The following is a 288,358-nucleotide window of genomic DNA, read 5'->3' on the forward strand; positions in this document are numbered from 1 at the left end:
TTTTTGAAGACTACTCCAGAAGTACTGCCTCTTGGCCCACGATGTCAGAGACAGATGGTGGTATGGCAGTAGGTTGAACCTCCCCACCAGTAGTCCATTACGGTCTGTTGCTGTGTGACAGATGGCAGCAGAGGAGCAGGCTGACAAAATGGTGACTGACGTCAAGTGCAGATGAAGCAAAAGTGTGTCACTGAATTCCTCCACATGGAAAAAATGGCACCCATTGGCATTCATTGGTGCTTGTTGAACATTTATGGAGATCAAACAGTGGATGTGAGCACAGTGAGGCGGTGGGTGGTGTGTTTTAGCAGCAGTGACAGTGGGTCACTTCCACTGGTGTTAATCTTTATGAACGCTCACGCAGGCTCTTGTTCATTGCTAGCAAAAATGCTCAGCCAGTGCTGATGTCTGTGTTGAATAGCATTTTGTAGCTGAGCATTTGCTCTATCAAATAGCTCTTTGTATGAGCTGTAGTTTTCATGGAAATAAATCATAGGCACTGCTTTTAGTGCAACCTGCTTTTATGCAACCCAAGACAATTCCTCTTCATCCCAAGAGACCTAAGGAAGCTAAAAGTTTGGAGACCAGTGCATTAGAGGAAACCAGCTTATCTGATTCTTCATCCATCTTTCTTCACTTCAGAAGAAAACAGCTGCTTTAAAGGGTTTGCATTGTCAGATAACAATGTAGAAAAGTTGCACATCTCATAGAGAGACCGAAGACTTGTGCAGAAAATCATTTAAAAAGAAAATCTGCCCTGAATTTTACATTATTGGAATATCTCTGCACAAACTCATCTGCAAAATAAATAATGATAACAGGGATTATATAATGTTCTCAGAGGGTAACTTCTTTACAGTGACATTACTCTGCCTTTGGCTTTATCTTTACCAAAAATGGCCATTCAATCTGTCATTGGCCCTAGAGCAAATAGCAGTGCTAAAATGGGTGGGAAGAAAAGTCACATGTTGATGGTAGTGGCATGAATTTAGATGACCTTGCTAACATATGACAGACTTATGTATTTCTCACTAGGATGATAAAGCCTTCTTCTCAGAGTCAAAAGCTTACTGTGAAGGTGCAGATATATTTGAATTGACGTAGGATAGAGAAAATTCTGAAAACAGCATCCTAAACAACACAGAGCATTATACAAAGTAACTCAGTCCTAATAATAGTTTTAAAATGCCCTTATTAATCATCTAACTGCAAATTGATTCATGTCACAAAGGTTTTTAAAAGCAGGGTTGCTTAATGTGAAGACAAGTTTTTAAAACAGGTTTTGTGTGGCTGCTCACACCCTTTTGCCCAGCTGTCTTCAATGATTACACCGGCATCTTGAGGTCATTTGCAGCTGATGTAGATTGAAGCTACCTTGCATCAACACTCATTTATTCTAGCAGCAGTACAGGCTGGTCACTGATTGAGCACAGTAATGATGTTTTATTGCTGCTTGTGAAGTAGAAGTCCTTTGTTGCTGTTTCAAATTTCAGCTATTAGTGATCTTCACCTCTTACTTGCGATGTATCTATACTGTGTATTATCAACTTGATAGTATTTTTTGGAGAACTACTTTGAGTATGTATGTGGTTGGATAATTAACTGGAAGTAAACTATTGGTATATTTGTTTTCTAGCTAGTTAAAGAAAATAACAGTCTTATTCTTTTTTTATAGAGATAGGCTTCTTTGCTGCTGAGGACTTCTTGTGTTCTTTGTCACATAAGATGTATGGAGCCATTCCGGTCACCCGCTGCTTATCTTACTGCTGGAGCTACCTGGGAGCCATGAGGCAGCTTGAATGATTCAGACCAGGTGAGTCATGTCTGTTCTGTCTCCTAGAATGCTTTGACCTTTTGATTTATATCTTGATTGTGATTCTAATTTGATATGAGTCAGCAGACTTGATGAGCAAATGTAAAGTAAGGATGGCTTCACTCCAAGTCTTCCCCCAGAAAGCTGAGATGCAGTTATCTTGAGCAAAACGGAATTCAGTGTAGCATGACTGAAGTAAACTGTGTTTTTATCTGCTGACTGGAAAATAAATTAATCTACATTAACTCAAGTCCCTTAAAGGTAGGATGCTCCTGTCCTAGTAGAAGGTACTATAGTCTCTGTTGTTCCTCAAGCACCCGTGGTGATATGAATGTATATATGCTCTGTTTATTATGGCAGTAAATGCTTTCTAACCGGATGCGTCTTGTACAGCATGGTATAAGATTTAACCTTTTTTGCATTATAGCATGCCTGACAGCTAACAGTAGTTATCAGAATGTTTAGCATTTAGTGGCTCTCCAAGGATAAAAGTGCTTCATTTTGATGGTTGGGTTATGAGGGAGTGAAAGAGGCATGTTTTTTTAAATTCTTTTATTATCTTGATATGCTTGATATAAAAACACTCTTTAGAAAAGCTAACTTGTACTAATGCGTAGATTTAAACAACCCAAAAACTGAAGCGTTCTCGCTCTGTGAGAATAATATTCTCGCTGTCATAATTTCTGTGTTGTTAGAGTAATAATAGGAAATAGTACTTGGAAAGGAAAGCAGAGAAAATACACTTATGTTTCAGAAGGCACTTTGAAAAAGACTGCTGGCTTTTCAGATCTGAGTATTTAATTTCATTGTTGTGATTTTCAACTCTGTACCCTGAGTTGATCCATTTCTACCTCATCTCAGAGGACTTGGATTTTGTTCAGTTTTGTTCAGACGGGCATTTCTGACATTGTTACACTTTTTGTTCTCAATAACTCTGGCTTGTGTATGTTATCTCAATTCACTAATTATATATGGAGAGTGGTTTTTAATATTTAAACGTTTTAATATATAAATGACAATGTTGCTGCTTAAAAAATGTGAATTAGGAAGTAATGAATGAGGTAGTACCTGTAGGAGAACTTGCCAGAAGGCCAACAGTGTGAACATCAGACTCTCATCACTATGACTTTGACCTTAGTGTACAGTGGTACACAGGCACCTTGTACTTAGGTATGTAAAGCAGCAATATTGAGTTGTCTGCTATGGAATCAGTTAATACCATTACTATTATCCGACTTTTATATTTGGAAAACCATCTGAGGAAGCTTATTTTTTTTTTTTCCTGCAGTGCATCACTTGACATTTAAAACTTTATGAAATAAAAGAAGGCGGCATTAAGATTAAACCTAGAAATGATGTGTGTTGATGTCCATAACAGATGATTCAATCTCAGTTCAGAAGCAGGAGTACCTTTAAAAGGACCTAGAAATTCTGCATTTCTTTACTTCTAACAGTTTGACATGAGGGGAGCAAACACTGTGTTTGCAATTTATGCCTTGGCCTTTCTTGGTTCTCTGAGAACAGCTGGAGAGGAAGTAAAAACATATAAGCAGCCTGCATTTTCATAAACATGTCAAAGGGAAGATTAGCCTAAAATGATATTTTCCAATCATAGCAGTCTGCAAATAAAGTCTCACCGAAAATGTCAGAGAAAGATTATCCTAAAATAACACTAGCTGCTAGATTACAATTGACATTTGATAGCTTAACGAAGGAAAATAAAATGGCATAGTTTGAGCCAGCAGCATCTTATATCTCATCTTATTTGGTGCCTAGAACCTGGAGTCAGAAGGGGAATTTCCAGGTCCTCTGTTGACGCTAAACTGTGCTGTCCTGTGGCTGTTAAGTCTTCTAGTAGTGGCAGTCTCTTCTCTCTTGACATAGCTTTGCTCTCTCAGCGGGCCTGTGGCTGTTAGGCATAACACTTGTCTGTGCCTTGATGGTTTGTTATGCTAATAGGGAGGATATCTGAGGCTGCAGATTTTGCCCTACTTTCACTGCAATAAAGAGAAGGATCAAGTAGATTTGAGATTTTTCTTGATGAATACCAGATCTTTTCAAGTTGAGTGGCCTTGAGAAATAACTCATCCAAATTCTTTCTGTTGTATCTACAATGAGATGCTCAGATATTACCATAATGAACATGAAAGAATAGTGGCTTTGTTTTATTGTCTGCCAGGAGTGGATTAGCCTTTTCCAATCACTACTTGTAACACATTCTAAACAGCTGTGTATGCTGCTATTCTTCGTTGAGGTGGTTGTATTGCATTGGAATCTAGAGAAGAGTTTAAGTGAATCATCTGCTTAGAAATGTTTCTACTTCTTAGTATGCTTAATTCCAAATCAGGGCCAAGATCTAGTCTGAAATGCAAAATAGTGTACAAGTCTGTAACGAATCAATAAATTTCCATAAAGCAACACTTTTGTGGCAATTGCAGGCTGAGCATGGGAGTATTCTCATTTTCTAACTGTCTTATCTCATTACAAATTGCTGTAAACTTTCATAATGATGTTGAGGTGTACCTGAAAGAGAGGCCAGTGCACTGCTGTGCTAAAAGATGATAGTGTAGTAAAAGCCTCTATTTGGGTATAAATATTTTCATGATGTAGTATTTGTCGTCACAGTGAAAAGATGGCTAATGATTACTTCACCTGTATTGGCTGGTTGCTAAGCTCACATTTTTTCTTGGTGCTCATTAGCTTTCTGGCCGTATGGTGGTGGTGTATAGATTTCCTTTTTATTCTATTTTGATTTTGCTGCAGAGACATTCAGCAAGCACGAGTTAATAGTTTTGGGCCGAGTCTTGGCATTCACATGCTAGTGCCCTTATATCTGCCATTGTAGCGATAGGAGAGGGGAGTGATGGAGGAGTGAGTCACTGCCCAAGGCATCATCTACAGCCTCTTCTCTGAAGGCGGGTTTTACAACTAGTTTAAGTCTTCTGGCAAGAGAACCATTGAAAAGAAGTGAAAAACAACCAGCTTTTGCAGCAATAAATTGTCAGACGAGATGGCTTAGTAAATCTGTCTTGAGTCAAGGCAGTGCAATGGTGCTGTCAGTTGTCTGCCAGCTTCGGAGCACTTGCATTCTTTGAACAGAAGCAAACTCCGAAATGGAGATCTGCAGTGTTTAACTGGATTGGCAAGTGGTAATTTAATAGAAGATATGCATCAGTGACTGTTAAAGAAGATGGGAAACCAAAGCGCTGGGGACAGATGGGTGAGAAAAGCACAGGAGATAGAGAGGTGCAATGTTAAGCAAGGCACAGCAGGCCTATTTCAGGGTGAAGATGAAAGAAGGGAAACTATCTGACTGGTGTATTCTATCTGTTTGGAAACGTTTCAGTAGCAAGGACTGTCAAGTGATGCAGATGAAGCAGAAAATTCAGGGGCATAACAAATAACGTGAATTGGAGGATAGGTGATGCAGCCACTGCGGTGACTCATTAGGAAAGGAGGTGTTAAGGAGGAGCAGGACAACTGATGAAGAACATGCAGACAACAGTGGCATTGGTGTAGGTGTGGTGTGTTTGAGAGGGATTTTTTGTTTGCCCCCCATTGTTTATTTCCTTGCTGTGAATTTATGGTCCGTTCTGTTAGATTTGATCCTATAAGGAATTGTGCCAGTAACAAAACTTGTGCTGAGAAGCTGGATGTGTTTGAGATCTGGCAAAAACACTTGGATTCTTTGTTGCTTTTGCTGTCATGAGTGTACTGCCTCCAGTACTTCCTGTCAGCAGCAGGGATGAGATACAGAATTAATTGTATGTGCGCTAAAGTATGCAAAGTCAATGAGTGCATTGCCCAAACAATACAACCTTTTAAGCTGTCTTCTAAGTAAGACTAGTAAGTCAACTTGAAAAAGTAAAAAATGATTTCAGATGCTATTTTTGACAACTGACCCTTCATTGAAAATTGCTGTTTTAATATATAAAAGCAGATAAATGTACTCAATTATCTATATTACTGAAGTAATATATTTTGCCTGCTTAATGATGTGTGGCTTTCTTTCTTTTTTATATAAGAATAAAAAGCATGAGGGTTCTTTTTATATCTGCTGTTGTAACTGGCCTTTAAAGAATACAATGCAAAATTATTTCTGGACTGTATTTCTTATATGGAGAAAGTAAAATGATTTCTAATTTTGTACTTGAAAGTTCATTACTACTTGACAGGTTTCTGATCCAATTATTAATAGCATGCATCATATAAATATGTAAGCAAAATGGTAAAGGAAAAGGTGATTGGAAGAGAAATGAAGATGGTAGAGGGTATATAAGAAGTGCTTTGAGGTCTTTGAGTTCTAAATGTAATCAAAAAAGTGACCTTTTAATCATTTTTGGAAGGTGAAGCTGTTCAGTTATCTTCTTCTGGTGGAGAAGACTTTTAGTTGTGTTATGGAGTACAGAAAGGAAAGAGGATTTTTAAACAAAATCCACAGCATAACAGAAGTCCAAACTTGCCACGATTGCTTTGGTTACTTGGGTTTGGGAAGAGGTGATGTAGTGTGGAAGTACATGCAGTGCTTATCCTTCATGAATGTTCATGTTAAACAAATCTGTCATCTGTGCTTTTAAAGTCCCATCTCCATATTTCGGAAGCAGGCGTACACTTCCTTCAGAGCTGCACAAGACAACAGGTCCTCACTTGAAAAACATCTGCTTTTAGCTCACTTATATGCAAGCCTGTTGCCTTGTGCTCCACTTAAGGAATCAAATAGATATAAATCTGTATGAAAAAACTAGTCACTATGAACATGTCAGCTTCTGCAGCATCCTATGGATTTTAAAGAGGCATTTTGTAAGCTCTGCTATGAAAGAAAATCCTTGCTTCTTCTGAAAGAGAGAGGAGGAAAATAAGGGTTTGTAAATGTTGCTGCATTGTTGTGAAACGCATGCTTATACACAGGCGTATCCACTTGCTTTGAACAGCCATGTTTTTACACTGTCAGTTCTACTGAGGTGAGAAGGGCTGTGCTGCTAGGTGTGATCTTGAGGTCAGAGCAGCTTCCATGAAATACACCCAGCAACCCCAATGAACACACACAGTGCGATGGCAGGGTCGCCTAGAGAACCCACTGCTCTCTTCTCTGTTGCATCAGTCTTAGGGAGATCCAAGCTGTGTTGCTAGCTTAGCCTTTGCTCTTTAGAACAGGTTACTTGCTGCAAGTGCTATGGCTGTTCAGAAGTATGGAATAAGAGGGAAAAAAATGTCACAGATCATCCTTGTTGGTGCTTTGAGGTCTGAGATTGAAAATCAGAATCAAAGTGATGGATACTGAAGCATCCTCCTGCATGTATTGACACTGTCACACATGGGGTGGTGGTACAATACAAATGTTGTTATTCACTGACATACATGGACCTGAAATAGGAATCACAACATTTTCTCTTTCATGGGTAGCAACCTACATGTAGACAGATGTAATGGGGAGTGTTTACATTACTGTGGCCGTATGGTTGGCTTTAGGGAACTAACAGCTTTACCTCTCCAAGCTGAAATACTGCCATAAGATTGTATAGTGGAAGCATGTAGCATCAGTAGGGAAAAATGAGCCCTCCTCTAAAAAGGGAAAGGCATACTACATTGAAGTTGTCAAATTGGTAGAAATGACTCGTGAGAAAAGGAAAGCAGCAATGTCTGCTTCCTTGGTAGCAAAGCATTTGGAGCTTTCCTTTCTTTTTGGTGTGTGTGTGTGTGTGTACATATATATATGTGTGTATGTATAAATATCTATATATATAAGTATTTTTCTTCCTAGAAAATTGTTTTAATGCCCATTTGAATTGGGTCTGAATGCAGTGACACCTAGAGCAAAATACTTTGTGTGAAAGTCCTCTCTGAAGGGTGGGTGGGAGCAGCCTTGACAGGACAGGCTGGTGGAGCATTAAATATTTGTTAGGCTATTCTCATAACGTCGTATCTTCATCTATCAGTATAAGGGATGTCTGAATGCTCTCTCTGGCTTCATTCTCTTGGGTCACCTTATTTTATAGCTGACTTGCGATGGATTGTTAGGACGTGAGGAGAGATGATAGCTGTGCTTTTCCCCAGTCTGACTTCCCATGGTATGCAGGGATGGAAGTGGCAGCAATGCAGGAGGTGTTTTAACATCACAACATAGGCAAAACATAGGTGGTAACCTGCATAATGTGGATTAATCTGTGCTGAAGATCTGCAAGTTTCTTCTAAGCAGGGGAAATGACAACAGTGTGCCTGAGAGAGATGCAGACACCATTCCTCTTGAACAAACCCTGTTGAATTTCAGCTTTGGCTCTCCTGCCAGAGGCTGCTTTTGCTCAGAGCAGTAGGAGCCCATGCAGGCAGAACAGGACTTTGGTATACCTGTGCTGGTTGTGGGTGCTCAGGTGCTTATCATTCAGCAGCATTCCTTGTGAAAAGTGGGAGGAAGATGCTTCTAGTTCCATTGTGCAGGTAGTCATTGTCACCAGCTGCTTGCGTTGGCCTCAAACTGTGCTGCTGTAACATGGGGTGCGGATCGAAGGGTTTATGCAGCAGGTTTGTCAGTGCAAGCCTTGACTTTGGGCACTCTAATGTAGCTGCATGATGGGGAATTCTCTCTCCCATCCTACATGCTCATATGACTATTTAGCACTAGGGAGAGATGTTAGGTAAGTCCAAGCAAATACTGAAAAGTAGTACTGCCTGCTATTTCTATTTTTTCCTTTACCATAGTAGATGGAACAACAGAAGAAACATGAATTTTCTAATCTGCTTTCTAATTAATTAAATTACCTGTAAGCTGTGTTATTTCCCAAGCTGCAAAAATCCTGTGTTGTGCAGGCTACTTTACTATTCCCATTCTGTTAAGTGCTGCGTAGAGGGGCCGTTGTATTTATTGCTCAGCCCCACAATATCAATTTTATTTTAACATTAGCACCTCAGCTGTCCAAACTCAGAAATGTTACAGTGCAACTGAAGAAGATCCAGTTCTCTAGAAATTTCTGTTGGCTACAATTGCATCTCTGTGTCCATCTTTCAGATGCTATTTGGTATTGTATAAATCAAGTAGTATTATGGCAGTGACAGTAATGTAGTGGGAAAGAACTGAGTTGTTAGTGTACAACATTAGAAATAGATTAATCTGTTTAAGTTTTAATATGAAAATAAATTGTATTTGCAGTTTATTAAGACACCTTTTCTGAGCTGATAGTGCGCATTGGTAGAGATGTTATGTACAGCTTTATGTAATTAAGAAAGTGGCCAATGGGAATTTAAAAAAAAAACAGCTTTGTGATTGTAGCTGTGTATTCTCTGAATACTTTATCATTGATTTATTTACTTATTGCTGCTTAGATCTCATGCCCTTGACCTCAGGAAATGTGCAGTTTTCACACTGTGTCTGAGTTTTGAGTCATCAATGCCACTAACAACGAATTACCCTGAGCTAGGAAACTGCAAATCAGGTGAAAAGCATCAGCTGGTTCTGGTGAGCCCATGCTGCAGTTTATGTTGTTTCACATCAATGGTTTCATAAGATGATGCTTTTAGAAACAGCTTTTCTGCCAAAACCACCAAAGTTGTAGCGATGATAATCTCCCTAAAAAGGGCTCCCTGGGTGATTCTTATTTTAAGACTGTTAACCTGGAAATTACAGTTAAGCAGAAGTTTGAAATTGAGTTTTTGAGCTGAGCAATACTTGGAGATTGCATACACAATGCTTATATAAAGCCTCAGTATGCAGGCAGCGTGCTGGCATCAGTGCCATATTACTTGCATTGCCAAGTTGTATCTTGTAGGTCCTCTTAACTGGGCTTTGGGTCCTTTCTTTCTGTTGCTGCTTTCCCTGCTTGTGCTGGTAGGTGCAGTTGGGCGTTTCACCTTACCAGCAATATTGGTATAACTAGTGAAAATGGAGCAACAACTACTTATTTTCCTACAGGAGTTGAGCAAGACTATTTGCTGGCTTGGGAGGATGCTGAGTTGAGGCCTGACCTTCTATGGAAATTTCCAGATAATCATTCAGTTAATTTTTGACTTTTATCTGAACATTGTATGCAGGAAGTACTGGTACAAATGCCTGGATTCAAAGGGTAACAGTCTCAGCTAAATCTAATTGTAAATATTGAAATATTTCTCTTTCAATGCAGTAAATTAACTTAGCGAGTGAAGCTAAAACCTACTGATTTTTTTATTTTTTTTTGAAAGGCAGGGTCTTTCTGATGGCTTTTATTTGATCAAATCCTTTTTGTAGGATGATAGAATCATTAAGACTGGAAAAGGCCTGTAAGATCATCCATCCATCAGCCCATCCTCACTGTGCCCGCTGAGCCACGTCCCTCCTCAGAATCGTGATCTTAATGTTTTTTTCCAGATGCACATTTTGTCAGCTCCATCACACCCTGTTTGTTTTAACTTCTCATGTCTCAGGTTAAATCTACCATATCAGCTACGCTGATCAAAAAATTGAGTGCCTGAAGCAAGTGATGAATGCCACTGTAGCAAAGCTGTCACCACCACTTACTTGGAGTGGAGGGAGGGGAAGATTGCTTGCCACGTGCAATCCAGACAATCTAATTTGTTATTTAGGGTACCTCAGAGTAATTATTCCTTCTTTAGCTTTAAGTGACTTTTCATAATTAAAATAAACTAAAATACAGAGTAGTCGGTGTCTCTTATAGGAGTAGAAAACAGCATGAATGTACGTATTCTCCTTGTCCAGAAAAGCTCTGTGAAGTAGGGCAGTTGAATATCAATGTACAGATTTGTCATGTTTTTTTATCAACTTTAGGTGACGACTTTTGTTCAAGATGAGACAGAAGCCCATGGCTACTTTTGTAAGCCATCCACAGTGAGCTTTCAAACTTAGAGTACCCTTCTGGAGTCTTTTAGAGTAGCTTATGTAAAAGACTTGCTATTAAGTGGATACGGACTATTAGAATTACCTTATTGGTGTGACTGGAAAAATCACTTTGTATACCATAGGATTATCCATACCTGATTTGGAAATAGTTTATGCTTGTAGAATTCCATGTGAATGTGTTCTTTCAGTTAAGCGCAGTTTACCTGGAGTAATGGCAGCAACCAAAGGAAAGCAAGAAAAGACAGCTCTGAGTAACTAAAGAATTTGAGGAAGCCTCATTATTGCTTTCAAATACAGTTTTGTTTGACTCCACATCCTCCTGTTTCCTTTGGTGGTGGTTTTTATTTTTGTCATAATGATCTTTAAGAATGAAAGCTGACTAACACAGAAGTGTGCTGTTTCTAATGCCTACAACATCTCGTTTTGGTTGCTGCTCAACACGTAGGTTGTAAGGAATAAAAATGGAAAAGAATTTAATAGATTAAAAAAATAAAATCCTGAAGGCTTTCTTAAACTTCATAACTCCATAACTTGGCAGCTGACTGTCTTCATAAAACTGATGAGCAGCACTTGGAGCACAGCTGTGTTTGTTACTTTCAACATACCAGCATCCACTTTAGCCAGGTTACATTAAGTATATTTTAGTTACATTAGCTTATGCAAGATGAAATCTTAGCTGCAAAACTAAGATTATTCTGTGGTATGAGCAGGTGTAGTATAAACACACAGTACTTAGTGCACCATTTGTCACAGTTAAGTTTTACTTGACAGGGCGGACACCTACAGCCTTTTCTCTGGAAAATGAAATGCTGCTGCTCTGCCATCTTAATGCAATCAGTTCAACAGCCATATAAGCGGTCCTGATCACTCTCTTGTCCTTCTTCCTGCTTAAATATGATTGCTGTTAGTCTCTAGCCATAGAAGGCTTACTGATTTTGTTACATATTTTAAGTAGATTTATTTATATCAGGTTACAGGGTCATATATATAATACATATATAGTGATTCAGACCTTTCCTGTGTGTGTGTATATAAACATATATAAAACCTTGCTACCAGATCTGTAATTTCATACCTAGGTCCGTGGATTTATCTTGCTCTGACTTTTGTTCATCCTTCAGCTGTAACGATATCATTTTCTCTTTTCCTTGTATTTCCACTATTTCACTCACCTTTTCTCCTGAGATTGTCATACAGAAATATGAAGCAAATTACTTGTCTTATTTTCAGTGCATGGTTTATCTTGTGCATAATGGGCAGGAAAGGTTTCTTCTTCCATTGATGTCTGTCTTTCAGAAACACTTGGCTGAAGAGCTCCCTCCCTCTCCCCCTTTTCCCCCCCTCTTTTATTTTCTTTATTTCTTTAAGCAAAATATGACATAGGAGTGTTTGTTGTCTCTATGTACTGTGACTTATGTGACTAGCATTTCAGTTCTGCTGGCTGCTGTTTTCTACTACTAGCTCCTATTTATCCCTCCTTTCTGGTTGCAATTTTTCATTCATTTACATTTGCAACTCCTTTTTCAGAAGCTGAGGGATGGGAGTTCTAGGTATAAAATTGAAGTTTACCTCTTCCACAGGCAAATCGCTGAAGTTCCAAGTCTAGTTGGCTTAGTTAATAATCTACTTTTCTTTTAACGCTCTCTTGTCCTGAGCCTCAGTTATATGTAAGCTAATGTGGCTGATAGGCTGTGTCCACTTGCATGTACAGGGCATACTACCTCCTACCCTTTTCTCTTTCTGCAACTCCTTCGTCCAGCAATCTGGATACTGTATGTGTGGCTTCAGTAGCAATGTACCAAACTAAATTGCTTTCAGTAGAGATAATTAGTTTATATGAGATGCTGGGTAATGTGGTTCTGTTTTTTCAGGTCCTAGGCTAGAAAGACCACACATACATTTTATGGGCATTGAGTTCAGGGCATTCACTACTGCTTACTGAGAAGCATTTAGAGATAAAGTGCAGTTAACTGTGTTCCTGTCATTAGCGTGCTTTTGGACTCTGTCATAGAAAGACAGTATCACTTCTGTTAGTGGAAATGAGCTGTGAATTTATTGGAAGGACCACTGCAGATCCATCCAGCGCTGCCTGTAAGTTTAGGGACCTATCCCCTCCAGGGATAGGGCACCCACAGTCTCTCTGAGCAACCTGTGCCAGGGCCTCGCCACTCTCTCAGTGGAAAAACTTCCCTGTGACCTATAATCTTCATCTTCTCAGCTTTAGGTTAAAACCATTCCCCCTTGTCCTTTTACTATCTACCCCATGTAGAAAGTTGATTTATCTCCTGTTTATGAGCTCTCTTCACATACTGGAAGGCTGCAGTGAAGAACTCCCCAGAGCCTTTTCTTCTCCATTCTAAGCAAGCCCAGCTTCTTTAGCCTGTCTTCATAGGAGAGGTGCTCCAGCCCTTTGATCATCTTCGCTGCCCTCCTCTGGATGCCCTTCAAACACTTAAAATCTTTTCTGTGTGCCCCAGACTTGGACACAGCACTCCAGCTGAGGGCTCATGAGGGCAAAATAGAGAGGGGCAGTGATCTCTCTTACCCTGCTGCCATTATTCTTTGATCCAGCCTGGGTTATCAAATGGTTTAAAAGCAAATTAGATGATCAGTATGACAGAAAATGAGCAGACTTGGTGAAACAAAGTAATGAATTACTAAGTTTTTTAATAAATGCTGTTTTCATATTGGGAAAACTGTGGTTATTGAAAGCCATAGCAGCGAAATAAAACAATCAACCTTGACCACTGTAAAAATCAGAATAAACACTCTCAGACTTCTTAAGTATGTGGAATTCTGTGTTGTAATGTTCTCTTCTGTGGGTGCTGATGGTGAGCAGGGGTGTGCTCATTACTGAGGAAAGTTTAAGGATACAGTGTAGTGAAGCTGTTACAGTGAAGCCAATAGTAACCCTTAACTGCTGTCCAAGTCAGGAGTGCAAGATGGAATTCTGGTGGGGATAGAAGAGGGAATGTACTGAGGCTGCTTGTTGGATTTAGCTTTGTCCTGCCTGAGATTCACTTGTTAATTTGGTTGTTTGGATTGATCCTGTATAATAACTTAATGCAATATTAGAGATTTTTCAGCTTGCATTCAAAACCAGTATATGCTTTCTGAGAGCTGATTATAATACGACCTGAAAAATTAATGTGGGAAGTAAACGTGGCTTGGGAGAAATTTCTTTTTAAGCTTGAATGAACATTCTCCTCTCTCCCTTAAAAATGATTTTGGTCAGTTCTTCATCTACGTTGATGCTTTGTTCAGACTATGTAACGAATTCCTTATTGTACTGAACCATGCAGACTATGTGAAAATTACAATACTTCATCAGTTTTAATGCTATGTTGCACAGGCAAAACCCAGAAATGTTTTGTTTGTATTTGTTAGTGATCTTGATTTTCTAGCAAGTAAGTTATCTTCAGCAATTGTAATAAGTTACTTTCTGAGTGGGAAAAGGGATATTATTCTCTGAAAAATTCCATGTATCACTGTGTGTGTGTGTATATATATATATACATATATATATATATATATATTTGTTTTCAGTTCACTGCGTTAGAGAAAATGCTTTTTGTTCACAAATGACCCAAAATAATTAAGAGCTGAGAAAACTATTACTTTGCAGAAAGTGTCTTTTTTGAGTGTAATATCTTGAAAACAATCTGTTCTACCTGCGTAGCTGTGCTCTTCTATTTAGGTACAATTTATGTGTTGTCATTTATTTTTCCAAGTTTCGAATATCAAACAGTCTCCTTGAAGTATTTGGCTTCTTATCTGTCTTAGTGGAGATGAAAAGATATTTATCTCCTGACACAACACATTAAAAAAACAAACCCTTGAAAGTATATTGACTGCAGGTGGCTTTGTAGAATAGTTTGGTAGCTCTCCCTTTGAAAGCATGGGAAGAAGGAGATGCTATCAAATGGTTCAGTGGAATAACTCATTAATGATTTATGTTTAAAATGGCACAAGCCTTCAGGTGTCTTGGTGGAAAGTGTAGTTATTTGGGAAAGGAATGTGGTCACGTTGTTGTTGTTTTGGAGAAAAAGCAAAAGTATTACTTCTGTTGAACCCTGTTTCTTCCTCTTCTCGTTCTGCCAGAATGCAGATAATTATGATTTATTTCTGTACTCTGGAACATATTCTTCTAGTCTCCAAGACAGGCACACAAAGCTCTTTGTTTCCTGCAGGATGAAGTATTGCTTAAAAACATTTTGATTCTTTGTCACTTGTCACCCATCTCTTGTGCTCTTCAGATGTATGTGAATGTTTGAGGGAAGAATTAGGCAATCTTTCATCATTTACAAGCAACATGACACTGCTCTGTGCTGTTAGTAAGTTCTGGCAGAGCGCTGACAGCTCTGCATTGGATTAATACCTGGGGAGTCCCTGGGCCTCCTGATGGTTAATAAAAGAAGAATGTCAAGTGCACTACTGCATTTCCTGGCCTTGAGGGGTGTGTGTGTGTATTGGCAATGCTGAATTTGAAGCAGCAGTGAAGTGGCTGGCAGTCATACAAATCACACAAAAATCATCTAGATTGGAAAAGTCTTTCAAGGTCATCAAGGCAAATCATCAGCCTGACCTGTGAGTCCCATCACTAGACCATGTCCCTTAGAGTCATGTCCACTTGTTTCTTAAAGAGCCCTAGAGGAGGGGATTCCACCACTGCTCTGGGCATTTCATTCCTATGCTTGTATGCCTTCCCTATGAAGGTGTTCTTCATCAAATGCCATCTAAACCTCCCCTGGTACAGCTTAAGGCTGTTTCCTTATGTCCTATCACTTGTCTTCTGTGAGAAGAGCTGAGTTGCTGGTGATCTTCAAGGCTGCAGCAGAGGTGATATTTGAGTCTTAGGATACATAAGTCATTTTCTGGCCAAAGCAGGTGGACACTGCCTGAAAGCTTCAACCATCATGGATGTTGATGAGCATTGCACATTTTAGAGTGTGAAATCAGCACTTCTGCAAGGAAAAAATTGTAAGGAGGCCTTGTCTGTGTTAGAACCACTTAGAACTGGCTGTTGTCTTACTGAGGGGATAGTTTTCTTTTTTACTTGTTTCTTTCACCTCCTTTTTCCTCATGTATGTTTGTTTAATTTTTAAATCTTTTTTAATCTTAACTCAGAGGGAAGCTGGGACGTCAGGCTCTGATGTACTGAGTTCTTTCAGTTTATTTTATTGTTTCATTTCATTCGGTGTTACCATTATTTCCTTCTACTGAAGCTGATGAGAGGATCTCTGGAATTATTCCCATGCCGAGCACCTTTTTGCGTCCCCTACTGCCACCTATATTTTCTAAGTAAGAAAAAAGGAAATAATCCATGTTTCTCCCCTTGTTTTACTGCCCATTTTCTTTCCAGCTTATTTCTTTTAATGTTCCCACTTTAAACCTTTATAGGCTGAGCAGTATGACCTTAGTTTATCAGTGAATTTAAATGATGTGATTCCATTAGGTTTTGTGACAGTAATTTGAATTTTTATTTTACAGTGTAGATTATCTAAATGTTAAACATTTTGTTTTAAGTGGGAACGTTGAAGTCCAACTAAAGCGTTCTCCTTAATACAGAAGTCTGCCCAAGTGCAAAAATGCATAAATATAAAATAGAAGAAGTCTGTGAAACCCCAAATCAAACAGTTGCCTCCAAGACTATTTTCCTTTTCACGCATACCTTTAATTTTCTTCATTCTTCAGGGTCACAGAAGCATTCTATTCAAAATCAACAAAAACAAGTAAGCAAAACTATTGATATGAATACCTGCCACTGGATTAGTATTGCTGTGTAAGAAAAAGAATGGTAGTGTTTGACTCTGGAGAAAACACACATCATTGCATGTTTTCTGTGGCCTGTTCTTTGTGCCTTGTTTCTTGTCAGAGAAGGACTAAATCTAGAGATTGTCCTGTTACAGGTGTACCATCCAGAATAAAATAGCTGCTGGCTGTAGAAAGTACCATATTGGATTACGGGTGTAATGATTTGCCTTGCCAGTATCTGCAGAAAGAGCTGGAGCAGTTGTAAGGAGTGCAGAGCTGGACTGAGTGAGGGCATTTCAGCAAGGAGGAGGGAGAACTAATCTCAGAGCATGTATAAAACGTTACAGTCCACTTTTGGGGAAGCTGGATTGTAAATTCATCATCTGCCTATTTGGTATCTTAACATCTGAAACACTTTTCAATGGAGTGCAACATGATGTGTAAAGATTATACTTCTGGCACTTCATTTCGTAAAACATTGAAATACAACAAACTGAAGCTTTCTTGTATGGAAATGTAAGGGTGCTTAACTGCTTGGGAGGGGGATAAATTAAGATCATTTGATGTTTGGGAGAGCAGGGAATAAAAATCTTTTAAATGGATAGAAACTATCCTGAGTTTTTAACATGAAGACAATTTGGTTGGGTTTCATCAAGAGAGCGTGACTTTTCATAAAGTTTCTGAATTGAATACTTCACAATAAGGAATTATTTCCATCCTTGAATATGCTTTATGCTATGCTTTGACCAGAGCATTAACATGAAAACATCACAAGTAAGCTACACAGCTACTCCCATTACCACCATAACAATGGTGCATAATGATACTTTCCATTCATATCAGGATTCTAAACACTGAATAAGCCTGTGTGAAAGGAACTCAAATGTAATTTCTTACAGTGGAAGAAAGAATTATACCCTGAAAACATTCACAATGTAAGAAAGAAGGACAATACCTGTTATTACAAGTGGTATTTTTTCCCATCTGACAGAGGAGCTGTGAAGTACTGTACCAAACGTGCCTGGCAAATCGGCAGGACCAGCTAGCAGTCCTAGTGCTTGTAAAACTGCAGTCCTCCAATAGCGAAACAATGACCCAGAGATGTGCTCAAATTGCACACTCTGCCTTGCCACCTGAATAGGCTTTATTTTAACAATTACTATTATGTTTTGTTTCATCATGAAACTGTTACGCTTATACAGCAGAGGAGAAAGCCCCGTAGGATGGTATTTAGCTACCCGAAGCAGTCAGAAGTATATAATCTTTTCAAGCTTTTTTTCCCTTTTTTTGCCTGTAATTACATCTGACTTAGCTCTGAAGTTTAGCAGAATTAGTGTTGTGTGCAAAAGTGGAGGTTATTGGAAAGGCTCCCTTACTAAAGGGAGAACTACTTTCAAGTTCCTTTTCTTCCCCTTCTCTCCAAAATTAGCAAGTATATATATAATGTATATCCTGTATATGCACTTTTTATTTGGGTTTCTATATGTATGTATGTACATGTCATGTATCCATTCTCAAGTGTAGTGTAAGAGGTCTACTTAGGCTTAAAAAGGTCTTTGTGCTTTTGTTTTTTTAAATTTATATTAATTTCTGCCCAGTTTTCATTATAGTGTTGTTTTAGTTTCTTTTTTGGTTTGTTTGTTTTCTTAGAGGAAACAAATGGTAAATGTAAAGGCATGCAACTAATGCTGAAATAGATGTCTTTTGCAATTATTGAAATAAAACCAAGTGATGGCTGTCAAGAGCATGTTGGGATGGCTGTAAGGTTGGGAGTCTGGTAGGTGCATGCTTGCTCTGGTTAATGCTGGGAAGCACTGCTTCCTTGTCTCTCTTAAAGAACTGGTGTGGAAATAGCAAGGACTGCCACCTCCAGAGTCACTTAAATGGGTGTCTATGGAGAGACCCTGCAGGCAACCTCAGCGGGCAAGACAGAACTGCTGTGTCCATTTGGATATAAGGGTGGGGGTGCTTTTGAAGACAGCCCCTGACTGTGAGTGAAGCCATCACAGTCTTTGCAGTGCCTTGAGAATGATGCCAAGCATAGAAACTATTCAAATACGCCAGGAATTGAAAGCTCTTGAAAACATGATTTTAGCCAGATCTTGACTAGGGGAGACTGAAGTGACAAAGAGTCTTTAGCTCTTTTAATTAGTATGTAGGTTTGTCTCTATGGGTTGGATTCATGGGAGGCTGTTCCCATGGTACATAAGCAAGGATTGCCACACCTTTTCCCTTGTCTCTTTTTCTTGAAGATTTCATTAAAGATCTGGATGAGTTTGCTGTTAGCTTGCTACCTTTCTTTAATAAAATCAAAATGTGTTTTCACTGGACCAAAAAATTATCTTGTATATAGAGATGTAAACAAGCATCCCAAAACAAGGAGTTAGCATTGCAGTTGTATAGTTCAAATACGGATATTTGCCAAGCCGCTGAACTTTTTAAGTAGATACACACTTCCATCCCCAGACAATGAAGTGACAATGATTTTGTTCCTGAAATATCTCGAGTTTACAGCGTAAGGCAATTACGTTTGAGTCTCCAGGAAAATGGATTTATAGTAATGTGGGGAAGAGAAAGTTAATTTGATTATCAGGCAGAAGATCAAAAGACTTCTCACTGACACAGATAAAGGTCGCTGGCCACTTGGAAATGTCTTAGGCAATATAACTGGGAGAAATAGAGATCTTAGGCCGAAGGACAAATTCTGAAGAATGTCTATGAATAGGATCACGATTACTGTTATTTTTCTAATATTTCTTAATGTTCTTGCAAGTTTTATAGGTCTGTAAAATATACGTATGAAGAGAGTTGAGCCATGCGTTGAGTTACTTGTTAGTTTTATTATTTTGGGTTTTATGATCTATAGGCACAGGAAGGACTGTGTCAGTGGAAATAACAAAAGGGCAAGAGGTCCAAGCAATTTAGTATCTTAAAACTGGAGGAGCGGTGTTGTCTAGCTTGTACACTTGCGTCATGTGAGATTACACTGTTCCTAGACAATTCCAGATAAATGGTTATCTTCTCCAGCTTAGAAATCTAATAGAAGTGATGATTCCATAACCTCTGAGTAACCTTTCCTGGGCTATGTCTGCTCTAATGGATGCAAAGGGGGTTCCTGCTATACAGCATTCATTTTCTTGGCTGCAGGGACACTTGTACTCTTTTCTGTTATTCTGTATATTAAAAAATAACAGGCCTTTAGTTGGTCTCTTTTTCACTCATATCCTAGCCATATATGTGAGCGATTGTCTGCAGTGGTGGTAACAAAGTAGCCATGGGAAATATTGGTTTGGAGACTTAGAAGTCTATGGATATCAACATTTCTGTTCTTCTCTTAGCTGTGAAATTTAAATTCCTAAGGTATTTAATTTATCAGTCTAAGTTGCAGTAAGTGCTATAGCTCAGCTTTACTGGCAATGAAAAGCTGCAAAGAAATTCATTGATAAAATATTTTAGTCTTCTTGCATAACATTGGTAAATATGCAGTCAGTCCAGAAAATTTGGGTATGTGCTTCTTTGATCAACAGATAAAGGCTTTTTTTCCATGTTGTCTCAAATGAAGTCTGTCTGTGGTTATAGCCTACCTCGAGACTTCAAATTTACAATAGTTCCACTTTTATGATAAATTGCTTTCCCAAAAATGCTTTGTGCCTTTTCATTTTCTTTGCGTTGTGTTATCCCTTATTTTCATCCTGGATTTAATGATGAGCTTCATTTGCGGAAGACTTTAAAAAAATGGCAGCATCTGTCCCCTTCCAGACTTGTGAAGCGTTTGAGCTGGCAGCTCGTGAGTTGTCTCAGAGCAGTCACTTGTTTGGGTTGCTGAGGAGTGCCCAGACCATCACTGCAGTCTTTTTCTTCAGTAATTCATCAAAACAAATGTCAAACAGCCTTCAGGAATGTGGGCTACTCCTGGAGATGTGCTCTGGCTGCGTGGAGATGAGGGCTTTTGCTCCTCTGGGAGCATGTATGGGATAGAGGACTTGGGTAAAGGACTTGAATCTGGTCTGTCCATCAGTCTGCTCTCTGATCCTGTTTCTTACCAGTCTGCCTGTGAGTACCCGAAATTAGAACCTCACTGTTCATTTGCAGGTGATCTATCATGAAAATGTCACGTTTGGCAAATTTTGGAAGTCATCTGGTAGTCCTGTAGGGAGGACAAGAGCTAGGTCAGGATTGTGGGTCCGTGCTGCACAGAGGCTTGCTTTTCCACAGAGCCTAAGTCAGGGTGTTTGCTGCATCATTGTGGCTTGGCTAGCAGGCTTTCTGATCTGCTCTAGGAAGATATACTTAATGGCATTTTTCAGCTTATTTTCTTTTTGCCATTCCGACTGATTAATGCGAGTGGCTTTTCTCAATCCATTTCCAATTAGTTTTAGCAGAAGGAGCTCTGCTGGCCTGGTATGCGAACTAAACTTTACATTAAAAGATTATTTAAAGGATCTTGGGCTAAGGACTGAACACAGAGCTTAAGCTCCAAACTTGCCATCCTGTGAGTCACCAGCAAGTGCTTTTCTTCCTCAGCATGAGTCATCCCAGAGATGTGCTTTGAGCTGTTGGGTCTTAGTGCTGTCACCAAATCCTTTGATCTGCACCATACCAAAGTCTGCTTGGCCACTTGTGGCTCTGGGGGTCACCATCTTGCCTCATCTGTGCGAGAAGAGGAGGAGTCTCTTTTACTGCCTAGCAATTACTCAGCACTCAGGGTATGTGGCTGGTGGGGAAGTAAACATTTGAGCATTTTGTGTGTTGGGACTTGAGTGTACAAGAGCCGTGCTGAAACCTGCGTGGGTACCAAAATGAGGGATGCTTTTTGTTGTTTTAAGAGGAAAACAATGTTTTCTTCCCTCTTTCCTCAGGTTTCTGGGGTACCTGAGATAGAGTTTTTGTAGCATCCTTAGTAAGGGAAAACAAAAGTATTGCCACTGTTGTTATCTGAGCACTGTTCTGACTGCCAAATGTCTGTTATTTTCTGCCTTCCCCAAGCTGTGGTATGCTCTTCAAATACCATTCATATTGAAGGGAGTAAACTCTCTGTAATTGCGTTTCAGTGATTATGCCATGGGAAATCCCATGTATGCCAGGGTCTTAAAGAATGGCACCGTGAAGACAAATCTTTGTAATGGTAACTGAGTGGAAAAAGGAGGGAGTCCCTTTGTTGGCACTTTTATTCTGCTATCAGCCAAGGTATAATTCAGCTCTAAAAGAGCTGAATCATTCTTACGCTTAAACTGGGGGTGATCTAAGGGCTGCAGAAAGGGATGCCGTGGGCTGGCAGTTGTTATTCTAGGATTCTGTGTTTTGGGCCTTTCAGCTGTAAGTGGGAGCAGACATGGAAGAAAGGGCTTCTATGGTTCTTCTGAGGTTGTGCATGGGTCTATGTGACAGAAAAAGCCCTTGGGATGGAGAGAATTTGGTCTGAGAAGGGTTGTTGGGTTGTAGTTGACGTTTTTTTTTCCTCTGACTAAAGTATAGTTTGTTTTGTGATGCTTTCAGCCCTATAACCCCTTCTTGCTCCTTATCTAGCAGTGGGGATGGATGCTTCTCCCTCCTACTTCATCTCAGATTATTTTATGCTGAGAGCTTACAATAGGATTTAAAAAAGAGAGAGAGAAAACATTATTGGCAGAACACAAGTTATTTGCCTGAGAGGAAAGGAAGGCTGCTTCTGTTTGTTTCAAAGCAGCTGATGCTGCTTTATTTCCAAGATTTGTGAGGCAGAAGAACAGGTTGTCCTTTCATGGCATGCTGAATTGGAGGGAAAAATGCACTTACATCTGCTGGCTGTAAGGGTGCACAGCTGATTGGTTATAATCCATTTGCTGAGCAAAAAGGAGGACTGTTATGTTTGATGTGAAATATAGTGTATGTGCTTCTGATGCAAATAAAAAATAGATGCTATCGATCATATCTGGAGAAGAAAAGAAAAAACAACCACCAGCTACATGTTTTCCATTTGGGCTGAATCTTGGAGTGCTTTGCAAAGGGCTGTGCTCCCAGGAGATATCAAAGCATTGCATGAGGTAAAAATGAAAGCTGGGTATTTTGGGAGCTGTTGTTATTTGTCTATTCTGAGCAGCAAAGACTGGATAATAAAGAATTGTGTCCTGCATAATGTAGGCTGTCTCATAGCAATGGATGTAGGATCTGTGCCTCAATCCTGCTGGATATTTGCTAGTAGCAACTCCCAGATGGCTACTAGCTAGAAGGAAGCTCCCTCTGTGGATTTTCTCTCTTCTTGGTCAGCTTGCTGGCCTCAAATCCTCCCTCTGGGCAGGATGGGAGTTTGGACATCTGTAGTCCGTTGGGAAGAGGAAATGGTTAGAGCTTCAAGTGCTCCAGATGGTACAAAGAGATAATTTTCTGAAATGTCTCTTTGTACCTTGTAACTGACTGTTACCCTATTGAACGTCAAAGAGGATTGCTGGTGAATCAGAGACAGTTCTGATCAGCTGAAGAAAGTAGAGGTGAATTATAACTGCACTGAGATGTAATCCTGCAAGGAGAAAAGTGAGTTTCACACAGATTCACCTGTCTGTCAGCCAAGGAAGAGCTCACTTGTTAATTCTACAAGTGGACATGTTCAGGCTGAACCTGTCTCTCTAGGAAAGAGGGGGGAAAAATGTATTTGCTGATCCAAAATATTGTACAGCAGACTTTGCTTTATGTAGAATTGTACAACAGCTTGCTGTGTGCCAAGCGTTTGAGAAACTTTCACAATTCCCTGTTCAAGTGCAGGACCTGAAGCCTCTCTTATGAGGTCTTCATGTTCTTTCTTTTTCTTTCATACTGAAGTGAGCAGAAAGAGTTTCAGGTTTCCAGGTAAGAAATTTGAGGCTCGATTGGTTTGAGTGCTCCTGCAGCTCCTTTATAGCACTAAGTCTTGCAAAGAGAAGTGTCTCATTTGGTTCCGTACCTTATTCTTATCTCCTCATTATTCACTGTGGATGCAGATGATTTTTTTTCTCCTGTGAAATTACTGGAAAAGAATGAAAGCAGATGTGAAAATGAGTTGCCTGTAAAAGCTGCATATATATTTTTTTTTCTTTTATAGCTGCTCTTCTTTAGAGTGTTTACCTGGATGTGCATCAAACAAAACTCATTTAAACCCTATTTTTTCATCCCTTTCACCAGATTGCTTTTTCAGCAGTTTTTCTACTCAGTAGTAATTTTATTCAGCATATGTGAAACTGGGGCAAAAACTGTACTTTTCTCCTTTCAGCTATTTCTTTTCCTGAAAATCTCCTGCTTATAAGCATCATTATGCCTACTTTGTCTGCACAACTTCAAATCTCTTTTGCAATGCATGGGCCAGAAGGGGATGACATTCAGATGCTCTGTTACTGGGAAATGGGTTTGTACATTAGAGGAGGGAGAGGTATTATACAAACAGGACATAATGGGAAAAGGAAACAAAAAAGTTGCCCATCTTTTTTAGTGTTGTGATGGTTAAGTATCTGGAAAGGTTGTTCTTGCAAAGAAGCAAGTATGTTTTATGTTATGTTTCCTCTATTGCGTTGTTTCATGGGAGTGACCTGTTGGAACATGCTTGCCTATAAATATGTTTGTAACTCTGTAATTGCAGTTATGATTATTGCAGTAACGCTGAGAAGTGAGAATGCAGAGTGATGTTTGGATGTCCTCTGGGACATCTCCATCCATTCTCCATTAAGCCTGACTGTTTACCATCATTGAGTTTCCAATACTTAGACATCAGGAGATGATCGTGGATGGGTTTTGCTCATTTGACCTTACAGTGAGAGAGAGCTGCCATCACTTACAAAGTAAGGAGTGGACCACAGTAAATGTCAGACTGATGCTGTGGTGTGCGCACTCAGAAGCTTTCTGCTCTATCTGTGTATTGGCCAACAGGTCAGTTTAATTTTGCGTGAAAAGCAGCCGTGTGATGACTAAGGTTTTTCATTAAAATAACTGGAAGGAAAAACACAACAGTGACATGGCTGCTAGAAATGGCTTATTCACATGTTGTAAAAGACCAGGCTGTTTATGGTAGGCAAGGTGAAAGGAAGAGAAACAGACTTAACTCTTCAAGTTCCCTTTTCAGACATATTTGGAACCCTCTTGACTTTTCTTTGTATTTCCATAATATTATAATACCATGGTTTTTAATAATATATAAAGACATTTATATAGAGTATTGCTGTCTCATGAATGCTGCTATTGGACTCATTTGATTGACTGCATTTGAAGACTAGTTTTTTAAGCATTGCTTCAGCCTGTGTGATGTTGTTTTATTCCTGCTTGTAAAAATGGATCGTGAGGTTCACAGCAGGGAATTACCAACATAAGCTGGAAGTTCTTTGAGCAGCAGCTTATCCCCACCCTAAGGCAAACTGAACCCATGCATCATTTTATGTGTTTTGTGTGGTATGGGATGCTGGGCTTTTCATTTTTGTGTATAATTTTGTTAGAATGATACCTATAACTTTATAAAGTTATGTATTTTAGTCTGATTACCCATAATTAAAGAAATAATTATGTTTTATGTATTCTCTGGGGGGTTGAAAGGTCTTGAAGAAATATCTGTACTTGCATCTATTGTGTGTGTGTGTGTGTGCGCGTGTATATATATATGTATATATATATATATATTCGTATTTATAAATATACTTTGTCCAAGAGCTGTTCTAGAAGTAATGTATGCTATTATATTCACTTGGCCCATGATGTCAGAGGCAGATGTTGGTGGTATGGCAGCAGAGGTTGAACCTTCCCTCCAATTTTCTGTTACAGTTTGTTGCCGCGTGACAGATGTCAGCAGAGGGGTAGGCTGATAGAATGGGGTTTGACATCTAAGTGTGTGTGAAACAAAGGTGTGTCTTTAATTCCTCTGTGTTGAAAAAATTGTACCCACTAATGCTCAGTGGTGTTTCGTAGCTGAGAATTTGCTCTATCAGCTCATGTTACTGTGCTCTGTGTCTATTGTAGTTTCCATGGAAATAAATAGGAGGCATTACCTTTGGTGCAACCTATGTTCAAATACCTGCATAGAAACTGAGTAACGAAAGCGCTCTTCTTATAGAAATATTTGCTGTAGTGCTGATAAAGAGCACAAGGGTGCAAGCGGTGTATGACCATGTGCTTGAGAATCAGGCTTCTTAATGACTTTTAGTATCTCAGTGCAGACCCCCCCACCACCACCAGAAAAATACCATGTTCTTGCCTGTGGCCTATGAGAGTGTGTGAATGGCAGGAGATTAAATAGCATTTGCAGTACTTTCAAGTATTTTGGCTGCTGGATTGGATCTTTTCATATTGCTTGTGATTGGGTACTTTAGTGCCTTCCCACGGCAGTGTATTGCCTAGTTTTTGTAGGGTTGTACTTCTTGTACAGTGGTGACATGACTTGCTTTTTACTTAAGCGTTATTACTGGTCAGTTGCTGGTCCTGAGTGCCAGTTAAAACAAATTCGAAGACATTTGATTTAATTGCTTTCTGATGTACCAAGCTCCATCACTAAAGCACATATCCTCAGTCTTAGGTGGGCTCTTAAATTTAAAGCCGTTAGCAAAGCCATTCAGCTCACCACTCTATGACTGTTTATTATCGATAGATTTCCTTTTATGTATCTCAGTTCGAACAAACTCCTTTGCAGGGTTTTGGAAGTGACTGGCTAGGTGCTGTGGGTTGGTGGTATCACTGACTTCATTAAGGTCACTCCCTGGGATATGTTTAAGGATGAGAGAACTCTTTCCAGATTTCTGTGCTCAGCATCTTTATAGGTTGTTAAATAGCAGCGTAGGGAGGGCAGGAGTATTCCTTGTGTATTACTCAACATGCTGTACAAGCTTTAAAAGAATAGTGAAAGAATTGGTTCCTATTAGACTTCATGTTATGAAGAAACCCAAAAACATCTCCAGGAACAACATTAAAATTATAGAGAAATGACATTAGAAAAAAGAAGGACAAAACTGAAGCCTGAGTGCTAAGCGTTGAACCAGTTCCAATGGTAAGATTCTTTCTCTTCTTGTGTTTTGTATGGTAATACAGGATACAGGTGGATGTCAGTAAATGACGCAAATTGCTTATTGTGGTCTTTAATTTTATTAGTTAAAGAACTGCATAAAATGCATACCTACCAAATGAAGAATGGTTGCTAGAGGATACAATTCGGAAATGGATTTAAAACTCCAAAATAATAACATTCTCTATATACTGCAGTGGTTGTCAGGATATGCTCTTGCAAGGCTTTGCACAAGCCTTACTATTTATGCTAGGGGTTAAATAATTTTTTTATTATTTTTAATTTAGCTTCCATTTGAAATGAAGCACTTTCACCTAGACATTCCTTGGGGGAATGAAATATATTTACCATAATTTAACTGTAGTTTAATTTCCTTTGGTACACAGTAAGCCAATGATCTCTGGAGAATGTGCTGCTGCTTAAGAGGCTTACGAAAAGAGGAAAGCATTAAATAATCACGCAACTTCCAGATATTTATGGCTACAGCGGGATCACCTGACATTCAGCATGATTTCTGTTGTTTTTCAATCAGCCATTGAATTAATCCAGAGTATGCATGTACATCCAGGCTGCTAGGCTGCAGCAGTCCCAAAGGATGTGGTGTTTTGGCAGGACTGAGCTTGTGGCAGATGGAAGTGTCTCTTGAACAGGGAAAATGGCTTTGGCGATTTTCTGCCTCATCGTGGCGTGTTTCTCTGATGTCGCTTTCAGTTGTAATGCCATAGGGCACCTCCATGCTCGCCTCATCAGAACATACCCCGAGTGGGTGTGGGAGCAGACAGGCTGATGAGGTACTGGGATAGCAGCTTTCTGGAGAGCATCACCTATGCCAGTGGGTGATGGATCAGAGCTTAAGGGAACTGTGCTTTGGGACTTGCAGGTGATGGGGATTGTGCATTGCTGGAAGTCTGTGCTAAATGTGCTTACTTGGAAAGCTGCTGGAGATGTTGTGAAAAACATAGCTGGCTCCTTATCTATTTAAGGATGCTCCATCTCATGGATCATGCAGGGCTTGTTCTGTTCCCATTCCCCGTCAGTTGGACTTGATGATCTTTGAGGTCTTCCAACCTGAGTAATTCCATGATTCTGTGATCTCTGGAGGAGTTCAAGGCAAGATTGCATGTGGCCCTGGCCTGATCTGGTGGTTGGTGATCCTGCCCGTGGCAGGAGGTTGGAACTGGATGATCTTTAAGGTCTCCTCCAACCTAAGCCATTCTATGATAGATATCTATTCACCAAACCTTTCCCAACAGCTTGCAATCCTCCCTCTCATCTGTCAGGAAGAAACAAATCTCAGCTAAATATAGCCTGGGTTTGATCGGATTGTCCCCTTCTCCAGCATGACCGCCGTTCTGGCTGTTCGGAAAAGGGAGATAGGAAATGAGTTTGCTGCAATATTAATGCAGTGAGTTTCGTGTGCCGAGGCAGCGCAGAGATTCACGCGTTGTTCTTCAGCACCGGAATTCAACCCCCAGCCTTTGCCAAAGCTCTATTTTTATTTAGTCTTCATCCGATGCTATCAAGGTTGTCCGCGTTCCAAAAATGGATGAGTGTTAGCAGTAGTTTGCAGTTGGTAATAGGAGGCAAGAAGACTGAGGCTTCTAACACATTCAGAATGTTTAATTTCCCCTCCTGATGATGATAATAATTTAACACGTTAAAAAAAAAATTACAATACAAAATTGTGGTTTTTAAAAAGCCTCCCACACACCTTATGGAAATGGAATAGTGTGTAGGCCTGGCACCATGTGTGTGTTCAGTCAGGGTGATCTTCAGAAGCACGTTCAATTTAAGAAAAAAATTTAATGAAAAATTAATTGTAGCCATCTTACCCAAACAAACTGCTTTCCTACTATTTTCCTTGTGTCCCTTAGGCAGCTATGCCAATTCTGTTTAACTAAAAAGTTCCTTAGGGTGATATATCTGTAAAACTTAGCTATCTGTTGCTTCGTGTAGGGAGTTTATATTATGGGAACACAGTGTGATGGTGGGGCTTGAAGTGTACCCAAGTGAAGATCCTGCCTGGTGGAAAATTCTGGAGTTGAAGCATTTTTACGCCCAAACATATATAGTGGTATGGTCTGCTGTGTGTTTTCGTAAGGCCGGATGATCTTTATTGTGGCATAAAGAGCTAGCTGGAAGTCTGGCTTCCCAGGCAGACCTGGCACTCTACCAGGAATGCATACTGTGCTTTGCAGATTCACAGAGCAGGCTGACGTGGAAAACATGCTGTAGAGAAATGTGGGAAATCCTATGTGCTTCCACATCCAGTAAATGGGGAGAGGAGAGGAAAAAAAAAAACCCACACCTTCTGAGCTGTTATCAGGAAGCTGACTGATGAGCATGTACTAGAAACACTTTCTTGCCAGTTTGTTGTTTTGTTTTTTAAATAAGAAAACTAGCAAAAACTGTGCTTTGTAATGGTGATAGCAGTGCTGTAAAATGGGAGCGCCGCAGCTGTCAGTTAGAATAGTGAGTATTCCCATTCTGACTGCTGTAATAATTATTTGAGCTTTAAATCTCATCATTAAAAACACACAAGCAGTAGGAGGTGAAACTGCAAAATCTGCAAAAGAGAGAAAATGATGAAGCTGAGGGATGCAGCCCTCATTTCCTACAACCACTCATCTTAAAATGCTGCCCATTACGCAGCGGAGGAAGTACTTAAATTCAGATTGCTGCTCATCTCCTTTATTCCCAGAGGACACGTGTGGATGCTAAATACCCATATATCGTTTGTAGATATCTTTTCTTTTGGCCTTGCAGTAAACATCTTTTGATGGAGAAAGTTTAAATTTAGTGGTTAAAATTCACTCGTTTTCTTAATTAAAAGAACAGCATTACTCACAGAGAAACCTTTTGAAATCTGAGTTGATATGGAAATCACCTCGTAGCTGCAAAGCTTACAAATGTAATGGAATGTGGGGGAGGATATATATATATTTAATTGCATTTGGAATACAAGAGTCAGCAAAGAGGTACATGCATCCTTTTTGTCTCATTCTGCACAAAATACACAACGCTGGTATTTCGTATAGGGGTGATGTCTTGTAGTAGAGGAGCTTCTCAACGATATTGCTTTGCTGTGTGTACTCTGACAGGTTTCATTCATAAATCTCATATACTAACAGCGTTTTATGATGTATCATTATAGAAGCACTAAAAAGATACAGTTCCTCTGAGCAGAGTTTGCAAGAAAAATATAAGAAAATCTCCTTACAAAGAGAGTCAAGTACAGGAAACCAGAAGCATGCTATTTTTGCATAGATTTGTGCATAGGAAGCATCTTCAGGAACACGAGATGGGATTTTATCTCTGTAGGTATACATCCATTCTTAAGGTGTTTTTATCACGTACTGCTATCTAATGTTAGATCCCATAGGGGGGATTTTGCACGTTCCTTTCTCATTTTGGTTAGGAAATTAAATCCTGATAAGGTCCTATATGGTGTCTCTTATCGCTCTGTAGAAGATCAATTTGTAGGCTGAAAAGACATATGGTTTTTCATCTTTATGAGCCAATTCTGACCCACTGGAGTTGGTTTCCTGCTGTTGTTTTCAGGAGGTCAGAAGATGCTTTGCCCAGAACTCACAACACTGCTAGCCTTCAGTTGCAGGAATGCTTTGATAGATCCAGAGTGCGTGATTGAAGTATTGCATGAAAATCGATTACTTTCTAATAAATTAATACAAATAGTACTTGGTTTTCTTTGAGCTTGCTCATTAGTTCCTCACGCAAATGGTGAGTAAACTGCAGATGAAAACTGATAAGAAAACATACTTTAGTGGAGCATCAGGTTAAAAAAAAATAGACTGTACTGAAAAGGAGTGAACTGTGGATGTTAGGATTCTGAGATGTCACTATGAAAGATAACACAGGCTTGCCATCCCTGAAAAGAGCTCAGGAGGTTAGTCTGATATGTCCATGCCAGCACTCACCAGTCGTCTTGTGTGAGTATGAAGTGCAAGAGATGAATCAAGTATCAAAGGTGGTTGATAACTGAAAGTCAAAATTGATAGTTGATAATCTAGTGTGAGGCTGAGTGCATCCCCTACGCTATCTATGTTTACACAGTGCAACACCCACCCAAGTCACTCAAGTAGTAAGATATGTGTGTGTGTCTTAATTACTCATATTCAGTTTCCTCTTGCAGTGGTGTTTCCTGAATATTACATCAATTCTCAGTTATTTGGTTGCAGCTTTGGTTTTTCAATCTTTCTGATATTATTGTGAAATTAATCCCTATTTTGCTCTCTAAATTAATGTGGTGAATGCCATGGAGACAAATATCCACCAATGGATTTCAAATTATGTCTTTAATAGATGATCTTTAAATGTAGTCTGTCTGCAAGTAGATTATGCTTGTGGTCATTTGGACATAAAAAATTTCTATAAGAGAATTTTCTGCTCTGGAAAGTGAATAAAGGGAATTTGGAGATGATGTAAGAAAATGACGGAGAAGCTCAGAATCAGCTCATGATCAAGAATGAAAGTAATGGTAATAAAGTTTTACTAGTGGAAACAACAGGGATACAGATAGGAGATACTGTGTCTTGTAATAGTGCGTAAGCATTTGTAAAGATGAAAAGACGAGCTTGAAGGTCTTCTGATTTCTGTGTTGGGTCCTGGAATCAATGGGGATTTCTAGCTGACAGAATGCAGCATTGAAGTAGTTTAAAAGCTGCAAGTTCAGACAATGTAAGGTGCTGAGGGTCTGTCCTGGCAGTGGCTAAGTCTATGAGGCTGTGTCCTCTGGGCTTTTAATGGGATGCCTAGTGTAAAGAAGATATTTTAAAAACCAGTTGGGCAGCAATCTGGAAAACTGTTTCAAGGAGACATTCACATATATGGTATTTGTCATCTTTCTACTTAGTGTTTCTAATTCTCATCACATTGGGTGAAAAAGGACCTATGATTTGTCTTAGTACAAAATGCAAAGTTCACAATCTGCTTCAAAAGAGGTGGAGTTTTATTGTGTGGTTTATATTCCATGTTTTGAAACTCAATCCAGATCAGTGGATTTGTCGTAGCTTTTTGAGTTATGAGAGTCTTCATGCAGATGACTTTTGTCCTCTGTGTGCTTTTAACATACGTTTTTCCTCTTTTGCTTTTAATTCGCATTTTCTTTCTTAGACAAAGGAATTTGATACTCTGGGTCCAAAGGAACAGTGGACTACTACCTGGTGACTTTTGAAAACGTTTTCTATTCTAGTCCTCTTGCTGGTTCTTGCATTTCAAATATGTTAGTGTCATTGGTTCCAATGGGAATGCCAGCATTATGGTCAGTTCAAGGCTAATTGAAAATACTTGGGAGATGTCAGTATTGAAATTCTATAAAACCAAATATGCCAATTCTGGAAGTTATGCTTCTTATTGACACGGTCTCTATGACAGATGTTCAGAGCACAATGACACTGCTTGGTAGAGCAATTTCTCAGCTACAAAACACTGTTTTTTCAACAGGGTGACTGCCATTAGCAGTGTGTTTTCACCAGGGATAAACAAGCTGCTGCATGCCATGCTCATGTAAAATAAATAAATAATCTACATTGGTGAAGATGACTCACTGTCACTGTCACCACTGCTAAAATGCACCACCCACTGCCTCTCTGTGCTCACATCCACTGTTGGTCTCCATAAACGTTCAGCAAACATCAGTCGATGTCAGTGAGTGCCATTTTTTTCTGTATGGAGGAATTCGCTGACTAACCTTTGCTTTATGCACACTTCCGTGTCAGCCAGCCCCTCTGCTGCTATCTGTTGCACAGCAACAAGATGTAATGGAATATTGGTAGGAAGATCCAACCTTTATTGCCACGTTACCAACATAATAAAATTGGAGGCATTACTTTCAGAGCAGCCCTCTTATCTTATTAATAGATCTTTTGTGTTCGATCCAGGTCTGAGTAGAGGAGGAGTAGTGTACAATTATGCAAATATGTCAAGAAACAGCAGTGGCAATTTAAGCAGCTAGCTTTGTACAGCACATAAATGTTATGCAAAGAAGGAAGTGGGAGAAGGTCTGTTGGAGCTGGGGAAGGCTTAGTTGTCAGTGACCCATCTGAGGACTTTTATCACCAGGAGTGCTTGATGTTAATGATTTTGTGACTGTGGCTGTAGAGCAGGAAAATACTGCAACTACATTAAAATTTTTTTTCCACTTGAATAATTAATAAGTGCACAATGCATATTAATTTAATTAAATTAGCGTGTAATCATCAGTAGTGGCAGTACCTCATCCACCCTTCCATCCTGGATACAAGGAGGACTCTTTGAAGTCCGGGTTCAGCAACAAAAGGGCAATAGAACTCTAAGACTGTTAGAAACTTGGATGAACAGACTTCTCATGTTGCAACTGGTTTTCTGTTTACCAGTGGCAGTTGTCTCTATTACTACTGATAATATTCTGCCTTGTCTTCTGATTACATGAGTTTTTGTATGTGAGATTACATGAGATACCCAATAAAACGTACATTGGGTTAGAATGCAGCATGATTTCTATAGCTTGAGCTAATGAGCAAGTTTTTCCTTAATTAAATGAATCATGTAAATATTCCTTAATTGTCAAAATGCCAAAAGTGATATACTGGGCTTTGGAAATCCTCTCTATTTTTAGAACTGTATTAACTTTGTTTCTTAGAATTGAAGTTTTCAGGCTAGTAACCTATAGTATGCTTAAGGCTATTTTGATTCAGCTATTCTTAATTAAGTACATAAGATAATAATGTTTTGAGGTGAAATAAATCTTTTTGATGGTATTTTTAGCGTGCCTACTTGCAATTAGGTTCTTCCTGCACAGCAGACAGATTGGTTAGTCATTAGTTATTAAGGAAAAATTATGTAATTGTTCTAATGAGTAAACAGGGCCTTTCCCACAGGAAGCCCACAGTGTTAAGCACCACTCAGGAGGACTGTAATGAGTACTTCAAGAACATTTGAGCGCTGTGTGTATCTACCTGTATTTCAATGGCAGATGGTAAAAATTGTGGGCTAAGTTGTTATTATGGTGTGTTAACGTAGCCTATGTATATCCTGGCATTGGTGTCCTACTGCCTTAAGTTGCAAAAAAAGGAAAATAGCTATAAAGGTCCCTTTGGATGAGAAGAGGTGAAGCTTGGGTGCTGGACAGTGAGTGTAGCCATAAGGCTGTTGCCACTTAGAAACCTTGCTTTACATTTGCAAGGAAGCCTTGCACTGTTACTGATGAAACACGTTGTGTGCTCTACTGCCCAGGAGCCACAAAGTGAAGCTGTGCCTGCCTCAGTTATCCTGATGAACTTGACCATTGTTGAGAGCTTAAGACAAGCCCTTGGATTATGCCTTGCGCTTAATACAGTGTTTAATTACCTGCTCTGTGCATGCGCTGCAGTGTAAAGGGGTGCCATCTAAATTGTATGCAGCAGCATATAGTATCATACAGTGGTAGAAGTGTATTCCCCAAGCATGTACTTGATATTCTGCTGTGTTTTGGTGTTGTTAGAACAAGCACCCTGTGAAAGTGAACCAATTAATGTCTGGTTTGATTTATGGTGTCTTAAACCGGGAGGTTGTAACCATAAATACTGTAGAGGGTTTTGATTTTCAGATGGTGCCAAACATTCTCCTCCTAAAAATGAGATTTCTGAGTTGTGTAGCGTTAGGGAAATAAACGCATTGCTTTGAATTCTAATTTTCATTTTTTTCTGACTATTACAGATCACAAGCTTAAAGGAAGCCATAATAGCATGTCATAGATTGAACTCAATGAAATTTATTAAAATATTAACCACTGTTATTTTCCTGGTGGGTCTCTAATTTATATTGGCTCATTCAGGAATAATATAGTTCTACTTTCTGACCTATTATCAATGTGACAGCATCACCCCAGCTCTGCTCAGCTTTTATATTGAGAAGATTGTGGTAGTGAGCTGAATACTAAAGAAGCGAAAGGTGTTTAATTATGGAATTATCACGCCAGTCATTCAAAAAATGTTTTAATATTCTTTGTTCGTGTTCTGAAAGATTTTAGAAACATCTTATTCCACCTTCTGTTGGTGAGGCACAAAGGCTAATGAACATACACTTTTCCAGCATTGTGCATGTACACATAGCTGTGTGTGTGTGTTCATAAACAAATATGCGTCTAGAGAGGAGTGTGTGAATACCTGAATGAGTACTGGTTCTGTTCCAAGTGCATTTCTAGTTTGGAACTTCTTGATCTCATTACCACCACCCAGTGGAAAAGCTTGGATGCAATACCACGTCCCGGCATGAACTTGAGGGTTCCTGGTGGTTCTTCATGTTGCTGATGCAGATGAAGCAAATCTCAGCAAAGGTGGGTTTCCTATTGACTGTGCAAGACTTGTGATCGATTTCTTAGATCCATTTAGCTCTAGAAAATAAGTTGTATGGATGGAATATAACTGCTAAATGGCCCCAAACTACCTGCTATTGGAGATCTCCAAATGTACAGTTCTCCTATTTATTCATTAGTTTGTTTTTCTTTATTGGGTTTTCTTTTGATGCCTCATTTATTTTGGATAAAAACATTTTGTCTCTTAAGTATCTTTGAAATGTGGTATGTATTCAACAGATCAAGTTTGTAACTGGTTTAAGTTAAGAAAAAAGCAATTAGTTTGTGAAATTGAAAGCCTGGTACTCATTAGTCAGCTCCCATTTGAGAATATGGGAGACACTTGTGGGCTGCTTTGAATCTCCTTGGATCTTGGTCTGTGGAGTTAATGCAATTGATTTTAATGTTGGGCAAAGTATGTTATTTGTTTGCTGGATTTGGGGGAATTACAACGGTTGATGGAGGAAATGTGCCCACACTGTGGCCTTAGTGCATTTGTTGGTTTTATTTCTGAAGGGAGGGACACACTGTTTTATGGATTTTCCCACTTCTGTGTTCTTTCTTGCACTGTTGTGTTAGGTTATTATGGAACTGGATTTGAGGAGGCATTATGGTAGTCCATGACTGGCTCCAGGACTCAGTTGCTAGTGCTTCCTTTGCTGCATGTGTGCATGGTGGAGGGTTTGCTTCAGGGGCTGTGCAGTGTGGTTTAACTCAGTGAGTGGCACTTAAGGTCTCTGACAGTATCACCTTGTAGCTAGAATGCCTTGCAGTCTACAAACTGAAAGAATGGGGTGAAGCAGCAATGCTTGAAGTATTCTCACTCCTTAAGGCACCATTTGAGAGGTGTGGCTGGGTGTCTAGTTTGTAAGCTGCAGGCTTCAAACAGTTTCATTTATTTTTTTGGGGGTGGAGATAGGATGTTTGGGGTGCAGAGATAGCAAAGCAAAGAGCAAAAAAATGTTACTTACTTAGAATACAGCATTTCTTAATACATCTTTGTGCCTGCTTTCAAGATCAAGAAGAAAAGTTATGTAGTCCGTGCCTTAGAAGTTGTCTTGTTGTGACTTTGGAGGGCTGCAGGGTGTAGCCCAAGACTTTGCAGTGCTTCAGCACACTGATGTTTTTTATCAGCCCATAGTAGTTCTCTGTGTCCAGGACAGGGAGCAGCTGTGATGTGGTGCAGGATGTCCAGAGCAATGAGGCTCGGGGATGTGCTGGAGTTGCTGTTCCTGGAGGTGTTAATGAACCTCGGTGATGTGGCACTGAGGGATGTGATTTAGTGGGTATGGTGGTGATGGGTTGGGGTTGGATTTGGCAATCCCAAGTGTTTTCCCACCTTAACGATTCTATAGTTCTGTTTCACCATGATGGCCTTCAAGAGGTAAACTGGATGCTTCCATTTTTCCTTGGATGTAATGCAAGGATGGCAGGCATCTAAAGAGCAGGGGCAAGCGCGGGCGACTGAATGAGTTCCTGAATGAGGAATTCTACAAAGTATCAAACTGCAGAATACTATTCTGATTGTCACAGGCAGAATAGGATAGAGGTGGAAATAGGTAAGGCTGGAGGGTATGTAGAGCCATGGGCTCAGGAGCTTATGCAACAGCCATTAGCTAAGAAGGAAGTAAAGTTTTGTAAAGGAAGCACCTGAGCACATGTGATCATAGCAGAGGAACAAAGAGGCAGAAAGAGTGCAGGAAAGTGAGGGACACTTAAGGAAGGCTGAGATGGCAAAGAGTCAGAGGAGCAGCCCAGAAGGGAAGAGTGGACAACCAGAAAATGTAGAAGACAAATTTTGCTTACTAGGTGCCATTTAGTACCTGTTCATATTCCCATGGTCTTGTTGTATGTCTAGCAAGAGTGCACAAGCAGCGTTGGCTGAAAGCAGCCAGCCCTGGCCGTGCATATGTATGCTTTTGGAAGGCAATTAAACGCTGGCGACATATAATGAAGTGGGCAGCATAAGTATTACAGAGAAAAATGTTCTTTGCAACAGTGACTGCGTGAAGGGGCTGTCTGCTAGGAGCTGGTATAATGGGAACATAGTATACAGAAAGGAGGTGCTTTACAGTGTGTTCTATGCCCTGGTCCAGATAAACAGAGCGGTAATAGTTTTCCGTAGATTTTTCTTGTCTGTTTCTGTCTTTTCCTTCCTTTATCCTACCCAAATTTGGGATGTTTTTGGAAATCTTGCTGCCCAGAGGAGCTTCCCAACAAATCTTGCAGTCGGCAGCTGTTCCCTTGCCCCAGCACCACCAAAATCCCCACCAGAACATCTAACGTGATGGCTTCCAGCAACCTGGTGCATACACATGGGGGCCCAATCATGGTGTTGTTCCCACCAGTGGGGCTGCCTGGGGTTGAAATTGGGGTATGAAGGTGTGAAGATGATAAACACAGCAAGCATGATACTGACTTCATGTTTATGCTGTAATAAACCTGACTATATTTGTCTGTACACATACATATGTGCAAACAGATTAACATTGTGCTATGTTTGTGTACATTTTTCACCTTTTGGGGCTGTAACAGCAGCAAACTGTCCCTTGGCTGTCAGAAGTTACTGCTGATGGCATTTCCAGGATTCCTTCCAAAGCACTGCAGCCTTGGAAGGATGAGTGACAGCTGTCACGCTGCGCTGCTCTCTCTAGGATGGGAAGCAGAGCAGATAGCAAAGTCTTATCGGAGTGAGGCACCTCCCATAGATTGTTGCTTCCTGTACCAAGGGTATAAGCTGCACAGATGCTGATGGGAAAACGGTCTGTCCCCATTCACCCCTCGTTTTTCTAACCTGCAGTTCTTATTTATGAGGAGGGGATGGGTAGGCTCCCGGTATTTTGTTATCAGCAGTAAGTGCAGATAATAAGGGGTTGTTTTTGGAGCTTACGTTGTGCTTCGGGGCTTGTTTTCGCTTTTAGGGTTGAAATTTATCATTGTTTAGCATCTTGGATTTTTAGCTACGTAGAATAAAGTAAGCGAGGAGGCAAGCTGGCTGGGGATGTGCAGTGCCTTTTGTGCTAAGGCTGCAAGTCACAGGTCTCCGGGGGGGGAAAAAGGACTCGAGCATCTTCCACGCGCCCGTCCTTTATCTTGTGACAACGTGTGGCGCTGGCAGCGGGCGCTGCCGCAAGAAGGGCTTACCCCGAGCGGGGGGCGCGGCACGGGCAGCGCCTGCTGCCGCACCTCCTGCCGCCGCTTTTGTTCGCAGGGGCGCGGGGGGCAGAGCGGGGCCGGCCCCGGTTCGTCGTCCTTTCCCAGGCAGGGCGAGTGAGCGCCGGTGCGCCCCGTGAGTCTGCGGCACCCGCCGCACGCGGCGTCCCTGTCCGGGCGTGGGGGTGCTGCGGGGTGAAGCGGCGGGTGAGCCCGGCTTGGCAAAAATGATAACGCGGCTGTAGAAAGACAGAAAAAGCGGCGGTAGCGGAGCGGGCGCAGAAAGGCAGCGGGGTGGAGAGATGGGGAGCGGCGGGAGGAGATGAGGAGAGAGGGAGGGGGCCCTGAGCATCCCTCTCCGCCCCCCAGATCGCGCCGAACCCAGCCCCGCCCAGTAAAGAAAAGAGGAAAAAAATGAAGGGAGGGGGCCGGTGGGGCGGGCCGAGGGCTTTTCCCGGCCGCCCCCCGTCCCTCCCCTTTACCTGCGGGCCCGGGGGGGGTGGCGGAGGCGGCGTGTGCCCGATGTCCCCCCCTGCCCGCCGCCGGCCCGGTGGCTCCCTGCCATTGGCTCGGCGCAGCGGACCGGCACGGCCGCCCGCTATAACAGCGCTATGCCCGCCGCGGGCGGCGGCTCACACGGCGCCGGCGAAGCCGCGGCGATGCCGCCGCTCCTCCTCCTCCTCGTCCTCCCCCGCCGCCTCCTCCTGCCCCGCCAGCCGCCGCCGCGCCGGCTGTAAGCCGCGGGGCCGCGCATGCCGCGGGGCTCCCGAGAGGGCCCCCATCGCCCGGGGAGCCCCGGCCCCATGGAGTGCTACTACATCGTCATCAGCTCGGCGCACCTCAGCAACGGGCACTTTCGCAACATCAAGGGAGTTTTCCGAGGCCCCCTCAGCAAGAACGGGGACAAAACTCTGGTAATGGCTTCTCCTCCCGTCTCCCCCGCCCCGCGCTCCCCTGCCCCTCTCGCAGCGGAGGCTCCGGCGAGGTGGAAACCGCTGCGTGTGCGTCGGCGCTGGTACAGGGAGCCGGAGTCCTGGCCGGGCGCTTTCGTTATTGTTATCGCTAGGTCTATCTGTAGGGGTTGTGCGGTAGTGCCTGTGCCGGGGGTGGGGCGCAGCGCCTCTGTCTCTGTCCAGCATCTCCCACGCTGGGGTTCGCGGCGGCTCTGCGCTCCGGGCTCAGCGCGGTGACTGGGCAGGCGGCTGGCCGAGAGTCCAGCGGGGACAGCTGGGGGTGGGCAGCCCGGGGTGGGCAGGGCTCTGCGAGCTGCCCGGGAGTCAGCATTCTGAAGCCCCGGTGCGAGTGCTGAATCTGTCCGGGGATGTGGTCAGTGTGTATCTGGCGTTGGGGACAAGGTGCTGGTCACCAGGTGGTTCGCGTTGCCCCGGGCACGGGGGACAGAGGGAGGTCCCACTCTGGAAGTGAAGCAAGAAGCAGAAACTTGATTATTTGGGTAGGGGCTCTTTGGGTGCAAAGCTTCATTTGTTCGCTCGCTGCTTTGGAAGCCCTAGAAACTAGTGCTAGCTGGTTGGTTGTGGAGTTGTTTAGAAAACCTAACTCTGGATTTGGAAGGGATGGATCAGTTATCAGCACCTGGCTAGGTAACTTGGGAATGGCCGCGCATCAGATCAGCCCTGTCGCTTGTGCGGACACGCTGCGTTGCTGCCTTAGCATCTCTTGCCTTCTGCCTTGTGCTGACTTGCTGTGCTGCCGCTCCCTGAACTTCAGCCAGCAAAGAGGGGCACCTCGGCCCAGCGCGTGTCCTTCTGCCCACGTGAGGCTGGGTACCACCGCAGGCTGGGCGCTGCCCCCCGTTGTGCTGCAGGAGGCATCGGGGCTGCTGGGGCTCAGCCGTGCAGCCGTCTCTTTCTTGTTCCCCAGCCCCTTCTGCAAGAGATGGAGCAGGGCTCGCTGCCTGTCTTCCCATTCCCTCGAATGCACGCCCTATATTGATGGGGAATTTACTGAAGTGCTTAACATTTGCTGGAGTTGGCAAGCTTGCAATTTCTTCCTAAATAAAGAGATTAAAGCAAGGCTGAGCCAAGTCATAAAAATAGTAACTACTACGAGAGAATCCGAGGCAGATTTTTGGATGGTTTCAAGTGTAAAGTTCCTGCTTTCATGTTGTAAATCTTACAGTAATTTTATGTGCTGTGGCTTCTGCCTATTTTTCTATGAGGAAATACATTCTTGGAATTTTAAACAAATATTTGTAGCATCCATGAGATGGCAATGTGTGTGTAATATCTCACTGTCACAGCTGCCAACCCAAGACCTACTGTAGCAATACTCAGAACACTTTAAATAATTGCATGAAGTGTCGCCTTTTCTCTGCAGAACAATTTCAGTCACGATACGTTTGGCAGGCTGAGACTGCTCTGGTGTAACTTTAGGACTGTGTATCATTTTGCACTACATGATTGATTCTGTTTCAACAGTGTTTTTCTTATTTTTTTATATATATTTTTCAATATTCCTTGATATAAAAAGAGTTGGGGTTTCTATTGTTGGTGAAAACAATAGTTACCAAAATATGTTTGAGGAGACTCATCTTAAACTTCATACAAACATACTGCGTAGGTTTTGAAACGCTCCGGAAAGAAGTCTAACTCAACCTTGCTTTTTAGTGAGAAAGAATAGATGCATGTGGAGGAAAAAGAACAGCACTGGTTATGGCTTGACCATTAGGGTCCTTTGAGAGCTTCTGCTGTGGGCAGGGAGCAGTATGACTGACTGTTTTCACTGGGTTAGGAAGGGAGAGTTCTTGATGTCTTCTCCCTTAACAGAGTAGCAGAGTCCCTCACTGTGAAATGAATGGAATACATGCAGACATGGAGATTTATTTGTGTTTGGGTGAGTTCTGATATCAGGTAGGTACACATACTACCAAGGTGCAGCGTGGCATGGTTAGGTAGCTCAAATGGACAGTTCTGAGGCACTGAAGTTGGTGTCAGACAGCCTCTACTGGAAAACCAAATGTTAGGTAATTTTGGAGGACTAGAGGCTTTTAACATAGATATGCTTTCAACCTTACAAAGGTTAAGGTCTTTACTAATACAGAGTAGAATACACCTTTACCTTTACACCTAATGGGAACACCTGCTTTCTTAACATGCTATTGGTGTCTTCTGTCCTAGAAAAAGCCTAGGAAAACCAGTGATGTTGAAGTCTGAAAGGCAGAAGTATTTTGGAGCAGCTTTGGCTGAGGCACATTTTCACATTGTGCTTTCAAGTATTTGGTCTGTGTTCATCTGTGCTCCTCACCCATGTCTTCTGAAAGTCCCTGCTCTCTAATAAGCTGAGGAGAACCTGAAAATAGCCTTTGCTCATGCACTGTAGCATTGCCTCTGTGCAGAACTTGGCACATTTATTAGCCTTGCTGCTTCTAAGGAGCTCTTATTCCATCCTCCACAAGAAAGTAAGACTCTATGTGCTCTGCTGAGGTTTATAGCAAGTAGTGCTTGTCACAGTCAATTGATGAAGCTGGCTTTTTGGTTGTTTACTTCCTCTCCCCCCCCACTATTGCACTTAAGTGCTTAACAGCGTATGTGCTTTTGTATCACCAAAACCTCCTGGCAAGACTGAATCCAGATTCTGTTTTTACATGTTTAATGTTAGCTTGTCTGCAAAACTGGAGCTCATGAGGTTTCGGTGCAGGGAAGTCCTTTGGGTCTTTGCCTGTTGTCCTGCTCTGGATGGAGGGGTCTGGGATTCATCTGGAACTGTTCCTTTCTGCCCCACTCTCCAAAAGAGGACATGAGAAATGCTTTTCCCTATGCGTTTGTCCTTGCAGGTGGTTCTTACCTGGTTGTCCTTTTGGTTGTCCTGGTTGTGCATTTAATTTAAAGCTTTAAAAGGTTTTGGTTCAAAGCTCCCATAAGGTAATGGGGAACAAGAGGTAGGAGGCCCTGCTCACCAGGCAGGGGACACAAAGCACAAAGCTTTGTGCTTTCTGCTTTGGTTGGAAAAGCAACAACAAAAAAGGGAACCTCTACACAGATGTCCCATTAAGGACTATGAGATCTCCTTGTTCCTGTGCTGGCCAAGGATTCAAGAGCCAGCCAAACATCCTGCTGCTAAGCCTTGGGGAGATGGGAAACACGGAGAAAGTCATCCTCACTTTTCCCAATGGAGAGGATCAGATAGCTCCTTTTGAGTAAAAAGGGGGAAATTGCAGTGTTTCTATTGCCTTATTCACAAGCAGGTCATTTCCCTTGTCTTGCATAGTTGTACTGCCTAGTGAGTATGGATAGATGAGATGGGGTTATATGGGAGATGGAAGCAAGAGAGTAAGAGGTGAAAGTAAGAACTAGAAGAAGGGAAAGACCCCAGTTATGTCAGTCAAGACAGGAAGCATGGAGGGAAGGGAAATGCATGAGAAGGAATGAAGAAAAGTGTGTAATCTGAGGAAAATAGACTATAGTGAAAAACACTTCCATTAATTGAGGAAAAACTGCTTGTGAATGAGCTGTGAGTGAGATGATGGGAAAGAATGAAGGATTATGTATCTAGAGTGGTTCTGACTATCTGATGGTACAGCTTTGTAGTATGAGTGCTTTGTAATGGGCCTAAAGAACTGCTCACTGTGTCAAGGGCACGCTAACTCATTTATAATCCATTGCTCCTTACTGGGAAAATAAATAGGAATTATGAATTGATGTGAAGGAGGCTCAGCACATCTGGAAGAATAGCTTCTAAACTCATAAATTTCTTTAGAAAATGTGGGAGTTATATTAAATGGAATTGGTGGTATCTGGGCTCTTGAATAAGGCTTTATTTTCTCCCGTGGCAGTTCCTGCTGTCTGAAGCATTCTTCAAATAGGTGTAATCTCATAATGATAGCTAATCTGCTGCTGGAGTACTTGATGTAATTTCAGCCCTTTAGAAGAGATGTTGGTTTTGTTGGTGCGCATGAACAGGTCGCTGCCTGTCCTTTGTGCTGCAGGCAGTTTTTTAACCAGAAACTCAGAACTTATGATAGGGGTCAGGAAAACACACCAAAGGTAACGTTCTGCTGCTCCTTCTGTGTTTTTGTGTAATAATGCTTATTTCTTGGTGCTTCAGTCAATGAATATGGGCCTGATTGGCCATTTATTGTCAGGGTTCGTATGGGATGACTTTGAAGCTTTTCCCTACTTTTCTTAGTGAAAGCAGTCAGATATGCCTCTATATATACATCTCTTCCTTCTTGTCTGAGCATCTCCTAAAATGTTCATATTCTTAGTATGTGCTTCTGTATGCCTTGTGTTACAGAGGTCAGATGGCATTGGTCATCCTTTGTAATACATCTTCCTTTCTGAAATGCTGTTTGGCACTTGATAATCTCAAAAAGTATTGGCACTTGTGTGAAAGAATCACTGTTTGGAGTTATGGCCACAGTTCTCTAAAATCCTTACAGTGTCTTTCAGAATATAAACCAAACACAGCAAGAAACTGTGCTAGTCGTGTGTGTAAGTTGGGGCTGGTCCGCAGAAACAGCAACGTTTAATTTGGTCTTCTGAATGGTGGGATGTGTCTGGAGACTGAGTACTTGCTATTTCACCTCTAGGTATTCCACTGTGCCTGTTTCATCAACATTTATAGGGATGGAGAACTGGCTGTGGAAGGCCTGTTCAGATTTAATGGGACAAATTAAACTGCTGGATATTGTTGGACATCCATTTACACCATTACCAACATCTACCTCATACTCATGTTTATGGAACTAAGCTGCTTTGAATATTTAACATATATATGTGTGTGTGTGTGTTTGAGTCCTAGGCCTTAGTTACAGTTCTATAAGAACTGTATTGGGATATTGATTACACTTGTGTATTGTGAAAATGCCATCTGTTGTTCAGGCTATTGTCTTTATTTCTTTTCCATTTTATAGAATATAGTTCTATTTCCAGATCAACTAAAGTAATCATGTTGCGGTGGACATGGAAATCTATTTTATGAGTAGATACATGGAATATATATGTGAAGAGAGAGCTTCTGTGCTACAAACAATAAGTATTTGAGGATCTTGTGTAGCTGCTGTCTTGGTACATGTTGGGCAATTGCTGTCTGGCACATCACTCAACTGATCCTTAATTGCAGGCTTGCACCCCTGTGATCTGAAAGGACCCATTGGGGCATTTTGAGCTGAACGCCATGTAGTTCTTTAGTTGCATACAGTAGTTGTGAGCAATCAGTGTTAACATATGCAGCATGCATCTACGGGCTTGTAGCATCGGTGCCGCAGGCTCACTTGGAGTCTAACACTTGAACCTGGAGTTGTGTGGCAAAGCGACTTGCAGAAAGTCAAGCCATGTATTGAAATTTGGTGGAGTGGGAAATGAATGTCACCTGTTACTTTTATATCTTGTGTTCCGTGGAGCTCTCTGTGTCTTTGGTATTTCCTGTGCTCATGAGCTGATTGTTGGATGTGAAAATGTTCAGACTTTTTCTGTGAAAGCAGCTAAAGCTCATTAAAAATTTTAAACAACAACAAAATCTACTTAATTCGAATAGTTAATCAGTGCCATTTAAATAATGATTGAGAAGCAGCCACTGAGAAAACAATGGAACCATTTAATAGCATGGAATTAACAGTGAAATTGTATCTTTATTCTACTTCTTGCATTAATTCATGTGAATGCAAGTGACTCCTTGCATTGTATAAGGCTGTAGGTAAGGACACTGATTCAGAGCATTTTCAGCAGGATTGGTTATCAGCTGGGTGAACAGGAGGTTATTAGAACCTCACGAACCTCGTGCAGTGGGAATAAAATACTCTTGCTATTCTTGTTTTATCTTATGGCTCTCAAAGCTGACGTTGGTTTATATGAACAGAATTCAAATCCAGCTGTAAAAGAAAGTGCTCACCTGCAGTGGGTCCTCTTACCACATTTTGCTTCATTTTGGAAGTTCAGCATGGGCTTGGCACTTTCATCTACATCAGGCTCCATAGGAACGCATGGTCTGGTCCAGAGAATAGTAGGAGCTGGATTCTGATGTGCAGCAGCTTTAAACTGGGGCAGTGTCTGATTCAAGTGGGGTTACGACTGAGCTTTTGTACTGTAAAAGCTTATTAAATGCATGGTAAACTTCAAACACATCGGTATTCTGTTGGATGTAATTAGGCTATTACCATGGTTAAATTAGTACACTTGTTCAGGTTTTTTTTCCAGATCAAGGCCTTAAAGCCTTTGCCTTGAATATTTTCAGATGCAAATATCCGTAGCAATCTTGTAGCTTGGAGATACTGAACATTAATTTTAACACACTACTTGAATGTGCTAACTAGAAAACAGCAAGTTTGTTTCTGGATATTCAAAACCAGTGGTATTTCTGGTTTCATTAGGCTTCTGAAACACTGTTACCAAGTCTTCTCTATGTGCAGGTCGGAGTTCTGGAAGCCTCACCTCTCTCAATGGCCATAGAAGGGGCTGCTCCCTGTCTCCTGGTAAAACTGCTCAGCAGTGAGGAGCAGATCTGGAGGGTGCTGAGATGAAGAGCGGTCAGAGCTTAACACAGTGGGTTTTCAAGCAGGGCTTTTGAGCAAGTTCACTGTAAGGTCTTGGATGCCCCTGACTGGTGGCTATGAAAATACTTCCTCTTTCTGCCTGCACTTAGGCATGCCAGAACAATTAGTTCCTGCAGAAAGCAAAGGGGGTGGATAGATGCATCCTGGGATGCAGGAATGGGCTAGATAATCCCACAAAATCAGCCTGGGGTATTTTCTATTATTAGTTATCTTAACACAATTGATGATGATGATGGCCTTATTTATTGCATAGTTGTTTTTTTTTTAACCCCGGTGGCCAGGGAAAATGAGTTGATTTTCTTTTTTACTTGTGAAGCAAGTGTGAGCATGGGAGAGGCAGTGTGCCTTTCTAATTTAGCTGTGTTTGGCCTATCGCTATAAACACTATCAACAAGCACTAAGCAGACCCTTTTATTTTGCCACGTGTATTCAGAGGGAGGACAAACGCTCTTCCTCTGGCACTGGAGAGAGACTGTTCAGGATGAGCTGGAGCTGATGTTGTTTAAAAGAAGCAAAAAGTAAACAAAAACAGCATTTACTCACAAGGAGGCACAACGCATGTCGTGTTTAACCTTGTTTTTCCAAGAGAGATAGGAGACTGCCTGAAGGCCACAGGGAGCTTGAATTGTAAACTCCTGCAGTAATTAATTTATTATGTTACAGTGTGTTTGCAGTTCCCCTCCCCTGAGGACTGGCAGGGACACAGGCTGGGCAGAGGATTTCTTTTGCCCTTGGCACAGAATGCTTCTTTTGAGCATCCAAGCTGTGTGTGGATGTGAATTCCTGTGCAGCTCTGATTCTTCAGTAGTTCAGAGAGCACATTTCCAAATACTTTCAGTATGGAAATGCAGGTTCCAACCTCTGGTAGCTGTGTAGATAGCCTTGTAAGAAAGGATATGCAGTTCCTTCCCCTGTTGCACTTTAAGCAAATGCCTAAATAAGACTTGGGGAGTGAACCTGGCTTTCTGGACTTGAAAAAGGCCTTGGAAAATAAGTTAGATTTGGGTGAGGAACTGGGAGAGATTTTTTGAGTTTCTCATCAGTATTCTCTAGTTGCACAGAAGATTTAGGAACATCATTGGAACCGGTCAGGCTTTTTGTCTGACTGTGCTATTTTCATTTCTTAAAGATGAATTTTCTTGTCATTGTGGTAATTTTAGACTCTCCTTTCCCCAAATAGCAAGTGAGCAGGCTGCTCCTGCTGGGGTCAGGCCCAGCTCCAGTATTCAAGTTGCTGCCTTTCTCCCATCCAGCTCATAGCTGTGTTCTAGAGGTTGGGTGGGTCTTGGGCAGGTTTTCCTCTTTACAACTTTTTATTGCAAGACCTCTTTTGGAGTCTTGCCTCTTCACCAGCTATAGAGAACTTCCCTGAAATAGGAGAACTGCTGTCTTTCCAACTTACTGATAATGTCCTTGTACAGGAAAATGAATCCATGTGTCTGAGACTGTATTTAAAAAGGGGGAAAAAAGGCAGGTTCTTTTACTCTGTATTGGTTTCCATAAAGTTTTAGTAAATAGACTTACAAATTGATTTACATGGTAGAATGTAATTATTCTTTTAGGTTAGCTGTTCAAATAGCTGTAATTTCTCAGTATTTAATTTCAGCTGAAAGTGTTTCTAGCAGGAGACCACAATACCCATTAGCAAATAGCTTATCAATTGATGCTTAGTGATGTGGGTTTTCATAAAACATCTGGCATTAAAACTTTGGGGACAATCCTGACTCTGTGGCATTTTGATCTAAACACTGTTTTGGAGAAGCTGTCGATAAAGGCAACCTGAACCTGAATCTCTAAAGCAAACAGCTTGAGAATAATATCAAACAGGTATACAAAAGAATCAGAAATGCCCAATACAGAGAAAATGAGAAATTACTAATAGTAGCAAGCAGTTATAATAATAGATGGGATTGATTCAGTGATGGAGGATAGCTCAGTGGCAGAGATGTGCCTCTCACTTCTTGCATATTCTTTGTGGCGGTGGTAGTAGTGTTTGCTTTGCTCATTGAGAAACTGGAGAGATTCAGAGTGGTTTTGGTAAGGCAGATACCTCAGAGTTGTGTGGTGGGAGGCAGTGGGCCCATGTGACAGTGTGAGGAACTGTTATCAAGTACGGGGGAAAATAATAAATGACTCTGAGGGTGGTCAGGCTGTGGAAAGGCTGTCAGATCTCTATCCTTGGAGATGCTCAGAACTTGACTGAGCAGCCTTAATCTACACAGCAGTGTTTTAAGAAAGTCAGAAGACTGAATGTCCCGTCCAACCTCACTCATGTCACGATTCTAAGTTGAGTCTGTAGGAGAGCAGCTTTTAATTTATTCTGCCACAAGGAGGGTCTTTGGGGAGCAAGGCATGTCACTGTCACGTCCTGCTCACAGCTTTTTGGGATTACTCTCTTCTCTCCTCATTTTAGTTGATGTGTAGCTGATGGAAGCTTTCTCTGGGGATTTCCTAAGCCATCAGAGATGCAAAACGCAGTGCTTCTTGTAGCTCCAAGAAATAAATCAAGTGCCACAGTTGAATCTACTGATGACTTCTTTTCAGGCATTCCCAAGCTGAGTCATGCAATTCAGAGCCAGTGACCCAATTTATAATTAAGAAAGATGATGGACTCGGAACTCTTCCAAACTAATTCATATTTAATTCCCCCCACCTCCTGTAAATCATCTGAGTTACCAGCAGTATTTTATTGATTACACTTTTTCATATTAAAAAGTGCTGGCGGGTATACTCTTAATTTTGGAAAGGCTTTTAAAAGGCACTCAGGAGGACTATTGATAAAGAAGTGATTTGTTTTTGGTAGAACTTTACCATGCAGAGGCAAGATAGATCAAACCGAGCATTTTCTAAAGAGGTGGTATGCTGATTGTCTGGCATTGACAGAGATGAAGAAATCCAGTATTATTTAGTCATCATCATGGGCAGATGCCTTCTCTGTATTGGCAAAGAAATATGGAAAGTAGCGGCCTGTCCTGATCCTCATGTTTTCTCAACTGTGAAACAGAGAGAGAAGTTTTTATGTGCTTTTGAAGTAAGAAGCACAGAGAGCTTCCAAGGTCTACACTCTGTTTATCTGTTGATCTTGCTCATCTAAATGTAGGTCAGTCTGCCGCGCAGGTATGGCTATCTAGGAAAGCTTTAGGAATGCTCCTGTGCCAATCCTCTTGCTCAGTGTCTAGTAGCCGGGTGCAGAGGTGCAATCTGATGTACATAGCCATGTTTTTTCTCTGTATTGCAGGAGATAGAGAATACAGCAGAGAAAAAAAAGAAAAGAAAAAAAAAAAAGGGAAAAAAAAACTCAGGCAAGCTTTTTCTTTATCAATACACAGAGCTCTCATACTGTGGGATGGATAGTGTTAGGTTTCCTCTTCTCTCTATTCTGTAAGAAGGGACTGTTTCAGACAAATAGAGAATCCCATCAAATGAATTGGAGGCTGAGTAGAAGACCAGCTTTGGAGAAGTCCCTGTAGAGCAAGTCTGTCTGTGTGAAGACTCTGTGTTCTTCCCAACTCCCATCACAAATGGCTTGGAAGCTTTTTGGTCACGGTGGATCAAGTAGTGGCTAAAGCTACACCACAGTGACATCAAGAGTTGCATGTTGGATTTATATTGAAATTGATTAGTAGAGTAACTGTAGCCATGTATAATTGCCTTCCAAAGTGATCTATCAGAAGTTTAATGCATAGTGAATGTGAAAACTACAATACGGAAGAAATTATCAAATGGCTCAAATTCAGTGTCCCTTTGAAGACTACGGGGAGGACAGAGGAATTACACTTGTACTTTACACCTGCCAAATTGAATTACTGCTCCAAATCTGTATAATTGCAATTCAGAGACCATGATTTATTCTCAGAGTTAGGTAACTAAGAGCACAGATACACTTGAAGCTTCAGATCAGTTTCTTAGAAGGAGTCCTTCTCATGAATATGACCCTTGCAGAAATCAGTGTTTTCATCTCATCTATTTTAAGAATTTTGAATCAGAATGTAGAATGACTCATCCATTATTTCTCCATCTCTTCATCAGCTAGACACACAAGAAATCGTTCCTCTGATTGTTTCCCTGCAAATGTGAAATCTTTACAGTTTCTTCTCTTTTCAGTGGGCAGCCATAAATCCAATTAACATTAATGAGGCTCACATGTGTGCACTGAGAGGAAAAAATGGACCTTTTGTCTCTTAAAGTATGTGTTTAACTCAAGGGAAAAAAATGAAGAAAAAGCTTTTGGCGAATTGCAGGTTACAAAGTCAGTAGCTTTTATCTCATTTTCACAGTTGCTAACGCATTTGCCTAGTTCTCTCTTCCTTGTCAAGGGTCCTTGTATGAGCTATAAATGCACGATGAGTAGTGCTGTCAGTGAAGTGTAGAGCACTGTATTACTTCTACTTTTAAGCTTAATTACTAATAGGCCCCATTTTCCACAAAATGTCAGGGTTGCAATAGGGTTAATGTAACTGTACTTCTGTTTCGTGATGTAATTCAGTGAAAAAATGAAGATTAGTAGCACATATGAATATGGCAGCCACCTATGAATTAAAAATACTTAGTGTCCTACTTCAAAGGCCCTCCTATCATCCGTCAAAACCGTCAGTCTTGTGTCACCATATGTTCATGTGTATTATTGTGTATTATTCAGTGGTATTTCCTGTTTGGTTTTGGGGAATTGCAGAGCAGATTTGACTTCCTGATGGCACAGGAGAAATTATGATGGAGCTCAGTGCTGTGTTAGCATGAGGATAGGGTTCTAGTAAATGAAACACGGGCCTCGAGAATAGCATCTGCTGTTGCTGGCAAAGCAGTCTCCCTTCAGGCAATTTTGCATTATTTATTGCTAGATACAGCCATGTTTGATTACTGGGATTGGGAATGAACAGTGAAATTTTGGAGGAAACACCTCTCTAAACGCAGCAGTGGGGAAGCTTGGGTGGGCAGGAAGCTCGCAGTGGTCAACTGCCAACCAAACTTGCCACGTGTGCCCAGTGCACCTCCTCACAACTGACATGAAAAACACCCCAAGGAGCTCACTGCAGAATAAATACACCGAAACCATATGGTCCATCGGAGCTGTAATATCACTTCAGAGGTTTAGAAATAGCGTTTTTATTAACTGTAATCACTTCATCATTTTATTCCAAGCGAATAGCCCTAAGTACTCTATGTAGTTGTTTTGCCACGCAAATCTGTTCTGCAGTTTGGTTGTGAATAGAAAACATCCTCATTCCAAGGGAAAATGTTGTGGAAGGACTTCAGGTCAACCCGTGTGTTAGGAGATGTCTGACAAGGTCATGACTACCCTCTGGGACGAAAAGATGAGCACTGCGCTGTGTGAGGAGGTCTGGTGTTTATGGATGTGGGATGCTTCATAACTGCTGTTACATTTTCTGTAGTTAAAAATAGAAGAAGAAATCCAAACTCCTAATATGCTTACTATTTTTGCTACTCCTTTCTCCCATTTATGTGTTGCTAAGCCAATTTTGTGCTAATTGCCATTCCTCCTTGATGGTTACATCCTTGAGATATTTGTAAGCTGTAAGAATCGGCATTACTTGCATCTTTGCAGGCTTGGAACATTCTAGCTGTTACCTTCTTTCTTCATACATCAGTTCCTCCAGTCTTGATTATACCGAGGCTTGCTTTATTTTGCTTTTGTTTTAACTCACTCCAGCATTACATTATGAATCTATCAAAACAGTTCCCAGTAGCCCACAAGTGGAAACTATAAGAATACTCTGGGTGTTGCTATATTGGTCCCTTGATGTACATACAGATACCTGGGTGTGTATCACATGATCTGCAGTTATAGTGACGTACTTATTCTATACATAGTCTCATTAAGATCACTGGGACCGCTCACTTGATCCTATTTTTATGCCATCCCTATTTCTCTCCTCTGCTCGTTAAGTACCTTGCTGCTAATGCAGCATTTGGCTATGGTACTGGTGTGGCTTTTTAGTGTTATCTTTTTTCTTAGTTGTGCTGCAAGCTCTCAATTGTTTTTGATATATCGAATCTAATTTTCCATTTCTCAGGAAGGTGCTTAAATAAAACTCTTCCTGTAACGCTTGTAATGTAGGTTTGTTTGTATTTTTGTGAGGAAAAATGGGATCCTTGTCAAGACGTGACAAATTTATCTCTTCTCCTGTAATAATTGTTCAAATCTTACATAGGTATGTAATGAATGCACATGTCTGTGTAAGTTCCTTTCCTTGTGGGAGAATTTAATTAATGTGAAGCATTTCTGCACAGAGGCAGTACTGTTTTATTTCTGATTTACTTAGCTCTTATCCTCACCTCCACCCCCCTTTCCCCGCTCTGTCTCTGGAAAATCGGACTGGATCTTTTTACCCTGGCCTTGCTCTGTGCAAGCAGAACCTTACCAGATGTTTCCATCTTGTCCCGGCTCTCCGAGTCCCATCCCGCTCCAGCTAACCCTCCTCGTCTCCCTTTATGTTTAGCGAGATGACCTGAATATACGTAAGTTTTTCTTGAAAGACAGTGGTCAAATTTGCTTCTTTCACTGCAAATATTTGGCAGTTTGCTCCATCTTGAACTTGGACCTCATTGTTCATTCTGAAGCAGCTGTGCAGTTTAGTTCTCTTTGTTTTACCATTCTGACCAGATTGTCACTCATTGTTTACTGTCCACCACGAGTTGGGGTTTGTTCATCACTTTTTCAAAGATAGAATTTTTCAAACAACAGATTAAGGGGAATGAAATTGAAGTTCATGGGAGAGAATTACTGGACTGGATAAATGGGAAGCTGCTTGGGTAGCAGGGCTGCATTGCTTTCACCTCCCACTTGAGTACTGAATTTAGCAATTATAAGAATGGAAGGAAAATGTCATTAAACTTTCAAATATCACGCTGACAAGTTAATATGTATGCTTAGGCACTTAAAAATAAAATAAAATGCTGGAGGCGCTGGGATTGTCTTCTAAGCAATGGTTTTGATGACAAAGCCATGGATTTCAGAAGTGGTTAAGAACTTAAAAGGATTAATGATTACTTTTGCTGGACATCAACCCATACGTATATGCACATTTAAACTACACAACTATTTCTTGCTACCTTTTTCTTGACCCATTTCATTTCTTTTATAGCCACCTTCTCTTTCTTAGTTTTCTTTTTCATTTTTATTCTTTTCTTTTTTGTCGGGCAGAGATAGCCAACTACTCCATGACTTGTACATGAAAGATAATGTGCTAAATGCAGTTCTCTGCTGCGGTCTCTATCCCATGCTACTGCTTTCTTTCTTCCTCACCTCTTCTTTTCTTTGCATTTTTCCTTTCTGTCTGTACCTCCATACTATTGCAGTTTTGTTTAATTATTTTTGGAGCTTTATTCCATTTCATATCCCACTTCTCTGCAAGTTCTGAAAACTGAGTGCCGTCTTAGGAATAGATTAATTGTCAATCACAAAACTTGGAGTTTAACTGTGAACTTTAGTTTGGATGTTTATTTTGGTTGAAAATAAATAAGTGTTTTTGACTGCATAGTAAGAATAAGGTCTCTTGATACAGTTTTGATTACTTACCTCATTAATTTGTTAGGTTTTGTATGGATTTAATAGTATCATTGCAGCTGGCATTTAGTTGATTTGGAAAACAAGAAAGTTCTTTGTGTTTAGATTTGTAGGTGAGAGAACAGTACAAATGCTTTATGTTTTTCTGTTTCTCTGCTTATAATACTGTACTTGTCTCGTGAGCACTTAGAAGTGGGACAAATCCTCTCAAAGCGTGAGAAGACAGAACTCCGTATTTAGTCTTTCTGAATGAGCACATGGCTATTGCCAGCAGTGCTTTTGTTAACAACAGACCGGGGCAGTATGCTCAGTGTGGAGTGTGTGCAGATGCAGCTGCATATACATATAAAAATGCATTGTAATGGCCGCCGTTCCTTTCATAATATCAACTCTGTGGTAGAGGCTTTGTTTACTTGGGTAGACCTGCGTGAGCAGGTGGTGGTCACATGAACATGAAGGCACCTCTGCTGAAGTTTCCTTACAAAACACTTCTTGTACAGAAGGAGTAAAAACACGATTTTTGAATGGGGGAGGTGGGCAGGGGTGGGGGGGATTTGTCTGGTAGCAAGGAAGGAAATGTGGACTGTTTAAATAGCATTGCTAAAAATGCTAAGGTATATCATGCTTAATTATTAAGGCATATCATGCATAATTAGCTGAAGGACTACATGTGGAAAAATAGGCTCTTAAGAGAACTCTTCAACTCCAGGCATTTACTGAGTGGATCTCGAGGACCTGAGGCTGTGGTGTGAACCTTGCTTGGGTACATAGTGTTACATTGCAAATTTCTCCTTTTGTTGGACTGGGAAACTACACAAAGTCAAAAAGTCAAGTAGATATTCAAAAATTATAGCATCACTTGAGTTGGAAGGGTCCCTTAAAGGCCATCAAGTCCAACTCCCCTGCAATGAACAGGGCTACCTACAGCTCCCTGAGGGTGCTCAGAAGTCTGTCCACTCTGATTTTGGGTGTCTCCAAGCACAGAGCATCTACCATCTCTCGGGGTAACATGTTGCAGTGCTTTACCTCTCTTACTGTAAAAAACTTCGTCCTTATATCCATTCTAAATCTAAAAAGCATATACTGAAAAATTAATAGTGCTTAAATGTGTTTTCTGAACGGCATACGTGCATGTTTAAGAAAAGACTGAGAACCATTTGACTCCGATATGTCAAACCTCACTGAAGAGTTTTTCTTTTGTTTTTTTTCATCTACCTCTCCCAGAAGAGTAGTCTCCCTAGATGCCCATAATAACCATATGCTTGGTAATTGTGGGCTCCCTGTGCATCCACATGGATGTGCTTGTTGATATGTAAATGGAAAATGGTCAGCTGTGAAATGCTGGGCACTCATATGAGCCATCCATCAACTTGGAGCTCCAAGTATGTAGAAAAACTAAATGAACTGGAAAGCAGCTTACTTTTTGTTTTTTTTCTAGGCTTGAAAAAGCAATGCCTTCAAATATTTAACTATCAGAATCTTTCAGGGGAAATGTGAGGAGTTCTCATGCAGTACGGTTACCATCTTTAATATTGCAGTCCGTCCACTGACAAGAAAGACATCTCTTGATTATTTTATACTTAGATCCACTTACTGCCTGGAAACGCAGCCTGTACTTAAATATGTTAATTGTTTAAAGGTGTCAGATACCACAAAAGAAATGTCTTCCTTTCCCTGTATTAACTGTGCTGAATAATAATTTAATGAGCTCAAATTGCTAGGCAGGGAGGAATCATAAGATTTTCTAACATATTGTATATCAGAGAATTCCTGAGTCTCTTTGCGTAAATGAAAAGTAGTTGTTTGGTTTTAGTTTCTGCTTGCGTTGTGTACATTTTGCTTATTTAAGCTATTTCAGATGTTACTTTTAATTGTTTTATTTCATAAGACTTGGTGTAGGCTTGTTGTATTTTGCAGCGCCAGTGATCCCTATCCTCTTTCTGAGTCAAACTGCGTATCTCACTCATGTTGGATGTTAACTACAACCTACTCAAAGTTGTCAATAAGCGATGCCTCATAAAATAGGGTCCTATATTGTTGTTCCACTGGCTGAAATATCCTGTACTTGAGATAAATCAGGTCTTCTGCTTTAACTGGGCAGTGGTGGCTGAATCAGATACTTCTGTTTATTGTGATGCTAGTGTATAATACGCATGTGCTTTGGGGTAGTTTAAGTATCTTTAACCTGTTGATTAGCCTGAAGATTGCCTTAGTTTCTCTCCATTTCCACACAAACTTCACTACTCACACTACTGAATGGAAACCAGGGAAGAGCTACTTATGCTTCTTAAGGCAATAAGTGGAGAATGTTTAAGTTAATCACGGGGAATGCAAGGATGATCACATTACCTTGACTTAAAAACGTTGCCACATGTTATCTGAGCATGCTTTTAGCCTGAGAAATGCTGGGTGAATTGATTCAGCTTAGCTTTCTTTCTTTCTGCACTAAACTAATTTGAATCATCTTACTTTTCTTACGGTTACAGCCAGGAATGAGGACAGCTGACAAATACCACAGGAGTCAGGACTGTCTATAGTGCTGGTGTTGCTTAAGTTCCATAAACACATTGGCCTGCACCTACATTTTATTTCGTTTCAGAGATATGTTGTAGTTTTTAAGCCAGTTGTCATTTCCTGCTTACCACACAGTGTTGTGATGCGCACAGCAGTGCTGTGACATACAGACTGGGTTCTTGAGGGAAACTCCTCTCCCCTCCATGAGTTGACCAAGAAATATAATCATTACCATCCAAACCAATGACTGGCTCTGAAACGTGTGTGAGATCTAAGGAATAGGAGGAAGTCTACTAAAGCTTGAAGTAGAGCTCCCAGTCTGCTTAGGGTCCATATTTATTTACACTGACTGCCTCACTGTACACATCCCTGTTGCTTACTTTCTTTTAATACAGACACAGCCACAAATGTCTGTGAGAAACTGAGCTATTTACTGGATCAGAATGCTACTCTGTGATAAGAAGGTGCACAATGGACTTTATAATATAGTTAGACAGTGTACTGTATCCTTCGTGATGGATGAGGTGATAAAGCAAGGCAAGAATAAATGATTTCTTATTTTTCTGTAATATGTGCATGCATGCGAACATTGTTATGCACAAATGCACACAAAATTTGCTCACCATATGATGGCTGTGTCTGTTTTAGCGAGTAATGAGGCACAAAGGAAACAGCTCCATAGAGTAAGAGTGACAGAAGCCCAGTGTGCACAACTTATGGACTTCCAGGGCTTTTTCTTTGTACCAAGTTGTTTGCTCCAGTGGAGTGGAAGGCTATGAGCAGTTGGAGAGCGTTAGGCAAGTCCTGGAGTTCATCTTCCAGCATCACTCCTGGGCTCCCAGACTTCTCCATGATGTGAATCAAAGCACTATAAAAATGAACAGTTGGGAGATTCAGAAGTACCCGCTTTGGGGGCTGAAGTACTAATGCACGTGCATCTCCTAATGTAGATGTTATTCTGCTGACAGAAACGTACTAGAAGCACCTCTGATTTTATTGTTTTATATGGTGAAAGACTAAAGTGGTGGAGAGGCTTGTGCTATAAATGAAAGCATCCGTGTTTTTATTAAGTCCGTTTATATTAGCTGTTGGTTTTTGTTTTCCTCCAGCAGAACATTCACACCTCATTTGAAATTAATTGCTCTGCTCCTCACTGATATCAGTGGAGACATCAGGAAAAGTGCAAGCTATTTTGAGTGCTTGAAGGCAGTCTGCTCCCTACCCCCATTGCATCAAGGACTTGGACTTTTTGACTTCATTAGCAATAACTGCACCTGCTGCAGGAATTGTACCTTTGCTAGTTCCTCCCCATTTCCTACATTTTCTGCTCAGTGACTGCATCGTTTATAATTGTATTCTTTGTAAAATTTTATTGAGCTAGCTGCACAAAACATGACTTGAGATTCAATCACTTCCTAAGTTTAATTCTTAGCTTCTTTCTATTCAGGATTATATGGCATCGGACAGAGAAACAGAACATAACATTTAGAAAATAGGAAAATGGTTAAACCCTTAACTGTTGTTTTATTTTGTTGTTGTTGTTGTTTTTCCTCTGAAACTAAGAGGAATTGGATGCAGAAGTTTAGGAATTAAATCAGATGCGGTGCTTCCCTTACAGGAGAATAGCTTGACACCAGCAGAGCAGAGCTGCCCTCTGACTTCTTCAGCAGTTGTTGCAGTATCAAAGCAGCACAATAAATTGATGCTTCCATTTAGCCTTCTGTAATTGCCTAGGTTAGACCTGAACATGCGATATAGCATAGGGAAAAGCTAACTTAGATTTCAGATTTAAATAAAGCATCATCATAAAAAAGATGCAGGTAATTCTCCTCTCTTGGGATGTCTAAACTGTTGGCACTTGCTCTTTCTTGTCTATCTTCCTGTCCTGTGTTGCTTATACTGCATGCCTCTGCAGTGTGACAGGGCCAAGGCTGTGCAGCTTAGGTGGGGAGAGGAATTGTTATGACCTGGCCACTGTAACAGTTAGAATCTCCAACAGATTAACATTTGTAAAATTAGGGAAGGCTGTTACTCCTATAGATTCATGACTTTTTTTCCCAAAGAAAACCATTAATGACCAAACATTTTGTGGATATCAGTTATTTTGCACAGGATGTAAATGGTACCATTTTCCAACAGAATGATACACACATGCAGCTCCTTCTGTACGTATTTTAAAATTACAAGGCAGCCAGATTGTTAGTGATGCATTTTCCTTTCGGTACTGCTGTATAACCTGAGCTGACAGCTTCTCTTAACAACCGGACATAATAGTTGTAAGTGGGGTGGCTGCAACCCACCTGCCTCGGGTCCTTCTGTTCAGCTGGCACTTCGCCTGCTGAGAAATCACTCAATAAAAGTGGAGGAAAATGTATGGGCAGGTAGTGATCAGCTTAAATCCCTTCCAACTGCCTTCCCACTTTTACTTCTAGCATTTACTGACGTTCTTTGGCTCAGTAATAGTATCTGTACAGTTGGATTTAGGGCAACAGGAATTAATGTACTTCTCTCAGATGCAGAGAAGTCTGAAGCTTGTTTTCAAATAGATGTGTGATGGTGAAGAATACGCAAAGTTGAATCGTAACGTGGTGATGAATAGTGGTGTTGCTGGAAACAAATAGTATTCAGAGAAGTCATATTAATTGCGTGGGAAAGGATACTGAATTTTGAGATTGCCGCCTGATCTGTAATTGCAGTCCTAAAGGAAACAGTGACCTCTAACCTTTTGGCATCAGTAAATATTGTGCAGGGCGTACACAGGTATTTCCATTGCACAACCACAATTAAGGCCGTATGCACTGAGGTGTTCTGGAAGAGCTGTGACCACTCCTCTTGTTTTATCCCATTAGCTGTAGTTGTGTTGAAAAATTAGTTATTTCTTTTTTTCCTTTTGTTTTTGTTCCTTGTTTTATATTTTGCTGGGAAAAGACTTGTGACAGGGCTTGCTTTTGCCGGGTACGTACAACCAAGATGAGCTGGCTTTTTCTCAAGGAGAGCATAAGGACAAGAGCGGTTCAGCACAGCTGGGGATGGGAGTGGGAAGCCAAAGGCTGGAAATAGCCATTAGCGAAGCCCTGGCAAGCACAAGTACGGATCAGATGACTCCAATGCGGGAGGGAAGCGTCCTGGAGCATTTGTGTTGCATGACATTGGAGAAACCTTGAGCTGATCTAATTTGCACTGCCAAAAAGTGCTTTATTGGAAGTAGGTATTTTTGTACTTGTTCAGTGCAGTTTCTTGCGATTCAGCCAGAATAGTCCTACAGTTGAGATGAAGTAGCTTTGGTCTGTGTCCTGAATAGAACTTGTTCAAGATGGAGTTCAGGGGGGGAATAAAAAAGGGAGTGGTTGGTGGTGGAGGAGATAATTAGAGGAAAACTAATTAAGTTTGTTGCTTTGTATTTTTGATCCTATTTCAGAAAAATAATAATTATAAATATTGTCCCCTACTGCCATCTTATCTTCTCCTTTATTGTGTTTGGAAGTTACAAGTGTTTTCTGGGAAGATGTTTTTGTTGTGTTTTTTTCTGGTTGTTTTGGTACTTTGAGGCAGTCCTTATAATATACTTCCCTTTTCTACCAACTGATGGGATTCTCATCTTCTTGAAAGGAAGTTATGGTTAACGCTTACAGACTTATGAAAAGCAAAGGCTGTATTTGAGCGACACACTCCAACTTAATTTTCTTTGCATTTTCCTTTCTCATGAATTTCCAGTGTAAATGTTGGACATTGGTCTGGGAGAATGGGACTTCCCAGTACCTGGTTGGTAGCTGTGAGTGCAGCACATACTTGGTAAAGGAGATGGAGATTCCTTTTCTCCTCTCCAGTGTTACTAAATAGTTGCATCTTTTTAGCTTCCTAGGAAAGGAACACAGTACACAAGTATTTCCTTTCTCCATCTCTTTCAAAGTGTTAGTTACTTTATTCTAGTTATTCTGTCTTGTTTTTCCCCTGTTTCTTCAATTGCTGCATGCTTTTAATTAAGAAAGGAAAAAGAACAACAACTAATTGTGGAGTTTAGGGCTTGTAACATTTATACAGTTCAGAGTTACAGCACTTTTCTCCTTCCTCCCTCCAGATTTCCCAGTAATTACAGGACGGAGAGATTATTTTATCTAGAGCTTTTCCAGGCATATTAAGTTAGTTAAGAAGGTCACCACTGCAACTCCTATTGTAAAGTCAGTTTTTCAACTTTTGACATCAGCTATTCTCTTGGGAATTAGCTGGAGAACTACAGATAAAAACCTCAATGATTTTATGGAGGTCTACTAAGCAAAGAAGAGTTTAAACATTATTTTTAAGACAGTATTGAATACTTTGCATTTGTACTATTCTATTAATGATCTGTGAAGAAATCAGCCTGAACAAAATGTTAGCTTGCTTTGCAAGTTGGGACTGAGTCTTCCACAAAACCTTTAATGTGAGCATGGTTTTGCCCATCTGCGGCACAGAGCTTTGTAACAGATGCTCTTGTCTTATATTCCGGTCTGTTGCTGCTGCATAACTGCACCTCACACAAAGATTTTTGTACTTTTGGTTAGACTGGTGCCGTCTGTTGGAATATGATTTCTTTGTAACACAGTGGTTATGTACAGTTCATTAGATGGTGTCCTTCTGCAGTCTGTAAGATGGTAAGCATGAGCCAATTGTGCATAAGGAAATGGAGATTAGAATTTCATTGGCGAGTGGAGAATGCTATGAGGGTCCTTCCTGGTTTAATTACATTTGTTCTACGTTAGCTGCCATCCTCTGAAAGCTGTTTGGACGTACTATAGACCTTGGTCTTCTTAAGCACGTGTAAGGCTGGCATTGGCCAATAGACTTCCCACTGAGTTGTGCACCATCTCTCTGTGCTGGTGTTAAACTGGGGCTTCCAGAAGCACAAATCTAGCATCAAATCCATTTTGATGCACGTGTTTGCATCTCCCGTGACTCAGGGTTGCAGTCTTTCAGTGACTGTAGCAAATATTTTCTGAGTCAATCAGTGCATAGTTTGCTGCATAGTAGACTGTGTAACTGTAAAAGAAAATATACATCCATTTATATCTTTTTCCCCCCCCATCTTATTCTTTGTTTGAACAGAACTGAAAAGGAGCATTGTTTAGGGCTGTTGAAAAGGGGAGTTGAAAAGAATCAATTTCTGCCACACCAGTTTAATAGAAAAGACTGTGGAGAGACTGTGGAGATGATAAGAAAAGGCTGTGCGTGACTTAGCAAAGGACTGAGTGTAGTTAAAGGACAGTGAGGGAGAAGTCAGGGTCCATTTACAGGTTTAGCCAGAATGGTGGTTTCCCAGGAGATGGAACACCATCTAATAGCTTACTTGACAGGCATTACTACAGTGTGGTAATGGGCTGGTGCTTGAATACCAAATAAACGTACGTTTTATTGTATTTAACTTTTGTTGTCATCGATATGATAATTTGGAGCAGTCTAGACTGGTTATTTTATAAGAGTAGTTTAGTATACTTGATTTTTGGAATATAGAATCTATTTAAAATAGAAACCCAAATGTTTGTTATACCACGGCAGTCCAATGGAGACTGTTTCCCATTCAGATGTCTGCTTATAATGGATCTGGATGTTGCTTTATCTCAGTGACACCCACGTGCTTTGGTCCCATGATCCATTTGATTCTCCAGCTTTTTTCTTCTGACGTACAAATCTGCTCTTCCCACATCCTTGTCTGGTTTGTGTTTGCATAAAGCTTGCTTGGCAAACCTAAAGTGAAGTTAACCTACAGCTGAGCTAGGAAAGAAAATGGTATTTGGGAGGGACTTCTTAGAGCTTTTCCAGTATAGAAGAAATCTGACGAGGAGCAATGTGTGGTAAGCACAGCATTCTCCAATACTAAAACAGATGTATAAGGAAAAACAGAAGAACGAAGAAATATGAGGGAATTTATCATAGGATCATTTTTTCTTTTGTAATTCAAATACTCGGGTTTGTGAAACTGTGCACCACACTGGGGCAGCAGTTAGCAAGCCTAGGTTGCCTGAGCTCCGGCCTCATGTCATGGATGTGTTTCATTTGGTGTCTTTGTGGAGACTGGCAGTTGATTTTGATGAGCCTTGTTTGACGGAACTGTTTGTTCAGTCTTGTGTTTGTGGTTAAGCAGCAGTTGCTGACTGCTTGTGGATGAAGAGGGAAAAAGGCTGAGACAGAAATGTTACCAATTGGTATTCCTATAAGCACGTTAATCTCTACTGCTCTGATGCGTGTTTTGAAGAGTTTTGTGTGAACATGCACACAGTTAATTAGCGTGTCTGTTTATGTACGGGTGGCATTTTTACACCTTAGGTCTCCTTCCCAACCGTTCTCCCTATTTTTAAATTTCTGATGTGAGGAAGGTGATTTCATCACAGTAATCTGCCTTAAGGAAGGTGAGTCCATCAAGAGCCTGTCCTGAATGATCTTGGTGTGATCTCAGTGCCTCTCCAGAGAAACAGCTCTTCTTGTCAAACATTCACACATTCTGAAAATTTATACTGCATTATTTGCAGCTAAAAATGTTATAGTGTGCTTATTTTTTATGTTGTTTTTTTGTTGTTGTTGGTTTTTTTTGTTTGTTTGTTTTTGTTTGTTTGTTTTTTAAACCATGCTGAAAAATATATATGTTGGAGCAAGAAACTTAATTCCATGGAAACAAAGTACTTTGTTCGGTTTGGGCTCCTACCAATATTCATATACAGATATCCTTCAAGTATTTTTCCTCCATGTTTTCAGGACAAGGAATTTACTAATTATGACAGACTAATTCTGTAGAGCTGAACAACAAGCATTGCAGGCTACAGTTACTTTGACTGATTTATTTTTTCCTCCCCCCAAGATTTACCTGCTTTAGCAGTGACAGCTTAAAGGACTTCTCTGCCGTTTTTAATGTTTAGAGCAAATTTGGCAGGAATCTGGTAGATGCGTTCCAGGCTCTGCAGCAATCCGGAGGCTTCTTCCATTTCTCTTGTTCTTCATCAGGTCATAAACCTCACTGAGAAAGGGCCAGGATATTAGCCAAGATCACATTTTCTATTTCTTAAAATAATATTTAAGGATTGCTTACATTCTGTTATCCTGACTGATAACGCACTCATATACTTGAGATGAATTGTGTATTCTGGTCTTTTTGGAAATGATTGTGATGGACTAAAGGGGTCTTTGTATTCCCAAATAAAGAACTACAGCAGATTACAAATCCTCACTGTGTAGGTCAAGTCTTAATACAAGAGATGCTTCTATAATATTATTTAAATGACTTGAAAGTAGTTGCATGGGAGAAGTCAAAGTCGTAGGTGAAGTATTTTGCAACATGTGCTTTCTGACCTCCATATGCAGAAACTGGCTCATGAGTTAGCTGCTTAGGATCTACATGTGAATTGAAAGAGTTCGATGTGTATTTAATGACTGATTCACCAGTAGATCCTTATATATGTAATTGTCATCCTCTACAGATTTAATGCAATCATTTCAAACACTGTGTTACAAATTCTATTAAGGGGATAATTATGTTATAATCTGTGATAACTCCTTTCAGAAACTTCTTGCTTACACCTGCTATTTTCTCAGACCGTAGGTTGGGTTTTGCAGTGGAAGTCAGTCAGGTAAAGGAGTGAAAATGAGTGAGAATCTGTGTAAGAAGTGTAGCAATGTATACTTGACCACTGACTTTGCCTGCCACAAGAACCACGAGTACTGAAAATGTATAATATCATAGAGAAACATTTAACTGGGAGCACTTGCTTTTCCTTTTTATCTTACGGAATATAGGTTTGCGTAATACAAGTTCTAACTAGTCAAGAAGATCTGTGTCTGTCCTTTTAAAATAAATGTGATAGATATTTTGGTAGCAAAAAAATAAGAACCTTGCATCACTATTTCTAAATGGTGAAGGATTCTGGAAGAACATGAAGTAAACCTTGGTCTAAATATATTTTTATTGATCCCTTCGGAGTGCCTAAAGACTGGGAGACATTAAGTCACTAGTGCAGTGCCTTTGTGGTTAATAACATGCCCCAGTCAAGGATGGAAGGTAAAACCTTAGCACTCAGTGTACACTATCAGTAGACAAATCTTAGTTCAGTACAAACCAACCTGTGATGAAGAGGGAGGCTTCCCTGTTGGGATGGGCTTTGCTGAGGTTGGTGGGGAAGGGTGAGACTGATTTCTGAAGGTTGGACAGACTTCTGAGAGCCTGCTGTCATGCCCAGCGTATTCACGTCTGCCTCTGGCGCTTAGTGGGATCGTGTTGAGACGCTGGACAAGTTCGTACTTCCTGCGTATAAAGCTTTAATTTGGTGTATATAATCTGTGTATGTGGCTAGGAGCTAGTAAAAAGTTTGATCTAATGGGATTGTGACATCTGGATGTAACTGTATGGGTAAAAATGCAGTGGTAATGTGCAAGACAAAACTGTAATGTAGTCAAAGTCCTTCTTATCCTGGTAGGAGGTCCAACATATTTGTAATAAACCTGGACAAGTTTCTGTATGGAATATATTTTGATCTCCCAGCCATCTGCTTGAGAAAACCTTTTTATCAAGGTAGGCGTATTAAATAGGTTTTGGTCTCAAAATATTGAGGATGTGTGTAGTGATTTTTCAGACTTAGTGCTGAAGAGGGAATGGTGATTGTACTGAGGCCAATACAAAATACATTGGCTTCAGTAGGGTTGGTATTTTATCTGCAAATATATAACATTAATTGGCTACTGGAAGGTGATGCGGTTAGTTGTAGTGAAATCTGTAAGTGCTATAGTACTCTATAAGTAAATTACAAAGATCTTGTAATAAATATAGTAAAGCAGTTTTGTGTTTGTTTTTTTTTTTTTGTAATATATATATATATTCTTTATAGAAGTGTTTATGGAGAGAATTTGAGTGCCGCTTCTCTGTCCATTAGCTACATTTTGCAATTGAGCATCAGTCTTCGTATATCATGTATGTGTGTACATGAACATAACCTGTGCGCATGAATGTTTGTTTTTAAATATATACTTGTATTTCCCACTCAACTTTTAAGTATGGATTAGGTGCGCATGCCTGAACTACTCATGCAGACATTTTAAATATTATTAAATGTTTTCAAGTGTTTTGTATAGCTTGCTACATGTCAGCCTGCCTTGTTTTATATATGTCAATACCTTAAAAACTCTTATAGTGATGTGGACACCTTCCTCAGTGCTTTGGCAGTGAGTTGGCAAGAACCACGCTTGTCCTTTAGTGGTAGCAAGGAGCCTTGTTGGATATTGCTGCAGCTGACTGTGGCAGCATTTAACTCAGCATTGCTCTCGGGTCTTCACTTATCCTTTTGGGACATCTTTCATTATTTCCATTCCTGCTGAGCATAATCCTTGAATCACCAAGGTTGGAAAAGACCTCCAAGATCATCCAGTCCAACCATCCACCCATCACCTATAGTTCTGATTAAACCACATCTCTTATCACAACACCTAAATGTTCCTTGGACAGGGTCGGTGTCTCCACCACCTCCCTGAGCTGCAGTTACATTCCCAGGTACTTCTTCATTCTGCTAATGTGTTATGTTTGATTTTACTATGGGAAGAAATGAGATACAATATTATATAGTTGCTTAATTTTTTCCTGCTTGAAGTTTTAAATGGCGACCTGCATAATGTCTGAACTGCAAATCATTACGTACAGCATTCTTATTTGTTTTCTGCTGGGTTTTATACATTGCAAGTGGATTGTGTATGAAGTTTCTGGAATTAAAGCATTTTTCAGGATGTAGTCATTTAAAGGAATGAAGGGTAGAGATTAACAGAGAAAAGAAGTACATGGATGGTTTCATTTCATTTTGAAAACTATTGACTCGTGAAGTGAATGGTTTTGTTTTCCTAATCTGCCAATTAATTGTTTTCATTCTTTGGATGGTGATTTACCAGCAGGAGGTGGGAAGTGCCAAATAATGAACATATCCTTACTGACATGAATTCACAGACGATTATTAGTGAATATGGGTTTGGCTGAAGCCTTGTAACAAACTCCTGCTGCAGATTTCTCTGCAGTCTTCCCATCTATTTCATTACTCCTTGATGTCTTAGAAATGAATCCAAAACTCCACCAAGTTCCTTCAGAAAGATTCTTTTTTTCTCCTTTTCAGATGTTGTTTATTGTTTATTTTTTCTCTAAAAATGCCTGGTAATTCTGCATGAATTTTCCTGCGTTTTAGTGATGACACCATCAAAGAGATGTTTTTATAATGCATATTAGAAAAAGACTGGAGCTTACCACTCTGGAAGCATGCAGCCAGTGTTTGGAAATATAACACGGCTGTGGTTTTGATTGATTCCCTTTAAAGAGGTATTTTTCCAGGAGGAAGACTGAATGTTATATGTTTTGGGAAACTTCAAGGGTTGATCCTGTCAATATCAGCCATTTTTCCATGTCTGACAAACAGCTCTGGTACCTTTCTTCAGCAGTACTTAGCCTTGGCATACATGAGTGGGATCTTTCCTGTCCAGCTAGCAATGAAATGGAAATGGTACTTACTGTTCAAATGCCAAAGTCGTCTTAAATACTGGCTATACAATTTGGAGGAAGGGGAAGAAAAGACACACTGAAATTTTTCAGAGGCAGTTTCTCATACTGTATGTCAGATTATCAGTTAAACATTAATGGGTTTGACCCATTCAAACCAACTTCAGAATGGTTACCTGCATTTACTAAGCTTCTTCTAGCACGCCTCAGCCTTCTGTCAAGGAAGAGATTTTGACCTGCTCAGTCTTTTTGTGTGTTTGTACTGATCAGTGGCAATACTGACTTCATACTGATATTGAGTCTTACAGCAGGGAATTGATGTGATCACACATCTAACTGGGGTTTATCTTACTTGCTACTGTTATGTCTCATTAAAGGACACTGCATGACCTGAAATGCAGAAATATGCTTAGTGATGTAAATGATAAGATTGTGATCTTTTTGGTGCTTGGATCTGCAGTCTTATTTATTCCAATACATAAGCAAGCATTGCAGTGCTGTATACTTGTAAATTTGAGTAGGATTCTATTATTCTAATGTTAATAAATTGGGCTTATCATTAAGTGAGAACCAATTTTAGGAGCTGGTTGCTGGGAAGTACTTAGTGAAGTCAAGTTAGTAGTTCTATACTGTGAGTTTTGCCAAGGGTAAAATTAGTGCTGCTCTTTGCAGCTTCCAGTTCATAAATTTAGATATGGTCCTTCCTTCTTTTTTTTTTTTTTTTTCCATTATTTTTTGAGAAAGTGTTACTTTATTGTGTATCTTTAAACCCCACTTCATGATGCAAACTTCAGAAGGGTTTCAATATATATGTGTTTTTAATGTAAGCAGCAAGTGTTATGGTATATCTCCATGATAAACATTGATCTGGCAACCAAGCAGATATCAGCTTGTCTGAATTCATCAGCAATAACAATGTAGAATAAGGCTACAATAGAAAGCAACCCAGAGGTGTTTTGTGTTGTGTGGGATCCTTGTGTTATAGAGGATCATCCTTGGTCTTTGTCATTGGAAAAGCTGCCCTGTTCTTCTGAGAGTAAACAAACCAGTGCTGGGAATGGATCAGATTCAGCTGTGGAGAAACCAGGGTACCATAAATATTGCTTTCAAGAGCAGGTAGTTTTCTGAGGTCTGTGAGATGTGGCACTATTCTGCTTAGCAGATAAATTGCAGTGTAGCAGGAAGGATGCTACAATGAGTATTGATTTCTTTTGTGCATAGAACTCATTTTGCTACAGCTTGTGAATTGCCTTCATAAGCTGACAATCCATTAAGGATCACTTTGTGTGTCTCTTCCTTCATTATTGCTTCTTTTACTGCTTTCTGCTTTACTGCTTTTAAAACACACTGCTGACACGAAACTAAAATAGGTAAAGGAGAAACTCTAATGGTAGCAAAGCAATTTGGCTCTTGGTAAATTGCTTTATTGCAAAAAATATTTTACTAGGAAACTCTACAAAGACGATTTCAAGGAGCTAAACATATGATATTAAAATTATTTTATAGTAGGGTAACTCACCTAATGACTGCAATTTTTATCATGAAATAGACCTTTCATTGTAAGATTATTCTTTTTAAGTCTGAACGCCTAAAATTGAAGTTTCTTGTGGATGTAATTTAGCCTTGTCCATTCTGCATAGACAACCAGTGCCTCATCTTCTGAGTATGTGCTGGTTACTACCCCACAGCGGGAATTAATGCTCATTTATGTTCATGTCCAGGGTTTCTTATGCATATTCTGAGTAAGCAGGGAGGTGCTATATTTCTATATATTAAGCTGATGCTCTTCTCCAGGAAGTAGTCCAACTTCTGTAACACAATTACTTTAGTTTTGTTTATTTATTTGTTTATTTATTATTATTATTATCTTTTTCAGGAAAGCTTGGTACATTCCGAATCCTTTAATTGAACTGATTAGTCAAATAAAGTCAGAAATTAAACATCTCTAGATAAGGCTATTAGCTACTGAGATAGTAAAATAAGAGGACTGCCATATTCCATTATAGAAGAAGGTTATTGTTTTGCTCACCAGTGAATGTTCCACTTTCCACATACCTTTGTATTGTAACCTTTTCCCATCATTTTGCTTGGTATTAGGTTGCTTGTAACTTCTCACAAGACTCCTGTTTGTCTCTTAATCTCAGGAATGGGTATTGACCACCTGCATAGTGTTTTGGGGTCTATTGATGGGAAGCTCTACTGAAGAGGTAGACTTTATTTTTATGAAATACTCTGCCCTTGAAAGCTGCTTCATAAGATGTCCAGTTAGACTGGCTGTTAAAGTTTCATAGAATTAAAAAATCACTGAGGTTGGAAAAGACCTTCAACATCATCCAGTCCAACCATCCACCTACCCCCCATACCACCCCACTAAACCGTGTTCCTCAGTAGAACTAAATGTGTCCTGAACGCACTTAGTTTTCTGTAGTTAGTAACGTAAGCAGGCTGGCTTCCACATCACAGACCTTATTTTATTTGGATTTATTTTATTTTTACTTTCACTTGGACATTACTGTGAAGATCTGATTCATCCAAATTCTGTAGTTTCTGGCAGGATCTGACTTTAGCTGCCAGGAATTTTAGCTCTGGTTCCTGCCAGGACTTCTCCAGCAGACAGTGTCCTCATTAGTTGGATCTCCTGGCTCTCCTAGTGCAGCAGTGCTTAGCTATTTCTATCCCCAGGTGACTCTAAATACATTAAACAAAGTTATTTTGTACAAGTGATTGGCCAGACACTCTATATGGCATGTTTTTTTTCCAGCTCTGCTTCTTGAGATGTATGATTTCAGTGAGAGATCACCAATAGTATTATCTTCCTAGGTTTATTTGCCGTTGTCTCCAATTAGTGGCCCTGAGGAGCACTGGTTTACTCACTATTTTTATTTTTTAATGATAATAGTCATTAAATGCCTTTTGGAATCTTGGTGGTTTCTTTGGTAGACTATAGCAAGGGTACAGAAGGAAAATGAATGTTTCTTCTGCTTGAAAACACTTGGTGCCAGCTGGTGCACATCATGCTTTCAGCTTCATTTCAAAAAGTTTGAGAAATGATAAACTTCATCAGTTCCAAGGTGAAACTTTTCTGGAACAGACTTAAGTCTGTCTTTCAGACTATTACACAGAGGAGTTTGGGGTTATTAGCAGACATACAACTGAAAAAATTGGCAATTTCCACCCACACAAAAAACTTGATTTTAGTCAATTAATTTTATTGCTGTTGTGTTCCCAGCTTCCTCCTAGATCTCTCTTTCGTTGTAAACCATGGGTTAAATGTTGTGTCTGCTGGACTATGGAAGTGTATCTATAACTATCCCTTCTGGATCCATTGAAAACTTAATCCATTTTTTAAGATGCACGAAAGATGAGACAATCTCAGTAGCATCTCAGCATTGTTTTTCTGTGCTTACATTGACCTGACTTCATTGTCTGGATTTCACTTTTTGTTCCTAATAGCATTTTGTATTTTGTTTTTAAGGGGAGATTCTTAATTTAATTTTTGGGGCTGGGGTGACTTGGCTTTTATCGGTGTGTATTACAGCACTCACTTCTTTTTGTTTGTTCATGGACCATCAAGAGACACAGAAATAAGAGGTTTGTGCCATTTCTGCATACTGTTGAGCACCAGGGGGGCTGCAGGCTCCTGCTCCATGCTAAATTCCTGTGCCAGCAGGCACTTTACAAATCAGTCATATCATTTATGATGGTTACTCCAGCGATCAGGCAGGGATCTGGGATTAACATAGTTTGTAACTCTGGAAATTCTCTTTGAGATGTGACGCGAGATGCTTACAAATCATAAGATGTGTAGTGACTTGTGCACAATCTCATATTCCTGACCAAAACCTGGTCAGTTTTATACAGTCATCAGCATGAACCTTGGTAGGCAGGCTTGACGTTTATTTTTCTGCTGTTATGTTGTATATAACAGCATGCACTGTGGGAGCATAGGTTTATCTTTTGTAACGTTTTTGGCAATGAAGGATTTAGTGTGGCTTTGGAAAGCCCTATCATCTCAGTAGTGATATTGAAGGTTTTGATGTGGAAATCAGCCAACCTGCTAAATCCTATCTTTCTTCCTAGAGGTATAAATCTGTCATGGGTAGATTGAAATGCTGGTTTTCCATTTGTAGTATGGGAAGACAGAGGTTGAGTTTTATGTTCACAGTAGAAAACTATTTAAAAAAAAAAAACCATTTAGAACAGCATACTTAAAATATGGGTTCAAAATTGGAAGAGTAAGCATGACGCTAATAAGGCTAAGCATAACTGTCTTGTATATCCATGGAGGAAAGCACTTTGCGAAGTACTTGGGAAAACTTTGCAGCCCAACTTAGTTTTACCCACTTAACAGATAACAAGAAAAGCAAATATCTTGTATTTCTTCACGCTAAGTAAAATCTTTCTCCATACAGAAATAATAAGCCCTTTTTTGGGCTCCTACAAGCAGTGCCTGAAAGCTGGTAGAGCAGTGGGGCTAGGAAAGGGGGGGGGGAAAGTTGTATTTTATTTTTAAGTGACAAATTATTCAGTACTTTGTACGTATTTATCCTCATAGCATTTCAGTGGTTACCAAAAAAATTTTTTTGTACCTTTTTGTGTTTTGTAATGTTCAGTGTTTGCTTTTCTTTCTGCTCATAGGAGTAACAATTTCAGTATTCAAAACTGAATGTTGTCAGTTGAGTTAAACAGTACTTTTTGGTTTCTTCCATTGCCAGCACTGTATGCTTCTAGACTAGTGGTTCAGTAAGTATTCCTTTATATTGGTGCAGTGCGATGACTTATGACTTTATTCAAGCTTGTAGCACATGGGAGGTGTTCCTTTTGTACTGCTGAAGAGACATTAACTCAAGCCCGATTTAACACTGTTAAAAGTTTTGTTGTTGATGTCACATGAACAAGATGCAGCGACAGTTATGCCTGATATTGATTGTTCCCTTTGATTAAGCTGTGGAGCAGAACACTGTGGGCCACCTTTAGGAAATGGACTGTGAAGTTGTCTTGGAAAGCATCTGTGGCCCTGGCCGTTTAGGTTTTTTGTTGTGGGCTTCACAGGTTTATAAGTATGAATTTTCACTTAGAGATAACTTAGGTCAGTTGCTGTGCATTCACAATGCGTTAGTTTAATAAGTTCTCCATTTTAGATAATTAAACAATTCCTCTTGAAAGTGCTTTTGCAGGTTTTCAAGAATTAGTACCTAGTATTTATTTATTGTGGACTTCAAAGCTCCTTTAAGTTTTGGAACGCTCACTTCTATTATCTGTTTGGCTAGAAAAAAAAATCACTGCTGACAGATGTGAGGAAAATACTTACAGTACCACATTTGGACTAAATAGGCCTGCTTCTGCTTTTTAATCTAATTTCTTTTTAGTCAGCATAAGTAAATAAAATCATGAATGTGAGATAGACCTTTTTAGAACCCATTAGTGTGATTTGAATTTATTTAGTTTGCCTTGAACTCAGTAGTGATAAAATGATCTCCTCTATTTATTTCTATACAGTAGTTATTTTAAATACTTTGAAGCACACGTTGTTGCTTGTAAGTGACAATATTTGAATGTGAACTGTGTGTAATTAGGAAAAACTGGAAATAATTATTACACGAAAAGGATAAAGGAGTTTTGGGGAAATATTACTTCAGTAACTGCCAGAAACAACATGCTTAAAACAGTTAATTCTCACTGCAACAGTAGTTTGGACTGATTTAACAGCAAAATGCATAAATTGAAATGGATCTTATATTTTTACATTATTTATTATGAAGTACTTTCCTTTCTTTCTTAGGGTCTTCCAAGTGTTTTAGAGCTACACGGGCAATTAAATCCCTTTTATTAACATGCCAGTTCAGTTTATAAGGTAATCCTTGAAAATTTGGGATTAAGAAAAATGGCTCTTTCAGAGTTATTTCCTCACACATAATGAATTATCACAGCTTTATCAACATGAAGAGATAGGAGATAGTAGCTCCAGTGCTGATTTTGTCACTTTTCATGCTCCAAAGTGAGGTGGTAGTGGGAGATCACCTGGCCTGGGGATATAAAGGATATGGCACCAATCAATTAATAGTAGCAGCAATTAGAGGCAATAAAAAAGTGATCTGAGGTGGGGAAAAATCAGAAATGAAACCACAGATGTGGTTTGGGGATAATTATAGGCTTAACAGAGTAGCATCAATAACATCATCATAGCATCAATAATGCTATGGCAGTGAAAATACTTCGGGAGTGCAAGCTTATCAGCACTGTAATAACAAAGAGACCTGTGCTCATCAATACTGTACTTGTGACAAGTTACATCTGTATATACATACTCATAAAATTATCAGTGCTGAAGGCATCAGACCCCAGAAGTGAGGGTTGGTTTCCAGTGAGGCGTCCATCCCAGGCCTGAGCCCAGAAGTGAACCCAGGGCAAATCAGGGCTTTTATAATGGAGACATTGCTACCACATCGCTAACAGCCTTCTGGAAACTTCTGTCCTTCCTCAGGCAGCCATTTCCCTTTGTTCTCTGTTGGGGAGACTTGTTGTGCACATAGACTCCCACTTTCTCAGGTGAGAAGTGCTCCTCACCACATGAGCCTCCCCCCACATCCAAGGCCCTTTGTGCAGCGCTGCCCTCGCGGGGCCTCGGCTGGCGGCCATTTTGTGTCCACTCTGCGCCTCACGGCCGCCTCAGCTTCCTCACTGCTGCCGCCACTCCTCGACTTCTTTTGATTAGTTTTATGCTTCAGTATTCTCTCCTCACCTGTAAACGCTTGCTAGATCATGAAGACACGAGGTCAAGTTTTATCCTGATACCGTTTTTCCAGTACCAGCTTTTTACCTGGATATTTTGTACAGGTGGGTGCTGTGTTGCAATCGCTCTGAGTGAAAACACATAGAAATGTTTAGCAGCCCACCAGGGCCTGGGGGCGATTATGGCTGTTTTGTGCTTTGGTAAGATTTTTCTCTTAAAAAGCTGTTTGATTTCTGTGGCTTGGCTTAACCTGAATGCAGGAGGTCTGGATTCAGCTTCTGAATCTCACCTCGACCTTGAGCAGCAAAGTTTTAAAAGCCACAACAAAACAAAACTAGATGTGAACACAAGTAATGGCTGACAGAAATCCTGGAACCTGCCGTACTTCAGTTATCTGTGGTACAGAAACCAAGATAAACGTTTTCTTTTAAATATGTTTGCTTTGTCTTACGTGTTTGGGAAAACAAAGTGTATTGACTTCAGGGTTTAGTTCAGTAAGTCCTATGTGCAGTGTGCAGCAAGCTTCATACTGCAGTGATGATGTTTTCCATAGTTAAATGATGCTTCCTTCTTATTCCCCCCCTCCTACCCCTCCTAAATATTAAATATTGAATAAGAAGGTAGAAAGCTCTAGTGCTATTTTTGCTCAACCAGAAGCATTATCTGAAGGGCATGTTCTGTCACTTCTCACATTTGGAGCATCTGTTGCAAAAAAAAAAATATCTCTATGATTGCACATAAATATATAGTGATAAGTATGAAGCTTTTATTTTTTTTCCTCCTGTAATCATTTTTATTTCAAAGCATTCAAGAATGAATTACAAAGTAAGAACAAATGTGCTCAACTCATCTTTAAAAAATGACTTAAATTATACGCATCCAAAGAAGATAGTTTCTGAGTGATGAGCTGCTGTATAGACAGCTGTCATTGGTTTGGTTTTAAATTTATTTTCATAGTGTTGCAGCACTGAATTTATCCTGGAGAAAATACCCTTGCTGTGTGGGCTGTCAGGCTGAGGCTGAGGAGGCAGCTCCATTTCAGTGACCTCTTTATTCTCAGTTCCTTCTGCAGCTCTCTGCAGTGGCCAGATTTCTTGCCTCGGGCCAGAGGTGCCATTTATCCTGCTCTTTGCAAATAGTTTTCATCTTTTTTTTTTTGCGCTGGAGGCTGGCTCTCCCCTTGGCAGGCGTTTCCTCACTGCAGATCTGCTTGGCAGAAGCCATGTCCCTGGCTGTCCCAACACTTGGAGATTTCCCCTCCCCTTTGTCGTAGAGGTGATGCACGGGGCTGGATTGGCTCTTGGTATCAGATAGTTGTTGTAGGAGTAGTGATTTTTGGGATTATTAAAAACAAAACAAAACACACACAAAGAAAAAAAAAAACAACAACAAGAAACCAAACAAACATTAATCAATTTAAATTAAAAATAACACATTGGATTTGAGTAAAGCGTAGAGCTGAGGAAAACTCACAGATATTTTGTTTTCCCAGCCAAGGGAGAATTCTGACATTTCACTGCTTCCCCTCTTTCCAAATGATTTTATTTTAAGGGAGCTTTGATGAGACTGTTGTGTTGGGGGCAGTATTTTGATGTTTGCAAAATAGAAACGGAGCTGCAGAACAACACTAATATGCTTTGTATTGAGCTATGCTTTCCCCCTCAGGTGTGTTTTCACCGATATGTTCAGATGATCTAATTTCCACATGAGTTAACTTCTTTTCCAGTAATGTATTCAGGCTTGCGACTCCCCTGCATGTAATTTGACTAATATTTTGTGTAACTAAAAAAGTGAATTGAGTTCTTTAATGGAAGTACTCAGTCCCGTGAGACCCAATCCACACAAAAGGGAAAGGATGAAAGGTGTTGGAAGACAGAAGGATACTTGTCAATGTTTTGTTAAGTTCTGTAATAATGAAATGCTTTAATTCTTTTTATGATAATGCTTTCATTATTTTTTTTTTCTAGTACAAAGTAAAAGCAGATGAAATTTGAATGTTAAGAATGATTGGACAGCTATTACAGAGTTCATTTTCTGTCAGAAGACTTGGTCTGATGGGAAAGTTGCTAATAGCTCTTTTAAAGAGTGAATCTGGATTGGACTCAACTATTCCATGTGTGCTTTGGTTTCTATTTTGCCAAATCAATTTTGTGGGATTTTTTTTATTATTATTTTTTTATTTTTTCTGTTTGTTTGCTTTGTTTTTAATTCATTGTTCCAAAAAAAACCTCAGTTATACAGGAATTCTACCTAACAGCAAAAAGATACTAACAGCAGGTTGTAGGAGAGCCATGTCCAAGCGATCTGGATAATTTAATGTAGAACACATATTTTTTTTAACAGATTATTTTAGAGATGACAGCATCCTACCTATTGGTAATGGGCTGCCTATCCAAGATGTGTTTATGGTCTAATGAGACAAACTCAAAATAGTAATTAGTAAATTACGAAGCTGTTGTTTCATAATTTTAATCTGTGTAATTTGGTTTTTGGATAGATGCTCCATGCTTATTTGGGGTTGTTCTGTTCCGCTTGAGATAGTCATCCTATAATCTCTAACTCAATGCAGTGATCAGTTCAATCGCAGATTAGTGTAGCATTCAGTGGTAAGAATATAAATATCCCCCAAGCTGCACGTACCCCAAGCAGTTTTTAATTCTAATACAAATTAGACTGAATGTTTTATAAATCTGCATGACTTGTTTGCAGTCTCATGGTCAGACCAAGATAATGAGATCTAAACACCAGGATTTAAACCTCAGCACAAATAACGTGATGTTTCTAAATGCTGTAAGAATAGCTTACTTTAACATATGCAGTTCTTTCAAATTTTACAATTTCAATCCCCGATAAATGGGAATTACAAATATGAATAGGGCTCTTCATAATAGAAAGCATGCTTCATTTATTGTACTGGGTTAAGTCTTTTGGAAGTGATTACTTTCTCCCTGGAACACTGTGCTCGGCACTCTTATGGCTCAGGCATCTGTCACTCACACAGATGTCACCCCATCAACTTGAAAATAGAACTCTCTTTTTCCATTTTGTGTGGCTTAGTGAAGTTTTCAGGTTGAAGTACTTGGTGACATTTGTTTAAGTGACAGATGTTCATGTCTAATAGCCCTCAGTGGGGAGATGACCTTGTTTCCTCAGTGAGAGTTCTGCATCAAGTGTTGTAATCATAGGTATGTGAAAAATATATGCCTTTATGATGCAATAAATTTGTATGGAAGTTTTTACACTTGAAATTGCTACGTGTGCATAATGGAGGGGCTTGGAAGAAGATAGCAAGTTTTCAGGTCTTAATTCTAACCTGTCCTGAGTGGAACAAGTTTAGCACAATGAATTCTAGATTTAAAAAAAGCTATGGAGGACGAGTGCTGTCACTCACTGGTATCACAGGCCCAAGACTTAGATAAGCCTGTTCTGTTCCCCTGGATAATCTGGATATTATCATCCCTGTCTGGAGGATTCAGCTGTTGAGGAACACCAAGCATATTGTCCTCTTCTCTGATGTGCTCCCTTATGCCTCTTGCAGTGGAACTGCTCCTTTGTGCTTACTGTTCTTTCCTTTTCTCCTTAAAGATAGAAAGGTCTGCGTTCATTTGGATATAAATCAGTCTAATCTAGTCAACGTGGGTCTTTGGCTCTTAGTTTCTCTGATTAAATCACGGTAGAGGGAATATTTAGTGACACTGTGCTAATGCCTGCAGGAAGGATTTTTATTGACAGTGTTGTCTTTGTAGAAAAAGAAACACAATTTTTAATTTATAAAGAAGGAGGGCAAGTATTTCTCTAGGAATATGCTTATGGTTTCGTAAATATGTACAAAATACGGTAAGAGTGACTTCAGTACAAAGGTTGCAACTTACAATGGCTAAAAATTAAAACCGAGATTTAAACATCTTTGTGTGGGTCTGCAAATAACCAGAGGTCCAGCAAACTGGAATTAACTGAAATTGTTTCATATAGGAGGTAGGTTAATGTATTTGCATTAAGCAGTGTAGTGGTGCCATTGAGAATCTTTTTAATAACCTAACCATACCCAGTTTATATTGTGTGCAACAGTCAGTCCTTAAAAGTATAACGGGAAGGATGAGAAGAAAATCAAGTGCAATTATTGAACAGCATCTTTCCAAAGCAGTGATTTATCAGAAGTTCTATGTGAATATACATATGTGCCGCTGATTGCTGTCTATGTGTTGTTTTAAACGTGGAGAAATGACCACTCGGTTGTTTCTAGGAGAGCTATGCTTTCATTGTTTCATCCTATTTGATTACTGCGATAACTTCTCTACGTAAAATACTGTCATAACTTAAATTGTATTTCACTTAGTGACAGGAGTCACTAAAACAGGCTTTGAAAAGTACAAGATGCAATGCTTTCACTTCATGTCTTTGTTCCAATATTTTATTTTACTTTTTTTGACTCTGCTTCAAGTCTAGATTAGAAGCCTTAAAGCATTAGAGCGTTTTCATGTGAATATTTTGTCTGTGTAAGTATTTATGTCACATTAGCAAGTCAGTTCCTGTAAGCAGAATTTCATCCTTTCTTAATGAACATTTTAGAGGTGTCCCAACTTAGTTTGGGTTCTTGTGTTGGCCATATGGAAGGTGAGTGCTGAGTCCGCCATAGTCTGCCTAAGAATGAGAGGAAGATAATGCACTCCTCACAGCCTTGGGCTCTTCACTTGTCTAGGTGGAGATCTGTAATGGTAGTTTAATTAGCTACGTAGTTCTAATTGTTGAACTCCTCTTGTTCCACCATATAAGACTGTAGGGTTTTTTTCCTAGCATTTACTTTTTTTTTTGGCAACAAGAATACATCTCACAACTACTTGTTTGCCTGAGGATATAAGCTGCTCTATTCTGGTATTGTGAAATTTGCCCCACTATGTAAAGACAAAAAATAACCAAAAACAACCCACTAAAAAACAAAGTTATGAACAACGTGGTAAAATAAGTGATGGCAAACAACTGTGCACTTATTGGGATCATTTGTGAAGTTGTGCTGTTGAAGTTTCCTTAGAGTTGTGTAAAATCTTGCTTAGCGAAGTTTTTATTTCATCAAAACCCGAATTATTACAACTTGACTGGAAAGCTGTGGACACAAAAGATTTGAAAGATGCAGACATTCAATTCCTTCCATTTCTTTTCAGAGTTGTTATGGGAAGTTAGAGGCTGCAGATCGGCATCTTCACATTGTCTGTGAAGGCTAATCCAGTGTGAATGGAGAGCAAACACGTTGGAAGTTCAGGTGAAAGGGGGAATAGGGAGTGTGGTGCAGCTTTCCATCAGTTCCCCCGATGACTGCAGGCTGTCAGTTACTAAATCAAGTATCGGGTCCAGCAGAAGCTGAACTTGTTTATCAGCCAGATGGTAGGTTTGGGTCTTTTGTAAATGTATCCCATTCTTTCCTGCGGTCATAGTGTGTATCACAGTGCCCCAAACTGGATTCTTAGCGAGAAGAAAGCCAGCCCCTATCCAGGGGACAGCAAAACAGAAAATTGAACTGGCATCCTCTGTCCTTATCCCTGAAAATCCCTGGCATAGTTTTGCAAATCTGGTTTGTCTGTGCTTACAGAGTGACCTTCTTATTTTCCATCTGTTGCTTCTTTTCCTTTTTGTAAAAGGTTCTTTTTGTAATGATTTCTGCACCTCCACAACTATTTAAACTGCAGTTTTTCATCTGCACATTTACTATTCCCTGTCATTTTAGGAGATAGCGCTGCCTCTAACATCTTCTGTTATGTTAAACGCCTGTTTAGCAACTAAGGGAGGAGCAGAATTGTGAAGCACCAGAAAGAGCGAATATAAATACTAACATAAATAGTAAATTTTGACTTGACTCTGATCAGTAATTGTTCAGCCTTGAGTTTCTTAGTATTTCTTTTGGGTTTCACACATTGAAGTAGAAATGAATGTCTAGATCCTATGATATTCTAAGGTATTTGCAAGCTGGTTTTTAAGGCATGTGACTGAGTGGGGCCCAGAGAACTTGCAGCGCTGGTCAGCTTCTGGGAATGTTAAGTACCAACATTTAAATGCTGATAGGAGTGATAGTGAGACAAACACAGCAGAACGAAGATAAGCATAGAGCATGCATCTTGGAGATTTCATGGTGGTTTTTGGTTTTTCTTATTAAAGCATAGGCTTGAAATACTTGAATACATAGGGTTGTTTTTTGTTGTTGTTCTTTGACTTCGGGTTATTCACTGTAAATATTCGGAAACCGTAAGCACGTAGGAAAGTCTAACGAATTGGATATACTCAGAAATATACCAGAATATTGTAGAGTGTAACAATATATTCCAAAGTGTACCATGCATTTGTCAGGCAAAACAAGGAGTAATCACTGAAATGATTCTGCTTGTAAGAAATGGCAGTGGGTACCCCATTATAATTACCCTGGATGAACAGTTGTGATTTCTTAAGAGTAAACCAAGAAATGTCATTTATATCATATCAAAACGACATTATTGTAGTTAACAGGAGTTTCGTACAGTTTACAGCCAGGGAAGGTACTGGTGGCTTTCTTTTTAATGTGGATCTTGGGAAGGGGAAGGGCTTCTTTGCTGGCATTTAAGAATTGAGATTTGACAATGCAAGTTCTCATGACCTTAGTTTTTCAAAATGGATCTCTTTTCCATCAAATATTTGTGTTTGGATTATTTTCAAATATTGGTATATGGATTATTTTCAAGTATTACTTCATGTCTTTTGGGAAGATGCCATTTGCTCGCTGTAATTTTTCATTTCTTCGTATTTTCTCTTAATAGAGTTTGACTTCTCCAATTTGTCTCCCCTCCCCCGGCTACTACCAGCTGTGAAAAGTGATTTTTCCAGCAGCCCTATGTGGCTTTTGGCAGACCTCTTGTACAGTCAGTATGTACAGGCTGAGGGGATTGCTTCTACATCTGCCATGGGATTGTGCTCCTCATGGCATACAGGAGTATTTAGCTGTCGGGGCTTTTCAGGACTTTTTTTTTGTTTGAGTAGCAAACCTTCCAGACTTAACAGTTTTCTGAAGCAGTGTTTGGGTCTTTAACAGTATCAAAGATGGCCATCAGTTGGGGTAGATGCCCCTCAGCAAGAAGCAGTGTGTAAAACTAAGTTCTTCCCTCTTTGCTATCAGTGAATGCCATCCCCTTTCCTGAAGTGTTTTTGGAACACTTAAAGTTGCCTAGCCTGCTCAAGGTAACCTACTAATAGGTACTGTTGGATCTCATGGGTTAGATGCAGTGTTTAAAAATCATCCTCTAATGTTTTGCCAAATAGTTTCAGTGTAGCACGTGGCTGCCAGCAAATCTCTTAATGAGTGATGGACAGGGGCTGAGCTTGAAGAGCCCTGCCTGAGTGCATGTAGCGAAAACCTCTTCTCTGTCATTGTCTGCTTAAGGGCTCAAAGCATCCCACATCACTATTAAATCCCATTCTGTTAAAAACCCCTGTGCAGGAATGGGGAATGTAGATTAGGATAATTATTAATGATGAGTCCTCTGTCCACTCGCTTCCTCTGTAGGAAGAAATTATCCCCTGCTTAAGTTCAAGTGAGTCAACTGCTCCACATTGTAGCGTGCTGTTAATCTTCAAGCTTCAAAAAGCATCCTTATGTGCCTCCACATTTCCATCATCTTTAGGCTGCTCACATTGCTTAAAAAAAAATCAAACACTTGCAGATCTTTCATGTTAAAGCTTCAGGAAGAAAAAAAAAAAAAATAGGCCTGTAGTAGGTGGCCTGTGAAATAAATATTTACGGAGGGTTGATTCATCTTAAGACAGTGTGAGTGCTACTTTGTGTATGAGTGTCTGTGTATGGGAATGTTCTGGTTTCTCCACAGATGATTTTACTGATGCGTGACCCTTTCTTCTTCAGAATACTTTTGTTTTTGGCCTGTCCAACTCCCATTTGTTTTGCAGCTCTTGGAGCAGAGATTTATCTGCTACTTAATATTTATATAGGTAGCTTACTGCAAGCTATTAGGTCAAATAGCACTTAGTGCATTAGAAATTTTGTTTATCCTTCTTTAATCATTTGGGTATGTATTATTATTTTTTAATCTGCTGGATTAGGAGAACAGATTGTGCCTATGGGCTGTATGCAGCCATCAGGCCAACCCGGTTGAGGCAGCCTGAATGCAGAGGATGGCTCTGATGTGAAGCTGTAGCGTGAAGCGTTAACAATGTTAGTGCCTCCTGTTGCTGCTTTGCACTGAGGTGTGCCTGCCTTGGACAGGGCATGAATTGGGCTCACGTGGTTCGTTCATTTGCCCTCAGGTGCTTCTGCTGTGTGGTGATGCCAGTGGGCTCCAGCAACGTGGTTTAAGTTTCTCCTGGTATACTTGCTGTTTGATTTATTCATCTTCCGTCCAAACAGGAATAAATGCATCATATTGCAATATACCTTTTATTTATTTTTTTTTATTTTTTTTTTCAGCATACATGAAGTACACAAATTAAATTCTAAGTTAATAGTTCTGTAAACAGGCATATTGTCTTTTGCCAACTTCCTTTTTGGTGCATTGAATTGAAGAAGATGGGTAAAATTTGTGCTGGGGCTGCATTTAGCCTGTTATCAGAGTGCTTTGGATGATGGCAGAACAGTTATCAAGTAAGGCTGCAAACACTGCAGCATGCTGCAGAGACACAGTGTTAAGAACAGGCAGCTTTTGGGGTGCAGGTCCTGCATATGTGGCTTTGAGCATCCCAGAACCTTTTTGCTCAACATTTTCATGATTCAACAGTTAAATAACAAACAGATCATCTGTAATGTTGGGGGATTAAAGGAGTTAATGGTTATATTTGCTTTCAGAGGCATGTGTGCCTTCTATCAAAATGAATTAGTCTCTCAGGCTTCTGAGGAGAGCATTAGGCCTAACATCTTAATATATTCTAAAGCTGTGTGTCTGAGAGAAGCGAATTAAAGGATTTAAAATTTCTAATTACTTCAGATGTAATTAATTTCCCCTTTTTTTAAATAAAGTTGGATAGGAAAATGTAGTTTTAAAAGGCAGTTGGAGAAGGAGAATTGTGGTTACACAGTGAGAACTGCTGCAAAGGACTGAATTAATGATTTGATTCTGTGCGCGGCCATTAGTCATAGTGGGGCTTCACAGATACCAACTCAGCACTTCATTTCTCTGTGAAAAGCATCTTGTCTTTCACTGTGGCGATGCTGGTGGCATCTTCAGGACAAGCACCGTGTGTTGCAGGGTGCTGTAGCCTCCCTGCCAGCTGCCAGCCCACGCCTGCCTGCTCGCAGGAATCTGTTCAGCCCTGCTGCCTGCGCAGGGAGCTGAAGCTACCCAGCAGAAATAACTCATGACACTGCAACCAAGCCGGGGAAGAGTTATTCAGAGTTGCCCTTTCTGTAAGTTTATAGCTTGTGACATATGACAGGGGTTTTGTGGCAGCCCTCGAGATTTATCAGCAGTATCTTATCTTTCCTGTATATCTGGCAATAAATTCAGAGAATTCACAGCTTCAGACTTTTGTCTGTGGTGCTGGCACCAAATGTCACTTTTTACTGAGTTTCCCAAAGATGTGTTGAACTACACACAATTCAATGATGAACCCACTGAATGATCACCTTTGCATTCCCCAATTTAAAGCATGCTAAAACTAATGAATGTAAATTTTCTATGAAGAGATGTTGCCTTGAGGTACTCCCGAACTGTGGCCAATTTTCTTTTCTGGCTGTACAGCAGTGCAGTGCTGAGGGATCTTAGTCTTTGATACTGCACTGTGATACTTCAGTGGTAATTGAAGACCTATCTGTCTGCTGGAATGCCTTCTGGAGTTCAGTGTTTTGTTTTTGGAGAATGAAAGGGTGGGGAAAAAAAAAGTGATTTACAGGAGCCAGCTGTTTTGTTGTGAAAATTTAGAGCATTAATAACATTAAGACAAATTCTATGTAGGAAGTTTTCTGCCTTGGTACATTAAAAGAACATGGTCAAGTGAAATCGTAGGCTGTAAAGGCTAATTGTTTACTCACCTATTTTTGTGCCGAGAAAATTAACTCTACTCAATTAGATTGCGAGTGGAGCTCAACGGAATCTGATTTGTAGCACAGCCTTCACCATCATCCAGAAGTACAAAAGCCTCTTTATTTCTACTGCTCTGGATGTGCAAGCAAATCCATGCTGATCACAGAAGAGATTTCTTGGCAAAGCTAGGTCCTTTTTATCAGCAGCATCTTACACTGTTAGGCCCATCTGTTGGGGAAGATCACTGCTTTCAAGATAAGGTAAATAAACCTGAAGCATTGGCAGTACCTTGCAGCCAGGTATACTGGAGGTGGTGTCAGACCTCTGTATATCAGGCTCAGGTGTTGTCTGAACCTGAGAGCCCTCTGCACGTGGAGCGGTGCTGTTTCCAACCCTGCTCAGGTGCAGCATTGAAGCAGAGCTGCCATCAGTCATGTTAGGGGATAATTCTAAGAGTGAGGGTTTGCAGAACTGAATAAAGGAAAAGTAATGGAACATGTTAGGGAAACTTAACGATAGTTTGTAGCCAGCTCTCATTGTGAGATAGTTTGCTCTTCTCCAGTGAACTGATGCGTTCACCTGGCATTCACCTAGGTTCACATGTACAAAGATAAAATATTGGCAAGACGGAGCTTTTCTTGCTCAACAATCATTCTTTTGGGGATATAACTTATCCCAAAGGAAGTGTTCAGATGCACAGAGACAGAGGAGAGTCCAGTGCTACGTTTTTTCTTCTCCCCAGTGTGTTCAGACTTAGTTCTTACCAGTGATTTTCTCTCTTTCAAATAATCTTATTCATTTTTATGCCACTGTCCACAGCTGTTGGAGACAAGTTTTTCAGAAATCACAAGTCACTGAAATAAAGTGAGGTTAATCTCCAGTGTTTTCGTAGAGCATGGTGTAAGTGACAGTGTTTATAATCTGCTTTCAGGAAAGTAGATCCAAAGCTGTAAAGGACTGAGGATAAAAGTATAAAATACAAAGTTAATAAATAAAGCATAAGGCTTTACCCTTTGCAATATTACGCTGCAGTCTCAGCTCGCTGTGGCCGAATGGTAATAGCGAAGCTGTCCATTTAACAACTTTCTTGCCACTCCTAATCTATACTTGAAATCATTTCATTGTGCAGCATGAGATGGTAAAATAATTGTCATAGCTGTTTAAACCAGTAGAGATCTGGGTGTAAATAATGGTTCTTGAGCACCTCAAGCGAGGTTTTGGGGGGCAGGATCCTGTATGGTGTGTACAGCACACCTAGCAGACAGGATGCCATTCAGAGACACCTAGATGGGTTCTAGCAGTGTGCCAAAGTTGAACCTCATGAAGTTCGGTGAATTCAAGCGCAGGCTTTTGCACCTGATTCGTGGCAACCCCTGCTATACGTACAAGTTGGAGGATGTAAAGACAGAACATGGCCCTGCCAAAGAGGACTTGGTGGATGGCAAGCTGGACATGTGCCAGCAATGTGCCCAGATTGCTCAGAGAGGTGGGAGATGCCCCATCCTTGAAGACGTTCAAGGTCAGTCTGGACAGAGCTCTGAGCACCCTGATCTGATTGTAATTGCCCCTGTTCATTGCAGAGGAGTTGGACTTGATAGCTCTTGAGGGTGTTCCTGGCCAAGAGGTCATGACGCTCCATTCAGAGAGTGGGAACTCACTTGTTTTGAAATAAGGAATCACTTTGTTCAGTGGAAGGACCTGGAATCTAGTTTATTCTTAGTTAGCCAAGGGCTACAGTGCTTTGCTCTGCAAATACCTATTTTTTGCTATGTTTATGAGGTATGGGAATAATTTGGCTCGCTCTTGCAGGTGGAGAAGAGGCACAAAAATTAATCCCCAGAGAAAAGCTGAACACCATGCTGAATAGCTTTCCAGACACTAGTTTTCAGATGCTGTCTCATCTGTTATTGATTACCTATGGTTCCTGTAGACTCTGATCTGGTAACTGGATGGGTTCCTGAGGTCAGAGTCCCAGAGAGTCAGAGTAGTGCATGTGATTGTAATAGATCACTGGGATGGTTCCTGCTTGTTCTTCTCTGTGCAGGGAAAGCTTCTGTTGCTCATGGCAGCAGGATAAAGCAAGCAATACATCTTAGGAGAAGAACCTTCATTACTGAAAAAGCTGCCCTTGTGAGCCAGGGAGGTCAAGGCAACCTCCATTACCAATACATGCTGGGGGATGAAAGGATTGAGTGCAGCCCTGCCAAAAAGGACATGGGGATTTAGATGTGGTTTCCCTGTTCATGGCAAGGGACTTGGACTAGATGGCCTTCAGAGGTCCCTTCCCACTCTGAGGATTCTATGATTCTAGATAAGCAGTTTTAACTGGATCCTGGAAAAGTGCAGTTTTAAACATTTGGGCTTGTCACCGTGTCCTAATGTAGTTCAAGGTCAACTGGCCTTTCCTGTGTGTGTAGATACAGGCATTAAGCATCTTGTAACTTATGTAGGTTTTGATAGCTGTTTTTAATATTAAAGCTTAATTAAAAAACATTCTAATTGTTATTAAGTGTTTGGTGCATGGTGGACTAATTAAGACGAACCAGAATTAGAAACATCCGTTATGTAAAATCCTTTGTGATTCAGAAATAAAAATGAAATCCAACATAGTTGTAACCCCACTTTAAGGGCTGCAGTGTACTTTGCCATATTTGATTGGTTGGAGAGTCAGGTGTTATGATGGTATAGTGAAAAAGAGGGTGAACTGTGTATGGTTGTGGGAAATGGTGAATGGAGAGAGGATCATGGCAGCTTGCATCTGAGAATCTTCCTTCTGGGACAAATTCTTTAGGTCTCTAATGCAGCATAAGAGAAACTCCTGGGTGATGCTGAATAGCTTTAAGTACTCGAGGCTGTTATTTCTCAGGGAACTATTCCAAGTGATCCACGGCAGCCAGGGAGAAACTGCTAACTGTGCACTTTACCTTGGAAAGTCGACAGTGAGCCAAATGCTAAGTGCCTGAAATACCCAGAGGGAAATAAGACGTATAGAGGATGGCATGAGCATTGCTGTATATCACATCTTTATCGTCTTAGGCATGACTTGGATATGAAGACACTGATGTTTACACTAATACCAAACTTCCAGATAACTTAATGTCTGAAATGTGCATAGCCAGTCATTTTTTTGTGTTTGTTTGTTCATTGCTTGTGTTACTAACTAGGAGAATGCTGGATTCGGATAGATTGCAAGCATGAGATGTCAGAATCTGCTCATGAGAGGGTTTTGCATTATTAGCCACCCGATAAATTCAGTTTCTGAACGGAATGAGGTTTACAATATGCTGTAGAAGAAGGTAGAATATTGCAAAAAGTGGGATCCAATTAAGAATATTGTTTGTAGTTATAGTTTATTTTGTAAAGACGTTGGCTATGGTTGAATATACAACAGTACTTAATTGCTCTGGCAGCCTTATGATTAATTAGTAGTGTGAATTGGAAAGTTTACCACGGGTACTATTTTGTGTGGTGCTGTATTCTATCAGTAACATTATTAACGTTCTCAGAGTTGCTCAAAGACTTAGATGCAAAGTTTTTTATGCTCCTTAGAAAAAGGGTAATTAATTTCTTTGTGCTCAATGAAATAAGGACATCTGCAAATTATAGTTCTGGTGTATAATTGCATGTTTTGAGTAGAGCAATGAATGGTAGTACAAATATAAACTGTGTGTAGCAATAAACATATCATCCAAAATAAGTAGATATTTGTTATTGCTGTTTTAGTTGCATGTAATTGAACTCCTTCTGCGTGAGCTTTTTGGGTTTCTTTTTTGTAGCTTGAAGTGAAATCTGGGTAGGGAAAAAGAATAAACAACCTTGGAGTGACTGAGGGGATGACTGAGACCTTCCTGCTCATCTCTTACATGGTTTACTAAAGTTCACAAGTATTATCAGAATTGCTGGTAATATTTTAAAACTAAGACTTGTCCAAATTCTTCATGCTGAGTGTGTTTACCCTCTTTCACATTTGGAAGGCTAATCTCTTCACAATGCAGTGGGCTGCTTTGACTGAAGAGGCTGAAGGAAATCTTTCCTTGCTGAGTGTTTCACCTCTATAAAGGTGGGCTGATTTCAACAAGACTATGTTTGTACAAGTTATGTACAAAATAGGTAATCTGTAAAGAAGGCATCAGTTAAGTATGAAAATTGCATTTCTTATTGTCATTCAACTGGATGTGCCAAAAGGCCCCATGAGAGTAAAGGAGTATTTTCTCTTTTCTATGTAGGACAGCATGAAGCATTGCAATTCCCATGTGGAAATGTCTGGTGTGGCTTTGATTTGCATAAGTGACCTTCTGTCTCCCAGAAAGAGTTATTACCAAAAGGTTTCTTGCTCATCTGTGTCCTTGAAAAGTAAAATTTCAAGTATTATTGCAGCATATATGGTAGCTTTTAGATGTTATAGTGTTTGTAAGCTTGGGTTTTCTGTGGCAGCTTAATTACAGAACAGTTTTTGACAGAATCATAAAATTGATGATGTTGATTGGTTTATATCACTTAAAATACCTATGGAAAATTATTAAGGAGAAAATGATTAATTGTGGAATTACAATGAAAAATGATTTTGTCGCATTGGAGACAATTCAAAGTGCTTTTATGTCAAAGCTCTTTTAAGGATATATACAGCAATCTTAAGGGTATTCTGTGGTGTTGCTTGTGAGCAGAAATCATTGGATGCGAGGGGTCTGTGTGTGGAAGGTCTTATCAATGTTAAAAAAAAAAAAACCAAAACACAAGCCTATTTTTGCATTTGGGAAATTTGAACTTAGAACACAAGACTACACTTGAATTATTTATCGCGTGGAACTGCTAGACAGTGTGCTTTAGAAATAAGCGATAAGACAGAACAGGAATGAATGCCGTACTTCCTTGTCTGCACATCTGCATTTCTAACGATTAGGCAGAATTCAGACTAAAGATTGTTTCATTCTTTGAGGTTCCTTCTCTTCATCTACATTATATTTCCGAAGCTGGTATCCATGGCAATTTGCAGTGACGGTTTGGGAGCTAGGCTTGAAAACATTTATTCCTCTTCTAACATATTTTGCAACATTACTTTCTGAGCTCATTCATAGAGGTGAATTGTTGCAAACTGTGTACTTAAAATCCTTCTTTTCCCCCCTGTGCATTTGGTTCAGTTTCTGTAACCACCCTGAAATCCACATACTGCTGGATACATCTGAATGCCTTTTACAGTTTAGAAGAAAGCCTGAATTGGTTCCAGGTGAACTATAATGGCTAAGGTTGGTGATTTAGACTTCAGTGATCTTCCAGTTTGATTAAAAAAAGCAAAACAAAGAAACAACAAAACTAATAACAGTATTTAAAGCTCTGGTCATCTTGAAACTCAAGTATAATAAATCTGATTATGGGGAATGGGGAAATGATGCAGGGAAAATTCTTTGTGTTACCATTTGAATTTTAGAAACCTTTGAGCTATAGAACCAGGGTCTATAATTTAGTAAGCTATTATTTCCAAAAGACAGTCTTTTCTTAAAACACAATTTATCTGTCTTTTTCTTGGTGCTTTTATAAGCTTTAAAACTGTTCTAGCACATTTCTGAGTGCTTTAACCCAGTTCAGCAAGATTTCGGTGTGATCCATAGGTGTATGTTACCATGAAGTTAGATTTCTTTTCTGTTGGAGTTTCACTGGATACAGGAAGCACAAGGTGTGTGTCTCTCTCTTACAATTATTATTCTCTTAGCCACAGACATACTGTTTGTTTCATCTCCTTTTTCTTCCAATTCAGACTTACTTTAAGAGCTGATATTAGAATAAATAATCTTGGCTTAGCTTGTTAACTTGATTATTTGATGTAAAACCTACTGAAATATGAAGAAAATTGGGGTTTGTACCTTTGTTATTACATTTGGTACTTTTAATGTGCATTAAAGGTTTTATAGTCAATTTAATGTTGTTTCAAGCTCTTAGCGGACTTGTATTTCAGTCTAAACTTGATCAACAACCTTTAACAGTGAAATTTGTAGATGCAGTAGAAGGAAGAGTAATTCAAGAATGCAATAGATGATTATACTTTGGCATTTCTAACTCTTTGAATTCATTTCGATGCACTGGGAATTTGCTCCAAAAGAGATGTGTTTGCCTTTTATATCATGAAATACATTTTATGGAGGAACTTAAAAATGTAATCTCAAAAAATCTTCACTTTCAATCCTTTCACCAAATCTAAGAAGGCAAGGCTTTGCCTGCTATCCAAGGAATTTAATATTCTCACTTTTATCTTCCTGCTTCTGTCCTCCTTGGTTTGATAGTCTGTCATCTCAACTTCTGGAGATGAAGCTGTCCGTTGTACTCAACATCCAAATGTTGCAGACTGTAAATCGGAAGTGATTTTTTTCTGTTTTGGAAGTGAATGGGCTAGATTTGGGTTTGAATTACTGTTAAAAGTAGACAAATTCATTAAATCATGTTAAAACCCACTTATACAATAATTACTTATTTTGCTGTATTTTGGTGTAGATTTTGTTCAAGTATCAACTTTATTTTTGGAGCACTGTACCATAGGAAATAGCTTTTCACTTCAGTGAAAAGATTGTTGATTCATTTCTATGTCATGCATATCTTCTGCGCTTTTGAAAAGGAAGCTTTCTTTATTGGATTTCCTTTCTAATTCTTATTTTTCAGTTCTTTACTGTGTGTTCCATGCTACAAAGCTCTTGGAATTTTAAAAGTGACCTTGCCTTCCCTACAAGTTACTTTTTACTGAAATCAACATTAAAATCCTAATTATAAAATGAATTTGAGTAGTGCTTTGCCTGAAAGCTAATGAAAACTTTATGCAAAGGTACCAGGAAAATGTAAAAAAGGCTTATCTGTACAACTTTTAAAATAATTTTGACAAGCTGTCATATTTCAAATGCATACATGCCAGTAGCAGCATCTCCTGCTGCTCTCACAAAACCTTTTCATTCCATTTGCTACATTTTCATTCCATGGCATCTCTGTTGCAGTAAGGCTGCATAGGTGTTTCCGAATGGTGTGACCAAGAGTCTTTGCTTTGAGAGTGTGGTGAGGCCATGCCAGCTCTCCAGAGCTCAGTGACCTTCCTTATTTTGTAAGAGTCTCCTCTACGGTGGGCCGGCACGTCACCATAGCAGGTACCTGCTGACTTGACAGTCACAATATCCTCAATTTGTCCAAGAGCATCTCTCCTTAGGTCATGTCTTACCTGTATGACTCTAAGAGAGGTGTCCTGGAACCCTGAGCTTACCCAATACCTCAGGGCTAGGACTTCTCAGGCTCATTTCCTGAGACCAAGTTTGAGTAGAAAGTTTTGGAAACTCAGCTCCTCAGTAGCACACCTTCTTATTCACCAGGTAGGGATTTTGCATCTCTTTGTGCCGTCAATTTAGCTCTGAGTTCAGGTGGATGCTTCATTTGTATTAACCTGTAATTTCTTTAAAATGTTTCTTGATGCTACACAAATGTGGAATTCTGTTTAGGACTAATTAAAACACTAATTAAAAGATGATAACTGTTTTGAGAAAATGTGCATTTGCCACTTGTGGACTCAACAGAATTGCAAGTCCTCGTGTTTACCACTTAGTATTACTATTTAGTATTACCTCTTAGTATTTACCATTTAATATTACTCTAAAGGCAGTTTAGACATCTGTGCATTTTGAAACCATTCAAAACTGCTGTACTTGAGTGGCATAAAAAACATTACCTAATTCAACAGCTCATTGTTGTAAGCAAACCAGCTGGCATAGCACAGAGCTCGGAAAAAAAAAAACACATGGATGATGAATTTAGATGACAGAGTTGGTTTTACTACAAGAGAACTTGGTCATGAAGTGAAATAATATCTTTTATTTTCTTCTAACTTAAACAGTAATAATTAAGTTGCAGTTTCTTATCTGCTTCAGTGAGCTGATGCTGAAGTCATGACTCAGCAAGAACTGGAGAGCTTACAAGGCTATTGGAAAATATATGTCATCTTCTTCAGTCCTAATGGATCCAGACTGTGCCTTCAGCAGCAGGTGCTGTTAGTGTTAGTGTTAGTGTGATAAACAGGGATTTGTCCTTGACTGAAGTTGTGCATAGCCAATGCATTGGTATAGAAAGCCTAATATTTGCAAAATTAATCACTTCTACATACTAGGAAATACTGTAGATGCTCAAGGTGATCAAGGAGCATGTAAACCCTGGAAAAGATGGAACAGTTGTTTGGATTACTTTGTGGAAGCTATGCTGAGGATGAATTTGTAGGCATCTCCACATCTTATAAGCAGTAGGCATCATTTTGACATTTAAAGGTCATGATGCTTTAATTTGTTTGAAGTCTTGCAGGTTCTGCTAGTGTGCAGATTCAGATGCTGAAGGTATGATGCTTCCAAAGACACCTTGTTTTTTTTGGCTGAAGTTAAAATCCGTGCACAACAGAAGTATAGGATGAAGCAGGAGTCATTTTCTCTGCAGGCAACAGTGGTGGCTACAGTATAATCTGTAACTTTCATAAAGCAATACACGTATATGTGAACATGTCACAGTGAACAGTTCAGAGACTTTCTTAGAAGAAATACATTTGCATAACTCACAGAGCCTTATATATGATGCCAGCATAATAGTAGTAGATTGGCAGCCCTGAGCAGTACCAGAATTGTATGTACATTCCCAATATAGATTTTTAGTTAACTAAATCTATTTATCCACTAAGCCTTTCAGAAAGCATAGCTGTGGCCAGAGGGTTTCTAGAAAGTGCAAGATTGCCTTTTTTGTTTGTTTGCTTTGAGAAATAATTGATTTGTCTTAATTCTGCCATATTTGGAAATGTTTCTCCTGAATATTTTCGTATTGTTGGCAAATCTTTCTCAGAGCTAGTAGTCTGAATGTACCTTTAAAAATGCAAAATGTAAGCCTTAGCAACATGTATTTACATCTGAATGTGTAATACACCTCTGATTAATGGAAGAACTTCGAGTTAGTTTTCCAAATTGTGCTTTTTGGAGAGAATTCTCTGTATCTGTGTAGGTGTAGAGCCTCCTGGGTTTATAATATGGGAAAGAATGCGACGAGCAATATTAAATGGCTGCTGGGTTTACTTGGTGATCCTTTACAGTTGTGCAAGTTGCAACACTTGACCAGGAAGAAAAAAACCACAATCTCATGTGTGAATGTCGTCCACTTAAATACTGGTTAGCCTGGAATTCTGGCAGTGTCTGTCTGATCCATGCAGTACTGAGAGAAGAAACATAAAGAATTAAAAGAGCTTAATTATTTTTTAAGTTGTCCCAAACGTCTATCAGTGGTTTAGAGCAGGTCATCCCATAGCTAGCATGTCCCTAGAAGCAGAAGGAAAAAATGTTGCTCTGGAGCTATTCAGCATAATGGCTGCTGATCAGAAATAGGCTAGATTAAAATAGCCTTCCCATCCTGGAACCAGTACAGACATCTGTGTTTGTACATAGCCATATTCCTTCCAATTGATTCTGTCTGTCTCTAAAAATACTTTCACATACCATATTTGTCTTACAGAAATGAAATTTTCTCTAATGTCCAACATAATGAAAAATTGGATTAAATATCTTAGGACGAATTTGTCTTTCAAATGTTTTGCCATCATTTTCCATTACAATGACTAGTAACATCAAGCAGAGACGTTACCTTCATCATTTGTCTCTTTTTTCTCCTTCTTTCTGCCTCCATTTCTGTCACAGAATGATAAACATATCCATGCTCATTAGCAGAGATTTGAAATGAGCAAGTAAGTCTGAATTTCAAGTAGAGCTCTTCCAGGGCGAGGTAGATGAGCTTTATTAACTGGTCTGTTCCATTTGGCTGAGATTTTGTTTTGATTAACTTAAAGTCATAAAGGAAGAGGGCCAAATTGGCTTCCACGTTTTCTGAATGTCTGCTAGGAACATAGTCATTAGAGTGTGATAATTATAGCGTAAATGGGCATATTTTGTACTTTCCATAGGAACTGCCTTAAAAGACTTGAGATTCTGTTTATCTTCTTGTGCTTATGCCACTTCTACAGACCCAATCTTCAAAAAGAAAATCAATGTACTAGTTGGTTTGGTAAATGCAACTGACCACCTAGATGCATCCAATAGTAATATGAACAAAAATGTTGGAGCTATGGATAAAATTAATCACCACTTACCTATTCTGGAGAAAGTGTAGTTCAAAGTTGACATCAGAAATTGGCCCAGGGCATCTAATGGTTTTAATAGCTCTACAGCATTAAAATTCCCTTTGTAAATCAACCTGATGGTTGCTCTCCTCCTGCTCTCAGGTGTGGATACTGAGCTCCATGCCTGGCATTCTCCTAGGGCTACTTTGACATCTTAAAGATCCAGCGCCGAGGCAATAATTAAAGCGTACTGTGGCTTTCACTGACAGCTCATTACTGTTCTGCTGTTCCCTGTGGGTCTTTGGCTGAGTATTTGGGCATGTAAGCCACTTCTCTGCGCTTGCCTGCAGCCTTACACTTTGAGCAGTGATGTTGTCTACAGATGTTAGCCTTTGGACATGTTAGATTTTTCACTTGATTCTTTCAAACCAGGGAGCTGAAGATTTGCTACTGGTAATTGAGAAATCAGTAGGGTAATAGAGAAGACGAGGCTGTTGCAGCTGCCTGGTATTGATGTTGATAAAGCAGAGGCACTGTTTCCTTTGCAACCTCTCCGCTTCACAAAAGCTTCCTGAAGGTACTGAAAGACAGAGTTTGTGATCTGAACTGGGGGAATCCAGGATGTTAGCAATACTCCTTATTTTATAACTTACTGATGTTTTTGCTAGGGCTGATTACATCCCAGTGTATCCCCATTCGTTTTCCACCTTGCAGGTTTTCCTCCTTGCGAGCTGTTGGGAGGATTACGTCAAGAAAGTTTAATGAATGCAGTTTATTTTGAATATCTGGTAGCCTAGGTTTGCCATATGTATTCTGGCTATATATGAATGCGGGCGCACAATGATGTTGATGTATAGTTACCATAAATATGTGTGTTTATGCAGTGTGACGCTGTGGGCATGAATATGCGTATGTAAGTCTTTGTGTCTACACATGTAAAGCCCTATTTTTGCAATTAAACTGAGGACACTGTCATGATTCATTTTACAAAATGTTCTCCCATAAAAATGAAGTTCCACTGAATGATTTATAATATGCCAAGGGACGTGGAAGCTCAGATGTTTCGAGCTACAAAAAGTTGATGAGTGATTAATGATCGGCATTTGCGGTCTCCTCTATTTTGGGACTCTTTGAGATTATTACAGTGAAAAGGAAATGATCAGGATTTCTTGAAGCTTGTGTCTGTAAAAAGCATCCTATAAAGTTTCATTAGGTAGATCATTATGCTTTTAAAACATGATTTCTCCTATTTTTATGTCATCTCCTAACTTTAAGAAGCCTTTCTCCAGCCCCAGCAGTTGGTAACATTTAATTTTGTGCTATTTTATGTCTTTGGAGATTTGTTGACATTTCTGGTTTTTCAGAATCACATTTTTACATTCTGTCATCAGCCTGGGTGTTATAAAATGCTGTATTAACCTTTCTAACACATTTAGGTGTTATACAGAAGATACTTTTTTACAGAATGATGTGTTATTCATTAAATAGGCAGTAGATACTCAATGAAAGAATTGCCTGAATGCCAAGCTTCAACCAAGATAATCATACGTGTTTACAATACTAATTTCTGGGCACAGCGCATAATTATTTAAATAAACCTGGAATTTCCTTCAGGAGAATGACGGTCGCATCTCCAAACGTGCATTTGAGCTGAATAGGTAGTGTCTGCTCCTCTTGGCCTCTCGTGGCATTTAATATTCTCAGTGTTGGTTCACGGGAGCCAACCAGTGCTTACGGGACTCCGTGGGGAAGAGGAGAAGAACAACGACATGCAAAATTGCTCCCTAACCATTTAGGTATTACAGATGGTTCTGCTGGGTGAGGGAGGGATGTTCTGCTTCAATGTAAGCGTGTTAATGGATTTAATTGAGAGCAAAAAATAGACCTGGAATGTCAATAGTTGTGTTTTGAATCTTGTCACTGTAGAATAGTGCTGACAAAGCTTCACATGCTTATGTAGCTATTTCAGAGTTTCTACCAGAAATTATCAATATATATTCACACAATCCGAGCATACTGCATGCTCTGAGTACAGATTTTAATACGAGGAATAGCTGCAGTTTGCAAGGACATGTGCCAAGCTGATGACTGTTATCCAGAGCTGATGGACCCACATGGAGTTGTAAATGCTGAAGCACTGAAGTGCTGAATTTCCAGGTCAGGTCCCACATGCGGTGCAGCTGCATCTGTGTGGTGCTGCCTTTGAGCTGCAAATGCTCTCAGCAGAGGTTAGCAGCTGGGGTACTGGGTCACAGCAACCTGGCTCTGCTGCCTTGGGTTTCAGTGCAGGCTCACAGGCTGCAGGCTAGAACTGTTTATATTGCTCTCTGTAGTATCAAAGCTGCTGCTGGAAGTCGAGGCTATGCTTGCAAGGTGCTGGATTGTTCTTTGATGGAGTATTTGGGTAGGTAGCAGAATCACAGGCGCTTTGTGACCAAGGAAGGTGCAATGAAATCTGCAGTGAGCAGCCTGCATTTGAGATTTCTTAGAATTGCTTTACGTCCTTAGGCAGCATTGTTGTGCCCTGTATGACTGATAAGCAAGGGAGGGGAATTTAGGTATGGGATGTCTGACAGAGATAAGTGAGTTGCATTGTGCTTATGCCAGTTAGGCTGAGAGTCATCATGCAGTCCAAACACTGGCAGTGATGTTCCTCCTAATCTGTGTTGATCTGGATTTTAAATTCTTTTTGATTTTTGGTGGAATGAGAAGTCCTTCCTGTATCAACAAAGGTTATAATGAGAGTTGATAATAATCTGATTAGCGGTTGATCTAGCCACTGAGATGGTGCTTTAAAATAGTTAGGAAATGCTATGCAAAGTAGGTAAGGTTTAAATGTCATTTTTACAGCGATTCGTCACAAATTGTGCCAAGATAGTGTTTCTGAACACTGCACTTCTTTTTTCACATACCAAGAGAAGGCAGAAAGGTGATCATTTTTGTTTGTTTTTCATTTAAACTACTTAATTTCTGTGCAAGCAGCGTTATAACTTTGTGTCTGAATGCCAGTGGTTGTGGTCAGAAACAAGGCTGATAAGAAATGCAGCATTTGTATTTGTGGAAACCAAAAGCTTTTCTCTGCGATACCTTGAGATCAAAAGGATGATAAACAAGATGCTTTCAATATGAAAAAAGTGACTTTATCCAATTTGTTACATCCTTGCAATTTCTATTTCCAATCAGAGCAAGCAGAAGGTCCCCTTTTCCACCTTTGTCGCGTTTCTTGATGCTAATACATAGCTCTGAGGCATTTGCCTGCCCCTGTTTTCTGTGGGATATAATTGCGTCTTATCTGAAGACATATCTGCAGTCATCTGGTGCTGTTTAGAAAAGATTTTGCCAGAATGTCACATATACTGAACAGCGTGCCAGAGAAAGCAGATTATTGAGAGATGCTGGATACAAAAACTCTGCCTATGACATATAGAAACGGTCTCTGTTTTTTTGTAATAATAGGTCTGACTGCAGGCTAGATACTAAACTTTATTTCCTGGTCCCAGATGGTTCTGAAAGCAAATGTCAGAGCCTTATTAAATGAGTTAACATTATTGTTAGTCAGAAAAAGTCAAGTGGTTCTTTTTTTTTTGGTTGTTTTTTTTTTCATTTTTTTCCTTCCAGGTTTTGATTTATGATATTTTCCGCTTGTGAGTTTGCTTCTAGTCTCAACGAGTGGGCTCCTTTGTTGGATGATGGCCCTAGATCTCATCCTGAGTACCAGCAGGAGATGCACTACTGGGTGCTGAGGATTTTACAGCCATCCATTTAGGGTAAAATAATTCAAATTCTGGAGATGAGTAGTCACCATTTCTTAGGTTCTTGTCACAGGTTTCCTTTTATCGTAACACAGGGCAATTAAGTTTAATCTCACCTGAGGAATGTTAATACTGGCAGAAGGCAGCAAGGATGAAGAAGAGGAACATCAGTTTAGAGCCCATGCAGTACTATAGTAGCACTTTGGCTTCAGGAAGATAAGCAGCTCGAGTAATGAGAGAATTCTGCAGGCACTCCAGCAGGCTCAAAACAATTATGATGCAGCTACAAATGCTCCCTGAATACTAGTGATGTGATGTGAGTGTGGTTCGCATAGACTATGGTAAATGCTTCTCCAAATAGTATTGCAGGATAGCAGGGCTTAGAAGGGACCTGGAGATTCAACCCACAGGTCCAACCATAGCTAGCTTATGGAAGAGACCTTATGTAGCTAGTTGCAAAGCCCTGGATTCTGAACATCTGTATGGATTTGCTTTGTGCCCATGGCTGGCAGCATGAAGATGGAAAGGTTTTTTGTTTGCTTTTTAAGAAATGAGGAGCAACAATGGGAGAGCTTTGTGGTTTTGTTAACACATTCCGTGTTTCGGGTGAGGAATTCTAGCAGGGAAGTTAGGAACAGTAATGGCTGTGAGCAGAAGGCCCATGGAGGCATCATAATAAGAAATACAGTCTGACAAAAAATAATTTCGGAGTAAGATACTATTCATCTTCATTATATTCATGCACTCACTGTGTTAGGGAGTTATCTTCTCAGAATTCAAAGATGAGACAGAATCATTGTGGAGTGTAGGACACTTGCAGCCAAAGAGGGAAAATGGTATATATGCATTTGTATTTGTGGGTAGGAATATTCATAGCATTGAACTTTCTAAGTGTATAAGATGTAACTGTGCAGTTGAGGAAGTAGACCTACACACAGCAAAATATAACCTTGGAGTAAATCCAATCACTGAATGATAATTTGCAAAACTTCTGCTCTACTGATAAACAAGTTGTGTTGGATGGTTTTCTCAGTCACTGGTAAGTACTAAAATGTGCAAAATAAATGGCTTTACTCTTAGAACACCGTTGAGTTTTCAGCTTATAATTAAAGTGGCTGAAATAGAAACAGCAATCCCATTACCATTCTTAACCATCTGGATGCCTAGTGCTCTGTGCTACTGTGAACCACTGAGTTTTCATAGTTTTGTCATTTACCTTCCTGTGCATGGATTTCTGCATTTGCATGCAGAAATGCTGTAGTAACATTTGATAACAATGAAATACTCTTGCCAGTAGTGGAGGATAACGATTCAGCAATAACTTGAAAGCATGAGCACGTTTCAAAAAGCTAATAACAAAGATGGAAATAATGGCTTCAAATTGAATGGATATGGTTACAAACTATTCAAATCCTGCTGATTCAAATGCTAATATTATTTAACTTCAATTATAAATAAAAATACCTTACTCTTATTGAAAGATGGGGAAAAAAACCACATTTTTATTGAATAATTAGAATAAACGTTGGTGGGTTTTTTGTCTTGTAGATGCTTAAAAGGGATTGTTGAGAAATTTCTCCTCTTTTTTTTTTTTTTTTTTTTTTTTTTTTCTTGGCTTCATTTAGGCTGAGTAACCTGGGTCTGTTCAGCCTGGGGAAAACAAGATTGAGGGGGAAACTCATGAGTATTTATAAATATCTAAAGGGAGGTGGGAGGCAAATGGATGAGTCCAGGTTCTTTGTGGTGGTGTGTAGTGATAAGACAAGGAGCAATGGCCTAAAAATGAATATAGGAGGTTCCATACTAACATGCTGAAGAACTTCTTTACCTAAGGGTGACAGAGCACTGGAACAGGCTGCCCAGAGAGAGGGTGGTGTCTCCTTCCATGGAGATATCCAAGACCAGGATAGCTGTTTCCCCGTGTGACCTATTGCTGGGCACCTGCTTTAGCGGGGGGTGGTGGACTCTCTTATCTCTTGAGGTCCCTTCTGACCTGTGAACTTATGCAATTCTGTGTTTAGCACCTCATTCGTTACTTGCTTGCTTTGTGTGTTAGAGACTAACTGAACACCAACAGATTGGGAAGGCAGACTCAAGATTCCTAATGCTTAAATTTCTTCAGATTCTGATATTCTGACATGGCTAAATGTATAACTTGGAGCCTTGTGATTGTAAGAGGAACACTTCCTGCTTTCAGTTTGTAAGGCAGAATGATGGAGATCATGTAAAAGAAGATGCTGATATATTACCAGTATTTTCCTGTGAGATTCTTAGCTCAAGATATAGAGAAGCTTGATACGTTTCTGGCAGAGATGTTGGTGGGTAACAGAGGGACACTAAGAAAGAGCAGAGCAGCTGGGCAGAATTTGGAAGGTGTCTGGCTTAGTGAAACTTGGTGTTTATTGTTCACGATTGCTTCTTCTGTCTTAATGATAACTTCAGTTAGACAACTTAATAACCTAGACCTTGTGATACTTACAGTGTAGTGAGAATAGTTTTTAAGGATTTCTTTCTTATCCCTTCTGTAGTGTTAAATAAGCATGTAAAACATCTTCAAAAGCAATGTGCTTGTCAAATTGATGGTGAAAACTTGAAATATCAACCCCAGTGCTGAGCCCTGAAGGTTACTTTTTATTTTAATTCAGGAAGACTTTGTCCCAGATAGAAAGCATAATGAAGTTTTGGAAGAGGGGAATCTAGGTAAGGGTCTAAAGAAGGCCTCATGCCATAAGGAAGTAAGGACAAACAATAGTGCATGGTGACCTACATTGAGGTTGCCCTTCTTTCCTTTCATTGCTGGCAGGGCTGTATTGCAATGCATTGCATCCCAGTGAAATCATCAGGTGAGCCCTTGAGGTTGCTTACCTGAAGGACTACTAGCAAACATGGGGAAAAATCCTCTTCTGAATAACGATGTTGACTGATAGTTTGCATTGTGTGATGTGCCCAGATAGGAAAAATAGCTATCAGCCTAGGCTGAGTCAACAGTGAGCAAAGGGTATCTAATAAATCCACTATTGTCACTTACCGCCTCTTCTGAAGGAGCTGGTAGCAATTTCTGAAGAAGAAGCCAGTGTAAATGTTAGCCTCAGGCAAGTCAACCATTATGTAGGCTGTTTACACTAAAACAGATGATAACATTTATTACCAGGTTTACGTGGTAAGCTTTGCTTTATATTTGTGCTGGTTATTGTACTCGGTACCCATCAGGGAGAGGGGTTTTTTGGAGACAGCTGCCTCCTGAAATCCCCAATATGACAAACTTAGTAGCATTTTCTTTCTTTAACTCAAGTTAGTGGCATTACTTACCTGCCCAGGGTCAGGCAACAAAATGCATAGAGTACATTGACTCGATCTAGGCATTCCCCGTGTGAGGTAAAAATTAGATATGAAATATTTTATCTATCTACCTATTTATTTATTTATATTCAGATCATTAATGAAATCTGCAAGTGCTCTACATTCCACATTCCAGAATCAGTTACAAAGAGCGATGCAAAGCTATGTGACAGCCATTTTTCATGTTTTGAAACAAACTGTCTTAGATCTCTTACACTTTTATATGCCTGAGTCTTTGTAAGAACTTTAAGATAGCTGTGAGCATTTGCTGAATGACTGAAATTTTCATTTATGTGTTCAGTTACGAGCTGAAACCTTTGGTAGTTTTACTGGTTTGATCCTTATCGTGCTTTTATCTCAGTACCAGTCTAGAAATTGGTGTTGCGTATTATTTTCACGTAGCACAGTATTGCATATTAAGCATTATTCTATAGATCACTTGTGTATAAGCTTAGTCTAGTGTGTGAAATTTCTTCTCAGAAGGAGTGTTAATGCATTGGAATAGGCTGCCCAGAGAGTTGGTGGTCCCTGGAGGTGTTGAAGAAATGTAGAGATGGTGCACTGGGGGAGAGAGTGGATATGGTACGGTGGTGTTCTTAGAGGTCTTTTCTGACCCTAATGGTACTACGTTTTGATGAGAAGATGTTTACCCCTGCAAGGGCTGCTGTTCCTGGTGCCTTTGCTGCAGGGAGCATTTGCATCCTTCCAAAGTACTGTTTTCTCTATTTGTCTTTGAGTGGGTTTATATCAATATATGTATACTTGATACATTACTTGATCCCTTGTCCTAACCATAAACTACATCCCACTAAAGTAACTTGGAATCTTAAGCTGCATTTTATTTGAAAATTGGCATGGGCTTCTTTATTTCAAGGGATGTGTTGAGCAAGAAAAGCCTGGCTGGAAGTATGCTGGGAAATGCATTTCTCTTCATATTACTGTGGATGGACTTTCAGGATGATTTTAGTTTTGCTCAAGTCCCAGCACTACCAGTGGAAATAGATCCTTGCTGTTCTGCAGATGTTTCTGTGAAACATCCATTCCTGCTGTCACCGCCACGCATCAGCCCTAACCTGAGCTCCGCCATCAGGTAAAGCTGAACGTCTTTAAGTACAAATGGGAAATTGGCAGTTTCCCTCCAAGTCACCATCTCCATTTGCCATGCAGGTCTCTTCCTCCCAAGCACTACAGTTCACTTTGTGACCACTACCAGGGAGAGAGCCTGCAGCATAGTACAAGTAATGTAATAAATGTAATGATGCTTTAAAAGTCTTTTCTAAGAGGATTTTTTCAGACCCTGTATAATTCTTTTTATTAATGATTTCTGCAGTTTAATACATCGCATTGAAGCTTGTTCTTAAAACTCTCAGATTGTTCAGTATCAAAAAAATTAAGGGAAGAAGGCGTTGAGGGAGATAGGGCAAACAGTTAGCAGCCTCTGGCTTAATGGATCTGGTGGGAAATTCTAATTTACCATCAAAGTGACAGCGACTCACTTGGTATGAAGTGCCAAGGAGACAGATGGCAATGTTGAAATGTTCTCTGTTGTGCCTACCATCAGGTTTAGCGAAAAGGGAGCTCAGGAGCAACAACATGTTGTAGCAGAGTAAATAATACTTGCTATTGCTTTTTTGAGGGAGGGGAGCTGTTTTGTTTTTTTAATCTGCTGATGTGCTGAATTCATTAGTGGGGGTGGAATCAAGATGGTTTTTGGGAAGTCTTTTGCTAGAGTCTTTGTTTCTGTAGTGATGGAGGTCAGCAGAGGCAGGGCAGGAAGCAAGCAAGCCCCCAGCTGCCTCTGGGGGTAACCGTGCTTCGTGTCTGAGAGCTTCTATCACTGGTTTCTGCCTGGCATCAATATTCCTGTGACCTGTGCCAGGCTGACACTGCTTTGTGGCAGCTCCTCCTGGTGACTCGCAGCATATGGGATTCTCGTTTGTGTTTTATATATGAGCAAATGAGGCTCTTTGCTGTCAGGCAAGCTTGGGAGGCAGCATGCCATGGTTTGTCCTCAGAGGCTTTAAAGGGTCATGCAAACACATGTATCAGGAGGGATATCTTCAACACCTCTATCTGTCAGATAGGGAGGTATTGCGAGGAAATACTTGCCTGCCTTATTCCTTTGTTTCTTATTCTTGGAAGTTTTTTTCTTTAAATTTCCATAGGGATAGATTCTTTGTGGGAAATAGATCAAAAGAAGAATGGTAGGAAATTAAAAGTCTATCACAAGTCTTAAATGAGATAAGTTTATAATACAGAGACAGTATGTATGTACTGTAGTACTTCAGGTGGTCAAGTGACTTGCTCCTTGTATTTCTTGACTAGAATCTGTCACAGCAGTGAAGTCCAACCAGACATCTCAAACTCAAAGGAAATGTCCATGTAATACCAGTAGATTGCCTTTTACTTTCCTGCTTTACTTTCTTCCTGGACAAAAATATAAAGAACTCCCACAGTTTTAAATAAAGTGTTACTATATAGTGAGTGTTATGTAAGTCTTGATATTCACTTGTATAAAACCTATTTGCATCTTCTTTCAAAAGCCATTTTGTCTGCAGCCTCATTCCATTACCCATTCCAAAGAAACCTGATGTTGTCTTCATCATATATTTTCTTCATCATGTATTTTCATTTCCTTTTATGTAGCGTGTGTGTGTGTGTGTGTGTGTACATACATATATATATGTTTTTCCCCAAGGAAACAGATAATAGTCTATGAACATATGCTTGACTCTTTAGAGAGCCCTTTTCTACCTGCTTGCTTTGGTTTCGGTACCATGTCGGGTGGGCATGAGGGCTTTTATATATAAGGACAGTACAGATTTGAATCCGTACCCTATTGTGCAAGTGAATTATTATTCTTTTATAGCTTCATTTAGAACTACTTAAGATCTGTAGTTGTTTTTTGTTTGTTTGTTTGTTTTGTAGGTAATAGTTGGGGAAAAGCTCTGCTTCTTTGTCAGTGTGCTCTCTATCTTTATGCTTCTGTATGGTTTATGCTGTTCCAGCCAAAGCTTAATGCACACTGTCTCTGAATGTTTCTGTGTTACATGACATACCAAATAGAAAGCTGTACTGAATAACGTACCTGGTGTAGGCTATCTGCTACCTGGTGTAGGGAACTTGCTTTGGCAGGCTGGTTGGACTCGATGATCTCTGGAGGTCCCTTCCAACTGCTACGATTCTGTAATTCTGTGGAAGGAAAGCACCCAGAGATACAAATTATGAGTATATAGAATGTTGTAGGTTATATGAAATTCAGGATTGGTTGAAAAAAAAAAAAATTAAGAGGAGCTGACAGATTTTAATATGCTTAAATAGCAAGGGTCTGGTTTTTTTCTTTCCAGAAAAGAGTAGATATGTGAATAGTTCATGTTCTGAGGACATATCTTTTTTTATCAAGAAAGAAAATATCAATAGTGCAGCTAAATGCATTCCCAATTTAGTTTACTGTGTTTGCTAAACCTAGACAGGTAAGACAGAGATGTTCTGCATTATAACAGGCACATCATTAAAATGGCAGATGACTGTAAAATTAAATCTTCTTGTCCCATGGGATATTTCTGAATGTTAAGTGAAAGCATCTGCAACTGATTATTTCGTCCTTATTAAGCTCAAACCATCCAGAACCTCAGGCTCTTAAATGCAAGTTCATCTGCTGTGTTGTGTATTTTTGATGGAGTAATTGAATGAACTCGAGCAATATATTTTTAATAATATTGGCTTATCTCATTGATCGATTGCGATTAAGGTCTGGGTGGAGGTCTTCCTCTCCGTGTATTGTTTTGCTCTAGCAGTCCAGCTGGATAGATGCAGCAAACATATTGCTAAAGCATCTTTTAGGCTGCTTATTGAATTCAGTTCATCTGGAGGTATGGCGTCAATTATTTCTTATTTGTAAACTTGGATAAGAGTAGCAGGTAAAAAAGTGAAAAAACTGCAGTTATTGCAGCTGTGATAGAAGCAGTGGAAGCGTTAGGAGGAAACCAGTCTGAGTTAAAACAGCGTGAATCTTGTCATAACCCACTACATTTCTTATTTGCACTGTTCAAGTTATGTGAACTCAGTCACTCCCAAAATTGTATATGTATATAAGTATCAATTTAAAATTAGGCCTTGATTTTCAGGCTAAAATGCTTTGTAATAACTAGTTTATAAACCTAAATTTGTTCTGAAAACCACATTTCCTAAATGGGTGTAGCTGCATTGCTTAGAGTGTCATTTCTCACAGTATTTGTGAAACATAACAGGTGTTGCTGTTGTCCTGTTTTTGTGATGCAAGACACAGGGGCAGGCTCCTCATTAGGTACGTCCCTCATGACCTTTTTTCTGCCTTCCTTGCTTTTGAACAGTAGTTTCTGACTCTAATTTGATTCTGTAGGTACCTGGAAGAAGTACTAAATTCAGAATGTGTGCAGAAGCCGTGGGAATTGCATGGCAGCATCATTTTCTTTATGTATACGAAAACTTGAGCCAATGCTAATATTTTGTACGTGTAATGAATTTCTTCCTGGAAAACAGCTTAATTTTTTGTTGTTGTTGTTGTTAATCACTGGATTTCATACACTGCAGTATACCGAGGTATACTGAACAATTGTATGGTAGCATAAGTTAACAGTAGTGACTTAACAGTGTAATTTCTCTTTTCTAAGTTATATTCATTTAATGTAAAAACAAACTTGAAGACAGGTCTCAAATTTTCTGCTTGAGAAGGTAGATTTTATATGAAAAACATGATGCAGGGTTTGATTATCTCTAACAATTAGATGTTAGTACTGTCTTGTCCTATGCGTGCCACTCAGTGTGTGTGTGTGTGTGTGTGTAGCACAAATATATGTGTTCAGGAGAAAGGTGGCAAAAGTGAAGGACTTAATGGCAGCCGAAGAAGTGTTGGTGCAGGAATGTGCCCGCACTGTTATTGGTCTGATATTAAACTATCTCAGTTGACTGAGTAGAGCTGTGTTGGTAAAATAGTCCAGGTTAATTTTACTGTGGGTTTTTTTCCTGAGTTAAACTGTGAGCAAGTTTTCTTCAGCAGTGACTTAGGAAAGCATAAGAAGCACAAAGCAATGTCATAAAATAGATAATGCATTCTGACCTGGTGACCATTTGCTGCTTTATTTAATGTCACATAACTATTAGGAAAAAATATCTAAAGCGTGCAGGTTTTTCACAAACTCAGGTACATCTGAAGGCTAAAATCGCCCTGTTTTACAGCCTTCTTTAAGAGATGGTACCTGCAAAAGCAGCAGCTATATATGCAATCAATTGATTGCTAAAGTTATTATCCCCCTAGGATGCTTTCCTTTTCAGATGCGCTAGAACATTAAATTTAAAAATGAGACCTGCTGTGAAGCTAACAACAGTCTTCACTGAAAAATGTCAATCCACTTCAAACAATTTCAAGAAGATGCCTTATTTTGCCCTTCACTTTAAAAAAAAGAAAAAGAAAAGAAGTTTGAAGGAGCAATGTAGCACATCTTCAGTCTAGCCCAAATCCTGCCTTAGCATGGGTAATGAGGAGCTTACAAGTGGCCCTGTCCATGTGCTGTCTTGCTCTACGGGAGGAAGGTTGGAAGACGAGGCGTAGGATGCTCCCCAGCTTCTCCTGGGAAAATTGCAGGATCTGAACAACTTTTTGAAGTGGGCTCCCTGCTGAGCCCCTTCCTTTCTTTGCACTGATTGACAATTTGCATGCCAGACTTTGGCGAGACGAAGCAGCTTTTTAATTTTTTTAGATCTTATGCCAGCCGGCAGTAACAAAAGGCATTTCCCATGAGACTGCTGCTAATAGCACTTTAGGATTAAGGAATAGAAGGAAACGTTCCCACCTGTTAGGCTGGTGCTTTGAATACTTGCTTTCTCAAGGTAGTGCCGTCTAAAGAGGATGAAAACAGCAAAGACAGAAAATAGGAGTGTCACCGAGTTGAAGGGTTTGTGATCAAAAGTTAGAAAGGGAAAAAATGTCACTATTGGGAATTTGGTTATGAGTTAATGTGGGTACTTACAGAAGTCAATGCAAAATCAAAGCAGGAGAATGACAGTTTGGTTTTGAAGCACAGGAATTATAGGACTAAACATTAAAGTACTTAAACGATTGTAGAGCCACGAAACATCTCAGGTTGGAAGGGACCTGCAAAGATCATTAATTCCAAGTCCTGGCTCTGTGCAGGCCCCCATGAAAATCAGATCATATGTCTGAGAGTGCTGTACAGACACTTCATAATTCTGGCAAGCTCAATGCCATGACCACTTCCCTGGGGAGCCTCTACCTGTGCCTTTCCACTCCCTGAGGCTGAGCATTTTCCTGGTATCCAACCTAAAACTCCTCTGTTGTACCCTCATGTCTTTCCCTAGATTTCTAGCACTACCAGTTCCAGTCTTGTCCCTTTTTGTATATTGCAGTCATTTCCCAAAACGCACAGCTGGGCTTGTCCTCCCACACCGCTTTGTTTCAGTTGTTTCATTTTGCTGTCTAGCTCAGAGCTTCTAAATTACAGGGACTGGCTATCAAAATATTGAATTATTGTTAGTTCAAATGAAAGAGAAGTTGGAGCACTACTCACCACATTACTGAGGAAAAAAAAGGAGCAGCATAGTGTGTGTCTAATCCAGCTCTGTCCTACAAGAAACCATGAAGGTGCATTTTGTGAAATTACAATTGATTTTTTAATGCTTATTGACTTTGGTATTTTCTGCTATTTTTAATGAATCCCAAATTGTCTGAGTTCAGAAATGGATCTGAGATAATTACTTAAAAATCTTTGAATCTATCTTATTTTCCTTTACAAGGGTAACTTAGTTTTGTTTGTTTTTCAGGAATAATTAAAATTAGACAAATTAAGCTCTCAAGTCTTGCAGAGGGAAAATGTAATGTTATTACTATGTGGCTGTGCATGCAATGGGTTAGACTTATCTCTACTAAATTTAGCCATCTAAAAATTGAAAATGATTTGAGATCAATTCCATATACTGTCAGTAGACAATCCATCCCCCCATTTTAGCTGACTGCATTGAAAAGGAATAAATTCAGACCCGGGACACTTTTCCCATTTACTGCCTTCCTCAGAAAAGGGAATAGTAAGAAACTTGTTTGGTTTTGGATGGAAACCTTCAAGTATGTAGAAACTTCCTTTCGAGTCAGATATTGTAGATCTGGAGAAATTGTAAGGTTCTCAATAATTTTGAAACCCAAGCATTATTATAATAGAAACTTTGCCGAATATAAAAATGGTACAAAAACTAATGAGCATGATACAAAGAAACAGCTCAATGCTTGTAGTCTGTCAAGCTTGTAACAGTGAAGGGGGAAGCTAGATCTATTGGTAATTGGTTTCTTGTAAGGTTGGTCAACTTCCCTTGTGATTGTCACTCTTCATTTCCACATTTCCACAATGAACTGTATTCAGCCAGCCTATGTAGGAAATACTCTAAGGTTTATTACCTAAATCCTGTTTGGTTTTTGCATGAGAGCAATGAGGTATGAGAGATTTAATAGCAGTACTTCACACAGGCAACTTGTGCAGTGAAGATACCTACTGACAAGGAAGAATCAGAATGACAAATGTCATTTTGTAAAGTAAATCATTAGAAGAATGAACAATGTTTAAAAACAAGAGTTTTTTTAGTTGAATAGGTCAAGTTTTCTCTACTGTTTGTATTTACAAGCTTTTTTATTTTGTTTTTGGTTTTTTTTTGTAACTTAGATTGATTTTATTCAAACAGAGCATTCAAATGATTTAATGATTCAAACATTTATTCAAATGATAGAATCACCAAGGTTAGAAAAGACCACTAGTCCAACTATATATATGATATATTGAAATTCCGTGAATGCTGAGGTGCACAGTTAGGGAAGCGTATGGAAAACTGTTGATCATAGCCTGAACCTCTGATTAATCACCTGAGGCAAGCAGTGAGTCAGCTGCAAGAGCACAGGTGAAGGTAATTCAGCTGTGCTACCGGGAGGGATCGAGCTTCCAGATCAAATTTATGGGCTGACAGCCTCTAAGGCAGGTTCTCTTTCTCTGGTGATTGCTGCTGTGTGTGCTTTACTGGAAACCTTCAAACTGGTGAGAGTTTTCCATTTATTTTAGGTTATCTTTTTATCACCATAATCTTTCATACAAAACGTATGTTTAATCTCTGTTTACTTATTGACTGTTTAATTGTATAACTGCATAGGAAGTTAAGGATTTAATCAAACCTTGTGTAGTGAGCTACCTCTCTTTTTTTGATCTTAAAGTGGTCAAATGCTAGTTTAACTTAATGATGACCACTTGTGTAAAATAGCTGGTAACTGATCCCTACTAGTCCTTGCCATGTCCAAGATACATGGGGCTCTTAAGTTTTTGCAAGCATTCTTGGTAGCAGAGAAATAATAAGTATTTTCCAGTTGAAATAGAAAAAATAACATTCACAATTGATATGCTCAAATAATTTTAGGTAACATTAATATTACATCAAAGTTGCAGAATTGGAGGTATTTGGAAAGCATACCAAATCAGGACTAGACAGAAACATATGAGATGTATCTGAATAGCATGGAGACCAAACCATTTATACAGTTAAATAAGGCCTGGATTTTGTGGTGTGTCTATTTACCAAGGTTGAATAAGTGCAATTCCAATACATCAGGAGTGCAAATCTTGCCTGTATATGAACTGGAGTTTTTCCTTTTGGTGTATATAACATCTACCATCCAGAATTATGGTGGGTTTTTAAAATGAAAGAACAGTTTCTCAAATAAGCTGTAAAGTATGCCTTGATTTCTGCTAAGTAAATGGCTATTGAAAGGCAAACCATGTCCCTAGCAAGCATTCAGTGAAGTAGTATAAGAAGAAATAGCATTTTTGCAGAGCCTTGAATGCTGTCTTTCTATATGTTAGAAATAAAGTCCTCAGTTCCCCCAAGAGAAATATTTCTAGTATTATAATACAGCTTTTTCTGCCTTAAGTTTATGAAAATAACTTCTTCTGAGTGTATTCAAAATGTAAAATGGTTTTGTGAGATCATGATAGCATCTGTGATATTTTACAATGTTGTAGCTTTTCTCTAAAGCTCATGAATTGGTTTATCTCTGGTTATGTACGCTCTAACAAGATAGTATTGTTTTTTTCCAAGCGTATGCCCTTGTTATCAGCATCTAGTGTGTACTTGTATCAAAGTGCTTACATTGCACTTTAGAATACCTGGAGAAAGCCTGAAGTGGCCGTGCTTATAATGAGAGATGAAGAGTACCCTTAGGCTCCTGCCTCTCCACTTTATGATATTAAAATTTAAAAAGGTATTAAAGGTTGATTTACTTATTTTGCAGCCAGTGTGTATTTTTCTACCTTTAAAGAATCAATCTTAGAACTAGGGTGGAGAGTTATTCTAAAAGTATTCTGTCGGGAAATATTTGGGGAAGCATTTAAAGTGTTAGTTATGGGGCAGTATATATGAGAAGCTGTTGTGGATTTATCTGTTTTCATTTGTTGTGTATTGGCGATGTGCTTTCTGGCACCATAACTTTTTCATGGCATTTGTAACCAGCTTGCAAATACCAATCATTCACTTGACTGAACTGTCAAAACAGAAGACCTGGCATGGACTGAAAATGTCAGCATCCTTTTGATAGCAAATGGTTATTTTCAAAGTTTTCCTTCAAATACAATTGATGGAGTGCAAGTCGACGCAAGGTAACACTATTGCCAGGGTGATAGATGCTTTGGAGTACACCAGGTTTTGAATATTAGGTCTAACTAATCTTCAGATTTTTCCATCTTGCCCCTTCAAAACATCAGCTGTGTTGCTCCAAAAGTAATGCCTCTCTGTTTCTGTGGAAACAGCAACAGCCACCAAGAGTACACTAACATTAGTTGATAGAGCAACTGCCCAGCTACAAAATACATTTTTTTCAGCATAGTCACTACCATTAGCTGTGCATTTTCACCAGCAGTGGAGAAGACCCTACTTGACATTCTGGTAAAAAATTTGCTCAAACTGAGGTGATCCACTGTCACTGCCACTGAAGCATGCCAACCACTGCTTCACTTTGCTCACGTCTACTTTTTGGTCTCCATAAGGATTCAGTGGGTGCCATTTTTTCCACATGGAAAAGTTCAGCAACACACCTTTCCTTTATACACACTTTGATGTCAGGTGCTTTTTTGTTAGCCTGCCCTGCTGTTGCCATCTGTCACACAGCAACAAAACGTAGTGGGATATTGGTGTGGGTTCAATCTCTACTGCTGTACCACTTCCTGTCTGTGATATTGTGGGCCAACAGAATGAACGATGAGGCATTACTTTCAGAGCATCCCACACACTTCTGGGCAAAGCTGTTATCCAAGTTATTCATTTTCTGGTTTGTTCATCTCTGTTTGTTTGTTTTAAATGGGTGGTCCATTCAGAATTGTTAACTAATCCTTCCTTTAATGGATTTTTTTCTCTGGGCTTTTAGGATTGCAAGATTATGATGTCTCCTTATCCTGGTGAATTACTGAATTATTCACTTAAAGAAATCCACACTAAAACTGGAGAAGGAGCAAATAGAATTAATGCCCAACTGACCTTTTGTTTTATGAGTATGGAGAGGTTCTTGATGTGAACTGTTATCTGGGGTGTTTTTTGAAGCCAGAGTGTTTAGGTTGTGTGGTAGTATTGATCTCTGTTGGAAGGAGGTTCACTGCATTTTATTATGGGAGGAGCCTGTGTTTTAGAAAGGAGAAAGTGAACAAGGGCATAGTGCTCATGTGGATGTAGAGCAGGGGATAAGGCCATTCATTTAGCATAAAATCAAGTTGACAGAAAACAACATTGATTAATACATCAAAGGAGATGAAAAGAAGAAATTGTTTTTTGTGCAAATGTTAAGTGCCTGCAATAAGTAGCAGATAATGAAACTCTTTATGTATGATAAACCTGAGCAGGATGCTGTGAGGGTAGCCTAAACAGTCAAATGATTGAAATGGTGAAAATGTGTCTAAAAAGCATTGAGAGCAGAAGATAAGCAGCGGCTCAAACCTGTAATATTTTTTCCGTTTTTGTTTGTTCGGGAAATAATTGTCTTAAATGACTCCCAGCTCCACTTTTTAATATATAATTTGCTGATGGAGATTCAGTTCATTGTGTGCAGTAGACCACCAGTAGTGAGCAGCATGGCCAGCCCCTTAAAAGCCTCCTAGAACTTGTGCGAAGTCTCTGTTATGCAAGGCTCCAATTTGTGTTATTTTACTGCAATCACAGTGCCTTATAAAGCACTGTTTCAATTATTTTAAGTGCATACATGCTGATGAATTTTCTTCTACAAATTTTGGTTTCGAGAGAGTTCTCTATTAGACCTCGTTGTCACAGATGAATAGAAAATTAATGATAGCTTAAGTACCAAAGGGAGTAATTAACAAAAGTACAAAAGAACAGGAGCTGGCTAAATTCTGAATTGTGAGTAGAACGATACTTTAGAAAGTCTGTGTATGCATTGTGTGTTCTTGTGTATGTATTTATGCTTGGCATGCTCAAGAAGCCAGCTTTTGAGACTAATTGTGACACTTGTGATTAAAGAGAGAATTCATTAAGGGTGGCTAAACGAATTAAACCCACAACACCAAAGGGGTGGTTGGTACTTAGGATTGTGAATCAGAATCTAGAAATGGTAGAATGGTGCTAAGGAATGTGTATAAAATACGTATATGTATATACACACCCCTAAGGAAATCAATGGTCAGGTAGAATCAGCATTGTGATTCTTTATTCATATGTATTATGTAAACAGATCTTCAACGTGTGATTACCTCATTAGTAATGAAAACAGGTTTTATACAGCAGTGTAGAAATGAACAATGGAGCAGTTGGAAATGATAATGTAGAAATGTAAGAAATTCTGAAGAAATGTAAGAAACCCTAAATATTCGTTTTTGTATTTGCAAAAGAAAGCAGAAGAGCATGACAAAATATCCTGCATTACAGCAAGTAACAAGGAATGCTTAATAGAGAGTTGCAGTGCTGGATGTTTTACAGTCAACAGATCTGAATTATGAGACTCTGAGTTTTTAGAAAATCTGCTTGAGTCATTCTCTGAGCCATTAATGTTGAGTTTTAGTAAGTCATAGAATATTGAGGAAGTTCCAGACGACTGCAAGAAATCTAATGTTGTGCCAATAACAACGTAAATGGGACAACCCAGGTAATTACAAGTCTGTCAGCCTGACATTGATCTTAAGGAAAATAATGGAATGGTTTCTAAGGGACTCAATTAATAAAGAATTAAACAAGGGGTAATATGATTATTGCTAATCAGCATGAGTTTATGGAAAACAGACCTTGTCAAATTAACTTGGGACCATTTGCTCAAAGTTACAGATTTGGCTGATGTAATAAAGTTCTGTAGAGCACTGACTGGGTACTAAGTGTAGAGGGAAAATGTGGTGGAGCCTAGGTGGTTATTTTGCAGCATGCAAGGGAAATTAGAAAGCTTGGAGCTTTATGGTACATAGCATAGTAATTATTATTTACTGCTAAAGATGGATAACTTGGAAACAGACACTGGTTTATTTTCTGCTGAGACACAGACCCTATTGACTACACAGCATTGCCTCCCTTGGTCATTATGTACCCCAGTATTCTTTGAAGAATAATGAAGGCAAGCAATTACTGCTAAAAGCTAGTCTGCTTCAGATGGTTAACTGTGACCGTGTACTGGGGGTACTGTCAGATGCTGTGACTGGAGTTAAAAAGAAGGATGCAGACAAAATGAGCCTGTTGTTTAGGATTTGCACTGGAAAAATACCTTGCAGTGGATCACTTTTTCTCCAGTTGTGTCCAGTGCACCAAGAAAGAAGGTGATGATGATGAAGAGGTTCTGTATCAGGTTTATATGGCTATCAGCTGCAAGTAAAATAACTCAAGGTACCCTTGATATAAATGGATGAGAAGGGTAATAAAGATGAAGGTTGAAGGGCTTAAGGGTATTAATTGACAACAAAATCATCATCTTGTTGTTTCCTTGCCCTGTGTTTCTCTTTGCTTTATTGATATCTTGTCCTTTTTGTGTTTTGGCAGGGTTATGACATCTGATGTGCCTTTACACCACCTAGCACAGTTAGGCAGCTGAGGTGTAGAGGTGGTACATCTCCATAAACAGTACTGTCACGCGGCAGTGACTAAATGAGCAGTGATTCCAGCTTTGGCAGTTGTAGATGCGCTGACCTGTTATCAAACTTAACAAATTGTAGCATGTGTTTATTACCTTTCTCAGAGCAGAAGCAGAAGACTGTGATCTCCTGTGCTGCCAGTTTTAAGTTTTTGTTCACCAAAGTGTTTCTTCAGAAATTAGATTTACGTAACAGTATTGAAATAAATCTCGGGCAATAGGTTTATGAACAAACAGAAAAGGTGTGCAATGGAAATTTGCAACCTGGCACTTTGGTTTTTGGTCAAGATGAGGAAGTAATTTTCTTCTTGCAGACTCTGCTATTAGGGAGGTCAACACAAAAACTAGCAACTGGGAGTTAGCAGGTAACATTCAGAGCCTTTTCTACTGAGTTCTATTGCAAGTTTGTAAAAAAATCTCTTCACGTCGTGTAGCTTGATGTTACACTTAATAAGGTTTGGTTAACTGAAAGTAAACGAGGGGGGAGGGTTATACCTGATGCTTGTTGGAGCTTTGTGGAAATATTACTTTCTCTTCCTGGAATTCAGATCCTGAAGCAATAGTAGAGAATAGAAATAAAATAATGAAACGTCCATTAGCTGTAAGTGATGAAGGACTTGTGGAAAGAAATTTTCATAGATACATTTGCCCGCAAGTTTTTATTGGAAGTGCAACTGTGTTCCACTGGATGATGGACTTGTTCTCCTTTACAAAAATCACCCTAGAAAAGCTTTGGGCAGGTCTTTAATTGTGATCTTTATCTCTAATGCTTTATGTGAAAATGAAAAACAGAAGGATTTTCAAGTTGATTCAAGTCTTACTGAGCTGTAAGTGGGGCTTATCTAAGCAGGCTTTAGTTGCTTGAATAATTAATTTTGAATGAATGATGCTACTTAATGTATTTTTTGGTTTTATTTCTTTATCTCTTTTAGTTCATACTTACCTACTGACATACAGATTTTTAGGTCTAAGTAAACAGAAGTTACACGATATAATCCATCCAAGGTAAGTGGGTTTTACTGGAGGTAGTATCTTCTCTTTAGATGATATGGTGTGTATACACAGGTATTCATACGCAGATACATGTACAATGTAATATGTGTGTGCATATGAATGTTAGAGATCTATATTTCACAACGTAGATTCATGACAATGAAAGTATTTTCACAACTCCATGAGTTTGAGATCAAATGAATAAATGAGCTGCAGAAACGAGTTAGACTTATCAAAAACCATGTTTTTTTCTATGGGTACATTGGATAGAAGCATGCCAGATGTTAAAATGTTGCTGTGTTACCATGCAGGATATTCTCCAGTGAAGCCTTCTGACAGAGCATCTGCTTTAGCTTGATCCTACAGAGTCCTACATAGCTGACCTATTTCTCCATGCTATGTAGAGGGGGCTGCAGGCTTAAAACAGAATGTTCTTAGGATTAAGTTGGAAATGTGCATTGTTAATGCATTGTTTTACGTTTTGTTTTGGCCCTTTTTTTTCCCCCTGTAATTAATGAAAAACTACAAACGTTGCTAAGTATGTACTGTTTGATACCATTTCTCAGTTACGTGGTTATATTAGCTTATTTCTTGGTCCTGGTACTTCCAATAGGTTTGAGTTTATAGAAAAGTGTAAAAGGCAAGAAAATTATCCAAGTGATTTTTGGTAGGAGGATGGGACATGGCTGTGTTTTCTATTAAAGGCAAGGGGGGTGTGAGGCCATTACCTTCCCTGTAAATAATGATTCTGTCTTTCCTCCCATGGTCATAGAATGGCTTGGGTTGGAGGGGGCCTTGGAGATCGTCTAGTTTCAGCTCCACTTAGAATCATGGAGAAATCGGTATGACAGAATACAGCTAAGGCTAAGAGTGTAATTCAAGGAAAATTAGAGCATCTCTTACTTTGTATCTGCATTTACAGGAGGTGACATTTTAAAATGGAAGAAATGTTTGCGAAGTTTTTCTTAAGAAACAAAATAAAAAACCCACAGGAACAGAAAATAACAGGAATATAGGAAGATAAGGAAAAGTTACTGTTGTATTAGGCATCAGCGAGATCTCGTGCTGTAACGCGATAGGTCTTCCCATGCTCAGTAATGCATATGTATTAGATGAAATAGGAGCCCTATATAAGGGACTCACGAGGTTAATTAAACGCCATTTTACCACCCACCACATTGGTGTAAGCAGTGCGTAACTTGGCCACGGGGCCGTCGGAAGCACATTACAAAGGACGTGATTCTTTAAGGTTACTTGATTAAGGTAACAAGTTACAAGTAGAGTGTTATTCTTCTGGCATCTTAGAGATATTAAATTAGAGGTATCTCTAGTCTATGTTGGTGTGGTTATTCTTCTCTCCTTTAATTAATTCATCTGGCAGATAAGTAGAGCATTTTGTAAGTGTATAAAACCCACAGAATTTGTAATTTCAACCAAGAAAAATTGGGTACTTGTTTAACTGTGTAATTTGCTCTAAGTACTTCTCTGTAATTTGTGTGCAGCTTGCTGAGTGTCTACTAAAACCTTGGTCATGAAACAGTCTGGGCATGGATGTCCATGTAGAGAGACAGCTGAAAAATTCGAAGTTGTATATAGTTATATTAGCCTTAACCATACTCGCATATTTCTAAATTAAGTCTAATATAGTGGGATGTTTGTGGCTTTTGCTTATGGGAAGTTAAGCCAAAGTATTTAGTCAAATAGGCAGTATGGACTAAAGTAGAATGTAATGCTTTACTGAGAAGCCTTCTCGTATAGTTTGGAAAATAAGTACATTTGAGGTGTTACAATGTTCATACAAAGCAAGGCATCATCTTCTGTCTGTACAACATTATGTTCTAAGTTGATTTAGCAATGATTATAATCAGTAAGTAGTAATTATAAATTGAGGTTTAGTATATATAAGTGCAGCATACAGCAAAACATATGGCAGGTTTGTAGATTAAATAAATCAACATGTTATATGAAAAGTTTGCAGATAGAGCCTTCTTCTATCTCTTGGTTTTTAGATGTTTCTAAGAGCTGATTGGTTTTGTTTCTGTTGTTTTCTAAAGACAAATCTGGCATTATAGTGTTGTGATCCTTTTTCGTAGAGCATATATGTGTTTAGGAACTAAGGGAAGGAAGAAACGTACTGCTTTAGAAATCAAAACACAGAATTAAACTCTTAATGGTAGGGACACCAGAGAACAGAGTTGGCTATGTTGCTGAAGGCAACACTTCCTTGAGACTTGCTAAACTATGGAACTGTTCATATTAAATACCTTCATTCCCTAGGCATTAACTCAGCTCAAGAAAGCTTCCAGAGTTTCTCTGTGTTAATACTGTTAGGCAGAAAAGCAGGGAAGCCAGGGCAATTTGTGAGACTAATTGTTATAGAATGAAATCAAAGGGAAAGATACCTTAATTTTTTATGTGTAGAGAATTTAAGACTTTTTTTCTTTCAACTTTCACATGAAGGAAGGAAGATGAAAACTCTCAGCAATATTATTAGCTACTCCATCAGGGAATGCAGAGTGTTGCTCATCTGTGCTGTGTCTGTGGGACTGTGGTGTGCATTTACTGGCCTTGTCCTGGCAGCCCTGCCAACAGTTCTGGGACCTGTCTCGTTTCTTTCCCAGAACCCATTCCTGTTCCTCTCTTCTGTATTTTATTTCAGTGTATCTGAGAATTTTCAATCTGAACTGGTATTTGCCGTCTTAATAACTTCCTTGTATGGGGTTACGGTGGAGCAGGACTGACTGCTTTGTCCCATACAGTTTGTTCTCGTTCCCAGACACAGCAGATGGGAAGAAATGGCTTTCCAGGGCATTCTGGGTGATCGCTGTGAGTCTTCATTCCATAAAGCAAAGGAGTAGGGTTAAATTCAGCATTGTGATTTTTCTTCTTGCTCCTCAGCTGTTGCCTTCAGATTTTAAAGAATCTCCCATGCCAAACTCAGATTGATGTTTCTAGAGTAAAGCCACTGCTGTGGTATCGTTTTCCAAAGAAGCTTTTGTCTCACAAGATAACTGCAGTCTCAGAGATGTTATTAAACGTGAGGCTGTGTTGGTGCTGTGAAGTCTTCTCCTCCTACGGAGCGCCTAAACATTTAAAGCTTAACTGTCGCTTGAAGGTAATTGCCTTCTTTTATGTGCCGCAAGTAAAATAGTTTAAAGATGGATATATTTAAATATAGACCTCATATATGAGCCTATTAATGACTTCCAGGGAAAATTACATATAGCAAGCAGTATATATTCTATCACTTAGTGGCATTTGGATTTCGTTTGGCTGTTGCTACACTTACGTTATATGGGTTACATTTGTGCTTAGGTGCTCTGCAGTCTCTATTTGTATATGCACACACTGGATGAAAACCGGGGGAAGCAGTTAATCATAGCCAGCAAGGTGAGGGTCCAAGATATTTAGTTCCTAATCTGTGAAGGACCTTTCTTCTATATAGTTATTATTTCTTTAAATATTATCTGTTTGTACAACCTAGCAGCAGATTGCGCTGTTTTCAATGTTTTCTATCTGTACCTAAGGCTAGGATCCAGTCCTAAAGAGATGTGCGAGTCAGTGTTGAACAAGAACTGGAGCAACTCACGGTCGTTTAGTGGTTAGTGACACGTTGCTGAAAGGAAGCATCTAACGGTGATGTAGGCTAGAAGGCAGAAGTTGTGACAATAAACAACTTGAAGCATTTTCCATGGAGTTAACAGAGTGAAAGCAGAATCCTTGAAATTCTCCATCAAAGTTTAGCTGAGCCCTTGATAGAACTTTCACCTTAAACGCTCTTCAGTTGAAATTGTCATCTAGATACAGTATCTTTATTTTTAAAATGCCTGATACCATTAGTTGCCTGGAAAAGCACTATAATTAAAGTATTTAATAAACTGTATAAGCACTTTTCTTTTTATCCTTAGTTTCTTTGTGAGGTTGACTTTTAAAGCCTGAATTCTTAACAAATTAATCAGCTTTCCACAGCAAAGCAAACACAATTTCCTTCCTTGCATATTTAAAGTAATCCAAGTGAGGGGGAAGGGCGCACTCCTTGGTGATGATGGCTTTTTTTTAACATTCCTGCATAATTTGAAATCCTTGAAGTTAAAGATGTAAGAGCAGAGAAAGGAATGTTGCACTGTGTGGTGTTTGCTTGTCTCCTTTTCATTCTGCTAAAGCAGTACAAGCAAAAGGCTTTCCAGCATCCTGCTCTGGGGTTTTTGCATTGCTGTAGCTGGGAGATTTATTAGTACAGGTGACAACAAACGGGTATGTAAATTGTGCAACCTTTGCTTCTGGTTGCTTTCTTAGCTCCATATTATCCAAGCAGCTGATGCTCAGCCTTCTGTGTCTCTTATCCATTTTCCTGTGCTGCACTCAGGTACTCAGGGCTTTCTTGATGGAAACAAATTAATAGTCAGACCTTTTTCTTGTAATGATTCGTTTTTCATGTTTGGTAATTTCTTCTGCTTACACAGAGATGTTTTTTCTGCTGGTTTGATAGGTGATGGGGTGCAGATTTGCTGAGTGTCTTTATCCGTAGCTGTAAGTAGGCAGGCTGCATGCAAGCAACTTCCTATACAATGCTAAACGTATTTCCTTCCATAACTTCTAAAATAATAATTAGGCCTGCAGTCTAGCATATTTGTAATGGTTTTGCCATTACATTTCTTGATGAATAGATTGAAGCTGTTATCATAGCCTCTGTGGATCCGATCTTGCAGATTTATGAACTTCTTGCCCCCGTTAGTGATCTCGCTAGGACTAGTGCCTCACAGTTTGCAGGAATCAGACCCATCTGCAATCTTTTGTGGTCTGATGCTTCGATAGCCCCGATCTCTTGCTATTAAATGGAAAGATGCAACACTGGATAGGTTGCAATTAAGTCAGAGAGCTGCAGTGAGGTTACGCAAATGAAATTCAGCTATTATGTCATTTCCAGTCTCTAATTTGTACTCTGCTTGTGTTGTTTTCCACCAGTAATGAAGGCTTTGCAACTTCCTTGCACGGCCAGAGGTTGCTCTTAGCTGTGTGTTTTGAGTGTTCCATGGTATATCTCTTCTGCTTTATCCATCTTAATGTTTTTGAGCATTAGAGGAGTAAGTATGTGGTTTATCCTTCAGCTGTAGCAAATTTACTGTGCTGTAAAGCAATTGTAGGCATTACTTGAACATAAGCAGATAGACAAGTATGTTGTTGGTCATTGGGTTTCAGCTGAATAATCATTCCTTCAAATGCCTTTTAATCTATGTTTCATACTTTTGAAATATGATGTTCTGAAGTATGGGAGGGTAAACATGAAATAAAAGGCAGAAAATTGCTGGAAAGTTTCTATGCTTACTACATATGGGCATTAATTCATTTGTTATAAAAGCCAAGTGGTTACTGCATTCAAGCAGGAGCTTTAAATAAGGAATTGGAGGCTTTTCCCTTAGCAAAGTCTGGCGTTTTCTTTAAGAGGCCATTCTGGAGCCAGGAAAATTGATGTAGGCACAACAGTGTTAAAAGAGAATAAATGCAGTCATGAGGGATTTTAGGACATTGTGCTGCAATACCAGCTGCTCTGTGAGGTTAGGCAGCTGAGCCCCACCGTGTGTTAAAATACTGCAGTTTTCTCAATGCAGAGAACCATTTTGGTGTTTTGTGTAGTTGTTCACTACAGTGATTCAAAGTTAATAATTAATGCCTACCAGATTACCAGATTCTTTTCAGTAAGGTTGAGAAGTACCATTCAGAGTATTTGAAAATACAGGGAGAAAGAAAAAAGAGAAAGCAGATTATTTAAATGGCAGTAGTGGTTGATCATTTGCGACTAATAATGGAAGTGGTGCTTTTTTCTAGGTCACACTGTTCCTAATAAAATTTGATTGGGATTTTACTAATTTTTCATGTTCCATACTGGATATGAAAGAGTCCTGGATTATCATCAAAATAGACAATCCTAGATCCTGATAACTGAACAAGATTACTTCATTATCCTTTTTTTTCCATATCTGTCAGAGCACTTCAGGAGTTGCTGATTCTAAGATTGGGTACAGAAAAACTATGATAAATGATTGTACTTAGTAAAGAGGTAGTTAGCTCTCTATTCTACGCTTATTCCACATGTTTTCCGTAAGGTACTATTATATATCACTGAGGATTGCTCAACTACATTTTAAAATCCATTCAGGTTGATGAAAATCAAGATGATGGAAAAGATGCTTTCTGCCACTGACTTGCTTGTATGCTTTCAGAAATGGCTATGTTTTTATGAGGTATGGTCTTGAAAGTATAGTGAGCTTTTGTGTGATGTGAAGTTTGACATGGTAACTTCTGTGAACATTTCTATCTTGAAAAATAGTTACCAATAGTTAATAGTTAATGGTTGTATTCTATAAAATCGTAAAAACAACAGAAAAAAAATAATGATAAGGACTCCATATCTTTTAACTAAAACAAATACACTAGCATAGTTTAAATAGCATGTTTCTGTGTTGGGAATATTATTTAGTGATTTACTAGTTTTCACATACACTCTTGAATTATCTTATAAGTACTGATTTTCTGCCAAGTATCAGTTCTTTACGGACTGTGCTTTCAAGTTATTTCCAGGTCGTTTGCAGAACTTTATGAGCTGTTTTCATAATGCAGACCTATATCAAAATGCACAGCAGCAAAAGTACCATATCATGTATCAAAATGGGAGATGCATTAAAAACCAATGTTTTTGAAAGCTGTAGTTTTGTGGAACACATAATATGGCCTGAGTGTTTCCCTGAAATATTCCTTAAATCTAAGCAACTTCTCATGCTTTTGAAGGGTTTTTAAAGTAGAGTCAGCTTTAGGTTCCTACTGGAGGACCTGTGCTTGGTAGAATTGCGATGTTTATAATGCAGAGAAGAAAAACACAAACAAAACTAAGAGTTAAAAAATAAGATGCGTTGATAGGAAATTATTTCTAATCATTCCTGAGGCATAACAAGAGAATTCTGGAAAAATAAAATTGCAGGACGCAAACCTCAGGTGTCAACTTGTCACCATGTTACTGTTAAAGTAGTTATTAAAATCATTATGCTATCAGCTTGCGAAGTTTAGATACACCAAATATAGCAACCTGGTTAATTGCTTGCTATTCTACAGTGAGTGAAAGGCAGAAGGGGAGGTGGGACTGGTGGGAGCTGGATGTGTTCAAGGTACCCTTAAAGGACTTTTTTTGTCCTGTGGGTTAAGTGCTGTTCAATAAGATTGTAGTTTTTTAGTATAGAATATGGTATTAAAAATGCAGCTGCTTACCTTGTGTTCATACCTTAAAGAACGTTTTATTGGTGTCCCATACAGTGCGTATTGACATTACTTTGTACCTCTAACAACACTGTTGGTGCTGTTTTCTCATGGAGATTGAGACTAAAATGAACCAGTGTTTCCAAATAGGCTGCTTAAAATTCTTAAAGTCGGGAGTGAAGATTTAATTTCCTGTTGGAAAGCTTGAGAAAATCAGCTTAAGTTGCTTCAGATTTGTATTTGTATAAGGAACAGCTTGACTCTCGATTGCTTCAAAATTGTCTCAGAAAAGTAAGTGGTGAACACCAAAATTATTGGAGTATCTTTCTGCAGTCTTTAGATCTTGTTGCAAATTCTTCTATGTGTGTAAAATCTAGGTTTGCACTGAGATCCTTACTGGGATGATAAGCTGATATAGGGATCATTAATGCTGTTTTAATGGGATGCTACAGAGTACAAGGAACCTTGGACAAACTGTTTTGTCCAGCAAGGAAGTATTTAGCTGTCATAGCATCACAAACCTTTATTTCATGCTTCCATACTTGCCAGTTGGTTTCACCTGGTCTGGAAGGAGAAGAAAGAGTAGAATGTAAAATATCTACTTCTCTTTATATCTCTTCCTTTCCCCCTCAATGAATTTCTTTTATTTTAACCAAAAATGAATGATTTTGTAATTTATTTCTTCTCCACAAGAGTTCTCGTTGTGCTGACACCCATCCTTCACTGCAGAGAAAAAATTCAACTTTATTTTTTAATTTGACTTAATTTATGGCATCTCTAAAACACAAGTTAACACATCTGGGTAGAAATTATATATATATTCACTCAATATCCAAACTAATGATTCCAGATACTTGTTCTACTCTGATATGCTACTGTAAGGAGTTGAAGCAGGTATTTATACTTGTAAGATAATGTTAATATTCAACGTAAATAAGACAGGAGGGGGAGACCAAAACAACAACAATAAAACAAAGCCCCAAACCAGGCTGATACTTTTGCTTTCAAATGATTTTATCCTTCCTGGATTTTTCCTATGAAAGCCACAATACTAAAAGTTGTTGTTAGCTCATTGACAGGTCATCTTCCAGATATGCATATCTATCTTGTGTTTTGATTTTTTTTCAGCTACCCCATGTTCTGGTTGTACCTCATTTATTATTGACTGCGTTCTTAGAAATACTTAGGTAAGATTAGGAATATCTTACTGTAGCTTGTGGCTCTCCTTGATGGAGCTGGGCTGGCTCCATCTGGGTTCATGACATAATTTCATATATGGGTAGGAGATACTGTTGTGTTTATAGAGCTAGAATGCATTCTGAAGTGTTCAAGCATACTGGAATTCTATAGTGAGTGACAGAAACCTTCAGCCCTTCTGATTTCTAGACCCTTTTTTAACTGCCTTTGGGAAGACTCCTGAGTTGACTGGTGGTAGTTTTTGCTATTTGTCTGATTCATGTGGCAGCTGTGTGCGCAGTTTTTGTCTTTTAAGGGGGCTGTCAGAAATCTGTGTTGACCAGAAATCTATATTTTAATATAAGAACTGCTGTTTATACCTGTGTATGGACAATTCATACTGAACTGAGAGAAGAATGGAATTTTCTTATTTTCTAGAGAGACAGAGGTGCTTGTGCTTAATAGACCTCTTAAAGTGATATGTCTTTATAAACCTTTTATTTTTTTTCTGTTTTCTGAATTGCTTTGTAGATGATTGTATCTCTTATTTCTCAAGGCCCTGTTCTGATTGGTCACTGCATGGTTGCCTTGAATCTCTCTCTGCAAGTTAAACTGTCTTTTTCTGTCCATTTGTTTAGTCGTGAGCCCAGAGAATGGGCATCACTGACCTTCTGTCATCACATCCAAATAGAAATAAAATTATTCCCATCATTGAAGTGTCTGAAGTAGCGGACTTTTAAATGAAACTGCAGATATAATCAGCCCTTGGTGAATTTTAGCATTTGCGATGACTTCCATTTAAGGAAGCTGATTTGCAGCTTCTGTGATTGGCTGTCAGAGATTTAAAACAAGGAAAAATTCCTTTTATCTCTCAACTGATAAGAAACTTTATTCTAATAGAAAAAAAAAAATCTAAAGATTGTAATTATTCAGAAGCAAAAAACTGAATGTTTTTGTTCATCTTTTTCTGAAGCTACAGAGAATTCCAAGGTTTAGAAGATGTGCTGCTGTTCCATTAGCCTCAAATTAGTTATACTAGTGGTTTGAAACTTACATGAAAATTTGCTGCTTGGCTGGTACTAATGAGGAATAATCTAAAGATATATTAATACTGTAACGTGGAGCACAATGCTACTTTGTGGCTACAGTGTGGATTTAACCTTTTTCCTGCATATCATACATTCATGCCTAAGAAATCATGAGTTATTGAAGCTCGAAGAGTTTTCTTCTGTGAACCACAGAATTACAGAGTGGTTGAGGCTGGAAGGCACCTCTTGGGAGCATTTAGTCCAACCCCATGCTTCAAACAGGTCACTGAGCACATGTGGCCCAGGATCACATCCAGATGGGTTTTGAGTCTCTTCAAAGAAGGAGACTTTCTGGACCAATCTGGGCAGCCCATTCCAGAGTTGAGGAAACAGCAGGCAGTACAGTGGTGCCTGTAGAAGATCCAGGGAGAGCTTTGTTGACATGCTCTGGTTATGTGCATTTCAAGGTTATTGATAAAAAGGTTTGTGTTTACCTTCAAGCCTGTTGTTCAGAAGATAGAAGTGGATGACTTCCCCTAGTGTTGGGGAAGGGTAAAGAAAGGAATAATGAAGTTTCCTTTAGCCAATTAGTTTAACATTGTGTAGTCTGAACGTGTGTTAGGTGGAAGTCGTGAAGCAATCTCAAAGCACATTTGCTTTGGAGTAGGAAGTGTTCCTAAAGTAATTTATTAATTTGCAGGGTTTGATTTCAAGTTACTTGCTCTGTCTCTTTTGCACTTTGGTTAGAAATAGGAATACTGAATAAATGACCAGAGGTGAGCAGTAGGTTCTGAAGCTGTCCCAGGCTAATAGCACCAAGCTGGCTATGTGTATCAGCCATGACACTTGACCCCAATGCATTTCTGAGCAGGCAGGGCCTCCTTTTTTCATCATTGCCGTTGTTAAGGGGAGCAGCCTCTCGGTGTGTTCCTTACCAAGGTCAGACACATCAAATAGAACGGAGCAGCAGCATGAGCGGATCTAAATTGGTTGCTGTGCCAGTTTCTGGCTGTGCTGTGGTATATTATCAAACGGATTGGCTTCTCAGCAGCTGAAATATAAAGGACACAAATGGTATACAGGTAAAAAGTGGAAAAGAGTTAACTTATCAGCCAGGTGACAAATAGTGTGAACTTCCAGACCTGGGAGAACTGTGGAGACATGGATTGCAAAGATCTGCCATTAATTGTCTCAATTTACTGTTTTATGATAGAGCTGTGTTAACAAGTGTTACAAGGGAAATATTGATGATGAAGTAATAAGAGTAATTCTGTACCTATACGCAATCACAGAATGCCCTTTCAGAACTATTTTAGAAAACTACCAGCATTTCAACATGGTCATGTATTTTAAAATAGACTGTTTTGAGCCTCCTGTGGGAGATTATACAGAAATCCACAGAAACAAAATCAGTTCTTTCTTGAGAGCAGCCTGGTGTTATATTTATAGTAATCTTAAAGCTCCCCTAACTGTAGCTATTTTCCCAAATAGGTAACAATCACATATCAAGCAACAAGAGGAGCTGCACATTGAATCTTACATTTGCCTCTAGAAATCTATAGGAAGAGTTAACCTGCTTGCATGTTCTGTTAGCATCTTTTTGCAGGGCAGTATTATTGACCAGGATGCCATCAATATGTAAGGGTTCGATAGTCTCTTAGAAATGGAGTGCTTTATTCCAGGCATTTTCTTCATGTTTAGGAAATGGGCCACAGGTTGAACTTGAGAATGAGAGTGGTGTCTATTTACCTATTAAGAACAAACTTTACCTGAGATTTCTGATTATTTAGGTTAGATGATTATATTTAGAACTTCTTTCTCAACATTAATGTTATATAACCTCCTAAATAGAATTTCATACAGAGAGATCTGGGAGTGGAATTAATATGAATGCTTGGTAATACAGCACATCTTGCTCACACATTGATTGTTTTTTGTTTTGCTTTTTTTGTTGTTTTTCTTGGAAGTGTGAAGGATTTGGTCTATCTGGAGAAAATAATTTAGCATACACTAGAGAAAGTTTTGACAGTATTTGTACTTTGTCAGCACTCTTATGTTGAGAAGCTTCTCTTCGAATATCCAATAGACAGAAGTCTGTCTGTTGCTCTACAGACAATTCAAGTAGCAGGTGAGAGAACAGCGTTTAGTTCTCTGCTGTTACCTGAATACCAAAAGCAGGGAAAAAGAGCCTTCAGCTGACTTGAGAAACATGTGTGGTATGAGAGGAAAATGACTGTCAGTAGTTTCCCTTCCTTTAGTTGGTTTCCATTTCCAGTCAGCAATCTCTCAGTCTGCCTTTGTGCATGTCTTGTGAAGGCAGCCATGAAGGAACTGGTTTTTGTGCTGGGATTGTTTGAAGGGCAAAGGCTGTGTTTCATCAGAGTATCAAACCTTAATTTGTGTCTTGTCTTATGTTGTTTTTTAACAGATATATAGCTTGGAGCTCCTTTAAAACCTTGTCATAAAAAGTAACATGTCTTGAGAATGCAAACCTGCAGCATCTCCTTTGCTGGTTTTGAAGAAGGCTTTTTGCAGCCTTTAACATAAATAGCTGAATCAAATGAAGAATATATGGTTAAAAATGGGGGCATCACCGTGAACAGAGAAAGCCCAAGACATGTTGCTGCATGTGCTCCCATCTATGTCAATTTGAAACCATTTCTCTACAAACTCTTGAAGATTTATGTGTTGGTATTTACACACTGTAAGCAAACAAAGAAGTGTTCTCATTTTGAAAACATCAATGAAAACCAGTTGTTCTTGTATTTAACTCAGTGTTATAAACCTGGAGTAAGTACAGTCTGAAGCTGAGTCTTTCAAATGATGCTAATCTACATCACTTGAAAGGAGATCTATAATACTACTTTCCTGTGATGTCTGTAAGTATAGATGGTTTCTTTTTAAGTAAAAATGATTTAGAAGATGTTCCTTGTATTCACAGTGATGGTTTTCTACTGAAAGCCATAGGAAGGCCATAGAGCAATTAGTTGGAGATGTTGGCCATTGTGGTACATCGATAGGTTGATTTGCATCAGACTGGCTCAAGCAGAACTACCTGAGGCACATCTGGTTTTGGGTGGCATTTAGCTGCAGGATGGAAGTGGTTGTTGCTGGACCATGAGTGCTCACTTAGTAAATGCTTTCTGCGGGCATTTTCTGTGTGTAACAGAATGGTTTAATCTTAAAACAAGAAGCAAATCTGAAATTGAGTTTATTGTTCAATAAAGTTGTATTTGATAGAGACTCTGGCTTCAACAGTCAGGCAATCAATGTTTGCTTTTAATTACACAGCACTGAAGAGATGCCATACACCTCTTTCTGTGATTCAGTGTTTCCAAGCCGTTATGTTGATAATCAGATCAGGAAAAACAATGCTTTAAATTGGTTAATGAAGTTAAGTGCTAGCACAGCACACCACATTTTCTCCTCTCTGCTATTTAATCAAATCAATGTTATCTGATCTTCCACTGGCTTTAATGTGCTCCTGTTGTATTTACATGGAATTGTTTGAGATCTTTGCTTTCCATTGATCCTGCCCAGTGATGATACTGATGTCACCTCTCTGTTCACTCCAAGTCAGTACGTTCTGGAGTGGATTCCCTGCTGGGAAAAATGGAGTATGCTAGTACAATATTGCCTTCAGTAGCTGTGCCATGGCTGAGCCAGCATCCTGTATGGTCATATGCAGCACGCCTGCTGGAAAATTGTATTGACGCACATCGGAGTGGGAAAATGCTGTTTTAGTGCTAGCTAGAGAACAAACACAAAAAGACCTCTTACCTTTTCTGCTTAGGAAAGTTTGTAAACAGAGGAAAGGAAATGCAATATTTTTTGGACAGCAAACATTCTCTGTGATATCCTTCAGGAAAATTATTTTGTGGGTGCTGTTTATTAAACATGAAGAATGCGTTGGGGAGTATACCTTGAAGTGTGTTTTGTCTTTTCAAAAGTTACAGCAAAAGTGGAGAGGGTGGAGAAAAAGTTGAAGACCAATATTGTCTTGTTTTGATGTGTCAGCACGCTGAGATCTATCTGTTGACTTAGTTTTGCCAAGCCATTGTTGTTTCTATTTTAGCCCTCTACTACTGGTAGAAGCTTGTTAGTCCCCATTTATGATTCTAGGCATGACAGCTTGTCTTAGGTGGTGATGATGGACCTTTCAACTGATAAGGTATGACTTCCTTAACGGTTAGGCCCTCAAATGTAGTGGGTGTGCTGTTTCAGTGCCATATGTATTTATATACGTACATATGCAACTGTGAAACAGAATAATGATATTCTGGTTTGTTACTTTCAGAGTTTACTGTAATATTTTCTAGCAGTGATTTTCTTAGCATGATTTCAAGTAGCCATTTTATTTTACGGGATGGTTCCTTTAGGTGCAAACAGCTACTTAAATACGCATTAAGAGAATTTGCACTTTTGCTTTTATATTGTTGAGCACTGTATAATGCTGTTCAGTCTGCTACTTCTCACTTTTCTATTGCAGAGTAATAAATTCATTTTAAATTACTTTATTTCACAATTATTTGTGTGGCACATGGTTAGGATATTGTTAAGAATAGATACTAGAACCAAGGATGGAGGGGGGCACGTATTTGTTAATGGAAAAAATAAAAGCTTTGTGCCAGTAAATATTCCACCAATTTATGGGAGAAAATGCTATAGCAAAGCTTTTTAAAAGGTCAATGAATTTCTATGAAATTGTTCCATTCTCATTGCTTTTAAAATTGAGTGTGTGGGGTCAACGTTAAAAGACTCATTTTCAGCCTTTAAGCTGCCATTTAAAGAGAGTGTAACAATAAGAGTTATTCACAGCAATAAGTTTAGACTCCTTGCTTTGTAAGATGCTTTTAAAATTGAAACTATAAGGAAACATGAGGAAATGTGTACGTATGTCATCAAATGTAAGTCCTCAAATTATCTGATTTATCTGATCTGTCAGTGTTGTATAGATAGTTCTCTTAATGATTCCTGTGGCAGTTCTGGCTACTTGATAACCCTTAGCTAAAATAGAGAGCCTGTTCATCTCATGCAGTGCTGTGGGGTTTTGTATACTTGTTATTTCTTAGGAATGATCCTCTGATTTTTCCGCCAGCAGTATTATGTGTGTCTCCTTTAAGTCTGTGTGGGAGAGATACCTGGTTAAAGGGTGGCTTGGGTTGCTTCAATTGAGTTGACTGAAATAACCATTTTCCTTGAATAAAGACTGTTTAAAGTCAGGTCAGATGGGGGAGGCCTGGGCAGGCTGAGGTGGCAGCCTTGCCTGTGGCAGTGTTGGAACTGCATATGCTTTAGGAGCCTTACCAGTCTGGGCTGTTCTGTGATTCTGTGGTTTCCATAGGTTGTTTCAAAACATTTTAAATAGTTGTTTTTAATAAACAAGGTGACGGCAACCATCATTACTTTTCTTCTTTCCTTACTTCCTTGCATGACTACTGGGTTACAAAACTCTATTTTATTATGAGAATGTCACAGTCCTAAAAAAAAGAAAAAGAAAAGGCTTAGGGAACTCAAAAATTCAGACTGTGGAAAAAGTAATATAATCAACAGACTTGTGTAAGTCTCATGGAAGGAATCCAAATAAAATCAGGATACAGCAGAGTGTTGATTTATTTTTTTTCTATGTACTTTCAACTTTCTTTTCAAGGACACAGAAGGTCATTCTCAGTCTGCTGAGATCTCTGTTTTCTTCTCTTCTTGTTCTTCTGCTTAGGGGAACTTCTTAGGAGAGAAAGCAGCTAACAGATATAGCACCTGGTAACTTCTCAGATCAGAGTTAAAGGGATGTTTAATTCATTATCCTTCTAAGCTGTTTTAGATTAGAATGACCTTTTCTTGGCTTCATATTAAAGTCCCCTTCTTGAAAAATTAATATTTTCCTCCATGTTGCATGTATTGATTATTAGTGGCTAGGTAGTTGCTGGTGTTTATTCATAATTAAAAATGCAGTAGGCAAGAAAGTTGAATGTGAAGGCATGTGGCATCTCTTTTTCACTGCATTTTGGTTTAACCCTTATAAACACGTACATAGAGCAGCTGTACTTGAAAATCATTAAGAAAATAAGTATGGAGAAAATCGGTATCAGTAGGTCTTAGATGTTGAGGTAAATCAGCTCAGGAGTGGTGTTGCTGATAGAGGACGCTCAGTTTTGCCATGCCTTTGGGCAGTAACTTGAAGAACATGCAACTTGGATCACAGCAGTTTCTGCACTAAGACCACTCAAGAACCAGCTTTGTTCTGGTATTTATGAAAAAAATCCACTTTTCCTTTGGTGCTTTTGCAATGTTACATAAGCTAGACTTGAACAGCTGAGTATTAGAAAGATTAGAAAGAAGCAATTAAGCTTAGGAAGAGTTCTAAAGATTGTACTGGGTGACGGAAGATGTCAGTATTGATTTTCTGCCACTTTCATGTCTGACCTTTTGGATTCCAGCAGATGCTCTTAAGAGGATTTTGCTTGTACCAAATTAAAGAGATCACAGCACAATTGCTGCCTCATATTAGGAGAACTGGCTGAGCTCTTGGGCTCTGTCAGTGCAGTCTTAACGTATGTAGGACTGTTTTCATTACTTGATTAAATGTGCTTCCATGGACCAAACCAGCTGAGAAGCTATTTATAGAAAACATAAATTGTGACATATGTAGTTATTATTTTCTTTAATTATATGACTTGTGTATAAAATATAGGCTTTGGTTTGTGAAATTGATGACATGCAAAGGGATTGAAATATATCACAAGCTTTGTTATAGCAATGCTTCCAATGAAGCAAACCATTAAATATATGCATAAAGCTGTAGTAACATGGATAGTGATGAAATTGGAAGAAAACAACCGTAAGAGCTTTTTCTTCCTTTAGCATCTTTTGGCAACATGAGCATCCTTAGCTGTACCCCTGTCAATAGGAAACAAATGTGTTGGCTGTAGTGGTTAAATGTTGTTAAAAGGCTTTTTGTCTGACTTCAGCGAGTTTTTTACTATAGTATGGAGCTTGGTTTACTGAAATGATTATTTTTTTATGCTCAGTAAAAGGGGGGAATTCCTTGTAGTTATTAGCACAGTTAGAGGAAACAAGGCTTTGGTATATAGTCTCTGCCATGTCTTAACTCTGTGGTGAGCCGGGGAATTGGAAGAGACCTCTGAAGATCATCTCTAGTCCTCACAGTTGTTTGTGGTAAGGTCAGCACTGAAACCACCCAGATTGGAGATTTCACTGTTTCCTATGTATCAGATCCCTCGGGGGTTTTTCTTTGTGTAAGATGGAGCAGGGCCTGATGGCTTTCCAGATCCCTTTCTGTTACAGCAACTCAGCAGGTGGTGGGTCATTTCAGCGTCTTCAAAGTCTGATTTCAGAAGTTAGGTTTATGCTGCCGTGTCTTAGTATGTGCATGGGTGTAAACACGAAGGAGAAAACCTGTTTCAGTCTGACTTTGCAGACAATCTGAGATCTCAAAGTTTTTAAGTTTTAAACACTATCTCACTACTGAAGGATCTAATAAGTGCTTTGGAAGGGGAAATGACCGTAGTGTGAAGATATGATTTGTACATGGTGGAGAATGCACACTTGAAACTCGGGCCTGGAAGAAATCAGAATTACTGCAGTGCATTATCAACCATAGATAAGCTGGAATGCTGCTAATCTGTCTGCTATTATCAACAGCATTGCAGCTATTGTTGCTTTTTAACCCAAATGATGAGTGTGTTTGGAAATGCTGATGTCACTTAGGTTTCCATGATTCTTCCAGCTAAGAAAGAAAATGTGTTGTGCAACATGCAGTTTCCATGGCACTGAGCATATCTCTTTTGTTTATTCCTTCAAGGCAGCTGGAGCTCCTTTCAGCTAAAAAAGGAAAACTTTTGGTTGGGCAGGGACGGCTTAAGGCTAGATGAGAACTGAATAATCCAAGAAAATGAAGCCTTAGAAAACAAAAAACAAACGTACGAACCACAGAGCATACATATACAAGAAATCTGTTTACTGAGTGATTGAGCCTGCCACTAATGCTGGCATCTCTGTATGTTTCTGATCAGCACCTTGTGCCACCACTTGTCTTCCCTATCTGTTCTTCTAGTTGCGTACAGTGATCCTTGGTCTTCCAGGTAACTTTTCCTTTGTGAGGATTAAGTCAAGAGCTTTGCATCTACAGTTTTATGGATACCTAAACTCATGTGTGAAGTTGGTAATGCTTTAACTATATATAGATAGGTAGATACATGAAGGAGTTAATGTTATATATACAAATATACATGGGGGGGGGGGGGTTATAGATTACTTTTTTCCCCATTCCTGCCCCAAAGTATTTTTAACCTACATCATCTTTTTGATTATTTTTTATTTATTTATTTATTTATTTTCTTGAGGAAACCTGACTGCGTTGTGGATGCACCTTATTATTTCTCTGCACCACTTTAAGCACAGTTGCATTTATGGGTGATTCAGGATTGGTCTTCTTCCCTCCCCCCCATCCCCAAGGAAAAATTTAAACTTAAGCCATTTTGTTATTTAGGACTGACTGTTTCTATGGACTTCAAACCTGCAGAGGAATTTTATCAGGCTCTTGGCCAGTAAACAATGTGCAGAATAGGAGTTCCTGGATGGTGGAGAGGTTGGGTTAATTGAATAACACCAGAAGTAGTAATGCATCCCTTTTTCTTCCCACTTTTTCTGATGATGGAAACAGGATGAATTTTTGGAACATAAATGTATGTTATGTCGTACTGCACCACAATACAGGAACTGAAGGTTGTGCCTGTTCATACTTAGTCAACTGAAGAAGCTGAGGAATGTAATTCCATGGGTTTCTTGTGCATTTTTCCCATGAGGCAACTCCTCATATTAAAAGTACTCAGGTCAAGCCCTATAGGATGAATTCCATTTCATGGCCAGGTGTCTGTGGGTTATGGTAACAGGAAAAAGCAGAGCATTATTCTTATTTGCATCTGATGTGTTTTCCATCAGTGAGTCAGACTTCATGGGCAGGTGCACGCAAACCAGAAGTGTCTCAGGCCTTACCCTTTCTCAGATACCTCTTCAGTGGCTGGATTCTTAAGTGCTTGTGGCGTATCACTTCAAAGCACATGAAGGAATGCTGGCAGTGATGGGTCCCTGGAGCTATAAAACGATAGGAAATTTGCATGAGAAGGTTTAATGGTCTGGAAAGTCACAGTAAAATAGAATCGGTATGAAGGTCTGTAAAGAAAACTTTTCATGAGTGTTTTCTACAGTAGGCACTGCTCGGAGCAAACACATCAACTATGAAAACTCAGGGGACCTGCTGATTTGAAAATGCAACGTACAGCTTCCTTGATGAGGCAGACATAGAGTGTGTTTGGGTTTTGAGGTGCTGATTTCTATTTAGGTAACTGGGTTTTCTGTATGGTAGTAGGATGGCTTGCAATTTCAACCTACTGTGGAATGGCTGTGTTCTGGAGAACACATACTGTTATGTGTATCTTTGGTACAGCAAAGCATTCTTCTGTTCCATCTTATGCAGATTGCCATGAGTGGTGGTATTGGGGTAGTTAAGTTTTTCTTCATTTTAAGTAGGCCTATGTTAGATGTCTCACAAAACGTTGGTGAAGAGCCCCCTGCTTTATAGGAGTATGCAAGTGAAAATGTGTGGCCAAGGTTGTCACCTTTTAAGTGCATGCTCTGCCTGGAAATAGTTTTCAAATTGCTAGAATAAATAAGTAATTCTACAGATATATTCACGAGAGTTAGTTTTAATGGCAAAAAAGCTAATTAAGTGATTTTATGAGTCCCAGTTAAAAGTAATTATACAGTTGAAAGTGCTTTAAGGAAGTTAATGAGACAGGCAAATCTGATAACAAATTACTGTCTTATCATTAGCTTCCTTTACAGTTAATTCAGTCCTAACATTGCAGGACGCTAATGCGTGGCATTTCACTGGGCCCAGCTCTGTCCCTGTGCCCATCCATGTCCCTCCATGTGGAGTGGGGGCACAGAGTTCATCCATTCAAATGAGCATGGGTGGTGAGAAACTTGTTGTTTCTAAAGAAGAGAGGGTGGCATTAGGAAACCAGCTGCTCTGTCTGGAATTAGTGAGCTATTTCCTTCTAATATCACTGTGTTATTTGTCCTAATGCCAGAATGTGTGCCTGAATGTGGAATTCTGTCATAAAGCTAAGAATGCATATGCATAAGTATTTACATGTTCTCAGTAGCATTTTTGTGTACACACACAACAGCTGAGCAGCTCCTCGTATGTGGGACCTGTTTTGTTTGGTGCCACTTGTCTGCATGTCGTCGTGAAAAGAAAACAAAGGCAGAGTGATTTTTACTTTAATTTTTTCGACCTGTGATGTGCAATTTATGCGGGGGTCTTTAGGGTAACCATTTTTTTCTCAGCCCTGTAATCATCCAGTGCAGCAAAGCAGTGAGTCAGTGGGGTCGTGGCCCTTGGAAACTCCTTTGCCTGCAAGGAGCGTGGCAGGAGGGATCAAGAAATGAACCAAATAATATCTGATGTTTATGGCCTTGTGAGAGCTGTAGGTTGCTATCGCATCTCACAGCTGATAGGGAAGTTTGAAGTGAGGTAACAGGGAAGATGTGTCAGAATTGTCACTGTTGTCCCTGTCAGTCTCCTTTTCAACTTAGAATGAAATGGAAGCTCGTTGCACGATATGAATTTGCTGAGATCAATGAGGAGTTTGATCAATGCATCTAATTCTGCTTTGGCCTCTCCGCCTTCATAAGGCCAGGAACCTTATAAATAATTAGGTTTGGTGCTAGAGCGCATTAATATTATGAAGGCTTTCTATTTTTTATTTATTCCCTCCCATTCAGTGGATGATGTATAGACTGCTCATATGAGAGAAAAAAATGTGATATAGGAAAATATTAAAACAAATGATGTATGCTGAGGAATACTAAGATTGATAGCAGGGATGTTAGTAAATTGTACCTTTTTTTCAGTGAAATCTGCTCCTTCTCCGTGTCTTTATAGCACCTTGCAAATAAACCAGAAATGAAGGCATCGTTAATTCTGACCATAGATATTACAGTGAACTGGCTATAGATATGTCTGCTTTTAAGCTACATGTTTGTTATTTTTACCCTTGATTCTCTTTTCATTCTCCTTTCTTTTTGTTGGGCTGAAGGGGCAAGGAGAAAGGTGCTAACAGTTTGCTTATAAGCACGCTCTATAAATGCAACAACTAGAAAAAGAGAAAGAGCTGGATTTTTTTTGACAATGTTCCAAGTATGATTTTGTTTTCTTTTTTTTTTTTTTTTTTTTTTTTTTTTTTTTTTTTTGGCACTGGGACAGAAAAACAAACAAGCTTTCTATATATGTACATCTTTGATTGATTGATTGTGAGGCAAGGGTACTGTTGAACATCGGTCGGGTCTTATGTGGTCAAATAGAGAGGTTCAGACTAGAGCAGCCTCATCCTCCCTGGGAGGACTGTACCAGTAAATACTCAGGTAGAAGGGAATTGTTTCTGTAATACATTTTACTTTGCAGTGACTGCCTGCCTGACCCTTTTAAGCCTACAGTAAGTGTAACATAGCTTACTGCAATAGAGGGGGCTCGTGTTTCTTGTGAAGTAAGAATATTCACTGTGGCAATCAGAGCGATGCAGGTGATGTTCTATAATTTCACATTCTTACATACTTTTTTCCTGTTTAACTGTCCTACAGACAATAGACATATGAGACATTAATCCAGGTAGCACTCCATGAAAGCATCCTGTAGACTAAGGGATCCTGTCAACTTCAAGAAGTTTTCCATGGGAAGTAATAAATGTTTCTTGAACTTTCCTCCTTTCTTTCTGTCTGCAAAAGGTCCCATCCTGCTGTTGCAGGTGACACGGCTGCAGATGGAGCCCGCTCTTTGTGCCATTTGTCAGATGCTTGCAGCAGCGTTTGCACTTCAGGCCTAAGGATTTGGAGGGTGGAGAAGATGGATTTAGAGAAATAAAGCCAGCTGAGAGATGTGAGCACTTATTAGAGATCTTTCATATGAATTATGAAAGATGGCTCCAATGAATTATAGCCGTAGGCTTTCAGATAATAAGCCTTTCAGGAAAAAATAATGAAACTAAGTGATGCTCGGTTCTGAGTTTCACCACCAAGATGAATCATAATTCAGAGTTCTTTTTAGAACTTCCAATATGGTTTGCAAATTTTTTTGGATGCAACTGAGACTAAGCTGGGTAATAGTTAGCCATTTTAAATGGTTTTGGCTATTGCTTTACTCCTGGCGTGTTCCTCTCCAGCAAGTTGCTGTCATTCCAGTCTGCAATCCATAGCCCACTGCTATCAAGGTCCAGGGACTGTCATCTCTTACTGTCAGTTTTTAGGCAGCCGTCCCTCATTGAAATTCATAGTGCCAGCAAAAGCTTCCTCTTCCAAGGTAGTGTTCCCTTCCAAATCAATACAGATGGTTTAACAAGCAGCAAATCTGTCTGCATTCTCCTTTTCTCCATCCCTTGTTCATCCTTGGAAACATTTACCTTAAAAAATAAAATAAAATCAGCACAGGTGTTTGGAGATGTAGTTCAATATTGTTTCCTGCAGTTTGGAATATATGTGTGATTTTCAACTGGTAGTCATAGAGAATAATGTGAAGAAATCACTTCATGTATCACTTCAAATGCAAGGCAAAGTTGTGAAGAAAATAACCACTGCTACTATTCCTTTTAGCAATTCTTTGCCACGACTGTGCTTCTATTTCAGATTGATAACCCTCATCTACAAATAATGCTGCTTTTTGCCTGTGTTCAGATCACAAGGACCAGTGAAGTTCTCCTGTAGCAACTAGTGAATGTGCTTGTGTCCATCTGTATCCTCTTGTTGTCTTGTGCCAGTGCTTAACCCATTCTTTTGGGCAGTGTATGCTGTCTTTGAATGTATCCTGCTTCCTTCATGTTGTTCAAAAAGTAAAGTGAAGGTTAGTAGTTGAATAGAATCTTCTCCTGCTGGCCAAATACTGTACAGCATCTGATGATGCAGGTGATAGAAGGGTTGGAAAGGAGTACAGCTGGTAAGGCTTTTGAGGCTACGAAAAGGACAGGGAAGGTAATGCATGACTTGGGTCTGAGCAATGTCTGAATACGCCAGAAGATTTTTGTTCATGTTGTGATGGTGTATATATTTATGAATGACCCAGAGAAAAGGAATTGAAAAGTGGATGTTTGTGACCTCCTCCAATACGAAAATAATAAAGACGGTGGTATTCAGTTAACAGACACTTTATCTTTGTTATAAATAGTAAAATTTTACTAGGTTCAAAATGTTGATCCGATCTGTTACAGTCAATTATGTATTCATAACATCCAATATTTGTTGGCTTTAAAAATATAAGACTTGTCATAAAGAAACCCTGTGTTTTCCTCTCCTATGTCTGTGATCCAACTCTGCCATTGCATTTTCTGTGTTTACTTGCATCTATTTTAGATGATATTAAAATACAAAGTGAGCCTTCCCCATCAAAGAATTGTAGGTACGATGAGTTTTTATTACTTTGCAGTACAGTTGTTCACAGGGTTCTCAAGTCTCTGCTCCTTTTGGGATCTGGCGGGCATATCAACTACAATTGCACCGTAGATTCCATTCAGGTTATGTTATGCTGTATAAGCATTGTTTCAAAAATGGTCCTTTATTTCAAGAGGAACACCAACAGTATTGCATAATCTTATTTAAGTTACTGCCCTACATCAGTGTGACTTGCAGAATTGTGCTTGGGGTTTATACAACACGTTGTGAGATCTTTGTACAAGAGAAGTGATAGTTTATTTCTCTACTTATGTCTTAGAATTCATCATATTTTCTGTTTTCCTTTGCAAGTATTATATGTACTATAATAGCCTCCCTGAATCCAGTTTTCTTCTTTGTTGTGTTCTAAAACCCAGTAAAATTAGATGGGTTCCCTTTGCAGACTGTGAGAATTACTTCTAAGCTGTTTCAATAAGCTGTTTCAAGGGAGCCTCTGCCCTTAGAGGATTTTGATGTTTTCTCTACTGCTTTCTGAAACACAGGCATCGTAGTAATGCTTGAAGTGATTCAAAACTTAGTTTCCTATAGTTATTACTAAAAACTAATGGCAGAGTTTCCAGGATAGCTTTCCATACAGCACAGATGTATTTCAAAGTGTATAATATTTCTGTTTCTTCAATATGCCAACTCACTTTGTTTCTAACTGAAACAGATTTTATGCGACTTAGTTCTAAAAATGTGCACGAAATGTGTGAGTTCCTCACATATCAACCAGTATTCAAAACACTGTTCTGAAGGAATTATTCCATTTCTTTTAATGGGCGAAAGCGAAGGCATGGGTACCTCTGTTTGGGTATGAATTTGGTGGTGTTTGCTACTGGCCCAGTCACGCTGAATTGTGTTGAGATATAATTTTAAATAAATCCCTTTTGGTTATTTATGTTTTCTAAGTGTTTGCTGCAGTTGAGGCTTCAGCATGCAGCTCTAAGACTTGTCAAAAGCAGAAAAGCAGGAGGCATTCCACTGAAGTCGACATGTTTAGTGTATATCTGGTGCTAAACTAATGTGAGATGACAGACCATTTCCATGCTCTTTCAGATCTTGCTATGTTGTCATCAATGCATTCAGGAAAGGGAAAGCATTGCTTGTATAGAACTTGTTCGTAAATAATAAGCAAGGTTGTTTTAAATGCTTTTGCTCATGTGTGGTAAATGGAGATGCGGGTCTTTCGTTCTAATTCTGGATGACAAAGCTATGGAAGATATTCATTGACTCTCAGCTGTCAAAGCATTCATTGTGTTTTTATGTGTTTCTGTGAGCAGAGAGACGCACCTGAGGTTTTTCATTTCCTTTTTAAGAAGAGCACTTGATTGTAAAAGTCAGGTAACTCAATAATCGGAGTTTGTGTCTGTGACTATTCTGCTTAGGCGTGTTAACTCCCTGGTCATCTGAACAGTGAGTCTTGGGTTAACTGGGAAATAAAACCTTGAGCACAATAAGTATTTGTATTTGGAAAGGACCTGAGGAAATCCATCTGTAGTCTAATGTCTGACAGAGCCCCTGAGGTGAGCTGGCAACTGAATAGCAAATTGAAGTGTGCAAATCCTGAGCCTCTCGGCAGATACAGTAAATATGTGCAATGTAACACAGCAAATATGCGAAGGCTTTTAGTTACACAAGTGTGTAAATGTTTACAAATATGATTAACTGCAAAGCACAAAATCCATTCGCAGCATCAGAGGAATATACTAAAATTACTTTTCCATTCCCCCCCAGGATTATGCTGAGAAGAAAAACACTATAGCAAAAGCCCTGGAAGATCTGAAAGCCAACTTCTACTGTGCGCTCTGTGACAAGCAGTACTATAAACACCAGGAGTTTGACAATCACATTAACTCATATGATCACGCTCACAAACAGGTAAGAGGAATCTTTTCACTACTTAAACTTTGTTCCAGCAGGAATGTTGACATTTTTGGTTATTGTGTCCTTCAGGATGGCTTGAATATCTCAGTCAATTCTGGGAACAAAAAACAGGCAGTTTTCATAGGAATAAGTCGTAACTTGAAGGTTGCACAGCTAGACCTGAGACACAAGGAATGGGGAATGCCCTAAGGGAAAAGCAAGCAGTTAAATGGTTAAAAGGTACAATAAATAACCAAAAAAAAAAAAAAAAAAAAAAAAAAAAGGAAAAAAGAAATGGTAAATGTGGAATTAACTTTTCTTCAGTTTAATTTTGCATGTCAGTAAGTACATTTGTATATTTAAGAGAATATAGGAAAGAGTTTGTGTTGGAACAGGTGTGGGCAGGAAGCTTGGCTTACTTTTCTGTCAGCTTGCTTTTTAGAGCTGCATCTGTGTGAAATGGGCTATTATTTTTCTTCAATGTGCTGAGTTCAAAAAGCCTTCACAGTGAAAAGTTTCTGTCTCGGTTCACAGTAAAACTTGTTAGGTGTTAAACATTGGTATTTACAGTTTTACTGCAGTGTTTTGTCACTGCATCTCCAAGTCCTGTGTCCTGCTTTTATAACATACAGACGAGAGGCAATGCCACTGCAGCCTCATTGTCTGCAGAGTGGTCAGCTATGTGTTGTTCAGAGAAAAATGCAGCACGTCTTGACATTGCCAAGAGGATATCTAATGGTATAACCATACAGGAAGTTTCTACTTAGTCCAATTAGCTGGTAATTATTCTTTATCTTTGTTTTTATCTGGTGCACTCATAGGGTTCTGGATCAGAATCGATTGCTTTCCATTCTAATTGAATCTCTCTTTGTTCTGTAGTTTCTTTCAGATGCTATCAGCTTTAGATTGTGTGAGTTTTAGATTAGCTGTTTAGAACTACAAAGCTGCTGACCTCATCAGCTATAGGAATGTATGGGAAACTGGAGGGAAAGCTGTATTAGAGGAGGAATTAATAGGTAACTTCATTGAATCCTAGAAATACTTAAAACTTATGAGCTGCAAGTATTAGGACTTTAAATACAGCTGGAACTGGTCCTTCAGTCTCCATCATACAACATCATCTCATTTATGGAAAGCCGGGGAAAAAGTGATGGGCAGAATCTTCCCCACTTGATCTCTCTTAGGAATTTCAGACTGCTCTGAAACACTTTCAAATAACGAGAACCTGAAGGCTGCAGTAATTGCTCCTCTACATATTCAGTATTGATGAGAGTATACTTTGAAGCTGAGGTCAGGTATGAGACTTGCTTCAGTGTTTCATGTAGCTGCTTCTCTTTAATTGCTTTAGACAGGAGATGCTGGGCATTGCAGCAGCAGCATTTGGAGGAGTGTGGCAGCTCCTGCACCTTTTGGGTGGTGGCTCGGGGTGTCAGTGTTTGCATGTGTCATCTTAGCTGGGGAGATTCAGTAAGCCATACTCTTCGTATGTAAGATAACCACAACTGCCGTCTCTTTGGTGCGAAATCAGACCAAGGTGGCCATTTCTCCAGCAGGACAATCTGTATGAGTGCTTGTTTGGACAAAGAGAACTTTTTCTGTAATACTACTAGCAAATGAGGTTATTGATTCCTGAGATTAAAATGTTAAATCAGGTTTAACCCTTCTGGGGCATCTTCCTTTGTGGCTTTGATTGCTGCGATAAAAGCTAGCCATTTCTTTTCCTGTATTTCAGTGAAAAAGGAGGCAGGAAACAAATGCTATGGTGTGGCCTTCCTTGGATTTTCAAGGAGTTTAACGCTTTGTCTTTATTTGTGTGCAACCTCTTTTTGCTAGAGCCATTTTCAGATGCTGCTGTAGAACGCTCTGATTTTGTTGTGAACATTCCTAACTAAGTGGCAGAAGCTTTCCAGTGGTTTACTGTGGGAGATGAGCAGATGACCTGGGATTTGCCTCTTACTTGTCTCTTACTTTAGCATTCAGTCATGTGTTTCTACTAATAATGAGCAGGTAGGGGGAAGTACTTACTTAAAAACAGAAAGTTTCCTGTGCTCCCAGAATAGCTGTAAGCACATGAAGGCAGTTCTGTTTTTCTGCTCCCAACACAACGTCCTTCATGTGATCAAGTGGCTGAAACCTCTGCCCAACTGATTTCATTGCAGCCCTTTTGGAAAGCCTTATTTAATGCTAACCAAGCACTCTGTTGTCACACAGTCCAAGCCATGGGGTAGTTTCTCAGAGAAAGTTTTTATCACATCTGTGTCTCAGTTTCATTGTGGATCATTATTTGCTATCAACTGAAAGATTGCTAACACATTAAGTTTTTTATTTTAATCCTCAATATTTACTAATAAATTGTAAAATAGCCTTTTGGATTGAGAATCCCATATAGTCAGGAGTTGCTTGTGCTTTAATTTGTTGTCTAATATAGCCTCTGCACTCATCTGATCAGACCAGAAATGAAGGATAGAGCAAAATTAGTTTTATTGCCTAGAACTTGAAGGAGTTCAGATTAATATGTAGGGGTCTGCACCTGCTTCTGTCAGTGCTTTCCTGTTCTTAGCTTTGACAGTATGCTTGGGAGAGTAATATCTGTAGCCTTTAAGATAAAATCCTGGAGAAGCAACTCAAAAAGTGGTAATGAAGAAAAAATGAACTCCTCTGTTTGCTTTGAAATCCAGGAGTAAATAAATAAAGAAATTGAATATAGGTGTCTTTAAAACCAAAAGTGCTGTGAGCCCAATTCAGATAGAAATGTAACAAAGGCTTAACCTGTATTATTTGGAGTACTAATGTGAGAATTACTGTTTGATAGGGTCATCTAAAATCATGGATTGCAGTTTTGAGACCCATCTGAGGACTCAAAAGCATCTGTATGACTTTATGTGCTTTCTTGGGCATTTGGAAGCATACAAGGAGCTTTCTGAAGTGCTGTATTCACGTGGGGTAGGAAAAAAGTTCTGCCCGTGCTCCTTGAAATGCTGCTGTTTTGATAAACGCGGCAGAGCAGCAAGTGTAAAGCTGTGAATGACCTTCATCTTTTCATAGCCTTCTGGAGGCGGTGAGTTGTTTTGTCCTGTCAGTGGATCGCACAGCTGGGTTTCCTGCATCCATCATTCCTCAAGAGGCTTGTTGCTGCCAGAACAAAGTGCTTTTGTTCTTGAATTTGAAAGTCTTCCTCTCCATCCCAGACCTGATTTATCACCCAATATCATAGCTGCACACCCTGGATTTATGTACTGTCCTGCACTGCTTTTCTGTTTATCAGAACAAAAATGCTGCACTGACAGAGTCTCACTGTATTTGTATCTGCATATGCAAATACCATCAGTTAAGTAAATTATTAGCAGGAAACTTTTCCCACAGAATCAGAGGTCGTGTTGCAGACTCTCTCCCTGGATGAAAATGATCTTCTCGCTCTAAAAATGTATTTAAAATTTTATGGAGATACTAAAGTACAAATTATAGAGGAAGACTAAATTACTACACACCATTTTTCTGTATTCCAGCCACAGTTTCTACATTTTCCTCCACTTGTTTCTCTTCTATGCATTTTTTTAGAGGTTAATGCCAAGCTGATCAGAGAACATTAATCTGCAGTCCATCAGTAATCTCACCTTTGATCATCTTGAGTGTGTGATCCTTAGAATAGATGTTACGTTTGCCTGTGCAACTTGTGTATCTCTCTTGATATGGAAATTCCAGATAGGAATTGCCAAACGAAAGATGCTTGGGAGAATGACTTAGTTCTAGGAGTGCGCACAGGGACCATCGCAAATTGGGCAGGCGGCCGGTTGGCAGTGGAAGCTGTGTCCTGGTAAAGAATTATCTTAATATGCCTCACTGCACTTCATTCTCTGTAACTTAGAAACAGCAATAGGGCTTTGCAGCCCCTTAGTTGGTCTGCATTCCCATCTGTTTGTGTTGGGTTAGGAGGAACATAATTTCAATAGGTGAAAACATGGATTGCAGCAGCTCAGTCCCCACAGCTGCTGAAGTGAAGGATGTTTACTGGGAGGCAGTAGTATTTTAGGTTGCTTTTTCCAGGCTGCTCTCTGCAGGCTAAGTCCCACTGAAGCTATTTGGATCAGACTAAGACAGCACATTATATACCATCTTGGAAGCACAGTAACAATAAATTTCAAAAAGGTATTGTCTTCCAGAGCAATATGTCAAAAAAAGAGCTTTATTCTAGTATGGAACGGAGCCTTAAGAGCTTCGAAAGAGTTTTTTAGGAGTTGCTTCATAAGCAAAACAAGCATGTTGTATGTATGTGACATAACAGTAGCACTGCATTTGCTTGTAACTTAGTGCATGCTGAGCCCAGCCTGAATGGGATATTTAAGGTACCAGAGCAGAAGGTTGTGGGGAGTGTTCATGGCCATCGACATCCCCGAGTGATTAAAGAGATCCCTTCTTTGATCACCAGCTGCAACAGAATAAGGCATGGATTTCTAGATGCCAACTCATTGCATCTGCAGGGCTGAGGAAGCAAGCCTCCTTCCTGCAGCACTTACTGCATTATCTTTTCCGTTCCTTCCAAGTGTGGTACACTGTTGTGTGCTTTTTCTGCTGTGCGCCCAATGAGCCATCAGACTGCAAATCAGACAGTGAAGATTCTTGTGGCCAGACGTCCAGGAATGGAGAAATTTGATGTTCTTTCTCTTAGTTCAGCTTTTTTCTCAGGTTAGAAGACAGTGATATTTCTGCGTGCCTTGATGGGAAGTCTTCACTTTGCTCAAAGTGAAGCAGGCGTACAATAGGATTTAATTGATGTTATGAGTCTTTGGCTCTTTCTAAATGTTACTTGTCCCACTCACAAAACGTAACTTTTTATTTCTGTCTGGGTTTAGTTTTTTCCCCTTATTAAATGGTGATCATCTTTTCGTTTTTATTTAAGTATGAAGGGAACACCACAGACATTTATCTGTGTGTTTTCATAGATACGTGTGCATTTGTAGCCCACACACAACCAGTAAACACCCCCTCTGTTTCCAAAAATAAGAACACAAAGGAGGATTGCTGCTGTGTGTAAGTGTAAGAATGTACTCGTAGCATAATGCTAGAGAGGGTTGTCCAGGGGGATTGTCTTCGTGGCTGACTGACTAAGAGGCAAGCTGCTCCAGCAGAGCCCTGCTGTGCTGTGAGTGCCCCTGGGCTTTGCTGCCAGCATTGGGTGCCTGGGGCAAAGCAGCACCTTGGTGCTGGCTGGGATGGCAGAGCGTGTCTGCAAGTTAAGTAGGCAATGTCTGTTAGTTACTTGGGAATGGTTGAATGCATTTGAGAGGGAACTTCCAATGCTGTTTCCTGAATGAAAGAAAAAAAAAAAATGATTTATTTTCCTCCCTGTTTTTATTTTACCTGTAAAAATTAATTCCAGGAATGTGTTCCTTAACAAGTTTCAGTGCTCTGGAATATTTGCCACTCTTCAGCTCTAAACGTGTACTGATACATTAGATCAGAGTATTCTTAAGTACTACAGAATTCAGTCTTGTTGCTAACCAGCCTTCAGTCTCTACCGAAGAACATGTATTTATAATAACCATTGACAAGCTGTTTTTTGTGGTTCCATCAGGAGCTCTTTATTTAACACAGAAGTAGCCTTATTCAGCTGCAACCCCTTCTGAGCTTAGAAACTTGGCATGTATGCTCATTTCTTGGATTTTTTTTCCATCTTGAATTACTGCATCCTCTGTCCTTTTCAGTATCCCTGTCAGTCCTTAATAATTGATAGAATACCTCTGCAAAGCAAGCACAAATATAATTCATCCACCCATTGCCCAAGTGTCGTCTGCATGTGTGTGCATAAGTGTGTCACTCAGTTGTCTGTTAGTGTACTGGTGCAGTCCCTGGCAGACGTGCTTCAGTTTCCATCCTTTATTGACTTAGGAACTTTTGGTTGCTTTAATTTTTTTATAACATAAAACCTGTGTGCTAAGAATATAGCTTGTCTGAAAGCCACCGAGGGAGAGACGATGAAATACAATTTACTCAATGCATCCTTTGCATTTATTTATCTCCCCAGCATGTATTTCTGCTGTTGTGTGGTTCACAAATTCTAGTAGAGCTCCATCAACATTCAGTTGAATTTCATCAATGCATGAAATGTTCTGTGTGTAAATCAGCTGAAGTCCAGGCAAGTTTGAAATTTAGCTTTACTCTATCAGTATTTACCCAGTTTCTGCTATTTGGCCAGTGTTGTTATAAGAGGAAATACTTTTTTCTATTCAGCATGAAGATAAGAATGAAGATAATAATTGAGGTCTGAAAATTATAAGCGCTACTTATGCAATTCCCAAAGCACCCTGCATATTGTAATGAGTATTTTGGCATAAAGTATTCTAATGGGGAGAAATGATTGAAACCTTGCATTGCACAGTTTTTGAGATCAAATGAGAGTTTTCCTAACACGCTCTTTGTTGTGTCAGGCTGTAGATCAGCCGAGCAATTATCTTCAAGAAAAACACTCTTTTTTGTTGTTGTCGTTCACTGTTGAATCAAATGGCTCTCCCAAAGTTATTTGAGTGTTAGTAAGGCTGCAAAGTTCAAACCCATCAATTTGAATACATTTTCTGTGATTTCCTCAAATTCCAAAGGCAGTCCCGTTGCTGCCCTCAAAGTATTTAAGTAGAATGTAGATGAAGTGTACGTAATGAAGGGCATGAAAATAATTTGGTTGCTCCATGGATCTGACTTGTCTGTGAGCAAGGAAAGAACATTACTTACAACAAAGTTCGGAGTATTCCTAATTGCAAGACTAATGTGCGTTGCTAGTAATGTATTAAATTTCAGCCCCTCAAGATGATTCGGTTTTGTGAAATTCATTTTTTTCTTTTTCTGCCTAGCAGCATGTGCATGGTGATTTACATGTGGGGGCTCATTGGGAGGAACTGAGTAACCACACTCAGTTTTAAAGCAGTAATTGCATTCTTTGCTGATCCGCACAATATCAGTTTGTTTCAAAAAGAGCTTGTTCTTCTTTAAGCTGTGGTTCTGACCCATTGGTGGAGCACAACGTTGCCATTTGTGTTGCCTTCTGGGAGGAGATGTGAGTAGACAGGCAGCATACAAGGAAGCAATTCCCCATTTCTTGGGCCAATCTAACTGCAGAGCCTGTTTTGTGTGATCTTCAGCGGTTAATTGGTCTTGGTTTATTTATTTCTTCGTTACTGCTTCAACACTCACTGTCTAGCAAAGATCTGAACAACTCACTAAGCTGAACTTTCCCCACCCTCACACAGCACATGAGAAAACTGAAACAGGTGGTTCAAGGGAGCAGTCCTGCAACTGTTCCTGAGCCCCGCCAACTGACAGGAGCCCTTGTTTAAGAAGATTTCAAGAGCTGATGGAAAAGAAAATTAGAAGTGTGCTCCTCCCATCAGTCCTGTTTCCATTTTGAATTCAGCCCAGCCTTTTCCTTCATTTCAAGGATACCATATGCTGTTATTTGAGAAATAGCCCCTAGTTTCTCGCTAGGCTTTCATCTGTGCCTGCTCGTGACAAGCATCCTTGTGACAAACCTCAATTATTCTGCAGAGAACCTTTTATTTCCTTCCAAAGTCTCCGTATGTGGCAGAAGAGTTGTGGTTTAACATCAAGTTATAGAAAGTGCTACTGTCTCTCAGCTGAATTATTTCTGTTTCTTGCTTTATTTTAAGACATTCTGCCTGCAGAAGGCAACATAAATACAGCTGGGCCTTGTGTCTGTGCCTCTCTTGCAGGCATCCTTCTCTTTCCTTGAAGGAAACAACAGCATGTTGCATCTTTTCTTAAATTAGAACTGACTGCAACCCACTGCACACCATAATATAAATAATGAATAATATTAATTCAAGCTCATTCATTATTAATGCTGCTACTTTCAAATGCCCAGCTTCCTGCTTCTCTCATGCTGCTGTCATCTTGATATGCTAATGCTACCAAGAGTTCATGCAAGAAGTTAGCTCTGTGTAACCTGCATCCACTTTTCTGTCGCTGAAAGTTAGAGAAATGACAAAAATCTATTCAATATAAAAAGAAACCCTTTCCTTCTTTTTATTTTTTTTTATATATATATTTTTTATTTTGTATTGCCTTAAAATTATGGCTTATACTTACAACCGTATGTCTGCATCTGGTACAGACAGGATCTCACTGTGTTTATATCACTTGTGACCACACAGAGATGCGTTTGCCTACAAATTCCATGAGAGAGAGAAAGCAAGCTTGAGACTCAACAAGAATGTGGAAGAGTTCCAGCACTACTAGCTGTTAAAGATGACTATTGGAGGCTCCCTTAGGGATCAACTCAATCCTTCACCCCATCTGTGTGTGTTCCTCCCTGCCGTTACTGGTGTCCCTCTGTCAGCTTTTAGATAGCAACCATTCCTCTGGCTGATGGGGCTCCAATTAGAGTGAGCAGTGCAAGAGCAGAGCATTTGTTTAGGGATGCTTAAGGTGGTCTGTAGCCTTTCTCTCATAGACAGAAGATACTGTATAAAAGAGAGGGCAGTCACTAGATACGGTAGAAACTTGAATGATAGATAAGTATGAAAATGGGTTCTCATAGTTGAATAAAAATGAGAAAAAAGTCTGTGAAGCATTAAATGGATGCTTTTCAAACTCCTCGTCCTTAGTTTGAGTTTTCTGTCACTAAACAAGCATTGAACTAATGGGAGTTAGTCACCTGGCTTATAAATCATGGGCTACTGCCACCTCATCCTCTGCCTTGTCTCTCGGCAGTCCTGCTTCTCTGCCCCAGCAGAGGACTTTTCTTCTCTGCCATCTCGAGGCTTGTTTCTTGCTTACTGAGTGCTTATGTTTTCCTTTCTTTGAATGTGAGGATAATGTATGCTTCTAACGTGGGTTACTTCATTTTCTTCCCTTGTTCCCTCTCAGTCTTGCAATTCGTAGGAATACCACAATTAGTATGTTTTCCTGACATCAGCCTGTTTTATAAGGTTGATTAATGGGTATGAATTGTATTATGAGAAATATATTAGAATATAATCTATCTTAAAATGCTGTTGTCTACTCGTGAGCTTTATTAACTTGCTCTTATGGCCAGAACCAACATAACTCAGTTCAGCTCAGGGCTGGAAGAGCAAAGGAAGTTTCTGAGATGCCTGTATAATGACTTGAAGATCAACGAATGAGAGTGTACTCTGCAGGGAGTATTTATAAGGAGACATGTTTGTTCAGATGCTTAGAAATAGGTCAGGACCGAAGCAGCTGTCCATTCACCCCATGCCCAGGTTCCTGCGAGGTGTATGCTGTTCCCAAGCCTGTCCTGAGGATCTTTAATGTGTTATTACAGTTCTTCAAAGTGAGAAGGAGCAGCCGGCTGCCCAAGCAGTGCTCTCATAACTGAAAAACAGTGTTTGCAGCAGTGACAATTGGGCAGTCTTAAAATAGTAGGTGTGGATAACCTGACTTTTGACGATGAAGTGGGAGGGTTATTTTGCTCTGATAAGGGTGGATAACATCTTAAATAATAGGTAGTATTTCCCAAATTACTCTGTGAGTAGTGGATTTCTTTTAATCGCTGCTGTAGTATTTTGCTTTGGTTCCGCTCACCTGTCTGGCTGTGAACAAAAGGAAGATAAAGTAGCTGATGACTCATCTTTCTGGCTTGATTAATGTGAAGAGCAACAAGGCAGAAATCATGTCAAACCATTTTCCTTCGGCAGCAAAGGAGAAAAAAAGCTTGCATTAAAATGTATGGGATTTTTAAGTTCTTTTCCCAGTCTGTAAGGATTTGGGATAAAATACAAGCTTCAGTGCCTACTCCTCATGCAGTGTGGGTTCACCTCTATGTGGAGGCGTCTGTGCCTTCCTCTTTATGCATGGAAAGTTTGAATCCTTTGCATATCCCTTGAGATGCCATCTGAATGGAGAGATGCCTTTGCCAGCGCTTCACTTCCAGCACTCATTTGTATGTGTGCGCTTTGCAGGGGAAAAAATAGTCTTCATAATAAAAATCTGAACCACTAGTCACTGCTGAGAGCACAGATGATTTCTGCCAAGTAAACTGCCTGGTATGCTGCTAGGGGAAATATTTTCTTGGACATTTGTAACTGCTGTCATTGACGATAAAATTGCTTGAAATATAAAATAATGGTAGTGTTGCCTACCATGACAGGAACTGTGAAAGGTTTTGGCCTTTAGTACACTTTAATGTGTGCTGTAGAAATAACTGCAGAGGAACTGACACTTCCATTTATTAACTTGTAATTGTCCAAAACAAATCCCGCTTTTTTCCCCGTGCAGCAGATTGAAGCCTAGTATACGTTAATTGTGCCGGCTCTTCTCCCAGCCTGACACCTTGACAGCTCTTGTCAGCTTTTAAAAGTTACTCTCCTATGAAAATGGTACCTTTGCTGGGTTATTCTCCAATAATGGCTCTGCCACTTATCTCTTCTGGTGTTTTGGATTTTATGTTTTAATTCTTACATCAAGGTTTACACTTAGCGTTGCCCCCTGGCAGGAGAGTGTTTTCTAATGCCTAGTGGTAGGTCAGCACTCCCTCTTCAGAGACAACACAAAATTCCAGCATTTCGTTTTTCAAATGCGTGCCTGGAGCTCTTCGCTAAGGCTCAGGTATTTGCTGTTCATTAAAGAAATGAGGTTGTACAGTAAACTGATTTATTAGCAATACCACCTAGTGCTCTCATCTTATCAAATCTCATGCTGTGCAGGTTACAGAGCCTCTCATAATTTCTGGAAAAAAAAAAATTTAAAAAAAAATAGACTGCTAATTATCATTTATATGCTACAGGACATGATGTTGTTTCAGCAGGCGGCACTTTCTCCATTGAGTCAGTACTGGAGCAATATAATTGTGTTGCTGGAGTTGCTGCCTTTAAGACATAAAACTAAGACCTTGACCACCGCAGTAATTGAAGTTTCAAGGCTGCTTGCTTAAGAGTGAGGATGGTATCTCTAGTAGTGTACTGGCCAGAATCCAGACTAGTAATTAGATTGTGTTACATGGATACCCCCCGTAGCCTCAGCTGATTACAGTGCCTTCTTCCCTTCCAGTTCTCAATGCTAGGTGTAATTGATGCACGCCATCAAACAGCTGCTGTGGTCTAAGTCTATGGTGGCCGCATTTCAGTAATGGATGTGATGCAGGTGTATTCCTCTGCTCCAGCACTTGAAAAAGAAATAGAGAACAAATTCTTGCTCTGTAATTTAATTATAGCAGGAAGATGAGTTTTAGCAAGAGGAAATACTACTTTTTGTCTTGGAGTTTCAAAACAAGGAAGTGCCATTGGGCTGGAACAGCCTGTTTGGGTTTCCTAATGCCTTCTGACAGACAGATGAAAAGTTTTTAAGGAACTGAACTGCCCTGAGGAAAGAGGGAATGTCTCAGAGTGGATATTGCCTGATATGGGACAGAGAAAGAGGATTATTGCTGCACCGCATGGTGAGCAGCAGTTATTCAGGCCAGGAATAAAGAGGCTCAGTGAGACTATTGGCTAGCCAGTGTTTTTCCAACAGGGACTACAGTCATTGAACTAAGCTAATGCAATCTGCTTTAAAATGAAGAAATGGAGGTGGCTCCATATATGGTACATACAACACATATGAAAGTCCTTATCAAAGTATGATGTAAGAATTTAATGTGTGTCATTTGAGGGGATGTGTGGATGAGAATTGGAGAAGAGCTTTGCTGGTGGTTGCTGAAGTTGCAAAAACACTCTGGAAATATCTGGAGCTAAGCATAGCTGTGTGGAAGGAGAAAGGACTCATACATGCTACTGTATTCTTTATGAAGGCTATCACAATTCTTCCAAGTGTATATAAATAAAATAAGCTGCTTTAATTGCAATTCTTATGAAAACAATTGGGAGAGGTGGTGGGAAGCATGAGTGTGGGCTGAGGTGGGTGGAGGAATGTGAGCCTGCTAAACCCTGATGTGTCAATGGCTGGAGGACTTATCCGGAATGACAGTGGAGAAGCCAATGCTTTCATTTGTACTAAACAGGAATCTGTTTGCAGGTGTGCTGCATGTGGGGCACCAGCTGGCATCTTGAGGGTCAGCAGGAATTTCAAACAGAATGATTTATTCCTTGTGATACTGCCATAGGCAGAGGGGAAGGTTCACAACATCAGAGCGATGAGCACTCTTTGTAGACATATGAGATTTGTTGCGCAACATCTGTTAAAAAGGAAAGCAAACTGGAGCTATGCAAATGTATTTTCTTGTTTAGGAGCATCGGCCCTTTTATATTTTTTAGTAATCTAATGTCCATTCCATTTCCCAAGGAGGCTGTGAGGTTATGCAGTGTGGCATAACACATAGAGAAAGGCTCAGAATTCCTGGCAGGAATTCATTCAAAAAGCCAAGTGTCTAAGCTTTGGTTCATTGGTTTTGTTCATAGACTTCAACAAACTTTACCCATTGAACAGAAATGTATCAGAGTTTAAAGTCCTAATGGTACAAAATATTAATATTTTGATTCTAGAAATGCTGTGAATGATGTGAAATTAACCTCGCTGTCCTTTTATTGTGTATTTAGCGTCCCTTTTTCCATACAGTTATTTGGAGAAGTCTTGGTTAGCTATCAGTATAAAAGATAACTTAATCCTATCAAGATGGCCATTTGCAATTTTTTCACCCAGGATTTGATTGCTCTTTTTAACTTTCAGATTTAAAAAGAGCCAAAACATTAGTTATAAAATGTTGATCCAAGGTATCACCCGCATTCAGTTTATACCCGTGAAGCCCTATATGCTAATGAGGTTTGAAGAAAATAGAAAACACTATATAAACGTTACAACCAAGTTATTAAATCTACACTGATATTTTCATAGCCTTTCTGAGTCTTTCTGTGACTTATGTAGCCTCATCCTACGCAAACAAGCAAGAAATAGTTTTGGGGGATGACAATTTGATGAACTGTTTCAAGATTTTAATAAAGGATGAGTCACTTCGGTGCCGTTAAGAGGGAGAATTCCAACAATAAATCCTAGATGTGCAGAAGGAAAAAAGTATCACTTGTATAACTGTATGTTCTTCTAACCTTCTGTAAGCATCTTCTATGGCAGTTCAGGGAAAACTGAGGAGGATGTGGCAGGGAGAGGCAGATATTTTCCTGTCCCAACCCAAAGGGCACAACAGCATATTGGTAAAAAATGTCAAAGTGGTAACATGGGGGACCTTAAGGTAGAATTGATTTCTTAAGAGCAGCCTACTTGAAGGGTATTGTGAAGACTGAGAGCAGACATCTGAAATATTTAAGCTTCTATGAGAGATAACGTAGGCAGAAAACAAGCAAATTTTTGCTGGGTTAGAAGGAAATGTCATGATTTGCTTCTCTGTTTTTATAGACCTCCGTAGAAAAGGAAGTGTGTAAAGAACTTTGAAACCCAAAATCTTTGATGAGTCAGAAACAGAAAAAATATGCCAGTCACCCCCAGGTGAGAAGCTCCAACTTAAATATCAACAAAGATACTTGTTTCAAGAGCGTAAGTGTTGAGCAGAGATAGTCTGTTCTCTAAGTACTTATTAATTGCAGGGTGCTGTAGTAGTGCCTGTGTAGTGCTTGAGGATGGGAAGAGGTTTGTTTGCAGAGCGGGGAGACTTCTAAGAATAAGATTATTTTTTCTGATCTTTTGAAAGGAGTGGACAAGGCTCTCATGTCTATCACTGTTAGTTCTCAGTTGTGAAGTACTTCTGCTTGTTTATTTGTATTTGCTGTAGGCAGAGTGTGAGCCACTATTTTTTTTAAGCTTCCCTAAATATGTAGCATCATTGACCTTGAAATGATAAAGCTTCTGCTCTTGTTTTCCATTTTCTGTGGCAATGTTTTATCCAGAAATACCTTCCCAGTGAGCACTGAGACACTTGAAATCTATCTTCTGCTGAGATATACAGAAGGTCCACCTAGTTAATTGCTCCTCTTCTTCATGTTAGATGGATAACTTCCTACGTGCTTATTTTTCTTCTTTTCCTCAACATATAGCAACTCATATTCCAGAGTTTAGTGTTGCTTTGTGCTTTCTTCTTAGTGTGATCACCTGTCAATCAGAACCCATGTAGTGTGTGCGGAGTACCCTGATTGCCATAGTAGAGAGGGTAAAACAGGGTATTTTGTTAGCTTTCCTTGGAAATTACTTTCTGCTTTTAAGAATGTGGACTGAGATTTGGGTACATTTCCTTTCAGTAATGAGCTGTGCTTCATTAGTTAATTATTGTTTTTATTAATTTCCTAGTGATTCTTAATCAAGAGCAAATTATCTCCTGAAAGGCTGAAATCCATATTGGGAAAGCTACCTGGGACTGCTTATGGTAAACACCAAGGCAGAGAGCTTGTCCTGCTCAACTGACTCTCAGCCCTGCTGTTTGCCCCGCATAGCAGCCAGGGCTCAAAGGTAGGCACTCAACCAGCACCTTCAGCAATTATATGGGGCAGAAAAACACACGCTGCATGTGAAGCCAAGAATTGGTTATGAGCTCAGCTCAAGACTTAGCATAACAAATGAGTTATTACTAGACCAACTGCAGTGACACCAGCACTCACAGTCCAAATTATCCAGTTATACCAGCACTTTCCCAGTAAGGATGTAGACAGGCACAAGCTCTCTAGTATCTAATCCTTCTATACTGTCACTGTGCTTCGCTGACCCTCCCACTGAAGAAAAAAGGAGCTGCTGTTATGTAGTTCTTCAAAGGGTGGCTGTGATGATGGTGTTGGTGGTTTCCTCATTCTTCTAGCCAAGAGGGTGAATGTAGGTGGTGATGGTGCTTTCTCACTGAGGTCTGTCTAAGGGCCATTTTTATTTCCTAACTTACTAACTTATTTGCTGTCTTTAATGGTTCATAACTGTGTATTATTGTCAGTTGTTATCGTGTGTATAGTATCACATATGCCAGATACTTTGTCATTCTCTTTTTATCCCTAAACCTAGTTTTATCTGTATTCTGAAGTTGCATTCCTTTAGCACACAGTAGTTGAGTGCTGCTGAGTTGTTTATAGCCCTGGGACCCTGGTGTGTCATCCTGAGCTTGCGCTCCCAAGGCCTTTGCTATGATCTTGTGCTTGCACTTCTGGAGCCCTCTCTGGTAGTCCTGTTTTCCTTCAGCAGCCTCCAGGCTGTGATTTACTGATAACTTCAGTAATACTTAAGCATGAGGTAGTGACAGATACATTCTTGCTCTGCAGTTATTAATATTTCACCGCAAAAGCAGCCACACACTGGAAGGCACACATAAATACAGATGTGTGCTCTCATAACCGAGCGGTGCTCTTGTAACCACTTGCTACCGATATTAGCTATTTACATTCACATCGCTGGTGTGTTATCAACATTATGCTTCAGCGTACTTCATTTAGATGGTTGCAAATGAAAGCATAAGCCAAATTACCGTATTAGTTCATTTTGCTTTCCAAGATGTACTCTTTACGTTTGATGTTTTTTTCCTTAACATTGAGTTTCTCTCAGAGGAATCTGAATGAATGGTATTTATGGTTTTCTTAAGGGTAAAGAAAATTTTGTCAGTGCCACTTAGTTATGGCTGAGATGCGCCAAAATGTGCCAAGTCCTGTTCTCCTCTCATTTTTCTTTGGTTGAATCTATGTATTCTTTGAAGAAGCTTGTCGTAGCTGTGGGATAATTTCTGGCAAGGACCACATCTTGCTGATGAGAAGCAATTTGTGAACAGAGGCTTTGAGTGTGATCCAATATAAAACCAGTATGAGAAGGTGACTGTGATTTATCTTTGACTGAAAGAATTAGAATCTAGAGCTCACCTTCAGGGAATTCATGTGTCTGCTTCAGCCCATTACTGTTATTAGGGTATCCTTCAAGGAATGTAGAAAATATTCTTTAGAGGACCTGGCTGTAAAACATTATTTCCTCCTTTTTCTGTCACTGTAAATACCATAAAGACTGGAAAGGCTTAAGATGTGGTAGGCTCACTTCAGTCTCTCACTTCAGTCTCATCTTTCCTAAAATGTCACTGACCAAAGAGAAAGACCAAGAGAAGTCTTCTAAAGACTTCTGCTTGCAATTGTCAGTGTGCTTTTAGAAAGGGTATTGTGATCCCATTTGGTAAGGAAAGAGCAAGAATCAGAATGGCAGTACAAGCCCACAGGAGACAGAGAGCTCTGAAGGCAAAGATTCATTTTGACCAAAGTAAAAATAAAACACTGCTGTTGTTTGGTACAGGAGGACACTGGAACAGAGTTCTTGGGTGAAGTTTCAACTTAGAACTGCCAGGTATGCCATTCATGCCATTAATAGCAAAGCAGTCTCCATAACAGGCAAAAGACAGCTTCAAATGCTGAGACATCTGTAGCCTTATTGTCTCCCCCTGGAAAACTGGTTCTAAAGGGAAATCCAGTGTTCCTTTTCCACAGAGGCAAAGGTGACCTTTCTCTAGCAGGAGTTCTGGATGAGGAAGTCACAGCTCCTGCGAAGAGATTTTTGGAAGATGGATGGTAGGATTTTTCCTGTACCTTAAAGCTTTATGGACAGAGCTTAAATGGGATGTTGATCTCTTGTTATTTGTGTATGGGAAACTGTAAATAGCCAGAGAATAGAGCAGTCCTCAACATTTAGCATTCAGTGACCAGTATCCACCCAAATAGATCAGGAGGCTGTGCCTTGCTGAGTCAGTATTTGGACTGCAGCAGAACTGTCAAGCCTGAAAATATCAATATATCAGTATAAAAGATTATTCTGGGTGCTTCTGTTTCTCTGCTGGAGCCGAATGGTGGTAGTGGATAGAGCCAGAGGATTATATGTGATGTGCATGCTATGCAGGGTAACACTTTGGTTGTCGCTCAAAAAAAGCAAAGACAAGCCTGTCCCTTGGAGGGCAGCCCTACTCTCAGGGCACCATGAGTGTCAAGCCCTTTTTCAATAGCGTTGCCCTCCTCTCTGACACTGCTCAGCATTACCATTTCTTAACAGGACTTAAAATGTTGCATGTGTTGTTGTTTTTCAATTAGACTCCTAAAGTGAATATAAAGGCCAAGTGATCCTTAAAAAGAGATGTGACATGCACCTATCCTGTCTTTAATCTTTGTGAGTGAAGAAGTTCCCTTAAGTGTTGCTGAAAATTGCTATGCAGAATTTATCAAGTCTGCTCTCCCTGAGCTCAGCAGGAGTTTCTCTGTCAAGTTCAAGAGTCGGAGAATTAGGCCTAGAGCCATTAAAATAAATATTCTTAAATTATGAACTAGCGTATGTAACCACTTTACAGCTGTACAAATGTGTGTCAACTTCATGTTTCTTATCTAATGACATTAATCTGGTAGGCAAGATGCTAATTCTGTGGTTTTATGATGCTTTCTTTGGTCTTGGCCTTAATATTTATGAAGTTTACTGCTGATTTTTGCCGAAGCTAACAAGAAATATCCTAAAGCTTGCAATAAGAGTACACTGTTTTTGCACACATGGTTCCTAGCGATGATAGTAAAATATTCAGCATGCAGTGCTCAGCATTTCTGTGCATTAATAACAATATTTTTGCACAATGGCAACACTGGGGCCACTTAGTCAACTTCAGAGAACATAGTTATCTTAAAACAAAAGCAACTTTGGAGTCCAGAGCCTGTTATTTGTCAAGGTCTTGGAGCCCTGTCATGGTGTGAGCCAGAACGCTATCTGAATCCTGCAGAGGGTTGCACTGTAAGGGAGCAGAAGACATGCAGATAGCAGAAGGCTGTCAAATTGAGTATGAGACTTCCCGTGCTGGAAAGGGCATTAATCATTACATAATGGAGTATGAGTTTGTTTCTCACAGATAATTTTTGATGGAAATGCTTTAAGAATCATCAAGTTGGTTTGTTCCTTCTATTGCTCTGAGGTGTATCTTCTGCAGTTAACTACTCGAGAGTAGCTAGTAAGATCTTCAGGAAAGATAACTAGCTGTCATGTGTACTAAATGTGCAAAATAGCGAACGCTCTGATTGTCCTCAATTTTGAAAGCAATGAAGTTTTCATGTTAAGATTGCTTCATTTATTTTCTCCCGTGAGCTTCGATAGGGAAATCCAGCTGCACTCAAGAAACCAGCAAGAAAGATGTTTCATAGATGAGCATGAGTAAGTCTCAAAAACTAACATCAGTCCAGTTTTGTTCAATTTATTCATGTTGTCTGCACTGAAATTCAGCAGCTTCTTTCAGTAAAGAAAAATAGATACTAGAAATGTGGAAAGACCGATGTGAATTTTCAATTGTGCATTAATGCATATAAATAACATGTAGTATCTGTTATTTTTGTGGGGTCTGAATGTAAAAGCTAGCTTGACAATTAACGTCTTGCACACTTCTGAACAACTGCGTAGTGCTTGAGTGTGCTGAAAAGCAAAGCACGTTTTTGCATTACATCGACGTGCTTAACATTAAAGATAGTAAAAACTTTCCAAATGGTAAAGAGTATCAAATGTGTTTTATAATCAAGCTGAGCTTGTATCTGCTACCGAGAGAGATATGTCATGCTAACAGCAGAACATTAATGATGGACAGACAAAGAAATCCACTCACACGCAGTGTATGGCATTGACAGTATAACCACAGTGTGTGGCTTTCATGGGGCTTGCCGGTTATTGCTGCTTGGGTGCTTTACATAAGTGGCTGTTAGAAATGAATATGCCTGCAAGCTCTGGAAGCACAGAGCAGGGGACATCCCAAGTTGGAAGGGGGTCTCACTGAGTCCACCTCCTGGCTGCAGTCATCTCTTCTTCAGCAGAACAGCACTGCTTTGGACTCTGAGGACTTGTTACTTTAAGAGCCCATATATACTTATATTAACGTGTGTTAGATTTCTTCTGCTATTAAAAGGCAATTGGGAGGTTATGGCTGTGATTTGTGGTAGAAACAGAAGTGGAAAAGGATTATTTACAATCTGAGCACTGCTTGTCATATGGAAGACATAATATCTGACCACATAAAATGTGGTTTTCCTGCAAATTTGTTAAAAGTTTTGCCCTGCAAGGAGGTTTTCCCAGCCATTAGCAAGAAGTGTCCCAACTGCTTTGCAACTCCCCGCCAAGTAGCTGCAGGCTGCTGTTGAAATTCCCCTGTGTTTCTCTTCTGTTTCAGGAGCATATAATAGCAATTAATTTCATGGTGGCAAAATGAAAACAAATGGATTGTCTGTTAGTTTGCTCCACGTTGGAGTGGATGAATTACCCATTTAACTGAGAAATCTTATTGTTTCTGCTTTCTGTTGATGTAACTTGCTTTCTTTCGCTTCTGCTAGAGAAAGCTTATAGCACTGAAAGCACAAGTTGTATTTTTTTACTTTCTCAGAGCTTTGATTGCTCATGTAAACTTTTCACAAGGAGAAATTCTTTTTGCTAAGAGGAGAGGCGGTCATGAAGTCACTGCAGTGCACAGAGCAGGTAACGAGGTGCAGTTCACTCCTGCTTTGTAAGGTGAAGGCAGCTCCACTTACAGAACAGAGAAATGTCTGCCTGCACAAACCACCAAAGGCTGAATGAAGATAGATGTATTTTACATCTTACAAAGCAGCCTTGTGTGTTTTAAATGCACATCTCATTCCCCACTTGAGTGTTTACAGGTGTTACAAGAGCTGTGATATATTCAGTTATTATTTATAATTGATTAAGCTCAATCCTTTTTGCAAAAGGATACTAATCTGGTTTACTGTGACAAGTGCTTATCTAATGAGTGTATTGTCGCTCTGTTTGTCATACCATAATTCACATAAAGCAATAAACCATCTCAGTTAGCAGGGAGTATTTGGAAAGCAGTCGTACTCTAACAAGGAAAGGGGAGTATGTACAGCTTCTAGAACAGCCAGCGGTAGCTTTGAAATACTTGTGTTTAATACTTGTAATCAGTTCTTTTTTTAAATGAGTACAAGCTTAAAAAGTTATAAACCATTTATAATGGCTTAAAATGTACAAGGTCTTAAAGGGAAGGGATATCCCATTTGCTTTAAGTAAATCCAAGTGCTACTTCTGTGCCACCTCCATGGCAGTGCTGAACAACCAGCACATAGTCTTGTAATATGTGGAAACATTTTAGAAAGGGAGGAGGGAGCCAACAATAATATGAACTCTGGTGAGTTTCAGTGGCTGCTGGGAATGCAGTCATTTTTTCCTGATTTTAAATAAAATTCAAAAAAAAAAAAGAAAGAAAAAAGAAAAGCAATTTATGTCATGGCAGTTAAGTTCTGCAATTTATACTTGCATTGATCAGGGAATGGATTTATGGTATTTTAAACCTTGTAAAAGTCCACATAATTTAATTGTTAATCTAAGGTCAACAGCACATTAACATCATCATATCTGAACTGCAGTGTCCTCAAATCCCCTGGCTCCTGCTATTAGAAAAAAACATTCCCATCAGTTCGTGACCCTCTTGAAGTTGTTCCCAGCCTGGTGAGATATGTGACGCAGGGCAGACTGTGAGAGCCTCTCTGAGTAGGCAGTCCTTAGCTGATGATTTGGTGATGGGCAGGACGTCTGCTTTTAATGTGGAATACTAATGCTACTCTGAGACTACTTTATCAGTCCTGAGGCATGGTTCCATTTCCCCTTGTTGTTTATAAAGTGTGTGAAAGCTGCACTGTTTTTCTTGAGATGTGGAATTACAGGTTTGAATGTATCAGTTGCTTTCTTCTTCACTGGTTTTGGTCTTTCTTTCCTTATTTTATCACTTGCTATTCTAGTATGCAGCTCTGCTGTATTTCACTGTTTAACCTTAACATACTTTCACTATCCTGGGCATATTTTTAATTAACGTCATCTTGATGTTTTTAAGGCCTATTAGTTCTGAAGTGCTGTTGTTGGAAGTGCTTAAATCTTCAACTGAAAATAATAATAAAAACAGTAAAACACTTTGCTGGATGGCAAAAGGCTTGTAAAAAGAAGTGCACTTAATGCAATAATGCCTCTCCGCTTTAGAGAGGCTTTGATCCACAGAGGTCTTCAGGCATTTGTCTCCTGCAGCAGGATATGGCTTTATGCTTTTGATAATGCAGGGAGCTTGGCGTGAGCTTACTTTAACAAGGAATACTGGAAAAACCTCTTTGGGATAACCTGGGAAGTGAAGGCATGGGTGAAGCAAGCAGAAATATGTCTCAGTGGCAGTCTGCTTAGGGCTTATCTTGTTTGGCTGTCATGCACTGCCCACCTGGGGACCCCTCAGCAAGGGCGAAATGCAGGCTCATCTGAGCTTGCACCTCATGGGAGATTGCTGTGGCAACATCATGCATTATGAAGTCATTTGGTTCTGCTGGAGGAATCTCAGTTAATTATTCATTGTGAACTGCTTGTTGAACTTGTTACTTGCAAAGTCTTGCACATTTTGAGCTGGTTCATAAGCAGAGGATAATATTATGAGGGCATCACATTTAAATACTGTATGACTGCCTGCTAATTACTTGCTTACTGATGCACGGAAGCAAACAGAAAAAATAGGCATTAAACTAACCACTCATCATTAGCGAACAGTCTCACCACATGGAAAGACATAGAAAACATTAGGGAAATTATGCTTTTTAAGAATAAGGTACACTTCTGGTTGCTCCCAATTACTGTGAATGATTTTTGACTGGGGACCTTGTGATATTCAGAATGCATGGATTAGTGGCATTTCATGTCTAACTGGGCTACATTTTCATTCGTATCACACAAGCAAAACCCAACAAAATACAAACACGGTTCAGCTAAGTGTTCTGCTACTTATCACTAACACACCTTAGTGCAATAAAGGAATGTAGGTAAGAGTAACTTAACAGATGGCTGAATAAGGACAAGTGAAAAGAGCCACAATATGTAAGAATAGAGACATGCATTTTTTGCACTTGTATGACCTTTTTATGTACAGGAAATAGTATTTTTGGAAGCTTCTTGATCAGAACTCAGACCAGCTTGTGCCAGGTATATATTCTGTGGTTAATGGCTAAGGGCAGCTCCACTCACATGTGTGCATTTGGTGAGTAAACTCCTCAGATATTGTCTAGCAATAATTCTCACAGGTTGTTAAAACCCTCCATGTTAAAGCTGGAGACAGTAGTAGAAAAAAAAGCCACCTTGTATGAGTAGTTCCTGTGACGCTAGGAATAATTACGCTCATCACCCTTCCATTCTGGAAGAAGGGCCGTTTATTTGACAGGACATCTGACAGAAGGGAAACTTGAGAACAAATAGTTCCAGAAAAGACAAGCAGACAGTCCAGCATGAAGGCTGTGCGTATGGAACTGCAGCCAGATTCTTCTGTCTCACACATTGACACCTACTTCTAACAATTATGCTAAGTAATTTAATTGCTTGAAAGTGGTTCTTCTGTTCCACAACTTGTATGTGCTGAACACATAATGACTTGATTAGGCTGAGGAGAGGCTCAAATCAGTAAAATGATGGTTATGTGGTTGTGTTTGGGTGCAAGAAAAAGAACCGCTCATGTCTGCATAACCCAGGCACAAAATGAACCTTTTTTGCATCCCATGTTGCGTAAGTGTTCCTATAACGGCATTCTCCCTATTCCCTGTGGGTTCAGTGTTGTTCTGTGCCATCAGTAGGAATTTTATTGTCAGATTCACTGAGAGAAATAGGTAGAGCTAGAAAGATGCAGTAAATGAAAACTGAAAATAGCCACTGCTTGCAGTGAGGCTGTACAAACACTGTGAGGCGTGAAGTCCCGTTAACTTCAGCTCTGCAGTTTCAGCAGTGAGAGTAAAGGGGTCAAAATATGATACTGGATGAGCAGGTTCTAGTTCTACTGAGGCAGGTCTGTAATAATCACAGAAAGTACATTACAGTTATCTGATTAGATCTGCCCCAGCTAGCCTCTCTCTAAAATCATGGGGTATTTCTGTTCTTTGCTTGAAATCTATAAATGTATTGAATGGATCACTTTGATTGGATTGAAAAATCATCTGAGTATGAAATTGCTTTCCAGAAACTAACTCTCATTGTAAATGTTAATCAATCATTCCTGGGCTTGTTTCTGTGTGTATGTGACGATTTCTTGCAGAGACTCAAGGAACTGAAGCAGAGGGAGTTTGCTCGAAATGTAGCATCGAAGTCAAGAAAGGATGAAAGAAAACAGGAAAAAGCCCTTCAACGTTTGCACAAGTTAGCTGAGTTGAGGAAAGTGACAACGTGGTAAGTGTGTGGCCACTGAAACGCAAAGAATGCCTTAAAAGAATCCTTTGGCTACTAGCTGATGACCCGGGACACGGGACTACTGGAATCCCTCAGCTGGAGCCCTGCACGCATGGTTTTATGACATTACTGAAGCAGTGTGTGTACAGGAATTTGAGTCACACCATGCGAAGAAATGTTTAACTTGTTTTTTTCTAGTGGAGCTAAAATGGCATGTATTTTTAGTGTTAAAAAAATGTTTCATATCTTTTTCTTAAAACCAGGCATATTGGTTGAAAGCTTAGTGAACTAGGTCATGCGTTTGAAGGCTGACACTCCTCCATTGATGAGGTGAGGAATACAGAGTCTTTCTAGGATATAACAGATTTCTGTGATTTAGCTTTCAAACTGCTTGCCTGGGAAAGCATCCAGAAATCTCATCTTAAATCTCAGTTACTGGATTTTATTTATTTATATTTTTTTAATATTAAAAGGTAAGTGTTGCTTCTCCTCATCTCAACAGAATGTTTACTTCTCACTGCAGAAGTCAATCCTTGCTAGTCATGCATGTTGCTACTCAATCTAGGCATACTATTGAAATTAATATTGAGATTGCTGACTGTGAGTCTGTTCTTTTTTGTGCACCTCTGACACTAACTATATATATACCAACTTGATTTTTCACAGTGGAACTTCAGGGGGAAAAATAAATGCTGAAAGAAATGCTAATTTAATCCAGGCTTCATCTCACCAGATGAACTATCAGAGAAGTCAGCCCATATGACTTGTAGTTGCTGTTCAGTGATTGTGTTCCTCCATAGTTTGTATGGGGGACAGCATGCTGACATAAATTCTCTAATCGAATGGAGGTGACATGGAAGTTGTGAGGTCTGTTCGATGAGATCAGCGTAACACCTTAGTTATTCATTTACTTATCTTTCGATGGTAAGTCACATGGAAACACTTCTTCTTCCATTAGTGTTCTAACTTCCCAAATCTAATACTTGACAAACGTGGTTTTTATGTTCCCAGCTTTGGATATCATTCTCCCTAAGCACATTAGAAAAGGTGCATATGATATAATTCAGGACAAAGAGGGAAAAGAAATTTATTGTCTCCCCTTTTCCATGCTAGCGAATCACAGATATTGTAGGTGTTTGTTCTGTCCATTACTTCTTTTCAGAGTCTTCCTAATCCCTTGAGAAGAATTTCTCTGAGCTTTAATAGTTGCTGTACACTACTACTTTCTGTCCTTAGTGGTATGATACAAACAGACACGCTGGATTTATTTTAACTAGTGTTTTCTAGGTTTGTTTTGGATAAGAAGTCTCTATTTTGGTGGTGAAACAATATGTGTATGCCGTCCATTTGTCATTATTTAACACAGTACTTCTTGGTGCCCTAGATCACGTTTGCAAGTTTTTCCAGTGACCTACCATCTAGTAGCGCTGTGCACTGCACTGTAAGATATAGAATAACTGGGCTAAACCGAACCAAAATTACAAAAAACAGCCAACCAGACTGATGTAGTTAGGTTCATTAGTCCTAGTGCTGAACAGTTCCTGTGAATCCCAGGGAAATGCCAGCTTAAGCAGTTTTTTTTCTTCTCTTTGCTTCCTATTAAGTCATATAGAACAGATGGGAAGAGGACACGAGATGAAGAACAGAAGTAGACAGTGATAAATTTTTTCTCTAGAGGGATGAATCACTTTTGCACTACTGTCAGCTGAAATACTTTTCCTGATATTATTTTTTCCATGAAATAAATGGCTGAGCTTGCAACAGGTCTGTGAACACAAATAGGAAGGGAGCTGCTGGGTGATTGCCTGTGGGTGGAGAAGCAGTCACTGGGATTGTGACTAAGAGGGAAGTGATCTTTGAGGTACTCTCCGCTTTAATATATTTGGCAGCACAAAGAAAGATAAAACCTCAGCTGTTTGTAGTAATAGTGGCATAACTGTGATGGTGTACAGGGAGAAGAAGCGAGGTTTCTAGGGAAATATATAGTCCTTTATTAGTTTAGCAACTGCATTCAGGAAGATTCAACTATGTAAGAACATTAGCCCTCTGCCTGATGTCCACGGTTCCTCGTATGAAGGAACTGTGGATCAAATATTTACCTTTTTAAACAAATCCTATAATGAAATAAGGTACTTTCTAAATTCACATGTCCACAGATTCTTCCTCTCTTCTTAAAAATCCTTTCAGTACCAATGTAACCCTTTGTGTATGCCTGCAGTTCTCTGAGAGATACTTACTCTGATTCTTGTTTGCCTTCCTAGTGCTCCTGGAAGTGGACCGATGTTCAAATCCACGACAGTGACTGTGCGGGATAATTCCAGCGATAGCCCACAAAGCGCTGCCATAGATTCTGCCAGCACGCAGGATTTCAGCTGTACGCTGATGCACAACGCACCGAATTGCAAAGATGCTACTTCAGATATTTCTTCCACTCCTGAAAATGCATGTAGTAATGCATCTGGAGCTAACAGATTTGGAGATCAACTTCACGGAGCTCAAGGACATAGAGTTGGGTTCTCCTTTGCTTTTCCTAAGAAAGCAGTAGTCAAACTGGAGTCTTCAGCTGCTGTTTTCTATGAATATAATGACGAAACGTCTATGGAGCACGGACTTAACAGAAGAAGCAGATTTATTCCAGGAGCTTATAGTCTTCAGTCTCCATCAGCAACAGAAATAGTCCTGTGTCCTGAGGAGAAACAAAACTGTTTGCACTCACTGGTGGAAAAATGCCCTGACGCAGCAGAAGATCCTGAAAATCAGGAATCAAAAGAGCTAATCAGCGAAGAAAACAGAGAGCTAGAGAACCCTGTATTAATTCCTGCTGATTCCAATTCTAAACAGCTAGTGTCTTCTGACATGGAGGGCTGCGATACTGATGTCAGTACTGTGGATTTACCAGGTCAGACTCTGTCTGTGGCTGTGGACAATGCTGAAGTTCTGCCCCTGGACTGCAGCAGTTGTCAGCTGCTGGGAAATGGAGCTGTTGCTCAGGCTGCTGTGGAGGATTGTTCATCTCTGCCGCAGGACCCTGCTAAGGATAACGGTAAAGACGGGAACAGTGACTTACTCATGGTTGAAACTGAAATAAAGAAGCTGGGGACAGAGACATTAGTTCCATCCCATTCTGAAGATGGCACTAGAGTCCTCCAGACCAAACTGGACACACGCAAGAGATCTTGTGAACCGTTTGTTCCTGTTCTTAGCAAACACGGATCGAACATTCTTCAGTGGCCATCAGAAATGCTAATTTACACCAGTACAGACCCATCCATTTCTTATAGCTGTAACCCCTTGTATTTTGATTTCAGGTCATCAAAAGCAAGCGATAGTCAAGAAAAACCCAAACATCAGGCAGGCGTACCTAATTTGCACCATACAATTGAATCCAACCATAGCTCGGTCTCAGTTTTTACAAAGAAGCCCACTTCAGAATGTGGTGATCCTGCAGCAGAAATAGATAAAAATGTGTGTGACTATACAATACCCCTTGTAAGTGACGTTTCCCTCATCAGAAGTTCTGATCTTGCAAAATATCATAATAAAGTGGCCTTGGGTGAATCAATCAGGATTAAAAAACTAAAAAAGCATCACATTTCAAAAAATCACTTACGACAAAATGCTGTGGTAGATGAGAAGCATAGCAAAGTTTGGATCAAAGAAAGTCGTGAAAAATGGCTTCACAAAAGTAGGAAACGGAGAAGGAGAAGAAAATTATGTCATTGTCATCACCATCATTATCATCCTTGTGGGGAAGCAACAATTGCAGACATGGAGATTTCCTCGGCAATAGAAAAGGAAATGAGTTACAGAGATGAAAATAAACATCAGCACCTCCAAAATAATCCAGAGAAGTGCAGATACGATGCAGGGAATATCTGGACAGCTACAGATGAGGTACAGCAGTCTCATCAAAAAGCTGATACTGAAAATGGTCATAAAAGAGTTATGGCTACATCAGGTCACCTCCATGGCGGCAGAGGCTTATGTGACATCTGGCTTACAAAAGGTAGGGACCAACACAGCTGTTGTAAACCTCTGCATAGAAAGAGAAAAGCAAGTTCGCGGAGACAGCTGAGGCAGCTGGCTCGGACTTGTAGGAGGCACAATTGCTTGTGCTCGAAAACCTGTTGTAGCTGGAAAGTCAGGAGGTTGAGCTGCAGCCCGGAGAGTAAATGTTTAGGGCACTGCAGTGAAGAAAAGAGTCCAGGTCACCATCAGTCCATCAAGAGAGGTTACAGCTTCCTGACAGATGAAACGGAAAGCTCCCACAGGAAGCGGAGACAGCACGCCTATTCCTGTTCGTCGGATGAAAGTTCATACGGAGAGGCGTGCTTGGCAGAGGAGTATTTCAGGCAAGTGAGCGCTTCAGGTATGCATCACAAGGCAAAAGGAAAACACAGGAGGAGGAAAACTAAAATCAGTCATGTATGCGTTGACAGTAATGAGAGAAGTGAGGCCTCCAGGCCTTGTAAAGAAAACTCCACGAGTTCTACGTTAAACATTTTGGGAGAACTCTTGACTCAAGACAACACAGAGGATACTATCATGAATTCCAAAGCTGATCTTGCAGAAGAGAAAGATGAAACTATGCAGCTGGAAGAAAAGAAGGCACCTCTGCCTATGGGTGGTGCGCATGTTCTGGAACAAGACAAGGCAACAGACTATGCAGCACCAGAGAGCATGCTGGGCATGCTTTCAGACGTTGCCACGCATTGTGCCGCTGCTGTTCCTGAGCAGGGTGCTCCTGCAGCTGCAAGCACACAAGATGCTCTGAAGGATGAAAAGAAAAATGAGAATGTAAGCAGCCACGAAAGTCCATCTTGTTATAAAGCTCCACCACCAACCAGACATTTGGAACAAGCTCCCCCAAAATCGGTCCTTTGTCATTATGAGCTGCCTGAGTCTCTGCCACATGAGAAGATAAACGAGGTGACCAGTGACTGGGTACAGTGTGGCTCTGGTGTATTTAACAGCCCACCGCCATTGCCATTCAAAGAAGCACACCTCAACAGCCATACCTTCTTGGCTACGGAGCAGCTGATAGCCCCCTTCACCATTCCCGACCAGACATTGATATTCCCTCCAGATAACCACGAAAAATTCAAAGACCTCCCATCCGAGGCATACCAGCAGCTCGTGCAACAGAGCATGCTGGCCAACAAGGTGAAGTTTACCCTTCCTCCCCCAGCCATGCAGCCCCCCAGCTCTCCATTGCAGCCTCTGCCTTTGCAGCCACCGCTGTGCTCTACCTCGGTCACCACCATCCACCACACCGTCCTGCAGCAGCACGCTGCTGCCAGCGCGCTCAAAGCCCTCCAACCCCACCAGCATTTCCTCTCGCAGGTCCCGGCCCTTGCCAGAGCACCTTTACCTCATCTGCCCGTAGGGCCCAGGCTTTGCCCAGGGGGCCCCACGGCTTTTGTGGCCCCGCCGCACCTGCCACTGGTGCCGCCTTCGGTGCTGCAGCCGGCCCCACTGGCCTTCTCGCCGCTGCCGCACGCTGTGTTCCCCTCCCTGCTGTCCCCACACCCGGCCGTCCTGCCGCTGCAGCCCCTCTTCTAGGATGGGTTCTTGGGGGGGAAGGAGCCTCCAGACGGATGGACATGGGGTTCCTGGCACCCCTCGGCTTTGCAAGCGGTCCTGTGAAATAAACTGGTTGAAATTCCTCTTTCCTTGGAAAGTATTGACTGTAAGTATAGCGATGCAAACATCCATGTAAAGCTCAGACCTATCCTATAACTAAAGCACTGAATAATCTGATACCGATATGAACTATATATATAAGTGAAGCTCATGTCTTAGAATATGTATAATGTATATAAAATATATTTATAGTTCTATAACTTCTGTTGTAAAGTATTCACTTTTTGTTTTTTATCCTTGTGTATTTGCACCTATTTAATGTTTAGACAAAGCTGATGCACTATGTTTTGTACTATGTTCTCTGAAACTGTAAATCTAGTGACAAACTATCTCTTGCAATAAATTTTTGTTAACTACTTAAGTATATCAAAAATCTTTCATTATAAGCCTCACAGATGTCGTTGCTCTATGTTCTTCTGCATCCTCTACCCCTGCTGTGCTGGGATAATCGGGTTTCCTATCCTTCAGTGATTTATCACGGATGCTCAGAGGCTAATACCTTGAGGGCAGCTGTCTCACTGAGCAAGAGAGAAAGGGTAACAGATCCGTTTGTGTTAGCAGTTTGATGTCACCGTGACAAATTTTGCCTTCTTGTCGTCTTCTTGCACAGACTGCTGACTGTTGGAGCTAATCCCTTTTCTGCTAAACCAGAAAAAGACTGCGTAACAAAAATAACATCGGTGGTAGAAGAAAAAAGAACGGATCAGCAGTCGCTTGACTTGCAGGGGAATGTTTCTTACGATGAAAACATACAGCACAGAGAGCCTTATTTCCATCAAGCCTTCAGCTGATCTCCATTTCTCATGCCTACTTTTTGCACATGTGCAGGAAGGTCAGGAGGAACTTCTCACTGGGAATTTTGAATCTCACCAGGGGGATGGTTCAGGTTCTTACCTCGTTTAACTCCCCTATTACCTGCAGCACTGGGGTATTAAAAATATATAAGTGACATAGAGTAGAAATAATGATCACATGTTGCCGTTATTTCTGACTGTATTTCAGAGAATTCTCCCTACCTCTGAAGCCTTTTTATTGCTGATGAAACTCGACTTCAGCCAGAGAAATCATCTCATTCGTGTTAATGTGAGGTATTTCAGGCCCACACCGGTGAAGGCCCAAAATAAAAGCAAAAGTGATTGCGGAGCAGAGCCAGCTCTGTGAGTTAAAATGAATTCTAGCCGCGTGAGTGAAGCTAAGAATTTGCAGCATGACCTTTAGTGCTAGATGTAGACCCTCCATGATAAAAGGTAGGGGTTAGCTCTCAAGTTACTTACTTCTTTTCACCTTTTATGTATTATAATAGAATTATATATGGTTAAATTGAAATAGTAATTTTGGAAGGTTATTAATATGCATCACATATTATCTATTCAAAAAGTATTATTATAGCCTAAAAGATATTGATCTGGTTATTATTTTCTGCATCTATAGCACTAGTGCTTACCTTTATCAATACTGGAAGTTTTAGTACAATAATGCATTAAAACTATAGCAAACAACATCTTGTCAACTCTGATCATAGTGTGGGATACTCAAGCCATTAGAAAGGGCTAAACTACGTTAATAAGCAAAAAGTTGACAAGAAAGAGCAGATGAATGGCCCGGTCATGGATCACTTCTCAGAACCTGCCTGATGCTGCCTCGGAGCAGGATGTTACTGGGCATCCATCTGTATGATGCTGTTAAGAGGGTTAATTTTCTCTAGCTTGTAATTTCAAGTGAATGCCCATTTCTAGTTATCTGGTACCTAGAAAATATGTAAGTGACTTTATTCTGCTGCTTTGTTTAAAGAGTAAGCCTGCCCAATCTATATGTCTCACTACTTTCTGCAGCAAGCAGGCTACAGGCCATGCTGCTCAAACACTGGAATTCATATCTGAAGCTTGAAGGGGCCTGCTTGCTGCTCAGTCCCCTGCCTTATAGCTGACCTATGCTGGCTTTTGTGTTCCTCCGCTCCTCTGCAGGAGTCAGCATGGGTATCCCCTTGGATCCTGATGTCCTGTCAAAGAAAGCAATCTGATAATACACACTGGATGACAAGTAACAATGTAGGACGGTAGGATGGTTGTGGTTATACACGATCCCTATCACTATATTTTTATGTGGCAGAACTTAAAGAAAAACACATTTCAAATACTCAGTTAATTGAATAAGTTTAGGAGTCAGGGATTAAAAAAAAACAACGTGCATTCAAACAGCTGTGCATCTTACCTTTTCCCTGCAATTTAAATTAAATATATTCCATTTTAAGGTGTTAATAGGTTTATAACATTGCATAATTATTTATTTACTGTAGTTGCTTTCAGTAGTGTATAAACTTAGAATAAAAGACCATCAAATGTAATCATTTGCTAACATGGTATTGCCTTCAGTTCCAGAGCTGTTAGTATATGTGACATCATATGTAAGAGCAAAACAATACAAGAATAATTCAAAGGTTAAGTTTAAAATTGAAGGCAGTAATTTAAACGAAGAAATAAAATATCATTTTGAGTTTAATTTGTTGTTAAGTATACAACTTACAGTGAGTTACATCACTGTAGCTCCATTTCAGCATTTATCTGGTATTTTAGATTAAATGTATATTTTTTATTCTACAATACAGAAGTCTGCTTTGTAAGTAAACATCATTTCAAAGGATAAATAATTGAATTTTTATCATTCTAAATAAGCTCCACCAGACTTGCTTACTTAATTTACTTTTGAATCTTCAAGTTTACTCAGAACTTCTATTTTTTTTTGTCTGTGTTCCTGTTCAGTTTGCCAGTTCATAGTTACTTGATTGCCTTCCTCATGTAAACAGGGAAAGTGATAATCCACTTTAATCCACCCAAATCACAGGAATGAAATCTTCAGACTGCAGCGATGACCCTAAATTAGGTGATAGGTTTTGTTAAGCGATCCCACAGAACAGTTCTGCAGAGAAATGATTGAGAAGTTAATCTGTTCCGCTGAGACGAGAAGTGTATCTTTGTCCTTGGGAAGCTGCAGTCGGTGCAGGCAGTGACCTTCTTGGAGCCGTACCATTTCTCAGGTAACATGAGCCATAGAGTAATGTCCTTATGGGATCTTTCAGGCATTAAGAATCATCATCGTAGTGTTATTAGCAGTTTGGTGTTATCAGTCACTTTTGTCTCATCTGTAAGTACGTAGAATGCCAATACCTAGGAAGGGCAGAAGAATTAAATTGTTCATTTGGTTTCATTTACAAACTAGAAAGCATGCAAGTTTTAGAAGAAGAAAAACCTTGAGATTCTACAGGAGTGAGCAATGTGCATAGAAACTGCTGACGACAAAGAATAAAAGAAATACCTTTGACAGAATATTACTGAATAGGAATGTTTGCTGTTACCATTTGCTTTATCCAAACAGCAATCAATTTACTATGAAGTAGTTTGTTGCCTTTACTTGCAGCGTTAACTTTTTACTGGTTTATAAACTTTTTGCACTCAAGGAAATTAATTTAGATGAGATCTTCAGACTATGCTTTAAAAGGCCATTGGAACATCTGTTTCTCTTTAATACATACTGTGTGGGATAGCATGCTTCCCATTTTTTCTGTTAAGTTCACTTTTTGTAATAGTACATCTTTTTCTGAATGCATCTTTTACATTATAATATCATTATGTTGATATGCTGCATCTAGAATCCAGTTTGTAAGTGTATTTGGTCAGATTCTGAATTGGTGCAAGCCAGCTCCTGACTTCAATGGCATTTTATTGCTTTGTGCTGGCTGAGCATCGTGAGTGCTTCAGTGTTAAAGATTTTGTTAACTTTCTCAGAAGAAGGCAATATATTACGACCACACGAATGTAGTTCTAAGACAGTTCTTTGTAATTAAGGTGGCAAATTTTAATCTACTGAGTGTTTCCACATGGTGCTCTGTCTACCTATTCTGAACCCCATACATCAATTTCCTGATTTATGACTGTCCATTGCCTAAAGACATGTATGTACCCAGCAGTGTACATATGTATGCAATATGCTCGCCTACTGTTAAATTATAAACTGTTAACTCTTTTTCTTCAAAGGACGTTTTTGCTGTGTAGAGATCATGTGGTATTTTTAAATTCAGATGAGTTATTAATGTGTATGTGGTTTTGTAGATCACTTTGGTTTATTGTTTACATTAGCTGTGACCTTGTATCTTATTTTAGTTATATCCTTCCTTTTCATCCTGGTTTCTGGAACTCTATAAAGTGTTCTCCTTTTCTGTTTGTTTCCGACTAAGATTCTCAGTATTTCTTGAAACGTGTATGTTTATGAATAAGAATCAGATTTTCTTTTTACTTTCTATTTTTTACTATTTTTTGGGGGGGGAGGAGGGGGAGAATAGAATACCAACTGTAAGAATAATAAGGCTTCCTGGTTTCGTTTCAAGGTTCTTTCTTATTTCATGCATTTTATATAAGGCTGGAAGAATCTCTACCGAGTCTGAATTTTGACCTATTGGTGAAACTCTGAAACCAAGGAATTTGAAGGAAGCTTTGCCATTAATGTAACTCAGGATTTATTTTGATCTGGGACATTAGGGCTCTTTATTTCTTGCAATGCCCTAACCCTGCTTTCAACTGAATGATAATTTCATGAGGTATTTTGAAAAGCACAACTCAGTAAGGAAGGCTTAATCCATTCTAAGTCGTTCTTTTACCTCCTTTGCTGTAAGGATATTTGTGTAATCAATGGCCATAAAGTTAACTTTAAAGTTTATTTTATATGTCATCTGTGCTTGGAAACGTGTACATGCACCTTCTATTCTGATACCAAAGAAGAAAATGCAGTTAATAAAAAACCTGGGTTTTCTACCTGTACAGGCTTGTTTAGAAGGTTTTAGTAAGCAGGACTCTGTTCATACCACATTGAGGTAAATTAATGCGTCAGTTTATTTTTGCTGGGATAAGATCAAAATGTGCAAATCCCTGTAGAGAAAAAAAAAGCATAATTAAGTAAGCTTCAAATGTGAATCTACGATGAGTATAATATTAATGTATGTTAATTAAAGAAGGATACTGTAAAATAAGCAGTGGTGTTTCTGTTTGCTATGAATGAGATTTCCAAGATTGTTTTGGTTTTTACTTAAAAGAAACAACGAACAGGCAAGGCCATTTGTAAATGGATCTTTTTAATGAATTGTAGGTGGTATGTGGGCACTTTCCCCATGGATGAGAAACAGCAGGTAAGTATAGCACATAACAAATCGTATACCTTCTAAAGAAACATCTTGAATTTCTAGTGCATTCGTATGCCAGTACTTGGTTTAGCCCAGTGAATTTGGGCTTGGGAATTAGGTCAAAATACTAAAAGGAAGTTCTACTTCAACTGGGCACGATACTCCTAATAAATCAGGGATCTATTTAAATTAGAATATTTGCACTACTGTGAATACAGAACAAGTGAAGCCTAGTTTATGTCAAGAACATTACTTGAAACGTAACTTAGGTTAATGAGAGAGGCAGCTTGACCCCAGACCTTCTTGTATGTGACACTGATATTTATGGCTATTATGGCACCATAGCTCTGGCAAAAGTGAGAGTGAAATCCAATCTTATGTTAAGAATAACTACTGAAATAAAGAGGAGGTATTGACTGTAAGACATTCTGAATAGAAGCCTGCAACCATCAGTGCCTGAATAGTACTTTTTGCTTGTGAAATAGTATTTGGAAATAGAAGTTCACTTGGGTTTTAATGGTGATGCTGTTATGTACATATACAAGTGTGCATGTGTGCTGTGGCATGCACATACCAGGTTACTGGTTCAGGATACTTCATTTCTAGACATAACTTAGCAATGAACTGTAGTGAACCAGTGGTGAGAATGGCTTCTTTGAGCAGGGCTGAGTGGAAGAAGCTATCAAGAGGGAGGAATAGTGACACAGTATGAACAGGGAAAATAGGTGATTACTGTATAATATGCTTCTTTTTTTCTCTCTAGCCTGTAGGAAATTTGTTTCAAAGTGTTTCATGTGTTTTTGTTGTTGTTGCTTTGCTTTTACTTTTTTTTAACTGTTTTGCTCCATTTTTATGCCCTTTTTTACTCATATTAGGAGTGCTGTTTTCCTCAGCGTGCCTTTTGGTAGCTGGTCTGTCAATCCATCATTTTGTTGGAAAAAAACAAAAAACAAAAGAACAAAAAAACAGTATGTAGAGAGATTTGCATACGGTTTGCTGTAAATAGAATCCCACATCCCTCTGGAGAGATTATTCAATAGAATGAGCCTTCTGTGTGCAAAGCAAACACGTTGCTCTCTGCCATTGCTGGCAGCTGCATAACTGCTCCCTCCTTCTGTTAACATGCTGTCCTCTAGAAGCAGAAGAAATAAAAGGGAAGGTGTTTTGATCAGCCAGCTCTGGTTTACCCAGAACTATGTGCAGAGGAACCTGCTGGAGAATTATCCGTGCTCTTCGCAGCAGAGTTATTAACTTAAGTACAATGAATGTCGCAATCACTGAATGTTTTCTGCTCTTCCCTGTGTGTGAATTACAGCCAGCTTAAAAGAAGCACAGAAGTGGAAATACCATGGAAAGGTGGTTTTCAGCAGTGAATAAGGCATTTAAAAAATTAGGTCCTACACTGCCTCATTAGTGATGGGCATGCTGAGCTCTCCAAATTGCAGACTTTCTGCAATGGAAGCTACTAAGAAATTACCAAATAATTGGGTGGGCTAGGAAATGAACTCCTAGTGAAAGATTACTGTCTTGTGGGCATCTGAGCAGATCCTTTGGTAGGACAGAGTGCAAGACCTGCTTCTTGTTCTCTTGCTCACGCTCCTGTTTTTACACTGGGAGGTGTAGAAGCTGGCAGTAGGATAAGAGAGCACGTATAGCCTGTCTGGAGCTGATGCATGGCTTGTGGGCATGTCCACCAGCAGACCGATGTCATGTTATCTGAAAGAGCTGTATCTCATACTAAGTTGCTGGGGTCCACTGAATTAAAGCAGCAATGGCCACATGTGGTGGAGGTCAATCAGGACTCTGCTCATGGGGTGGGAAAGGAAGTGCCTTGGAAAGGTAAGAGAAAGCTTAATCTAGGTTTGTTTTCATTAAAATGACATGGGTAATAGATATATTACTGGTTAAGAAAAAAAGGCAAAGCATTATTCAGCTTTTAAAAGCATAGTAAAGAGAAGTTTTGGGATAAGGAATATCAACCACAAAGCTACCATGAGGGAATTTTCAGATGCAAGAAATCAATAGTGGAGAATAAGAACAATATAACACTCATAATATAAGATGTCCTTAGACATACAGTATCTGTGTAACTTTAACCAGTCCGATCAGCCTTCAGCGCAGCACTGGGAGCACACGTGCAGCCCTGGGTTTTAGGAGTCATGCCCTATTGGAACCCACAAAGTGACTGGTAAACAGGGTGCTGTGTTAGACTTTGATTTCATCACTAGTCTTGAAGGACAACAGGGAATCCTTCACAAATCACTTTCTAGAGGAAAGCATAGTTGCTTTTGGAGAAAGAAAAGCAATCCAAGTTTGTGGAAGTAATGTTCATAGAGATAGATGGCAACAGGAGCAGCAAGATGGGTGAATCCTGAGGCACCAAGGGGACTAATTACCTGGAAAGGTTTCAGTAGCAAACACCTATCAGAACGTTTTTCACAAAGAGAGCAAAGCTGTGTAGAAACATGAGTGGAGACTGTCTGCAGCTGCACATCCGAGAGGTTCTATTTGGGATTTTAAATGCTTTTAGACTTTGCACTGCTGTATCACAGTGTGATGTACTATATCAAAGCTGCTTCTTTCCATCATTTGCCATTATCATGCAGGGTTTTGTAGCTTAACATAGCTGATAGATGTGATTTGACACATCACAAGGAGATGCGTCAGCAGGAACATCTGAAAACGACACAATTTTCTTAAATGCTGTGGTTACAAAAATGTCCTTCTTTGTGAGATATTTTAATATAAAAGTGTAAGCATTTTGAGGATGGCGCTGAGACCTCTTTCTGGGATATCTGGGGAAGTTCAAAGACATCACTTTGCAACAGGAAGAAATAATGAAGGATTAAGCAGATTTTACCAGACAGAGAGTTTTCTTTTCAGTACATTTTGTATGATTTTTGGCAACAAGAAAAGAAAATTCTTGTGGTCACCAGGGATTCTTTGTTTGTGGCCCCTCAGCTGTCTGAAATCCAGCAGTCTTGTAGACAGAGAAGGCTTCATAGAATAACTGGCAAACTGTGTTTTCTTCTTTATAATCCATAATGCATGGATATACATACTGTTAATAATTCATACTAATGGAGAGCTCTTGCCCAAGAGCTCATTTCTCTATCACAGAAAATGAATTGTTTAACAATGTCTGGGATAGATCTAATTAGATCTAAGTCCAGCTGTTATAGAACAGTTCTATCTACACAGTGCATGCTTTCATAAACAGTCACTGCAGTTTAAGAACAGTGAAAATAAGGAATATAAGACTATTTTAACAATATGCAAAGTAAATCTTTTCATTCTTTTTTTTTTCTGGAGCGAGAATACCAACTGCTCACAGTATCAGGCTGTTCTTCGATAGCCTTCAAGGCTGACGCTAGTGCTGCTGGAGATAAGCAGTAAGGATGAACTTGATGATAGACCGGACTTAAATTTGCAGGTAGGCAAAGCTCTGTTTTGGAGTGATAAATGTCTCAGCTGAGATGTTAGGTAGAAAGGAGTCTGGGACTGCTCAGTCCTGTGCTGTCACTAAGTGGAGAGTGGCTTTCAAGACTCGAACAGAGGGAGGCACCTACTGTGTCAGCAGCACTGACAAAATGCAGGGTAGGGAGATGGCAGTGGGTGTGTTGCAGAAGTGGGTAAAACCATGAAGAATGGGAAGGGGCCTTTACAGCAAAATACTGTGAATTTCCTCAGTCCTTTGTGTTAGGCAACTGTTTAATTTTTGTGTTTCTCAATATGAGGGAGGATTTTGTTCTTCCTTGGAAGCAAATAAAAATGGAAGACTCGACAGTGACTGAAATCTTGTTTTTCAAACCTCAGCTACTGAGATTTTCTTCATGAGAGTAGGAGCTCGCTCACCTTGGTAGTGCTGTGTGCTGCTAGATTCTCCCGGAGAGTGCCTTCCACTGAAGATTGCTTTTGGTCATCAGAAATGAGCGTATCCAGGTACCTGACAGACTGAGTTTCTCATGTTTTACGTATGCTCAGTTTTTCCTGTAGTTTCATGTATCTCTGGTAAAAATGCACTATTTCAGTCTAGAGTTCCTTCAGACTGAGATTATTTTTCATCACGATTTAGTTATAAATGTTTGTGTTCACTCTGGGGTAATTCCACTTATATTTTTTTTCTCCTTTTCTCCTAGATGATTACTCCTTATTAGTACACAGAATTATGTTTGTTTTGCCTCTGAAAATGAGGATAGGATAGGGGTCTTCTTCTTTTCAAGATTCTTTTAAAGTATTAACAAATAGGACCTAAAATCATGCTTTTTTTTCTGCTCATCTACAATACCTACATCTGATTGAGTTGCTCTGAATGTGTCTTTGTAGCTTGAACTACTTTGTCAGTACACTTTTGGTTCTGTGAATAATTATTTATCTCAGCAATCTCATGCTGAGGTCTGGGTAGTTCATTTTTGCAGACAAACTTTTCAACTCAGTCTATTTTTGACAGCTTTGTGGATCTTGGGGAATTTCCAAAGCCATTAAAAGGCTCTGAATGCTCCTTTGACTCTATGTAAAAAAAATACAACCACCTTTTGAATTTTCTTTTTCCACAAATCTATCACGCTGCTTATCAGTCTCATGAACTCAGCCACTTCCTCAGGGTTTTAGCATAATAAGCTCAACTCAATTCCCATTTCCTCCTAACTCTGTGGTCTTATGATGCTCCTTGTCAGGCGAATGTGATGTTTCTTAAAGCTACTAGTACCTCAGCTGTAGAAAAGGAAGATTAAAAAGGCGCTTCTCTTCATGGGGATTCATTTTGCAATGCAAAATGCAAAGGAAAGAAAGAAGTAAAAATACCCTCTCTTGCTTTTGGCTTGCACCTGAGGTATACAGCCTTCTAGTTGCATTTTGGGGGTTAGGAAAGGATTTCTGTTACTGCTAGACAGATGTGGACCTTAATGCACAGTGCAGAATCCTGAAGCTGTTCTTAGGCTGTGAGGAGTGCGGGTTGCAGATGTGATATTCATCTCAGTCACGAATGTGGTATGTAGCTTAGGACAACTTCTTTCCCTCTTTCTTCCTTTAGGAGACCGAGACAATTGCAATCACCTCCTAGTATAGTGGGTGCACTTACCTTCTAGTGCAGTATGAGTAGATGAAATGCATTTTATTAACTTCTACGTCAAATAACATTTTCAGGTAGAAAAAGACAATGTTTTCTATGTTAACAAACTGACTTTTAATGAAAAAAAAAAAAAAAACAAACAAAAAAAAACAACACCTCTATTAACATTATAAAAACTTCTGAATCTGTTTTAAACCAAACATCTATAGGTAGTATTAGGTGCAATTAATCACCTTTTTTTGATCATTGTTTCCCACACCATGAATAAAACGTGTCGTTCTTTTACATTACAATAAGGAAGTAGAATTCACGGTCAATTTTAGATTATAATGGATATTACCTTTTCCTGAAGAACGACCTCAAATGAATTAAAATGATTATAGAAACACACTTTCTTCAAGTTATTTCATTCATCACTCTGATGGGCTCATAACCCACAGTAACATTACGTAACAGTGTTGGTCAGGAAAAGGAAAAGAAATTAGGATAACAAACCTTGTGATTGAGGCTACAGGGAGGCATTCTACAGCAGCTCTGGTGGTGCTATTTGGACTCCTTGCAAGCTGTCCACAAGATGTTCTGTCACCCAGCTAGGACAGACATAGAGACAAATATTGTACAAATGAGTTTGGTCCAAGATTCTACTTACACTATAAATGCTGGCCAAGTTTTGTGGACACTATAGAACTTTAAAGTGATAATGCTCAATAATATCACTAATCTAACCTAAAATCAATTTTTTCAGTCCACGGCTTTTAGCCTCTGTCCAGTTAATGCATAAAAGGGAACTATCCACATGATAAAGCTCTGTCCCTTTTAAAGGACATGAAGAGTTATCCAGGTCCATATATATTTATCTTGATTTGATCTAACATGTATTGTGAAGACACTGAAGAACAGTTTTGACTGTTTACTAAAGTAAGAGCTCATTCCACTCTCACTAACAGTAAAAAGTTATTTTATGTAAATGGATATCTCTCCATGTCTTAGAGTGGTATTTTTTTTTTTTTTTCTTTTTCTATATATAATGAGAAAAATGTATGTTCGAAAACAGCCTGGAAAGAAGAGTGAAGTCAAACAACAGCAGATCCCAACAGCTGTCTGTGCTCATAGGGGTAGGGATGTATATTGAGAAAGCAAGCATAGAAAGCCTACTTATTGAATTATATCTAATCTTGCATAGCAGAAATTACAAAATATGGCTAGTTGTCCATTCAACCCAAATTCTGCTCAGCAAGTTAATAACAACCAAGAGAGCCTGCCTTACAGTTAATAGACTGGCAGATTTCATATGCAGTATGCTTTCTTTCAGTGGGATATAATAAATGTGCTTTCCATTGTTTGTGGGTGCTGCAGGTTCCTGATACAGTGCTATGCAGATCGATTTGGGTGGGTCTACTGCTGTGCCAGTAAAGGCAGCTGCATGCGAGCAGTGGGACAGTGTTCTGTAACATGTCCAAACTGCAAAATTGTACCTGATGATTGCTTGTGTAACTGGTGCACATAAGGTCTGTGCTAAATGATGTATTGAAACTCATAACCAGGTACAATTCAGTGCTCTTTAACTATCAAAAGCAAACCTGAATTTATCAGTGAGAGGCAGCTGAAATGCTTAGGATCAAGTTAAACAGTGCAGGAAATGTTGATCAGCGACATGGTTTACTTTTTACCACACAATATATAACTTTTACAAAATAAAATAACCCAAAGTGCTGGAGTGAAAGCAGTATCAAGTGATGAGCCAGTATTCTTAAAAACACAATCACCCATTTTTTTAAGCAAAAATTGACTTATTTATAGGTGGGCTTATGGCTGTTTGAATGACCTCAGAAGCCCATGCAGCTCATTCTCAGTAGTACATTTGAATGACATATTTTGATGTCTTCTATGAAGTACTTGCAAATAGGATATTTACAAGCCTGATATTTGGAAATAAGCTTTATCCCAAAAAGTTAAGAAACTTAATATGCACACCATCAAAATACAAGTCTTTTTTAGACATGTGTAACTTCTTGCCACCTTGTGCATGTTCCATAGCTGAAGGGCCTTGAACAATAGATAGGCCTTTCATGCCTATTGCATTCTGCTTCTCATCAGATTTACTCTGTCATGATTAATGTTTTCCCTTCCAGCCACCTTAATTCTTTTTGGAGTTTTAGGTGCGTGATCGCAGTTGCAGCTGTTATGAATTTAATTCTGATCTGTAAAGAGATTATACTCTAAGCAAACAGTTTCATTTTGACCATTTTAATCAATGGCTTTCAATTACATAGAGAGAGAACCTGATAGCTGTAAGCATTCTTTACTGGAGGGTAGATCCTAACCCTGTTAGTTATTCACAGTGCCTGTTATTCAGATGTCTCTGGTTTAAAATGCAAGCTCCAGAGTTGATGTTGTATCTACTAGCACATTTCAAGTGCAGGGTGTTTAACTAACAAAGGGATCTTAATAGGAGCAGCCGGGTAGGTGACCACTCTCCCTTGGGTGCACTGCCACAATACAGCATTGCATCTATGAAATGAGTGGTTGTTCTCTTTTCTCTCATCATCTCTTAGCTGCATTTTGTTTTGAAGATTCCTGATGGTGCTCGCCTCAATGTAGACTTAGACTTTAGACTCGTGAGCCATATATTGTACAATAACCTGCTTTTCTTGCCTTGTGTTTGGTTAGCTGGTTGGTTTGGTTTCTTGATCTTTTTTCCCCCCTGATTCACATTTCCGTTTACAATAATGTTCAGGCCTTCCATGTGTGCATTCCAGTGTAGGAATTGGGAAAATAACAGTGTAGCATTGGGAAAATAACAGTTGATCTTGGCAGCTTATAAGGCAAAATCTGATCTCATTAAAAACTATGTAGGCAGGACTTCACACGAGTAACTTAAGTTTAGCTTTTTCTTGTGAATTTCATAGTGCAGAGACAATGAGCAGTGAAACAAAGATGAAAATATCCTGGTTGAAATAATGCCTAGAAATCGTATTCACTCTGTGCCAAAGACATCACATGGTTGGTGTCCAGCAGAGCTCTTTACCAAGTGAATTCAGGTACATACGCTTTGTGAATTAGCAGAGAACTTTTTCTCAAGCATTTATTGGGTTTCCTCACAGCTACTTCAGGTTACACTGTAATAATTCTCTACAAGTAGCCTCACCTTCACAGATCATTGCAGGAACCTAGTATAGCTGCTTTTGTATCTTCGTGCAGCTCTGTACAAAGAAATCAATAAGTATCTGTGGCAGAAGGAATACATATTATATGTCTATCAAGACTGGTAGGTAAATTATAGCCATCTGTTGCATGGCAACAAAATGTAGCAGAATGTTGGTGGGAAGCTTCAACCCCTAACGCCATTTCACCAGCATCTCCTACTGGCCTTACGGGCCAACAGAATAAAATAGGAGGCAGTACTTTTGGAGCAGCCCTTGTGTCTGCCTGACTAATTTTCTGGTATAATAATATTCAGAGTAGAGTAATATTTTGTTTTCAAAATATGAAAAACAACAAATTAAAATGGAATGACAGGTTTCATGCAGCTGTGCTTATGTCCCATCTTCTTTACAATATGTGAATAGAGTAAATCGCTATTAAGAGTTTTTCCTCTTTCATGTTTTAAAAATTAGGTCATAAAATACATTGTGGGGTGAATTGCAACATACTGCAGCTGTTACATCCTTCATCTGCTTAAATTTGTCATGGATAAAATAATTCTCCCAGATTTTGGAATATATATTTACTTGAAAATAATGAAATACATATATTTCAAATGAATTAAGTATTTCATGTATAGTAAGTATTTCATGTATATTTTGTGGCATTCAAATCCCAGATCATGTCACAAATGAAGAAAGGCTTTACGCAGTTCTATTTGAATTTGCCTTATATCATGGGCACAATAGTCATTTGTGAAATTGTGAAGCAGAAGAATGGCAGGTGTCTACACATAATGGCATCTTTCAGGACATCAGATATGTGAGGTACAAGGAGGAAATGGAAACATGTCAAAGAGAGGGCTATACAAGTACTGCAAGAGTCTGACTTAAACTTTCATACAGTGAGTATATTTGAAAAATGTGTAATAATATTTTCATGTCAAAGACATCCCCCTCCAATGATTTAATGCCACCCATAGGTCTTACCCCCACCCTCAGGCTCACTGATGTTCCCTGAGAGGTTCTTCCTAACTTAATGAGTGTGACATTTCATGAAGTCTTGGTCCTTTGAGATAACAGGAATGAACTCATGGCTCCTTGGGTACTTAATAACATATCTATGTGCACTCAAGATTTCATCTATTTGATGAAATGGAAGATATTGATCAGGAGCTTGTAATTCATGGAAAATCAATGATTCAGATTACCTCTGTGCTAGTTGCCACCCTAAAGAGCAGCAGTAGTTCAGCGTGTGCATGGCACTCCCATTAAAGACAGTGATGATTCAAGGAGAGTGAGAACCCTGGGCTGAACCAGTATGAATGTGGTGAAGATACCTCTATGTTCAGACAAAACTTCTTGTAATATGTTTTAAAAGGTGCTTTGTTACACTCAAAGTTGTGTTATGGGAGAAAAAAAAAAAAAAAGACATGCACATAACGTGTAAAACTAAGAATTTATGGTGATGATGATCAAAATCTTAGTCGTGTAATTATTGTTGCTATTAGTTCAGGTTTAACAATTACAGGATGGAGAGGAAAAAAAAAAGGGGGAGGAGGGGTGGGTAAGGAAAAGAGCATCATTACATTAAGGCTCAGTAATAACAATACAGTTCAATTAATTATCCATATGTACCTTGCTGCCACCCCCTGCACTAGGAGCAATTTAAAGTTGGTACTGATGCTTCCTTTCTCTTCATCCTGGGAATTACTTAGGGTCTTTTTGGGTATCTGCTAACACCCTATACACCTCACTTTTTCTTCATTGGTCTGTAAGTCTGTATTACCCCCAAAGCTTCTGTATGTGGAGCAATTAGATAAATTTTTTAGCCCTAAAAGAGTACAACACTATTTGATAGAGAAAATTCTCAGCTACAAAGCACTGCTTTTCAGCATTGTCAGCACCATTAGCTTTCCATTTTCACCAGCAATGAAGAAGAGCCTACTTCCTGTGCTTGCTAAAATCTGTACTATGGATGAGATTCACTGTTTCATAGCTGTTTTGACGGTGTTGTTGCTAGGAAAATGATGCCAGAACCTCCATCTTTTATTGGCTTGAACAGATGTAAGTCAAAAGGCACCAAATCCAGACAATAATGTAGGCATGGTAGGAAGAATGGCAGTGTGCTCTGTGATCTTTACATTGGTATGGGGCCTGGCATTATCATGTTACAAGAAAAGGTTGTCATCTTCTCAAGCTTGACTCTGGAAGTACAAGCCCTTCATTTTGTGGTGAGACAGCTGAGCGTGGCTGTCTGGCACGTGGATTGTCTTTCATGTTGCTGTCACCACTGCTCAAGTGCACCACCAGCCCTCACTGTGCTTGCATCCACTGTTTGGTCTCTGTAAGCATTCAGAAAGTGTTGATGAATGTCAGTGGGTGCTATTTTTTCCATATGGAGGAATTCCATAACACAGTTTTGTTTCATGTTTACTTTCATTTTGGATGCTATTTTGTCAGACTCCCCCTCTGCTGCCATCTGTCACAGAGCAACAAATTATGATGGGATATTGGTGGGAAGGTTCAACCTCTACTGCCATATCACCAACATCCACCTCTGAAGTCATGGGGCAGTAGGATAAAATAGGAACCATTACTTATGGAGCAGCCCTTGTCATTTAGGGTACTGTTCAGTTACAGTGGCAGGACTTCTGGATTCTGCTTCAGCATCAAGAGCTTCAAGTTATTTTTCTGGTCCCATGAGATTATCTTCCTTATTTGCCAGCCATCATTTACAGATCATGCTGTCAGCAGCAGTAAAAATACAGTTTGTTTGAAGCCTTAAAATACACACCTAAGTATTTCTACTCGTAAACTCTCTTAGCCTGCTCTGTTGTTTACATTAAGATTTTCCGCTGAATATATTTCTGTATAGAAATAGAAGTTATTTAATGCAGGTGCATTTCCCGTTGGTAAACAGCTTAGGAGAAGGAATGAAAGAGTGTGTTTTAGACAAGTTCTCTCTCTTTTTTTTTCTTCTTCTTCTTTTTTTCCCTTCTTTTTGTAATCTTAGTTTGCACATACCTCAGTATTCTAGAGGCAATTCTATTCTGGTTTATCACTGTACTGTAATACTACAATTAGACTTTTGCCTGAACTTGCAAATATTGCTCTGCAACACAAACCCAAGGCAAAGATTGCTGACCCAGCAGCATAGATCTGAATTCTTTGTAGGCCTTTGCAGCAGTGGTCTGCATGGCTCCTTGTCAGGAAAACATACAGCTTGTAAGAAAATCCATTAACTCTTGTCTGCTGTTTGTTTTCTACAGCAGTTTCCTCTTTGTTCCTCACCTGGTGAAGTGACAGAATAGAGAACGTGAGAGCTTCTCCAGCCTTTTATTTTCTAATAACCCTTCCCATAGCATCATAGTTTTGATCGATTCCATCCACATTACTGCAAGGTCTTGACTACTTTGTGAAAGGGAAAGAGCCCAGAATGCAGCAGAGGAAGATACTGATGATAATGCAAGCTAATAAGAAATTAATTTACATTGGCATGAGCTGGCAGTTTTAGGGAGCAAATAATACAGCAGATGGTGACTTTATTCCCTGAACAAAACCTGAAACGCAAGGACTTCCACAAGGTCTTTGCTGAGCAACAAAAGCAGTAAATTTGCATTCTTAATTCATCACTACCCCCATCCCTATCTGATAACAGCAGATAGGGGCAAAATATATTTCAAAATAACATGCATTGTACTAGACAGAGATTTAAGAGAAACAGGATGGGAAAGCTATTATACTGACTGTTCTCAACTGACATGTCTCTAGACTCCATAGATCAAACTTTGACCTACATAGAAAGCGTGGTGGCCAAATAAGAGTAATAGATCTGGCCGTATGTCTGATACTTATTAGAACAAATGTGGCTCCAGAACCCATAGTGAAAAGAGAAAAAGAACAACCAGAAAGCAATTACAGCCAATAGAATTAGCTGTAATTTGGAATGAATGGCTATATAAGAATAACTGATAAAAGCACTCCTCATATAATTTCTTTTTGAATTTTCTTGTATGCATTAGTTAATTTATGTAGTCTTTAGTATATTAAGCAATCTTTTGTGGTGAATATTATTTATGTAGCTCAGGAAAATATGTTACTGTTTTGCTTCTGGATCCTCTGAGCAAATTTAATATTATTTATTGGTGATGAGAAGAAAGAAATTCACATTAGTAGCATTTTGAAGTCAGGGAACAACGTATTCAGTAAATGATGCACCTATTATTAGTTAACCAATGACTGGCTGTGGGATGGTGGTGGCTTACAAAATAATGGGCAGAAGTTAATCAAATTAGCCTCTGTTATGTTATTTGGATGTTTCATTAAGTGTATTTACTCTGGTCACAGCAGACTTAGGAAAAATTGTCCAAGTTGGACAAGGCTCCCTGTGTGCTCAGCAGGATACACAGAACACAACACTGATGCACAATAACACTGAAAACAAAACAATGGAAAGATAAGATAGATGTGGGAACACATAGCATAGGAGAGATAAATTGTTATGAAAACAAGGTATGGCCTGTAGGCTAATGAAGATTTATGTAATTAGCAGCTTATTAAATGTTCATAAAATTAGGACAGGGAGAGCCTTTTTAAATTTTATTTTTAACTGAATTAATTAAGAATTAATAATATTTTATTTTATTTTATTTTATTTTATTTTATTTTATTTTATTTTATTTTTTTTCTGATGAGCAAGTGAGCATAGAACTTGAGGTGCCCTCTAGATGTGGGACTTCTGAATTGCTTCGGGCTGCTTTTTAATGTCAGTGCGAACTTAACAGGTGAGGAAAGTTCCATTCAGCTCCAGTCGGAAGCAAAACGGGAATCAAGGAGGCCACTAGGTTGGGATGAGGGAAAAAGGGAAAGAATTTCAGCACATTTTATGTGGAGGAACAAGTGGATTTGGGGAATTTTGGGATTGCTCCCACGTCTGATTGTTGTAGGAGAAACATCGGGTTTGTTTGTGTTCACAAAGTACTGTTTTTCTTTAAAGTTAAGAAAGGTACTTCTGAGCATCCAGGAAAGTCAGGCAAAAGGAACTCCTTCTCTGCCAAGAAACACACTTCTCAGCTACTAAGTGCTCCAAACATAAAAGTTACCAACAGCTGAATTCAGGCTAGAGGCCAAATGTAACAAAAGAAAGGAGGAGAATATCAGACTTGCTGAGCTTTGAAGACACAACAGCCAACAAGGAAAGTAGCATCCAGTCTGAAACTCTAAATCCCAAATGGTAAGTGTTTTCCTACTGTGTTGCCAAGATCTTTGTCGCTTTTCTTCCCCATAAATGCCTATCACCTTGCATAGAGAACAGCACTATTTGCTGTATGTCCTGATGACAGACCATGCCTCACATGCTATGTTTAGAGCACTTGATCCTCCCGCCCATGTGTTATATTTACGTAAACTTCAGTTACTATGCCTTTAAATATTTACCACAACAAAACAGTTTGTTAGTGAATTTAGGTGTATCTGAGTTCATAGCTCATTCTCTGACTGATGCAGAACATGCATCTGGTTCCAGAATTTCCAAAAAGGACGGCTCTCCCCTGATGCATTTGTTTAAGAATTCCTTAAACTTAATTTTAATATATACTATGAGACTTTTTAGGGACTTTTCAAGTTTCCCTGGAGACCCAACCATGGCACTCAGTGTGTCTCTTAGCAACCTGCCAAAACAAAGGTCTGCTCCAATTACTTGTAACCTGCCAACAGTTTGGGCCTAATTCCTCCACCAAGAGTAAGCACGGCCATACATACACAGCACGTAGTGTCCCACTGTCCAATGACAACATTTGTCCCAACTTTCTAGTATATTTTGCTCTTGGGAGTAGACTTATAGAATAACCCCTTCTTCCATATTGCTGCAAGATTAATTTATTTCTTCCCTTCAGTTCCTGCCTCAGAGGCAACAGAAAACCAAATCCCACACAGTGTTCAAACCTGGGGCACAGCCAACAGCAGCAACAGGAGTTGGAGTCAAGCAGTGCTTCTTAGAGCACAATTCCTCCATAGCCCTGCCATAGCAACCTATAGAGCACCCTTGAAAGACTTAGAAATGAGGACCTTTCCTGATGAACACAGACCTGAAGGTTAATTACTTAATCATTTTACATTGCTGTATGCATGCTAGTCAAGAAAAGGGTAGATGTGGCACTGAAGGACATGGTTAATGGTATGGTGGTGATGGTGGATGGTCGGTCTGGATGATCTTAATGGTCTTTTCTGACCTTAACAATTCTACTGTTCTAGATGTAGCCATTTGAGTCATTTCCTTCTAAAATGAACAAAACAATTGTTAGATTTATTAACATGGAGCACAGAAAATTGTTGTTACTTTCTAAAAAACCCTCAAAAAGCAGCGATAAGTTCCCTAATAGGCTGCCAAATGGTTGGAATGGAAAGCACCCCAAGCTGTCAGTGGAGTGAATGTGCCTCTAGATAAATCCTTACAGCCAACTTCCCATCTTTGCTATTGAGAGCCGAAGAGGCGTTGCCTATATTTTCCATGTACCTTAAAAAAAAACAAAAAACTGCTCTGTGTTTGGAGTCTTACAAATGAGAACTTATTTGTCTTTGGCAGTTGTCCCTGTTTTGTGTTCCACTGCAAATAAGGAGCTTAATCTGAAGATAATTCAATCCAGCATTGCGTCTCGGAGCTCTAGCGACAGGCGTGAAATTGTTTTATCTTTTTTGTTCTTGGTGCGCGGCGCTGATTGGGTGAGCGTGCGGACCATCTGCTGCCGAGGTAACTCTGGGGATCCTTGTCAAATTGATTGTGCTCAGAAACAACTGAGACAGAGGAAAAATAGAGTTTCTAATTACATTTTACCGGGGATCTTGTTTGACTCTAGGAAGTGGTAATTCAAAAATAAATGGCTTTGGTGGGCATCTTAGAATCTTTAATTAACAAATTACTCCATTAACGCACACATTGTTTTCCAGGTGAGTGAGATCATTTGCCCCTGGGGCTTTTCTTCCATATGCCTTCTTTTCCTCCAGCTAAATGTGTAGCAAATTGAAGTATTCATTTTGATTATATAAAGCATGTGGGTATACAATTACATAAAAAGAAAGATGACATTTGTTTCCCCTTCTCCCCAGGGCCCCTACTGGCTTGCCCCTCCCTGACAAACACAGCATACGTTTATTACACCATATATTTCCTGTTATTGAATTTTTCCTTTCTTTTTCCTCTATCTTTTTGTGAGGCTGTTTTTGAAAGGAGCCTTTACTGGAAACAACGGGGTAATGGTTATTTACAAGTTGCCACTAAAAATAATGAGATTTTCTCCCAGAGGTTTTGTATGATATGTGTCTCTGCTGTGTGACCAATGTAGAGATTTTAGGAATGGATTTATTTCACGTTGTCAAATGTAAACAATATATTTTCTCAACTTAATGAACGCGTATCAAATATTTATGGAAATACAGTTAGCTGTGTTAGTTAGTGTAGTTTTATTAAATGCTTCTCCATTATTTATGCCTTATTGAATAACTAATCTGCATTTGACTTCCTTTTTATATATTATTTTACACAGAAGCTTTCCATACAAACAGGGAAGCAATTCCTCAACCTACACTCTGCTGGATGTGCTCCCGTTCCGCTGCAGTCCCAATGGTTACTGGAGCAGTAAGTGAAATAATGGGAAAGTTCGCTTGAAGATGTAAAATGGCAACATTGTCCGTGAAATCACCAGTGATTTTTGAAGCATAATTTAATGGTGAAACAGGCAGAGCAATTGATTTGGGGGAAAAAAAAACAAAGTTTTGAAGATGAATGTAAAATTGGGCCAAAAGTGTGTAAAATAGATTTGAAGCAGAGCTTCAAAGTCTTGGTTGCTTTTGCTTTGTCTTTCACAGAACCATACAATAGCTTGAGTTGGAAGGGAGCCTTAAAGGCCATCTAGTTGTAAGCCTTGGGTGTCTCCGGAGATGGACAGACCATCCACCGCATCTCTGGATAACTTGTTCCAGATGTATGGAACATTTAACAGGATTTGAATCTAACCCCTACTGCTGTGATGCCCTTCTTACTCCATACCTTCGGTCTTAGGAATTATTCCTTCCTATAAGAAAAGGGCTCGGGATTTTATTCACATCTGACCTCATCCCAACATGTCTTTTGGATGTCTGTTCTCATACTTCCTCCTGGGCATCTTGCAGGAACTCCGCTTGGGGAAATTCAGTTCTGGTTCTTCATCTCCTCTGCTGTTCTCCTTGCTCTAAGAGGAGAACGTGCATTTATGTGCATAGGTATATACAGGCTCTTTTCTGTTTTTATACTTCTGTGTAAAATCCGCTTCCAACTTTAACATCCAGGACGCATGTTACACATTTTGCTTGGAGTTCCTTTGTATGATAACGCCTCCTTCTCTGATATTTTGCTCTCTGACGCTTATGGTGAGAGCTATCTTCCATGTTATTAAATGACAACATGAGCATATGCTGGCTTGTCACTGTAGCAAACAGTGACTTGTAGCTCTCTTGAAAATTCACATGCTTTTTATTGCTCCTTGAGAAAATAGCACACATCACTGCTGCAGTTCTGGTCGTTTTCCTGATTGCTGGAGGATTTCCCCTCTATTACCTCTGCATTTTCTGTGTTGCCAGGTGTGAAATGAACAGAATCATAAAGTCAGGCTGGTTTGAAGAAAAAAACAGCAGCACAGCCTGCACTGATGGGATAAGAGCATACCTAGAGTAGAGAAATGCTGGGAGCTATTGGCAATTCAACACGGTTGATATATGGTACAGTGCAAAAGATATATTTACAAATTATTGTAATTAGAAAAAAATGTAATATATATTACTGACTCAGGAAAATATTTCATCTTGTCCTTAAATATGTGCTGAAACCCTCCTGAGGGCAATAGGACTTCTACGCTTACTTAAAAGCAAACTATATTGATTTTAAACATCAATAACTCCCTAAAAATGACTGGGACTGATCTGTTTGCTAGTTGCATTGGGGGTTTCAGCAGATAGATGATAGTATCCTCAATTCAATTCCCAGTAAAACCTGTAAGATATTTTGAAATGTTGCCCTTGAGTTGAATAGCAACTGTCTCCTGAGATGCAGTGGTGAGAATGGGTTTCAGAACCAGTTTCCAGACCTAATGAATTCCAGATTTAATGAATTGTGAGAGCTATTAATGAGAATGGCCAGGCAGATTGTGTGTGGATTTTGATCCAAAGAGTTAGAAATGATGAGAGACCAATGAGCTGGGGAGCTGTGCACCTTCAGCCCTAGTGCTGCGTTAGGGACAGCTGTACACTCGGGCTGAAAATTCCCTCAGGGCCTGATCAAAATTACTCCAGCCACAGGTTGGCTGCATTTGAGTCCAAGAGGATAAAAATGACCAACAGCCCAGGGGGGGGAGGGCAGTGGGAGGTGTTCTTGTGCCTTAATGACCCTGAGCAGCAACACCTGTGTGCTAACCCCACCTGCTTGCTTGCGCTCCTTCATTTCTGCCTGGGGCAGTTCGTGCTGCACAGTCTTTCTTGAACTTCTGGAGGTGCAGGACCTGTGAACGGCTAGGTGAGAATTATGTTTTGGCTGGCTTTCTCTGTTCTTATTACCTTTTCTACGAGTGATATTTATTTTGGACAAGATACGTACGTTTGAAATTAATTATAAGCATCTAGAGTAAAATAACAGGGTTTGGTAAGGTGTTTGTTAGTGGTGTTTTTCTTAAGTGAACTTTGAAGTGTTAACAGGGAGCCAGTGTTTAATTGTATCCTTTCTGATCTATCATGTCTGAGGAAGAGAATAAATGCCAGAAGCTTATCAGTAAGTGAGTCGGGCAAAGAGAATGGGAAATATTTATCAGTAAACATTAGTTCTGTTTTGAAGAGTGTCTGAACATTTGTCGTGTTCTATCTTATGAGGAAAGAGGTATTTTTCTGTTTATGAGGTCTGGAATAGGCGAATATTTAACGTCTTGTCTCATTAGAAGGGTGAGTGGACCTCGAAGGGCTCCGCAGACTAATGGCAGGCACGTGGAGGAACAGTTTGAACCTTTTGTTGTACTTAATGCATTACTGCGTTTGAATTGGTTTTAACGTCTTTAATCTTTTATTTGTCGGCATGATGCCGGGTTGTGGGTTTTGCTGGTGCTTTACCGTCTTTCATGTGGATGGAGTTGCTCTGCACCTTTTTGTCCTTTAGGTTTTTGTTTCCTGATGGTATTAGCTGTTAATTGGCCTTAATGGGCTCTTCTCAAGCTGTGGTCTGGTTTAACGTGGATTTTAGTCAGCCGACTTTGTTCCAGTGACTTCGTTTGAGCACAGGCTGCTCTTTGGCAAGCACCCCCCATGCAAGGCGCCGTGCAGCTGCAGTCAAGCACGGAGCGGCTTCGTGGCACCCGTGTGCACGGCGTGCCGTGGAATGGCTGCGCGATAACAGAAGGGTCATCTTCGTATCTGCAAAGCACTGTGATGTATATGCTTTTAAATGTCTTTGGGAGCGTATTTGGAGAGTAAATACTTCTTACTAACTATGAAATGTTGTTAGGTTGGTCTTAGTTTTTTTCTTTCTTTTTTTTTTCCCCTTGCAAAATGTTCCTCTGCTGTTAGGAACAGGTGGAAGCCGCTCCACAGCAAAATGAGACGAAGCAGAACACCTGTACTGAGCAGGTGTAGAAAGGCATGAGTTGATTGCCGGCGGGCTGCTACCCTGCCAGGGCAAAGCCTGGTCTTGCACGTACACAGCTCTGATGGGTGCCTCCTCCACAACTACCTATTTCCATAGAACAATCAGAATAATTACTTTATTTGGGGGCGGAAGGCAAAAAGCAGAGGGTTCGGTGAGGCTGGTTAGCTTTTGTCACCGAGTAAAAGCCACGTGCTGAGCCATCTGCTGTCCATATAGAAGTGTTAAGGACCCTTTAACAAGCCTCAGTTAACTCCAGCATTTGCAGCGAAGCCGTGAGATGTCCCGATGAAATTCACAGGTTTTATATATACATATATATATGTATGTGTGTATATATAAACCAAAAACGAAATTGCAAATATACCAGACCCCCCACCCAAAAAAACAAAAAAAAAAAAAACAAACTGTTTTTGCTATCTTATAACCCGTCCTCACATCCCTTTATCTAAACGGAAAGCAAGGCTGCGTGTTCTTTATGCTTTTCACGGTGCTGTGTTTAGCCAATGGATCCAACACAGCTGTTTGCTGCACCTCGAGCTGGCGCTGCACGGCGCTCTCCCCGTGCCCCGCTTGCAGCTCAGCGGCGTTCAGCTGTTGCAGAGCGGTGGGCGGGGGGACGTGCCTGGCTTAAGCCGTGCTGTCCGTCAGGATGCAGCAGAGGCGTGGGGCTTTTAATATCGTTTTAGTGCTGTGTTGTTTTTAAACAACACTTGGGTAGAACTGCTCTGCAGTGAAGCACTGCTGTTTGTAACTGGAGAGCATCGGTGCACTGAACGGGTCTTGCTGATCAAAGGGATATTTAATGCCCATCAGTAGGAATACCTGGATAACACACTCCACTTTCAGAGCAAGATGCAGAATGTTATTTTAGGTGGTGGTTTGTTTGTTTTTTTTTTTTCCTTTGGCTTTCAGTGTGTATTAAGAAACTTTTTCGTCAGCTTATTCCAGTACCTGACTGAAATGCCACTAGTATTAATAGGGTAGCAGAGTAAATGTCACCATCCAAAGCAACCATGGCAGCGTGTATTTGCCACATGTAGAATCAGTACTTTATTACAGCATGACATGGAACATATGGGTGCTGCTGTAATATCATAGATGTGTCCCTTTTGGTGGTATCTGACATAAATTAGTGCTCAAGTCAGGCTGTTGCTGCAGCAGCTCCCTATGCTCTCTGTACCCGTCCTGTACTGCTGTGGAGCTGTACATCCCTGTGATGTACTGTCAACTGGAGCAGGTAAAATTGGCCCCTGAATATTATTTATTGGCCTGTGAATGCAGATTACATACACACTTTATTACCTGCTAATTTACCACCTGCTGGCTGAGGGATGGTGGGAGTCTACTATTTGTTTTATAGGAATTCATTATGCCATTAACCTTTCACTCCAATGGGCCATGAGGAAGAATTCCCTCAGTTAAATCACTGCTCTAATAATGCTCTACAAATGAAAACAATGATTTATTGAACCTCACGGTGTCTCATAAACATAAATTATATGCTAACGCTCTGTATATCGCAAGGATTATACCTACAGCTAGTTGCTCTTTTCAAGGACTGCTTGAGTCCCCTCGGGAATAGAGAATCAAAGAGCCATTAAGGCTGAAAGAGACCACTGAGATGATCTTGCTACCCCAGGGGAATGACTGGCTGCGGGGCTTTGGTTCTGTGCTCCTTGGAAGGAGGTGGTACCTTTGCTGGCTGTCACAGCTGCGTGTAAATTTGTGTGTTAGTGTCTCATCGAAGCCTGCTCATGGGGTGGCTGTACTTGATGTGAGTTTGTTGAGATGCTCAGGCACTGAGGTTTCCAGCTGGTCCAGATCATGCCTGATAGAAAAGGGAATGCTTTTCAGGAACAGCTGAACTGGGGTCCTCACAAACTGAGGAGCCGTATGAGTGTACATAGAGGGTCTGGCTGCAAATTGCTTTTCTCTCTTTTTCCGTCTAATCTCTCTATCTTCTTTGCTTCCCTCTTTGTTTTTAAAGACTTGCGTTGTAATTTGGACCAAGTTCACTTGTTTTGTTTTTTTTTTTGTTGGGTTTATTTTTTCCTATTAAAGGAAAGTATTCTGCAAGTTTCCAGTGTTTCAGTACATTTTGTGAGAGAGTGCATTTGCAACCAGTGCAGCATTTGTGCTGTATCACCTCCGTATTTCTGCACCTTGCTGATAGCCTGCAGTGTCTCTCCCGCCTATTTCAGGCATTGCCAGTTAAAACAAACAATTCTTTGCAGGGTGTGTGACATGCACCTTGATACCCATGGCATTTGGAGAGCCTGCTGGTTTTTAAGCTGGTGATTAAGAACTGTCTGAAATAGTTTCGCACATGGCTTGTGAGTCCTCAGTCAGAGCTCTTCCATCACTGCTGCTGTGATGCATTTCTCATTGGCTTTACAGTTGTTTAACAAAATTCATTTGAAGGAAGTCTTGGTCTTGAAAATTAAGTTATCTCTTTCCTCTTGCATACATTGATTTCCTACAAGTAAAATATCAGTGACTCTAACACCATTTTTAGTAGGTAGAGATCGGTCTAGGACACAACAGAGATGCAGTGAACAATGAAGTTATAAAGCACATGGCCTGTCTCTTTCTCCCGTCACCTCATTTTTCATTTCATTCTTTGTCCAGGTGTTTTTCCCATGCCATTAAGTTGCTTTCTAGCAAAGCCATTTGATGCATCTTTTTTCTGCTTCTCAGTTAAGAACTAGTTCAGAACCTGAAATGAAATGGACGCAGATGCTGTTTTCCCTTTGATGGTATTTCCAACCATCTTCAGGAAGTGTATTGATTTGCTGCTACTGTGATCAGTAAGCTTAAAGCTAAGGCACGAACATCTTCCTTCTAACAGCAGGTTGAAAGAAGATGAATCAAACTTAAATAACTGCAGCACATGTAGATTGGAACAAAAAAAAGCTGATCTTGTACAGTGAAGGAATTAAGCCAGAAATTTTCTCCCCTCAAAAATTAACCATTCTGTAGTTTCTTGTACTTAAGGCACAGAAAGGAAAGGTTTACATGATCAAATGACCAGAATGGTAGCATCCATTTACTTAACTGACCACAGATGGCAGAAATTAACGGGGCAGTCATGGTTCTGTTTAATAGATGCAGTATATCTGCGAAGAGTACAGAAAACAAGGATGTTTATTCTTGGCCCTTGTCAGAGATTTCATGCCTCGTTTTCAGCATATTCAATTAGTACAGTCAGTTGATACTCTTAAGATTGTTTCTGTTTTAAAAGCAGAGCAGTGAGTTCTGTGGGTCTGGGATGTGAATTGGTCACTAACGTACTTCACTGATGTAATGCTCCTTTCATCTCACTCCTTTTTCTAATTGCAGGGTCAGTTTGGTTTAAGAGCGAGGAGGAAGTTACAATTTACGCAGACACCGTTACAAGGAGCAGCAGTCACGATAGACGGCGACCTGTAAGAAAGCCATGGGCTGGAAGGTAGGTGTTGTCTCATCAAAACTTTTTCCATTTCCACAAATGCTGCCTGTTAAGTGAGTTTTTTGTTTTCTTGAATGAGTATTTGGCAGAGTCAGCTCAGTTTCCAGTTGAAATAGTTGACCTCACCTCATGTAGGTGAGATGCAGTCTGGTTTATCTTGTAGAAAGAGGTGTATGTAGAAGTTAATGAGCTGCGTAGGTATGTCACATCCTAATTTCTGCAGCTTGTTCCGAATCCTGGCTAGCATTGAAGGTGCTGGTTTGCAGGTTAGATTGGCTGTTTGCTTAAAATTTTGGTGAACGAGTCTGGCTTAAAGTAATTATGTGTTTAATTCTTGCTAATGGGTCTAAATACTGTATTCAGAAATTAATTGTAAAAGCTGTTCAGGATGCGTCCCTCAAGCAACTGTGTATTGAGGTTTTCTCCAAGTGTGCTCCCAGCATGTCTGAGGGAGGGTAATCCAGTTCAAGCACCCACTTCAGGGAAAACGCAAATGATCTGGAGACTCTTCAGAGTCAGTCTAATCAGCTTCTGCTTGTCTTCAGGCTTAATATTGTTCCATTAGGAAAATGGCACTCAACCGTCATGATCCAGATATTAATAAACAACTATTTTTTTCATGTTGTTATTGGAAATATAATGATGGTCAGTGCCACAACTGTGTTGGTTTGTATCAGATAGTGATCAATATACGTGACTGAGCCAAGGTTGCCATTTGGTCATGGAGGAAGACCCTTGGTGTTGTTTTGGTTGCCTGGTTTTCAGAGGAAAAATTGCACTGATTGCTCTCGTTCCTCCTGTGCTTCCTTGCGGTTTCTGTGTTTACTGCACTATTACAGCAAAACCTGACTGTGTTGCAGTCTCACAGCTATGAAGTTCCTATGGTTTTCCCTAAAATTTCTCCTTGGGCTTTTTGTTGGATGTGTGAATGTTTCTCACTCTGCCTGGCAGCTGTTTGCTGCTTCCTGAGCTTGCATATAGCCACAGCGTGAGTTGTCTTGCAAGTGATGGTCCAAGTACTAAGTGTGTGCAGGGGAAGCTGAGGGCCCTGTGGAGGGGCAGTTAGCAACAAGGGGAAGTGAATGCATGGCTGTTCCTCACAGTGCAATGCAGTAGAGGTGGGGTAAGGTGAGAGACGTTAGGTAGGGTAGCTTAGTGGGTTAACAGCGTACAGACTGGGTAGATGATGGATGTCTTGTGTAAGAAATCAGGGTTCATTAGCTTTGCTCCTTGCAGAAAAACATGGAATTAATTGCCTTTGGTCTCCTGGGGAACCAGTAGCTGTGTTTGAAACTTTCCTGCTTCTTATTGTGTGATTGCTGAGGCATGCTCTGAACAGGAGGATGTCTTTGATGCTGGCAGATCAAAACCTATAACTGAAATCTTCTGAGATGAGGAAACCTAAATCGCCAGAGCCAGCTTTTAACGAAACAGAGACCTCTCTCTGGAATAAAGCAGTAAGTGTTGCCAGGGACTGGAAATACGAAGCCTGTTTTCTGTAACAGCTGATGCTCTCTGGGGCACAGCCAGTGCCTGCAAGGCAGAGGAGAAATTAGTTGAGGATTTCTGTTGAGGGTGGGGAGAAGAGCTGAGTAGCTGTATATACGAGTGGAAGGGCAGCCTGATGTGATGTGTGGTATACCCGAGTTCCACTTCTTGCAAGTGTGAAATACATGGAACAGGAGTATTAGAAAAATACTCTACAGTGCTGGGTAATGTGGCCCAGAATTTTCTTTCCTCGTAAATGCTAATAAATCTTGAAACTCTGTATTTAATTTGAGGCTTTCTGTCCATTTGAGTGTTCTGACACTGAGGACTGACTTCAGTGCGGATAAAGTCTATGCTGAGGGATTGTTACATCACTTTTAACAGTAAATATCTGAGAGGTGGAGAGAAAGAACTTGTGCATGGTGTTTGTGTGAGATGCAGTTCCGAGCTGTGATTTCCCTCTCGCCCCTCACAGCTTTTGTCTGCTCACGCTTTTCTGTTCTTACTGACTTGTTTCACCGCAGTCACCTGACATAGGCCTGTTTATTTTCTTATCTGTGTAGGTAGCCAGTTTGCAGATACGCCTGTGGAACACATGGCGTAAATCATTAGGTAGTGCTGATGTAGAGAGAAATACCATTATGTGCAAAGCCTCATCTCCTTGAAGGATGATGCAATGCGTAAATCTCTGCAACAACTCTGGTTCCATGATGCAGGCCCTGTGGTGTGCAAAACCCTGGGCAAACTGCACAGCAATAACATTTGGGTTCTTGTGCTGCTTCCAAAGGGGCACTTTGAACCAAAACAGGAAAACACAGGTGGAATTTGGTTTGAAACACTGAACCCTTTGACACAATTCATGTCACCAGAAAGTGTTTTTGTAGGAACGGGCGGCCCTGGGTATAAACCATAAGCTGTGTGTCATGTATATGTGTGACTGAGTAAGCTGTGATGTGACCGGGGAGTTCTTAGCAGCTGTCTGATAAAACCTATTGCCGGCAAGCTTATCTACATTCACCCGATATCCTTAATTGATTTTATTTTTTTTTTAACATAACACAATTGATAGCAGTGCTAAAATTTTAGTTAGTCTGCAATAATTGTGAAACAGGAGAGCTGCCAGTTAGACAGTAATGGCTCAGAAGCAGACAAAAATCTGTAGGGTTAGTTACTAGAAATCTGATTTTACCAAGAGTACAGAAATGCATTAGAACTGACAAGTGCGTTAACAAACTTAAAATAAGCTTTTTATTACATAATTTTTTTTTTTTTTTTCCTGTGGAATTCAAAGCTTTGGCACTCTTAAGTAAAGCTGGAAGTGGAAATCTCAGCAGCGCTGCATTAATTTTTCAAGCCTTAATGTGCCAGACAGGGAATAAGTTATTACATCTGTTGCCCTCTGGGAGGAAGAATGAAAAGCACAAAAATGATTCTCCACCGTTAGGATGGAGCCACTGAATAATAGCTGATATAAGCAGCGGCGTGGTGGAAGAAAAGCTTACAGCAGCTTTTGTGTCATCATTAGGGGTGAACATTTCTCTGTATAACTAGTGTAGCAAGATTAGGAAACATGGCAGGGCTTATTTGTTCTTCTCAAGGGGCCCTTTACAATTATGAGAGAATTTCAAATGAGTACCTTGTGCGCAGCTGCGGCTGATTGATGTGAGACTCCTTTATTTTTCTTTCCCTGAGTTAAATATACAGCCTGTACAAACTGCTTCCAGGATACCTGGGAGAAAATGCAAGCCAATGAGTGCTCTCTTAAGCTGTGGTGCCTTCAAGCAGTTTGATGTATTGCCTATCCCTGCAGGGAGGGCCCTGGCACAAAGAAGGGGTGGGCTCCTGCCCTGTGGGAACAAAATCTTGGGGTTCTTGTCCTACTAGGTTTCTTACTAATTATTGTCTGGATAGTAAGTACAGCTGTAAAGCTTTGTGGGGGATAGCCTGGCAGATAAACAGAGAGGTAGCCCCAGTCTTGAGTAGACAAGTATGGGAATTACTGAGATGTCCATGAATGTTTCAGGGGGCTGAAGAGGGTACCAAATCCTTGCTTAATTGTTGCTCTTATGTGTCACAGAGCATCCCAGTCCTTAGGTGTCTTTGAGCAGTATGAAAGGCTTTGCTAATACGGAATAGAGCTGAAGAAGAACAAGGGATTACCTTCCTAGTGGCCCAGCGACTGTGCTTTTATATGCTATTAAAGCCATTTCTGCATCTTTTAGACAAGTGTGTTGAACTAATAGTCAGATCTTGAAAGAGGAAAACCATTGCAGAGCTTCTATTGGTTATTTCTGTGATTCTGAAGGGCTTGACTTCTTGCTGACTCTTCATTGGAACGTCAATTGTTATCATGATGTGTGGAGAAAGGAAGCCAGTTGAGAGCAACTATTTAAGGCCTTTTAGGTTTTCTTTCCTTTTTTGAAATTAGAATGTTAAGTATAGATTTTCAGCTTCATTTTTATTTAATCAATAGTAGCTTTATAAGTAGCTTTGTTGAAGGCTGCCATTGACTGGGGATCTAAGGAAAGCTCACTTGACCCGATGGAGCTACCCTTATTGTCTGAGAGTCTTGATGTACAATTCTGCTAATTAGTATTTAAGTGATATTATTTTCATGGAATGGCTATGCCTTGTCAAGGGTTTGTCTGCGATCTGTGTTACTGAATGCTGTGGCAGTTTAGTGGACCACAGGACATAATGCATCAACAAAGCATGTTTTAAGCCTGATGTGAGCTAATAGAGAAAGGAAGTGAAAACTAAAGCAGCTAATGGAAACATTCTGTTGCTAATTCATTGCAAATGCTATCAAACTGCATCTGGTTTATTGAGGCAACCTAGCAACAGCCTTTGGCCGTTCCTTCCATTCATTCTTTAATTTTCTTAGTACTTTATTTGTCCTGGAGAATGCCAGAGCAGTTGTTAGTGTGTAGATTTAGCTGTGATCAGCCTTTCTAAGCTTGAATCATCACTAATTAAAGGTTGTTGGACATCTTTGGTGTAGTCTGTGTAGAGCGGACATACCTCAAACCTTACCCAGCTGAATTTGACAGCTCATCCCTAAATCATGACATGTCATGTGCTCATACTGAATAAATCAATATTGTCCTTTGAAAACCAATGTAGCTGTGCTACTGTCAGCAGGTTTGAAATGAGGAGCCTTCCTAATCATAAGCACTTTACATAGACAGTGTGGAGCAGTGGCGTGCTGAATGTGAAATCAGTTGTTTGTAAGTGCAGGGTAAATATGTCTCTATTTTTTCTTGTGTAAACATGCACAAAGCCAAAAAGCTTTCTCACTGTTCTCGCCTGAATGTGAACTTGTAATTGGCTCTATGCATTGAACTAAAGACTTCCCCAAAACATTAGTTTTTTTGTTCTTCAAGTCCATCTTACCTGTGAGGTCAGCTGTGTAGCTGGAGGTCACCACTCTACAGCTTGGGAATGGAAGATACTGCAAGTGTTATAGGGAGTCCAGCAATTATAAGTAAGGGGTAGGTCTTTCCCTGTGAAGGGCAATCTGTTTCAGAGGTAGATTAACACTGACATATCCCCTTTAGAGAAGAAGCTCAGAAATGACAGCCATTTGGATTTCTGTCTGGAAACGCTGTCAACACCCAACACATCATGGGGGAAAAAAACCATGGTCTGTTGGCTGCCTGCGGCTGCAGCCATCTGTTTGGATGGCACATTCCTGCTTCTGGCGTGGTTGGAGTGGTTCGTTAGGACTTTGTGGGTGCCAGGCAGCAATAGCTGGAAAAGAGCAGGCTGTATATCTCAACATGGACTGTGTTTTGTTATCAAGAGCCCTCGTTCTGCATGACTGGGATAGCATTGCAAGTGTCCTTGTGTTGCCAACATTTGTTTGGTACTTACTTGTCAAAGTAAAGGAAGAGAGATAAGGGAAAGGATCTTTGTGCAATCCAGCCTAGGTGCATTGAGTACATTAAGCTGTTTACTGTGGGACAGTACAGATGCCTTTAAGGTGCTCATCTCCCAAACTTTCAGACCAGTTGAAAAGAACCACCGTATTTTCATTACCCAGTGAATCAGCTGGGACGTGTGGCATAGAATTGCTCATTGAGTTCCAGGATGGAAGGCAGACAAAAGAGCTAATTGTGTTGCTATTGGGTATGGACACAGGACTTTAAAAAGAACAAAACAAAAAAAGCATTTATTAACCATGTTTTATAAGTGGGAAGATCTGCAGAGCTACAAGACATTGCAACTGTAAGATATTTTAATTGGTGTGGATTTCACTTATTTTTGTTTGACATTTAATAACAGGGTGATTTCACTCAGGAAAAAAAATGACTCGTAATTATTAATGCATTAGATGCTTAATACACTGATGTTTATCTCTAACTTCTTGAGTTTTATGTAAGAGCTTTTCAGATAAAAGAAAACAACCAGTGCCGTTATGCTCAATCCAAGTAACAGTGAACAAGTGTCACTAAGGGTATGATGCTAGAGAGCATCAAATCCCTGGAGATTCAGGACAGCACATGTTTCCTGTGTGTTATGTGAAAGTGTTACTCTTCAGGTTACCCATCCTGAGCACATGCAGTGTCTCTGCCTTTGAAGGTGACAAGTATTCAGATATGCTCTCTTTGCTATGAACTCTGTGCTGTGCTTGCCACATCATAGACTACAGCATCCACAGGTGTTACTAAATGGGGATTATAGCTGGTCTGTGTGGTTAGACTGAAGAGTTGATCTTCACAGTTGTGTGTTTCCTATACTCACTCAAGTGTGGTTGAAAGCAGAGCCGATGCACTGCCTGTGCTGCAACTCCAGAGAGGGGCTGTGTGTTGTCAGACCTCATGGGAAGGAGCTCTGAAGTGTCCTCTCCGGCTGACAGTAGTAAGGAACATTTGATTGTAGTTCTGGTTCTGCTGTCTGAAAGCACAAGGTGCTTGGGAGGATTGAAAATTCAAGCTATCCACTAACAAGACAGGCTTTTAAGGTTAATGGCTGAGAGCCCCACGAATTCCCTTTGTAAAATAGATCAAGGTATATGGGTAAACCAGGTGCTAATTTTCCCGTTCCCAAAAAGCAGTATTTCAAAAGGTGTTATTTTTCTTTGTGTAGGCAAATGAGATCTCTTTATTACATGGTTCCTGTTCAGCTTTTCCTTATTGTAGAACAAATGTTCTGCACCCGGCCTTCACCTGAAATAGCTGGTATTTGGCCTTTTTCTCCTAAAAAGCCTCATTGCTTCTTACATGTAACTATTATTCCTTTTTTCCCTCTAGTCACATCTTTCTTTCTCATACGCAGCAATGATTTAATAGTTGGTTGTTTTTTTTTTTGCCGGACCCCTGGTTTTCAATGTGACCGTATCAGTTTTCACACTGAATATCACATTAATATACACATTAATGTCACCATCTCACAAAAAGTAAGAAAAAAACCATGCTGGTTGTTTTTGACTTCTATTTTGACTAAATTGCTTGGGAACTATAAAACACAGAACACTTTCCTAGCACAAATTACAATTAATCTACCTATACCCACCAGCCTCTATGGCACTGAAATGAATGTACAGCAATCTGTTAGTAATGCATGGAGTGGCGGTATTGGGGGAAGCTGGACCACCATACTTCCAGCTCTGCTGCAGCAGATGATGCCACATTACAGATCTTGTCATTTTAGAAGGTTTTGTAAACGTGTGCAGCAGGTTTTCATCCCAAGATGAGGCAAGGCCTAATGGTAGCACCTTTCTCAGTCAGCTCGGTGTTGACTGAGGGTAAATGCTGCAGTGTGTTGTGGTTATGGGATTAAGTCTGAAGGAAAAGCCAAGTTTTATAAGCAGTTAGTAATAGCTTACAGTAGCTCTTCTTTGTCTTCTTCTGTAGAAAATAGACTCATATTTTCCTTGACAGATTTCCAGCTATGAAACCTGACTGGGCTAAGAAGCCAGCATGTCAATGAGAGTGTTAATTTCCTTTTGAAAGGATCATTGTTGAGTGGAAGTGTGCTTATTTTTGGGAAAAATATAAAAATTTAACTTCAATTTTATTTGCTCCTGAACTCCCTGTAAATTTTTCTGCTTTTATCCATTTTTCTTTTTCACACTTTGTGAATGTTGCCATAGTTACGCATAAATTGCTGATAATTTCACTCACTAAAGGAAATAAAACAATCGTTTTTTTTCCCCCATCTTTATCTTAGTAGCTATGAAGGGAAAAGCTTGTCCTAGTAACAATAAGAGCTCTCCTCCACCACCCACCTGCTTGCTGGTTGTGACCATTACAGCAGCAGTACTTTTCTGGCTTATTTTTAACTGATGATTCAGTATCTTAGAAATAAGATTCCATGGTCAGAAACAGCTCTAGTAGGTGTTAATATTTGGATGGGGTGTGGTAAGATCTGTAAATCTGTAATGCCCAACATGTTCAGTGAGGTTCTGAGAAACCACACCAATCTCCTCATGTTTTTATCAGTCAAGTTTCACTGTGCAGAGATGTGAAAGTGCATGTTCGTTTGTGATTTCCTTTCACCTTCGTCCTTACACAGAAAACTCAGTCTCTCAACACAATGTAATGCAAGCCAGAAATGGATGATGTTGTTATCATCTCTGATATTGTCCTGGAAACACTGATTAGTTACAGGTAACTTTCTTACAACCCTTTGCTTTGGAAAATGCAAAGGTATCCTAAGTAAGTGGATATTATTTGAAGTAAGGATCTACTTCTCACCTGCTTCCCTATATGCCTTGCTGTGTCCCAAAAGAACACAGATAAGATTTCCAGATTGGGTTTCTACACATGAATGTGCAAAGGCTGCAAACAGACAAAAGTATACATATGTATATCTACATGATATTTGTCAACTCCTACTTATTATTTTTCTTTAATCTTTGGCATGCTTTTTTATCTAAATAGTCATGGCTGTAGCTTGATCTGCAATGTGTTTTCAGCCTTCAGAAATTCTTGCAGTACTTAAATGTGTGTAATAGCATATGAAGGCATTAAGGAAGTAGGCACTACAGGTGAATAGAGAAAATTGTAGAAAGCATCATCATAAAAACATAATGTTTGATAATGGAGTATTTCCTGGGCAGGAGAAACGTTTCACTAAAATGATTGGATTGCATCTTTTTTTATAAGAGCAAGAATGAAGATTGGCTTTGTAGTTAACCTACGTCAGTGCTTGGAATGAGTCCTATTTGTTTTAAGTGACCACTTATTGTACTGATTGTCAGGTAGGTAGTCAAACCAAACCCTTCCGAAGGTGCCCTCTGTGCCATGTGTGTTTTGCTTCCCCAGTAAGGAGGAATGTGATCTGCAGTTCTCTGCAGCTTGCACAGATATGATACCGAGGCTGTAAATGGAAACGATAAATTTCTAGAATTTAATACATTCTGAAAGTATATAGTTTATTTAAAATACCAGTAACATCAAATCATAATCAGGCTGTTTATTTTTCTGGATGTGTTTTCCATTCTTCAAATGTAGAAGGTGAAGTGTTTGGTGTGGAAGGTGTTTCCAGTTTCGCCTTGCTTAAAGAATGTGGGAGCTTCAACATCTGTCATGGAGTTTGATGCTGTCTCATCCCTTTGCTTTTGTGGTTTGTGTTTCCTTTGGAAGACGGTCTGATCCCTGATCTCCAGCGTGTATTTCTACGATGTTTATCTCTAAAGAGAAAAATCAGTAAGAATCTAAAAATAAGGCTTGTAGGGCTTTAAGAATTTCAGCTTACGCTTCAGATGTCTGACAGGCTGGTGTATATATTCAGGCATAACAAGAGGAAATGATGCATCTCTGTGTGAAAATGCTTCTTTTTCTCTCCTCTGAAATAACTGCCTTCTTAAAATGAGACTTTTAAAATAATCATAGAAAAGGGAGCCTTGTGAAAAGCATGTTTTCTCTTGATGAGTTATCAAGTCGGATGGAGGACTTTTCCTTATAAAGGAAACAAACACATTTTTTTGTTTTCATGTTTGTACTCATTTGAGGTGGATTAAATTGAATATAATGGCTTAGTCCCACATATGGCAATACCTGTTTTCTCTAGGGGAACGTACTTCTGTCTATGAAAGCATTTCCTTAACAGTAATTCCCAGATGCGTGGCAGAAATGCAATCTTCTGTGTCACTCAAAATATCGTAGCTGTTTGGGTCATTATTTGCAGTATTGCTGAATTTACCCTTCTGGTTTCTACAGTTGAATTTTTTGTTGTATTTCCTTTCAGTAGATACTGCGGTGAAGTCTTAACTGTGCTTCACAGAGGTTTTTCAATTTGTTTTGGGGCATCCATTTGCACATATATGTGCATTACATTGAAGAGTGATGCTGTGAAATTCGTGTAGCTATCTGGATTTTTGAATGGAAAGATATTTTTTTCAGGTGTTTAGGGTCATGCTTTGCTTTCAGACTGTCTGAATGGAACTATAGCTGCATGAGTCAGGCACACGTGTCACTGTGTATTGCTGTTGCAGGTGAGGGCCTTGTGTGCAGCAGGAGACTGAGATTATGTTTTAATTATATATCTGTATGTTAGTGCAAGTGGAGTTCAAGCCCCATGTGCGTTTCTGGGTTTCTTTCTGTACTTGAATTGAAACAGAGCAAAAGCAAGTAATGCACACAGCTATAAGAAGGAAATCATTGCATGTTGGAAGTGGATGTCTGGCAAGCCCAGTAGACTGCCTAGCTCTGAGCAGCACTTTGCTGTTGGCCAAAATTTGGGAACTGGCATCAAGGGGAGCTGGTTGTCAGTCCTGAGAGCTGCAACAGGTAGTATTTCTTGTGGCCATCGCTGCTTGGCAATCCACATTTATCTGCAGCTCATTAGCTCACAGAATCATAACATGGCCCAGATTGGAAGGGAGCTGAGGGATCTGTTCATCTCTGGCTTGAAAGCTCAGCCTTTGAGCTGGTTTTGGTGTGACTGCTCCCATACTGTTCCTGAATTATCGGCTGGCCTTTGCATTTATTGAGGACCAGTGTGTCGTAGATGGCCCTGTTGCTGTTCCCATAGTTGTTTGCCCGTATCAAGGGCCCCACTAGTGAGGTCTGTGCCCAGGCTGTGCAGGATTGGTCTTGTTGATTCATAGTTTCATTTTTTTGGTTTCCTTGATTGATTTTTGTTTGAAGAGAGTGAGTGACCTTATAGATAGTGTTTTTTCTAAGCGCTGACCAGGATGTGTTCTGCATTTACAAATGTGCCCAAACTTTTAACTCTTAGTTTTGAATTCAGCCTGGTTTATTGGTGGCCATACAGTAAATCTGCAACAGGTCTTTTTTTTTTATTTTTTTTTATTTTTTTATTTTTTTATTTTTTTTGCTGAGATGATCAGGAACTTTGCAATGAGTCCAACTGAGTTCGCTACTATCAATGATATGTTTAAATAATGTATTGCAATGAAAGGAGCTAATAGTGTAGTAGTTCAGAATAAGTTGTGTCTGGGAAAATAGCAGATATGTTGCACATGTTTTCCCTTCCTAGGCCTTTTTAAGCATAGTTTATCCAGGTCTCGCCACTCATTTAAGTGTGTCTAGTTCAGTAGGAAAACATGCAGTGGTCTTTCTCTGTACTGTCCTATAATGTGTGGCTTTTCACATGCAAGCTAAACTGCTAGTGATGTTTCACAGTAAATGCAAATTGTCCTCTAGAAATGCTGAGTGCTACTGGTTTGTTGGACAGCTTTATGAGGAACAAAAAACATTCCAACCTGAACAGCTTGGCCTGTATTTCGATATACTATTTAGTAATTAAGTGTGCCTCCTTAGATCGTTGCCACTGTTTTCTTTCTCTTTCTCCCTTTTTCCCTTTCCTTTTGGTCCAGCGGCCCTGCGGGCCGGCTGTCCCCCTGTCACGGTTGCAGGTAGATTTTTGGTTAAACTGTGACAGATTTTGGTGAGCATTATGGTGCGCTGTGCACCAGTGTCCACCTGGGCCTTATATTTCTGTGGTTGAGATGGTGGTTTCTGTGGTTTTATCATTGAGATAAAAGTGAAGCTCAGACAGCAAAACCTACTGTTCTAGCAGGGGAGCATTACCTGTGTAACTTAATGTTACAAGTTAGTGCCATCAGAAGTGTAGGGAAATCCCATCTGTGGACCATGTGGACCATGGGGAGCTCAGGGTCAGAAACTTCCGGAAAGAAATGATGAGATGCAATACCAATAAATCTGAGGTTTCATAAACCTGGCCATGCATTCCGCACTGTTCCTGGTGCTCTGAGTTTAAGGTACGCACGATTTGATTATGCAAAGCACATACAAGCTGCATCAGTTCTTAGAGGTGCTGCAGGTATGGTTTAACTGAGAAACACTTGTAGAAGATCAAACAGATGTAGGATTCGACATCTATGCATTATGCAGTTATTAACTCCCGATTGAAGCTCTGGCTGGGTTACTAATAGCATGCAGGAGTGCGTGTGTTGCCTTGGGTTTTAATGAAGAGTCAGTTGTTCTTAACCATGTTCTTAACCATTCTTTAACCATGTTATTGTGTGGAACCTGATTCTAACTATAACCTATAGTTAGAATAACAAGATGCATTAGCAGTATTGTCAGCAACTGCATAATTATAATTAAAAGATATAAGGGTTGTTTCAAATGAATTGTGTAGGCTAACGTTCTTCAATATTAACCGTTCTGTTAAGATAATATAAAGCTGATTTAGGCACAAAGCATCATCTGACTTGATTAGCAAGGAATTGGACTTCAGATTATCTGTCTGTTTACAGATAGCAAAAACTCTGAGGAGATGAAACAAACTTCTGTGTAACCTGCCTGAGAATAGTCATGAGGTAGCTGGGGGTGGGAGAGTGGAGGGAGAAGAGCTGAAGGCCTTTAAATTGAGGGGAAGAAACTGGAAAAACTGGCAAGACAAAGAATGCTTGGAAGTCTTCCAACAGATTTTAGTAACATCTGTGTCTTAAACTGAAGAAACTGAATTGCCTGCTCGGCTGTTAATTAGGAAGGCTGATACGTTGCTATGTGAAAAATGAAATTTGAATAATAAACTTGTCACGAGGACTGCCAGGCTTTTTTTCCATATACAAATACTCCTACTTGCAGGTGAGAAGAGTGTCTTTTGTGCTTTGATGGACTGTTTACTACAGCTCTGGGCTGAGCGCCCCAAAAGTTGGTCTGAAAAGCAATGCTTTGTGTCCCCATTCTAAAACTTACAAGCTTTAGGGCATGTCATCTCAAGGTTCAGTTCTCAGCAGTCTTGAAATTTCTGGCATCATGCTCTTAGTTTTCAAGGTAGAAGTTGACATTTGTATGGCAGGATGGAGCTCTCCTTCAGCATGGGGAGACCCTGTTTACTGGTTTCATTTTGATTTCACAGAGGGAAGAACTGTTAGAGATGGGATAAAGCTGCTAAATAAATAAATGCATTAAATGGGGTCAAAAATGTCTTGAGGGAAAAATAAGTAAGCTGGGCATTACGAGGTAGTTGTCTTTCTAGAAACTGAGATTACAGAGCACGCCTTTGTAAAAGTTTAGCTAGCTGAAACAGAGGTTAAACAACATTAGAAGATGTTATTTAATGCTACTGTTGTGATTACAGAGGAATGATCTGATCATTGCGTCTGGTACTTTTGTGCAGCAGTCAGGAAAGACAACGCAGAGTGCTGATACACGGCTTTCTTCTTTAGAGCAGCATTCTTTGTTCTCACTTGGCATTTGTATTTCCTGGCCATAAGCACATTGTATTTCAAACAAAGCCTAATGAAAGAGGAAAGAACTCTAGTCTTAAGAGCTAGAATTGAAATATCTCTTTGTTGGCTAAGAAAGTAGGTGCAAAGCTACTTCTTCTACTTAAGCTGAAGTTTTGCTCACTGGAATGAAGGCAGAACAAGGAAGCCTGTTGGAGGTGTTCAGGGCCAGTCTGGACGTGGCTCTGTGCAGCCTGTTCTGGTGGTTGGTGATGCTGCCCACGGCAGGTGGGTTGAATATAGATGATCTTTGAGTTCCTTTTCAACCCAGGCCATTCTATGATACTGTGAAGCCCCCGTACCCTTTCTTCTACTCTTTTGAAGCTAAAAATACCCAATCCATTTTTTTGGTTGCTGAGCGTAAATGATCCTCCTGCCTCCATCTGCCTGCATGTTTGGTTGTTCTTCCATCGATCTTAACCAGTTAGAGAAGAACCCGTTTTTTCCTCAGCATATTAAAACCTAATTAAAAGCTCTGCAGAGCAGGGTGTAAAGAAGGTATGTCTCTGCATTTCATTGAGCCCTTGTTATTCGTGCTCCAGTTAATTCAAGTCGTTACTCTGTTTCTTATGTCAGTGTCATTTAAATTATACAACACAGGAAGCAGTTAGGACTTTCCGGAAGAAGACAACAATTAGCACACTTAACATTTGTATGTAGAGCTACTGCTCATTTCCTGAGTGGTTTCTCAAAGATCCCTCATATGGCCTGGACCTTCTCTGTATGTCTGTAAGCATGTTTTGTAAATTGATTTGAAGGAGAGATTATTTTAAGTCTGTATTTTGCTGCTCATAAGCTTTGAATGTAATTGAGCCGGTTTAGTTGTTGAGATGTTGCTAGTACCAATGTACCAATAGCTGAGGTGAATTGATGGGATGCTAATTCAAAGTGAGCAGATATTATTCAAAGAGCTAAGTAAATAAGAAATGGTGTGAAGTATTTCCAGATCACAGCCTGAACTGTGGTGCTAATGCTACTATTTTTTACGTCCTATTGGCTTTTTTTGTTAATTTTCTTAACAGTAAGTCTAATTAAAGAAGAATAACCTGTTATTGAAAAATGTTTGAAGTATGTTGGCTCCTTCTCCCAGGTGAAAATGACCGGACAAGTTTGTGTTGACTGTTAGGATAAATTTCTTCAGAGAAAGAGTGGTAATGCATTGGAACAGGCTGCACAGGGAGGTGGAGTTACCATCCCTGGAGGTGTTCAGGAAGTGTGTGGATGTGGCTGTGTAGGACATGGTTAATCAACATGGTGGGGGTGGGTAGGGGGTTGGATTAGATGACTTTAGTGGTCTTTTCCAACCTTAATAATTCTATGTATTAGAACTGTGATATCTCGAAGTGATAACGTGCTGTCCTGGTCACCCAGTACTGTGAGAGAAGCTGAGGGAGGTGCAGGCTTCTCTGGTGAGGACTGACCCATTCTTTCCCGATCTGTGCTTGGATCAGACCTGTTAATTCTTGTAGTGAGGAACATCTGAGGCAGTTTGAAGATGTGGACAGAATGTTGGTGATTTGATATGCTTCCATTTTTTTGAGCTCAAGTTGAATGAGCAGATTAAATGCAAACATATATTAACTTAGAAATACCTTTTTATGTTGTTATACCCCGGGTTTTTCTCTTTAAATATTTAGAGTAAATGTATTCATTGTGTTGTATATTATGTCTGTAGAAACGCCTTTGCAGTTTGACAGTGTGTTACAAAAAATAATGGAAAATACTCTTTTCTAATAGAAAACATAAAAATTGAAGGCAGTAGGACTAGCAAAAGTTATGTCCCAAAGAGACATTGCTCCCTGTGTTCCCTATTTGAAATTCAAATTGTAATTACAACATTGCACTTGGAGATTGTTCTAACAGTGATTTAGTTTCTTCCTGGTAATCATTTCTCCATAATGACAAGGTTCTGCAGGCAATACATAAATATCTGTGATGGTTTTAGTTGGCTATTTTAATCCCGGATATGGACTGCTTAAATGAGTGTTAAAAATACTTCAAAATATTTTATGTGCCAGTAAGAAATCCCTGGAATGTTTATAGTGTCCATCTAAGAGTTCAGTTTTCAGAACAATAGAGCTGGCATTTTCTGGAGTAGTGAACCACTCACTTCTTTTTTGGGGCTCCTGGCAGGTATGTATGTAGTATCTCATGCACGTGCCATTGTAGTGGTGTATTGAAGAATGTACCTATAGTGCTGTGATGTGTGTGAACTGCAGTACGTCAGACATGGACTTGACCTTTCCTCATAGCTAGAAGTTGGTGAGATGTACTTTGCATCATAGTTTGGTGAGGTATACATATATGTGGTTTTCAAGGAAGCCTGTGGACTGGTTGGTGGAGAGTGCAGCAAAGTGGGCTAAAGCTGTGAAATATTTGAGTAGGTTTACTTTGATTGTTCAGTAATCTGAGGTATTTCAGTAGTCAGTGTCTTCTTCTTCCCTGTGGAAAATCACTAACCTTTTCACTGTAAGAAAATGGACAAAATCATTTGAATGTAAAATATCATCTTCCAAGTATGTGTGTGCATGAATTGGCATCAAAGACATGTATTTAAAGAAAATTTACTTAAGGGTTAACATGTATATGCATCATCAGGCTCTACTATGATATAAAAACCTGCAAGTCAGGTTGTCAGAACCACAGGTAGTTTTGTGAGAACCGGTGCTGCGAAGCGGTGCTGCTAATTTACTTTGGCTGCTTTGATGTGTGTTTGTTAATAGATGCATCTTTGTATTGAAGGACTGTAAAATGCAATAGGTTTTTTGCTCAGAACAGCAACAACACGTCATGTATGTTTAGAACGTTACTTTTTCAGAACCAATAAGCTACAAACAATATAGGCATTTCTGACCATGTTTTAAGGAACACAAATACCCAACCTTGTAAACAGAAAAAGAGAATATAGCTTTTTCTGTGGTTGGTAGGGAGCAGGCAGTGTGTGCATGAAGAAAACTGCACGGTGATAATTATTTCAGCTTCACAGAGAAATTAATCAGTGCTACTCTGACATAGTCTTTTTACAAGTTTTTTTGCTATATGTTCCTCACATTTCCACAAACCTTTCTCATTCTACTGCTGTTATTCTATTACAGCCCATGCTATTATACTTCTTTTGGTTCCTGTGGCGTTCCACCTAACCTAAAAATCCAGAAGCAATTGTTTTAAACAGCAGCAGATGGATTCCGTATATTAGTACCTGGGGGCTTTATTTGCCTGGAGATGAATACCTTGGCTGGAGCTTTGGGTAGCTTTGCAATGTATAAATCCCACAGTACATCATGAGGCAGGAAATAAGAAGCTCCTTTCCTTGTTGTGTGACAGCTCCAAGCTGCTGTACGCTAGCCAGGTATAGCGCTCTGTGTGTGCACTTATTCACCTTTGGTGACATACTCAGTGTAGAAGAACCTACAGTCAACTGTGGGAGCTTAAAACCAACAAGACAGGAGATGGTAGTAAAAACAATTACAAACCTGAGCTATCCAACTGCAAGTAGTGCTGGCTAGTTGAGTTTTATTTTTTAGTGTATTTAACATATGGATCTAGTTCTTAATACAAAACCAAGTCAGTAAGTATTTGGATGATTTAATTTCCTTGAACCACAGGCATATTTATTGGCAGTGATATTCTTAAAATCAGTAACTTGGTGTGAATTCATTCTGGAGATATCCTGCTCATAAATGATAACTCATTCTACAGGTTTATGTATGAAAATCAGCAGTGAATTATGATATGGCTTGGCTTTTCGTAGCTGCCTATTGAGGAAGCTCAGAAAACTTGAAATTGGTCCACCTGTTCCGAAAGGAAGACAAGGTTGCAAAGGAGAGAAACTAGAGGCTTTCTCCTGTTACCGAATTTTATGTTCTTAATCATATTTACAGAACAATGTCTTTGAAGGATAAATCTCTTAAGATAAAAGTCTTGCATGCTCATAGATGTCTATATAATATAAACACACGGAGACAAAGAACTGTATATAAGCACTCAAGCATGTATCCTGTTCTTGCATTCACTATTATGAATTGTTTGTTTTTTTTTTAACCAGGAAAAAAAATAGGATTAGTGTCAATATCTTGTATTTTTTCCTTGATAAAGGCACTAAGTCACCATTAGAGGAATGATGGCAAGCATGGCAGAGGGGCTGGGCTCAATGATCCCTTCCAAGCCTTACAATTCTGTGTTCAAAATCAATATGTTTGAGCTGGAAGGGGCCTTTAAAGGTCACTAACTCCAGCTCCCTTGCAGTGTGCAGTGACATCTGCATCCCAGGTGATAGAACACAAGTTGCACTGTTCAGCTGCAGAAGAAAGACTTCAGCTCACATGTTCTTTTTTTTCTTTTCCTTTTAGTATAATGGAACATCCACAACAGTTCAGTGGAGCTCAAAATTACAGCTGAGGAATGATCAGCTCAGTCTGAAAAAATTGCAGGAGGGAAATAGAGTGAAAAATTAGTTTTTTAATATTAGCACACAATGCTCCAGCCATCGTTATAAATAAGATGATCATCTGATGTCACTTTGGTTTTACGTATGGATTTCTTATGTCTCACAATGACATCGTGAAAATCAGCAAAACCCAGGCAGTTCTTTTGGAAACAGTCGGATGTAGATGGAACAGAGGGTTCTTGGAGGAGCGTAGGTATGCACTGCTGCCACCCATGTTACCCAAAGACCGTTTTTATACAGAGCAGTCGCTTATGGATCAGCCAACATGAGTGAGTGTTTTCTGTGAATATCTGTGTAAGCTTTGTGTGTGTGTTTTTTTTTCAGGCTTATTAGAATGCAAAGCACTAAACATCCAGCTGGAGTCAGCTTTGGCTTTCAGTGTTTGTCAGTGGTCAGGTACAAATCTGTAAGCCAAGGGAAAAATGTTGAGGACTGTCAAGTATAAAATTCTTAGATGAAAAATTTTTACAAAGTGTGCATATATGTCAATTACAGTGAGTATTTAGAGGGTAAAATTGATGGCTGAAACAAACAAGACGTCTGGTGAGCAAATAGGAGAACCAGGGTGCTGTTGCTGATACACCTGTTAGACAATATGCCCAAGGGATATTTATTTAGAAAGGATGTCAAATACAGGTAATGAATTTAATCATGTGTTTTGTCTCTTTTATTCCTCAAAATGCAAAAAAACTTTGGATATTCTTCCCTACACAGACTGGCTGGGAATGAAACAGGCTTCTGTATGCGTATGTTTGTTTTCCTCTGATGCATCAGATATTCCTTTTCTCACCTGAAGCAGAAGAGCAGTCAGAGGGTGTAGAATGAAGGCATGGCAATGATGAGACCTGCTAGAAAAGCGTGTGATTCTCACCTGTTGGTGTTCCCTCCTGAGATAGTTGTCAAGTGATACTTCAGTCAGACCACTGTGGCCAATGGAGTTATCAGCAGAGTCTGGATGTAAGGAAAGGTTTTATTTCTGGGCAGAACAAGCAAGAGCTGCTGATTTGGGCTTAATTCTCATTGTAAGAGTCTAGGAAAACTTACTGGGTATTCCCTAGTAAGTTGCTCCAATGAGAACTAATCTCTAAATGGGAGTATGCTGCTTTTCAGGTAACTAGTTGAATCTCATTCAAGTTACAGGATTGAGCTGCTCTTACTGATACATCTTTCGTCATGTTGCATTGATTCATACAAATATTGTCTCTACTCTTCTGGACAGTTTCATTGCTATATGAAATACTGTTTTGCTGGAGGGTTAGATGTCTCACATTGCAAGTCCATTACTCACGTCTCTGCATGAGCAACTACAGGATAGTGAAGTACGGAAATGGGTAAGGTTGGAAGGGACATGAGGAGCTCGTCTTGTCCAAACCCAAACTCTTGGTAGTTTATAGGTTTGTTTGTTTTGTTTTGTTTTTTTATGATCTTGAAATTTTGTCTGACTGTACAAGGGATCTGATTGTAATTTGGACTGCAGTTATTTATGTAAGTAAATAATATCAGGTTTGTGTAGATGCAAATAGGTATATCAGCTCCCAAGTGTCTTGTCTTCGAATACTGTCTTATCTTCTGAATGTCCTTACCTTGTTGGCTTTTTGTTTGTTTCTTACACACATCAATATGTTGACAAACATGTATGTGTTACATGATGTTGAATGCTTTCAACTTTGTAGAACCTGTCTTAAATATTGTTCTGTTCTGATTATTTGCAACTCTTTCCAGCTTAGGAATTTCTTAGGAATTGCCCTGTCATCTGCTCGAGATGTGTACTGAAGCCACTGATCGCTCATCTGAAGCCAGGTTACACACAGCTGTTACCTTAATGGACTTTATTATACCAAAACATCAAAAATATCTTTCTAAAGTGTTTCTAAACTATAAGGTGATTTTAGATGCATTTTGAAGTAGTCCATCAAACAAATTACTGTTCATTTCAATCCAACATATTAAAGAAGTGTTATTTCATTGAATTAGAATTTCCTTTTAAATTCAAATATGTTTTTCTCAGATGATTACAACAAAAATGGCTAACTTTTCAGTGAGTTTGAAGGATTAAGAGCTTTAAAGATTTGTTTTAAATGAAGCAGGTGTCTGGAAGCTTGCTTTAGGAAACTGCATGGTGCAAGTCATTGTCATAGCCAACACTGTAACCTGTCCATCCCTTTGCTCTCTCTTTATTTTTTTTCTTGTCCTTGAGGAAAACAGTCACAGAACAAATTTCTGCTTATTAAACAACGGAGGCATTACTAGTTTACTGTGACTGTTTTTCAGGTCCTGGTAATGGAACTCTGACTGCTGGCCTGGAAAGTCTTTTGTATCTAAGAAGCCTGAATTCAGGCAAAGGTGCAAATGAGTAATGGGGAAAATTAGGGAAATGAATCAGTCTGTCTTGAAGGAGGATGGGAGAGTATTCCTTATTTAGCCTAGAATTAAGGGGCAGGAAAATCTGCTTGGAGAGGCAGGGGCTTCCCCTATCCTGCATACTGGTGATATTGGGACCACATCAGTTCTGTTTAGAGATGTTTATTTCTCCAGCTCTGTTACAATATCTAATCCATCAGAGTTGACCTTTGGGTCTGCAGCTTTCTGTTGACCTTAAATATAATAGTGGGTCTGTAATGCAATAGAATAAATCTCTTAAAGACAGCAAGTTAATCCAAGGCTTTCTGTCACCCTTGTTAATTCCTTGATATACATTCAATGTTGTTCCTTGGTCAAAACCTATCCATTTTGAGAATACTCAAACTGATCCTCCAAAACACCAATATTTAATGCGAGCATCTAAATGATCAGGGAGGGAAAGCATCACAAAAGCATCTCCAACTGCCCATGTTTGCAAGTCCTCATCTGTCTGAAGTTGTGCTGTGCAGCTCCAACAAGTCAGGTAACTTTGCTTTTACTTAGGTGTTCAATTTGATTTTATGTCTTTGGATTACGTAAAGGATATGTCCGCCTATGGCTTTGTGTTTTTTTGTTGTGTTTGTTTTTATTAGCATATCAATTCTTACTTAATGGCAGATCGCATCCAATATTCATTCTCTACAGTCTTTTAGAGGCTTGTTGTTATTCACAGACCAAATGTCTCTTTCTGTAGGGTTTTCTTAAATAACTTGCCTAGTCTACAGAATTTTAAGGGTTTGCTAAGGATACATGAATGAATAAGTGCTACTTTGGTTGCTAGAAGGAAATACTTCCTGGATACAAGGCATTTAAGGTTGGGTAGCTGCAAACGGACTTGTTGTTATATAGCAGGGAATGAAGCTGTCTGTGTTACAGTATTAATGGTTAAAACATTTTGTTTGGGAAATGTTAAAAATAATAAAGGAAACATACTTTTTTTTTATTTAAATCCAGCTGAAATAACCTTAAGTTTGTTACTTTTTTTCTCTTACTCTGTAGCTGTTGTTTGAGGTCCTAGCTGAAATCAAGGCCTTACTTTAATAGGTAACTGAACTGACATAACAAGAGACGGGACGTGCACGGCAGGCTTTACAGTGGGCTTTAGAGAAAGTTTACAAAAGGTCAGAGCGAAGAACTGTTATTTCAGTTTAATGAATTGAGAACCATAGCACAGTGAACAGAAGTGATTTCCTTATAATTGCTCAGCATCTTTACTGCAGGAATGAGAGCAACATCTGCATCTATGAGACCTGATGGCTTGCTTGGAAAACAAGTAAGTCAATCCTCATTTAGATTATTATTATTATTGTTGTTGTTGTTATTATTATTATTATTATTATTAATGAGATTGTGTATTGAAGTACTTAATGATTCTTACTTGAAAGAAATAGTAATTTCTGTAACCGAGTAACCTTAAAAGCACCTCAGCATGGCTCAGAATAAAATTTCAAGTGATAATTCTGCTGTACAGGTAAATAATAGAGGTAAATGGTGACTAGCTGTTGGCTTAGGGAGGGAAAAGCCATCCATGGTGTGATACAGATGATATCTCAGAGTTGCTGAATGTTGTCCCGCATAACTGGGAAGTGGTTATCATGATGCAAGAACTTGCAATTGCAGTAAATTTCCAGGTTTATAGTTATCCAATAAAATAGACTTTTTATTTTGTATTTCCAATTATTTCTTCTAGGTTTCTGATAGCTGATGCCAGATGTTAGCCTTAGACTGACTGACTACTGAAGATGTGCTCGTCTGTCCTGATCACGTCCTGTGAAAATTAATTATGGTAATTATCTTCCCTATATTCTCTCAATACTGAAATTGCAAAATCACTTCTTGATGTGCTTTTGCCTTACTAATTGTGTAGTAGAAAACTTAATAGCGGACAATGCAAACCATATTGAAGAGTAATTTTCATTAAAGTATTGCCTTACAGTTTCCCAGGTTAATGGAATTTCCTTAGAATCAGCATTGTTTTGTCTGTGAGTACATAGAGTTGCTTAACATATTGATATATACACACAAGCACACAGTACTTCAGCACAAGCACTTGTTTTTCTGCTTAGAGAGATAAGCATTGCAAGGAAGCGATGAGGTTTTTATGGTAAAGCAACCTGAATGTCAGTCACTCCTGACCCTGCGTTTTCCAGACACAATCAAGTCCAAAGAGATGACACATACTTGTAGCGGAAAAATTGGCTTTGAGTTTCTCTTTTGTTAGCAAAGACAATTCTAGTAGCAAGAAATGAGGCAAATGTAAAGTGTGTCTGCCAATTGTCTGACATTTCAGAGCTCCAGAAAGAATGCACTTGAGTGGAAAAAGAACTGTGTGCTGAAATACCTGGTGTTCACAGCCCTTGCATCTTCTCAGAGAGAAAAGCTCAAGAAACCCATTGTTGCTGTAAACAATTTATTCTTCAGTGATTTTCTGTAATAACACTTTGCTGGGTCTAGCTGGTGTTATTTGAAACTACTCATGAAAAATGTAAGAGATGTCAGGTTGCCTTATGATACTAGCGCATGCTAAGCAGCTGAGCAGCTTTTAGGGAAATATTTATATAAAAACATAGAAAATAATGGTTGAAATAGTACTTGATGAAAGCAGGGAAGCCTCCTTATTCAGCATACTGTGTTGTGCTAATGTATGTTTGAGTAGAATGGACTTTCTTGCTGCTGTTTGGACAGTGCCTTCAAACATGGACTGAAAACACCCAGCACGTCTGAAGTGCTGAGGTTTTGTAAGTGATGCAAGTAGATAAGCAGTAACAATGTTTTGTTGGTTTATTTGGACGTCTGTCTATATGTGGCTGGAGTAAGAAAATACTTTGAAAGAGCAGTCAGGTGCTGGAACGGGCTGCCCAGGGATGTGGTGGAATCACCGTCCATGGAGGGGTACAAGGATCATTTTGATGTGTTACTGAGAGATGTGGTTTAGTGGGGAAGCAGTGGTGGTTGGTGGATGGTTGGACTACATGTTCTTAGAGGTTTTTTCCAGCCTGGGTGACTCTATGGTTCTTTGTGCAGTGCACCAGGGAGAAGCTCTGACTACTGGGATTTCATGGTACTCTAATGTCTAGAATCTGTTTGCAGTCACAGGAAAAGCAGAGTTTTTTCTTTCACATGCATTATTTTACTTGTTCTGCATTTTAGTTTTGTCCTGCAGCTGTTGACATAAGGTTTGTTTTCCTTCTCATTTGTTTGTTGAATATAAGCTCCTGGTAATAATATTAATGCTATATGCTAGGTGATTGAGAAGGGTTCCATATCATTTCAATATGCACTATAGATAAAATGGAAGGATACCACCCTGTTTAAATAGAGACATTATATAATTTGATTTTTCTTCATTTTTATGTATTATACATTATGTAAATTGCTTTATTTCTTCCTCTGGAAAGCATATTCTGTTGTTCCATGTTAACAGAAAGAAGTTAATGGTGTGTATAGAGACCTTTGAGAGTAAGGTGGACCCAGAACACTTAGGATCTGTACCTAAGTCTGTTGTGGAATCATTGTCTTGGAACCGATGCCTGCAAACAAATCTGCTTGTGCTTTCATTTGTATTCTCCCTTTTCTCCCTTTATCTAATCGCCGCCTCTCATTTCACTCTCCAAACTTGTTTGTTCATAGGTACATTTTTTTTTTTTTATGAGAGTCCCAAGGAGTGAACCTTTCTTCGTATAATTCGCATATAGAGAGAGATTACAGGCATACACGTGTGCCCTGAAAGGTATTGTGTGGGATTTCTTCTTTAGAACTGAGTTTTGGCTTTGTATTAGTTTTGCTGTATAGGGAGATAGCGTATAGGGCGATATAATGGCAGCACAAGTTTCTTGGGAGTGATGAGGAGTCATACATGGTGTTTTGTTTCTGGGTAGCTGATGGTCTAGTGCACAGGCTGCTGCTGGCTCAGGCGTTCATCTTCTCAGCTGTGTCAGTAAATGAAATGTCATGCTGAGCAAGTCCTCCTTCATTAGTATTTCTTTTCAGCTTTTTCTGATTAAAATTAATGTCCGTGCATGTACGTATAAAAATGGGGATAAAAAGATCTACATACTACGGATGGCCGGGGATTACTTTCACACATGGAGTACCTAATTTTAAAGTGCGGATAGGAAGAAAACCCACAAAGGAAGTCAGAGCACCTGTTCTTAGCAAACATGACAGCCTGCCAACATTTCATCTTGAGATGTGCTTTAAGACTATGACTAAGATAACCAGAAATTACTGTGCACTGGGATAGCAAATTAAAATGCAGAAGTCAGCGAGGCCACAGGATATTGGATTTAAGACCATGACGAGGTTGTCAGCGCTGATGACATTACGTGCGTGGGAAAATATATTGGTGTAGTCAATGTGTACACTGATAGCATTTGATATTCAGATGCTGGAACTAGGCAAAGTCTAAGTCAAATCCACGGGAAAAATTGCCATGTTAAGCAATTGGGCATCTGTGAGTTACTTAACTGTGGGGATCTGACGCAAGTTTGAATGCATGTACTATGAAAGATATAGAAAAAATTCACTGGAATAAATTCCTATTTCAGTCATAAATAACAAAATATTTGAAATGGTGTCTAGATATGGAGTTTGCTACAGTTAAATGTTCACTGAGATAGCAACTGATAAATTTAAGCTGCTTCTGACTTCTCATGGGAAGTGCGCATTTGAGAATCGATTCTTTGCATTAATCTGCCACGCTGAACTTTGACTGATGTTTGTGAAGTGTGACACTATCTCTGACAAGGACAAAGTTGGCTACAGTTGGTGTTTCTAGAGTTCAGAGCTGATGCAAGGAGGCAGTTTTCAGTGTAGCATGTGCATTTCATAATGAGAAATTCCACATGTGTCGGAGAGCCATTAAAGGCAAAATCACCACCTGAAGCTCAGAAAACTCACTAGCTGCAGGCTGATGTGAGCTGAAGGTTTACCTGGCAGTATGATCATATCCTTAGCCTGCTCTTGTGCTTCTCCCTGTCTCATCCAATCTTGGCTGCTCTCAGAGGTAGAAGAGTGATTTTATATTAGAAACTGAACATCCAGGAAGGTGAACTGGTTTGGAGAACCCTGAGATCAGCTTTCTGACTCTGAGTTGACCTTGTCGTGTTCCTCTTAGTGTTGCCACTGAGGCTGAAAGAAAGAAAGAAAAACCACCCATAAGTTACAGCTGTGGGTTTTCGGAGCATTTTAGATTTACTTCTCAGCACATTTTTAATACCTAAGTTCTTGACTTATCTGGTTTGGCGTGGCATTTAAGTCGGTACAGATTTCACTCATTCATACCCACCTCCCAACTTGCTAATCAAGCAGAACAACTTGTATTTTCTGATCTTTTGAAGAGGTCTTAGTTTTCTTTTGTTTGATTTACTAAACCAGTTAATTCTCTCTTAGCCAATTCGCTTATGTACCTTCACATGTATGTGAAGAGAAGCTATGTTTTTTTTCTCACTGCTGTGCTTGAAATGGGCTGAATCTCACAGTTAGTGAGTTGCTGTCTTCCAACTTGATGTTTTTTCCCCCATATGGCTTTACACCTTTTCATGCTGTTGTTTTGCCTCTTGAATTCAGGAGGTGCTAGCTGTCACGGTCAGAGCAGTCTCACCTCTCCCTGTAGTTTTACCTTTCTGCCTTCCTTAGCTCTCTCAAGTTTCTCACGAGTCTTTTTTTTCCCACTTAGCAATAGTCTCCTGTATCCAAGACAAGTTTGCAGTGTTGAACTGTATAAAAATTAACCTTTATTCCTGGCAGGAGGTTTACAAAAAGTTGTGATAGAGATGATGCAGGCTTCGTTTATTTGTTTGTTTCCAGATATGGAAGATTTGAACTGCTGCTCCTTCACTTCTTGATGTAGATCTCTCATCAAGCACTGTGTGTGAGTCTTCCCCTTAAAACTTTGAGCACTGCATAAATTCTGCTGGACAGACAGTGATATCAAAAGGTAAGACAACTATTTTGGTTGGAAAGTTTTACGTGTTCTCTGAAGTTTTTATGTGCTGCCCGTTGTTGCCATTTTAAAAAAACTCTTATAAATCTTATTAACTGGAGCTCTTTGAGATCACACGTGCTGAGGGAACAGCATGGAGTTGCACAGGAGATGTTCAGGCTGGGTGTGAGTAAAGGGTTATGCACCATAGGGCAGTGGGCATGGAACAGACTGCCCGTGGCAATGGGCACAGCCCTTTGCTTCCAGTGCTCAGTAAGTGTTTAGACAATGTTCTCAGTTATAAGGGTTGCGTTTTGGGTGGTCCTGTGTGGGGACATGAGTTGGACTTGGTCTTTGAGGGTGTCTTCCAACTCAGGATACTCTGTACTATGATTATCACTATCAAATAATTCCAGGTATTCTATTCGATATTCTAACACAGTAAATATACTGCTTGTGCGTATCTTTGATGAGGATCGTAGCTGAGGTTTTTCCGTACTTGTGTTAGGGCTGCAGCACCTCTTCCTTGAAGACAGGCTAAAGGAGCTGGACTTGTTCAGACTGGAGAAGGCTGCATGGAGACCTCATTATAGCCTTCCAGTGTTTAAAGAGAGTTTATAAGCAGGAGGGATATCAACTTTTTTACATGGGTAGATAGAGATAGGACAAGGTGGTATGGTAATAAATTGAGTGCAAGATTTAGATTTGATTTCACGAGGAAATTTTTCACTGAGAGTGTGGTGAAGTGCTGGCACATGTTGACCAGAGTGTCTGATGGTGTTCCATCCGTGGAGATGTTCAAGGCCAGGTTGGATGGTGCCCTGCACAACCTAGGATCTAGTGTTTGATCTAGCAGTTGGTAAGCCTGCCTGCGGCCAGGGGTTGGAACGTAATGATCCTTGAAGTCCGTTCCAACCTAAGCTATTCTATAATTCTATGTGACACAGTGACTTTGTAACTTAATAAATAAAAGCTCATACAGCAGAAGTTGAAGGCAGGAGTAAAGGATGTAACCTTGACTTCCACTTCAGCATTGTGTGTTGATTGCAGTCATTGTAGCTCTGAAATTCTCCAGATGCTTTTAATGAGAGCTATTAATTCTACTTTCTTTAATGACATTAATTGTACAGTACAGGACGCAAGTGGCTTGCCCTCAGAGAGAAGATTCATGCCTTGTATGAATCAGTATGAAATTCTTTCTGTCACTTACGCAACTGTTCTTTCTTTTCTTATTGGTAACTGTATAGAACACACCAGCAAACACAACATATTGTGTTAGTATCTCACAACTGTTATTTGTGAATGGGTATCAAGCCATTAAGCTTGATTAATGTGAAGCTAAAGTTACTTTACATTACTACTGCATCCTATGGATTTTTTTTACCTGTTCTTTTACCTGTCCAAGGGATACAGAGTTTATAGAAAAGAATATTTATTCCCCCTCTCCTACTCCTTATAGAATTTGTAACCAGAATTTGTGATGAGGAGCTAACAGTCCATGAAGATATCTTTTGGAAGCATTATATCTTTTGATCATGCAAGAAAGGGTTTTTTTGTTTTGTTTTTTTGTTTTGTTTTTTTGTTTTGTTTTTTTTGTTTTGTTTTTTGTTTTGTTTTTTTGTTTTGTTTTTTTGTTTTTTCCCTCATACTGGATAAGAACATACTTAGCCTTGGGGCCATGTAGCAGGTATTGTTTCACTTTTCTGGTCAGGGATGCATGCCTACCAATAGAAGAGTTGGTCAGAAGCTCTTAAATCCAAAATGTGCCTACCTGTTCTTGAGAAGGTCCAAAAAGAATGTTTGCCTTGTGAAATGAAATCCCTGTGCAAAGTGCCTCTGGGAAGACTGTCAGACTTCACAAGCTAGTTCAAAATGACAAGAGGTGAAGTACTGTGCTGCTAGGTTTTGGTGGAACCATTTCCAGCTGCTCAAGAAAAGAAGCCAGGCATTACGTAGAACTCCCAGTTAAATCTGACATAACTGCTTTCTTGAATCCCAAGAGAAACATTTAATTGGAAACCTAGATTAACTTTTTTCCTTTTTTTTCTCCATTAGACAGCAATAATTTTTCTATGTAATTAGGTAGTCAGTGTAGCTTGATCAAAGAGAAATTTAATGTCTTTCAGGTGCGTTTGATTGGCCTCTACTTGGTTTTAGAAGTGTTGTGTCTAATTTGGATAGTCACTGTAATGGGAGCACACGGCATTTGTAGAAGTGCGTTTTTCATATAAGTGCTGGTCTGTTTTGACCTATTTCATTTCTTCTTCACATCTGGGAATAAGTTGGAAGAGAGGACTGGCTGATCAAAACAAAATTACAATTAGAAATGGATTTTTCAGGATTTTTTTTTTACTGATTATTTTGATTCTTTTTAATATAAAATTAGAATTATTTTTTTTAATTAATTTCTTCCTCTTGAGGCAGTATTTTGAACTTTTTTTTCTTAAATCTTTATTAAATGCAAGACAATAAAAGATACAACAAGATACACAGGAAAAGGCTGTGCTGCCTTCCACGCTTTTCACCACCAACTACTTATGGTTCTGACAGGATTTAAATGAAGAATTGAGTTCTCTCTTTGAAGAAACTGAGACATACCCAATTTCTAAAGACATTTAATTCATCCTTTAGAGTTGATCTATTTTAGACTAGGGAAAAATGAATTTTTTTAATCTATCCTAATGAACCTGTTCTAACCCCTTGGGTTTCCATAAGAAATGTAAACACTCACTTAGTTGGGCAGAATGAATTAATGGATTAGTGATTATGGAAATGGAGCCCTCGCCGTATGTCCCCAGCAAGTGAGACCTTAAGATTCAGTCTTAAGGATCCTCTGGGTATTAAGTACTTGTCCAGAGGGGATAAATCAAAACAGATATCACTGAGAATATTTGTCACCAGAATAAGATATGGAAATGAGAGCACTGTCCTTGCAGATTCTTCAGATGATGTAAAGTTCTGGGAATAATATCTGAAGACAAAAATACTTTGGATTTTGGTCAATAAGAGGAGAAGAGTTGCTTTATCTTTTTGTCTTCAATAATTTTTCTTTTTTTTTTCCTCCTCTTTTGAGAACTGAATCATCAGAAGTGGTGAGTTGTCAAGATACTGATTAGCAAGCAACATCCTTAGTTTTAAAGGTTTTTGCTCAGGTATGTATCGGAGCAAAGAACAGAGCACAGTTAGAAGTTAGAGGTGTAATGAGTTGTGTTTGAGAATGTATACCTGTGGGCAGTGTATTTTGCTTCTGTTTAGGTAAGCACAAGGAAAAATAGGTTTGGTGTTTGTGGAACTGTCTCTGTCAGATTTGCAATCAAGATATTAAACAAAAAAAATAAACCATGAGAAGCAATATTGAAGGGTACTTCTTGTTTATAGATTCTGAAGTGGGCTAGGTAGTGAATCTCGTGCTAATGGTGAGGGATGATTGGAGACTTTGGACTGAAGATATTAACATAGCTGCATAATGCACCCATTTAATTCTTGCCTTGTCTACAACAGATAATATTTTTTTTTTCCCAAAAAGTATTTCAAAAAGTAAAGAACTGTAAGGGTGTTTCCCACATATATGGCGTATTTCAGGTCAGATGTGAACTAGGCTGATATACTACTGAGAGGGTGACTGAAGAGAGTGAAATAGCCAAAACTAAGCACTTAAAGAAAACAAAATATTGCAATTGTCAACCCTTTCAGGGAATTTGAGCTGAGAGGAGGCTGAACAGTCTATTGGCCAATGGCTAGTTGTTTAAGGCGCTCAACTAGTGAGTCTTTGAAATCAGCATTAGCGTGAAGCTGACTCTAATGTGCTTGGTGGTATTCCTGGTCTTACTGTGTAATCTTAATAAGATCTTGTTTCAAACACTTGGATTTAATGGTCTCATGCAGGGGATGTGAAAGGCTGGCTTCAAATTTGATGTGACCTCCTCTAAAGGATATGACATAGTGATATCATTGAGCCTTCAGTGAAATTACGTTAAATGTCTATTGGTTCTTGTGATGAGCTTAGCGATATAAAGGTGAGGTTACAAATCATCTGGGTAATTCCAAATACATTGTAACTTTTACTCTCTGAAAAGCTCCCTGAGGAGCTATTATTGAATTCAGAAGGTACATCCAAAGAGTATTTAATTGTAAGTGTATTACAGCAAAAAAAATACTCTTGAATGTATTGTTTCTGATGTTCTGATAGTGTGTTTTAGCCTTGTTCTATAGATTTTTATCTATTTTATCTATGCTGATACCAGTGCTTACTGGATATGTTGGTAGAGTCGGTGTGCTTGTTTGTTTGTATGTTTCCCTAACAGTGATGTTTGTTGTTTTTTGTTTGATTCCTGTCCCTTACTGAAGAGATGGCATTTGGCTAGCAGATGATTATGGATGTGCACTGTGGGCAGTGGATTTCTTTCCTCAGATGCTTAACTGAAATCAACCACTTTATGTAGGCTAGGAGAGTTTCTTTTCCATCTCTGCTCATTCATTAATCTGAGGGCGAATGATAATGACTGGATTTTTACAAAGAGACATATAAGTCCTGCACTGGAAAAGCTGATGCAGTCTATCTGGTTTCCAGCTCTCTAGAAAGGTCTTTGAGAGTGGCACATCTCTGAAAGAAAAATGACTTTGCTTAGTGCAAGTCCCAGTTAAGAAGCTTTCTTATAAGCTAAGGACTCAAATGTTTCAATATTTTGGCTCCCACAGTGGCAGCACCAGCTTTATAGAGCTACAGAGACTCACTGATGAGGCATTCCTAGCTTCAACTACAAGAAATGCTATAAGCACAGTTTCTTATCTTGATGAAGTATTTCAACCACCCCATGTCTGCTAGACAAGGAGGCTAGAACTAGGTGATCTTTGATGTTTCTTCCATACCAAGTCATTCTGTGATTCTTTGCTGTTCCCTTACACATTAGTGAAAAACACCTATCAGCCTTCAGGCGAAGTGGAAGGACGAGCATGTTTTTGCTGTCTAGTGTGGCCCAAGTCTGTTTCCCTTCTTCATCATTTAAAGTTTGTTATAGTAGGTGAGGGAGGTTGCCATCAGCATTATCAGAACTGCATCAGGAAGAAGCGTATGATGGTGGCTGCGTAGGTCTGTACAGATAAATGAATCCTCACCTTTATCAAGGGGGATGAGAATCAATGAGATAGTAATGAGAGAAAAGCTGACTGGTGGTGAATTTTTCCCTTTTGCATTGGATTCAGTCCAGACTTGAACTCTTAAAGACTGTTAGCTGAAGGCAGACACAGAACAACCCAGACTTCCTGAAGATAATATATATTTTTTAAAGAATTTTTTTTGCAGTTGATGAGCCTGCAGTTAGCTACTTCTGTCCTAGGCATTAATCATGAACAAATGTACTACAGCAAAGGTATGAGGTGTTCCACCAAAGCAATAACGTGAAAGGAACCACCTGCCTCAATCAGTGACATTGATTTAAAAATTTGATTCATTTTTTAATCTGTCTTTGTAATATGGTTTGAACTCATTCTGTCATGGTTAGAAATCTTCTGCTTTCTTTGTATGTCTTTATGGCTAAAGTCTTGCTATCAAACGTTTTGACCATGACTTGAGTTAGAGCTGTAGAAGGAAGCAGGAATACTTATCTGGAGGTGGTTTTTTCTTACTATTAACTTGTGTAAGTATTTCATGATTGTTTCAAATGTTTTTGTAAAGAGAAAAACTCTGCATCACTGAAAGGCAAAACAACTATTTTCAGTAGAAAAAAAAAGTCCAATTACATTTTCTTTCTTCTTGATTACAGTTAATACACAGGGCAAGAGAGATTTGACTATGTTGCATAAATATAGCCGTTTAGCAACTGGTCACATTTAACAAGAAGTTAACATGTAAAAATCTCTGTGATGTGAAGAAAGATGTCCAGCCCGTGTAAAATGTCCTGTAAAAATAGCCCAGATGAATACAATTACATAAAATAGAAGTGAATTAATATACTTTACAGTGGTCACAAGTGGTTGTGGGATGAATTGGTTTGGTTTTTGTATTGTTTTTTTGTTACTGATTGCATGCCAAGTATGGAGGTTTTCTTGGACTGTTGAAATACTGCCTCTCCACATCAGCAATCTTGATTGTTGTGTTAACGATGGAAGAGAAGTTCAGCCAAAGCTGGGATAATCATTTCTTTCTCGAATCACTTATTTTGTAGCTTTCTATTGTTATGTGGCAAATCATCTGTTATGCTGAAGTAACATGGGTGTAAATAATTCCATGTGCCAAGATATCTTGTTTCTATACGAGCCGGCTGCTGGAAAACTGCAAAGACTCCCATTAGCTGATTAGTTAGAGCTCCCAAATTCAGACTCTGAAGGATGGCTACCCTTTGGTAAAGGAAGGGAATTGGATCAGCAAATGCATTATTCTGAGTTTGACTACAGCTAATAATTCACACACATCTTCTGTTTTATGATTACATTTAAATGCTAGAATTCTTATGTATAGTCCTAAGCACATGACATACAGAATTATGAAGCAGGAAGAACTGAACATGTTAAAGCTTCATGGTAGTATATTGCCTGTTCTCCAAAAGTAGCCCTTGTATTTGAAATAAATTTATGTTTTAAACAAGCTAATATTTGATAGGGAGCTATTCACCTGTTTCTGGCCTAAACGCAGCAGGGAGAATGGAGTTAAGGAAGGCCAAGAGAGCTCTTCATCATGGTAACTTTCACCATTTCAATTATCTAAATTAGCTTCCATTGCAAATTTCCTCAGAATAGGATTTCTGAGTTAATATCTGTGCTTGAAACTGATGACAGTAGCAAAATTCTTCTGTGAAAATGAGGGGAAAAATGAAGAACTATTTGTTTATACCTTAAGGCTTCGCAACCTCCTGTGAGAAATTAAGTATTATTCAGATAAGAGAGTTATTTAATCATTCTTATCGGCTGCTTTTTTTTCCTCCCAAATGTGGTTAGCAGCTTGAGGTCACTGTCTGATTGCTTCCTCCCCCCCCCCTCCCAAATAGTATGAAGGTGAATAAAGAGTCCAAAAACACTTGTAGAGTTAGGATATAAAGAAAGCTGACATAATTTGTATTGTTTGGTTCACAGGAATAGGGAAAAGATTGGTTTTGTATTCCTGTGGTAATACTGATTCCTTTAAAAGAGGTGGATGTGTCAAAATATTTATGGCTGTTGTTCAGAATGAGAATAGAATCACTGATATTTCTTTATCTTCTACCAAATCCTTGATTTTTATTTTTATGGAGTGCTCTCAAACAACATCTAGCATATCTTGTTGTCTGTATTTTTTTTTTGTTGGTTTTTTTTTTTGCTGTTCATGTTAACTGAAACAAAAGTTCTAAAATCATTTAAACCCTTATTAAATTTCCAGACCGAAATTTGCTAAGAAATTCTATGTAATTACTGTGTGTGTGGGTGAGTATGTATGTAAGCATATGTCTTGAACTTCTCGAGATGGATGCAGTTGCTGGTGTAGCGGTCCTTAAACCAGGAAGAATTTCAAATCTCCATCATAACTCTCTGAGTTAGTTACCATGGCGATTTCTATCACTGTTTTAAGGGACAGGATTTCTATGGAAACAATTTTTATGCAGCCTCCTACTCTGTGTGTTCTTTGTCATCCCCTTCCTTAATATTTCAGTCCATTGGTTGGATGTGATCAAGAGAAGGTGATTGCTCTGTGGTGACTTGTTGGGTTGTTGGTTGTTTTACTTCTTTTTATTATTGTCTTTTAAAGACACAAGTGTTTTTAGATGATGCTGAGAGTATACAGTGTAGTGCATACCTCATAGATTCCTTCAATTAAAGGTGACTGGCTGTGTTTCTGGAAGGGCAATTGTAAATTACATAGGAGCAAATGTACTCAGCTTCAACTAACTGGCCTAACTGTTCTGCTAGTAGGAAGAATAATTTAGTGTCTAAATGAGCACACTTATAGTATTCTCTGGGATGCAATATCAATTCTGATAACAGGGCAGCTCATGATGCTATTTAAAATCTTTTTCTTCTTCCTAGAAGTGGAATTGGTCTCTCTCCAGAAATGGAATGTGATTAAAAGAAGGAGAAATTACGTGATGTTCTTGGGAAGGATAGCAGTGGGAGTAACATGTAGAGTAATCAATTCAGTTCCAGTTCACGTTGGTGCACTCTATTCTGAACAATCAGCAGAACCACACAAGTGTTAGCAGAGCTCTTGGAGCTCCACAGGAGCAGTAGTTTAAATTTTTGTCTTGCTTTCTAAACTGGAAACAACTCAATCTGCTGATAGCTTAAGATATAACTGGGTTATAACAAGGTATATGAGAACATTCTCTACAAGAGTTGCGTGTTTAAGATTTGTATTAGCACGGACAGTATAATGCAATCGTTCCTAGTGGTTCTACTGTAACTATCAGTTGATAATGACTCTTGAGATCATGCTGTACATTAGCTTTGAAATATCTAAGTTCTTTTTCAAGAACTGAACTACAAAACAAATCAGGTCTAGAATACATTTTCTCAGCATTGTCACTGTATGTTTTCCTAGTCTCCTCAGATATTCGGGACTAAGCAAACAAGTTAGGTTTGTTCAAGTAGCAAAACCATGATTCCCTTTTAAAACTGTTAAGTGGAAAAATGAGTTCTTTTTCTAAGAATGTATGAAATAGGCTGCAAATTGCATAGTGGTGTCCTGCTTGTTTCCCATCTGATTTCTCCTTTCATCTGGTTGTTATGCACAAGGCCTCATTCAGACAGGCAATGAGAAGCCCAAGGCCACGCTCCGGACTGGTATCACTGTCTTGCTAAGAGGACTAGCAACCATGACCATCAGACACAAAGTAAGCAACTGAGAACCATTTGAACATGTGCTAGTACACAATTGAGTATACTATGACTATGTGTCAGCCATCTTTGGCTGTTAAGAGTGAGCAGCCACCAAGGCCCTCCAGCATGGCAGCAAGACAACTCTTCGAGCAGGGATACCTTTCAAGGCTGTGTACAGATTCCCTGTAGCTTGACGCCTTGCAGATACAGATCCTCATTCATTAATAGCTTTAAGGTTTCTTAGCTTTGCTAAGGTTATATCTTTGTGCTCATACAACTTAGACGTAAGCCACTAAACACTGACACTAGGACTGGATTAAGCTGCACACAGGTTCCTCTGAGAAGGAGTTTAGAAAGAAAAGGGGTTCACTCTGAACCTTGTGACTCAGTGGGGCCTCTCAGAGATGAGTGTGTTTAACCCTACCCTTTTGTTGTAAATAGTCAAGGGTGCACCTTGCCATTGCATATCTTACTAAGTCAGTTGCCTTTATTAAAAACACTTGCTCTTTCATAAGCAGATTGTGGTGTCCAGTGCCTCTTGTTTTGTTGGATGTTTTTTTTTTGGGGGGGGGGTGGGGGTTTCCAAGTGGTTTTCAGGTCTTTCTAATCAGTGACCAGATTCTGTTAGAGACTTGCAGCATTAAGTACAAGGTGATTGCTCTTCAGTTCAGCTGCTTTTCCTTGCGCACTTTAATAGCAAAATCCTCGAAGCTTATTCTAGGTTCTGCCATGCAACACATACCATATAGATCAAATTGCAATAGTGTTGTCTTAAGAACTTCCTTCTGCAGTCTTGTTTCTTCCACATTTAATAGCCAAGGGGAATTGTGAGGAGAGAGGAGACTGAGGATTTGCATTGCAGGCGTGGTTTTTGTTGGCCTCTGAAAATTAGGGTCAGGACCTTGAAGTTATTGCCAGTATTAGTATGGTAAATAAAAGGAAGGTTGTATGCCACCTACGTCTGATAGACTCAGTGAGCTGAGGTTTACAGACTAAGGATCAAGAGACCACTAAGCTGGTGCAGTCACTGGAAGAGGTTGCATGAGCCAGTAACCTGCAGAATACTAATGTGTAGGATGGCAGCGTGCTTCCAAATCACTCCTTTTTGTAAGCTGTTTAGTCAGACTAATCACCAGTTCTTGTTGGATGGACCAAGACACCATGACAGTAATTACTACTTTTAAGTATTTTATTGTACAATGTTTAGGGGACTGCTGCAGAGCATGTTTCAAGTGGCATGCTCACAAGGTGGATGAAAAGGTAGCTTCTTGAGAAAATGGGAAATGCTTAGACACTGAAAACATCAATATTGGAGTAAACGGCAAATTAATTCCAGCCTCTTGTAACCTGAAACAGTAGCTCTCTATGGATAAAAGCAGTAGCTCCCTGGAAAGAAAGCAAGCTAGAAATGCCATAAAATGCATGTGCGACACTTGTGGGTGGTTTTTTTTGTGTGTGTGTGCTATATATCTTTCTGATCACACCCACATGAGAGGAAGAGGAATTTCCTCATTACTTGTTAGGGCTGTTATGGGCTTTCAGGTAGAAATATGACTGACCTTCAGTAGTCAGGCAGCTTGCAGTGTCCTCACATACTCAGAGCTTTTAGTTTACCCACATAAATACTGTCTCATTTGGTAGGGGGTTGTTGTAGGGTTTTTTGCCTTAAATTTGTTATTTGTATTATGTTTATATTAGCATCTTGTTTAGTTAGTTGCACTATTCGGTTTGATTTCTGGTTTAACTACTCTTTTTAGAGAGAATTGCCATGGGTGTTCACGGTCGGTCAGTATGAGTGCTGCAGGACAGGTGCTTTACTCAGGCGTAAGTGTGATGTTCAGAAAACATTGCTTGGTTTTAAAATGCTTTAAAATGTTCTGAGAATACACGTTTTGTGACACATAAATGAGATCTGACATCATCAGAGAACTTGGTCCTATATCCCCGTGCTTAATCCATTAAAAGCAGGGATGTTTGTTATTGTTGTGAAGTTTATGTTATATTGAATAATCTCAGAAAGGCAGTGCATGCATGCATGTAAGAACTGTAGATAAGCAGTTTTCCCTGGTAGGCTAAGCAGAGTTAGTTGTTTGCATAATCTTCAAAGTAGTCAGCAGTGACTCGCTTGGGGATTAAAGGCCATCACTCGTAAATTAGTGAAAATCACGCCACACAAAGATGAGAGTTCCATGGCAGGCATGCTGTAAGTGGCTATGTTTATGTATTTATAAAACAAACCTGATTTTGTCTTTTCTGGTCGTTCTTCACAAAGTGAAGCTCTTAAACCTTAGGTCAGCATCAGATTAGAAAAAGTATGGTGTCATCTAGAAGGCAGATGATGTAAACTTTATGGGTGTAAAAGCCTGTTACACAAATCTGTTCTTTCATCCTCCGTGTGGGATGCCAACACAAAAACGTACATTTGTAAGTGAATAATGTGACTACATCAAATTTAAGACTACTGGGTGCAGATGTTGATGAAGTGGATGCATCTGTGGCTTTCTGAAGCCTATGCTTCTCTGCTATCAGAATAAGATTCCCTACATCACCTGTGACCAGGAGCAAGCATTTAAGAAGTAGGACGGATTGTCTAGTATAGATGGGTCAGGTTGTGTTACTGTTATTGGTATCAGATCCAGGAGAAAAGTGCTTTATTCTACGCGTTTGCAAACATGTTAATTAAAAGCTAAATTAATCCACACAAAAAGTTCTTGAATTTAAGTAACCCGTAGTAAGTTACTACGTTAGCAGGTAGCAGTTTGTGTTAGCTGTCCCAAAATATGTCTTTTCCTAGTATGGTGGTGAGGGGTAGACCAAAATGCTGAGATGTAATTATTCCTGTATTTTATGACTCAGCTGTATTTTGTGATAATGTAGTTCATTCATGAAAGTGGTGTTGCAAGTTCAATGTTACTTCTTTCAGATATATGGCAAAACTTAGGAGGAGCTTTGGGTGCATAGGCATGTAGGGGAAGCCCTATCATGGGCATTTCCATCTTATCACGGTGCCCTGTGTTTGATCTGTTGTGTTTCTTCAGTGTGATGGGGAATGAAGCTAAGAGTGGCTGAGCATAGTGAGCCCCTGATGCTTCTAGACAGAGACTGACCATCCTTTAAAAATACAACTTAAAAAGCAATGTGTCTCAGAGCAGTTCCTGTAAGCTGTCCTGTTGCCAGAATTTCGTTCTGATGTTTGTTTACTTCTCCTCTTGCTGTCTTATACATCCAGCCATAAAGTGATTGTTCTAGAAGCTGAGTAGATTTGGAAAACACAACAAGATGCACATTTTTCCTCATAAAAGTAGCTGTTTGTTCTTTTATGTTAACAGACAAGGTATTATTCATAACAGGAGTAAATTTAGTACAAGGTGTCATCTTTTCAGAATGTTAAATGAGGAGACTGACTCCAGAGTCAGTGTTAGCACTACAGCTGCCAACAAACTCAGCAGGGGTGCCAACCAACCTCACTATAGCTTTAGATCTAAACGGTGTGAGAAAAATGCATCCTGAAATTTCACTGTTGTCTTTCTGCTTTATGACTTAGCCATACATATAACCTAAAGCTTCATATGGAGGATAAGTATCAGAAATAGAAGCATTTCGTCTAAAACTGGAAGGCAGAAACAAGGAAAAATTCATCTTCATCTTTACTGTTATGTTACATATGTTAATATGAAATGTCATTCGTTTAAAAGAGCAATACAGTTTATTTAAATATAATTTCACTGAGGTGGGATGAATATCTACCTTTTCTGACGTTGGTGCTTCCCTTCCTCCCTGCCCTCAGGCTCTGATGGTCACCATGCTTTGATCCTGTAGTACTAAATCAGTTCTTCTATCAGTTAGTACCCAAATCATCTAATAGAATTCTCAGTCATTTGGACTGTTTGTGTTTGGTAAATATTGTCCTGATAACTGGGATGGTCATGTTGGCTTCTTTTGTATGCAGCATGATGTGAGTTTTCTGCACCAGGAACTCATTTATTAATTCTCCATAAATAAGGCTTTATTGCTGTCTTGCACTGTGTTTATTTTCATATGCATTCTAATAATATTTTTAATATTTCCATTACTTCATTCAGTTTTACTTATCACATTTGTTATATTTTCCATCTTCCCTTTTTACTTAATTTTATTAATTATTAACACAATTTCAAGTAACATTTTAGTAAAAGTCATGTTTTATCAAGGAAAGAAATGCACAGAAGTGATTTATAATTCTTAACACCACTGTAGTCTCTGCATATAAGACATCATTGAGGGAAAGCCAGTAGTTGTTTGGAACATTAAGTAACAATTTCAATTAAGCATTTTAATGAGGAGATTCAATTAGAGACACTGATCTTATGAGTTAATACTGAGAAGCCTGAATAAAAACTACCAAAAAAACCCCTCTGTTCTTCAAAGTCAACTGAAACTTTTAAAACAAAGATTGCATGTCCAGATCATGGCCAAAGCTGCAGCTTTGATTCTATGCATTACCTTTCAAAAGAGTGTGGAACCAGAACAGAGGCACTTTTTTTTTTCCCTATTGAAATAATTGGACGACAAACCTGCCTGAAAGTAAATGCAAGCTGTAACTGTTTGATAGCACCAGCTATTTTAACTGTGCTTCTTTATAAATAATTCCTTTCTGAATGTTGTCATGATTTACCCCCTGTTCTGCAAGTCTGAAGTAAAAGGAAAAGAGAGCAGCTCAGAGGTGTGCAGTAAATGCTGCCATCCCAGCGTGATCCTGGGGTGTGAGATAATGAGACGTCCTGATTTGCCAATTATGGATAGGCATATCAATTGGGATATAATTGTTATATATGTTGGCAATACTGGCAACAACACTTTTCATTCAGGTACAACCATATCAAAATGGTTCTGTAATATTAATTTAGATGACAGTATTTGTGTAGAAAGGTATACCAGATCTTAAGGCTGCAAAATATGCATTTTTTTTCTCCAAGGATGATACTTTCGCAGTAAATAAATTGCAGTGAGGACTTGAGCAGCCCTAAGGCTGGTATGTTTGGTGCTCACGTTAGCCTGTGAAGTAAATGATTGTAAATCAGGCTACATCCTATGACACTGTGAAGAATAAGTTCTCGCAGGAAGGTTGGGTAAAGCTGAAAATTATATGCTGGTTTAGTGAAGAGACATTTATTTTCTGTATCCAGTGTGCAGATATTCTCTTCCAGTTCTCTCCTCTGCCCTTCTCTTTCTATTTGGCTTAATTTTTTAACATCCCACTTTTTGAACCCAGTTATCTTGTGAAGAAGAAATGATGGAGGAGCTGCTGGGTGTTGGGATGACAGCAAGCTCTATTCGTCTTCCGCTCTCAGCGCTTCTGAAGAAATTGCTTCTTTAACTACGAGGAGCTGGGATGTGGTTGGTGAACAGCTATCAGAGGCTGGGTAGAAATAATGCTTAGAGGTTGTGGAAAACAATTACTAATATGGGAAAGAGGTTATCAGTCACTGTGATAGAAGGGATTTGTCAGCTTGTCACCAGCATCATAGAGTTTTGGCTACATTCCCAACTGCTGTTAGAGGTGCAAATAACAGCAAGTGTCCCAAATACCCTTTTACCACCTCCTATTGTGTAGGAGATTCTGACTGTTTGTGTACCCAGCTGCTGCGATTTGTGCTTCATCACCTGAGAATTGAATTGTCACAAATTAAGCCACAGTGTTAGCTATGTATGCTCAGAAACAGGAAGCTAGTTAAGAACAAATTATTGCAACATTTGCAGGCAGATCTTGCTGCAGAAGCACGACTTTAGAGGTCAATGCTGTTTCTGTTTTTGGAGTATATATGAGGTAAAGGTGGATAGCTTGAGATCTGTTGTTGGTGTATTTTTTGTGCATTTACACTAAGTGCTTTAAGTAATCACAGCAGATTGCATCTGCAACGTAAAATGACAGTGTATATCTGTTTGCATAGATCTGAATAGAAAGATGCACATGCTGTTTTATGCCTTAAACACCACAGTTAAGTTATGCCGAGTGACAACACCTCAATAAGAATAAGAGGTCAAGGCCTAAATAGATAAGAACAGAATTAAAAGAAAGCTCAAATCGTCCATGATCATCAACATAGTATTAGATGATGGACTTTCCCTTTCCAAGTCAGAGGTTGTACTAGAACTTCAGTGCTCAGCTGGCTACTATTTCAGCCTAAACATACTGATGCCCCTCTTGTTGTCATTTATTCTTGTCTTGGCATCACCTTTTCCACTCCCTGTTGTTTATCTTCCTGGAGTGTTTGTAGTAAGTTACCGCATTTTTACTCTATTTTCATTTAGAGAAACTAAAATCCACTCTGTTTTTGCAATGTTTTCTCATTTTTCACTTCAGTTTTTATGTGCGTCCTATGGGCAGATTGTTCAAAGTGATTTCTCCTAATGGTATTAGTGATAGCTGGCCTGCAGGGAAGGGAAAATGTCATTCAGATTTCATGTATGAGGTTACAGTTTTCTTTCTTCCATCAAAACTGCAAATCCAGATGAAGTAAGAAAGAACATGAAATGAGATTAGTGTGAAAGAATTGCTTGCTGCTTCTTGATAGCCAGCATTTCCAATAATGGGGACATGGGAGGAGAAGAAAGTTGAGGTCAGTTATCATAATGTCATCATAAAAAACATAGAAAGCAGTTTTGTGTGTGACAGTGTCCCTGTTGTCCTGACTGTCTCCTACACAGTGCATTAGGATGTCAGCAAATGTGTACAAAAACGTTTATCTGTGCTGAGTTGACCCTGTGGTTGGTTTTCCCTTATTTTTTTTTCTCCTCCACCCTTGTAATACCCAAATAGCTTTTTACCCCCTTTTATTGAGTGTGAGATTCTGACCATTTGTGTACCCAGCTGCTGTGAGGCCACTGCACCAGCACTACTGGTACTTTTCCTTGTTGATGATGCCTTCTGGGAGGAGGCAGAAAAGCCAGGAGCAAAGTTAACCGCTTTAGTCTACACTGCCAAACCCTGTTGCTTATAGCTGAGTTTGCTGCTGGCACTTTGTGCATTAAACTTCAGTGAATATCAATAAGAGTGGTCCACGCTAAATAATTTTGAAGCATGTCTCAGTATCTGTGCTCATTCAGTGAAAGTTATTTGTTAATGGATTGTAAAAGTAGTTAATGGATATAATTATTCTGCATTTCAATGGTCTGCTGTGATAACTCCGTGTATAAATCTAGATGGCTGAATTCGTTGACTTCAGGAGGCAAGTGAAGGTGAGAGCAGGCTGCTGCCTCCCATCTCCTTGTGACCGTGGTCTGCTCTAACATGAGAAGGGGACCGTGACCCAAATAGCAGTACCCACATGGTGATCTGTTCTGTGGTTAATTGGCACGTGGGTGTCACTGGGGAGCAGAAGGTTGTAAAAGTTATAGCAGAGGAGAATTTTACCTGATGACATGGAAATTGTGATTCCATGGCAGAGGACACAAAGTGGTGATGAAGTAAAGACTGTGCCTTTTCACTTGGAAGTCCTGATAAATGCATCTTTTTCACTGTACTTGATTTCAGTGTAATTACTTGTTTTTATTTTATTTAAGAAGGTGATATGTAGAGAAATAGCATTAGAAGAGTTGGCAGAAAACTGAAGTGTAGAACGAAAAATTCAGTATAGGAAGCTAACGTTCATTTTGGTATTACCAATGATCCTGAAATTAGTTGTTACAGAAATGAACGTCATAACCTTCCCTTAGAACACTAATAGATTATTTACGGGGTTAACAAAATCTAATTAGATCTCTGAAACAGAACAGCGTATGTGTTGGTCCAGGATGGAGGGCTGTGTGTTGATGTGGCTTTAGACATGCTTGCACGCAGGTGGTTTTACTTAGTCTTTTGTAACTTTGTGAAGCAAAGGAAAAATTTGACATGCATTTTGATTAATTCTGCTTTTTCTCTATTAAAAACAGTCAGGCTTTGGAGAAGTGGGAATGAGCAATGGCTTTAGAAATTGGCTGAAAATTGCAACAGGTATAAGCAAGCAAACTGATTTAGAAACCAAGTAAACGATGCATGCAGAAATCATATCGCATGTGCTTTTCAGTTAGCAACCTTAAGCTTCATATCAAGATGCATTGCAGTACATGGCTGACCAACTGTAAATATGAAAGTACACCTTTATTTCTGAAAGTCTTGTTTTCCCCACTTATCAGAAATTAGGGGTGTTCTGTTATTCATTCAGTATCAGATATGTCTTACCAACTTAAGTGTAACTATGCCAACAGGAGTAAGTTTGATGACAGTAATCCCTAGGCTGACTGTGTTCCTGGATGAACGGTGAAACATTTGATCACTAAAAAGAAAAATAAAAAAAATCACCATTTGATAAAAGAAACGTGCCAGTGGGCTTTGATGTCAAATTGGTTCACTGTTCATCTCTTAGAGGTTTCACATGATTAAATAATTAAAAAATGTTTCCCGTGCCAGGGTTGTTTGTGAATGAAGCGTTCATTAGAGTACTTGATGAAGAGTTCACTAGAGTACTGATGCGAACTTGAGTTTTTTACAAACTTAGGTGTAATTAGTATCTGCAAAATGTTTTAAGTTTTGTCTGGCTATGATAGAAGTCTGACATGCGGTAAATACTGACTTAAATCGTGATAAAGTATCTGTATCTTTTTTTCATCACTTGACTAGTATCTCATTAACTGCAGCTGAAAGCAAGAGGTATGTGTAACCATATGGAATTCTTTTCTTGTCCTGTTCTTGGATGCTTGCCTCCCACGCGCACATCCCAAAAGGTTGGCAAAGGTCTTCCCATCAATCATTCTGTGTAAATACTTATTAGTTATGGAGTTTGCAAGAAAGCCTACTGAGGCCTTATTGTCTTTTCACTGAGAGACAGTTTTGCCTGCTCATCTGTTCTGTTGGCCCGTGATGCTAACCTCATGCCAAAATTGTTATTGCTGTATAAATTAATGAGAACATGTTATTGCTTCAGCTTCTCAAAACTCCGTAATTGCAAACACTAGAGACATAATTGAGTAACACTTTATAAAAAAATTAGTCACCTTCCCCAAATCTTTTACATGAAAATGCCATTGTGAATAACTTTGGAATATGCTGAGAGCTTGTTGTGACGCTAATATTGTGCTGCTTGTGCTAAGGTGTTGTAATTAAGCTACATTTCGTTTCATTGGAGGCAGGAAAATATCTGTGGGCTTTTTTGCCTGTCGATACCAGCTAATAACTTACCTGCAGACATACAGGTTTATGAAAGAGCTCCTGAAGTTCTGTGAAATCACTGCAAGCACCTCTGCCATCGTGACAAAGAAAGGTTATCGAGAATGTCAGGTGTATGAATTACATACAGTTTTTTGTATGTAGTCCTTTTTGTGGAGTCTACTGAAAGAGCAGTTTCCTTCAGTGTACACTTTCCCTTCTCATCAAGTCCCTGCCATTTCACCTGGTTAGCTTTTATTTTTGATGCCACCATCTTTTGTGACAGTAAGCAGGAGGGCTTAAATTGTTCTCCTGTGCTTCGTAGGGCAGAGAGACCGTGGGGGGAAAAAACCTTCAGTTCTTTTCTCTGCTCTGGCCTTTTAGCTGTTTTTCATACACTTGCAGCATGTGAATAGCAAAGTAGGCGCTAAAGTCACTGAAAATTACTGCAATTTAAGTGTAATCGTGGAAGTCTTTTTATAGCTGCAGGCACTTGATGGTCAGCGTTGAAGTTCAGAATGCCACAGCACCAGCATTCTTCAGTAGTATGCACTCCGTACCCTGTTGAAGAAATCAATACCAAAGTCACTTTGCTCTCAAGAAAGAACAGGTCAGATCTAAACTGGGCAATATTCTGACCCAGTGCAAAATCAGACCATTGAGTACTGAGCTGCTGGTAAGAAAGGTTTGGGGAGAGAAAGCAGACACACAAAGCACTGCTCTGCATCATTTGTGGAGGCCGAGGGATTTTCGTTTTGTGGTTTGACATATTCCATTATAGCAAAAGAAAGAAGAAATTCACAAGGTACACTACTCTTAGCTTTTAGTTGATGAATAATCGGGATGTGAATAAAAGCATCATTTTGCTTCTACTTTTATTTGGACTATAATGATGTCAAAATGAGAAATTGGCTATTTTTATTATTTTTCCTGCTGTCAGCAGTTTTCTTTTCGGCTTTGCGCTCCAAGATGATAGAAAAGCATTGGTAAAACACATGACCTGTGAATCATAGTGACCTACACAAAATTACAAGTTAAAGAGGCATTACAAAGAAAAATAGAGATAGAAACTACAAAATATGCTCTCATTTTTCTCACCTGGTGATCCTTGAAATTTATGAGAAGAGAGGCTTCTTATCCGTGTAAGCTTTTTATAGGGAAGACAGTTTGCTACTGTTTAATTCAGTTGTTTGTTTCGACATGAAAGTGCCTGTAGATGTTGCTGCACAACAGTTTAGATCCTTGTAGCAGTTTGCCAAGATAAAAAGAAATTATTAAGGAAATGTTAAGGATATGAAGTGCCTTAAATGACACGCTAACATTTTCCAAGACATTGTTGCCCAGGTTGAGTGAGTCTAAAGAAAAAGGTAATCTTGGCTGTACTTTCTTTTTATGCTGCGAACTCTGTGCTTTGATATATCACATCAAATCATATATCTGGTAGGATCTTCTCCGTAGCTAGATGGGGATTTTTAAAGTGTACAGCTGTAATTGATAGAATGTGTCTGCCTGCATATGAAATCTCTTTTAAAAGCAAGACCTGAGAACATAATTCTCAGCCATGATTACAGGGTTAAGTTGGTCTGAGGAGTGGATGAAATGATTCTCTTGAAATACTACTTGAAAAACAATCTGTCTTTGACACTGAAAGGAGAAATTTGAGGACGGTGTTCTACATTTCTTATCACAAAAAAATCTGTGTTTATGCAAATACAGACCATGACCTGCTTTGTTTGTGAATGTCCCTGCTGCTGTCCATGAGAGGGTTGCTAACCAGTGCATTAGAATTCAGTGCATATAGTTGGTTTTAACAGAAATGATTTCCAACCTTCTTTAATATTTTATATTCATTTATGAGTTCCATTAATATACTGAAGAACCAGTGTAATATTGCCAATAAAATTTAAAGGAAGCATTTAAGTGAATTCAGGAAGGCAGTAAGCTAAATAGTGTATTTTTAGCTATTTTCTTAGAAGGATTTGTATTCGCTGCCTATGGAGATGTATATTTTCCTCTACAGCAAGTTAGTGAATGGAAGTCTGTGTAAATATGGTAGTACTTAGGTGTCACCATTTCATTAAAATTCTTAATAATGCACAATTAGTGCTGGAAAGCAACATTGGATTCCAAGTCACTGAAGGAGAATGGTGTTGTCAGCTTGTTCCTACATAATTTAAGCAATGGCATAGGAAAAATAATTAGCTTGACAACAGACTATGCTGACTTTTCTCAGTATTTGCTTTTAGATTGATAACGAAATAATCAGTAAATGAATGCTTGGGAATCAGTGCTGAACATCTGTGTGTTTTAGACAGCTTCTTTTTTCCTTTTTAACAAAGAAAGCATCAAAACATTTTAATAACTGTCATCAAAACAAGAGGGATGATTGGTGACTTGATAAGTAAACCTCATTCCTCAGGAGATTTGTGATGAGAAATCAGTCTTTAGTGGAAAAAATTATGAAGTTAGATCTGCCTTTGAAGTTTCCAGAAATACTTGAAGCTATGAAAAATAGAGCAGCAGAACGGTGAGGTTTTAGAGGATCAACTTCACTGTTATCCTTGATTATAACTGTTAAGTTCAGGAGAAAATCTAAGTTAATTGTGGTAGTGATCTCAGTGGCTGAATACAATCTGATTAGTAGAATAATAGCCCTTTCCTTCTCTTTCAAATTCTAGTTTTTTGATTTTAAAAAATGAATATTTCTAGCAAAGGTCGGCAAGTTTCAAGTACATGCCATGTATAAGAAAACTCCAACAGGACATTGACAGTGTGAAAGTAAAGGAACTTTTGTATACTGACAGATAGAGGGGTTTGTTTTGATACTCTTGAATGGCAAGGATCTGGTTTCTGCGGTCAGCGCCACAATATGAATCATGCTGCAGATACTTTGGTCTGGGCTCCTAAGATGCTGGGTTTATTTAATTAGAGACTGGGTATGTATTTGAATATATAAGTTTTAATTGCTTTACTGCTGATGAGAATCATGGTCAACTTAAACGTTGCTTGCTGAGATGTGAGCAAGATGAGCTGAATGTCATTATTCACTCCTGTGGCTTTGCTCACTGGGGCAGTTCAGCTGTTAAGAGATTTGCGCAGCAGGTTAAAGGTAGTTGTAAACACAAGAGAGTCTCTTGCGTGAAAAGACTTAATATTGAAATAATTAGTGAGTCACCGTGGCGTCTGACATAACCCAGTGTGGTGGTTTTGTGTGTCTTTTGGTTTTTTAGTTGTTTTTCTCTTACATTAGTGCATCTGATACTGCTCACATAGCTCAGAGTAAACTACCGAGGAAGCTGTGTAACTTCCAGTGCATGTTTTATATCGTTCCTGGTAGACTTGTAATTAGAAATCAGGCTTGCTGTGTTTGGTCTTGCAGAAAAGAGTGAGTCTGAAGTTTTCCATCACACTTGCAATGATTTCTCCTTTCCTGTGAATCAGCCTTATTTCCCATGGCTAATTGTGGTTCGTCGAAACTGCAAATGAATATGAATGAATATATTTCAGTTGTGAAAAGAAGTCTACTCTGTCTCCTCTTGGAGCACTGAGTAAACCCAGCTCGGGTCCCTCTGGCAGTGCTGGACTGTTTTTGCTGAGCTCTGCCAAATTATCTGTTCCTACTGCTCTGAAAACCTTGAGTTGTATAACTCAGACAGTTTTCTGGCAGCTGTTTCCAGGCAATTTGGAGCCATCTAATTTCTTTGGAGCAAGCAGCAATATTTCTGCTCTCTTCCTAACTAGCGTTTCATTATTGAGGCTGTCACATGCAGGCCATGTAAGCATTAAGCACAGTGGCACCGTACCTGATGCTGACAGCTGTGTGTATTGGTGCAGCATTCAGTGACATCTGCACAATTGCTATCTTGCCTACTTCTCAATTAATCTGACGAGGAAGATGTACCATTCCTAATGTACAAATCATCTAGAAATGCTCTCATTCTCTATTTCCTGATTGCACCAGAATGCTGGGTGTTTTATATACTTCAAACATTTGCATGCCTCACTGTGCCCAAGTGAGTGATTTCTTCATGCAGAAGGTGCCCTAAGAACTTACCTGCTGCACACCTATTGCATTTGTTTCCCCCAGTCTTTACTATAACTGCCTCGCTGTGATGGCAAATTGCTCTCTCTTATCCATTACATCTCCCTGGGCTCCCTCCTTCCTGCTACTGATTTGGAAGTTGTTGTCATAGCGCAACGCAGCTCTGAAATAGAAGGAAATAAGGATTCCAGTAAAAGGCATTTCTCTACTCATGATGGCATCTGCAGGACGATTTATACTGACATAAAATATCCGGGTGTTTTTTCTTTAAGAAAAGAAAATGATTCAAACAGTATGTTCAGCATTAACTGAGATGCTTAAAAAATTCATGTCGGTTCTTTTCTGAACGTTTTGAGAGCAAAGAAAACACCTGATTTGTCTTCTTTTAAAAAGCATTTCTTTTTATTCGAAATGTCACTTTCTAAAGAAATTATAATCCACGGAAAACCTGTTGGAGTGAAGAAAATTGATTTCAATTGACTACTTTTCTCTAAAAAATTTCACAAATAACTGATTACTGTCACGATCCTGGTGTTAAAAGTACTTAGTTGTTCTGTAAGACATCTGTAGTTAATTTTTGTTTTAAAACCTCCCCAAGAAACAGCAGTAAATTATCAGTGATTCAGTATTTGAAACAGAATAATCAAAACACTTCTTAGTTGTTTTTTTTTTTATTATTATTTTTTGAATGATTTCCAGTTGTTTCCCTGACTTGTTTGGCACTGCTAAGTATTTGGATTGTCTTTGCTTTCCTTCACGTTTATAACATGATATTCAGGTGACTGTCACTGTAGTTGGACTAGAAGCCATCCATGGTGTGCTCTTTTGTTGTTTGATGTGGGCAGCAGGGATGTGTTGAGACTCAGTGTTGTAAGTGAGGAGAACAGTGCAACCCATCCTGCATGGAGCACTGCCAGATGCAGTGCCCTGATGAATTGCTTCAGGTCTTGGGGCAATGTTCTTGCTTTCTGAATCTGGGTAGCTCTCCTCTTGAAATTTCTCTGGAGCTGTCTCTAAAAACTTGTTATCTTTGATCACTGATGGTTCAGATGTCATGATTTAGTTGGTATGACACAAATTGCTGCGCAGAGCATATCTTGCTTTATGATTCTGAACAATGTGTAGTTAAGAGAAAGATAAAGAAGAATGATAGTTCAGAAAGGAAATCAAGTTAGCAAGATTGTCCAAGATGTTTGCTGAAGTCTTTCAGAAGCACATTCTGTTTTTTTTCCTAATGGTATGTCCAATTTGCCTGTCTGTAGAAATATTTATAAAACAGTGGTTGCTTTATCATCCACCTACTGCATTTCTGTGCATTTCTTTAAGACTTTTAAGCCTTTACAGCAAGTATCACGTGGCATAGCTGAACCATATATCTACCAGTATTTTACTGTCACACTAAACCTTGCCTACTGTAGTTTACTCCCATTAAATCTATGCTTTTGTATTTATAACACTTAAGGTGGGCAGTTTGAAAACCAGAAGATGTTTATAAATTGAAAAATAAGTAGTTAAATGATGTGTTAAATGATGTTAATTTACATTGGGGTAACTTATTTTGGGGTTCCTCCTCTTTGAGGAGTGATCTTTTGTGTATCACTAGAATATAATTCAGTGTCCCTAGGTTTAAATTTCACTACTTCCAAGTGTCTCTGGATTTATTTTTTCTATAAGTATATAACAAAGAGGATCAGGTTGGGGATAGGGAGAGGTTCTGCACCAGAGGGTGGTGGGCATGGAACTGGCTCCTCAGGGCAGTGGGCTCAGCCCCAAGCTGCTGGAGCTCAAGGAACGTTTGGACACTGCTGTTAAACATAGGGTTTGGTTGATTCTGTGTGGAGCCAGGAGTTGGACTCCAGTTGTCCTTGTGTGTCCCTTCCAACTTGAGATGTTCTATGTTTCTAGTACTGAAATGGAGTGTACATGAAAGCTGGAGAGGGCCTCTTCATAATGTAGTGATAAGAGTGAAGGGATTTAAACTATAAGGCAGTAGGTTTAAATTAGATGTAGTGAATAAACTCATCATTATGAGGGTGGTGAGGCACTGGCACAGGCTGCCCAGAGAAGCTATGCATGCCTCATCCCTGGAGGTGGTCAAGGCCGGGTTGGATGGGGCCCTGGGCAGCCTAATCTGGTGGGTGGCAACCCTGACTGTGGCAGGGGGTTCTTTAAGGTCCATTCTGTGTTGGAATCATATACCTAGTAACAAATGGGAGAAAAAACAAGGGAGAAATTTAGAATAGATACCTGGCTGTGATAATGACAGGCTTAATTAGTGATGAAACAACCTACTACTTAGCAGCAAATCAAAGTGCAGATGATTGAATCAAGCGAAGATGGTAAATGTCTTAAAATCAACTGTTACTTTTTTTCATCAATTATATCTGGTTTACCAAACTATTCCCTTTTCAGTGGAGTTCCATGGAAAAAAACAAACAGACTCCAAATGTTTAGCTGTAATTGATGTACTTTCTGCACTGGTGCACTAATTGTGGATCTTAGTTTTTTATTCAGTGATGTTCAGTGAAAAGGAAAATGTTGAGTCCTAAAGAAGTTTGCTGATTTAGTTTGTTGGCATCCTCTCCTCCTGAGTTGTCATAGTTTGCAGTAGTATCTTGAAAATAAATACATGAATAAATAAATAAAGCCACAGGAAGACATCTCCCCAGGGGAACCCTTACTGCAGCACCCACAAAAACAAGAAGGACGTGATGTGCCACCGTGTTAAATGCCATGGAGCTGAAGCTGAGAAAGTAGAGCTTGTTAGGCAGGGCTCTACTCAAGCAGAGGTGCTGTATCTACTTCTGAGAAGCTCTTTCCCTTCTGCCTCTATAACTTTGTACATACGAGAAGCATAGCTCAAGTCAACCATGTCACTGCTCTTTACAATGAAGAGAAGAATGCTGTAACATACCACGTATTATTTGGATCAGTGTACGAGTAGGAAGCTTTGGGCTACATGTGCTTTCATTATACATTGAAGTAGCCTTATGCAACTATGGATCACATTCAGTACTTAGACATAAACTTTAATATCTGCTCTCCTACCTGACCTTCTAGGCACACAAATTACCAGCCTTTCTATAATTCTCAGATGAGGTAGAAAAAAAATGAAGCGTAGTATTATTTTTCCTCCTGTTGGACAAAAACAACTTTCTCCAAAATTTTATTTGGCACTGTACTAAAAATGTGCAAACACATTCTATGTTATTTTTATTATTTTGTGTGTCTAATTTACAAGGCAGAAAATGGATTTTATTAAATAGTAGTGCATAATTTAAGTAACGTTTGGCACCAAACCTTGGCGTCAGGTTTCTGTAAGATATAAATTTAAATGAACAAGTGTGTTAGCTGCCTCAAATGGACCCGCAACAGAATTCTGCAGACAGATTTGTAAATATGGAAGCAACATTAGTCACCTCTGTAATGGAAAATGTCTAATATCCTGCATACATTTATCAGGATAATTACACTGCAAAAAGTTACCAGATGGCACAGAAATTTGTATACAGTTTTCAAGTGAATTAAGGTTGTGGGAGCCCAGAGAGAAGCTGTTAAAAGGCAATTCTGTACAGAAACTGTGAAATCTAAAGAAATAAGCAGCAGCACTCTTGCTGAGGGAATAGTTAAAATAATTACAAAATAAGTAATGAAACTCTGAGGGTCTGATTTTTCCACACATGAGCTTTACTGTAGTCTTGTTAACATGCTGCTTTCAAGAATCTACTAAAATAACAGTTGCAAAAAAAGCTGACCCTTGTGTTAAAGCACCCATGATTACTGGATGTAAACCATCTACTTCATGATCACCTCTGTCTGTTTGACCAGCTTTTCTCTGATGGTATCTGAAATTCTCTTATTTTAATGACCGTTGCTAGCGATGAAAAGCTGGTATTGCTTGAGCTGTCTTACTGACCACTGAGGGTCCCATGACACGTCTTTTTAAGCACTGCTTGAATCTTGTGCTGGAGAATTTGAAGGAGCGGTGGTAAGGCCTGTGGATGATTAAGCAAGGAAGGAACATCAGGGTTTTGGTGACACGCATGTCTCTTCTGCACGTGCTACTGCCAGAACATAAGACTGTTTTGGAAATAGTGAATGCAGTGATGGAAAACATCTTGAGTCAGTATGGACTGCCAGCTTTTCCACCGGTCAGGATTTGAAATGCTTAATCAATTTGTGTATCTGTTTACATCACTGGGAGAGATTTAATTTGGCTGTGTATTACAGAACATACGGGGATCTGATATTTAACTACTTTATTTTCAGAGCATGGTTTAATGATTTACTGTATTGATGTAGTGCCATTTTAATACCAAATAGAACATTTGGGGTAGTTGCATTATTGGACAACTGCAAAACCTGAAGTTTTAATGTAAAGCTGGATGATGTACGTTTTACTTGTAGGACTTTAATTGGCCTTTTGTATGTCTGAAGACAAATCGCTTCACATCTGTCTCCCAGAAGTAGAAATGAAGCTAATGATAGTGATTTCCTCCATTAAACACCTTCAGATCACTAATCCAAACCATTATTTAAGAGTTAAGTATTACTTATTACTAAACTCCCCACTTCAACAATGATTCCTGTGCAGAATGTAAGCCTGGAGCGTATGCTTGACTGACTTCCTAAATTGAAATAGACTGAAGCATATGTTTAACATCTGTCTTTAATTGCGGACCTATAGATGGAAAAGAAGCCATGAAGCATTTCAAAGACTCAAATATCTAAATTAGCTTTTTTTCCAGCACACTCCTAAACTTCTGTTCTGCTCATCCTCAGGGGAATATTTCAAAGCTCATCCTTCTCAGCAGTCTTTTCCAAGATGAGCAGTGTGCTTTGCCTGAGTGGAGTTTTAATAGCACACTGAGTTTGTGAATGTATTTATTTGCTTATAGGTAACTTGCAGGTCTCTTCATTTGCTTTTAATTAGGTAGTTTTATAATATTTGTTGTTTTCTTCCCTCATGAATTTCTTCCATATGATTCTACTTAACTGTTTGTTAACTCTTCTTTGGCTTTTAGTTGATTCAGTTGATGCTGCTTTGTCTTGGATGTTTCACCATTAGAGCTATGATCATAACAACACCTGGCTCTGTTTTGTTGGGTCATCTCTTCTTAGACTGGAATGTTTTATCTCAGGTAATCATCCCTAGCACTACTTTTGTTGCACAGATTATGAGATTATGGAGTTGTGATGAGTTTGTCCATTACTGCAGTTATAGATAATATACAAGATGTCTTCTGCCCTGCTTTTATGGGAATGGGAAATTTCAGCAGTTTGCACTACCAAACAATAGAAATAGAAAGGTTTAAGCCATAGCGTGGTTCCCCCCCCTCCCCCTTGGTACAAAACAGAAGCATGCTGCTTGGGCTCACAGCTGTTAGTGAATTAGTTGCCCGATCTATGCGCAGACTACATAGGTTCTCATTACAACATGCCCAGGGAGGTTGTGGATGCCCCATCCCTGGAGGTGTTCAGGGCCAGACTGAATGGGGCCCTAGGCACCTTGATCTAGTAAATGTGGAAGTTTGGTGGCCGTGCCAGGCAGGGAGGTTGGAGCTTCGTGATCCTTGAGGTCCTTTCCAACCCAGGTCATTCTATGATTCTGTGGTTCTGTAACATTGTGCTGCTATGTGTAAGGCATTTTGCTGTTCATTTTGAGCATGTAGCAAATGGAGACTTGAGTTTGCACCAGCCACTTCAGGCAGGAGAGAAGAATGAGGCCAAGCACTGTTTTTTGTTTTTGTTTTTGTTTTTTTTATCTGTTATGATACATTTAGATGTAGTTGCATAATTTATTTCTGGTCTCCAGGTGCAAGTTTTAAAAGAATTGTTTAAAAGCTGGAACATATTTTGTGCACAGTCAGCGTTCTTGAATAATTTCTTGTCAGTAATGGAGTGTGTTTCAGTGAGGCATTATGATAAATAAAGATGAAATTCCAGCATAGTGGGTCTTGAGTGGTGCAAGGTTTACAATAGGTAGATAGAAATCATGTTTAATTTGAATCTAAATTGAATGGAATCACTGAAAATTGGAAAGTAGCTGTCATCTGTGCTTTGAGGAATGACTGACGTGCTTGCTGTGTCTGCTAGCCTTCATGAAAGGAATTTACTGCAGCCTTTGACTATCTTGAAAGTACTAATCTAATTGTTAAGTGGGTAGAAACGTACAGACCATCGTGCTTACTTAGTAAATGATTTTTTTTTTGAGGGTTGCTATACAGAAACAGAGTACAACAAAGCTTATTAAAGTTGCTGTAACGTAACAAAGAGATTAAATGTGTTATCTTCAATGTGACAGCTACATTTTGTTCTCTAGGGAGTGTATTGAAGCTTTTTTTTTTTTTCCCTACCAGAAAAAAAACAACAACCCCACAACCTTCTAGTCTGGCACATTGAAGTTTCACATAAGAAGTAATACTGTAAAATTAGTAGACCTCATCATGAATAATTCAGGATTTCAAATTTCATCTGAGGCCTGTCTTTTCAAATGAACTTAACGATAAACTTAATGGAAAATTAATTTGAATGAAAAAATAGGCTTTTGTGTCTTCCTAAAAATACTAGGACCAATTAGAAAAATTAGGGGAAAGAAAGAGCCAAAATTTAAGTTCTTAAGTATTATTTCTTTCCAGACCATCCAGTAATTATGTGACCAAGAAAACTGGTATTGATTGCAAAGAATGGCTTGAGAGTATCCAGTGACCAGAGATATTCCCTGTGCAATGTGATTACTGAAAGCAGCTCAGTGGCCTCATCTGGACTGAAGCAGCTGCTTGTGCACTTAAATGTGCCAGCTATCATTTTATAGGAAAAAGGAGTCTTGATTTACATCCGTGATATGCAATGCAATATGGAGCGAGGGCATACAAATAGAAATGGTTCTCCAAACCAGTTTAGCAACTCCTTATTACAGAATGAAAGAAATGGGAATCAACTAGAAGCCCATAACATCTGGCAATCTGTTGCAACAATAAAAAGCCTGAGAATGTCTTTTTTGGACAACCCTTCCTCCTAGCCCCCTTCCCCACAAAAAAAAGAAAAAGATGAAGAAAAGCTGCCATACTTAGTGTGCTGCCATCTACATCAGGCAGGTCTTCTACACAAAGGTCCTTCCAGTCTCAAATGTAAGGAATTCAAGTTCTGTGCCTGCTGATATGTCTGGTACCTCATTTGGAAGGCTTAAAAAATTCCTTTCCAAATACTGAAATGCCTAAACTCTTTCAGAAACACAATAGAGTTTAATTACGTGAATTATAAGCAATGTGACAGAAATCCTGATTGGGGCCACTATAGGTTGATGAGATGAAATGGTAACAGTAAATTCCTAAACCAACTATTCAAATCTCATGATAAATACTATTTTTTTTTTAATCACTGTCTTATAATCCCCAGTCCTTGGGTACCAGCCTGTAGCACACAGCAGCAGCTGTGATATCTTCTGTGTTACCGTGGGTGAGGGGCTGGAGATGTGTGCTCTTCCATTTGTTTTTGCGTCACATGGCTTGTTGAACTCTGTAGGAAGAACATTACTATCAATAATCATTCATTTATTTTGCATGCTGGATTTGATGTTGCACGCAGATTATTTTTGTGTCTTTTGCTACTGATACCTCTTTCTGCAAGAAGGTGATCTGCAAAGCCTGAAAATCTCTTCCTGCTCTGTGCAGGATAATGATAATGTCAGGATATGGGTTTTTAAATATGAGCGTAGTCCAGTTGGAGGTCAGTAAGGACATTTCTGCCTCTAAGCCTGTATGTAAATGTGCAGGAGAAAAGCCCTAATAATTAGGTAGGTGTGCATATAAATATTTATACTCATGTCCATGCGTATACACATAGAAAGTTTTATGCAGCAATAGCTACAGAATATATTAATATTTAATATTCAAATGAGAGAGCGAGCAGAAAATATACTGTCCCTAAGTAGCCTGCGTGGCAAACATGCAAATTAATGAAAATCAGGCTTGGGAAACTTGGCAAATATTTGAATTCTCTTTTGGGTCCTCTGTATTCTGAACATGTAACTGTAGCTTTGTTTTTTATGTTCTCTGAGCCTCGCGTGCATTGGTACCCAGAACAGCAGTAAATTGAGTGTCTGACAGGTCCTGAAATCCATGTTCAGTTGCTTTCAGGTTGAATACCTTCTGAAATCAATGAAAGAAAATATACAGTCTTTATACATGTTTAATGTGTTTCTACAAGAAAAGGTCAAATGAAGTGGAACATATCATTTCTCGTGTTTGTGGCGGCAGGTGGGAATTATGATGATCAGGTCATGCTGGTAGGTTGTACTGTTGTTGAAATGGGGAGAAATATCTGTGCTTCAGCGAGAGCAGGAGGGAAGATGCCAGTAACTTTATAAATATCAAGAGGATGTTCAATTCTGCACCTACCTTGCTCCTTCCAGATTCAGCCATGCTCTGGTTAATTACTTCCACGTTGAACTAGTAGGTTTATTTTCAGATATTTAAACGTCATTTATATTACTTGGTACGTACATAATGGTACAGCAGGGGTCTCTAGGCATGTGTATGCGTGCATGCACCCATGTGCTTAAGGCATCTTCCTCTGGATGGCAATAACATCTAAAACATCTGCTTCTTAGCATTGTACTTGGTGAAGAACGTGTCAAGTAATGTGATACCTAGTGTATGCATGGAATCAAATTGACTTTAACAATACAAAACCCAAAATGTGAAGGGAAATAAAAGCTACCCTCTAATTTCCTTCAGTAGCAATTTTAGCAACTAACAGCAGTGGTACAGTGTATTTTTGTTTGCTTGCTTTAATTAATAGTTTGCTGTGGCTTTATGTTCTTTCTGCAAGAAAAAGAAATTCCCACATATGCAGTCTGTAGCAAGTTCCCTGAAGACAAAGATGTTAAATCAAGTGAACATTCAGGAACTAGTTTTGCTTTATTGGATAATCTGTGGATTGGCAAGGCCTCAAAATTAGCAATTATTGACAAAAGATGATGAGTGTTATTAAGTTTGTTGTCTGTTTTAGATACTGAATTTCTGAGTATAGAGAACTAATGAAAAACAACCAGATTTGGAAAATCAAACCCTTCTAAAAGGAACTGGTTGTCAGTGACTCACATTTCTACATGTTTAAATTTGGGGTCAATTTGGTCAGTTTTTGCATTCAAGCTGAAGCTAAACCTATCTGTAAAAGCTTAGGGTCCCTGCTAAGAAACTTATGCTGAGCTGCAGTTATCTTCAGGCTTCTTACGTTGTAGAGACAGGACCTCTTCTGAGATGTAACAAACCGTATTACAGTGTGGACAGCTGTCAAGTTTTCCAGTCCATCAAATATAGCACATTGGAAGTTGCAGCATATCCCCTGGATAAGCAAAAATAGTTTGATAGCATGCCCTATTTGTTAGAGAACCAAATCCTCCTAGGAGGGGAAATGTGGTTTCTCTGACAGGCCCACTCCATCAATGTACCAGTATAAACTTCCTTTATCTTTAGCAACTGTTGTGAAGAGACCTCTGGCTGCCCCCTCCTCTGCTTGCACCGGTAAATGCCGTTACGCTGCTAAGCAGGTATGATGGATGGAGCAGAACAGTCCATGAGTCTCAAGTTGACTCTTTTGTTTTCTATTGAAAATCATTTGACTTGCATATAATGAAAAAGGAAATGTTTTGCTTCCTTTGAAACTTCTGCAAAGTTTCATCTGGTGTGATTAGTTAGGGCGAGGGATGAACCGTCTGATTTACTTTGTTCTGCTGACAGAAGGCCTGAACCTGACTGATAATTATAGAGTTAGAAGGGACTCATAATGATCATTGAGTCTATCTCCCTGCTTCATACAGGACCATCCAAAAATCACACTGTATTTCTGGTGTCTGGGTGCTTGTTGAGCTCTGGCAGCTCAGTGTTGTGCCCACTGCCCTGGGGAGCTTGTCACTAAGTAGATTCCAGATTTCATGCCCAAATTCTTGTTTTGCGGACTTGGTTGGTTTAGCTGTTGTAGGAAAACTTGAAGGCCTTGTAGTCTGAGAGATCAGATAACTGAATGATTCTCTTAATGATAGTCAGAAAGAGGACAGATCTTAAAATGTCATCCAAATTCTGTGCATTTGTAATAATAGTCTCTATATCTGACTTTACTGAGATGAATTACAGTGTAGTTCAGGAGAGGCACAGTGTCTAATCCACCTCTAGAGAACAGTATTTCTTCTTCAGCTCCATTTCTTCAGTGTTAGTTACTCCTGCTGCAGGTTCTCTGACCTTGCTGCGTGGGGTTTTGTGACTGCTTGTAATTGTGAATCGGGCATTACAGGGCTTTCCAGACAGCTGGTAACCACCAGTAGTTTTTAAAGAACTCATGCAAAAGATCATGTCATTGGTAGTGAAACCTTTTACTCACCCCCTCATCACTTTGAGGCTTAGTTGGTACTACAGTTCCAGCTTAAGTGTTGTGAAGGAGTTTGCTCTGAAGGTGTTCAACATAGCATTGAAATTAAAAACAGAAAAAGCTTCAAGATTTGCCTTTAGCTAGGTGGGATACTTGAGGGGAGTTTGTCATCCTATGTAGCCAAAATGTACAACCCTGATGTCTCTCCTGTAAGTGGATCTGTTTTGCGCTGATGTATTCTGTGGTACTCATATACAGTCGTGTTTCATTATCTTGGTTGGATTTTAATGGTAAGAGAACTGGATTTGACACAAAATGTAATGTAGTCAAAACGTGTCTTGCAGATAGTTGGTGACTGCTGCATAAAATGGTAGCACTGAGTTCTCTGCCTGGTGGAGTACCTGAGGTAGGAGAAATCCTTCGGCAGCCCCTACAAACTTGTTGGATGAGACTGTACTGCCTTGACAGTATTCTGGAGAGAAGTCTTTTTAAGCATTGTGGCTCAATTTGAATTGACGCTGAGTCTCACTTTGAGGTTACCAAAGGTCGCAGTATACTAACTTCATTTCTTGTTGTTCTGTAGTCCGTATTTTTGTGAACAGAAAGGTTCAAAACCACTCATTTTAATAGTGGTGAGGTTTTCCTAGGAGGTTATTATGGGGAGGTGATTTTTAGAAGTTGTGTAATTGAATGTTTATTCTGTCAGACACTAAATGGCTTAAAAACTTCTGGATTCTCACACGCATTATCCCTGAAAATGTACTTTTTCTTTTTTCCCCAAGCCCCTGACCCTCACATTAAGATTCAAAAGGCCTCATTTGAAACAAATTACTTTTAAAACCAAAGCTGTTTGCAGCCCCTAGAGATGTACACGATTAGAGAGTTACTAAGCACTTGAACGCAATCATTCGGGCTGTAAGAAAGAAATATATTAATGGAAAGAGATCAGCAAGAATCAATAATTTGCTGGAAGACCTCAGAGAGAGGGAAAATAAGTCCCTCTGGCTTTTAATTTTGGAATCAGCATTAGGATGTGCTGAGTGCTTATGATCTTTGTGGGATTTGCCTTTTTAACAGCAGATAGGATGATTTTGTTTGTGTAAGGTGCACGTGACAAGGAGAGAGGACAACTCAAATCTGTAATTCTTGAAGTGGCTTAAAAGCTCTGAGCTGATTGCATGTTTTCAGTATTGCATAAATGAAACTTGTTAAGGTAAGCAGAAAGCACTGCCCTGTGGCTGTGAACTTTGAGTGACATAATGAAAATAATCTGATGCTGTCTTTGCCCAGTTCAATTATCAGTATGATCCAGTAATGATATGCCTCATAGAAGGTAATTTGAAGTTTTCTCAGAGTGCGTTTCCCAGTCCTTCCACAGTCGTAATGATCTGATAAAAGAATTATACCTGAATTTTCTACTCTGGGCCACAGTGCAAAAATGGGATTACTCTGATTTGTGCCTGATTACAGGGGATCTATTCATGTACGCCCTCACACAAACGTATATGTACATATGCACATACAAATGTGTGATACATGTACACTTACATATATAAAATGTGATGTTGCAGTTGGATGATTTTGGCCCCCAGAAGAACATTCTAGCACAAAGAAATTACAGAAGAACTGCAGTGATTTCCCTGTTCCCATCCTTGATATTTTACATTTCTGCATACACAGTGGCAGTGTATGCTGTAAGCAATAATTTATCTTGTCACCACGTCATGAAGAAAAAAATAATTATTCCCCTATTTACAGATAATGAAGTGAGAAATGGAAACATTAAGGACTCTCTTGACATCATTTGCTGATCTGTGACAGTCAGTACTGGAAAATAAGAATTACTGAGTACCATTTCAGTACCTTAGCTGTCACAGAATCACAGAATATAATAGGTTGGCAGGGATCTTAACGGTAATCTTGTTCCAACCCCTCTGTTGCAGATGGGATTGCTCCCCCATTGCTGCCCAGGGCCCCATCCAACCCCAGCTTTGGAACTCCTCTAGGAATGCAGGAATGGGGCACCACAGCTTCTCTGGCCAGCAGTGCCAGGGTCTCACAACCCTCTGAGTAAATAATTCTTTCATAATATTTAACCTAACTTTCCCGTTTTAGTTTAAAGCCATTTGCCCTTGTCCTATCACTGTCAGACCACGTAAACAGTCAGTTCCCCTCCTGCTTGTAAGCTCCCTTCCCAGAAACCTTCTCCAAGCTGAATAAGCTCAATACCATCAACCTTTCCCCGTAGGAGAGGAGCACCAGCCCTCTAGTCATCCTTCATGGTCCTCCTCTGGACCCACTCCAGCAGCTCCACATCCCTCCTGTGCTTGTGGCCACAGTCCTGGATGCATGTGGGTGCTCATGAGGGCAGAGTAGAGGGGGACAATCTCCTGCCTTGTGTGTAGGATGTTATCTCCATAACAAACTCCAGTCAGCCGTGATGTGGGAGGCTCTCCTTGACCTGATGTTACATGGAATGTGTGGCTTTTGCAACTGCTCAAAACAGAAAGATTTTTATATGTAAAAGTTCAAGGAGGATTTAGTAGAAAAATGAGTATTAACAGGGCTTTGGCTGGGAATATGGAATAAAACATTAATTATCAAAGCTTGCTGTACAGCCTCAGGCTAAAATAACAGATTAGAATAATATTTTAGAAAACTCCTGCTCTAAACAGAGATATTACAGAATTATTTTTGTAGCACTCGAGCACCTCAAGGCAATAACAGATTAGTGACTGCTAATTGCAACCTTAGAGATCCAAGTTTACAAAAATAGGCTTATTTTACACTCTACAAAGTGCACGGTGATCACAGGGAGCCCACTGATAAAACGTTTCAGCATCACCTTTGGGCTGGGTCTCTGTCCTTCCTGTCTTGCTAAGTAGAGTCCTTGTGCATTTATTCACCTGTAACCACTGTTCTCAACTGTAATCTTTATTTTTATATTTAATACTGCACAGAGAAGTTCATTGTTGGAAATCAGAATGTAGCTTGTGTTGCGTTTTGTGTGCCCTGCATTTACTTTCTCACTTAGAAGAGTATTAATCTCAGTCTTTGACCATCTCTACAGTGCCCCATGTTTTAGCTGTGTTTCTGTTGTTGTTTTTTTAAACACTTAATATCACTTTGCATTACGTTCGCTTGAAAATCAGCGTGCATCCTGATGACCTACATTAAGCCTAATGACCCTTCTTGTAGACAAAGAGTATCGAATCAATGGGAGGACATGAAGGAGGCATGAATCCTATTTTTGGACTTGAATATAATGAATTAGAACAGATGTGTCACAGGTTAGGATCACTGAGTCAAAGCTAAATCTCATGAACAAGAACCCGGGAGCTCCAAAGTGAGTCTTAAAGTAATTTGATTCCTAAGGAAGTAGAAAGAAATCAATAAAAAGCAAGTCATCCATTTTCAGACGCTATGCTTTGGTTTAGTTTGTAGCTTCCTGATCTTTATTCTTGTATTCCATTTCTTCCCGTTTTTTTCCCATTTCCCAAGAACACTTGCGTGTCTGCATATGAAACCTTTGGTGTCCAGTGGGAAAATAGTGACTACTGCACACTTCCCTGATACAGATCAGGTGCACTCAGGCAGTTTTATTAAATGTATTCTGAGCATGCTGTTGCACTTACAGTCCATAACTAGTAAGTTTTTCCAGGGAAGGTATACTAGAGTAAGTAAGCTTATATGACCTGTCTTGTTGACACATCAGCCATGGGTTTGTGTTCAGGGGCTTGCATACTGGGGAGGTCCCAGGACAGCTGAGAGGGTGATCTGATGGTTGTCCTCCAGCATCCTGGCTATATACCCTTTTCACAAATGTTTTCTCGTGATAAGCAAAGAGGTAATAAGTTACAAGGTATGCAAGCTGAGATATAAACATGCGTGTGGAAAACACATAACTAGCAGAAAGGGTGAGAAATTTCTGTTGGTTCCTTTAGACCTCATTTTTAGTTTCCAAAAACATGAGGGATTGTTTCTATGTTAAGCATCATCACATGGTTTTATATTTTCCGTGTCTTTGCCAAAGTTGTCATTCTCACTTTTCCTTGTTGGTTTCTAGTCATAGCTCGGGCTCTTGACACGAGTACCGGGCAATGTATTATTAGTCATAGAAAAGCAGGTGGAGTGTCAGAGGCATAGCTAAGGCCTTATCTGACCTGCGTGTACCTCACCAGTCTCTCAGTAAAAAATTTCTTTCTAACATGTAATCTGAATCTCTTTTAGTTTAAAGCCAGTCTCCCTCCTCATGGCACTGTCTGCCCATGTAAAAAGTCAGTCTCCCTCCTGTTTTATAAGGTCCTTTTAAGTCCCCAGCCTTCTCCGTGTCGCTAAGTGAGTTCTCTGTTTTCATTTATCAGAGTTGGGAAATGCACTCTTCTTGGTCTGTCTGCTCACCAATATACCTGTAGAATCCCTTCTAATAATAAGATACTTTTCACATTTCTCTTGATGAGCTGATATGAGTTTTTGCTGCAGTGCTTTTAGCAAAATGTAGCCCTCAATCTTCCACATGCAGAAGAAAATTGTTGAAAAACTGTATTCATTGAAATACATTTATATGAGAATATAGGATAAAAATAGGTATCCATGGTAATTTTCAGGAGGAAAAAAAAAAGGATAGTTTAGGTAGATAAGTGTAAAAACTATGCTGATAGAATTCCAGACTGAATTTTAAGTTGCTCTTTATGCTCATGGTATGTCACCTGGAACTAATTTCACTGGGAAAAGCACTTTTTTGTGCTCCTCAAGAGTAAAAACTTTCAGCTGTAGAGCAGAATATGAAGAACTTGATAAAGCACAGCATGAGATCTTCCAGTAACTTATTCAGACTAGGAAGCTCCCAGTAGTAGAGATGTGTAAATGTATGGAGTTCTTCAGTTTGGTCAAATTAAGCAATAATTTCAAACTAAAGCTTTCAGGGATTTACGAAGATTGTATTTTTCTGTATGTTTCTGTAGAAATGAAATCCTGAAAAGCAATCTGGGAGAAAAATATGTTGTTTTTCTTTCCCCAAAAAGGAAAATCTGTCACATTTTTTTCTCACTGTATTAAAAGTCAGAGTGAGGTCAACAGAAAAGTTCTTTGGCATGATTAAAAAAGGTGCAGCAACCTTTTTTCCTCATAGCTTTCCTAATCTGTTCTGGGAGGAGCGCACATGGAGGGGAAACACAACTGTTTGTTAAGTGTAATGCATATAGTGGCATTCAGAGTCTATATTTCTCAAACTTTTGAAGGTCTCAGCAACTGGCAGAGAGTGGTATTAGAAGAGTTGGATACTGGAAGTGTTGGTTCATGGGTATAAAATGAGAGAATAGGGACGGTTTGTGCTGCATGAGTAAGGAGATGTTTAGGACAGTGGCTTTGTGTGTACTCCTTGTAGGTCTACAATGTGTCTGCCTTTGGAATTATGGTGGTTAAGTAAAGCTTTCTAAAATTGGTGTGTCTTTTAAATAATCTCATTATTGTCCGCTGAAATCTGGAGATGATGTTGAGAATCTGTGCTGGGGAGAGGGGACACCTGGAAAGGTAGAAGTGTGCTCACTTGCTGAAGGAGCTCACTAACCATCATTGGAGTGCTTGTTTGCTCACTTTGCTAACTTATACAGAAATCATTTAGCATAGGATCAAATTTTTCCTGATCCAAGAACTTTTAAAACAGATTCTGACACGACTATCCAAAGGGACGTAGATTTTAGGGATGTAGATTAGAGGGCAATATTCGTTGTAGGTTAACAGTTGGACTAGATAGTCAGAAGTCTTTTTCAGCCTTAATGATTCTGTGCTTATATGATCCAGACTTTGGATAGAATCGTGCTTCCCTCGACAGCATTTTTATTTTTACTTTTCCATTTGGCTTTAGTGGATTATGGATTTTTTTTTTTTTCCCCTAACCTGGCTCTCTTTGTTATTCCGTGCAGTATAGTAGTGAGTAGGATGTAAGCCACAAATATTTCTCCGTAGATTTTGATAGATACTAAAGCGTGATTCATTTTTGCAGTTAATCTTTTCATTTTTTCCTACCACTCTTCTTTCCTCTAATTTTCTTTCTTTCTTTTTTATTTCAAACTTAATACATACAAGGACTGACTCAGTGTGCAGAATACCTTCCTGTGTTTGTATCTTTAAAAGCCTATTTGTCAGCAAGACTGTTACATATTTCAGTCTTTGATTCCTGACCCCACTGCATGGTGTGATGTAGTGTAGCCGATGGGCTCAATTTAAAACTTGAAGCAAAGACACTGTAGTTTGGTAGTTGCAGTCTGGCTTTTCCCTTTTAGATACATCAGAATACTAGACCCTGTTTTGTGCTCACAATGTAAGATCCTGCTGCTGAAGAGTCTAAAGAGACTCTTGGTTCCCATCACTGGTGTTTGCTACCTTCAAGGTCTGGGTTTTCTGCATCACCTTTGCTCACAAGTTTCTATGCTTGCTGTCTTTTAAGGATATCTGTTGAAACCTGGTTTTGAAGTAATTAACCAGCTAAGTCAGATGATAATTAAAAATTACTCTGTGTTGCCATATTTATATACATGGATTTTGGAAAGGAATGAAAGTATGTATATATATCCATGTCATGTAGCACCTGCTAAAAATCAAGTCGAAAATTAATGCAGTTAAACAAGACTGGCTATGTTAAGATATTTTTGAAAACCTCTCTGATCTCTGCGGATCTGAATGCATAATTTTCATTAATACTGATAGAAGTTACGGGCTTTAGCTCAAGGACACAAGATCCAGTGCAAAATTATTCATAAAAGGAACTTCATAATTAGCATTCCAGACAGCGCATTATTGACAACTTATGGCTGTTTAATCCCTCCTTTGGATGTAATGGAAATCTTTTCATTATGTTTTGGGTTGGATTCTCTGGGAGAAATGGTTACAGAGGGAATTCTTAAAAAGAGCAGTTTATCTTCAGTCACTGGCTGTCATAATAATTAGTTGCTTCCTCCATCCATCCATCAGGTTCACAAGACAAGTATGAAATGGGATTTCTGCAGAGATTTCTTTTCTGTTAATCCTTTTTCTTGCTTTTTTTACTAAGAAATTTTGTTGCCGGGAATTTAAATAAAATGATTTGGGTTTTGAGATCGATAGTGTATACTCATGTGTTAAGTGTTTTGGAGATGTGTACAGATGTATTAGATTGCCCACTAGAGAGAGAAATGATATATCAAACCCATGATGTTCTGACATAGCACACTGAGGTGGTTGTTTTTTTTAGTAAGCCAAAACTCAGCTAAGACTTATCTTGCAATTCTTATGTAATTTTTAAGTACATTTTTAGTACCTGGAGCTTGTGCAAATTATTTTCAGTCAGTTCAGCTTGTGAAGTATTATCTAACACTTGCTCTTTTTCATTTTGATCAGAGTCAGTATCAGAATGTGAGCTTTGATCTCCTTCTTTCAGACTTCCTGCTCTTTTTAGACAGATCACACTTATTCTTGGGAGAGTGCCTGTCATCTAGCTCATTCACCATCTATCATCTTCTAGTCTTGACCTCCACATCTTTCTTTTGCCCTTCACCAAATCAATATTTGCTCTGTTATAGCTGAGAAAAAATTGGAATCTATCTTTTAGAGCAGCTACTAAGGAAAGGATAAGTATGAGAGAGGAAGGAAAAAAGACCCTTTTGTACAGGATTGGAATACTCTCATTGGTTCATGACAGTGAAGACCATATGTTGCCATTACAGAGTGCATCCTAAATGCAAGCGTTCTCCTGTGATGGACAGCTGAGATTTTCACCTGTTCTGGTATTAAATTAGCATTGGTAATTTACCTGAACACTATCAGTCTTGTTTCAGTATTTTATTTTTAACTGAAATCATATTTCTTATCACATAGAGCTAAAATATCTTTTGGAGTGGCAGGTATTGCCATCAGAGCATTGCACTATGTATGCTGCCTATGCAGTTCCTTCAGTGGTCTTACTGAACTAAAATAAATCCATGCCTCGCTCGTATTTGAGATAATTTTGGGAATTGCAGGTGAGATGGAGAGTATTGTATTGAGACTCCCCGTGAGTCTTGCTTGCATGAGGTGGTGAAAGAACAGCGTGTAATCTCCTCAGGTTCCTACTTGTTCTCTTGGGTCTAACTGACATTAATATTAACTGTGTCATTTGTATGTATTTAAACTTTGCCAACCTGTGTATTATTCACTAGATAAAATGTCATTTTTACATGCGTATCTCTCAAGATAATTACACAATCACAGAATAGGAAGATAATGGAAAAGTTCATCGCAGCACAGGTCACCCAAGTGCTGGAACAAATTGAATTCTTGTTTGTGTAGGAGGGAATTTGGACACATCTGCATGTTTTCTTTCTCTTCTTTGTCTTTGGAACTGTAGAAACAACAACTTGGCAACTCGGGCAATTAAAAGAATACAAAAGATTTTGTGGGCCCAGATCCTGCGTGGGTAGATTGAGAGATCAGTTTTCTGTTCATCTGATTTTGCATCTCATTTTGAGGCCCTTATAGGAACTGTTTAATCTAGAAGGAGATCGGTTAGCTCAAAGTTTGAACATTAGACCCTTGTGAAACACACTGTAGGGATCTGTAATGGAAACTGGAAGATTTGCAGGAATGAAATACGAGTAGGAATATAAGGATGTGGAAGCACCAGAAGAAATAAATGATAGAAGGACAAATGAAGCAGGGTTTGATGGCACCTAGATCAACAAGGTCGCATAAATATTTTGAGATCCTAAGATTGGGGAATAAAAAACAGACAGGTACTGACATAATATGCAGACAGAAGCTGTTAGGAGTGAAGGTAAGGACCAAGACTGCCACCATCAAACAGGTAAATAAAGAGACAAAAGGGACAAAAGTCAGTGTGTAAATCAGTGATACTGTCTTATTCTATCAGGGGTGGCGCTGAATGGGGGTGTAAAGGTCTGAATCACCATCAAGTCCCCAAAGGTACACAGAGCACAACCATGTTTTTCCTCCTTTCCAAGAACAGCCCTGGAGATATAAAATCTTGGTAGGCGGTAACTTTTCTGCTCCATAAGAATGCAAGTCATAACAGATAGACTGCATCGGTGCACATGTGTTATTGCCTGCAAATGCATGGGTAAAATGGGTAATACTGTTGTAAGTATTAATTTCAGTAGTTTAGCTTTGCTGCCACAATGTTGCTGAGATATTCAAAGCAAATGTTATGAAAGCCTCAAAAGTTGTTCTGGAGGCCCAGATCTCAGTGCTTGTGTTGATATGTGAAACATCAGTATGGATGGTGCAGCAAAAGAAAAATTATCAGGTGCTTGTGTGAAGTAGATGGAAATGTTACGGATTCCAGTTTGTACCAGTTTTCATCTGATTCAGGTTTTCATGACGGGACTTGGGTAGGGTGGAGGTCACCGCTACAAGGGGGTCACTTCTGCTGGTGCAGAGTTTTAAGAGTGTGGCAAGCAGGTTTTGCTCATCACTGGCAAAAGTGCATAGCTATTGGTGCTGACTGTGTTGTGAAATAGTATTTTGTAGTTGAGGATTTGCACTATCAAATACTGTTATTGTGCTCTTCAGTGCTGTTGTAGTTTCATGGAAATAAATAGGAGCCATTACTTTCAGAGCTACCCATATACTTAGAAGATCGCATCCACACAGTTGCCAGTGTTGCTGTTCCTTCTGATAGCCATTTATTGCATGACCATGTTTTCTTACAGCCCATGAAGCTACACCTTCCTTTGGCTCGTGTATGTGTTTAATATGAGTAAGAGAAAATGACACATCATATTACAAATTTACTATTGTCGCACTATTAAAGGCAAAAGTCAACACTGTCAGAGCCCCATTTTATTATAAAAACCTGTTTATTGTAACAGTGCTTCTTAATTTCAGTGATGCAATAGCGTATAATTTCAGTATTGTATTATCTTGTGCCTACATGCATTAAACATAGCTAATCCACTAACATAAATCTGGGCATGATTTGTTTAAAGCCTTTGTTTGTAATCTGTTGCTGTGGGCAGGATCAATTATTATTTTAAACTTAAATAAAACCCACCGTAATAAAAATGCCAGAATAAGTCTTTTGAAATAAAGTTTAGATGTTGTTGTGATAGGAATTTTGCCATCGATGATCTCTTGTGTAACCATCAGCAATAGTGCAGGTGCTAAAATTCTCTGCTTTACGCAAATATAAACAAAGATCAAATAGTTTTGTGGTTACTTGTTTTAGGATAGTCTCAGAATTCCTTTTTCCATCTGCTTGCTTACAAGCAGAGCTTATAGCTTTAGTAGCACTATAAGGGCTCTACCTGAGAATACAAGCTTTCAGAATTAGTGCGATATGAGGCTCATTAATTCCACTTTGCTATTGTGGAACCATGAAAGCACAAGAGTTTAGTGTGTCTAAAGCAGTCCTATAGAAGACTTCTTGTAATGTCTGTAATGCTACTCATGTACTTACACCGCAATTTCATTTAAAAGGTGTGTAGATGTCAGAAACCAGTTACTTCTCTCACCAGAAAAACAGGGTTTTTTTTTTTGGTTTTTTTTTTTTTCTTTGATTATTTGGTTGATCTTCTGTAATAACAATGAGTTTAAAAAGTGTACTTGGAAAGCTAAACTTCTGGGTTGTAGACTTCACACCTATTTAGGTGCACAACCATAGAGCTCCCCCCGTGGAATGTATCAAATATGAAACTGAGCTGAGCTCCTTGATTATAGTTCTCCAGTTATATGATAGTGATAGGTTGTGATTACAGATATCGAAATGAATTGAATCTCAGATGCACTGTATAATACACTGATGCTGTTACTTGAATGAAATTGTAAAAATGCTGGGAAATGTAGAAAATGTAGATAGAAAATATGACAGATTGCCTTCTCTTGGAGTTTTCATTTGGGAGGATATGTGGAAATAAAAATAAGAGCATACAAGATAAAGTATGTGTTTATTCTTCTTAATTAATGAAATGGTTCAGTCTAGCTCCTTATCAGGCCAACAGCATCCTTCCTTTTTGTTGCATGTGTTGATCAGTGGGTTTGGCTCTAAACATGAAGATATTAAAGTAAGGATTAGGAGAGCTGTTATTTCAGAACATCCAGTTGTTTGGAGGCAGCTGCTTCAGCAAAAATCCCTGAGAGGCTGCCTTTCTTTGGGTACCTGGAAGCTTACTTTGGTTTTGGCTTTGTTTCCCTCCCTCAACTGCTTTCAGCATTAACGCTCCTTTGGTGGAATGACAGAGGCGTTGGGTGTAAATATAACACACACATTATCTATTAGTTTTCTGGCTTTGCTTACTCACTCTCTTCTTTGATGTTCAAGCACAGTGAAGACCATAAGCATCATTATTTTTAGCATTTTATTTATGAGGTGTGATTGATTGATTTTTTTTTTCCTTAGATAATATTGTCTTATTTGCAAGTGTTTTCAAGCCAGCTGTCATTAAAATAAATGAGGGTGCTTTTACATTCATTTGAATGGCAGTTGGTGTCAAAACAAAATTTGTTAAAATCTATTTTACCTTGTAATGAACCTTGTAACGCTATATTTGCTGCATAACCAAGAACATTATGAAAATTAACCACTGCACCTGCTCAGGATTTAATATTCCTTCTTGCATAGAAGTACCTCGCTCAATTCAGTTTTCACCACAGCACCCTAAGACTGGCTCTGTTTTTTAGGTTGCTTAGCAGACTTTAGTCATTTTGATATAAAGCTACCCTCCGTAGGGAGCTGAAACAACCAGACATCGAGTTGCAGTCATGTTTTGTGAGGTTCATTTAATGGATTTCGTTATTTTTTTCTCCCCTGATACTACATTGTGACAAATTTCAGGCCTCTGTGATCTGAATCTATTCAGGCAGTAACTCCAAAAATGTGTATTGAAAACAAAAGCATCAGCTCAACCTTACATCTCATAATGCTGCCTCAGAAAAAAAACACCAATAGCGTTTTGAGGCTAATGAATCCGTTCTCTAAATGAGATGTCACTGAGCAGATATTAAGTATATCAGAGTCATGACAAGTTTTTATGTATTTTAATCCCAAGACACGGTTGCTTGCAGCATGCTGAAGATTATATAGCATTTCTAAATACATCTAATCCCCAGAGTCACTGAAGCCTGTGACATTTTATAAGTGTTCTTATTAAATCTGCACAACTTCTGTCTGACTTGGTGTTGCCAGACTGCAAGCTGATAACGGTATGGAAGGGCCACGGCATGTTTATGAAGAGAAGTGAATAATGGGAAGAATTGAAATGAAACAGAAGTGTGCTTTAGAAGCGCGCCTGTATGTTGTCTTGGGGTCAGATTACATATGTATCTACATATGAGTATCTACATATGATACATATGTATCTACATATGAGTAGGACAGAAATCTGAGTGGACTAATTGAGCCTGACATAGTATGTTTGAGATGAAAAGAGTACAAGCAGATCTTGTATCTCCCTGGCTTCTGGTGCAGTTCACGGAAAGACCAAGACATAGAGTGTTATGAACCCAGCCAGCTGGCATGTTGCCAGGCACAGGGGCTTCCTTTATGGTGTTTCTCACCTGGAAGACTTCTAAAATGATTCTGGGCAAAAGAGAGTTTGGTGCCTTTGCAATACAGTCAACACAGACTTGGGGTTTAAGATCATTTTTTTCTAGACTGCATTTTTAATATTTTTATTAGAATAGCATTCTCATTTTACTATTAAGATGAAAGAGCTATCCTTATATCCTGCATTGCTAGTGGTGCCTACTCTTTGTTTATGGATCTGTGCAAGCTGTTCCTGTAGGAAGGATCATTTCTTTTAATTTTCTGCATGCAAAACAATTGTCTCACTACCCTTTACCTTCCAGGGTGGCTTCTTTTCTTCTTTATTTCTCAAAGTAGGTTTCAGTTTTCTTCTGATTGGTGGTTATGCTTATTTGTTTTAGTTTGATATAAAACTCTGGTAGCTGTGGAAGCATCTTGCATCTCTTTTAACTCCAAGGGTTTGTCCAGTGATCAGTTCTGTTTCTTGTCACTTCTTGGGACAGGTTGTGTATTGTGTTGATCTATAGCTATGCCCCACATTACTGCAGCTTTTCAGTCAGCTTGTAAACTGTAAGTGAAGGAATACATCTCTTCATCTCACAATCCAAATGACACAGTAACCCCACAGATTTTGCTCCAAGTTCTGTTGAGATTGATGTCTTTAGTTGATAGGACAAGGGGGAATGGTTTTAAACTGAGATAGAGGAGGTTTAGGTTGGATAGTAGGAGGAATCGTTTCACACAGAGGGTGGTGATGCACTGGGACTGGTTGCCCAAGGAGGCTGTGGATACCCCATCCCTGGAGGCATTCAAGTCCAGGCTGGATGTGGCTCCGGGCAGCCTGGTGTGGTGGTTGGCGACCCTGCATACAGCAGAGGGGTTGAAGCCAGATGATCATCGTGCTTCTTTTCAACCCAGGCTACTCTATGATTCCACAGTCTATTTAGTTCTTCTTAATTCCAGCTTTAGTCCTTTTCCTCATACTTTTACTCTTAGTAAGACCTCTGTAGCCCATGATATGGAACTGTTGGTTTTGTTTGTTTTTTAATTAACGCGCAGTCGAGGTTTCTGACATCAGCCCACTTTTTCTGTACATTACTAATAAATCAGTGTGGAACCCACAGTATCTCTCACCTTACAGAAGGCTGTACCAGTGCATCCCATTTGTTCAGAGCAAACTTAAAGTTCCATATGGAATCAGTTAAATAAAGGCTGCTTCTTGGAGGCCCAAGAATGAAGAGCAAAGATGAAACTTAAGGGGCTAAAGTGACACTGCTTGAAGCCTGAAAGATCAACAGCTGGAGACTTTAACTTGTTTCACGCATGGTTCATAACCAAAAGATAGTAGTTCTCTTTATAAGAGCTGTAAAGCAGTATCGGCCTCATTTATTAGCTGCAATACACTGCACTTTATGAAGGCAGAAAATGAATAGATGCCAGAGAATTCCTAGACTTCCAGCAGTGGTGTTCCCTCATTAAGTAACCGGGCACAATAAATTGGGTTAAAGAGGGAGAGAATGTTTTGTTAGTCCTCTGAGGAGATCTGACTTGGTTATGGAGTTTAAAAGATTTTATTAAGTGGAAAGTATTTTCACTGTACTTCATGGGGTGTTGCTTTTTTTTTCCCAAAAAAGCTTAGTAGTGCAAGTAGAATTTCTGCAGAAATTCTTTCCTTCTTCTCTGCTTTTTTCCCTTGTTTGAACTCTTGTTCTTCCGTGAAACTAAAATGTTGAGATATTTTATTAAATCCACAGTCAGTAGTTGTTAGAAATATAACCTATTTCTTAAATGTGGAAAACTTTTATGCCAGAATGTGTTGTTTTAGATAAACACACAGGTATGCACACAAACTAAGATGCTGCATAATGCGCTATTATGGGTTTGTTACATTTTTTCCTCCTCCAAAATCACCTTATAAGCTCTGGAAAACAAAATGTTAGGGAATGAAGGGAAATAATGCTATGCTAAGACAGTAAAATAATTACCATAATGATAACTATTGGAAGTCATAAGGCTTTCTGAAATTCTCTTCCCTTGCATTTGATCTGTTACCATTCATCATACCGGTGAACTGTGTTTTAATGGTCCCAGTCAATTTGCTCCCTCTTGTCAGAAAGCACAGCACGGAACAGGACTAAGCACGGACGATGCGTGGACTCTGTACCATCTGCCGAAGCATAACTAGATTAGGAGCGGTAGTCCTCACAAATTGGAGGGTTGTTGTAAGATGTGTCCTTTGAATAAAATTAGTTTTTGCCCGAATTTGATTATGCACATGAAGAATGATTATAGGCAAGTCCCTAGACTGAAAGAGATTAATTACAGGCCTATTATTAGTAGCTTCTTTTGCATAATCCCATTAGTTCAATCATATGTTCATTTTCCCCCATATGTGTTGGAGAATATTTACTAATTTTATGTAATTGAATACACTGCATTTTGTTTCATTGTGTTAGTTTATTTTAGCTTTATTTGCCAACATCATTTAGGTCTGTTCTCCCTCTCCAAAGGTGGATTTATTTTCTTCTGATATTACAAAGCACATCTTATTGCAAGGAACAATTGACTACGCAGAGAGTTAAAACTCTCTGCTGGTAGATGGAGGTTATTAAAAAGCAAACAAAGAAGCATGAGTGGTGAGGTTTGGTGCTTTATGAGATTTGTCATTTACAGTTTAACAATTAGACTGCGTATCTGTTAGCTGCTCTGTCACAGTGTCACAGTTGGGTTTGGATGTGGACATAATGAACTGGACTGGTGATTAACAGTGTAGTGTAGGGGAATCTTCTGTTGTAGGCACTTGCTGAGCCAAGGTTCTTGAGGAAAAGCAGGAGCTTGGTGTCTTTAGTGTTCCCCAGTTTGCATGTTAATTCTTGATAGTTGGAAATGCTATTTCTGGGTTTGGTGAAAAGCTCTTCCCTTGAGAATAGTCCTGGTGCCTGGTTCTTTATTTAGGTGTTATTTCCTTTTTCTTTCTTTATTTCTGTCTGTCTGTCTTTCTTGTGCTGCAAAAAACGAGACAAAGCTTCATTAAATACCCTTTTTTTCTCCTCCTTTCTTTCACCACACAAATAATTGTGAATCTTCTTCTTTCCACTTATTACAGTGTTCCTATTTGTGGATGAAAATTACAAAAACTATATCAAGATTAATCAGAATCTAACAAAACTGTTTGCAAGTGATTCTGATTTGGCAGAATTTTTATGTCAGGTAGAACAGAAGCCACTGGTCTCTCGCTCTTGAAATTTCAGTGATTTCTTAGCTAGTAAAGTAATAACTGAATGTTGTTAGCTCTGGGGCAGCTTGTTTCCAGAGCGCTCTAGTATTAAAGGGAGCAAACAAAGAAAACCTCTTGCTTACTCTGGCTTAAAAATGTTTTCAGAACACACCTGGCCATCCATCAAACCAAGAAGCTTTTCTGTTGCTTGCTTTTCCTTTGGTGAATAGAACCTGTCAATTCATGTAAATGGGAGGAGAGAATCTATTCCTTGTCCTCAGCAATAAAATCGAACAGTTCCCAGACTAAACTCCCTGTAAGTTTTCTCGGTACATAGAAAATAATTCAGAATGAATACAAAGCTTCCCACTTGTTTTCCAGGGTACAAGCACAGGTAATATACCACGTACATTAGGCACATACTGGAAAGGATATGTCTGTGGGCATGTACTATTATGAAACAGATAATCAAAGTCAAAATCTAAGTTTGTTGATGCACTAGAAGGAGGAGAGATAAAATGAGGAATAAAAGGAGTTACGTTTTGTCTTCCACATACAATTCTCACCCCTGCTTCCCTTCCAGAAAGGGGCTTGGAGGTGATCTTTCCTTTTACAGTCAGCGCACAGTGAAAGTCATATCGGTGGCACCTGAGCTCCTAGAGAAGGAATGCTTATGCTGGTGGTTTGGTTCCTCATTTTCTCGGAGGGAGAACGTTTTGTCTGCTGGCTTGGCTCATTTGAAGCTCTGTGCATGATAAAACAAGATTATTGTTTCAAGCAGTCCTAGTGGCATCTCCATAGGAAAGAAGGCTAGCTGCCTTCTTCATTTCCCCGTATCACTGTTTTAAAGGAGAAGTTATTTCTTAACCTGAAATGTCTCTGAAGCTTCTTGTCTGAAAGATAAAAGAATTCTCATTCCCTAAGTATTTTTATGTAGGTCACTGCAAAAGTAATGCGTCCTGTTTTATTTCCATGGAAAATACCACACATACAAAGAGCATAATAACACTTTATGATAGAGCAATTTTATGCCCCTGTCATGGGCACAGGTAAATCTAGGTAACCCATGACAGAAAACAAAGGGATTTCTTTCTCTCTCTCAGAGCACAGCTAGCTAGCTCTGACTTTTACAGCGCTTGCCAGCTATGAGTCTGCTCTCTATTTTCAGAGCACTGCATTGGGGATTCAAAGCCATCATGTTCTTCGGAACTTATTGTCCCCTTTTTAATTTTTTGATGTCTTGTTATGGAATATATGGATTATACAACCAAGTGAGGGCATGGATGGATACACCTGCCTGGTGTACTTCTATGCAATGTGGGATGATGTGAATTTTGACACTTGCATCCCAGATGGAATAGTTAATTTTACAATGGGTAATTTCACAGCAGCAAATTTTACAAAACCATGACACCCAGCTAAGTAATACTTGACCAGGATGTCAGTCCAGAGTTAGCTCACTGATCTATAGATAATAGATTATAGATAAGCAGTAAGTAATCTCAATGTAGACTTGTGACATAAGAGAAAAAACGGTGGGAGGGGAACAAACAAGGAACAGATGAAAGTGGTAGCAGTTGCTCTTGCCTGATCAAAGCCTTGGTCTTGAGTGTGGGTATGTACAGAATTAAGGCCTAGGTTGCCGCTTGGGAAAACATCTAAGCCTGACCTTAACCACTTGAAATGAATTATTATGTCTGTGCAAAATGTTCTTATAAGTAAGTACGGGTTTACCGAACAACATGCTTTTGCCCCACCTCCTCTCCCACCCCCCCACCCCCCCCCCATTTAATCTAATGAAGCACATCTTCAAAATCAATATTGCTCGAGGTGGAATAGAGATACCTGCAGAAGAGCATAATCCTGGAGGGACTGGAGAGTTCCCAGGTGTGGGTTGGGGATTTCAGGCAGTCTGTTTTAATTCAATTCAGTTACTACTGGCTTCTTCTGTAGCAGAATAAGAAATCTTTCCAGTATTAGAGGGAACACAGACCCAAGTCTAATTTGTCTCTGTAACTCTACTTGTAAGTGCTTTTTTTTTTTCTAGTGTAAGATAAAGGCTTAACAATATATCAGATGATGACTTTGCCACCTGGACATGTTAAATGTCACAGTTTGGTGTACTGTTCTTTACCTTTTCTTACTCTTTGTAACTGATTGCATAACTCAAGCTGAAATGACCAGGAGACTGAGGGATTTTTATTTTTCAGTAGTATATGTTCAAAAGCTGAAGCGCAGATAATGTACAGTGTAATGGAAATTCAATTACCCTGAGAGAAAAATTAACTCTGGGAGAGCAAGGGCTAAACTTAACGCCAAAGAGGAGCTTAATCTTTTAACTGAGGCAGCATGAGCAAAGCTGGGCCCCTTTTCAGAGCACTTATGATCAGGGAGCTTCACTCCACCTATGAATTTGACATTTAGAATCAGAGTCATAAAGGTTAGAAAAGGCCACTAAGGTCATCTAGTCCAACCGTCAATATATCACTATCTGTCTGTTGATGTAGTTACTGTTTTTAATGCTCGTTAACAAGGGAAAAAGCACCAATATAATGAATGTAATCTTCCACTGTATTATTTTCAAAAGTCACACAGAGAAATAATTGAATTTCTCTTCTCACATTTAGAATAGCACTGCACAGCACTATATATATATATAACAGGGAACTTATATATATATAACAGGGAAATTTGCATGATATAAAGCAATGTGATATGAGAAGAGATACTTCTGTTTTCTAGCAGTAATCCTCACTTGAAAATTCCCAAATCCAAGCTGGTGGGAAAAAAGTTGAATAACATCTTCAAATGAAATGCCTTATTATTATAAAAATAACTTGTGGTAATTCTATTTACACTGTTATAAATATCAGAATTCTTTCTCTTTTGTGTGATCTTTTTTTTATTTTTTTTTTCCTTTTTCCTTTGTACTTTGGGAATTTTCTGGGGGCTCAGCATCACGCTAATACAGATTTCAGTGGAAGTAGTAATGAGCTGACATAGAGGGCTTCTAAAAATCTCCTTGTCTATCTAACATAAAATTTCTTGGGTCCCTTACTGCAATTAGGGCAATACGAGGAGGCTTTTTACATGCGTGTCATGCCAGGCAGTCTCAGTTTGCTCTGCTTGCACGGTCTCTTCTGCACTAATGGAGATTTGGGGATTTTTTCTTTTTTAAAAAGTGAATTTTGACACAAATTTCTGAATTTAGCAGCATTATTCATAGTGAAATGTGGCTTCTGTTTTACGGAATTAGACTTTAAGTTGATTTATCTAAAGGAAGTAACATTTCTTTTTCCGTCATGATGCCAGAACGAGATATAATTCATGTTATGTTAAATGATGAGTAAGTAGACTCCTGTCTTGGAGATAACAAATCTATCTAGATGATGATTTTTTATTTTATTGCATAGAAAGTCTCGTGGTTTGAGAAACTATAATTTAGCCATTCATTGTAACTCCCGGCCTGCTTTGAAAGTCCAACTTTACAGATGTGGCAGCTCAGAATGTCTTTGGAGATCTTCCAATTCAGCCATCAAATAAACCTTTTTCCTTTTAAACCAGCTGTTTAGGAAGCAGAGAGAAGCGGGATGTTTTATGATGCTGATTAAAGCAGTAATCTAGTGTCTGCTTTCTTCAACATAAGAAAGATAAGCTGATGAAATAGGGACAAGCAGTGAAATTATCGCCTCAGGTTAACAAATCTGCAATCAGTTCTATTTTTTAAAATTTTTAAGACCCGCTGAACAGCTATATTTTAGTCTAACCAGATGTTTAAGTGTTTTAGTTTAATCATGCTACATATTTGGTGACGAGCAATTTCAGCACTTGAAGGCCTGACCTTGAGTCTGAAAATCAGATCTGAATACAAACTCGGTGTTTAAGGAATGACAACTCAGATGTTAATTATGATTGCTTTAGCATCTGCGATCTGTAGTGAAGTCTTTAGAAGTAAGTTGATTGCATTTCACTCAAGTAATCTGTCCAAATGTAAAATTACAGGCACGTGGCTACAGATGTTTTAATTTAGTATAATATTTTGACAAGTTTTAAGGTCTTCCTTTCTGGAGGTTTTGCTGTTATGGTAGCTTCTTTTTTTGTGGCAATTTCTTGGTAAAAATTACACTTAAATGAGTACTAACAATATCTGCATATTGTCTACTCTTGTAGAATCACATAATCATTAAGGCGGGGGTGGTGGAGTCTCCTTCTCTGGAGATATTCAAGACCCGCCTGGACGCCTACCTGTGTGACGTGGTGTAGGGAGCCTGCTTTGGCAGGGGGGTTGGACTCGATGATCTCTAGAGGTCCCTTCCAACCCCTATAATTCTGTGATTCTGTGATTCTGTGAAGGTTGGAAAAGGTCACTAAGGTCATCTAGTCCAACCATCAGTCTATCACCGTCTGTATTTTGATGTAGTTACTGTTTTTAATCCTCGTTAATAAGGGAAAATGCATCAATATAACAAATGTAATCTTCCATTGTATTATTTTCAAAAGTCAGGCAGAGAAAGAATTGAATTTCTCTTTTCACTTGGGTAATTTCCCATCTGGTTGCTCTTGTACTTATATATGAGAGTTAAACACTAATAATAGTAATTAGATGAGTTCTGTGTATGTGTATCCTCAGACCAGCTTAAGTGTGTCCTGATCCTCTTTCAAAGGGAAGTGGATAAGTGTTCTTTATGAATGGATGGCAGATCACTGCAGAGATGTAGCATTCCCGAAATGTGTGATTTCCAGCTGATGAAGAACTTTGCTGTTTCTGACACTGTTCATAGTTTCTTCCATCTCTGTAAGCATTTAAGATGAGCCTGTTTCTCTTCAGAAATACCCCCTAATCCGAACATGTAAAAACTAAGTCATCTGAAGGTAAATGGGTGCATCACCTGCAATCACTGTTTAAAATATGGTCAAAAACCTGTTTTTAAAAAAGGAAAGGGAAGAAAATCTCATTTCTAGACATGTGGGCAGCAGAATACGTTGCAAGTGTTGATTCAGGTGCAGTCTTCTGCTCTAATCCCATACTTGAGGCTTCCCGGGCTATAACGTGGGGGTGTCATCAGCCATCCTTACTGCTTATTAAAGGTAGAGAGAATTAAAAGTTCTTCAATGTGCTATTTTATTCTGAAATGTCAGAACTGATGAATATTCCCATACCCAGACACTGCATCAGGTTGTTACATTAGCATGCAGAATAGGCTAAAGAGATACTGATTATCTTTGTGGAATAAGTTTTCCGTGACAGATCAGAGTCTACAGATTGCTGTAAATTCATGTTTAGTAGGACCAGAACTTTGGTGTTTAAGTTGGCATGGGCAAGTCTGAAGCAAGCATAAACAGCACAGTAGTACGCAGTGTGTTATCCACGGTGGTCCTCAAATGTACGGCTGTGTCTGTATATATGTGAGGTACTTCCATCAGCGGTCGTTTGAGATGTTGTTATCTAAGCTGTGCTTCTAAAAGGATTTGCGAGTATGATGGATTCCCAGACAGTAAGATCAAATGCTGCAAGGAAGGTGTTTAATGTACTAAAAACAAAGCAGCACTTTCCTATGAACTGAAGAATTGTACGTGGCAAAGTGAGTGATGCTGGCCTTGTACTCAAGGATGCTGGCAGCGAGCGCAGTGCATTACAGCAACTCAGACAAATACTTGATTTTCACTCAACCCAGGCAGTGCTGTAACTTTACATACAGGTTGAATGTGTCTTCCCCACGGTGATATCACGTGATAAGAAATGCTATTTGTACTTGGGGCAAACAACTTAATATTCAGTCTCTTTTAATGTAGATTGCCTGCAAAAGCTTAGAAAGGAACAAAGAATAGTTGACTGAGACTGACTGTAATTTTTTTGGTGCATGCATTTATGCTTTTTTTTCAAAAGCACTGCATTTAATTTGAAGATTAATTCAGTTGAATTATTTACCTGGATAGACATAGGAATTTTTCATTATCAAATCATATATATATAATATAAACCTGTGTAAAAAGTATCAATTGCAAAAGTAACAGCTGCATGTAACCATTTCAAATGAAACTATGGAAAATAATGGTTAATATAATGGTATATTTTGCTTAGGGATGAATGCATTGGGCATTGGAAGCATTCTGCCCGTAATCACTTTGTGTCAGTTGAATATGTGCACGTAGCTCTGTGTGTTTTGGAGTTCTTTGGCTTACTTACTGATGAGTGCTTAGAAAACTACAGTTACTACCTTTTTGTAAGTGTTAAATAGCTTGGTTTAGCTGTTTTATTGTTGAATTGGACCCTGCTGTTAGAGGTCACTAATTCTAATTAATTACATCATTAATGAATCAACTTACTGTTCTGATTCCAACTCAGCTTGGAACCCCAAGATAGAGCAGTTTTTGCATGTTGGCTTTAAGAAATCTTCCATTCAGCTGAGCAGATGTGCGCATCATAATGTTTCTGCTTTGAAAAAACAAATGCATTTCTTAACCCAACAAAAGTTTACACTTCAGCTTCTGTAGCTTGGCAACAAGAAAGGAAACTTACAAGTTCTGAGCATCACCTAATTTAATGCTTCAGTCCTTTACAAACGGTACTCTGTGTGACCAAGAAGAAATAGGAAAAGTCAGTGACTTGAACGGACTGTTCACTATGGACATTTGTTCACCGGAGCAGGAGCCTGCTGCCTAAGCTGTATTAAGGTGTGCAGTACGTGTTAAATTGCAGTGAGCAGCGATGGTCACACTAGAAATTAATGGAAATCAAAATAAACACATTTAAATTCCACACTTTATGCGTCACCAACGTTTTCCTTCACATCTGGGGTGTGTTACCTAGAAGCCACCAATTGTAGGTAGACTAAAAAGAGAACAACCGTATAGAAAAGCACCAGAAAGAAATGAGCAGTTCCTTGCCTTCTTTTTATTTGTTTTTGTTTTGTTTTGTTTTGTTTTTCTTTTTTTCTTGGCATCAAGAAGGGAAAGCACATAATCCTAAACAAACTTGCAGGAGAGCTAGGCTGAAGAACTTCTTAACAAACAGAATGTTCCATCACCTAAAGAATATGTGCTGTGCGGAACCGCTCAGGTCTATTCTCATGCAACTAGTGTGCAAACTGCATGGAAGTCTGCAAAAACATTGCTTGTGGTAAAATTTGTAGGGTTGTGTGACACTTAGTGAGCGCAGAGCAGGGGAATTCCAACTACTCAGCACCTGTGCTACGGGAGGTCAGGCTGGGAGCCCCAAAACTGCTCCAGCTTAGAAGTGTCTGTAGTTATTAGTTCCCTTTCATCACACTGAATAACTTATCTGTTGGTGGCCTAAGCTCACTTTTTGGGTTACATCTCAAATTGCACCAGGCGTGAAAGGTAACTGAATACAGAAAGCTCCAGAGTTTGGTATTTTTACTAGTTAGCACGTTATGAAGCAGTGGGTATGTATGTGCTACATCCACTGATGTTTTATGTGGCTTTGATATCTCACATTTGTTTTTTTTCTGAGGCAGGTATTTTACCTTCTATCTTGAAATAAACATAGAGTTGCTCTTTTATTCTTTCAGTCTGAGGAGAGCTCACTTGAATAACAGAAACCTCACCTAGTAGTTATAAATGCAACTGCATATTGCTAGGTGTTCATATATTAAATAATCTTTTAAGCTTTTAGAAATGGTTTTTAGACTTTGTTAGTTTTGCTGTTGCGGTACCTAAAAAACTCTCTCTAAAAGACTTTGCTCTTTTTTATAATCCAGTTGACGAGGCAAATGTATAAAAATCCTGCTAATGTAAGCTGAGATGTGTCCCAAATGAGCTTGCTTCCCTAGTAGGAAAACCACAGAGCACTTAATAACCCATCAGCCTTCCTGAGAAAATGTGTAACGATATTATGTTTGCTCTGATTTTTCTTTAATCCTTTCAGAATTTTGCATTAGACTAGGGGACTGTATTCACTCTTGTGTGTTTCCAATAGGCAGAGCACAAAGTTGGATAGAAAGTACTCAGGTTAAACCGATCCTACTGAAACTCAGAAGCGAGTCTGTGTAATTTAGCAATGTAGTAAAGGAATGCATCGCCTAGAGGTTACTGAATTTTTGCAGATGGAATTAGGGAAGTGCTGCCTTCAGTGAATCTGTTTGTTTTTCACGTCCACGTGTAACTGCCCCCTAGGAAGAAGCATTAGTCCTTCCAGCTGTACCTGTGAACTGATTAAGTGCTTTTGCTGTGCAAAGTGGAACTCACCCTAGAGCGGCCAGGTATGGAAAACAGTGGGAACAGACTGCCAGCAAGAAATCCCCTGCCCTGTTGTAAGTTTAGGAGGTTTCAAAGATGCTCGCCAATAACAGAGCTTTCTAACTCTCTTGATGCTGCAAAATTCTGCTGCATTGTGCAGCACAACTGCTTTAATGCAGTCTGCAAAATGGTGTTCATCAAGGTAGAACTTGTATGAGAAGCATGATTTGCAATTCAGAAGGGTAGAAAGCAGCCCAGGACGGGTGTTCAGAAGGCTCCACGGGAGGTCCTTCTGCAATGTATGTGGCAAGTGCTAGTGAGTTGGTTCAAATTTTACTGCATGAGACAGAAAATAGCTGCGTTGTGGAAAACTACAGCTGTTAGGAATTGCAAAGTGGCCTCTCTCTGCCCCAAAAGGGCCAGTTTGGTAGTAGTTGTAGGCTTATTTTCTGAATTCATTGTAATTCTGCACACATGCAGGCACACAGAACTTGAAGATACAGGCTTCATGAACTGATTACATTTCCCAGGGTGGGGACTCGGTGCTTATTTATTTTCTCATTTATTTTGTAACTTTTTGTTCTCAGTTGTGCGAAGTTTTTCTTGTAGCAGATAAGGGAACCATAGCTTTACCAGGTGCCTTAGCTGAGAATGATTCATACTTATTACATAACTGGGGAAGCCACTGTAACTTTTAGTCTTATCTCTGCATCTTTTCTATGCATCGTTTTCTGGCTAATAGCAGGGAGAGGATATGGGTTGAGATGGTCCCTTGTTCTGCTCCAGTATAGATGTTTCTTCTCATGTTGGTAGAAGACTGTAAACCTCACCTGAGGATGAATCAATCCATCAATCCTATCTACAGTCCTCCTGACAACCCTCTGTGAGAATTGTTATATTATCTTTTATTATGCATTCAGTAACAAACTCTGCCTGGATATGCTTAGAGTATCTGCATTATATACGTGCCTTTGTGTCCATCAAGCAATGAGCAATATAGAGTGATTTGGCAACAGTACACCTTTATTTTTTCTGTACATTCAGGCATTCGGTACTGTTGGAGTTCCGAGCAGAAAGGAGTAAAAACTGCATGAATAATAAGCTAGAATAAGAAATTAATTCTAGTCACACTAAACTCAATGAAAATTTGCTAGGCAAGACACAGCAAGTGAAAAATGAGACATCTCTGCTTAACGTATTGTTAAAATCTTGTCTTGAATAGTAATTAGTATGCAAGGAAAAATGGAAGCAAGTGTAAAGAGCTGTTCTTAACAGACTAGTTTTAAAAGCATCACAGACTACTTTATGTCTAAATAGAAATGGTTTCTCATCAGAGGGCCCTCAGTTTATTCAGCTTCTTGACTGCACAAGAACCAGTTTTAGGTGACCAAGTGGTATGACACACATGGGAGAGCCACTCTGCTTCTTCATTGTGTGTTTTCGAAGTCTGAATTACCCAGTAATCACAAACAGCTCTCATTTCTGTGTTTCTCCCGTACTGCAGTTCTGCTGGCATTAATATATCTAATATTCTTTTGTTAGAAAGGCAAACATTCTTTGCTAGGCTGGAAAATGAGCAATGGAAAGGCAAGCATTGGTTGCATCTCGCTGTGTAGTTTCTAATAAACGGGAACAATTCCTGGAGAAGTTAACTTATGGTAACGATTGGAGAACCCTGCATGTAGAGATTTCAGAGGAGAATGTCTTTAAATGAACATGTGAAACGAGGATCTGGTTAACTGAACTATCTTTCAAGATGTTTTGAATCAGCAGGCCTCTATTTTATTTTGCTTTCTTTTTAATCAAACGACTATATTCACTTAAAATCTGTTGGGCAAACCTACCAGGAGAGAATTACTCTGAATCAAAATGATAATGGAAAGTGATGAGGGAAAAAACAGTACAAAACTGATGTAATAACCTTTAAAGCAATAAACAGAAATCTCAAGCAATTCTTTTTAATCCTGTTTTCCTTACAATTGCATCATATACAGAAGGAAACAGCACATTACTGCAGTCTATTGCATGTCTAACTCAAACCAACGGCGCAATTTAATTTATGTCATTAAGTCTTATTCAAATAGACAGTATTTTCCCACTAGGGGAATATTTACATCTGCTTGAAATATGAAGTAATGAGTTTAATCGAAATAGGAAGGTGTAATATATTGTAAAGGTATTTTGTGTACCAGTAGAATTTCCAGTCAGCCTTACTTTGGCAATTAGCGGATCTGCCATAATAGGCTACAATGGGGATGAGTATTACACAGTTTGTGTTGGATAGAAGGGTCACAGCAATACATTTGGTGCGTGATTTTTGTTTGTTTGTATATGAAGACCAAATGGATGGTAAGAACTGTTACCTCGGTCTCAGCAATGCATTTGTTTTTTTATGAAGGCACACTTAAGTGGCAGCATTTGCCTGTAGTTTATGGGAAGGTTTAAGTTTGAAGTACAAAAAGATGGTTTTATCTGATTATTTTTTGGAGTTGAAATCTGAGTTGGTTGTTGTGTTTTCCTTCTGGTAGCAAGAAACGATTCGGAAACGCAGATCTAACAACAAAAATAAGGCACCACCATTTTCATTTTCTGTCCCATAAAGCATTTGCATATCCAGTACTATAGATCCTTCCCCGTTCGTGGACCTATCTTATTTGACCTCGAATACCTCTTTGCATATTCTTTATAATTTGGTTGTAGTGGCTTTGTTCTCTTATCTCCCAGTAGTACCTGCTGTGGCTCTGCTATTCCACCTTGCCTTTATTAAAAATAAGAAAGAGACTCATTTCATTTGAGCTCTGTTTAGATTATTTTTATTCTCCTCTTTAACTTCATACATTTTAATTCTTGTTGCTCTCTGGGACTGGACAAAGGCATTCTGCAGAAAGTTCTGTTCTACATATTAGGAAAGGAACCGCCAGGTTGTTAAAAAAACCAGCAAACCAGTTTTTTGGCTCTTCAGAAGAGCAAACAAGCCCCGAATGAGCAAAATCAGCTCAAACGCAGCTTTATAGTGTAGACTCCCTACTCCTGGCTGAAACCTATGGGAAAAGCATATGTTTTATTTACATGTGCAGAATTTGAAACTGGCAGGAGTTTATTGAAACTCAGAAGAGAGCTGGAGCAGAGCTGGTCATATACTTAGTTGTTAATTCTAAATCCATGGGTTGATTTGCAAGAGTTTCATCCACCTTTATGGTTAGAGTAATGGATAACTTAATTTTCTGCTTCTGTAGCATCATCCCTGCAAGTATTGCATTTACTTGAGGGCCTGCTGAAAAGGGCAGGGTTAAGAACACCCTCAAGTTTATGGGAATGAGGAGATGGGATGTACAGACAGATAGGTGTACTATATGTCCCAGGCATGTGGTGTTGCTGTTATGGGAGACTCATTTTTGCACAGAGGCGTGGATTGTCACGAGAACGGGCCACAAATACTGTTTCTCTGAGAACCTGCCGGTGACCGAAATGGCCGTGTTGAAAGGGGAGCCTCAAGGACCTAATAGCAGGAAGAATGAAGAGGGAGGAAAACTAGTGAGAGGGGGAATGAGTGAGATTTGGGTAGTTTTGAGCTCAGGAGAATCCCAAGCATTTGAAATGTACTGAGAGACACCCTTTAACCCCAAGGCAGGATGGTAATGATATTTTTAATTCTTTAATAATTACTATTTAATTATTATTAGCACTTCCTGTAGTGTGCATCACCAACTGTCATTTACTGCCAGTTCTCTATTTCTTTATCAAAATTGTTATGGCCTCTTTTATGGGTATTTGTACTCATTTGTTGGATGAAAAGGTTTGGACAGGGATGTGCAGTGTGAGTACAGCGATGCTATTTCTCCAAACGTTTCGAGTTTTTCCCTCGAAGTGAAATCTAGAAGAGAAGATGGAGCATCTAGCAGAAACTCTGGAATAGCAATAACTGAAGTTTCACTTTTAATTCAGTGTTACTTTACTGTCAGTCTCTGTTTTAACCTTATTAACTGGAAGAGATGGAACCGCCATGCAAGAGATAACAGAAATAGATGGCACTTGAACTCCCCGCTAGTATCTTTGTGAATGAAAGAGCACTTCTGAAGACAGAGTGCAGCATTCGGATGACAGATCCTGTGATAGCCGGGCACTTCTTAAACGGTTCAGCTCCTGCGGGGTCACAGCTCCGCAGCTGGAAATAAGGTAGCATTCCTGGTGGGTCAGGAGTTCTCCTGCCTTAAGTCATCTTCTGTTCCTGGCTGACGGTTCTGTAATGGAGTTAAAAGAGCAGCTGTAAGGGTTCAGTAGAGACCTTTTTGTTTAGAAGTTGCACTACTTAGAGGAACAAATATTCTGCTGTCAGGACAGTGTAACGTGGCACTATCTTCCCAAGCTAAGGACAGGGGAACAGTTACAGAAAAAAAGGATGAGAAGTGGAAATGGCTAGCAGCTCAGTGAGCTGCACTTTCAGTGTAGCACAGTCAAAAATACTGACTTTGCCATTTTCAGATAAATACGGGCCTGGAGCTAACAGGCCGTGCCTGTGCTTTCCTGGTGCCTCTCCCCATCATCCAAGGTGTTTACGAGTCACTTACTTGAAGTGAAATTTTCTTTTCACCTTAGATTATGCCTTTGCAGACTGTAATTTCATGCCAAGCACTTCTGTGGATGTTTGGAGCTTAGCTGTTAATCCTACTTTGTTTGCTTTACTATTCTCCGTCTCACCAGCTTGATATTAATAACACAGAGACCAATAACAGTGGAGACATCACTCTCGCAAGTTCACTGGAAAGTTCTCCTGGAGAACTAAGGAACAAAGTTAGTGAGATCTGTGCGTGGTTTGTTTTTCCAGCTATAAGCAATTGGAAGAAGGGAGTGGCTGACTGGAGCATTGGAAGGGCACAGGTTTCCTAAGATTGCAGTCTGCCTGTGGGTTGCCTGCAGTGGCATTCAATTGCACACGGTCCAGTAATTGCTGTTTTCTATGTTCTTAGTCCCTCTGGGCTTTGTTTGGTGTTTCCATGCTGGATTGTCTTCCCAACAGCGGGCAAAGGTACTTAGGTCACATTTAACCCCTGCTGTCAACCCCATAATCTTCCTATTGAAATCTGTAAATACTTGAGGAGAGCCTGGCTTTCACTGCAGCATACAAAGCTGTGACTATTGGTGTGCCCCACATGTTACTCATTGTGTCTTATGCAAAGGAGAGTTGTGTAAGTTGCAGGGTCCTTTAGTCAGAAGTCAATCATGATGGTGAAATTTCTGCCTGGTTTTAAAACTTGACATTAAATACGTATGCTTGGTAGATTGGAATCTGTCCGCTTTAACTGGATGAAACTCCTGTTTAACGCAGTGGGAAGTGATACTGCAGAAAGCTGAAGTGTGGTTGTAAATGCTTGTGAAAATAGTGCTTTTCTTTTCAGAAATTAGCGCAGTATGCTCCAGAAGGTAGAGTTTTCCCTTATAAAACATGCATGACTTATATTAGCCACTGTTTATTGCACATGTGGTTTGTACTCTAGCGTTAGCTGAATAATTCAAAATTGCAGATGCGAGTCCTTAAGTCTGTCTTCTATTGTTTCATCAGAAACTGACCTCTACTGAGTCTGTTTGCAAAATGGACTCACTGAAAAGCAACTGCAAACTTCAGCTAATAGACATGACTTATTTGGCAACTGTAAGCGGCTTGGGGGAACAAAAGGAAGTTCTTACAGCATTTCCAGAACCTTTGATCGAAAGTTTGCTCACAGCAGAACTATTGTTACATGTACACAGGCAGTGATATTCACCATGCGAACAGGGAACACCAGAAATTTGGTACGTCTCTATTAGAACTTTTACCATTTAGAGGAACACTCTCCAATGGCTGTTAAGGTGAAAATCAGAACTGCGGGACTACAAAGATTAGGCTCCCTCCTGTAATACTTTGGAAACTTTTTCCATGAACATGAGTGCATCTTTGAGTGTGGGAAGACAGAATGTCTCTTCCACTTGCAAAATACTTTACAGTTGCTTACTTTTATTTCCCTGTCGGTGAAATACGCTCTGGAGACTTGAACTAAGGATTTGTTGTTGTAGCTAGCGCTTACAGTACCTTCTGGAAGTTTCTGCTCCATGCTGTGTGCAAGTACTCACCATATATCCCTTAATGCCACATCCTCATGGTAGGTCAGGTTGATGGCTGATCTTGATCATCTTGGAGGTCTTTTCCAATCTAGACGATTCTCTGAATTTCCCTGCAAGATATTGCTATCTGTTAAAATGGTGACACTGAGGCAAGGCCAAACACAAATACACGCTGCCATATGTGGTTTTGTTTCACCAGAAGAAGAATATCTTTAGCCTCGCTGATGAACAGAACTAGTCTGTCATCAGCATGACAGGCACTGATTACAGGTGAAAGCACATTATTTGGGAGCCGGTGTTCCCTCAAGACTCAAGAGAAAATAATTTTGCTCTTGATACCAGTGTAGTGGTGACACTTAACACTGGGGCTGATTTCTCACATTGCATGAGTCCGTCTGCTGAGCCCAAGCTGTGCACGTAGCCGTCCGTCTGCCAGGCTGGTTCTGCTGGGGCCCCCCCGATGCTCTCAGGGTCTGGAGAGGCTCAGAGCTGTGAATTATTCATTCACGCTGTAGGGGTGAGGTGAGAGCCACTCTGAATTTCATGCTAATTCACGGGCACAGTGCTTGTTGTGTAAGTCTGGCAGCATGGGTGTGAAAGTCAACATTCCCATTGCCTAAGATCACCATTCCACTGTCTCACACACGCTACTTAATACTATTATTCAGCGTTATGACAGCAATTTTACAGAACTGGAAGCTAAAGGGCAGGTTGCATTTCCCTGTACGACTTTTAGAAAAACTACGATTCCTGAATACATCTAAGCTTGACAGCTCTGTACTTTATTCCTGCCCCCAGTTAGAGCAAGTGTCTGGGTGTGAAATAACAGAGCTAGCTGTCAAAAACAATGCTTAGGGTTGTATCTAATGAGAAGTAAGGGCTTGCCATTTTGTCTTCTTTCTGATTAAAATCAGGTGTAAAGTGAAAATTAAGTTGTGGAATATAACATGTCTTCTGTAGGTTCTATACCTGTATTTAATTTAATTTATAAATATGTATGAAATGTAGATAAATCTGGATAAAACACATACTTGATGCTACTTTTATATAGCGAATCTATGTTTAAGGAGCAGATCTTTTAGGTGTTATTTAGTTGTTCTGTTAAAAGGCTGCCAGCAGTTAACCTCCCCAGGTCTTTTCTGAAGGCCAGTGATGAATCGCAGGGCAGAAATAAGACTGTATTAACTTTGTGCTCCTGATTGTCTTAGTCTTAAGACTCCCTGTGTTGGTTTTTTGTCTTTTCTGACCTGGGCACTGACCCCAGCCTCATTAACATCACTGGCCCAAGCGGTGTGGTTACAACACAGGACATTAGTTTCTGTGTCAGATTTAGCTCATATTTTAATTTGTGAGTGCGCTGGAGGACGCATCCTACACCATCTGCCTTGTATATGTGATTTGGGAATGCGAGCAATCGTGTAGTGAACAACGCTGTTTCCAGAGTTGGTATCCTCCCCTCTTGGAAAGCAAATGCTTAGTTAAGTGTCTGGTTTTTATGCTGTGGTTACAAATCAATAGGCAAGAAAAGAGTTACTCCAAATGAGAACTGGCTTTTTTACAGATGTTCTGCAAATCTTTTGTTTTCGTAATTACCCTCGCAGCACCCTTGCGCAGTAATTTATGTGGTGGTTTATGGATTTGGAAAGCCAGCAAGCTTACATTAAATAGTCTGAACTTGCACTGTTGAGTTAGGGAGTACCTGAATTGTTCTGCGCAGTTAGATGGCCATGAGCTCCTTTAGAAGCCAAAAACTACTAAGCAAGAAATAAGTAAATATAGGCTACCTGGTGAACCCTGTTTGCACCCACTTCTCAGGTGTACAGGAAAAAATATTCTAGACGTGTATCAGAAGCTAGATGTGTGTTTGTGTGTGTGTGTGGGGGGGGGGGGGAGATGAGTTCTCAGTAGAATGCGTGTAACAAATGACTTGTAGTGCAAATGACCATACAGTGAACCGTTTGCTGTACGTTCCCAGAACATGAGAGCAACTGAATTACATGAAAAATTTATAGCAGTTCAGAGCTAGGTAATGTATATTGCCAAGGGGGATTTGTTATTTATTTATTGGCATACTACATAAGTGCTTCATATGAAGTGGCATTTTATACATGACTGAACAGAAACTAACTCTGAATACTTGGAAAGAAAAAAGCATTGTACTCAGCACAGTTCAGTATTTCAGCATCGTGTGTGGTGTGTTTAATGTTAACTTTGTGATAACGGCACTTGGTATGTTTTGATGTTCCTTTCAATTCCCTGTGCTATGGTTTTAATATACTAGCATGCTTTTATTTTCACTTAAGAAGCATAGTTTCTGTTATACCTCGCTGCTTTCCCAACATTTTGCTATTAGCTGACTTAAAAGACTCTAAGAATTTATTGATAAATTTAAAAAATTACACAGAATCTCTTTTGAAGAGAAATAGATCTCTAGATGCAAAAATCTGTTCCATAGCACTCTGATAGGAAAACATGGGGTAAATAAAAAAATCATCTATGATAATCATATGACATCTAACAGCAGCATGAGGGATTTCTGGTCGTAAAGGACGTTTTCCTGAATACTTTAGCATACATTTAGTAGTATCTTTATAAGGACTTTTATCAAAATGTTTTTCACAGTCTTGAAATTGTAGAGAAAAGCATTGAGATGTAAAATTTTAGACGCGTGCACCAAAGAAAGAATACTGCAAAGAGTCTTAAATGGGACTGAGCTGCCTCACTGAACTCTGTTCAAAGCTAAAGCTGGGCTCTCCCTGTCCAGATACTGCACAGATAAAGGGTCTGGACCATGTGAATATGTAAAGTATACAGAGGTATTTGTCACTGCAAGTACCACAGATAATGCAAACATGTGAAATATTCATCACTTTTCAAGTATATGGACCAAAAATTCAGTTAGGTTAGTCTTCTAGAATTTAACCTTGCTTTTAGAAAATATAAAACAGAATTCTCCTTATAGTGCATTGAAGTCCAACGTAGAGCAGTTCAGTTAAGTGTGTTTATATTTCAGTATGTCGTCCCGTGTGTCACAGCGGACAAATGCTGCCTTAGGTAGCGCGTCTTTGCGTATGCTGTTAATTACTGATTAAAAAATAGGATTCTGTTAGTCCGGTAATTCCTTAGGTATAATACTGACTTCTTGCACTGCATGAGGGCTGCTCCAAAGAAAATGCCTCCTATTTTCGTTTGTTGGCCCATGACTTCAGAGGCAGATGTTAGGAACATACCAGTAGAGGTTCAACCTTCCGCAAATATTCTGCTGCACGCTATTCCCGTGTGACAGCTGGCAGCAGAAGGGCAAGCTGACAGAATGGCATCTGACATGGAAGTGCAGATGAAGCAAAGGTGTGTCACTGAACTTCTCCATTCAGAAAAAATGATATCCACTGACATTCAGTGACGTTTGCTGGACATCTATCGTGACCAAAGAATGGATGTGAGCACAGGGAGGTGGTGGGTGGTGCATTTCAGCAGTGGTGACAGCAAGATGGAAAACAATATTTCTAAGCTGGTATATTCATTGTTTATTGCTGATGAAAATAGCTAACGGTGGTGGCCATGTTGAAAAAGAGTGCTTTGTAGCTGAGAATTTATAGTCCTAATGAATATTGTCCTCTTTGTGTCCGTTTTAGTTTCTTTGGAAATAGATAGGAGGCATTACTTATGGAGCATTAGATTCCCATTCCTAGTTCCAGTGGGGTTTTAGCACAATATAAACATCACTCTGAGCTAACAGATTTGACAGAATAGGATTATAGCTCTTGTAGAAGGGAAATCAAATGCTTTAATAAAGGATAAATATTGAAAAAACACCGACAGTAATGTTTTAGTTAATCCAGAAATGACTAGCTATATGCTGTTTCAGTAAGTAATGCTTTAATAGCTGATTGCATAGATCAGTGTAAATTACTGGTTTAAATAATTGCTAGGTCCAAAATAGATGTTTTGTCATTACATTTCGGTTTTACAAAAGCATTAATTGACCACAATAATCCAATGAAAAGAAACATATAATGTTTTTGTTTTTTTTTTTTTAATGTAAAAGTGTCAAGGAATGAGAATACGCCTGTCAGAGAAAAAATCACTTACATTTTGATAGTAAACTGCTATTTCTTAAGGTTTCCAACCTGTCTTTTCCAGTTCTTTTCATAAAGAGGGAGCGGAGGTCTACATACAGTTCTAGACACTGAAAACCTTAAAAGGGTTCCCGCTTTTATTACTGATGGTAGCAACGCTGTCTTTGACTTTAAACAGCTATTGAAGGATGTGATTTAATGGGACAAAGGCGGTCATCTTCTCGGTTTGGCTGATAACGCAGATAAATGAGACTTTGAGAGTAGTTTGCACTGTAGTGGCTGTAGATGCCCATCTCTGTGGCTTGTTTGGGCACTATCAACTTTCAAAGCAAGTCGTAGCATTCTCGGCAGGTTTGTCATCATCTTGAGAAAATACTCTGTTGTCTGAGGGTGTAAAACATAGTCTAACGTGATGAAAAGTGGAATGTAGGCCACCTCTATGAGATACTAACATGAAATTCCATAACTTTGTTCAGAACTTACTGTTTGTTGGTTGTTTTAACCATATGGCCCCCATATCAGAGAGGAAGCGTGCTGGTACCCTGCGGTGCGATTAGAGATGTGGAATGCAAGGTTTCCTTTACAGCTCTGAAAATGCAGTTGTGTTATATACATTGCATAGCTTCTTACTTCATCAATGAGTCTATATATCACATCGCTTCTGACTTCCTTAATCTGCTGAGAAGTCCTAATGTTATGCAGAAACTGAAAATGCAGTAGCTGATGGATAGACAGTCCTTTTGGGCATCGTGTCTAATCTATGAAATCCTCTGTTGTTCACCACGGTGAACACTCATTTCAAGCCAGGAACTTTCCTCCTACATATTCATTACTTTTACATACGCTGATAAGTGAATAACAGCAATGCTGTAGGCTCTGCCTACAGTAAAGACTTAACTATGGTATTTGAAAGGTTTTCTAGTTGAAGCAGTTATCTACACTCAAAGCCTGTTTGGGTCATAATGACATTATAGTAGGAAACTTCAATGAGAATGTGACTTGATGCTTTCCACATAATTTGAACTG

At 39.4% G+C, this 288,358-nt stretch overlaps 1 protein-coding gene and 1 long non-coding RNA gene across 4 annotated transcripts; both read left to right on the forward strand.

Moving 5' to 3' along the window:
- The first annotated feature begins 1,771 nt into the window (after positions 1-1,771).
- Positions 1,772-172,449, forward strand: ZNF804A (zinc finger protein 804A). 3 transcript variants are annotated; one of them, XM_072342444.1, is made up of 4 exons: positions 1,772-1,813; positions 138,626-138,769; positions 161,694-161,824; positions 164,086-172,449. In XM_072342444.1, the coding sequence occupies exon 4, from the start codon at positions 164,105-164,107 to the stop codon at positions 167,384-167,386; it is 3,282 nt and encodes a 1,093-aa protein (XP_072198545.1). In that variant the 5' UTR covers positions 1,772-1,813; positions 138,626-138,769; positions 161,694-161,824; positions 164,086-164,104; the 3' UTR covers positions 167,387-172,449. The 3 variants fall into 3 exon arrangements, with proteins under 3 accessions (XP_072198545.1, XP_072198543.1, XP_072198544.1); XM_072342442.1 differs by lacking the exon at positions 1,772-1,813 and adding an exon at positions 38,337-38,775; XM_072342443.1 differs by lacking the exons at positions 1,772-1,813; positions 138,626-138,769 and adding an exon at positions 152,079-152,155.
- A 17,806-nt stretch (positions 172,450-190,255) lies between these two features.
- LOC140255082 (uncharacterized) lies at positions 190,256-215,122 on the forward strand. The gene is made up of 4 exons (XR_011904376.1): positions 190,256-190,395; positions 194,851-194,959; positions 214,288-214,365; positions 214,837-215,122. It is a non-coding gene; the product is annotated as an uncharacterized lncRNA (long non-coding RNA).
- The last annotated feature ends 73,236 nt before the right edge of the window (positions 215,123-288,358 follow it).

The sequence above is a fragment of the Excalfactoria chinensis genome, chromosome 7, assembly GCF_039878825.1.
Source record: "Excalfactoria chinensis isolate bCotChi1 chromosome 7, bCotChi1.hap2, whole genome shotgun sequence".
Taxonomy (NCBI): domain Eukaryota; kingdom Metazoa; phylum Chordata; class Aves; order Galliformes; family Phasianidae; genus Excalfactoria; species Excalfactoria chinensis.

Excerpts from the sequence above, each read along its gene's own strand:
- ZNF804A (XM_072342442.1), top strand. The coding sequence starts at position 38,614 with ATGCCGCGGGGCTCCCGAGAGGGCCCCCATCGCCCGGGGAGCCCCGGC. Across the intron at positions 38,776-138,625 it reads AGAACGGGGACAAAACTCTG|GATTATGCTGAGAAGAAAAA; the intron begins GTAATGGCTTCT and ends ATTCCCCCCCAG. Across the intron at positions 161,825-164,085 it reads TTGAGGAAAGTGACAACGTG|TGCTCCTGGAAGTGGACCGA; the intron begins GTAAGTGTGTGG and ends TTGCCTTCCTAG.